The sequence below is a fragment of the Dromaius novaehollandiae genome, chromosome 3 (genome assembly GCF_036370855.1).
Source record: "Dromaius novaehollandiae isolate bDroNov1 chromosome 3, bDroNov1.hap1, whole genome shotgun sequence".
NCBI lineage: Eukaryota > Metazoa > Chordata > Aves > Casuariiformes > Dromaiidae > Dromaius > Dromaius novaehollandiae.
Genome location: NC_088100.1, coordinates 59,736,559 through 60,024,916, shown reverse-complemented (window position 1 = coordinate 60,024,916; position 288,358 = coordinate 59,736,559). Strand labels below are relative to the sequence as shown.

Here is a 288,358-nt window from a genome sequence, read left to right as displayed (position 1 = left end):
TTTTTCATTTCGATTGTTTGTTGAGAGGCATTTTAGTTTCAGGGTAAAAGATATTTTGTGTGTAATGACAGGCATGATACCAACAACTTTTAAATACTACTCGTGCAGCTGCTGTGAGGAAGGGAGAAGTTAAGTGGAATCTCCTGCATTCCAGTTGGAGAATAGGAAGGGAAAACGTCAGAAATAGAAGGGAAAAGTAGTACGTGTGCTCATGTCTGTTAGCAGGGCAGACAGGATACTAAGCCACAGGGTTAGAAAATAAGAAGGAACTGGAAAACTGAAGAGCTGTCTGTTGTTTTACAAGTAAACTCCTCATGGGATTTTACCCTTGGCCGAAACTTATTTATATTTTTTGATGTTTTCACTAGGCTGAAAAAACCCATGTTCTTGCTTCTTTGTACGCTAGACTGTGAAGCAAAAAGGTGTAGACTGAATGGCTGTGCACTTTGAAATACTCTGTTTTCCTCTCTACTGTAACCTGTGGCCTCAGCCCACTCAACTGTGTTAGAGTGGTTTCATATCTGCGTAGAACAGTGATTTTTTTCAGGATTTATAAATAGAAATAAAACTACTGCTGACTCTAGGCTTGGATTTGTGCATGCCTCATACAAAGAATCTAATTTCCATGTCAGACTTATGATAAAAGGGATTTACAATGTAGAATGAAGATCTCAGACTAGATGCTGTAAGGTGGATTAGTAAACAAGGGTGGATTGAAATTGGGTAGAAGAGAGAAGGAGGACTGGAGTGTAGGGTGCTAGCTGGGACTTAGAAAAGAGAGTTTAATTTTCTGTTTGTGAGTTATTTATCTCTCTTGCTATTCCATTTTAGGTATTCCATGTTTAATATGTGAAAAATAACAGTAGGAAGTGATGATTTAGTTGATCAGATTGTCTCTGTAAAAGCATACTTCCACTTTGTAATACCACAACTTGTTTGGAAATCCAGATGCATGTACACCTCTTATTTACATATATGAAATTATATGTATATGTACAACTAGATAAATAAATTATATGCAAACCCACACTATATACCTGTATATACACATGTATATACTTGCTGTTGCAAATGTGTATGGTGTGTATATTGAAAGTTATAGTGTGTTCATATACATGTGTGTACATGTATAAACACATGATGCATGTATCTATTGTCTGGCTACTCTATTAGCATACACACGTTTTTGGAAATTATTGCCAGTGATAATTTTCAAGTCTCTAGTACTTGTACATTTAAGCAACTTCTTTTTTGATTCATTTAGCAGCAGCAACAGAAGAACCTGAGGTGATTCCAGATCCTGCTAAACAGACAGATCGAGTGGTGAAAATAGCAGGAATAAGCGCTGGAATTCTGGTATTCATCCTGCTTCTCCTCGTTGTCATATTGATCGTCAAAAAAAGGTAAGAAAATTTTCTGTGCCGGTATCTCTTTCCCCCCTTCCCCCCCCCATGTCAAACAATGATAACTAAATGGTTCTTTTTTACAGGTCATTTAAAAAAAAAATTCAGGAGCAATAACTGACATTTAGCTTTTGGATGGGTTCTTTATATTTCCTGTTGTTTCTCCTCTGATTCTTGTAATGGATATACAGAGAGGATTATTTTATATTTGGGATCTACTAGCTATCCATTTTCTCACATTTACTCATTTCCAAGGAGTTTTAAATTGGAGTTGGGTGAATGTACAGTATATTAAAATAGGTAGAATTAAATGGATCCTTTTTTTGGGGGGGGGAGGGGAGGAAGAACTTATTGTACTTTTCATATTGTAATCACCTGATGAATTCGATCTTTTTATATGCAGCTCTAATGAATTATTTTTATCCGTATGTTGTCCAACTTGCAAAATAATGTAATTTTATACCTTTCTGCTCTTGTAAACCTACACTTTTTTCTTAAAAATCATACTACCTCACTATAGAATTAGCTAGTGAGTCCTTAATGCATGAAATTGTTTAAAAGTGTATTAATCTGAATGAATTTTAATTTTTAGTTCATTCCTAGAAAATAATCAATAGCGCCATCTTCTGGAATTATAAAGTGTTAACTCAGCACTAAGCACAAATATGTGTAAATTGTGCTACACTATTGCTTGTTCAATTTTTAAAAGAATGTTGGCTTTCCAGTACTTGTGACCCTTTTAACCTGCCATGAAATTTCATAATCCAGTTCTTTAAATCTGTATTCATAACATTGTAGCTACTAATATGAACAGATTTCTGTGCACCCTTTCTTCTGTCCAGTCCCTTTCACAATGCCCAAACTGATTGATCTTGGAGAGAGTGAGAGCTTTGTCTTCCAGTGGTTTGTGCATTGCATTCCTTTTCCTTTTGCAGAATTCTTAATAAAGAATATATCTGAAAATGTTGCAATGTTGCTTAGAAATGTAGCTTTCCATTATTTTTAAAGATTAAGAAAACATTAAAATTGTGCCTAAGATCATACTGTATGTTGTGATTACTGGTTTCCATTAGATTTTTTTAATTTATTGCCTCTTTACAATTATCCCTGGAGATATATAACTTGGAGAAGAAACGTCTGCATTAGAAACATTAGGTATGCCTATAGTGTTCTGTGTTAGTTAGCTACATATGTGATTTTTCCCAAAAGTGCTTTTACTTTTCTCTGTTTACCTCTGTGGTTGAGAATTAACACATATGCAAAAGATCCAGCTCATCATATGCAAAAAGACATACAATCAGGCAATCTATTTGCACAACTTCTGAAGAACAAAAACAAGAAGTTGTTTTTCAGCTTTCAGGAAGAAATATCTATTTTATGTAATTTTTGCAAGATATGGGCTGGGGAGTATCATCTTCTCGCTGTATGTTGCAGAGGTCCCCTTGTGTTTAATAAAAGACTGTGGGTGGGTGTGTGGCGGGGGGGGGGGAGGTGCGTGACTACCACTGTATATTGTCAGTCACTTCCAGATGGGATTGACTGGCTTTGCAGGTTAAAAAAAAAAAAAAAAAAAAAAAAAAAAAAAAGTAAACATTAATTGCGTTCTTGTTTACTTTCCTTTTTACTTCTTGCATTCAGAGTCCTTTTAGACTTGTACTTTCACTATTGAATTGTTTGATGAAAGTAATTTTGTCAGTGAAATGATACTTTAAATATTTCCATTTTTCCCCCCTTCCCTTCTCTGAAGCAGGCAGTACCCTGTTAGAAATGCTACTTGATCATCTTTCTAAAGTACATAACATACCTAAACGCCTGTACTATTTTGCATTCAAAGTACGTGGAAAATTAACCTGTTTAATGAATCTTTAATGTCTGGTAATTTTTCATCGTGATAGTTTAATTGGTTGTCTATTGAGTATATTATAGGTGTGTCATTCCCCCCCCCCCCCCTTAGAGAAAGTGGGCAATTTTTTTATATTCGCTTTAGTCAAGGTCACTTATAAGAAGTGTAGCAAACCTTTGTATACCAGAGTTAATTCAGTCCATCTAGAGAATCGGAGCAAGTTATATAATAAGGCCAGGAACAGTTGTAATAACACTGACACATTCACACATACGTAAACACACTTCAGTTAGTTGTGGTGGGACTGAAAACTGATAGTTTTAATCATCTGTAGCATACATATCCACTGATCCATAATGTAGTATCCCTTTTGGTACCTGAATTGACCACGACTTATTACATGGAAAAGTCAGTAAAGATGGTTTATGCATTTTCATTGGTTTATTAAGTCTCATGCACCTACATAGATACCTAAATCTGATTAAATGCGGCATTACATTTCATTGAAAAATGAAGTACTAAGCAGTTTTATTCATGAGCTTGAGATGTTTTATGCTTTGCCTGATCATTTTGTACAAATTGGTTTGAAGTTCTACTGAATGAGATTCTCACCAGCTCTTACAGAGTTTTACTTGAGTAATCAAACCAACTAAGAAAAGGGATACTGCATCTTTAATGAGCAATGCCATTTTTATTTTTTAATCATTGTTGGACTATTTCGAAGTGTACTTTATTTCCTTCCATTTGTTTACCTTCCATATTTTTAATGCTTAGCACGAATACATCAGCATTTCCAATTGTAAGATTTTAAAATATAAAACGTTTGCATTCAGGAAATGTGTGGTATATATGTCAGTACACACATGTATCAGTTGTAAACGTGCATTCCCTATAATGTGTGTACTCATATAGCTACATACAATACATATACAAACATATATGTATGCACCTGTGTACTGATAAAGACTTTAAAATGAATGATATGAAATTTAGCTGTTCTGATTAAATATATTTATTAATTTAATCTTTATTTTTTGTAACTGAAAAGTAAAAAGCACCATTTACTGCACAAGATTTGTACACAGCTGTTCATTTGTCATGACATTTAGGTGGTAGTCACTATATTACGCTGAACTGCATGTTGAAAATACACGATCCATTTAATTTTCAAATTTTTGGCAATAAGTGAAATCTCAGCATGTAATTTTCTCAAGTGATTTTTCTAAAAACCAAATCATTTTTATGTGCTAGTGTATTTTTTTTAATTGCATGGCAAAATAAGGCTAGTTGATGCATGAGCAAGTTGAATTGCTAACCAAACAAACATGATTTTTTTAATTTTTTTTTAAACGCACATTTCTCTGCTTTATTGAATGTGACAGAGTCACGCTTTTCATTCACCATTGCTTCTCTTTTTCCACTGTCTGTGATTTGCTTGCCAGGAGGAGCTACTATTCTTACTCCTACTATCTGTAAGTAGAATACGGGTGACTTACTATTTTTTGTGTTCTAAAGATGCAGTATCTCTTTTTTTAAAAAAAATATAGTCTTTATAATTTTCCTAAAGTTTTATTGATAGTTACCCTTCATTAGTGTCAGGTTTGAAAAAAGATTGCTTGTGTCATTGTTTCTGTTATTCTTACCTTGTTTTATTTATTTATTTATTTATTTATTACTGTATATTGAGACTTTTGCTTTTTGCTAGTTTTTCCCATAGCTATCATTTTAGTTGATTGTAATCATGATTTAATTTGCATTATGATTCACAGTGACACATCACACTAAAAATATATCATAATGGCTACTCCATTTATTAGCTAGATAACTCTGCTTGTAGATCACACATTATTCTTTCTTAATATGCCAGTTGAAAAGTGGTCCTACACAGCACTTTTTCTATGCAAATCATAGGCAGATGTCAGACCTTTATAAATGGGTCTCTATCCTACCAGTGGAAGAGCAGCATGTCTGCTGCTCCAGGTAGCAACATTTTTGGTTTTTTATTTTTTACAGAAAGGTCTTCTGTACAGAGATCTTCATCTGTTGCTTGTCAGGTGCTCTGCACACACGTTTTAAAGCATGGATCTTAACTGTATAGCATTGGCTTGCAGAAAGTTCTGCTTCAGTGTAGCAAAATTGAATTGTCTGTTTGTGTTGACTAAATGAGTTTTTGTAAGGGCTGCAATTGTTTTGGCTGTAACTGAGCAAAGCAGTTGCACACATTCTTAATTTTAAATAAATGCTTAAAGCCCTTGACTTCAGAGAAGGATCTAAGAATGCACTCAAATACTTTGATGAACTGGTGGTGTCTGATAATGATGCTCTTCCACGGTTTTAAGCAGATTAGTTGACTTCTTTAAATAAACTTAAAACTAAAAAAGCTAAGCTGGCTTAGCTAACTGCCAGTCCCTGTTTATTGTAACAAATTATAATTTCCTTGTTAAATAACAATTGCTTCAACCAGAGATAATTAACCGCACAGTTTCATACTATGATAGAGCACTTTTCCCCTCTAGCTCCCACTGAACCACCCACCTGCACAGGTTCGGGCAGTTGGATCCCTTAACACATAATGAGAATCATTTACACTTCTCTCAGCCTCCAGTACTTGCATAATGATTTGCTTAACTATTCTGAAGCATAGATTGCATGTGCCTTTAGCTGAATGAGGGAAGAAAAAAAGTGCTTTAAAAAAAAAAATCAAACCAACAGGGAGTCAGGAGCTGTTAAGCAATAAAACTGTCCTTACATCTCCCAGCTTTGGGTTGCGGTGCTGCAACACAATAGGCCTTTTTAGAAGTTGAAGCAGAGCATAAGAATTAGAAACTAGCTACTGTAATAAGCTAATATCTTGAAAGCATTAATGGCTGTTGGTTTATTTAGCATAGCTAGCAAGTTTCGTTACAAAGTGATGCTTCAAAGAGGGGCTTAATATAGTTGAGAGATGAGATGTAACAGTCTTTTTGTTCTATTCCTGAGGTGGCTTTAGAAAAATAGGATCTTTACAAGTGAGAGATGCTTTCAGTGTATGGAGAATATCTGAAGGGCTTTGAAACTTAAACAGTCTGAACTAGAAATGCCAGTTTTGTGAAAGTTTTAATAGTATTAGAACCCAGTTATAAAGCTCAAGCAGTTTCTGTTTGGGAAGTTTTATTTGTATTCATTTAAAACATTTGTTCAACCAGAGTACTGTTTAAACCAACTTTTCTTAAGTGTTCCAAAGATGAACATCTGGAGTAAAAAATACAGCATTTTAGGGGGACATCTAGCTGCCATTCATTTTCATTTTTCACTGAACAACTAGTATATACAGAATTCTGATGTACCATACAAGGCTTTGATGAAAAATAATAGGTTTAGAAACCACCTTTGATATTTCTGTAACACGAGTGTCATTAAGTAGTAATTAACCAAGTAGTCAATCTGTAAAAAGTTTTTTACAAAAAATTAAGACTCAGAGTTTGATTAATGAAGGAATATTCATTATTCTCAGGCATGCCTTGCTTTGTCCATCTATAGTCTGCTTTGTGGCCCCTATGTTGAACCAAGACCATTAAATCAAGAAACAGCCCTCTAACGCAGGGGAAGAAAACTGTGCAAAACAAAGTGCCTCCCTCCCCCAGAGAAGAGCACAGGTCATTTCCCTGTTTTCTGTGAATGTCCCAGGATGTGAGAAATGCATGAATTGATTATGTATCCTAGTATTCTTTTTGTCAACTATTCAAATGCAGCACAGAGTATTAGAAGTTATCAGAGAATAGGAGAAAGAGCTAGCAGTCCTTTTATCCAGAGAAATGTAAGATAAGCACTGTAAGAACACTTGACAGGATATTTGATTATATTTTATGCAGAAAAAGCTTATGAAGCTAAGCTGTGTTTTAAAGATATATTTTTGAGAATGCATTATTTTCAATGAAGATTGTCTCTTATGTGGTGTCCAATTTATCCAAATAAGCAAGTTGGTTATCTATTATATTGCAATCAAAGCTTCAGACGAAAATAGGAAGAAGAGATTGAGTACAAAATAATCTAATGTATGTTACAGATTCCTAAAGAGTGAAGGTGCACTTTACACTAATATTTCTCTGATGAATACTACTTGAGATACATACTTCAAGAGCATTAGACTTAAAATGATAATTAAAGTCTGCTGCCTGCTTCCATCTGACTTCTAAGGACAGTGAAAGTCACTTCCAGTTCTTCATCAAAAGGAAAGAATTGAGAGATATTTCCTAAGAGCGCCCTCTAAAGGCACTGGTTGTTAATTTGAGGGTTTAGTTATACAGCTTAGCATGGTACTGATGTAGCTCTGATAAATTCAGAGTATAGTCTGTTAATGCTAAAATTTAAAATGTTCCCAAACTGCATGGTAGACTTTTTTTTAATTTTTTTTATAAGAAAAAAAGCTTAGTGTCAGGAACAAATGTTCCTGATATTATGTGATATCATGTGAAATCTTGCATACTAGATGGGAGGAACAACTTTTAACATAAAAGGTAATATGTATCCATACTGAATAATTACATTTGTTTTATAGTATTTAGTATTTATAGTTTCATAGTATTTTTTGGCTAACAAAGTAATTTAGGTGGTTAAATGGTTTCTTCCTAACAAGGAAAGCAAATGGAATGAATTATCCATTTATAAAATCAAAACAGATTTAAATGGAGATGGTTGATAAAACTGTATGCACAGATGCTTCTTATTTATCATTTCAGTTAAAATGTAATTATATTCTCTAATTTGTTTATATTAGTATAATTACTTTACAGGAAGAAAAACATTACCAGGGTACAGTAGTTAGAACTTTCTTTACAGTGTTTGTGTGTATATATAAAACACATGATCATGAAATCTTTTATAGCAGGATGCCTAGTTTTATAAATCTCACACTGGAAAATGCGTACCCATGAAAATCAGCCAGACTTTGCAGTCCCTGTTGCTCAGTCAGGGCCATAGATGATTATTATTGTAAGCATCAACATTTCATCAAAAATTAAGGTGCTTTGGGATTTTTTTTTTGGCTGGGCAGCAAACTTGCTAAGAAGCGCAAAGATGCTATGGGGACCACCCGACAAGAGATGACACACATGGTGAATGCGATGGATAGGAGTTATGCTGACCAGAGCACCCTGCATGCAGAAGATCCCCTTTCAATCACATTTATGGACTCTCATAACTTCAGCCCCAGATGTAAGTACAACAGTGATAGATATTCCAGAGTATAGTTGCATGTAGGAACAGGGAAAGCAATTTATTCTACTTTTTCAGGAAAATGATTCTAAACTCTACATATTCTAGGAACTCTGGTAAACACAGAGGTTGGATTTGAAATGTTCATATATTATCTTTATTGGGGTATGGCCAATTATTTAAATATTTTCATGTAATTTGGATATGCACTGGTACTGTTTCTGGAAGCAATCTATTAAATTCTGAAGTACAGTTTTCCCTCATGAGGATATTTAATAGCAGCAAATTAAATATTACTGGTTTATATGATGTCTGTAATGAATAATAATTTGAGGTCTAAATTAATTTCTTTCTTTTGGCAGTCAGGACGTTATAACAGAAGGAAACTGCCAATTCTTATCGCTGTTTTCTGAAGTTTAAGAACAAGCTTGTTGATATATCTTCAGATTTGCTCTGTATTTGTATTTCTTTATTGTAGACTTGCCAGGTGTCTGGTTTTAACAAAGGCAGTTTGGGTTTCCAAATGTTAAAAGTCTCGGTTAGAGCTACCATTAAAAAGTCCAGCTACACCGGCCCCACAGCATCCTCAGTATGGCTTGCACAAAAGCAAGATCCTCCGCTGACAAATGCTGAATATCTCAGACATAGGGTGTGAGTTACTGAGGGGGCACGACTCTGCTGTGGAGGGGGCAGTAATCGGGCCTTGTCACAGCAGCATAGACTTCTGGGTTTGGCTTTGAACAGATCTAACCAGCTTCTGAATTACGCTGTTTCAGGAATGCCGCCCCTTGTCCCATCTCCCTTCTCCCCCCTCATATCCTGCTTGCAGTCCTTCACATAAGGTTGTTCCTGCCCTTGAGGTTAAGTTCTTTCGTATTCACCATATTGTTATAAGATAAACAGAGTTTGGAGGAGCGTTGTTCTCCAGGTTATTGACGCTTAACAGAGTGGTAATGTTTTAAGTATCCCGAAACCAGTTATACATGGGAGTTTAGTATCAGCCTGTGTTGACCAGATGGGTTTAAGTTCTCCTAATAGTTTTAGTGCACAGTTTGGGCTGGAACTGTTTGAAAATTCTCCAAAGTTTGATGTCTCGTTGTCATTGAAATTTGTGGAGACAGCTTTACAAAGCCAGTTCGATTTGGATTAAGTTGTGGTGGATCCCAGGCAAAGTATCCATCGGGAAGTGCCGTGGCTATTAGCGAGCCAGGGCTGCCAGGCACTTGGGCAGCCTTCTACATGGACTGACATGAAGCCAAGAGCTCGTAAGCCTCAGCCACCACAGCTGTCCTGGTTGGTTGGCAAAGAAGTTTGGCATCACTGTTTTCCAGCTTCCTAGGTATGTGATTTTTTGGATGTTTGAGGATTCAGTTCTCTTGACCGTCCTCTGTTCTGGAGGAAGGAACCCTTGAGGATTCCAGGGTTTCCTGCTCTGGGACAAACTATGAGGCAGAATGCCTGAAAAATGGAAGTCAATTTTGTCTCACACAGCCTTTGATATTTTAATTTTTTGTTCCAGATTGGAACAAAACTGAATTCTGGATTCTGTCATTCCTGTCTAAAACAGCATATTTTTCTCTGCATGGTTCTAGTTATGATACAAATGATAAAATTCTGTGAATTTTGTTCAGACACCTACATCTGTATATCTGTGTTTTTCCTATATTCATCAGGAGAAATATCTTTGGTATTGCACATAGAAAAGCTATTAACTGTAAATATGAATATAATTTTCTGAATTACTTGGAAGACTTTAAAGGAATACCATTTTATTTAGAGAAGAATTGTTCAAATATTATATGAGAGGATGAGTTGAAAAGGAAAGGGGTTGGTTCTATGAATGTGAACCTTTATTATGAAGCAAAAGAACAATAGTAAAGGAGGTGCGCTTTCAAAAACTAAAGTGTATGTGATGTCTTTTTTATTTCATTTCAGTAAGAATCCCTTTGCCTTTATCATTACATTTCTGAAGTCCAAAATCACTGCCTTTCATTCTTCTTTTATTCAGGATGCATTCTGAAACTTTGTATTCTTTTTATTTTTCTGTTGTAACAATATTGATGAGATTTAGTTATCACTTGGAATTTTATTCTAAGTATATTGTTTTTATGGTTAAAAATACACACATTGAGGGTAATATATTTCTTCATGAGCTTTGTTTTCCTGCAGTGCCCAATGATCCACTTGTGCCGACAGCTGTGTTAGGTGAGGACCCTAGTCCTTCATTACCCATTCCTGCATGAGTTTCATCTCCTTGCATGGTTGAATGTAGAAACAGCTTGTTTTATGTAAAAAATAGCTATACTGTTATCAGACAATATTCAACTCTACATTCAGTTTATCAATTCCAAATTAAACTTAGAATGTTTTATTCTAAAAACAGCGTATGCTCTCATTAGGAAATTATTCCTAGTCTGTGCTAACTGAAGAATAAATGAGGAAATAGGTAAATTTGACATACTGAAATATTTCATCACGAAGCATTCAAAGTAATTCCAGATGAACTCACACGTCAAAGTAAAACTCTCCTAAAAGATAGATATAAATAAAATACAGATCCATGTTATTATTTGGCACCCAAAGCTCAATTTTCTAAAGTTACAAGAATTAAAAGAACTAAGAAGAAAAGAGGAAAAATTCTGTAGCGTCCAAGAAGAAACAACAACTTTATTTGTAGATTCTTTACAAATATTCCTGTACTCGTATGTTAATTTTGCATTTCAATTGACTGTAACTAGGAAACACTCTCAACCTTATAAATACTTTAAAAAGAACAGATGTTGGGAGTGGCCAGTCTCTTTATTACTGTGTCACATATAATGCTGAATGCATTTGTTTTAAGAGTTTAAAAAAAAAATACAAAGGTGGAAATGTAATTTGTACCAAGATTTTTGGTGTCATAAATATAATGAATAGTGCAGAATGAAGTATTAAATTTCAGACAGTTGCTGAGGTTATTTTAGGGTAAAAAAAAAAAGTGTCAAGAAGTGGACATGAATATAAATGGAGATTGAAAGTTAGAGCCCTAGAGATGAAGTTTAAAGGGACGTTGAGACAACCTAAACCACCCTCTGATTTGAGAGGGGATAGTATACCTATAATCTAGACTGTTTCTGACAATTGTCTAAGTGGTTTTAAAAATTTTTAGTGAAGAGAATTGTGCTCTTGCAGTGGCATGTTCCAGTGCCTTACTCCTCCTAAAAGCTTCTCCTAACTAGACTAATCTAGACTAAATCTTCATTGCTGTAAATTGAGCCATTTCCTTTGGACAGACTCATAGAAAATGTAGAGAACACATCACTGTCCTTTTAAGTCTTTTACACCTTGAAAGGCTTTCATGTTCTCTTCTTAACTGTCTCTTCTTTCAGTTGAATTAAACGTAGTTTTTTTAGCCAGTATCTTATAGCTGATGCTTTTTCTAAGTTGTGTATCATTCTTTTCCTTTGAATACTTTCTAACTTGTAGCTCTAAGTCTTAAATTTTGATGCCCCAAATCGTGTGCGTTTCTGCAGGAGAAGTCTCAGTACTGAGTAGAGTGGAATAGTTACCCCTCGTGTCCTACTTACAACATCCCCATTACCTGAAACCTATTTTGTCCTTTTTACTGCAGTCATGTTGCTGACTCGTACTGAGCTTGTGATCCGCTAAAATCCCAGTTATCATTAAGTAGTCTGTTACTCCATTTTGTAGTTATGTGTTTGAGTTATTTCTCTTTCCTGTACACATCATGTTGGATTCTTTGTTTAATTCACCCTCCTGATTTGCATTGTTTCTCAAATAATCAAGACAGCTTCTAATTCCGATCTTGTACTTGCGAAGTGCTCATGGTGCCTTCCCACTCAGTGTTCTCGGCCCATTTTATCACTGAATTTTCTATCTTATTGTCCAAGTTATGGGTAAAAATATTGATGCAAAGTAGACCCAGGAGGAGCCTCTGGAGATCTTTATTTTAAAGTGTCCCCTGAGACTGACAGCTGATCATTTTTTGTTACTTTGTGAATGGTCTTTTGTTCTTTTTCCAGCTGGTGTATACTCACCATGTGGAAATTTTATTAAGTCTGTATGCCACCCGTTTCTTTTTGATAATGTTGCAAATTTACATTCTCATGACTGTAATAAATGTCAAGCATGTTAGTGCGTTAGAAAGTTTATAACCATCAGAGCAGTTAGATGCTGGAGCATTTAAGTTCAGGGCCCAAAAAAGCCTAACTAGGTAGTTTAAGAAGAGTTTGTGAAGGGAGATGAAATGACATGGTTGCTTGAAAGAGCAAAGGATTAGATTCTGAATACTGACCAAAATTAAGTATTAATCAACTGAAGAATAGTTTATTTTAAAATGGGTCTTTTCCTAGAATGCTTCTAAGGCTTCTCATAGCTTTTAACATTGTTTCAGGCTCCTAAAATCGGCGTAGGTATAAGGTCCAGTGATACTTGTAACGCTATTGTGAAGTATGTTTTCTGATATCCAAAAGATAATCTGTTGTCTCTACATTGTGACAGGCAACCGTGAATAGCAAGCCCTTGGAATTAGTTGAAGAACAGTTTAATAGTTCCTGCTTGTATTTCCATCTATTGGTGATGGTGGTGGTGTGTGTGTGATAGTCTACTGGTATAAGCAAAGGATTGCTCATTGGAAGAGAGAAAATTTTTCATTAGGTTTACTGAAATAGTGGAGAGAAGCAGACAATATTTTGGGCACCCCATAAAGAATGAGTTGGGTAGCTTTAAGTTTGTTCCTTTTGAACTAGATCAGTGGGCCTTTTCCTTCTCCGTATAAACTTTCCTTTGTTTAACATCACAATACAGTTTACACCTGTTTTTATTTACAGATGAGCAAAATTTTATGGGCCCTAAATTATAGCAAATCTTATTTTATATGAAGCTGTTATTACTTTGTAGCAATACTAGATTTCATTTTCTTCATTTTTAGGTTATTAATGTTGCACTCCATTATGTGTGCATTAGCACTAAGCTAGTATGACAACTTTGCTTTTCGAAGTCTATATCATTACATCGATGGCATAACATGGCCCTTATATTTTTAAAACTGCTTTCATTGTTACCTATTGTGAAGCTTTAACAACTTCTAATGTCATTTTTCTTTTAGTCATTTTCTAATATAGTCCTAAAATAAATTTCTTATGTTCTGTTCACTCATTATTTTTTGCTGCTTCAATGGGTTAAAGTGCCTATTACTGGTAAGTATGCTGCAAGGAATGGGGAGAACTGCAAATCCTGAGGTTGTTTGAAATGTGTATGATTTCCTATGTGTAACATTACTATAAAAAGTGACTGGTACATGTCACTCACATTATTAGGCAGCTTAATGAGGCATAAATGTACTGAATTTAGCAACTTGTGTGACAGTTCAAAGAGTTGGGTTACTTACTAGGAGCTCTCACTTCATACAGCATTAATGAGTTTTGCATTTTTGGCAGAATTGTAGAAAATCTATCCTTGGGTTTTCCATTTTCTTCCTAGACTGTTTTACTTTCTACTCTGAACTACTTCGAATGAAAATGATGGACTGATTGCAGAATCGGTAGCATATGAGCAGAAGCATATGACGGGTCATATACCCACTTCTCATTTCTGTAGTTATTTTCCAAAAAAGTTTTCAATTGGATTTTTTTTCTTCTTATATAAAGTCATTTCACTTGCTGATTGCTAATTTAAAAAAAAAAAAGTTTCACAGAAGGGATTGACTAAATGTGATCACTCCATGCAGTGTTCACATTTGGATTTTAAAGAAGGGATTAGTATAACATAAGCCATTGGAAGAAAGTTCGTTCTTCATGCAGAGTAAAAACTGCAGCTGAACTGAACACACTGTTTTTCTATTTTATTCTCTATTTTCTCCATTTATTCTTTATTTAATTTTTCTGTTAAAGGATTAAAATGACTACTCTGAAGTGTTGATTCTTCTTTCCAAATGGAGAGAGTATTCTGAAGTCCTAGCATAATTGCTTCTGTTTTTCACTGCAATCTCAATATACTTTTCGTTGGCTTTAGATGAATGATGTGCTGATACTGCTACAGAATTATTCTTATTTATTGTTTAAGGTGCAGTATTGCTGTTGATACATACTAGCTGTAAAAAAGTTGCTTTGAGGTGATAGAGACTGGAGTTCCCAAGTACAGGAATGTCGTAAAGTTCTATAGTTTCAAATAAAATGCCCTTCAGACATCTTTATTGCAGGATGAGAAATTGCAAACTTTTGTATGTATTTGCAGTTAAATTCCTTTATGCACTTTACAGTATTTATGTGCTGGATAGTAGTTTGCATTCTCAGAAATCAGATATGCTTTTGAAGGAAGAGGCTTGAAAATAGATGTTGACATGTGTACATCAGCAGGTGCTGTTGCCATGCTGGTACCTAATTTATTGATTTCTTGTAAACACAGATGAAAATCACAGTGCAACAGCAGAGTCCAGTCGCCTTCTGGATGTCCCTCGTTATCTCTGCGAAGGCACAGAATCCCCGTACCAGACTGGGCAGCTGCACCCTGCCATCAGGGTGGCTGATTTACTGCAGCATATTAACCTGATGAAGACCTCTGACAGCTATGGATTTAAGGAGGAATATGAGGTGAGATCTTGAGCAGTTTACTTGCAAAACATTTTGCAAGGAAAAATCCCTTTGAAAGGTACAACTTTTTGTTTGCCTTGAGTTACGAAAGAATGCAACTAAATGTAATGGGATGAATTGAAAAATAAAGAAAGATAAGCAGGCATCAGATTCTTCGATATGTAACCCAAAAGTGAAAAAGTGAGTGGAGTCCCAGTGGTTTGAGCCACTGCAGGTTAGAAGTGCCTGGAAAAAACACTAACTATATTCTTTAAGGCATAGGAGACATGCTGCTGAATCTTTTTGAAGTGTTGTAAGAAGTTGCCACTGTTTTGTCACCATGTTTTAGCTGAAATGCTGTAATTAGTTACATGAGCGCTCCCTACTCCTTTTCAGTGCAGGTCGCTTGGGTTAGGTTAAAGTGATGATTTAGCCTGGCCAGTTTTGCACTGCTAGAAGCACTGTAGTGATTTATTACAACATCTTGGTTGGGCAACACTGGGACTGAACTCCATCTGAGAAGCAGTAAAGAAGTGCCGAGGGCAGTAACTTCTTTAAAAGCTCTAATTAGACCTGCCTGAGCATGTCTGCTTAAATCCTTAAATTAAAAATGAAAACAAAAATTTCCCAGCACTGAAGGTGAAAGATAAGTTCAGGCTCATTTCACTTCTGATCTCTGACTCTGTTGAGATTCTGCAGGGTTAGAATATGAGGCAGTAAAATGTGAATGATACTGCCAAGATCACATGCAATACAGCTAGGTTTAAAATGAGTTTTATCTGAGTAGGTAATCTGTTGTGATTCAATTTTGAACCTTCTCTCCTTCCAAAAGCTCTCTCTCCTGTAACATAAGGCCTGGAATAAATAAATATGTGGTTTTTAAATAAGATTATTTTCTTTTCCTCTCTTTACTTAAATATACTTCCTTATGCTCTGCCTAACTTTAGTGCTGAGCGCAAGTATCAACTGAGGGGACGTATCAAGCTGGGGGGAAAGTTGTCCCTCATTCCATTTAAGGTGTTGCCTGCTTTCTATTGTCTAACCACACATGACATCTTTGCCCTGACTTGGGCTTCTGAAGGCACATTAAAGTTTTGCTTCTATGGCTATTGTGTACTTTCTGAAATTGCCCTGTCCAGCTCAAGATAACAGAGCAGCTGGAGGAGAGAGTATTATAGGCCTGCAACAGCTGTAAAATATCTATGGGCAGGGAAGAAAAAGCTGAGGAGGAACCCTTTTGTTGTAGATATATTTCTGTATTACGGTGCAGTCCAGGTGACCAGGGCAGAAAAGCAAACCTGAGCTTCCTTTATGGCAGAGTAGTTCTTTTAACCTGTATGTTAAATTTAGTGGAAAGTTAACAGTCCCAATGTTTTCTTTCGGAACATTTTTATTTATAGAGTTTTTTTGAGGGACAGTCGGCTTCTTGGGATGTTGCTAAGAAGGATCAAAACAGAACAAAGAACCGCTATGGAAACATCATAGCATGTAAGTATCAGCATGCTTGCTTTTACTGATAGACATAGTCATGTATTACCTGAGCGGTGTTCTCTTTCTTGAAAAATGTATGGTGGCTTACTGCCTCAATCAGGGTAAGGATGACAGTGCCTTTTCCAGAGTGTTTGTTGTCCTTCAGACACTTAGGTTAGTTCAGGTTTCTTCCTTTTATGATTTGGATTGAAGTTCACATTTTTATCTCTGTCGTACAAGCTGTGGTGTACATGTGACAACACTCATTTGGATGCTAATTCTGTGGTAGTTTTCCACAGGTATAATTTATTTCAGGTTATTCTGACTGCTTCAAAACTTTTCATGCTTTCTGTGATTTATAGCTGATGTGATTTATATGATTTATAGCTGATACATCTGAATTGCAGTTGTTTAAAAGCAGCACGTTTTACAGAGGTGATTAAGATGGGAGAGTTCTGACTCCTGTCTACAGGCGTAAAGTGTCGATAGCTCAGATTCATCCTCTGGGATAATGCAGTTTATTACTGTTTTACAAAGGCAATTGAACACATAGGAATGAAGTTACTGGAGAAGCTGCTGAGCTGATGGTGCTACCCGTTAATCAAATCCAGGTGATTGAAAGTGTGTTGCTGATGGCTACTCTGTGACTTTTTTTTTTTTTTTTTTTAATGTATCACTGTAAACTTAAACAGGCTGGGGTGGAAGTAAAGAAGCAGTAGTCAGGACTTCGGGATTTCTGGATTGCCCTTGGTGCAGCTGATTTTGAAAGAGACTTTGAGCAAGTGGTGTGGGTTCTTTGTGTCTGTTTACTACATGTAATGGTGTGGCACCTGTCAGCTACACTTAATGAAGCATAATTAAATGTTTTTGAAGTAATTGAAGACCTCAGGCAAAATGGTTCTTTGCAGTTCTGTGTAAACACTTACCATTTAAGGGTTGTAAATAGGTGCTTATACCAACTGTTTTTGGCTTTCTAGACAACTTTCTGTAATATGTCTCTTTCAAGTGTGATTTTTAGGTGACACCATAACTGCTTTTGGTTTTTACAGATGACCACTCCAGGGTGATTTTGCAGCCTGTTGAGGATGATCCGTCTTCAGATTACATTAATGCCAACTACATAGATGTGAGTGGATTGTACAGCTTTCTCTTTCATTTTGCCAGCTTCTATGTGAAACTTTTTGCATGTTATGCCTAGAAATTTATTGAAAGCTTTCTTTTATTAAGAACAAAATGTACACTTTCCTTGTTCTACGTCCTAGTACTCACTGACATTGTTGTGCTTTCTTTCACATCTGACTTTGGTTTGGGCTGTAGATTTGGCTGTACAGGGATGTAAGTACCACTATATGTGAATAACGGCATCCTATTGTAAATATTTAATATAGATATTGTTATTAATTGCTTTACTCTTCTATTTTTGTCACTAGATATCTATGCATGCCTCATCTAATTTCTCATCTGTTCCCTTTAAAAATGTCCTTTTGTGTGAATATTTTTGTACTTGTTTTGAAAAGATAATTTAGAGTTTTAACATAGCTCTGAATATTGTTAGATAAATGAGATATGCCTCTGTGTTAAAGAAAAGTTGCTGTTCACTGAATTTTTTTTGACAGTTTTGTCTACAAGCTTTTATTTTTCCCTTCCCATTTATGTGTGAGAAGCTGGGTAGTATGCTGTACTGTAGTTCTTTTGAAAATGTATCTTGTGAAGTAGTTGTAATATATGTTGGGGAAGAGGAAGGGATTGATGGCCTTTTGGTTTTTGTCTGTTTTGTTGAAAGGGTTCAGCAATGTAGACAAACGGAATGTTTAGCTGATGTTTGTCTTCGGGTGCCAATTTGGATATTACAAAGTATATATACACAAACATATATATAAATATTTTCAAACATATATATAAATATTTTAAAGTAAGAAAAATTTCGTCACTTCTGCTGCAGAAAAGTATTCTCAAATTTGAAATTCCATACTTCAATTAAAATATTAATTAAAAGAAAAACGCAATAGGAACAGGAAATTTGAACAATTTCTGCTCTGTTTTTATTAACAAGAATACAACTTTATCTAACTGTGGAATTCAAAGTAGTTTGAAAAATACTGAAATAGCTAATGCAAGTGTTCTAAAACACATGACTTTGGTTACTTTTCTTTATAATTTCACCTTACTAATTTGTCCTGTCCACTGTTAGTTTATAAATTATTTAAGACCGTCTAGATCTTTCAGAATATAGAAGATTAGCTACAGGTATAGCACTGCCTTTTTATTTTGATGTTTTTGTATGGCAATCTCTGTGATGTGTGGGCCCACAATGTTTTGCCTAGGGCTTTAAACAAGAGAAGTCTCCCTGATTTGTAATAATTCCTGTTCCCTGAGGACATTGTTTTTCTTATTCAGAAGTAAACAGAATCTCATTACAACCAGAGAAGAAGGCTACAAGTTAAAACTGGCACTCCGCAATTTTAAAGTGACACTTTTACCTTGTTCTGGGAAGCATTACTGAGTGTAAGAAAGCGTAGCCCAGTATTCCGCTTTTGTAATTTGAAGTTAGGGCTTGATCTTAAGAACTCTAGGAGACAATTTTTAGTAATTTCATGTAATCTTGGCTTCTTCTAAAGTCAAGAATAAGATACTCAGAAGTCTTTTCATAAGCCCCAGAGGAAGATGTTCTTGCTCTAGACAGGATAATGAAGCAGTCCCTGGAAAAAGGGTATAAACACCTTGAGTACAGTGAAAACCTTTGGTTTAGCAGCAACAAATGAATGCTAAGGATCCGAGGAGTCAAGATCCCCTGTAATGCAATGCTTGAATCAATTGGCTTAATAAAATTGTAACCTAATAAATAATTGGAGTTATTTCTCTCCCTGTGAAATTCTGTTTTAGTATTGCTGGTGAGAAAACAATAGTTTCCTTGCCTAAAGGGTGACCGTGACACTGGCGCTGGTCAAAATATATTCTCACTGATATCATCGAGAGCAGAATCTCTTTGTCTTGTAGTTTGTGTGTAGATGATTGACACTTAAATCTGTGTGGTATAGCTGGCAGTGGAATATATCCAGCTAACTGGAAAGGCTTGGTTGTGCAAGGCTATCTATATATATGTATGTGTATATTCTTGTGTGTGTATCGTGTACAGTATAATACATGCACACTTTGTATAGCAGTGCAAAATATGTTGCAGAAGATTCTGTTGCTGTAGGACCCTGACTTAGTGCCCATATCACACTGTTCAGCTCTGGCATTGGAAAGATCTGTCACCACTATTTACGGCTTGGGTATATACCTCTTTGTGCCTTGCAATAATTCTTTATTTATAAGAAAAGAAAAGGTGTGTATTCATTTCACATTTGTATGAGTTGGGAATGGTGATTGACTATTGAGATAATCTGGAGGCAAAGATCATTTGTACTAAATTTTAAATAAATGACCCAATGTATTGAGCTGGGGAGATAATGTGAATACGAGACTAATTTATAGGGCTAGTGACCTGTCTAGAATCCCCCTTCCTGGTATGCTACAATGTCTGTTCAAGTTAGATGTTATTTCCATTTTATCTGTTGCCATTCAAACCTTTTCAGTATTAACAGTCTTTTTTGGTTTTGAGCTTCATGCTGCTCTTAAATATTGGTTTGTTCTGAAAAGGTTGTCTAGAGCTAACAATTCTGTAGTATGTTATGCTTTTATTTTCCTCTCTCTGTTAGTAATATGGTATTCAGACCAACTTATATTGCTGTTCTAGGGATATCAGAGACCAAGTCACTACATTGCAACCCAAGGTAAGAATCTGCCAGCATAAGTCAAATCTAATACACGTTCACTGTGATGTTCAACAGAGTTTTGGTAAAATGGGAGTATGTGAAAATAAAGCATATCCAATATTGTGAGTTATCTCCTTGTGTTATGGTAAATCAGCATAGCATGTTCAGATAGAACGTGAATAAATGCAAAAATTGCACTAATTTGTCATGTTAATTAGATATCGAGTAACTCTTTCAGTGATAAATTCAGTTGATAAAGTCGATAGCTATGACTGTAAATTCCAGTTATGAAGATGAATAGAGAAATGAGACACGTGGACAGAGAAGAGAAGAGTTTCAACCTGCCTTGAGACATTTTTCTTCCTGTATTACAATGTATTATTTTACTGTTTAGGGTTTAGTCCAAGACTGAGATTGCGAAGATAGTAATGGTAAATTAACACTATCTCAGCAAATCTGGGTAAAATATGGACAAAGGGGGACAAAGCCTTTTTGTAGAAATAAGACAGGAAAATCTTTATAGTGTAACGCCCTGCTAACAAAAAGGGGGGGTAGAAGAAAAAAGTTACATTTCTATAGAAGTTAGTTATTTCGTATTTCTGATTAAACTTCTCAAAATGAGGAAGAACAAATAACCTGGTCTAATATTGCACTGAAGTATCAGAAGCTGTGAATTAAAGTCAAAATAATTAGATTTAGATGTGTCATTACTTGATCTGTGAGTATAATCAGATAGCTGGCTGGAAATCTCTTGTTGTTTGTGCCTTCAGTTGACCAGGGGTGCTCACAAAAAGATGAACTAAAAGCCGGTTGTAAAGCAGGATGTTTAAAACTGTCCACATTTTCTTTATTTTTGTTACGTGCTCTCTAGAATAGTCTCTTTCTATGGCAGTTCAGTCTACATTGGTATTTTGAGATCTGTTTTAATATGTGAATCATTATGGTGTGTACAGGGCACGCAGGTTTATTGCTGCCTTACTTTGCAGCCTTCGGTCTGGCATAAGAAGGAATGTGTTTGAGTCTTCAGATGTGTGTGCATTAGACACGATACAACTGACAGTACTGCTACACTGTGGTCAGGGACCCATTTCTGAAATGCTTATAGCAATATAAATGCCGCTGCCCCTCACTGGGATGTTTCGTGTCTCTGCAGCAGAGCAGGAGGCAAAGCTTACATGAGTGCTTCCCATTTGCTTCACAGAAAAGTAGTGAAGTTAGTTTAAACACCCTTTGGTGGTAAGTTTAAATGCCCTCCAGTAGCAATTTGTGCCTGCACACTTTGCAGGGAGCGAGGTGGGAAGTGCACGCAGTCTTTTCCACCAGCCTTTCTCACTGATGTTTCACTCCAGTATGCGTACACCTTCCGGCACCATCTGAAGAAACTCGCACTCGGTACTTTATTTAACAAATGTAAAACAAAATTAGGAATTGAACAGTGTGTGACTACGTCTGCAGTTGCGTCCATGTACTTTTCAAGCATGTACTTTTTCAAGCTACTTCTGGTGTTTCACTGCGCGAAACACCTGCTTTTAATATCTTTCAAGTGGTAATTCAGTTAAACTGAGAAGTGTCAGCATTGGTTAGAAATAACAGTATAGTTTAGAAATAACAGTATGATGATGTGGTTTTGCAAAGCTTTCATCTTTGAGCAAATGCATTTGTGTATGTCAACTCCATAAAGTACTGGATTTTATTTTGATTGTTTGCTTTGACTGTTCTATTATTACACAATAATAGCTGGCATTTTTCTTACAGGTCCAGTTCATGAGACTGTATATGATTTTTGGAGAATGATATGGCAGGAGCAATCAGCTTGTGTTGTGATGGTCACGAATTTAGTTGAAGTTGGGAGAGTAAGTTTTCTTCTTTCCTCACCCCCCTCCCTTTTTTATACTACAAGCCAAATAAAAAACCTGCTGACAAATGATACTATTAGCAGAATGTGTGTTCATAGTCGACACATTCTTGAGTGTTAAAGTAGGGTGTAAAAACAAAGCAAACTTTTGAAGAGCCACCACAGGAGACTGATGCACTGTTCCTTTTATGAGTAGTGAGTCTGAATCCAAAATTCAGAATTCAGCAAAAAAGTTTTGTACATTAGGTTGCTCAAACAAGCCTCACAAGTGGATGAGAGAGCAAGTATGCTTCTATATCAGTGGCTAGAAATCAGGAAATTATTTACAGTTTAGTGTTTACTCATCCCTTGGAGAATAATCTAAAATATCTAAGATTACTTACAACAGTTTGATTACTGGTATAAAATGCGTCTCACTTTGACATAAGTGGAAAATGTCTTCCACAGCTCAGCACTAAAGAAAACAGTGCTCATTTAGAAATGAATTGGCATCTGAGTACAGCTGTGTAAAATAGCATAAACTCCTTGCAAATATCGCTTAACTTAACAGAACCACCGTTAGACTTGAGCCATGACAAGTCACTTGAATGCAGGGTCATTTGGGAAATAAGGGCATAAGTGTGGTATAATGCAAAACATGCAATAATGTCTTCTCAAGCTTTTATTTCTCTTTGGTGTAAGATGCTTTTGCGTTTTGTATTTAGGTCAAGTGTTACAAGTATTGGCCTGACGACACAGAAGTTTATGGAGACTTTAAAGTGACTTGTGTAGAGATGGAGCCGCTTGCAGAGTACGTTGTCAGGACATTCACTCTTGGAAGGGTAAGCACATTTCAAAAGGCATCAGTGAAATATTATTCCCTGGCATATGCAGAAGAGTATGCTTCCACGGGATCCTGTAGAAGACCAAATCCCTCTGTCTACTTGAGAGATCCAAAGCATAGGCAGCCTTATCTCAGTGCGGGAGTAATGCGTTGCGTTAGGGCTGTCCAAACATGCATGTCACTGTGGGATTTAGAATTTCCAAAAAGTGCTGACTGCTACCCTCCCCTCTCCTGTATTTGCCTTGTCTCTGTCAGCGAGCATCCGAGCTGGGCTGAAGTACTTGATTATGAACTGTTGTGCCTGTCGTTCATCCCTGCCTGTTCTGTTTTGATAGAAGTGAATGCAGCTGAGTCAATCTCACTTGATCAAAGATTGAAATGAGTCAATATAAGATCTGTGCTACAGTTGTGGTCTTCCGGTAAATCATTGTACTTGCCCGCAAATGTTGCAGACCATTGCCTTAATTAGCAAAACTTGTAAAAATCAATGCAAATTGCATCTAAGTATAGGGGGAAAAAAATCTAATGGTGCAAAACTAACATGCTCTTATAGCAAATGTAAGAATGATGAATTTCAAAACGGGAAAAAAAGGTACAATAACATCTTTAAGCATTGTATGTAAAGCTTTATGTGAAAACCTTATGTTAAAAGATAGCAGGAAGGGTAGTTTCTGCTCTTGATGAAAGATGCCTGACAGTTTTGGAGCCAGGTTAATACTCTGTTGTAAAAGATACCTTCTTTTAAAGATGGAATGCTGTGGTTTTTGCTTTAAATATTTGTTGAAAGCTGAAATGACGAAGACGGCATGTAGATTCTGACAGTGTTATCACTGTTTGTTTCAGAGGATATCTTGTGTGTGAAGTATTTTGAATTTTGTAACCTTTCTTTTTGCCTTTTACAGAGGGGTTACAATGAAATCCGTGAAGTTAAACAGTTTCATTTCACTGGCTGGCCAGATCATGGAGTTCCTTACAATGCCACAGGCCTGCTTTCATTTATACGGAGAGTCAAATTATCTAACCCTCCTAGTGCAGGGCCTATTGTTGTACATTGCAGGTGTGTACAGAAGAGGTTGATTCATTTTCCACAACTTCGTATGTGAGCCTTTACACTAGTCTCTTGTGAAGCATTCATCATTTTTGAAGGGTTTTGTTTTTGTTGTTCTGTTTTTGAATTGCCTAATTCACACTGCAAGCAGTAGGATTAGGCTGTCTACAACAACATTTGGAAATAACTCGATTCTAGTACAGTTTTCCTAAATAGAATAGTTGGAGATTTTCTTTTTCCTGCAAGAGCTGCATTAGCTAAATCATGGGCTTCAGGCTATCATTTTAGGTAGCCTACAGAAAATTTTGTGACAGTGCTCTAGAATGAAGTGTAGTTACAGCTGCTTTGGTAGTTTGGTGCTATATGTAATGTCTGAGCAGATTATTAGTTTAAATCTAAGTAAACAAGTCGATGAATGAAGATGGAATGAGGTTAGCGGCATGTTCTTTCCACGTAAGTTTTGCATGGTTTGTATTTTGGGGCGCAATCCTTTGCAAATAGAATTTTCTATCAGGACCATCAAATGTTTAATTACACTCTATAAATGAAGTTACTAATCTTGTTCAGATTTTAAGAATTCACTCTGAGAAAACTGTCTATAGGTCTATATAAAAACAAAATAAATCAAGAGAAAATCTTTTGCATAACAAATGTGCTGCCTGGACTGGTTTAGAGTTTGACTGTATGCTTGAGTTTCTTACTGTAGTATTTCACTTGAAAGTTATTCTTAGTCTTATCAAATAAAGAGAAGATCTGTTATGTTTTGAACTATATGAGCTTAATCATCCTTCTGATTTCAGTTTAACTAACAATTTTTTTTACTGTAAGTATTGATCTGGATGATAAATTTTTTGCTATTCCTAAGTGGATCAAATCTGATGAAAAATGGTTGTTCACCTCAAAAAATTTAAAGAAGAGAAGGGAAGATAAAGATTAGGTAATGATTGTGATGAAAGGGAATTGAATGGCTTTATAAAAATGCTCTCAGTTTAAAGGCAAATTTATAAAGTTTGTAGATGTTTTCATGGGAATATTCTTAACGATATTTACTGATTATTTTTAGTGCTGGTGCTGGACGAACAGGCTGTTATATTGTGATTGATATCATGTTAGATATGGCAGAAAGAGAAGGTGTTGTGGATATCTATAACTGTGTCAAAGCCTTACGATCCCGTCGCATCAACATGGTACAGACAGAGGTATGACACTTTCCCTTCAAAGGACCTGATGCTTTTTCCAATGTGCCAGATCAGAATTTTGCTGTTAGTTTGAAAACAGCAAACTCCTGGCAGTGGACCTAGTGAGGGATTATCTCCGTTAGGAGGCATTCTGGGAAGGTAATTCCAAAGTTGAAATTTCACCGTGTTGCTACCAGTGTTAAACGCACTTTATCCATTAAAGTTTGTGCTGTTTTAGCCTCATTAGGTTACCCATAGTATTTAGAGGAAGTTGGCACAGTTCACACAGTTTGCTGTACAGACAAGACATACGTCTGTTCCTAACTCTTGAGGTAAGTAAATAGTATAGGTGCTGTGTGAAAAATTTCAGGAGACCTTATTGAAATAATCAGCTATCTAGGACTTGGAATATCTCAAGACAAGCCAGAAAAAATGGGAAGAAACACTGTTCCTATTGGGATGCACTTGAGTTCATTACTAGCCTAGAGCCAGCTATCAGAAAATTGGTGCACTAGCTTGCACACACATAAGGAGAATACAGCATGCCAAATAATTGCTAATCACAGGTAGTTCTTGCAGAATTTTACACTTTCTGCTAGTATTACAAGACTGAAAGCTGTTTTAAAGAAGAAGATAAGTAAAGCCAGCAAGTCACTGGCATACATGCAGAAACCCACAAGCACCACAAGAAAACTGAAAACGCCCTGTTAAGTAGATTGTTGTGCCTGTGCTCCTAAGTTTTACTGAGTTTAAATTGCCTCTGAAGAAAACATCCTGCTTTAACTGCGTCCCAGGTATGATGAGAGTTTGTTGTACTAAAGCAATATCTAATAGATTGATGGACGCTACCCTGAATGAAATTTGTAGTGTTGCAGGTGATGCGTTTATCCTAAAGGAAGGAAAGATCCTTCGTTTCTAAATGGCTATAATTTTTTTTTCTTTCCCTAATTTGGTAGGAGCAGTACATCTTTATCCATGATGCCATTCTAGAGGCTTGCCTGTGTGGAGAAACTGCCATTCCTGTCTGTGAATTCAAAGCTGCGTATTTTGATATGATTAGAATAGACTCTCAGACAAACTCTTCACATCTCAAAGATGAGTTTCAGGTATTTGCAGTTCCTCCTAACTCTTCATGTGACAACAACCTTTTTTTGCCTCTGGCTACATTTAATTTATTTTAAGGAAAAGGATTTTCATATCACATATAATGTTTGGTCCCTTTCTTTTGTTCCACAAAATAAAGCACCCATGTTTACATTCTTTGCAAAGTTGTTTTTAAACATGGAATACCCTTCTTTGAATAAAATTGCAGTAATTATCTGGCTGGAATAAAGAGAACTGACCAGGAATCTGAGAGAGTTTTAGCTTGCATTTGCACAGCAAAAACACAGTTCTTTGGGGCTCCAAGACATCATCTTTGCTTTATGCCTTTCGGAAGGGGTGGTGGCACGTGGAATCCATTCAGTGGCACAGGGAGTCCCTTTTGCTCATGTGGTTTGAGTCCTCTTGAAAAGCACGAGCCCATCTAGCAAACCGACTGAAGCTCTTATTTTAATAATTCTTCATGTTTTCCCACATTGCAACATTTAAAATTAATAACTCTGTGAGTGCTGAGACCATTGCCTCTGAGTTAGATGTGCTGGAGTGTGACGTCAGCCTCCTCTGTTCCTTAGACGCTGAATTCGGTGACCCCTCGCCTGCAAGCTGAGGACTGCAGCATAGCCTGCTTGCCAAGGAATCATGACAAGAACCGCTTCATGGATATGCTGCCACCTGACAGATGTCTGCCTTTCTTAATTACTATTGATGGGGAGAGCAGCAACTATATCAATGCTGCTCTTATGGACGTAAGTGACTATCTCCTTTGTCTACATAGTATGCCGTGAAAAGCTGTGTAATAGGAGAGAGAGCACTTGCGGTTTTAAGAAAGGGTAATTCTTTCTTACTGTAGTGCCCATTAAAACAGTCTTAACAAAGAAGGGCGGCAGAGGGAATGGGTAGCCTCTTCCTTCCCCCTCCCCCCCCCCCCCACCAGCTTGTGTTGTTTCTTCAGAAGATTTGATATCTTAGTCTTCTGCATCCTTGTGTGACCCACTGGAAATCTCTCCTTTTCAATAGCGTCGTAGAAAGCCCTGGTCTCCAGCCCTCCAAATCTCAAATCTCAGCAGGATCTCAGAAATCTGCGCTTTGTTGGGAAATAGAGACTACCTACCTGAGCATTAGGTTACTATTGTTATTTTAGGAGAAAGGCTATGTGTGTTGAGGGAGGAAAGATAGAGGATGAGCAAAAAATGTTTCTTTGATTCAGGGGTAGGGAATATTTTGGCATTCGTGTTTTAAGTTGCGGCTGTTAAAGATCCTTGGAGTTTGAGTGGTGGTGATACCATCAGGGAAAAAGGTGTATTAATGGAAAGAACAGAGGTGAACCTGTTTATAGGTGTCTGATCAATAATACAGTTCATCACACAGATGCTGTCATGCGTCTCTGCCTGTGCCTACCATTAGCATTTCCAAAGTTGTTAGACCCTTAAAGCCATGTTTAGAGTAAACACACTTTATTAGTGGCCTGATTTTCAGAGTATCTCACTTTCCTCAAAAAATGAATTACTGTCAGAAACTGAGGTGTCAAGAGGAGATGCTGCAATGAAATGGAAACTAGCAGCAGCAATCATCAGGACTAAATGATATTAGTACTGGAGGTTCTGTCTGAGCTAGGAAACATTTAAACTGCTAGCAGAATGCAGTCTCTGATCTCACAGTTAGCTTTTGTGCCAGGAAAATAGAGGAGTAGCATGTGTGAGACCAATCTATTAGAGAGTCACTGGGGCTGAATGGATGAATTACAGAGCAGTGAGCAGAATTTTGGCAGCAACTAAACTGTTTAAAATTGCAGTTAAAATTGCATTAAACACCTGGACGAAATGGATGTGATATGGAGCAAGCACCTGAGGTGTATAGAGGAGTGATCTTTGGGGAGAAAAGGAGACAATGCAGGCTGAAAGGCTGCATGGCAGGAAGATGCTAAGTGTGTAACAGAGTGTGGCAGGCAGAGAGAGAAACAAAAAGCAATATATTAATGGATGAACAATCAGGGGCAAGTATGGAAAGACAGAAATGGTAGTAAGAAAAAAAGGGACCAGCACTACTTGTATTTCTAAAAGGAAAAAAAGCAGCAAAATTAAGCATATGCATTACCATAAGGGAACATAACAAGGCTCTAAATGCAGGGTAAAAACTGTGGGTGATAGAAGCTTTTTCTTACCCTTTTTGTTCTGTGGGTGAGAAGCTGGGTGAGAAAAGGATTTACAAAGCAAAAGAGAAATTGAAACCTTTCTTTTTCCGCAGTATACTGTGTCCTGTCTTCCCCCATGAAGGTATCTGCTTCCCAGTGTGACAGCAGATATCCTGTGCATTCTTTTTGAGAATCTGACTATCTGAACCTCAGTACGTTCTCTTGTCTCAGGAAGGTCTAGAAATGATGAGGAAGAGGGCTAGGAAAGCATCAGCCTAGTATATGTTTTATTCCTTGAAAATATAAGGGAAGAATCTGGAGTGGTTGTCCCTCTTTGCTCCCTGGACAGATCTAGGAAGTAGGACACAAGCTGCATGCCCACACAGCTCTCCAGACTTGCTTCCTGCATTAGAAAAAGGTAGCAAATGTAAGGGGAAAAAAATTGCCATCTTCCTTACTCTGTTGTCAAATAAATTCTGATCCTAAAGGCATCAGTTGTTTAATTTGTTACCTTCACAATTTACAGCAAGTAGAAGGGTGAATAAAAGTTGTATTTTTTTTTTCTTTCTGGGCCTCAGACTATGCTCTTCAAGGATATGTCAGTATACTACACATGAAGATCCCTTATCTTAACCTTCAAGCAAGCAAGCTTGCATGTCATAGTTGGTTTACCTATTCTTCCAGGTCCTTCTCCTTTAAGGAGAATTAATAAATTCTATTATTTTTTTAAATCAAATCTCCTAGATTAATTTACCCTACTTAGATCAGTAAAAAATAAACAAACTGCTTTAGATACAAGCATAGATACTAAACACTTAGCAGGGGCATCTCTACCTTGCATACTGCTGTCCCACAGCTTCATCTTCAAGTTGGACACTTAGATTCCCATTCACCTACAAAAATATTCACCATATTACTCTGTTTCTCAAATTAAGCTTTCAGAGTTTCCTTTCCAGTTCATATCTGTATTCCTTCATTGAAAGAACTCTTCCATGTAGAGTTGCAGATTGCCTGCAAAAAAGCCTCTGTACTCTCCTCTTCTGTTTGCTGCTAGTAATTCATGTGCTGCAGGGACTGCCCCCTCTGCTATTAGTTAATCTGAGACAACCTGTGTAGGGCCGGAAATCCCTATTTGCAGCTGTGCGTACTGCAGAAAGTAGAATTGGCTGTCACGAGAGAAAAATGGTACTTTTGCCTAAGCATGTCGTCCAACTATTTAACTTCTGCTTTCTGGTGGAAATTAGCCCCAGTAATCTTGATGCTCAGTTCTCCAGTCCAGTAAAAGTTGTCATAAGCTAGGCATCTAGTCCCAGTACATTGTCAGCCAATGCACTGCTTTGTTCCTCTCTGACTTGGTTATTCCTGTAGCCGCCGCCTTTCAAAATAGCAGTACTGCTTACAAATAGGGACCATAAAATGTGAAGAGTTTTCTAGCAGAGGAATTAAAAGGTTTTTTGTTTGATGGTAGTGCTTTGGGGAGCTTTCTTGAAAGTCTGCTTGATATTATCTCAAAGATAAACCTTTACTGAACAGTAAGGACTGTTCAAACCTCCTAAGAAAGAAGTGGTGATCCTGTGATTGTGGCACTGAAATAGAACTTGAGATTGAGCCTAATCCCCAGTTCAGTCATAGAGTTCATGTGTAACCTGGTGTGAATGAGCTAATCTTTTGAGACCTGTATATCCCTCGCTATAACACAGGGAGCAAGCTTTCTGCTTGGTCTCCCTGACGCAATGACTAGAGTGGAATTACCCAAGCCTCAGCTCAGCGAAGCCTGAAGAGCCTCTGCAGTGTCATGTGCGTATCTGAACTTAAGCAGGACTTAGGCCAGTAACGAAGCAGAATGCAGGCCCAAGCAGAGCAACCTCTTCATTCTCGCTTGAGATGACAATGTATTTTTAACAGCAGCTTTGATGATACGTGGTGTATTTGATGTCACAGCTTTGTTCTATTTATATGTTATTTCTGTTGCAGAGTTTGCATGGAAGTTATGAAGTACTTCCTCTACCAGTGCTAATAAAATTGTTTGCCTTTACAGAGCTACAGGCAGCCAGCAGCTTTTATTGTCACGCAACATCCTTTACCAAACACTGTGAAAGATTTCTGGAGATTAGTGTATGACTATGGCTGTACTTCTCTTGTGATGTTAAATGAAGTCGACTTAGCACAGGTTAGTCTGGGGTTTGATTTTTCCCTGTGCAGTGGTATGGATTAATCACTTTGGACCCTCCACCTGGTCAAAGTGCAGAGCAGTGCAGTTACAGTTACTCTGTTGCTCTGCTTTACAGAGACTAATTAACCTTAGGTGCTCAGTAAGGTGTGATGTCTGCAGTGGAATAAGACAGTGCTGAAGTTGTAACTTAGCTTTTAATTATGCCCATTTTGCTCTGGCGCAGGGCTGCCCCCAATACTGGCCCGAAGAGGGAATGCTGAGGTATGGCCCCATTCAAGTGGAGTGCATGTCTTGTTCCATGGATTGCGATGTAGTAAACCGAATTTTCAGGATATGCAATCTAACAAGGGTAAGCATTATCATAACAATATTTAACTGTTTTTAACACTATTTGGGCAATTATGGTTTTTACTTTTAAATGATATTAATGTTCTTCAGACATTAAACAGAAAAGAGTTGAGCATTGATGTCTAATACTAACTTCTAGTACTTTTCTTCAGCTACATAGTGAGCAAAGAGAGCATTAAGGTGAATGGCTGTAATTCTGTAATGCTCTCTGATAGCTACAAGATGTATTAGAAGTATTCTAAGTTTGTTCTCTGTACAGTGAAAGAAAAATCCATGTAATGAACGTATCATGACTGGTATTCATAGCTTTCATAAGACATTCTGTGTGATGAATCAGGAGCTGAAGGACTTATGGTGCTTATATAAGCAGTACCTTCTGCGTTTTAAGGTGTAAGAACCACAGCTTAGAAGACTGTGCCACTCCACAAAGTAGTGTGTGAAAAAACTCTGACAGTTCGTCTAGCTCTAAAGGCTTCTGCATCGCTTTGCCTCAACCTACATTTACCATCTTTTCCTCAGCTTCTGTAACAATGCCAGTCTTGCATGCTTTGTAGTTCTTTCACACATTACACCCTGTGTCTTTTTGCTGGCCTATATTGCTTCACACTGTCTCAGCATCTTCTCAAACCCCGTCTGGCAGGCAGTGCCACCTTCTCCAGATCACTTCTGTAAACTGCTTATTTATGTTGCCAACAGGTAAAGAGTTATAGTTCTGTGTGGCACCATCTGTACAGTTAACCAGCAATGTGTTTGAATTACCCTTGCTACTTATATCTTTCATTTAATACTGAACTTGCAGACCAGCAATTGTGACTTTCAGTATACTTTTAACTTTCATTAATGTTGAAAAGTAGCCATGGGGAAAGTAGAGATTACTGTGTTTGCAGAACTTTTTTTTCTTTTTTCTTTTGGTCATGTTTTGATTTCTCCAAAACCAGAGGTCAGTCTGCATTCAGCCAGTATTTTATCCAAACCCGTTATTTATTTATGTTCAAAGTTAAGAAAAACATTTTCAGCTCTTCAAACTCTTATTTAGAAACTACAGGAGGCTAAGGTGTAGGTACACTGGTAAATATTATGCCATAACACTTTTTCTGTTGTATGTTGAGATTACCTCATTTCTTTTTGGTTTACTTCCTATTTTCACTTTTTCCAGAATTTAACAATGATGTTTTTAATAGATTATTGATGCTAAGGGTGAATACACAGAATGGAGGGAATTTGTCCATTTACAGGAAGGCAGGATGAGTTACATTAGCGATCGATAAAACTGTGATGTTGTTTCAATGTAGTTACTTTTTAATCTTCTTCCTTGAGCCGAAGTTGTATGAATTCACAGAGAGCCTGCCATGCAGTATATAAATGTTGAAATCTGTCAGCAATGTAAACACTTACATTTCAAGTTAATTTTCTGTTTTGGTTTTCTAAACCTACCTGTAAAGGTGCTATATTGACCTAAAGGTCTTTGCTTTCCCTCAGCCACAAGAGGGCTATCTGATGGTCCAGCAATTCCAGTATTTGGGATGGGCTTCTCATAGAGATGTACCAGCTTCCAAGAGATCCTTCTTGAAGCTAATTCTCCAGGTTGAAAAGTGGCAAGAGGAGTGTGAAGAGGGGGAGGGCCGGACCATCATTCATTGCCTGTGAGTAGTTTTGGCAAAGTGAGTTGCTGCTCCCCAAACTAATGTTTATACATTAGTTCTTATTTTAAGCTCTAGCAGTATTCTAATAGCTACATTCTTTTGCATATGTTCTTGTTTCTTAAAAATATTTAAAAAAATAAAAGTACCTCTAGTACTGTAGATCAGCCTTTGGTCAACTTTCAGGTTTGTCTATGTTGGGTCAAGGTACCATGAGAAGGAGTATTGTGGATATGATACTGCAGTGACAATGTGTATTGTTTCCTTCTGTATATAATAGCATGTTTTTCAGGTACAAAATGTGTACAGATTGATTTCTTCTGTACAGTTTGATTTTTTTGCAGGTTTTTAGTGCTGAGTGCCAACTGATTATTTTTCATATACCTCTTGCGTATCTTCTGTTGTATTTTTTCCAAAAAGGCTACCATATTTTGAGTTTTTTTAGACTGGAATCTATGGCTATGTGAAATCAGAGAAATGTTCTGTAATGCAGTTCACTGATCCTAAAATATTGTTGGTAAATGACCAGTGGCTGCTTATTTAGTCTGATATTTGGAAAGAGATGGGGAGGAAGTACTCAGTTCATTAAACATATTATCAGCAAAATTACATCTAAAAAAAGAGCTAGCTTGGGGATTGCAAAGGCAGTATCTTTTCCTCCCTGCTTGGAGAATGACCAGTCTCTTTCCTACCTTATTTGAGTCTAGAGTTTAAAACTTGGAAATTGAATTATGCATTTCTCCTTCCTTTAAAAAAGGCTTCTATTTAAATGCTCAGAATTACCTTGTGACTGCAGTAATATTTGGGAACCCTTTCCACCCACCCTACCACAGTATCCATGGGACCATCTGGCTAATTTAAACTTAACAAGGAAAAGTGCCTATCCTAATTTCTTTGAAATGAAGATTAAAATACTTTGGACATTTTCCCAGAGGTCAACAAGATATCAAATCAGTGATGCCCCAGCATTAGTCTGGTTTCATAATCCTCCTACCTGAGGGTGATTTAAATGAATCTCCTCCTAGAATTAAATGGAAAATGTACTTGCTGTCGAACTTGGGTTTTAGCTTCGAATGCCTATATAAACTAGGTTATGGTATGCTGGGTGGCATGGTGGACTTTAAAGGCAAAATTCAAAATAAGTTATTGAGCGCAAGGTCAGAAATAGCAAATGTCTCAGTCCGAACCCACTGGAGCTTCAAGGAGATAGCCGAAGACTGATCTCCATCTGGTAGTCATGAGTCACTCATGCTTACAAAATGAAAGAACTGATACACTTATCAGGTGCTCTTTTATACAGTCATGATATTTAATTGGCTCTTTTCCTTGTGCATAGAAATGGTGGTGGCCGGAGCGGGATGTTCTGTGCCATAGGCATCGTGGTTGAAATGGTAAAAAGACAGAACGTGGTTGATGTTTTCCATGCTGTGAAGACTTTGCGGAACAGCAAGCCCAACATGGTTGAAACTCCGGTAAGTGCGGCCCGCTGAGGTTAACGCAGAACGATGGGCAGCCAGTGGAGTAATAAGCTCACTGCCCAGCGGTGCCTCCTTCGGGAGTGCTCCTGCCTGTGCTTCAGGCGCTCGCTCTTTGGGCTGTTGTGTGAGCTACACACTGACTCCTGCGTTCACAAAACAGCACAACCTACTTTGGATTTCCGTTGCAAGAAGAGAGTGAGCTGTGTTTTGGGGTTTTGGCCTCCTGTTGTAGTATATACTCAACAGAGGCTGGTTATGATTCTTACCATCAGCATTATGTTGGGAAATGTTACATCCTGTTGTGGAAATTTATTGTATGTACACGCCAGTTAGCATCGTAAGAGGCTAGGCTAAGCATTTACGTTACTTTTCTTGTAGTGGTTCAGCACTTTTCACAGAAAATGTTCCGAGTTAACAGAATGCACTTTAGGCTCCCAAAATAACCTCGTGTATTTGAAGTGAAGTTGCAGTGTGTCCTGCTCACGCAAGCCATCTTCAAGTTTTACAAAGCCTTCCCCTTCTTGGTAGGAATAAGCTGTAAAGTCCAGATCAGCTGGAGATATGAATATTTTACTACTTAATAACAGCTGCTGTTTTGGAAGCTGTACTGAATAATGATATATGTCTGTTATTCAGATTTCTAGTAGTTGAAATAATACCTCTGAACTTTAAAATCAAAGACATTGTGGGTTTTTTTGTTGGATATTAACATATAAGCAATATAAACATGAATTAGCAAAGCAATGACACTAAATGAAATATTTTTACATGTGCTACTGGAACTCGAAATCACCTTCTCATGAATCTTTATACCTGCAGTATGAATGCGTATCTATCCATGTGATCACTTTGGTCACCAAAACTGAACATTGTGGAAAGTCCTTTAAAAAATCATTAATCTGCTGAGTGAATTTTTTTCCTTCTGATAGCTGAATGTGAAAGCAAGTTAGACAGTGTTTTGGTGTTTCTGCCATTTGACTCTTGCACTGCCAGCAGACAGTGTCACTTTTCAGCCAGATGGCTGCCTGCAGCATAAAATTCAGAGATGCCAATTGAAATTAAAAATGTTTTGCAGTTTATGCATAGTGAAAATTGCTTCTGACCTTGTGAACTTGCATATTGAGCAAAGTGGCCGTAGCTGCCTTTTCACATACTGCCCTTTTTCTGGGTGTCAGCATTTGCTAAGGATCAAGTAGATTTTGTGGCATGATTTGCTTAATTATTGTTTATCACTTCCATCCATTGGCAGCAGATAAATTAAAAAGGTAGTTAGAATATTAACAGATAGAGCATCCTGTAGCAGCAGTAATATCAGTCTAGTTATTGCTGGTTTTGCTGCAAATACTTTACACTCTGCTGTGCTGTAGACGTCTGAGACAGAGCATATTGAATTGCTGCCTGGATTTCAGTCCGCTGCTGTGAGGAAAACAGGTCAGATCACATGGAAAATTACTTGTGTCGCTGTAAGGAGAGGCCAAGGTATATTGTGTGTGTTTCTGATAAATTATCTGTAAACTTGTATTTAGTTTCAAAATGGTCCTGAATTCTATTGTAGCTTTGATCTGCAGTTACTGAATTTCCGCAGTTAGGTGTTTCTGTGCTGTGTGGGTTTTTATTCAGAACTCTTGAACAGCAGCAGCTGTTGAGTCGTTAGTTAGAAAACAAACCAGGAAAACCAATAGAACGTTGTCATGTGCCCTACATGCAGCACGATGATCAGATAACAAAAACGAGCAGCGCAATAAAACCTTTAAGATATCCCCACCACTTCCTGCTAATGGATTACACTGGCTTACTTTGCAAACACAAATAAATCACAAGAGCAGGTTCATTTTGTTTAGTTGTAAAGGCAGTAGAGATTGAAATCATTTCCTTAGTTTTTCCTCTCCTTATTGCCTTCTCCTCTCTCCTTCCCCCTCCCTGTCCCCAGGTACTGCCTCTGAACAGCAGTCTTGTTGAGGAGAAATATTAAGCGAGAAGAGGTTTGGAGCTTTACTGCTTTAACTCCTCTTTTAAATGTGTGTCCCACTCTCTGACATTACATTACCACTACTGTAAAAGTGGGCTGCAGGCCCAGAGAGCTTTGTATCATAGTTCAGTGTTCCCAAGCTATTAGTATCAAGCAGCAGGCACTAGTGTTAGCTACTAACTATCAGCTAACTTGAACATAAATTAGGGTTGAGGTTCTTCACTGCAAGAATGCTGTGACTGATAATGAGAGCTTCTCGTGTTTGATAACTAGTTCAGAAGCTGAAAAAATCAGGGAAGGAAATCATTGCATTTCATGGTTGGTTTTTCTTTCCACTTTGTTGGTTAGGCTGAGTTTTTAAATCAGAACTAGTAACACACTTGTGTAATAGAAAAAATAAAAAACCCAAATATGTCAGACTTGAGAATGAAATTGTACAGTAGTTAACAAAGAGTATTCTTGTTTGTAGGTGTCACTGCTCTTTAATATTTTAGAACTGTGATTTAAGTTTTTTCTGTTTTTTTTTTTTTTTTCTTTTTCCCCTTAAAGGAGCAGTACCGTTTCTGCTACGATGTTGTACTGGAGTACCTGGAGTCTTCTTAGTTAGAATGGATGTGATAAAGTTCACCAAATATATGAATCTCAATAAGCTGTTTTGACAACAGTTCTTGATCCTGTGAAGAAAGATTTTAGGGGAAGAGGGGGGAGGGGATTTTAAATTTTAAATGCAAAGTATTTTTCATATGAAGTTGTGTATCTTAATAAAAGAACTCATTCTGTTTCTATGCCTGTATACAGTATCAACATTTAGTGCCACATAAATACTGTTTAATGAAAAACAGAGCCAGAAGAGATTTGCGCAAATTAGGATTTTTCAGTGTATATGCAGCCATCTCTCAATTACGGTAGAGCGACCATCTGTTGCATGTATCAATATTTCCTATATGGTATTAATTTTCTTTCTTTTTCTTTTGATACATTGTTAAAGTAAAATAACAGTGCAGGTTGATAGTAAGGTTCATTCTTTATACGTTTCAAGTGTTGCATATATATATATTATATATAGAAAAAAAAAAAAACTGGCTTATTTTGTTTTAATGTGCAATGATGGCTGGATCACGTAAGGATCTTTATAAAGGAACTTAAACATAAGCCAAAGACTCAATTGTAAATATGTCTATATGGAGAAAGCACATGTATTTATTGTTTACTTGCATTCCTTTTTTGATGGCTGAAGAAAGAAGAATCATTTTTCTTGAAGAAAGCTTTTTTTGCTGAAATCAAGTGTAAACAATTTTTGTAGTTTATTTTTTGTATGTTTTAGTGTAAGTAGAAGACATACTTTTTATGCATAGACCAAGAAACATTGGTATAGTGGTTTTGTTGTGTACATGCTTGTGATTCAAATCCATGTAAACAACTCACTTATAGAAGGTCTTTAACTACAGGACCAAAATCAAAACATTTTGCTGAAAATGTATAGTTTTTCACAGTTGCATTAGCTAAATACTCATCAAAAGACTCTAAATGGAAGGACACACATCAAAATGGCCTTGCCTATGACTTGTACAATATTAGAAGTAATTTTTAAGCACCATTATGATTTTAAGAGAACAAATTGTTTAAAAAAGAAATTCAAGCACAGATCAACAGGACAACTGCTGGACAACAAGAAGGCACTAGGTATGCCCTTCAGGGTAAAAGGTATTTGTTTAGCAAATTGTAAAATTAAGCAATGTTTATTTTGGTGTTTACAAACATGTAAGCTCTGCTTCCAAGAAAGCAAAATTTGAATAAAATAATGCCAGATTCTGGTTATGGTGGTGGTGTACAAAATATTACTGTACTTTTGCTTAGTTTGTATCCATGTGTTCACAAGTTTTCATATATTTTGCCAACTAAAATAATTCCAGTCTCTTGTTGGTCTTTTTTAGAAATGCCAGTAAAATAATACGGTGCTTACAAATATTATGTAAAGTAAGAGTGAATTAAACTTTTATTTAAAGATTATTTTATATCATTTCCTATTTTGATAACTTCTTACTTACTGTCATTGATAAGGAGTCATTCTTGTCTTGGAAGAGCTGCATACTTGGATAAGGAAGATCTCAGAAGGAATTCATACTGTTTTTCACTTCAGTATTTCAAAGGGTATTTGGAAAGAATCCATTTCATCTGCATGAAAACAAGAACCAAACATAAAGTTTCTTTCTTTACTCTGGACACATGGACCTGTTCAATACTGTAAATGGCTGAGAAATGTTCACACAATTACTGCTTTTCAGATTTTTTTGATACCCCTGTCCATATTGTATACAGACCTACCTCTTCCAGATCTAAGAAAAAGAAAAAAAAACAACCAAAAAAACCCCAGACTCTTTTCTTATCCAATGCTAGTTCCTGCCTATGAAAAGCAAGGTAAACAAGTCAGGTTTGAAAAAGTTTGAGATCTGTCGTCTTAATACTCAAGGAAAGGGAATTATAAGTTGCCTGCAATAGAACTGCAACATCTCCTGTCTGTCTTTATGAGGCCATGGAACTTCAAATGCCATTCAGCTAACTTCAGCTGTCAGGATACTGTATATATCATCTAAAGCTAGCTGTCTTCAGTGGAGGCAAAGCAGCACCTCCACAGACTGATTCATCCTGCCTGTTAGGCATCTTTCTGGAATTAGATGAATTGGGCTCTGGAAGAGCCTTGCTCCATTGACCAAAAAGAGTGTTGAAAAGATTACACTAGTCTAAAAGTTTTGTCTAATTTTTCAACAGTTAGATGAGGTGAATAGCTCTTAGGACTGTGGAATGCCAAAGCCAGAATTCTGTACTGACCAGAACAATTTCTTAAAATTATTTCTTTCCTGACCAGAAACGCGGCATTATCATTCGGCTGAATGAATTGTTATTTTCAAGGACAGCTCCTATGTTGGGGATGGTGTGGTCCATCCCCACCAGAAGTTCATAGTGCTTGGTAAGGTCTTTGGGTCTGATTTACCTTGTGCATTGAGCACAAATGGTACAAATGCCAGCTGGCATTACAGCACACTGAAACAGAAAGGATACTGTGCGTGCACAGTAACTCTGCCTCAGTTAATTCAGGTATTTTGACAGTCACGTAGTTTCTGTAACTCAAGCCGATCCTGGCAACTGAATGAGCTTTGCAGTAGCTAAAGGTTGAAAACTGGGGGAAATTCCAAGGCCTGGGAAAAGTATGGGGAGGGAATGGACTGGGCTGTGTGAGAGGCACCTCGGAAATATCCACTTCCAGTAATTGTATATCTTGATGTCCTTTAGGCAGAACATATTAAAAGTAGCTACTGAGAGCAAATTCAGAAAGAGGCAGACTGCTTCATTATGCCAGCTCTTTCCCCTCTCTTATCTTGTGCAGTGGCAGCAAATGTCAGCTTTGTTTTCTAGGAGCATTGGCTCTCTTCCCCAGGATAGGTACTGCTCCAGTATCCTTTTCTTGTGCCTGTGCAAGACACAAGAATGAGAAGTGGAGACACTGCAAATCTGCCTAGGAGGTAGAAGAGGCATTTCCCATAAACAGTGTGTGCAGTGGAGGGAGAGAAGGATTCCCACCCTTGGGGCCTTGAAGAAGGAAATGTTTTACTCCTTGGAACAGTGAAAAGCCACCAGTGCCAGTATCACAACATGCCAGCAGCTGCTGCCCTAGAGCAGTCCATGGATTTCAAGACTCCTTCTCAAAATCTTTCTATTGGCTATCATCCTTGTTGAAATGTGAGTACATACATGGCCATGTGGCTACAAGCTGCAAGTTTCCTGCATTCTGCTTTGCTCAGTTGCATGAAATGAAGACAGGACCAGCGTAAGTGGTTCATACAGGGTGAGCAAATGGACATCAAGTCAGAATACAAAGAAGAGCCACAGAGGACATCATCCATGAAGGAGTGTGTGATGATTCAAATTTGAAATGAGTGAAGTTGAAACTAATTTAATGTCACATAGTGAAAGAGAAACCAAGAGAATGTGGAAGTTGCCCAAAATGTGATTGTTCTGTGCGAGAAGTTATTTGCTCTAAAACTGAGAAGCAGTGATTCCAGTGTCCTCATCTCCGTAGCCGCTAGTGAAAGAAATTTTGAATGTTGTTTGATGGCTTTGGGCACTTTCCTATCAAACAGTAACCAAAGAGGTAACTGGGGGATGTGTTCAAACTATCTGGATACTCCTTAAATAGGCGTATTTTAGGATCCAATGCTGAAGGACCGTATCAGGCCTCAAGCACCCTAAGTCCTTGAAAGTGCTTAAAACTGAGTGATACCCCTGTCTTAAAGAGTGAAGTTCCCTAAAACAAGGCTACTAAATATCAGCACCCTGTATGGAGAGAGGCTTTCTCTTTTCTTTACCTCTGTGAATTTGCCTTCCTATGTTGACAGTGACCCAGCTCTAGCAGAAGAAGGTGTGAAGAGACCCAGGGGTTTTTTTTAACTCTTCTCCAGGAGCTGAAAGATCACACACTGGCTGGTGGTGAGGTCCTAGAATTTACATTTCCTACTTTCTGGGTAAATGCTGTCATCAAGAAATGATGATACTGAAAGAGGCTTCACCTTTCTGAAAAGCTGTCACAGGCATAATCTTGAGGCTTAGTATCCCTTAGTGTACGCAAGCAGTTAATGGGATTTATTGCATTCAGGAAGTCACTCAGATACAAGAATTATGTATGTCTTTACCTTGCCCAAGGTACTACATTAAGAAATACAATATTCCTTAGTGAAACATGAAAGTAAAAGCTGCTGCAGGAGTTTACTTATGTGCTATTTCAAATAGGTTAACAATTTCTGATATGTAAGCTCTAAAAAAGTGAAGTGAGGAAGCAATGGTGGGCAAGTGCTGTGTCATTGAGCCTCCAAAGTGAATTGAAATGTTAAATGACAAGAAAGGGGCAGTTGGAGAGAAATTGTTGCAAAATCACTGCATGGCCAGGACACCTGGACTGATAAATGACTACATAAAGGGCCTTTTTTAAGCTTCATCCTGCTGCAGTGTCAGAAGAAACCCTGAGATCTTGAAATAAATGTAAAGGCTGCTTTTATAGTGCCCTGCTCTGTTCTGAAAAGTAACTCATTTTCTGCTGTACTTTCCTGTGTCACGTAGAGGTCTGAATTGAGTTAAGTGATCCTAATCTCACAAAGGAACCTTTGTGGTGGTTTATTGCTAGTGCTCTTCCTTTGTTAAATAAGCAAAGATCTTGTAGCCTTTGCAGATCCAGGCTAGTCAACGATATCTGTGAATATTCACTTATGTCTTTACCCTCTTGAGTTAAGTAATCTGTTAATAACAGCTTCTGTACATTGAGGATGAGATTTTCAGAATGTGCATAGATTTAGTCCCATAAACTTTCCCTTGAACTAAATGCAGCAAAACTTTGCCTTTGTTATTTTTCTAATTTAATAATAAGGGCCCTGTTTAAACACAGTCTGGGACAAGGACAATATAGAAGAGGTGTTTCTAGATAATTTTAAACTTGCTGGATGTTTTTCTCTTTAAGCTTGACTGAAAGAACAGTGTGCAACGGTGGTTGTTGACTGGCATAAATACTATTTTGCCCCACTTTTCTCAGAAATGCATTATTTCCCTGCTGTTGGGTTTGGAGTCCTAATTTATGGAGAGATTGACAGGTATGATGACAGGCACAATAGGATGTTTACCTGATAATAATGTTTATTAACTATGTCTTGGCCAACAACAGATTTTTTTTGTGTGCCTTGTTGAGATACAAAAGCTTGATTTCAATAGTCTTTTGTAACCTCTTCTAGCTTCCATCTGGGTTAGAAAATAGTTCTGACTTTATAACTTTTATCAAGATAAATAAAATCCCCATATGCTGAGAGATTTTTCACCTCCCCACCAAGCAAGCAGAAAAAATGAAGACTATATTAAAAAAGTATCAGTAAACCCTCTCTTTTGGATAAAAGAATGCTGAACCAAAACATGTATTTGGAATATCATGGGGCTTTTTGGTAATGAGCACAAAATGGCATCTGGCAAAACACAGTACCTCCAGATTGTGAGAGTACGTGCATATTTTTCTGCCAGGTGCAAAACAGTGTGAGATCTTTGCATTTTATGGTGGAAAACTTTTGTCTTTCTTTTGTGTACCTAATCATTTGTAGAACAGTAACTGAAATGACATGGTATTTTGCTGAGTCCTAAAATTTTGAAGAAAGTTACTGTCTTTTTTGTACTATGATGGCAAACTTAAAACTAGAGATTACAGTATCTCTAGCATTTCTCTCTTGAGGTAACAGAAGGGTTTTTTCTTGTTTTGTTTTTTTTCTGTTTTTGAGTTTTTTTGGTGTAGCAGACATAAAGCCAAACTACAGAAAGGTTAAGCAAAATTTTGGAGGATATGTATGGCGTTAAAGGTTGTGTGTTAGGACATAAGTCTCACCAGTCAGATTTTGCTAGTGTGTATGGTCCAATTGCCAAGTCTATGGATGGGCACAATAATAACTGCTCCAGACTGTGGATCCTGATGGGTTATCTTTAGAATGGGATCTGGTGTTGTAGCCTTTTTCCCCAGTTTCGGGATAAAATTATTATGAAACTTGCTTATGATACAGATCAGCAACACAAAATTACCTCGCTTTACTGAAAACGCGATGCTTGGAACTGCCTGCGGAAGGGGTGCATGTGTGTGTGTTCATGGTGAGATAGGTAAAAATCACAGACTTAGGAAGCACTGGTACTGCTACAATATTTTCAGTTGCACAAAATCATATTATTGAAGCGTCAGTTGATGCAGTGTAAACTCGTAAAGAGGTTACTATTTAGTTTCATCTTCTGAAATGATCAAGGTTTCCAGCTTACCTGGCCTTAAGAAATACAGCAGTGTTTGGACAGTACTTCTTGCAGGTCACACAACTTCAGGGATAAGGGTAAGAAGGCACTAAAAAAAATAAAAGTAAAGCACTAGTAAAAGCACTAGGCATAGCATAGGTTCATTTAATATTTCTCTTCCAGCAAGATGAGCTGGTTCAGCTAGTGTGACAGTGAGCTGTAATTACAGCTGTGAGAAAATAACTGTGTGGTTTTGTCTGTGGCAAAGGCTTTTTAAAATATCTTTTTTTAAAAAAAAAAAAAAAAAAAAGTAGTGCTGGCTTTGTGTCTCCTTTACTGTGCCTTCCTTTCAGGTACTTGTTTACTTCAGATAATAGCCTTGCTTAATACAGACCCTTTCTATGATGATAGTGCTTTAAGCAGTCAGACTCACAGTCTGTAACACCCTCTGTTTCAAATACAGCTAAACTGTTTGTGTGGATTAAAGGTAACGTGGAGATGTGATAACTGCTATAGTGCATTCAGGGAGGAACTGGAACGGGCAGAGGCCTAGGGAATAGATCTCGTGCTTTTGCACAGGGAGATTTATAAGCTTTGGGCAAGAGAAAGAATAAAATAGCCAGTGAATTGATTGGGACTAGCATGGTTATAGGAACTGTTACCTCTTCCCTGGTTACTTGGATAACAGCACGGAAAGTACTGGTACTGAATGTAGGCATGGGCAGGATGGAGAGCTTCCAAAATTTAGACCAAATTGGGTTTTCCCAAAAGCGGTACATCTGTGAAGTATGTGGAAGATGTGAGGAAAGAAAGAAAGAAAGAAAAAGAAAGAAAGTCCTGAGTTCCTCAGTCAGTGAAAAAGTTCCAGGTATTGGGTATATATTGGGTGTGTTGTGCTGTGCCTACTGTCAGGCAAGGCCGAACAGATGGTTTAGGCCACTGAAGATGAAAGATACTGAGCAAACGACAGCATCAAGGGAAGAAATGGGTGGTTTATATGAGCAGCTCCTTCAATAAAGGAGAGATCAGAGTAAGTATCATGAAAGAAAAAAAAATCCCCCAAAACCAGATCTATCAGATGCAAGAGACATCAGCTCACATACCTCAATTTATGACCGGAGATATCCACATGATGTTTGGACTTGGGCAGTTAATTGCCTTGAAGTCCACAAGGTGCTGTTTTTGTGATACCGTGTTTGTCGTCTCTGATCAAGAAGGTAGAACATTGTGGTGAGGCTGATCGTGATCATTCAGATATTCCTTATCTTACTTTTGAGAACAAGCAACAGATGAAAAGTACAAGTAAATAAGACAATAAGTTATAGCTCAAGCATGATTTCACAGGCATGATCTTGGTCCCTACCCCAGTCTTGATGCAGACCCAGATGTTACTTCACAGGCCTGTTTCCAATGCTCGTTTTTTAATGTAATTATGGTTTGATTTTTTTTCTTTTCTCAGAAAAAAAATCATATAGAAAAAGACAAAATTAGAGACGGGGTGATGAGAGGGGAAACATCTGGGGAGAGATTTATAAGAGACAGCTGCTTGACTGTAGTCTCAGGGGAGCCACTGTGAAGGAAGACTTCACAGACATAAAGAATTTTGAGCGTCTTGAAAACACAAGCCAATCTGATAACATAAATAGCTTCAACATCTATTTAATATTTTGGGAAAACCATAAAGGGACTGTGTTATTTGGGAGGCTTGGGGTGGGGGCACTTCTCACGCACATGCCTATGTTTTGCATACCTTCACTTTTAAGACTAAGTAACACAGCTATTTGGTCACGCAAAAACTCATTTTATCACACTATCATGATGTGATACTTTTGTTCATTATCTTGAGTTTCCTAGTGAGGCATCTATTCTGGAATTGCCGAAGGCCACACAAACATTTAAGGAGGGCAGATATTCATCTGTTTTCAAGATAGCCTGGTATTCAGTCTAGACTTCACAGTGGTCTTTGTATGTCTTTGCTCTCCTACTCTTTCTTAGATTCTGTGTCTTAGCCCAGGCCAAAGCAAAGCGGGCAAGGATGGGACACAGTATTATCTCCACAATGCATTTCAACTTTTTAGCAGAAAAGATTTCACATTTCTAATAGCTGGACACAACACATCCCATCCTCTGATCTGATATTAGCCAAGATCTCTTGGCATCTCTGAAAGCAGGCGTCTTGTTATTTGTCATTTAAAATCTGGTAGGGGCATTAAGCAGGATGACAATAAATTAATTACAAAGGGGAGCAACTGCAGCTGCTCTTTTGTCCCTTTGATTGCTCCTCTGGGTGGGGAGGAGGTGGAAAAGCCTGTTCCTTTCCAATTCTTAAGAGGTCTGTGGGCTTAAAAAGCAATCTGAAACAGCACAGGAAAAGGTTTGGTTAGCAGCATGTTTATCGGTGTTTGATTAGAAGAAAAAGATGTATGGGAGAGGTTTGTTAACTCAATAGAAGATCCTAGGTGAAGGGAAAGGAGGTAGAAATATCTGGGGTTTAGGTAATCAGAACACAGGTAAAACTGGCATTTCTGTCATAGCAGTTGCTGAATGTGCTGTGCTACAGTAAAGTTGTTTTAAAATACAACTGAAACATTAACGAGTGAAGGGAGATGTGGCAAAAATCAATTTCCATGCACCCAGCTTCCAGTAATGTTATGCTAGCAGGTGTCTGCGTGGGAGTGGGGAGGTGTGCTCTTGTCTCTGTGCCAAGATGCTGGGTTAAAACACCTGGCCCAGAGGGCAGGATTCAGAAATACAGCGTGCTGGGAAGACCATAACTGTCCAAACTGAGGGGAGGGCCAGCTTCACTGCAGTCATCTCTTGAGTTAGTTGCTCTTTTCACTACTGTCCAAGCAAGGAGAGAACCATGGTGCAGACAGCGTTGCTCCTTGGAGGAGGAAGACCACAGGGTGTAGCATACTGGTGGGTGCCGATCACAGGGCAGACCTGGATGAGCAAGGGGTTCTGGTTAACTGCTAGTTTTGAGAAGCTGTACAGCATCCTCAACTGCATGTTAAAAAAGGATTCATCACATTTCCTTCATTTTTTTCCAACCTTTGGGCTGTTTCTGCTATAACTCTGCTTGCTTTGATTTTATTTTATCTTCTCTTCTATTAAGACTTTCAGTGTTTGGATTACATTTCTTTTTTTAATGATTTTTTTTCTTTTCAAAGTGCCCTCTTTTATATGATGTACTTAAACTTTCCTTAGCAAACGTATCTTCAGCTACGCTATGTTGGTGAGTTTTATAGGTGAGCAGAGCGTGGAATACAGAAAAAGAAATAAGCAAAATACGTTATTTGTGAAAGGGGACTTTGGTGTAAGTGATGGCTTTTCAAATTTAAAATGTTATCCTCTAGCCATGGGAAGTCTGTTTGAATTAATACATTGACATAATTCTACAAGAACACTTACAAATTCATTTCTCAAAGAGATATGCAGGGAGCTGCCAGCTGTCATTGTTCAAGATGTGTCTTAGCTATTTGTGCCGGCTGTTCATTAGATCTCACAGGGTGCTCAGCACCAGACTGCCCATAGCAGGCGTGAGGAGCCAAGGGTGCTGTGCAGCCCCACGGTCTCTCAGCACCCGCCAGCTTGGGGTCTCTGAAGCAGCATAGGGAGAAGCAGTAGGGAGAAGCGTCCAACTGCTGCACGGTGTACTTCACCCATGAGAACATGTGCTACAAACACATTGAAGGAGATGCCCAAGGGTCACAAATGCTCTTGGATGTCAAATAAATGTGAATGCAACAAACTGAAAATGAGATGAAATGCTGGCAGAAAGACTTAAACTCTGAAGTGAGAGCCCCAGGATGTTTCCTTGCAGACTTTGAAATTTCAGATAATTTAAATTAAGTCTGTAGAGAAGGACAAGGGGAAAGGGCCTTGGTGGGATTTCAGCATATGTTCCATATTGCAAGATTATCTGTGAAAAGAAAGGGATGCAGTATATGCTACTCAGTAACTTACCACTACATGTGAACTGCAATGAGATTTATTCAGCATTGGAAGGGCAAACAACAGAGATGGTGAGATGCTGACGCTTCTGGATTGAGTATCTTAATAGGAAAGGGTTAAAACACACAACAGAGAAGTTAGAGCAAATGCTACCCGTGGATTCTTCAAGAAAAAGTTGTTTTCTAGTCTTTTTATAGGCTGTTCTTGAGAAGAGATCCTGTGCTTTTTCCGCCTCCACAGTTGAGAAGACAGGCTCACTGGCCAATTTGATTAGAAAATACATTTGTGTTCCAGCACTACTTCTCTTCCCAAATTAGTCCCTGAAAGCTAAACCTCTCCCAGTGTGAAGTGTGCTGCTTGCTGTTAGTGAACTTCTTATTTCTAGTAGCTTACCACAAAAATGGCATAGGGTGTAGCACTGGAAAAAGATGTCAACTATTGCCATTAAAATAGTTGGCCATTGCCAACTATTATCCATTAAAATATTGTGCTTCTCTGTTGTGTGAGGCAGAAGATGGCATGTGTGCTGCCAATGAGGACCTTAGAGTGGTCTTCGGTGACAACCCACTTGTAGACAACACTCTGCTCTTGAGTAGGCAGAAGTGGGGTTGGAAGAGGAAAAGAGCGGGCTGCGGGTGCTTCTCTTTGCTTGCCGTAAAGCAAAGATACTTTCCTTACAATAGTCCCAGATTTTTGCATAAGCAAATTTACTTGATTTTGCATTCTTTCCAAAACTAAAATCTAATTGCACTAGGACCCTTACCTGAAACCAGGTAAGTTTATAACTGATAAGTAAAAATAAGCGTATGACACAAACAATAAAATAGAGCATTAGTGGTATCTGACCTTGTGCCAAAACGCAGACATGTCTCACCACCACCCCCAGGATCAGGCCTAATGAGAACAGACTGAGAACTGCCATGGCTCTCTGCTCTCTGCACTGGCTGAAATTGTGGCAGGTGTCAGGTGGTCAGTTTGCTGCCTGTTCCCATAAAAGGAGCATTTAGCTGTTCTTTATTTCAGAACTTAGTTTTCCACAACTTAGACTTTTTCAAATCCCTTCATCTATGTTCAACTCCCTGGTGTATTTCCAAAAAAACCCCAAGAACAGGGTTCACCAATTACTAAAATCTTTATGCTACTTCTTCCTAAGAAAGAGCAAGGGACGTCTGAAATGTGGCCATAGGATGCAGATTGCTTAAGCAGCAAATGCAACTAAAGCTTTTATATGGCGAAGTAATAACCAAAATGCCTTGCAGCGGGGTAATATCAATGCCTTGAAAAAGGTAGGAAACTAGAATCAATTTAACTGATGTGTTGGCAAGTGTTAATTGCTCTTTATATGGAGCCTTGATTCTTTGATGAATACCCAATTTTGCTGTGGAAATGGTATAATTTTAGACTGAGCTTCATACACAGAGTGGAAGTAATCGCAATTAATATTGTTCTCGAACTTTCAAAGCTCTTTTCGTATTCAGGCCTTAAAATAGTGTGCTTGCTGGATTGTATCTTTCTGTGTACCTTTTTTAGAAAGATTCCCATTAATGGTTAAAAAACCTGCTTGTTTTTGTAGGTATTTTTAAATGGCAGCTGATATTCCTGCTGAATAAAAATGGGCAAACATCTTCAGTGCCACCATTTCACAGTTAATTTGAAAGTCAGACAACAAGTTTGTCATTTAAGATAAATATTGAGCGTGACAAAAAAATCAAGGTAACTATTATTAAAATAGAAGCTTTATTGATTTCTTGGCTATTTACACTAAACTCTGGGTTCTAATGCTCACATAAAAATCAGTTATTAGTGTTCTTTCTTTCTATAAAGTAGGCATTAGAAAGGTAGGGAGTGTGAGATGCCAGTTTTCATTCTAGTTCTGTTAAAGCTCTTTGCCGACAGGGAAAGTCAAACTGTTTTGCTTCCCTTCTGTAGAAAATTGTCAGTTGATAGGTGAAACTTCAGGAATAATTAGTGAAAGTAGATGTGTAAATTCCATTGGGGAAATCAATCTTTTATAAATATATTTAAATGAATTCAGTGTCCTTTTCTTTGAACAGTGACAGGGTGCAAAAATTTATTTTGGATTCCTTTAACAGCATCTAGAAACCTACATTGCCTCTTTAAAAATAAATTACAGCACACCCCACTCAAGAAACCACAAAGGGAGGGAGTGATGTTTAAAATTAATTCAAAAAATTTCTCCAACATGTCTCCAGCTGTCAAAAATGCATTGAAGATATGCCAAACATATTTCAAAACACTTTTTTGTAAATTGAAGGTATCTCAAGTAATTTTTCCTGCCAAAGTAAATCTTTCATGGACCTGTACTTGTCTCTAAAACTGTGATGTCTTCTTTTTCAAACCTGCACTCTCCCTCTCCCGCCAAGAAAACAATCTACAGAAAGCAGGTACTTAATGAAATCTGCAGACGTGGTTGGGGTGGTGGTTGTTGCTGTTTTGGGGGGTTTTTTTGCTTTTTTAAGAGAGAGGAGAAAACTGGTTCTGTGGTGGAAGCACTTAGGTTAGGGAGATCTGGGCTATGGAGAGGGCTTTGGAGATCTGGACACAGTTCATGGCCCTGCCATAGCTTTTCCATACCACCTTGGATAAGTCATAATTTCTCTGCTTTGGGTCTCCCCTGCAAAGCAATGTCTCAGAGTGAGTATAGAAGACAGAAGCTAGAAATGTGTGATATTTGCTTAGCTATTGAAATGCTGGTAATAAAAAAAGAAAGTGGTAACACTAATTAAGGGTCACAGGTATGGCCCATTTTGTATAAACGTTAACCATTTTGACAGGTTCCTCTTTGTACTGGAAAGGCCCAGAATTTCTGGTGTATTAACATTTGCATTCTACTTTATCTTCGAAATGTTTTTTAAATGCTTATGAATCAATCTTCTTAAAGGCAGGTAGCATTAATTAATGCCTGCCGATAGATGGAGGAATTTTTAGCTTGAGATTTTGAGTCAATACAAGTGTAGGACTTAGAAATCTCAGATCACACCAGTCTCTCTGTGGTTGACTAATACATTAATAGAACTGCCTGCCTCTGCAGCAATTCAGCCTTTCAGGGTTTTCAGTGTCAAATTCCTACACAGTTCTAAAACTCTAAATATATTTATTAAGATCGCGATGCTAATCACGCTTACCAAGAGAAGGAGAGAGGGTCCTAGAGATGCATTTCCCATAGTTTAGTGATGCATTCAAAGCAATTAATCCTTGTTTAAGAAACTTTGAGAAACCCCTGTGAGTATTCTTTACAGGGCTGTAACTTAAAACAGCACTATCAGCAAGGTGTTTCTATGGGAAGCCATGACCAGCAGAAAGCCATAACTCTTCCTTATTAAGAATGTACTCCAACCCCTATTAAAATCAATGGAAAGACCTTTCTGACTCCAGTAGGGACAGAATCAGTCAATTAAACGTAGGAAATATCCACAGGTTATTATTGTTCAGTCCATAAAAATAGTCAGCCAAAAACTTACTATTTTTTCAGAAGGTGATGTTCATGCATATGCTTCAGTTCTTTTAAAAGCACTGGGGGATCCTGGTTCTTCAATAGACTGTTCACTGGAGTCAAACATTGGCAAACAACCCTCTAGGCTCAGGAGCTTTTACTAACAGGCTTTTGTTCACACCTGCTAAGTCATTTAAATTTAATATTAAGAGCACGTCTAAGATCTCTCTGCTGAGCCATAGGGAAATGTCAAAGAACCCAAAATATAGTTCTTGAAAACAAAGGAAAGTTCACAATACAATCACATGGCATTAAAATGTTCCAAGTTTTTAAAACCAGAAGAAGCCATCACAATTCACTGGGGTGACCGCCTGCATAGCAAAGGTGTTAGGATTTTCATCCAGTCATTTTTGTATCAAGTCCAAAAATGTGGAGCTGAGCAAGGCAATATCTTTGGAAGGGCAGACTTTTTCTTTGTCTAAGGGCTCTGACTAACAGTGAAGTAGTATAAAGCCCAGTGGTTAACCACCCTTGTTCTTGAAAATGATTCCTTATTTCAAGTTTTAGCTTCTACAGGATCTTGCTATGCCTTTGTATGCAGGATTAAAAAGCCCTCTACCAGTAGCAATACCAATACCAGAGTGCATATGAGCTGGGCTGCATGCGGAAGTTGGAATGTTTAAAAAAAAAAAAAAAAACCCTCCTTTTTGATCACTGAAATATGAGGCAAACATATTTCACAAAGGTGGAAATTAGAAGCAATTGTTGCAGATGCCAAAGGATAAATTACATAAATGTTATGCTATCAGAGCTTAGGCTTCTTTGGAAGGAAAGATTTCAAGTGTTTTGGAGGTGATAGTCTGGTTTTCCTGAGGAAGTGAGCCCATCTATCTAAACACAGAGAAACAGCAGGGAAAGCTTGTGCACAGAGCTCTGTTATCAGGTTGTAGCTCTGCATTGGCAATTAGATCTTTAGCTGATTCAGGCCCTGTCTCTCTGGGACTTCCAACAGAGCCATACATGCTTGTATGGGTTGGAGTTTTTGTGTATGATGGGGCAGGTGATGAACAAGCAATCAACTGAGATCATCAGTTTGTGTAACACAGGCCATTGCAAAGACACTGCTGTCAGCTGAGTCTCCATTACTTCTTGGACGGGCTATATAAAACCTGTGTGGTCCTGCCAGAGCCGGTGCTGCTTGAGAGAGGAACATCCCAGACACTGAAATCTCTGCTTCATGCTGGCTTCCTCTCAGGAGCAGCTTCATTGTAATACTCTTCAGCCCTACTGAGCCAGTCGACTCATATAAATGATGCTGACACTACAGCTGATCTCCACCTATAAGAATGGAAGACCTATCTCCTTTTCTTTATCTGAACTGTTCTTGATGGTGCTTTACAGTGCTATATTTAGTCTCGACCTAAGTGCCCCAAGTGTTCACTTGTTCCCTTGGGAGATTATTTCACAGCTCAATGCACTTGTGTCAAGGAGAATTCCCTACAGTTTAGTCTGACTTTATCTTTAATGACAGGTGGAATTGCCACCTTACACTGGGAAAAAAAATACACACACATACTGAACTTATGGCAATACCTTCAATCTGATTCAAGTGGTAGCATTACCGTCCAATATAAACCTCAGTCATATCTGCCTTCCAAGTCTTAGCTGTTCCCAGTTACCCTGAAGCATTCACCTCTTTGGAATTATTGTTCTGCCAGCTCAAATATCAAACACATTTCCCTTGTTATAAACACAAGAGAAACACAACTCAATAAATTGGTATATCTCCCTGCCGACTTACATTCCCAGGAGAACCTTGATGCCTGGTTTCATATTTACAGGACCATTTTAAAGATTCCCTTCAGCCAGCTCAGCTAATGCTGTGGTTATATTGAGAACGGGCTGGGTTTAAAAACAAAAGTCACAAACATTCAGAAATTTAGTATTGATTTTATTTGAAAACTTCAAACACTATTTTGGCTTCATGAAAACAGGTAAGGAAAACAAATAAGTGTTTGTCAGCATTCTGGAAAAAATTATTCTTGGGAACAGTTTTGCAAATTCTGTGTTTTGTCCATTCTTCTGAGGTAGCGAACCACTACTTTTCAGGCTTATTCCCCTACAGCTAGTTTGTGGCCACCCCCTAGGGCACGACTCAGGGAGGTGCGTGTGGTGAAGAGGCTGTGCTGCCCCGCAGCCCTGGTTCCTGTCTATGCACATGTTCCTGCACAGCCAAAGTGGCTGCCTGCAGCTGCACGAGGAATCCCAGCCACTTTGGCACTTGCAGGTTTTGGTGCTGGAGTCAACCTTCACCCTGGTGTTGGCTGGAGGGGGTGGAGTGACCAGATGAAATGCTGCTTCCTAACACTTGCAGGACACAGGGGATGGGGAGGTGCCTATAAACTCTTTGGTTATGCAGAAGGCAGTAAGTCGGAAAAGGAGGTGTGGTAAGGAGAGGTTTGTGGCCTCTGTTCTGTCAGTATAGGAAGAACGGACTCAGATTTTGCCTCCTCTCAGTCCAGTCTACATGTATTTTACCCAGTTTGTCTTTATCTTCAGTACTGAAACTACAATTAAGTGAAAGGAATTTTTCCAAGTCAAGGTCCTCCTGTGAACTTAATCTCTGATAAGATAATTCAAAAAAAGAGATCTCTTTTTACCTGCAGTTCATGATGATGATTGGCAATCTTCCACTTCAGGATGAATGATGGTTTGGAAATGGCAAATGATTTTTCTCTCTGCACTTCGCATTGCACAGCAAACTGCAAAAAGCTCCTGCAGAGCATTGGGGAGAACAGATCAGTGTTTCTCATTTACCTCTCTAGGTGCTAACAGAGATTAGGGATCCTCTGATAACACACGAACAGTGGGTGGCATTACGGATTTGGATTGCAATTCTGGAAGAATGTATATATATATAGAAGTTCTCTCATAGCAACTAAGTTGTTTTTGTTAGGCTAGGTGATGAAAAGCTGGTCTCCACAAACCCAGAGGAGCCCTGAGGAGCAATGGCACATGGAGGGACCCCAGTCATACCCAGGCCTGTCTCAGGGGAGGGCTCAGCCCTAAAGGCTCCCCTCCGCACCCGGGGGGCACACAGAGCCTGGCCCCGGCAGGGGGACCCCAGTGCTCTGTTGGAAGGAAAGCCCCTGCTGGCCCCCCAGGGCGTCCTAGGGGCCCCAGGCTGGGGGCAGCTGCTGCCGTGGGAGAGACTCTGCAGCATCGTCTGGACAGGGCCACCCCCGGGGGAGATGGGGCTCGGCACAGGGTGTGGGGGAGCAATTTGGGGTGCCAAGCTTATTATGGGATGTTTAGGGGGGAACCAAAAGGGGAAAGGGGTCAAAGTGGGTCAGGAGGAACCAGTATGGGAAAGGAGAGGGATGAGGGGAGAAAAGGGGCCAGTGGTGTGTCGCCAGGCCTGGTGAACGTCCATGTCCAGCTGTGCCTGCACCTGATTTCTGGCTCCTCATTGCAGCCATGTCTGGCTGTTTTCCTGAGTGAAGGGCTCTGTGTGTGTCCGTGAGTCCAGGGTCTCCACCAGCAGCTGGCGCGGACTGTGGCCTCAGGGTCACACGCTCAGGTGCGAGCAGCTGGGGAGAGTGGGCACACTGGGTCACTTACTGCATGGACTAAGTGTCTAAGGCCAGCTACTGCAAGGATCCACACTATATGTTTATATATAAATAAATAAATATTTTTTTTCCATTAATGGACCTTCCTCCTGACCAGCCAGAGAAGGAAACAGGATGAGGCTGTTGGTGCTGTTTGTGTTTGGGTGAGTGTTGAGTGTTTCAGTCTATGCGTACGCTTTAGACGTGTGTGTTGCGTGTGTGTCTCCTGGGCATACAGGCTCAGGCTCACTGCTGTGTGGACCTGGGGGCATGGGGCTGTGACAGCCTCACCTCCATTGCATTACCAGATTTGGTAAGCCCAACAGGTTTTGTTTTGATTTTTCTTGTACAAAAAGCATACCTGTTTGTACACTTGCTTTGCTGGGGTCAAGTGATTTTGAAACTAGCTCTTATTTTTTTACATCTGTTTGCAGTCCGTGATAAACTGTTTTTGTGGTGGTGTTCCTGGCAGCCTTATTGAGTCAAAGCGCCAAATGCAAGTGAATTCAGGACCATTAAAAAGTGGCCTTAAGACATCTTTTTCCATAGATAAAAACCACATGGACAAGTAAAGCCTGCCTCCTGGTAACGACAAAATACTTGATCACCTCAGCAGGAGCAAGTATATCAAGAAATTGGCTTTGATTCATCAGAGTTGCTTGCTTAATTTTTAATCATATAAAACTGTCCCATCTAAATAGCTGAAACCAGTCATGCACTTCAGTGCTCTGCACTCTATAAGAATAAGCTTCTTATCGTGTGGGTGTTCCGATTGCCACATTACCACTGAATGTGAGTAATTTTCTCTGCTCTCTCCCACATAAATTATATTTGGTTAATTTTAGTGTGTGTTGTTGGGAGGGAGGAAGGAGAGGTCTTTTGTGTTAAAACAGTCAATGATTAGTTGGCTGTGCATATTCCCTAGCTTGGCTTTTACTAATACCTGTTGCTCCTAGACCTAAAGTCCTATCACTCATCTTGTCTGCAGCACCTGCAAAGTTAACAACTGGCAGTAGCAAGCTCTGCACCCATGGTCTCCCTGCTCATAATCCCCCTTTTGCGCTCTCTGGAGCAACATTTGTTAAGACCAAGTAACAAGCTCTTCCCACCTCCCGCCTTGCACCTTAGGAAGCTGGGTACCTGCTGCAACCATTTTATCTGTTAACATATGAGCAAGCTTATATTCTGTCCTATAAATTAGTACTTATAGAGGTAACGCAGCTAAGGAACTGTTAGAAAATAAGCAATTGCTTTTCACGCTCACCATTTTGTCATCTTGCCTCGCTGCTTTCCCTGACACCTTTGGGAGACAGGAGAGCAGTAACAGAGAATGTGAAATCACAGTCACTTCAGTTTTTCTGGTGACCTGATTCTGCCGCTTGTTTGCTGCATGGTCTTGCTCTTCTGAGGAGTCCTGCTGAAATAACAGCGCTTGATAAGGTTGACAATAATGGAGTTGGGAACAAATCTGGGAGTTTGGCCTCAATGCAGTCTGATTTTCACAAGGTACTGAGCAGTAGCCTCCTAAAATTCATTCCTTATTGCAGCATCTCAAATTTGAGCCCCTCCGCCCCCAAGTCATTGGTCACATTAGAAAATCGTGGGCATTTTGCATACCTGCATTCTGTTTTAATGCCTGTTTACAGGACAAAATAATTTGTATTCTATTTTTATATCTTAAATCCAGCTACAATATTTATTGCAGCAAAAAGGATCAGAAAAAAAAGGTTTCATTTTGTCTCTTCAAAGGGTGCTTATGGTTTTGAAGAGAACAAATAGCAAACTATTTTTCTCTGTTCCCCTCCCCGCCAAAAACACCAAATGTGATGGTTTTTTCTGCTTTAGGCGGGGTTGATATAGTCAATATCTTTTTTTCATGAGGTCAGTATTTCCAGCAGCGAATCAATAACTGTCATCAATGAGATGGAGTTTTGTAGCAAATCCTCCTGCCCTCTCTGAAGCTCGGTATCCATAGCAACCCCCAGCACTTCTTTGAGCCCGACGTGGCACCTACACAGGCACAGGTAGTGAACGTCTAACAGCGGCAGCTGGTGCTGGCTCTCATAGTTTCACTCACTCAGTGTCTTTCCTCCCACCTAACCCTCCGACTTGCAGGCTGAGGAAGAGGCCACAAAAGTGAAAAACCAGAAGTACCTCCCTTCTCCTCTTTACCCCTCCCCTCGGCAACGGGGCCTGACGGCTGTCCCAGGCACAGCATGTATGAAGCTGCAAGTGTTGCTACCTTGAAAGGCTTTTCCTGGTCTTTAAGTGCCAAACCCACGTGCTGCCTTGCTGCGGACCATGGCATCTACCCTGGAGAAGTTCATTCATTCTTTGGACCCCAGAGCCCTTCCCAGGGTCCTCCAAATCCAATCAGGCATCTATTTCCAAGGTGAGCTTTGGCTGCTTTTTAGCAAGGCTTTTAGAATCTGTCTGTGACATTAGGGCCCTCTTGGGACAGAGATAAGAGGGATGCAGAGGAGGATGCTGCTGATCTGGTGGCCCTGCAGTTTCCCATCAGTTGCAAATTCCCCTTTGAAGAAAGAAGTGCAATAATCAGTGGCTTTGGAGGTGTCTTTTGCATGGAGTACACCTCGTTTTCTCGTAGGCAGAGAGGAGAGCAGGCTTGCCTATAGCTGTAGACAGTCCTCATCGTATCCTGGAAAGAGTCCTGGAATGAGTCATGAACGGGCTTTGCACTTGCACAGAGTTGTCAGTCTAGCAATCTCACATCACTTCACAGAGGTTAATTGATTAAACCTAGCATTGGTCTTCTGGGGTTGGCAAGGAGCAGTGCTCTTTGTGTTAGAAATAGAGAAACTGAGACACTGGAACGTGACCGTGAGGGACAATAAGGAAAAGCATTTTCCTGAAGTTCTGCCCTGGATTTAAGGATGCTTCTCAGTTGCAACAATATGAAGGGATATGTATGAGCCAGACATGAGCATCACAGGGGCAATATTTTGCTGGATTTGCCTTATCTATCTCCATGAGATTGTTTTATGCCATTTTTATTGTTGGGCTCTGCTTGTACATGAACCACAGTGAAAGGATAGAAAAGAGGCTTGCACTGGAGGGAAAAATTCTGAACTTGTTCAGGGCTTGAACTCCATCAAACAAGAGTAAAAATGCCATCTGGTGTTCAGTCCAGCCCATGTATCAACCTAGGAAAAGAAAGTTATCTCCCTTCCACTGCAGCTCAGTGGCTTGCAGAGGGACTAGGTAAGACCCCATGCAAATAAAGTCCCTAGTGGCACTATGCAATGAAAAGCATGGTGTTACAAATTCCTGCCAGCTGCAGGTGAGAGAGGGAAAACTTGGGGTCACACTAGATAAAACAGAGGGGGCTTTATGAAATGAGCTGAAGCCATATCTGCTTCAGGATCCGCAATATCTGTCTTTATGTTAATCTAAAATCCTCACACTTCTCCATAGCAGAAGAAGAGAGGATGTGGCTGCCAATAATTGTGGCCATGGAAAATCTGAGCTGCAACCTCTGAGCTTACCTGTGGTTGGAGTGGGTGGATTCCTTCCCTCCAGCACCCGCAACAACAGTCCTCTTGGGGAGGGAAAGAAAAAGGGAGATGACGTAAGAAGCTTAAGCTGCTATCATAGCACTCCTGATCACCTATCTTGGCTGCTTTAGAACCTGCCTAGGACACATGAATCTTACTGATGTGCAAAATGGCATTCTGGGAAACAAACTTGGCCAAAATTACCAGAAACTTCTGAAAATATGATTTTCTGCACTTTTCTCATTTTGAAATGTGGCCTGTTCATATTTTCTGTTTTAAAATGGGCCAAGAACTTGATTTTGGCCTGAAATGAATTAAAATCTTGCTGAGAAGATTACTACGTAAGTGAGGAAGAATGGAATTTATTTCAACTAAAAAACAGAAGAAAACTTTCTTAAGTTGGAGTAGCCACCATATTTGCCGCTTTCCATACATCTATACAGCGGAGGGAATATAAATTGTGTATGGATTTACATAAATATATATACACACGAAAACAAAATACCATGATAAATTCATAGCAGCCCAGCTGTTGGCAGGTTGCATATCCAGAGTCACTTCAGTTTGCATCCTGCTGCTAATGGGTGGTAAAGCTCAAACCACTTTGTCTTCAGAGTTGGGGTATTTCTGTATGTGCTTCAATTTGCTCTGCAGGCATATGCTACACTTGAGAACAAGTATACAGCTCCAGTGTAGGATATGGGCCATTCTGTGACAGCCTCGTCTCATTCCCTCTGTGAGGAAAAGGCTATTACTGATAACTGTCTGTAGTAAAAGAGCCTGTGCAGCCTTGGGAAGGGGTGATAGTGTTCCATACAGACCCAGAAATGTTTGCACTAAAAGTTAGACCCCTTGTGCTGCTCTGTTGCTTCTTAAATCTTTGGCAGTGCAAACTCTTCTGCCCTCTGCTCTGGCGGCTTCTGCTCTGTTATACTTGTGCACTTTTCCAACAGCAAGCTCCATGCAATGCTAACATGTCTCCAGATATTTCTCGCTTATACAGTGAGCAAGTCACTGATAGAGAAGTGCTACTTGGCTCCCTCTTCTAACAAAATGGCATATCCCCAAGCACCTAGAAACACTAATATTTGCTAATAGGCTTGTATTGTTTCCTCTCTCCTCTTCTTTGCTTTAGGGGAAGTTTGAATTGCTCTCTGCCTGAAAGGTTTGCAGGATCTACGGCTACAAAGATCTTCCTGGTTCTTTCTTCTCCCTCCCTCCCTCCCCCTTCCAGCCAAGTGGGATCTTTCCTGAGCGCTTTGCTTCCCCCTGCTCTTTGCAGCAGGAGTGAACATACTGTTCTGTGATTGCATTATGATTTATGTTGCCTTTTCTGAAGTGAGAGTAGTGCTTCAGAGAGAGTCAGAAGTAACTCCTGTTATATTGCTAAACAGGAGAGTGCACCACTTTGTACAGTTTGAATTTCCATTAGGACAACCATTCTTTAGTCCTTCCTTGGATAGAGTTTTTTCCCCTTAACAACCTCTTTGATTTCTCTTATCACATCCAATATGCCAGCAATCACATTGTGGGTAATGGCAAGTCTATTGACAGGAACATGGGTTTATTGCTATGGTTGCAGGGATCCAATCAGAGCATTTGTGCACTGATTTTACTAGCTGCCAACCTGCTCTGAAGTCAGCCTGGAGAGCCAAGTCCTGCTTGGATTAGCTGTTTTATGCAGTTGGGTTTCAGAGGACTCTTAACACATTCGTAGTAGAACATGCAGATAGCAAGGGAGGAGATTTATTTTTAAAGCATTACAGTGTTGGGTTTGTTTGAAACTGATCAGTCACAAGGGATGAATAAGCTTCTGGGTAAAAATTAAAAATAATGAGAATCTGTACATGAGGAATGCTACATGCATTCTTCTCTCCACCCTCCCCAGAAAGAATGCAGGGTTTCTTAATGTTAGGTTGAACAGCTACAGAATGGCAAACGGAATAAATAAATAATGACTAAATCTATTAGAGCTGTCAAATCAAAGCTGTAGCAACTGACCAATGAAGGTTATAGCTATATAGGTGGTAAGGAGTCAACAGAGCTTAATTCATTCTGTAGGCTTATGAGGTACACCAGTGTGCTGTGGGGATGAACCTTCCTTTTTTCAATCTGGAAGCAACGTTTTGTTTAAACTGCATTTACTTCTAAATGATTCTACAAATATATGGCTTGCAAACTAGCCTCCCTGCACTTGAGAGAGTTTCAGTAGCCCTGGAAGCACGAGGAGAGCATAATGCTATGGGCCTTTAAAAGGACAGATGTATTTTTTCCATGTGGGGAGATCCTTTTATTAGAAGGTGCCCAGTCAGACTCCAGGGTGAAAATGGGAATTTGCTTGCCCTTGGGCAGAAGTGTTTAAAACAGGTGGGAGTTGTAATATTCTGCTGGAAACTTGCACTGTTTACAGCCATTCCACCAATAGTTTCTCTGTAGGCCTATACAAAATTATGTTCCTGCTACTGTTAAAGAAATGGTGATTCATTTAACTCTGGCTACCAAAATAGTAAACAGGCTGGACTATATAGACACTGTTTGAATTCAAAACACTTTATGCTAGAGAGACTAAGGGTGATTGAAGCTGGGCTTTGTATCTCTTTTACCATTGGTGATGAATGCTGAGATCTAGCCACCTCTCTGAGGAACAGTTCTCTTCTCTGTTCCTGGCTTGAAACACAAGGTCTGTTTTCCCTGAGATGATACCAGCTGCAGAATACCAGCATTTTTCACACTGCCTCTGGACTTTGGAGTGAGTTGAAGTGCTACCCAGTTTGCCTCAGGCTCGATAGCCAAGGTTTGAGGAGCCTGGGCATACCCCCATGTTCGTAGATCCCTTTCCTTCCTCCAGTGTGGAGGAAGGACTGCAGGGCTGCAAGGAGCTGGGGCTGCACAGTCAGAGCCCCAGCCTATAGCCACTGTCTACAACTGTTTGTGACACTGTGCAGAAGACTGAAAGCAAAAATAGCACTTGCCTTACATGGCTTATCTCTTTAAAATGAACATGTTGGGGTTTTACAGTAATAGCCCTGAGTTCTTCTAAAGTGTTTTTCATTCATCACACTCACATGGTCTTATAGAAGTGAGGAAATTGTTTGTCATCTCCAGTTTGGAAACAGGAGGATAGGTGAAAGGAAAGGGTGGCTCTGCCAAGCCCAGGGATGTCACTCCAGGAAGTTTTTTTGGGCTCTGCAGTTCACTGTTTTTGTCATAACACTCACTGCTGCAGAAACTGGGTAGCTGGATCACTGAAGGAAATGGGAAGGCTGATTATAAAATGAGAGTGAGTTTGTCAGATACAAGTATCTTGGTAATCAGCACTGATTAGAAAGGAACTACAGAATAGACTGAAGTACATGACAATTTAATAGTTCATTAAAATATGTTATTAGAAAATTAAACTACTGAAACTCCATTGGAAACTGATTTGGTTGATTTGAATGTCTTTTTTGAATATTTTAGTAAATATTGATGCTTAGTGAGCTGAGCACTATATTGCCACTGATTTTTACAGGTAGCATGCGAGTATGGGCTTTCATCTTAATGTTGCAAAAATTATGATGTCTGTTTTAATACTGATATAATTATTTTATGGGTAATTGAATTTAATATTCTGCAGGCTTAATTTAACCAGTGGTAGGATAGTAAAAAGTGTCAGACTTTAACTGTGAAAAATGTAGACCTGATCAAAGCGCTTACTCTATTGGTGTTCCTTATCACTAGCCGTGTTCTCTACCTGAGACCTTACCACTTTTGTTCTGCCTAACTACAGATCCCACATTGCTTTGTGAGCCAAATGCTCACATCAGTGATGGGATTAGGACTCCAAGAACTGGGATTTGTAACAGTACAAAGTAGTTCCTCAATGCAGTTCAGCTGTTCAAAAGCAGCACGTGTGTTGTGTAAGCCGCAGTGCCAGAATGCCTCCTCTTTACAGCTGACCTGTGAGACTTGTCAGGAAGCTTTATGCTGTATGCTTTTTTATGGGCAGAAGGACTTTTTAAGCCAGCAGCCTCCAGCTCTGCAGGTTGGGAGTGCAATGAAGAAGCAGGCTGTAAATGTAATGCTGCTCTCTGTGCTCCCTTTCAAAGGGCTCTGGAAAGTGCCAGTTCTCTCCATGCTGGGAGAGGAGCAGGGTCACATATACATCCACCGTTAATGTCCTCTGAGCCAGATCCCTCCAGACCTAGTGTTAAAGATGCTCGACATTGCCATGTACAGATGGCCTCTCCGGGTGGTAGTTTGGTAGTCTGGCAGCTGTATGTAGAGGCAACGCTAAACTAAGCACTTGGGGATGCACTGGTTCTTTGAAGAATGTGAATAGTTCAATTTAAAAACTCTCTTAGGTGAGCCATAAAGCACATGAACATGCTTAGGCTCATGGTTCCTCTTGGTTTTCCTTTGCTCATTGCAAATCCATGCTTGCTTGCTGTCTCTGTAGTTTCAATTTCACCCTTTCTGCTTCTGTTACTGGGAAACAGCATCTTTCCAGAGTGCACTTCTGCAAGCCTTTCAGGGCAGTGATGGATTCAGCTGGCCATCAGCAGAGCCCTGGAACCAATTACGAAAAGTCCTGTTAATCTCGTAACAGCAGCTAGGCAAACTAAATAAAAGAAGAAACCGTGTATGTCAAGCCTCAGCTGCTCAAGTTCTAATTTAGACAAGAAATAACTCTCAACACTAGTAGTTAGAAAATGATCATGTAGGATGGTATACTTTTTCTTTTTTTTTACTAATTTCAAGGTAACCTAGAAGGAACAAATTCTACTTTCCTTATCAGTGTGAAAAGCTGGTAAGTCAGTGAAAGCTAGAAGGTTATGTAGTCTGTAATAAGTATGAATTAAATAAGGAAGCTACCTCTTCATGGCTATCAAAGGTGCCTTTTTCTTTAAAAAGTCCAATTTAAACAGGGGATAAAGCAATAAGAACATTTAACAGCTTTGATAAATACGTTTAGGGTTGTATATCTTAGAGGTGGAAGATCAATACAAGTAACCTCTGCATTTATTGGATGGAGTCTCATCTGAGTGAAAGCCAAAAGGAAAATTGTACATGAAATAGTAGAAATTTGTGGTACAGTGTTTGCACTTGCTAATTTGACCCATTTTTACACAGATAGAAGGCAGATTTGTCTGTGAAAGTGGAAGAGCTTTTTTTTTTCCATGAACATTGTTACTTCCCTTCCTCTTGGTTCAGCAGTTAAGAGTAAGATCGCAAGGTACAGCAGGAGTAACAGATTGTATGACTTCTCTTCAGTGGTCAGTAGTCAGAGCATGTTAGTAAATTTTCTCTGTCTGTTAAAACGTACTGCTGAAACTCTCCTGTGCTTGTTCAGACTGCTTTGAAAACATGTTTTATTCTGAACAAGAAGGAAAGTGCCTTTCAGTGGATGTAATATGAGAAGAAAACCTAACTTTTATGGGTCAAATATTGCTCATTTTATTCACGCCACTGCCCTCAGTGGGATGACTCATCCAGATACAGTGAGAAAAATCTGACCCTCTGCAGCTGGAACTCAGAGGAAGCTGTTTTGAGTGTCTCCTTGTGGGCATTTTCTTTCAGCAACATTCAGCTCAGGGCCTCTCTGTGGATGGCATAGGGGGTGGGTGGAATATCCAAATTGTCTGGCCTGTTTCACGAAGCAGAGATCAATCCCCCGCCTTGAGCTGCTGAAGCTGCCCTCGACGTGCCAGCTCACTGCAGCAAAGAGCGTTCCCCTGCTTATTCTTGCACTTGGACCTCAAGGGATGAGGAGCCCTGTTCCCCCACACGTAAACCTGCCTCCTTTAAAAATGCCGGGACAGCTTTCACAAACTTGGAGACAGTGGGCTCAGGGGAGAGAAGGACACAGCCATAGGAGGGGAGGAAAGATGCTAGGATAAACATCTCATAATATGCTGGTCCATGACCATGTTGCTGAATTATGGGGGGGGGGGGGGGGGGGGGGTAGTGTGTGTGTTCCCCCCCCCCCCACAAATAACTAGTGATCTATGCATGAGAAAACATGGTGTTAGTCTCTGTTGGCGTTGGCAGTTTCTCATTAGCTCCATTGGACTGATGATGATGGGAAAACGAGGCTGTCATCTTGCTGGAAGAAGGTGCTTAAACATGTTTCCAAACTTGGGCTTGATCTGTAAAGTGCTCAAGGCTCTAGCCTGATCCAACTTAACTTAAGCAGCTTTCTTAAATCCAGTGCGACAAAACACACATTTGCTGTTAAACTTACACTTAAATGCCTTGAATAAACCTTACCTTAAGTAAATACCTTAAGTAAAAGTAGTTAGTGTTGCAAAGAAAATGAATAAGACTAAATAAATCACAAACAGTTAAAACAGCAGTGGCTAATGCTGTTCAAAAGCAGCTTTCAGCAATCTCCTCATCACTGCAGTAATTCCAACTTGTGAGGGTAAAACCAACAAAAGGTCAAAGATGTTGCATTTGGAATTGCAGTTTCACCTGCTCTTTCCAGTATAGTGGGTGCTGCATGCACAAAACCTATGCTGCCACATACAGAGCGTGAGCCCTCTGGATAGATGAGAATCAGAAAAAAAGGAAAAAAAAAGCCATAAACCCATCAGGAAAGAAATAAATCAGAAACTGCAGAAGTATTTTTTTAAAAAAATTCCATTATGATTGAAATGGCTTAAAGCATTTGACATTTAAAGTTTGACTTTATATGGTAAAAGATTAAATCTTCACCCTTTTGATGGTTTTGTTCTGGCAAAAATCAGACCTTCTGCAGCCTAATTAGATATGGTCAGGATGAGATGCCCATTTTCAAACAGCTGCTTGGAGGGCGTTTACCTCTGTGGCAATTCAGCACCGAACCCTCTTGGAGGATTTGTGCCCCAGACTGACCAAACCAGCAGATTTTTGTTGCTTAGACACACATTAAAGAAAGAAGTCCTGTCACGCAGCCCGCAGTAAGTTGCTCCGTCGCTGGATAGGGGATTTATTACAGCAGTGCGTGCTGCCTGTGACCACTACTAGCCCTGCATCTCCGGAGCATCCTGTGGACACAGAGGAGCTGGGTTCACCTGCTCTATGTGGGTGCACCTTTTGGAGGTGGAAGGAAGCAGCAGATAAAAGCCATACAGCTGGTTCATACTCTTTGTAGCCACTCTTGCAGCCTGGGGTTGGAGAGAGAGGCTGGAGGTATGCTTCATGCTTTGCCTGCCATTGTGAATATGATTTTCAGCCTCTTTTTGCCTGCCTTCCCTTTCCACCCCCCAATGTTAGCTTGTTTTAGTGTGGGAAGTCCGGGATGCAGATTATCATCTTCAGCGCTCAGGAGATGTGTGACTGAAAGAAAAAGATATGTAAATTCTCACTGTCAGAAATTCAGGTTGCTTTTCCCTACTGCTTAATCAGAGCATAATATTACTTACTGATAAAGTTAAGCAAAACTCTACTCCCCACAACTTTAAAAAAGATTTATCTTCTTAATAAAGAACATTAAACTCTGAACAATTGGCAAATCCCTAAATAATGCCCATAAAAAATGGTATCTCTTTTAGTGACACTAATTATAGATACCTTATGCCCTTCATATTACTTTGAGAGCCTGCAGTAGCTTTAATAAAACTGATTTCAATTGACCTGTGTCATAGCAGAAGCAGGCTATTGTAATTCTGACTGACTGAATACGCCAGGGGGTCATGCCTTTATATGAAAGCAGAACCATCTCGCCAGCCACTGAAATGTAGTCACCTCTGATCTGGGAAGACAGCACCCATATGGGCAACTGATGACAACATAATAGTGGAGAAAGGAGCATTTGGAAAAGGATATTGGGACAAAGTTCTACTCTTTCAAAACATGTCGAGGCATCTTTCATCTCCTTGCAAAGCAGCCAGGTTTCTGCTTCTTTGGATTGTCTTTCAAAGACTTCTCAGCCTGCCAACTGCAATGAATTCAGTGGGTGCTACCGAGAGATGAAAGGCAGAATTTTTTCCTTCAAGGATTCAAACTCCTGGGGCTAGGGAGTCAATGCCTAGTGTTTGGCCTGCAAAGCCATTTGGTATTGTTAGGGGAAAAAGTTGGTCTTTGTCAGGAGAAAAAAAGAATCGGGGGTATCTGGAAGTGCTTAGCAGCACCCTGTAGTAGACAGGCTATTAGACTGGGAGTCAGCCAGTCTGCGTTCGAATTCCAGCTCTGCTGAATGATCCCCTACGTGACCCTTGCCAGGACTTTTGTCTTCATTGCATCGCTTTCCCTGCCCCTCCTTGCTAAACTGCCTAGAGGAGTGTGAGGAAAGGGAGTTAGGTAAGAGTGATGTATTATTACTATTTAGTCATGCACCTAATTTTGAGCCATGCTTCCTATTGTCATCAGTGAAACGTTCACTCTTAAAGCAGTCGCCAAACAGGGCTCTGAGCTATGGGGAAGAAAAAGGGCAATATTACTTTTTATAATATTTATAAAATTATAAAATTTTGTTTGCTGTTCTAAAGTGTATTATAAAATATTTCTCTCAGTGGTATCACATATTCCATGTCATGAAGAATGATGTGATCCATCTCAGGCATTGTATTGTATTTATAATTTATATTGTTGTTTTTCATATGAAAAGACTCTTCTTGTACCTATAATGAGAAATAAATCAAATAAAGAAGGGCTTATGATAGGGACAAGGGTGGTGCATCTGCTTAACATTTTAGGAAAGATGGAGGAAAAAGATACTCAACCAATTGTTATGGTTCCTTTGATGTGATCACAGCAGTTGCTAATACGGATTGTCAAACTAGAGATGAGCTTATAAAAGGATATAAATATGTTTTTCATTGAATAAAGCAGCAATCCAAAAAAGGTGGTTTCAAAGGCAACAAGCTCTTTAATTACAGCCTTCAGGGCCATTGTTTGATCACTGTAAATAAGCTGCTTTATTCTAAGTTTTGCTAAAATGTTTTTTGCATTATATTGCATACATCTTTCTCAAATCAAAAGGACTCAGTCCTTAAGGTTACTGGATTTACATTTTCAATATATCTTACACTTTCTTTGTGGCTAAAATGGGAAAAACACTGGAACTTTATGTGCAACAACAAATAAATGTACTAAAAGAGCCATTTTAATTTTTATTTTATTTTTCAATATATTGTATGTGGGGGTCCACATCACACAGCTGAAGTAAAATCTTTCAGGTTTACATTGTTGTACAGCGGGTATGTTCACAATGTTTTAAGACTAATTATCCTGGCTTTTAATGGAAGGAGAATTTTTATTGTCCCCTTCGAAAACCATGTAGTTTCCCTCCCTCCCTTTTAACAGCACAAATATTTGCTGCAAATACCTAGATGACAAATCACACAGGTAACAGTTTTCTCATCTGAATGTAATCTTCATTGTACTATTCCAGGCAAACCGCCAAGCAAGGGCTAAAATCAGGGCTAAGGCAATCTAGTTGCAGACAAATGTGTAATTACAATCAATACTATATGCACAATTGCACTCCCCAAAAATGAATCTGTTCTTGAATGGCTGGCAGAGTTGCATTTTTAATGACTTTTTTTCAACCTGGTATCATTAAAAATGAGGCATCTGCAATCATGTTCTCAGTCTGCTAGCCATCCTCCTCCCAACCTCCGACCCTTGTAATTTTTCTTCCTCTTGATCTGTTTCAAATGAATCTGATAAAGGAGGAGAGACCTTGGGGCCCATGAACATGGGAATTTGGGTGGGCATCTGCCTGTCTATCAGCATATATGCACATTTATACATCTATCTATCTGCTCATATATATGAACATTGCTACTGATCTGTTGTTTTAGGTTGGTGTCTGACTTTGTTAATTGATGGAAAATGTAGTGAGGTGTATCAGTCACTCTGTGTTTATTCAGGCTGTCTAACCAGCTCCTCTTCTGGCTTGTGTCTTAGGGTGAAAGGTACTTTCTTCTGGCCATGAATCCTGGCATACTTGGGCACTCTCCACTCCTATTCTGTTAAGAGCTTCCCTACCCCCTAGAAGACTTAAAACCTCCTTCCTAACTGCTTAATTCCCTTTCCTTTCTTGATGAGGTCAAAAATATGGCTTTAATTTCTTTCTCCTTTTTAAATTAAAGAACACAGTCTCTTCCCTTGATATTTGTACAAAGCATTATCTTTGCCAGTGGATTCTGTACCCACTAACAGTTTATTTCTTCGATGGCAGGACACTCATCTCCCATAATTCTTGATTTTTTTCTTACTCAAGCCTGTGACTTTTTACGTCTTAATTTTAATATCACTTTTTTCCTAGAACTGATGCTTTTAGATGCATGATCCATTTTCTTTCTGCAACGATGTTATGTTTTGTTCTAATGAAAGATCCTGAGAGTTGAAGTGCTGCAACAGCCCTGTATGTCTATTCTGTGCACATTCTTTTAGTGGCTTGTAGTTTGGCATTTATAGTCCATCTTTTTTTGAATGCATTATCTTGGTCCTTGATGTTTGCAACAGAGCCTGCAGCTCCATGTAATGCTTTTTGTAGACTCCAGCTTGAACTCCATATGCTTATCTGCCCCAGGTACTTTATCTCTTTTATGAGTGCGGATTTCTCTTTTCTTGTGTTTTACCCTTTTCTTGTAGTGTTTTAGATTCTCTGCCGTCTCTACAGTGCCAGGCCACCATTCCCCCTCTCTAGATTTTTTCATGTATTTCTTATGTTTTGCAAATTCTGATTTCTTTGTCAAAGGATAATTTTTGGGTCATCCAGTCATCTTTTTTGCAGTGTTTGGCAGAAGAGTCTCTTCTCATGGATATTGCCAGATGGGCTCTTCAGCCTTGAACCTGCGAAAAATTGATCAGTGTTTTCACTTTTTTTCTAGCTCGCTACTTTCTATTTTGTGGTGGAGTATAGGACTTCTCAAACTCTCTGCAGTACAGTTTACAGTTAACCTATTGTGTCTGAGGAAAAGCAAATTGGATAAAAGTAGTAAGCCCTTCAGAACTAACCATAATCAGAAATAGGGCCCTCCTCTGATTCTCCTTTTTGTTTCTCGATGGCACCACTCTGTTGCAGATACAGACTGAAGTGGTGGTTAAATCTTCAATCATACAACTTTTTTTGAAGACGTTTAACCTCTTAACTGCTCAGTTCTTCCCATCAGGGCATTTGCTTAGTTTGCTCTATGCCAGCTACTACTTTATTTGAAAGTCACCCAAAGCCAGTGAGGCCACCAGCAGCATGCATCATCCAGTCTCTGTGCTTTTATGGATCAGCACTGCCTAGCATGTAGGTGCACAGCGGGTCCCAACTGGATCTAGTGGAAGGCTTACAAAAGGCTGTCTAACGAAGATGAAAGCAAACATGCCTGGAGCCCACAATTAGTCAGTGTAGTTACTTTCAGATGGTAAATGGTTTCTAGGGGTCTATTTTCAAGTGAGGTAACTTGGAGAAGCCATCTGTAAATCTGCAATGAACAGAAAAGATTCAAGAAGCAATGAGCTACCATTTTGGCTACATTTTTGCAATTATTCATTCAGGGGGGACAAGAACATTGGAATTCTTTGCTCATCTTTCCATGTTTCTATAATGCAGAGTCTATCATGCTGGGTCCTCTGGGATTCCCTCTATCTAATAATACCATGGTTGCCTGTGATCTCTGTACAGTATCTGACGTAAGCAGTGAGGTACTTCAGCACATAAGGAATATTATCCTCTTCACGGCTGCTCAGTCTTTCTCCCTCTCTCACGCTAATATGAAATAAGTATTGTACATACACTTTTCTGACTGTCATAAAATATCCTATGGAGCTCAGCTAAAGCAATGAGAGCTACGATAATTCCTCATGTGTTTATTAGAGCAGCAGCCAGGCTGCTGATAGGATCTGTAGCAATATCCAGTGAAGACAGCTCAGTTAGTCATGTTGAATTGCTCAGAGGCTAAAGGGAGAGCAAACAATGATGCAGTGTATTTACAATAAGAAAAGCAAATTGTTCTTTTATAGTTAAAGGTTAGTAGCTCTCCTGGTTTTCTGTTTAGTACCAGATTAGCTGAAAGGCTGCATAAACAGCATGGTCTTTCACCTGACTGTGGTTAATATAGGTGGGCACTATAATCGAGAACGTCTCTGTGCTAAGCATCATGCTGGTGTGCAACAGAAAGTCAGTAGCCAGCTGGGGGAGTTTGGAGTCTAAATACACTAGTTCCCTTGATCCTGTTAGAAGGCACAACAGAGAAACCCAGCAATGTTGCCACCTCCAGCTCGCCAAAAGCATCTGCCATGTGGCTTTTTGTCTGGACTCCCCCTGCACAGGGGTGAAAACTACATTGGTACCTGTCTTCCTCAGGGGAACATCTGGGGATTTCCTGGTGCCCATCTCAATTGCAAGAGAAATCCACAGGCAACAGAAAAGTCTGCTTGGTCATTATTTCACAACAAAATAAACTTAATCAGTTACTCAATGTTATTCATCTTCCTGTCTTGACACAAACCTATTGCCTGTGTGGTGCTCCACCGAGGCTTTGAGTTTAGGCTAATGTCAGAGTGACTTTTTCTGTGTCCCAGTGACTTCCAGTGAGGTGAAGGTGGTGGCAGAGAAGTGTTTGTCTCTTGTAAGTGCTGCAGTAGAGTTGATAATTATATCCCAAACTTAGTAAGAGCTTCTTATTAGCCCAGGATATGGTTGTGACTGGAATTGACTTGACTTTGAGTCAACGTTGGGAAAATCACTGGACTAATAGCTGCATTTCTGATATGACACTTGGGGGAGGGGGAGGGAAACAACTTTTCTTTCCACCTAACAAGGAAAGCCTTGCAGTAGAGATGATTGATACTTTCTGTGGGCAATTAGTTTGCAGGCAATGGCAATAGCTGAGTACAGACTGTCTCAATTATTGAAAGTTACAGGATAGCCAGAAGTCAGGTTTTAAATATCTCTCATTGTTTGAGACCATTCTGGTTTACCCAGGTTAAAAGGAAGGGGGGGGGGGGGGGAAAAAAGACTTTGAAGGAGATGTAAGAAAAGGCTACTAGAAGGATTGTGGAAGGAAAAGCTATCTTCTCAGAGGAGATGAAGAGAATTTGTTTCTTGTAGGTTTTTGTCAAAAATGCAAGTAGAGAAGGGACAAAATTAACCTATAAATAGTTTTGGGGAGGGAAAAATGAAAATGAGAAAAGAGAAATGTATTCAAGCAGATGACCAACGTTAGTAGCAGAGTGGACAAATATACACAGCACAAAATTAGCAGTGGGAATGAGAATAAGGTTTCTCGCCATGAAGGAAATGAGGTTCTGCACTGAGATTCCAAAAAGAGTACTTTCAAATCATTTCAGAAAGAGATTAATAAGCTTATAGAAGGAACTGCACAGAATCAGAAGAACTGATGCTGGCATTAAAGTTAACATTTGGGATGAGAGGCTTTCTGTGTTCAATTTAGTGCTATCTACAAATGAAATTGAAAGAAGACTTAATTCCCATGTGTTTGCTGCACTGCCTTTATATATAATTAATTAATCCCATGCCTCAAAGCTTCTGCTAATCTCCTGCAGAGGCCAGGGAAAATTTTCCTTCTTCTGCATAACTTGGCTTTTGTTTTGGTTTCATTTTATTTTCATTTATTTTCTTTTCCTTCCTCCTTTGAAACAGCAGAGGTTGGCCACAGCTAGACCAGAAAAGGGAGGGTATTTGGTAGGGCGAGCTGGCATCCCAGGTTTTGCTGAGAAATCTCTGAAATGCTTGGTTGGGTTGTCTTGTTCATACACTCAAAAATTAAACTTCTGAATATCACAGACAACAGAGGTGCCTTTTCTGCCAGGGCAGAACTAGCAGTTTCTAGGAGAGATTTCTTCTGACACAACATGGGGCAAGGGCCACTTCCTAGGATAACCGCTGAGACCTTATCAACTTTCACATTTCTTGTACATACTTGAGATTTCCTGTTACTGTACAAATTTCAAATCTTGATTGCACTTTGACATCTTCTGCCCTCTCAGGGCATCTTGTAGGGTCTGTGTTTTTTGTCTTTTGTTGCAAACTGTTGTTTTCTATAGGGTATGCTATATGCCTTGTGTTGTGCATAGGGACCTTTCCTGCCTCAGTTCCTTTGCCTGGTGCTTTCCTGAGGCTGCTCTTGGCGACGCAGGTGGTCCCATGCTCTGAGTCGTTCTGCTTCAAAGTAATAACTTTGAAATGCTGGGCCATCAGAGCTCTTTATGCCAGCATGGAGGCATGCGTCCAAGGACAATGTACACACAGGGCTGATCCGGAGATCACTGAAGTCACGAGACGGATTTGCTTGTGACGCTAAGGAAGAAAATGAAAATTAGGTTACTTACTGCAGAATAAGTATATTTCATATAGCTTTTTAAAGGTATTTTTGCTTTCATTCAAAGAGATAAAGATTTTTGATAAAAGTGTGGGGGGGGAAAAGCTGAATATCGTTTTTCTTTCCTCTTGTGTTTCTTTTCAGGCTCCATCTATGAAATGTTTGGAAATGAATGCTGCCTGTCAACAGGAGAAGTGATTAAAGTTATTGGGTTCAAAATTAAGAAGCTCATAGCAAGTATCTGTGAGAATAACGAAGAGAGCCAGTTTTCAGCCAAAGTGGAATTACCACTGAATTTTCCTGGTATAGTATTTCATGAATACATGTTTTTGAGGAATTATAACCCTGAGTAACCACTTTTGTTCATTTTATTGATTTGCTGTCTTGACTGATATTTGTCTGAGGTTACAGCTCAGCTGTCAAGGATACAATTTTACTGGATGGCACAAGACGATCAACTCATTTTTAAATTTCAACTTTTACAGTTCTCTTTCATACCTGGATAGAAATTATTATTGTTAAAATTTTAAGTAGAAATGCTTTCTACACTTCAGGTCACTCAACTCTAAGAGTGATTATGATACCGTCTTTTCAGTTACTTGAGACTGGGACAAACATTGAGCTGAAGATTTCCTTGTTGTGTGCTCTGACTATAATTTATTTACTATTACTATATTATTACTTTATTGTTCTGAATGTAAAATATTTAAAGTACTTTGTTATACTTTATTTTAATTATTTATTTTAATTCAAATGGCTAAAGTGGATGGTCCATGCCTGGGAGCAAGATTAGGAGAAAATGAATGTTTTTTTCTGCTAAAAAGCATGTAGGTTATTCTGTAGAGAAGTCTCAAGTGCATAGACCTGAAATCTAGCCTCTGGTACTGACTTGATATTTAAGACATGTCTTGCTCTGTTCAAGTGGCCTTGTTGGGGAGAACGGGACAAAAACTGCATTTTAGGCAACTCATGCATGTCATGTTTTTCTATTTTTTAATTCTACTTTCATCTCATTTCCTCTACTGCTAGGGCCCAGGCTGTGTTAAAAAGGAAAGTGATTGAAATGCAGAGGGGGAAGCACTGGAGTGTGTGTGGGGAAACAGGGGAAGCAAATGAGGTTAGAAAATTGGTAGGAAAAGCTCTGACTTAGATCCAGGAACAGGCCAGAAGGATAAAGCCTTGATAAGAGCTGGGGCTGAAAATGGGGGCAGAGCTGGGAATCTGCATCACAGGGGGACTACAGCCCCCCAAAAATACACATGTAGGGGATTTCCTATGCTGGGAGAGGTGACGGGAGCCCGGGCCCCCAGACCCCGGGTGAGGGAGCTGGAGAGGGGTAGCCGAGGGAGGAGGCCAGCAGGACTCAGGGAAAGCACCTGGGCAGGACGACTGCTCCAAGAGAGGTGATGGGATGCTTGCAAATCGGGAATGCAGGCAACGGGCGCACCGGCAGCACATCATCCCTTCAGCCCCGAGGCAGTTTGCAGGGCTCCCCTGCAGTTCGCCGCCTGCAGCTGTCATGAACCCTGGGCAGCTGTACCTGTGCCTTTCCCTTCTACAGGGGCTTATATGGAGGTCCTAAACTTGTGGCGCTTTGGTGATCTGTGTGAATGTCTGAGAGGATGCCAAGTGATGGGATTTCATGGTGAGAGAGACATGTTTTTTTAACACAGTAAATTATGTGCACATGTATGAAAGTATGTAACAGTAACAATAATGCTAGAAAAGTATTCAGGTATTCAGAAGACGGTAACTGTCAGAGTAAGGTTGTCTGTGCAAGGGAGAGAGTCAAGGTCTACAGAAAATTGTGGTGACTTGTCATTTCAAATGCTTGGTGATTCTGGATTTGTTGGCATTCAACTGATCAGTTTTACAACCTGGCGATTCATTGCCCTATCAAGCACATACTTAAATTCAGTGTAAGCACTACAGTTTGCATGCATATCTACAAACTCTCACAACTAGTATTCTAGAAACCTGAGTATTCTTTTCTACATTAACTTATTTCACCAGAAATATAAATTCATCATTGCTATCCTTCACATGACAGGTAGTATTGAAGAGCAGCACTAAAGAAGGTTATAGTATCACTTCTTATTAGCCCAATGGGGACCACTGCTGTCTCTCTCTCTCACTCTCTATCTGTATCCTTATCCACTCGAGTTCTTTTCAGTAAGATGAAACTTTGTCATTTGTCTAATTTATTTCTTAGCTAAAGAATGATTGTGCTTTACAAAGTCAACTTGTCCCACACACTGTTTTTATGACCTTTCTCCTTTCATAAAGCTGTTACTTTATTACATTTATGATCTGAATGAAACATCCTATTAGATTGTTGCTGGCTTGACCCCTCTCTAGAACAAAACATAGAATGGAATTGGAGTTGATTTTTTTTACTCTGTCACTGACTGACTTCAGTAAAAATATCATTGGGTGTGTAAAACTCTGGCACTGTATTTACATTGTATTTAGAGCGTTCTCTTGCCAAAGCTGAAGTAAAGAAACCTTTTGTTTTAATGTTATTTTCAATTATTTCCTTTATTGTGAGTTATCATTTCCATCACATGGGCCCATTTATCCTTTCACTATGCGCATACTGGCATAAGTAAGCAACAATTCTATTTAGGTTACACTGGGGATAACATCTCTGTGAGAGAAGAACTGGGCTCATTGGCTTTAAACAAGCCTCTCTCTTTGTTTTTCTGAACATATTTGCAATTTACAGAATTCATTTTTTCTGCTCTAGCAAATCAGATTCTAGATAAAGCCCTAGTCTGGCCTTTGCATTAGAGAAATCACTGCAACCGCAAGTTCACTATCTATGTTATTTCATTTTAGTCTCATTCTAATAATTTGCTCTTTTTCATGCTTCAGAGGGCCAGGCTATTCTTTCTGTGCTCATACACTGGACCAAAAAAAAAAAAAACTTCTGCTGTTATTTTAGACACTTCAATAACTGCATCTAATAGAGCATTTTGAACCACAATTTTCACTACTAATGAGTTAACAGAGATGAAAAATTTACACACCTGAACTGTGTGCTAGTACAAATGATTTCCTTTTATTTCTTAACGCTCCTTGTTCTGCAAACATGTTGCTGGCTTCTCTATCTTCTGAGATCTATGACAGCTGCCGCTGCTCATTCCTGCATGATCTCACAAACATAGAGCTGAGCACTGCTGTCCTTTTGAGCTATCAGCCTTTGCTAGCCACAAGACAGGAGGCCTGCCCATGGCTGTGCAGCACAGGAGCAGAAGAGTTGGGATTAGACACTAGAAGGTTCATCTTGATATGAATTAAAACACTGTCAGTCTGAAGGAACCTGCCTGGAGTTGGCAGAGTGAACCCCCTGTAAAACAGTGACAGCAAAATCAATCCCTAGGCCTCCAAGCCAAGGGTGATGTCTACTACACTGCTTACCAATTGAGGAGGGGTGGTAAGGAGCTGGAGGGACCAAGGGCTCCGAAGATCTGCCTGATTTCTTACCTTGAGCTTCACATCAGCATGGTTGACACTGACTGGGAAGGTAGTGGAGAAAAACACCATCAATCTGTGGAGAGAAAAAAGCAGCAGGAGACAAAGGGATGAGAGCAAGGAGTCAGCCTTTGGGAGAAGATGGGGTGAGGAGGATGCTGGAGCTAATGAAGAGGAGGAGGGAGGGCTGTCGGTATGAGGGACAAGAGGAATGGCAATCAAGTCAGCTCCAAAGAAGTTGGGAGCTGACTCCTTCCCTTTTTTTCTGTTTTATTTTGGACAATAGAAACTGCTAGGGTAGGATGAAGGGTCTTTCTGCTTTATTTTCCTTGAAAACTGCTATGTGAGCCTGACTGCTGGTTTTGTCTTGTTTTTTTCTGTGGGGAAGAGAAGAAAAAGAGAGAATGAAAAGGATAGTCCTTTCCTTCAGGACTCTAATTGAGACTGAAAATGTGAAGTCTGTAAAACTACAGGGAGATGCATTTTATCACTCTGTAACTAGTATGACAGCCATGTGTTATTCCGTAAAAAGATGTCCCAGAAACATGCTTCGCCATAGGACTAGGTGCCTTGGGCCTTTTTTCTCCCTCATACCAGTAGAAATAACTTTTTTCAGTCTCTCAGCCTCCTAACCCCTCATCAGTATATTTGTATACATCAACGCCTAAAGCATTTTCTGAAAGTTAGGGGGTAATTAGGTTTGGGGCTGACTAATTATCGTATTGTAGCTAGACAGGTGCTTCACCTAGCGAAATGCCACTAGAAGACTGCAGAAAACTGTCATTATTATGTATGTATAGTTGTTCCTGTCTCTCTGTGTTTTTCCCCAAACTATTGGGGAATGGTGTGCCTTGGTTGTAGACTGTATTATATTTAGAAAGCAGATCTATGTGAGCAATAATGCCAGCTCTCAATATGCCAGCTGGACCTTTTGCCAGATTCACTATTTCCCTCAATTTCTCCCTCTCAGATGTCCACCCAGCTCTCTTAGAAAAGTCTAAGTGAATTTAAGTCATTCAGTTTATGATTTATGAAAGAGTACAAAAATATTTTCGTTTGACCTCAAAATGTCCAAACTTTAGCATCTCAGATTTGCCATATGTCTCCTACTCCAGAGGATTCTTCACTATGTTAGGTTTGGAAAACATTTGCTTTTGTAATTTGATTCATAAAGACTTTAATGAGATTCTGAATAGTTCCACAAACAGTTTTTTAAAGGCATTTCCCCATGAAAAATAAATAAAAACATCATAGCAAAGAGGGTATTTGTGGGAAAACCCCATGGCAGATTTCAACAGTTAGTTAGGAACCACAGTGACTTTCCCCCATCACACCAGAATAACTTCTTACATATTCACCTCTTATCTGCAGAGAAAGAAACATATGGAACTTTACATACTCATAAGCATAAACAGGTGACTATTAGGTGCCTTTAATCCATAGGGCTCATCAATACAGAAGCTTACTATGCAAGTCCACATGGTTCTTTAGTTGTCTATGCACGCATTCTGTTACTGAAATTAAGAAAACCAGCAGAAAGGAAGATGAAGATTTTTTTTCTGCTCCCAACCCTGACAAAATCAGTCTGCCTGGGCCTGAGAGGATAATCAATTGTCTAGTTTTGTATGAGACCTGATAACTACATTTCCATATGAAACCTGCTTTCCAACACAGACTGCTCATCAGTTTGTTGCTGATATAGCTGCCTTCCAAACAGCTTCAGTTGTCCCAGGGAAATTAGTAGAGCCTGAGTCTAGTGTCAAACTCCGAGAGGAGAGGAATGTTCATCATACCTGTGCCTTGCCAAATAGTCTCAACTGCAAATGGTTTTTAAATGTGGTTTATGGAGGCTTTTTAACATACTTCTGGATGTTTTCTAGGGGCAGTACAAGTGCTCCTATCTGGCAGATGGATAAACATAGTTTTTGCCTTTGGGATACATCATGTGTACTTCGAATACATTTTTTTAAGGAAGAATTTTCCTATTCCCTTTCTCCCAGCATTGCCAGGAGATGATACCCATCTTGTGCTTGCAGAGCATGACATTGGAACATTGTTTAGGGGATGTTTTCTTTTCCACAACTTTGTTTTGTCATTAGGGCCTTGTCACTAATATTTTGTAAATGCTGATGAACCAAGCTTGTCTTGATCTGCATTGACAGCTCCAGCAGTGATTAGGATTGGGGAAGCTAACTTGCTTGTTAATAATGATGTTAAAAACAGCTGTGAGAAATGTTAAGCATACTAGCGAGAAAGAAAAGTGTGTTTCAGTTGTGTCTGTGCAGCTACATTCATGGATGCAGCTTTGCTGCAATCTAGAAAAAAATCTGGAGGCTTTCCCGTCATGCTGAGGTGAGGACATATGCGTAGAGGATATATTTGCACAAGCATACTAATTACACATAGAAAAAGCTAACTGTCATGCAGACAACTGTGAAGGCACAGAATTGTGGAAAGCAGTTACATAGGCACAATTAGTGACTATTTCTGCAGTAAATCAAATAGTCTGTTACTGTTTAGGCTGCTGACAAGTGCTCAGAGCTGTTAGTTGCCACAGTTACTAGTGGTCTCATAGGATACTTAGAACCAAACATGCCCAATCTGGTGTTAAATTCAATTAAAAGCTATTCAACACAGAATCTTAATGGTATATCCTTTAACAACAAGGGTGCCAAACTATGAAGTGAATGTAGCAGTTTCTGTTACAGTGGACCTAGGATCACAGTGATTCTGTGGCAAAAAATGTCTATTATGGTGGAGGGAACAGTCTGATGTATCTTGGTTTTAGGAATATAATCTTAAGAAGCCCCTACTTAAGAAGCCCCTCCACGCAGGCCCCTCAGCTGTGTTGATATAAGAGTTTGTGTGGGATGGGTGGGGGTGGTGAAACTGGGTAAAGGAATTGATCTGGGAGAAAAATGAGTAATTTGGAGGTTATTTTTAACCAAAGCAAACCGCTGACCTAATATGTTAAAGAGTCCCTCAGTGAGGGGGAAGTCTAGAGCTGGGAATAAGAGACCTTCTTCCCAGCTTCCAGCAGGGGGGTGGGAGGGGAGGAGCCGTTCAAACCAGCACCTTCTGAACAAAATGTACCAAGTGCCTTCATGGCCTGAGCCTGCCCGACCAGCGCGAGGTGCGCTACGCTCACCGGGCAGTGCGGGCTGGCTGCGTTACAGCCAACACTGTGGGTGCTGCCAGGCTCGTTCCTCCAAAGGAAAGCATGGCTCTCTGGTGGTGGGCTAGCATGTGGCTTGCTCAAAGATGCAGAGCCAGGCTCTGTGCTCCGGCAGTGTCCTGCCTTGCTGAGATCACGGTTTGTGCCAAGGGCAGCTTGTCTTTTTCTCATGTTCTGATTCCCATGAGAAGGGAGCCACGGCCGCTTCGGCCCCGGTTCCCACACTCAGCGACCGGGGTGGAAGGGGAAAGCATGCTGTAGATTCATTTAACCCCTTGTCCAGACACAGTATAAATGACTCATGAGATGTGGAGCTACCACAAGAATCTCTTCTGGTGCTGCGCAACACTTCTCGAGGCCCATCCCATTATTCCTCCATAACCGTGATGGTGGAAGCTTTCCCTGAATGCAAGGATACTGTACCCTTTGTACGGTCCATAGGAGGCAAATATGTGGAGCAACAGGGCTCTGCGGTTTCTGGCTGGTTGGCCTTTGGGGAAGGAAGGGAAAAAAAGGCATGGTATAGCCCTAAGAGCTTGGCTTTGTCACCATAGCTGCAGCTACTAGTCAATTTGTGGCTTACAAACTTGGCCTAGGAGTAACCTCTACATTCAGCTATGTTCACTAGGAAGTGAGCCTCAGTCTGTGATTGTTCCAGAAAGCTGCAATATAACTCCATGAGGCAGCATTCACACTGCTGCATCCTGGGAAGGAGACAGCTTCATCACATAGCTCAGCTAAGCCCCACTGTTTAGTCCTCTAAACTGTCTACTTCATCTTCCTCTATAGAAACACTCACACAAATACAGAAACGTACACATTTTTCTTGCTGTGTGGACTCCTAATGAGACAGCTCCAAGGGGCATGATTAACATGAAATAATAATGTCCCTAGGGGTTAGGGAAACTCAGATGCAGCTTCTGCACTGCAGTACTTCCGCGCTTTAATTGTCTCTCGACAGTCACCGTGTCCAGACTGTGAATTACTCTATCTGGTGGCCCGGGCTATCAGTCGTGCTAAAATCAAATTCCCTTGCTCATTCTTGTCTATAAGTGCTATTTCTCATGTTCGTGTTGTTTCTTTAAGCATATTTGGTCTAGGAATCCCCGGCCCACATGTATAAGTACAGGTAGAATGGATTTTTAGGCAGCAACTTTATCTTTCATTACACTGATTATATTAGTGTTGCTCTTCCCCATACCATGTCCACATTTATTCTTAAAGGCTGTTTTCCTAAGAAAACAGATAGGAATTTGAGATAATTTGTCTTCTTTGCTGTAGCAAAGAAACTAACTTTTTTTTCTTTTTACATGGACATAAACATGCCAGAAATTTATTAGCTGCAGAGAAGAAAGGGCTAATTCCAGCCATCTATACTTTGTATCATGCAGTTGATCTTTTCTTTATAGAGTCACATTTCTAGCAACAGAATTATCAGCCACAAATTATTTGATATGCTTTGATTGCCATTCACAATCTAAAATTTGGCATGGCTTTGTACTTTTTTTCCTTTTTATAACTCAACTTCTCTGTTCTTAGGTCTTTATAAGGTTATGGCTGATAAGACTCCATACCTCAGCATTGAAGAAATTACAAGAAAAGTCTCTATTGGGCCAACACGGTTTGGCCATCCATGTTTCTTCTGCCCTGAGGATATAAAATTGGCAAACCTCACCATCAAACATGGTGAGCAGATCACCTTCAACTCTGTGGAAGAGGTCAATGGAACGATGGCTGTGAACTGTGGCGTGGTCAGAAATAACCGGTCTCATTCCTTTACTTTTCCCCTTTCGCAAGAAGGAAAATTCTACGAGTGTGAAGATGACCAGATATACACCCTGAAAGAGATTGCAGAATGGAAAATCCCTAAGAGCAGAAACCGGATTGTGAAACTTTCCAATACTTTACACATGTGGGAGGCCTCTAATCCACTTCCTGAGAATTTTGATGGCTGCTTAACTCTCACACCTGTCTATGAAGTACAGGCAGTAATGAAATGTAAGTAAGAACAAGTTCATGATCTGTTCCTCATTATGTGGCAGAATGCTCTTAAACACACACAAGTTGCTCAGAATTCAATTACAAGCAGGAATCATTTTGGCCAAGAATTTCTGAAGCATATTTACCACTGCTGCTAGTTTCAAGATTGCAAAACATAAAAATAATATTACCATTTTTGTTCCTTCTACCATCCCTTAATTCAGATAGTTTCTTTGCCTTTCTTTCTGTTGCCATTTTATTGATACTAATATCACTACAGTTAAATCATCTTTGAAAGGAAAATACATCGTCAAGTGAAAAAGCAGGCTTAGGAATTCAGTTCAATTCTCAGATTCTCTTACTTTGAATTTCAGTTACTTTGGCCATGGAGAAGCCATTTGGTCATTTATGGCTCTGGCTAGCAATTAGAGAATAGATATAGATATATATGTTGTAACACACTCAACTACTGTTTATGAACTGCATTTCATTTTTCAGATTCAGAGTGCTGCAGAAAGCAGAACAATATTATTTTACTCAATTGCAGAAAGAACTGTCAAAATAACGTAAACAGAAAGACTCGTGGACAATTTCTGAAACCTCTGGTTTTGAGGAAATGGGAAGGAATTAGAAAAGCAATATCCTTAAGAGCTGTAATTTGTGTATGCATTTTTATTAAAAAGAAGAAGAAGAAGAAGAAGAAGAAGAAGAAGAAGAAGAAGAAGAAGAAGAAGAAGAAGAAGAAGAAGAAGAAGAAGAAGAAATACTGTTTTGGCCATGACAAGTCAATACTGTTCTGTTTTTTCTACTAAAAAGGCCAGAAGTGCTGCCTTTTAACTTGTTACTGAAATTAGTCATGGGAATATAATTAGAAGGTGTGCAAGGGTACGAACACACAGTGAAATGCTCCTGAGTTATGGTAGCTTGAAGAGCTGAGCAGCAGTAATGAGCCAGGTGTGCATGCACAGCCTACCCTCTCTCCACTGAGCATAAAGAAAGAGCTTAAGCTAAAAAGTTTGACCTTGCTTCTGAGGCTGAGGGCAGCCCAGGCAGCAGATGGAAACTTGTTACTCTTCTACTTTTTGGTGCACTCATACTGTTAAGGTTTGCACTATAGGAACTTAGGCAGTGACTGTTAGCACAATATACTATGGTTGCTAAATGCTTTTCATGAGATATTGCACTGTGTTTGCTATCAGATTTAATGTGCAAGTTTGGAATGTACAACTTCATGGATTAAAATACTTAGCTTTCCCAGTCCTGCAAGTGGATCCACTTAGGTGTATTCCTATGCCCCCTTAGTTATAGGTGCAGGATTAATAAAATTAATTTAATGTTTCTAAAATTTTTTCAGAAGATTCAGAGATGTTAGGTATGCACTCATGTCTGCTAAGAAGGATACCTGATTACATTTTCAACAGGCTGTGGGCAGGAATCCTTTATACTTCCCATTCTTAATAATGAACAAAATTATGTATCTGGAATTCCCTCAACAGCTCACATAAAAATTTCATTTTCAGTAATCATTTCTCCTTCAGGGACATTCCCTTGCGGTGCTTAGGCTATTTTTCACCTGAAGAGGTTAATATGACAAAAGCAGAGAGGGAATAAACAGATCCTGAATCATTGACATAACATTCTATCATACAAAATGTCTTATAGTGATTTAAGAATTTTAAAGAATAAAAGAATAAATTTTAAGTTGAAGAATAAAATGTTGGTATATCCTACTACAAGGAAGTGTGAATCCAGGATATACTATACACTGTGTGCAGATCTAAGCAAAATAAGTCTTAATGGAGAGGATCATTAAATAATATTTGATTGTTAAATTTTATTGTCCTGGTAAGTGATCTGTGGTGTCACTGATCTGGAGCCAAACTCTTAAACAAGCTTTAATTATACAGTCAGTTTTGTGCTTGGAAGTTTCGCATCCAAAATTTTGCAAGTTCAGTTGTGATAAAGGAGTTGTTGTTTCCCGTCAGATCATTAAATGCAGTGGCTTGATTCTCTGCCTCAGAAAAATCTCAGATACCTCAGAAAAAGATGCAAGGGTTCGACAGAGGATCATTGTAGGAAAAATGTCTTTATTCATTCACGATAAACTTATACTGTGTTATACAAAGGTTTTTCCTTTCTGAAAAAATGATACTATTTTGCCATAATTATAGATGTTTTTCATATTCTTATAAATAGCAATATATTTTTTTCCTACCAGATTGGCCATAGCAATATCTTGTGCTAATGAGTTCCAGATGCTGCCCATTTCTTAGGAGAAACCATAAGTTACTATGAAATAAAAAAATAGAATTAGATCTCATACTCAATAAAAAGAGTTTGATAAGACGAATAGCTGATTAAACTTGGAGGTGCTGGGAGAAAGACGGTGAACTAGATTTTCCTCTTCCTTTTTCTTAACCTTTTGTTCATTTGTATACCTTTTTCTCATATCATCTTGTTTCTCTCTTCCTCCATGAGGTGTCCTGCATGTCAGATAACTGTATATCTCAAATTAAAATAGGCACGCTTTGACTGGCATTGTCAACAATGCAGGCACACAAAGAGTTGCACAACGCCTCAGAAAAGGTCCTTTACAAATTTGGCCTACAGGGCACATATGTTTTATTTCAGTGTTAGATTGAAAACAAAAATGTACTTCTTTTTCTTTGTAGTTCGAAAGGATATAGTTCATATCCTCTCAGATCTGGATGTTGAAGTCAAGGATATAACAGACTGTTATGATATTAGCTCTTTTCTTCAACCACTGTCTTTGGAAGATGTATTTGAGAGAACAAGCAAGGAATTTCCTATGGTTGCTGAGATAATGGAAGGGCCCCAAGGAAGCCAGAAGCCTTATAATTTATTGTGTACAGGGAAAGAGATTGTCATCTACAAAAAGTACCAGGCAAAAAGAGTCCTCGCCTCTGAGATCAGAAGTGATTTCCCGAAAAGACATTTTTTAATCCCTATGAGCTACAAAGGGAAGTTCAAGAGAAGACCTCGGGAGTTTCCAACTGCCTATGACTTAGAGATAGCTAGAAGTGAAAAGGAGCAACTTCATGTTGTAGCAACTAAAGCCTTTGATTCTCCCCATAGAGAGCTTTTTTCTGTTTCAGTTGGAGATCAGTTTCTAGTTCAGCAATGCCAGACTAGTGAAGTTCTGTATGAGGGAAGAAAGAAAGTTGTAGATGTTTTAGCTTGTGAACAAATACTAAGTGATACCTATAAGAAAGTGCTCCTCCCTATGTATATGGAAGGTGGCTTTGTGGAAGTGATTCATGATAAGAAACGGTACCAGCTTTCAGAGATTTGCAAGGAATTCCGTTTGCCTTTTAACGTCAAAGTATCCGTGAGGGATCTTTCCATCAGGGACGATGTCTTGGCTGCTGTGCCTGGTCTGCAGCTTGAGGAAGAAATCACAGACTCTTATTTGCTGATTAGTAGTGTCAGCAGTCCAGTGGACAGCTGGGAGATTCCTGTATATCGCTTAAACATGTCAGTCCATTTGCTCAGCAAAAATGTCCAAACAGTTGTACCCCCTGCGACTAAGACTACAGTGGAAGAGATCAGCGAAGAGCAGTACTATATGGTGCGAAGATATGAAAACCAAACCCTGTATCCACCACCCAGGCCTCCCAAGAAGCCAACAATGCTCTCACCAAACACCCTTTTTGCAGTACCTACACAAATGGCATCTGATGTACTACAGGCTCCAAAGGTAAGGTATCGCATCTTTTCCTTTGTCTTCAAATCTATTACAATCACAGGTCACTTTCTGTCAGTTTATAGTCTCTGTTTCACTTGTGTATCCTTATGGCACCTTACACAGATGGCTCTCAGTTCCCTGTAACAGGCAAATTAGCCATTACGGACAACAGTGGCTAAAATCTCCAGTGTGTGTTAATTGAGCCATGAAAAACAACAGAACCATGCCGACTCGCAGCAGAAAGCTTGGCCTGGTAATTGTGGATGGATAAACCTTTATTGCACCTATGCAAAAGTGAAGGGAGATGCTTGAAGTGGCTGTGTTTAAATGGTTATTAAGGGGAACCATCCATTTTCATGATATATATAAAGGGAATTTTGCTCACCTGGAAATAGCAGAATTCTATTCACAGAAAGTCAGGTTGTATAGATATTTTTGGCTGCATGTTTGTTTACATACCCAAGTGGCAAATAGATTTTGAGTAAAAAGGGCAGCTGTTTTACAAAAGCATTTGATGATCAGAAAAAGGTGTCCCTCCTAGGACAGTTTTCTTAGTAGCAGTTAACCTAAGCCAATGCATTTGTTCATTAATTTTCTTACTTAAATTGAAAGAACCATTAAACCAAGGTGCCTCTGGACTTCAACAAGAGAGACCATCCAGCAAGTACATAGCTTACGTGACAGTTTCTCTCTTCCACGTGCAAAGGCAAATTCCTCTGCAGGGGAAAAAAAGGGAAATGTTGGAAACTTTTTCAGGAGATAGGCTGCTGAGGCCTCAGAATGAGACTCCAGAGTGGTTGTGCTGCACTTTAAATGCAATGTAATTCATGGAATTATATTTGAGGGTTCTGGGAAATGTTATTTTCTGTGTTGCTGTCAAATAAAGGACCCATTGCAACGACACTGGAAGGGAGGCCGTTGTGAGTACCTCTCTGTACCTGCTGAATGTGTTTGTTGCCTTAGTGCCAATTCCAGGACCCTGCATGGGTCCACACTCTGCATAGGTCCTAGCAGATGGTTACGACAGATCATAGAAGTGAATGGGTGAGGTGGGTCCCTCAGATAAGGGTAATACAGCAAAAAGCTATGCCATTTTCTTCCATCTGTGCTTATACTATGAAAACTTCTTTTCTGCTTGTTTGTACAGTGAATGTTGTAGCAGCTTAAACAAACCATTCGGTTAGGTTAGTGCGAATAAACAAGAAACTGGGCCCTGGAGCTAACAAGAAGCCTTCAGCCTGGTGGTGGCTCAAGGTACAGAACTGAGGAAGAATGCCCTGAATGTTGTGTTTCTGGTATAACTGTGCCTTTGGTCAGAAGAACCTGGACTGCTTGCTGAAACTGATGACTGTGTGTAGACACCAGCAAGAACATGCTGACTTGTGCAGGCTAGGCTTGTGCAGGAGAGAATATTTTCTTGAAGTAGGGAGAGAGCAATTAGCATAAGAGAGGGATGAGCTCAAGTTGCCTTGCACATTCATGAGTGAGAGTGACCTTAGACTGCAGCTGTCCAGACAGAAAAACACATTTAAGCAGACTGTTCCAGAGGACATCTTTTTGTCACATGCTTGTTATAAATAAATAATAAATCACAGTCAGAATGCTTAGACTTATGCAGATTTGTAAATCTCCTTCCTTGGAAAGGTGAAACAAGTAGAAATCCTTTATTCATAAAATTAAACACCCTGAGGTTTCATGTAATAGGTTTAAAGTTGCACAGAATGCATTATCTCTTCTGTCCTGAGCACAGCAAATCCTCTGAGAGGATCTGGATCTTAGCTGATAGGCTCTGCTCTGGCCTTTCAGTCAGCGATGGCAGCAGAGGAAGCTGCATTTTCTTCTCAGGGATGTCTGAGGGTCTAGAAAGTTGGAGATTGTGTCAAACTGATAAATGGCCCACTTTGCATATTTTATGACTATACCTAGACATATTTGCATGAAAAACAGACAAGAGTCTTAGTGAGTCAAACTTAAGCCTGATAAGGTGGCAGCCTGGAATAAGCTTTAGGACTGCATGCTTCTTCTGCAGGCAGCATCCTCTCTGGCATTTAGAGAGCTCTGGTTGCTTGTGGGAGGGTGGTGAATGGGTAACTTTTAAATAAGGATCAGGCTGCGCTCTTTAGTTTTGTTTTTCAAGGTGAATATCCATGCAAAATAGTCAGCACATGCACAATGCTTGCATATTTGGGCAGTGTTTTTCTCTTTTTTTGTCCACTGGTTGGGAAACTCTGCTTGGCTTGGTACTCTGGAGTTATACTTTTGCTGTATTAGTCCACAGAGGACTAAAATCTGACTGTTTTATGTCAATACCCAAGGATGCTCTGCCAAGGTGGGTCACTGTTAGCAAGTGCTTGTGCTTTGATTGCCTCTTATCTCTTCCAGCAAGCTCATGCTGGGAGAGTGGCTCCAGCTGTCTTTGCCTGCTGTTTCCCAACCTCTCCTGACCTTGATAAGGAGAACACTAATGCCAGGAATGGGACTACATAGTGTATGTTTCACTGTGTACTTTTGGCCATGTTAGTCACTGAATTGGATAAAATTAGCAGCCAGTATGGACAGGAAGTTTCTGTGAACCGGAGATGAGTGTAAGAGCTGCTTCTGCATCCATGCAAGGTGGAATACTGCAGCGATGGGCATATGTGCGCAGTTTGGCACAGCAAAGTCCAGAGACATCAGATAAATTTTCCAACTCAATATAGCTGCATTAACAAAGAACTCTGCTCAACCTCTTTACAGGGATAATTAAATTGGCTCAGCTTCCGCTTACACAGCTTTCAACTCTGGAGAGCCTGGGGATCTCTTTTCCCTCCCCTCCACAGTGCAGTGTGGACTTTCCCTTTGCCTCTCATCTGACCATTTAGTCTGGATAAGAAACACCCAAACCACATAGGTCTGCAGTTTTGTATTAGCTGTTAATTGAATAAGGAGGGAAAAAAACAAACACAAAAACATACTACAAACTAAATCAAGTAAATGAAATAGCATATATCAAACCATCAAATTAATCTGATAGAAAGATCAAACTTTGCCTAATAAAGAACAACACCTCAGCCCACAAACCCTACATGCCTTTTCCCCCAAGACCACAGGTGACAAAACAACGACTGCATGCTTTGTCTAATGGTAAAGCTTAGGGCAGTAGCAGTCATTCACCAGGCACGCACATTTCCCATGCTTGAGTCACTGGAATAAAGTCCTTAAAGGGTTCTAACTGCCACATTGGATTAAATAGTTTAAGCCATGCCTGATTTGCGAAGTTGGCTAGAAAATGGGAATGATCTAATAAACCACTAGTAGTTAATGCCACTGATTTCAGAACGGAGCATCTCACACTTGCCAAGGAGTTCCTGGAGAGAAGTTTGCATAGGGAGAACCAGTCAGGACATCACCTTCTTGAAATTAAAATTGTTGTAGGCGCTTTTCAAAGTTAGGACCACTGTGGTGAATGTAACAAACAAAGTTTTCGTGCGGTAACTCCACAGTAATGTTTCAGTGAGACCCCAGGCAGAAGAGGCTTGAAATTCATTTTCAAAAATTTCCTTATGCTTTTTATCAGCTACCTACAGTTAATGTGTCTTTCCTCCCTTTGAAAGGATTCAAAGCACAGTAAGTTTTAAGCTTCTGTTTTGCTTATCAGAATTATGCTTTCAGCTGAGAAGCTGATACAGTACTATGTGATCTACAGATTGTAATAAATTATAGCTAACACAGTTCAAGTTTCAAGCAGTAAATATCCTACAGATTTACGAAGCTGTTAATACCTGTCCTTTCATGTTTTTTTTTCTAAACTGAAACCAATAAAAAAGCCCCCCTCAGCAAATATTACTAAATGCATGTGAAGTGAGGGGATTGTAATCAACACATGGAAAGCCACAACCTAGTCCTGGTAGTCCCAATACTCTAAGGGCACTAAGTGCGCTGCTTGTGAGAATTAAAAGAGGGAGTATTTGCCTCCTGAGAAGAGTAAGAGAGGTTAGCTCCATCGAGCTATTTTCAGCAGTCTGCTTAGACATGCATCTAGCCTGAGGAGCATTAGTATCAGTAGAGTACTCACAAGGTTCAAGTTAGTTTTGCCTTTAAATGCCTTTATGAATGTGGAACTGGTAAGGTCAGTCACAGACAGTAATCTGCTCAGTTCTAGCAAGCAGGCTAAGAGAATTCCAGCAGGTGAAACTGGAATTTAATAAAATGGTAAGTATCAGGGCATGATAGTTAATCATCATTCACTGCTAAGGTCCATTATCCTTCAAAAAGTCATTACAGTGTTACGATATCAGGAACTTTCTTGCTTTCTTGCTTTTTATTTCAAAATTAAAATGAAAGAAAAATTATCGCTTCCATCTGGCTTTGCAGTTCTACAAACTGAACTACCGAAATCTGCCATTAACATATTTATCACATCTGTCTTCACAGCAAAATGAAGACTTATCTGGAATTAAATTGATAAGACATAAGCCGCATTTTTCAGCAAATGAGTTTTCCTGCAGTGCCTCCTCTCCTTCCTCCTAACTATTTCTTTTCTGCTTCCAGAGCATTTTTCATGGATTTGGGGTCTTTCTATAGCTGGTTTAATGAAGATATTTCTGCTGTGCAGCAAGACACTAAACTTCCTAAATAAATACATAGAATAGAAAATCCATGCAGGGAAACCAGCAAGGAATAGGTGAGAACAGAGTTCAGGGATCAATAATCTTTTGGTACTAGAAATGAGGGAGGAAAGCATAGTTCATTAGCAGATGCAAATATGTATGTGCAAACATAAGAACCTGGGTTTCTGTCTGACAAATGCAGCATTGTGGCTTCTGAGGCTGCAGCTGGGCTTCCTGTTCCTCTGCCTTGTCACTCTGTCCCCACCAAAGAGGAGGTTCCTGTCCTCCTGGAGTCTCACCTTCTACCCCCCCCCCCCCCCCCCGCCCCACTTACCCACACCACATGTATGGTTTCTCCCTATCACTTTCCAATAGCTTTGTAAGTCCATAATAAATACAATGGGAAGGCTGGAAGCACTGCCCATGTACATATATGATTCATGGTGCCCCAGGTGCTGGATGTCTCCAACATCTGTAGCCCTTTCCCAGCCCGGCCTTGCCTGGTGAGCCAGGCTCCAAATCCCCTGTGCTCCTTCACACTGCAGGTTCCTGCTCCTCCAAGCACCACATCCAGTCTGTGCTGCAGGATCCTTTTCCTCCTAAACCCATACCCATGTAGTGCCACATGTGCCTGATTCCCTCAGACCCACATCCCTCTGGTGCCTCAGCTCTGCCCTTGTCTTATGTCCTGCAGCTGCCCAAACTTGTGTGACCTCAGTTGCCTAGTCTGCGGGTCTGCTCTACTGGTTTCAGCCAGCTTTGTCCTTTCCTCTTTCTTGCTTCTTCCCAGAACATCTCTTCCTCTTGTTCTTCTCTCAGTGAGCTGAAGCCAAGGTCACAGACATTATAGGGTGGAAGCTGCAGGAACTTTCCAAATTATTCAAGGGCTTTCATCCCCTTCCCCAGCAGCATAACAGGGACCCTTGCTCCAAACCTCAGCAGAGCAGCAGTCTTCACCAAGGTTTTTAGGAGCAAAGCTGGAGCGAGAGGCACATGGTATCAAGGCACTTAATTCTCTCTTATAGGCTGGACAGGCCCAGCCAAAGGACTTGGTTTTGGTGCTCTGTCACAGAGATCATTATAGCTGTGTTTGTACCCTGGGGCCTGTGACCATTTCCCAGGAACCCTATATGAATCCTGACTCCATACTGGGCTGATGCCTGCACATGTGCCATTCCTCTTCATGTCCTGGGTTTCTATGCAAAAGAAACGAAGCAATGCTGGCTGGAGAAGAGCTCAGATCTAGATGATCAGGAACCAGAATGGTCAAGTCACCTATTGCGTTTGGATGAGCCAGCTGGAAGGGGTTAAAGGAGCAGGAAACCCTAAAGCCCCGGCTAATAAATGACTGGAGTTTTCCTGACGTTTTCAGGATGGAGAGCTGGTATTATAATCTTTTTTTTTTTTTTTTTTTTTTTTTTTTTTTTTAATGATTTTAGAAGCTTAGAATTTCCAGAGAGAATCATCAAGCCTTTAGTAGGCACTTACTGTGGATCGATGTTACTCTCAAAAACAAGATAGAATTGGGAAGATAGCAATGTGCCTGCCAGAAGGACAGGCAGTAGATAGTTGTCTGAAAAACTAGCAGGGCAATCTGAGGTGTAAGTCTCACTGCAGAAAGTCATTACTGCTACAGGAATTGCTGATATAGTACATGAAATTAAGGAAGGTGCAGATGAACATTGGATATGCTGACTGATGTAAATGCCAACTGGTTAAAAGCAAATTGATTAATTTAGAGCTAAAAATGAATGACTTAGAGAACAAAGAGAGAAGAAATATCAAAAATTAAAAAGATGCCCAAAAGAAATAAAAAATTGAATGACAGAAAAATGTGGAACCCCTGATTGGAGAAAGGAAAATCCTACATACAGTGTTTGAGCCAGAAGCTATTGATGTCAGAGCAGAATTGGCTGGCATGTATTTTTTTCTCCTGCCAGAAAATACAAAACATAACAAAAACACACATTTGGATAATAAAAAATCAGGTCAAAAAAGTAAAAAAAATCCAATTCGACTGCAGCAGGATAAATCTCAAAAATAAAAATTGCAGGGCTCTGAAATGGATTGTTTAGCTTGAGTTCCTGCAGCCTGACTTCCCACAAAGGCTGTGCTCCAGGCTGCATTGTATCCTTCTTGCCTTTCTCCTCATGGCACCAAGATTGGAAAGTCAACTCCTTAGAAGACTCCATAGCTGGCTGTTGAAGTGTGGCCCATTACAGCCTGCATTTTGGTCTGTTCTGGAGTCCCAAAAAGGTTTTCTGTGTTGAACTGGCCAGAGTAAATCTGCACTGCAATGAATTTCCAGTGGGAAATACAGTTTGCATAGTATTGTCATGCCCACCTCCTAGCAGCAGCAGTGACCTGTCTGGCAGGCTCCAGGAGCTCCCCTCAGAGGCAGGTGCTTAAACTTCAGGCTGGTTCCAGACTTTTTGACTACATCACTATTTAAACATGTTTGGGGACTTTCCTGGGCTCTGGGGCAAACTTGGCATGGTTGATGTCTCTGCTAGCAACTCTTCGAGTCTCCAGATATGTGTGGCTGCTTGCAGACTGCATACTGGGAATGGGCCTTGTGGTCTTCCAACTCCCAGATCATACCCAGGAGTTGTTTGGGAAAATGCTAGCTGGCACAGGCCAAAATTGAGCATGGGAATGTTTACAGGCAATATTTAATCAGCTAGTGTTGAAATAGCCTCTGTTGCAGCCAGGACAGTCCAAGGGTCCTGCACCTGAGAAACTGGCTAGCTGATAGGATTTGAAATATGAGGGACAAGAGTCCAGGTCTTCCAATTTCTGAAAACTCGATTTTCTAGTGGATAATCATAGGTACTTACCGTGCAGTAGTACAAATGGGGCCGTGTTGAGGGGTTTAATGTGCAGCTGCGGGATCGCCTGTTAAGAATGGAATACTCCCACTGTGTTGCTGGGGGATAAGGTTAACCGAGTAAGAGAACAGTGTGTCCAAGTGAAATGCAGGGACAAATATGGGCTGTTCGCCAATCCGATAGCAGCTCATTAAAAAAAAAAAAAAAATAAGGGTGCTTATCAGAGTCACTGAAGTGCTAAATGAGATCAATATAAAAGAAAGCACTGACATTTCTCATTTAAGCTATGCCTTCCTTTACGAAACTCAAGTTTTTGCAGTGCTGTCAGAACTGGGCCTTAGTGAAAGCATCCCAGAAGGTTGGGATTATGCTTTGAGATATATTGCCCGATGAAATGAAAGAAGAAAGTTGCTGTCAGTGTGACAGCAGGGTCAAATCCCAAAGGACTTGCAAGCAAGGCTAACATTTTCCAGAGAGTCCTCACAGTGAGGAATTGAATGATTATCAGGAAACAGAGAATGCTGCAGAGAGACTAATCAGATACATTAAAATTTGTAAAGAAGCACAGAGTTCTGAGGCTTTCTCTCTCTGCTTTTAGAAGTTGTTAGTACATAGACATGAAATAAAAAGTATGGTGATAGTAAAATGAATATAGTGGGGCTTATCCATTGTTGTGTGAGGGACTCTGTAAAGGCTTAAACATTGCATTTAAAGTCTATACCGAGAAAATGAATTTCCCTTCTTTATTGATAGAGATCTATAATTTATACTCAACTTTTTCAAGGTTGATATAGCATTATGTTGTTGTTGTTCTGCCTCAGGATATGAAACAATTTTATAGGTATACTTTTAAATGGTAATATGCTGTGGTTCAGATTTTCTTTTATTTCCTTTCCTTTTTTTTTTTTTTTTTGTTAAGAAAATAACAAGAGGTTTGAGGAGGCCCAGAGTATTCTGTAGTTATAGCTATTGTGGTTAGACAGTGGTCATACCACTGGAAAATCAGAGTCTGCATCTCTCCCTGGCTTGCAATGGCTGTAGGCAGTGACTTGTTTCAATGGGCCACCTGGAATAGTGTGATGGAGTCTTAACAGAGGATGACTTGATATCCCAGTCACTGGAGAAAAAGGGGAAAGAAAGAAGACTCTTTCCTAGTTTGTGGCATGCCTCTTCAGGACAACACTGGGGCTAAAAGACTGCTGCGAACCTCCAGTAAATTGGATTCTTGATTAGCTCTAAGAGGAAGACTAGGAATGACAGTGCCTGGTATGATGAGTGAGGTTGAAACCTGCTGAATCCTGAAGTTGAACACAAAGCATCATTTTGTTTTTACTTTAAATTTAAAGTTTCTGGAAAAGCAAATAGTATTTTATATGTGAAATGAAGAAACTATCTGGAAGTTACTTTTACCAATGTGTCTATTTTGAATATGATGTGGTATATGTATGTTCTGTAATGCTAACGGAGAAAGGAGTGTCTGAGTTTGCTTGGAAATTGCGATCATTTGAAGGGAGATGTGCCAAGCAATCAAACAGCAGCTCTACAGGAAATTCTGGCCGTGTGAGGAATGGTGTTTGCAGGATCTCGGTGGATCTGGGTTAAGTTCCCCCTTCTGCCATGTGCTTCTTCCATGATACTAGACAAATCACGCAACTATCATTGCCTCAAGACATGAAGAAACTGCTATGTAGAAAGCTAGGGCGAGGATTTACAGCTCCTTAGTTACTTTATATGGATGCTTTAATCTCAGGTAAATGTAAGATACATTTCAGGAAGGGTCAGAGCTATTTCACATTTACTCTGGAGCAATAACCTTATAGACAGTTGCCATGGAGTAGTTAATGAGCTGTAAATCCACACTCATTTACTTTGTGGCAACTAGTTCATATAGCTGTCTTGTCTGTCTATGAAAACACAGAACATAATGCTTCCTTTTCTTATCTTAGGTATTTACAGAGACAGGCATCATTTTAGAATTTATTTATAAAGCATTTTGTACATTGGCTGCTACTATAATAGGAACAACAATAACAACATAAAAATAATAGCAACAATGAAATTCCAGGACACAAGTATGTTCTAACCTTGGCTAAAAGTTTTCAGCTGAATATTACTTTACAGAAGAGCTGCAGAGGGAAACTCACCATCGTCTAGGACAGCTAAATTCTGAAATGGGTATATGTGAAAGAGGAAGAAACAAGAAAGTAGAGAGGTGTGAATTTGTCCTATTTAATATTGTAAGGTGCTAACTTTGAGGCTCACTAACACATTTGTAAGCTTGATCTTTTGTTAACCACTTCATAGTGTATTCTTACAGTAGATAATAACCTTTGTGCTTGCCTACCGCATATTTCCAGTGTCTTAAGTCTTGTCTTCACCGCGCAGCTTACAAAACACAGCCATTAGTTTCAGGGCATGAGGAGTTATGGATAGGAAATTCAGATAGTTTTCAGAATGCCTGTGTAAATTTCCCAGGTGTGTTGCACTTTGACAGATGATAGCATTAACCTAAAAGTTGCATGTTAAAGGTCAGCTTATGCAAGCATGCAAGGTGTCAGCAAGAGCAGAAAATGAAGAAACAGACTGCTACTGTATGAGTTATATATGTATGGTTTTTTTTATTGATAGATCGTATTTGGATAAAAAGTAGCGGGACCTAACTGATGATGTTTAAATGCATGTTGACCTGAAAGACCATTTTTCCAAGTCAGCCCTACCACACAGTTTGAACAGGCAAATCATTTGTATTGCTTGCATTGACGGAGCAGCACCACCATTTGGATGGAAGAGAGGATGAAGGAGGGAGGTTAGGAAGGTGATACTGAGAACTAATGAAATAGAAAAATGGGATATCCAGTTATCCTCTATCAAATTGTGAAATGGGACAGGAAAGCAGAATGTATGTAGGATGGAGGGAATTGCATTTTTGTTGTGAGCAGGCTTTTTCGAGGGAAATGATTTTTCTTTTTAAATATGATAGTTTCCCCTTGTAAATATCCTGATTCTTTACTCTCCTGTCTTATTTGTCTCTCATATAAAAAGAAAAAGTAGTGTTCTGGAAAAAAAAAATCTCCTCTGCTTGAACCACACAATGATTTTAAAATGTTTGTTTACACTGTAGTAACATGAAATACCTACTGTTTAATTTACTCCTTTGCACCTCCCTGAACAGAGATTGACCAGAGAGGTTTTGGCTTGCCCACTACTCATACTCCATGTACTCAACATCTGACTGTGTGGACACCCAGGCTGCAAACCTCCTACACTACTGAAATTCCCTTTCTGCCTTCATAGTTTAAGCAATAAGATGTCGATGTGGATGCAAAAATACTGAAGATAGGAGAAAAACAGAAACTAACTTCTTAAGCAGCAGGGTTAGATTTTGCATACGGCTTTTTGCTTGTTGACATCTTCAGAAAATACAGAGATAAAATTCTCTCATGAAGTACTGAAACCGGTGCTGCCCCATATGAACACTTGTATGTGAGAGATCTCCCTCTACCCTCCAAAATGGAAAGTAAACCTCCTTATGAATGTTACAAGTTATTGAATAATAATATGTCAGCGTTCTGATGCTGCTATTGTTGAACCTAAATGAAAAACCTTATTAATCATGGATTTGACAGCTCATTCAGTTATAATAATGTTTTCTGTCAATCCAAGCACACATTATAATTGGATCTTACTTAAAAAGAAAGATGCTCCATTGACTGCTCAGATGCAGGAAAATACAGGTTTGAAAATGAAAATATCACTCTGAATACTGTTTCCAGGGAACCTACTTAGCCATGTACAAGTTGGAAAACACTTTAATCCTTGCTATATGTTACATTTGGACATTACTATAATAAGATTCTCACACTGACTAGGTACCAGCTCCAGAGTCATGACAGAGAAAGTGAAAGCAAGAAGAGTAAATCAAACTTTTTCTCAGGGATGGTGGTATATCTTCAGTACAACCCAGTTGCCATGAATGAACTGAAATAGATGGCTTGTCTATATGACGAAGTGTGCTAGGCTATGAATTTACAGTTAATTTGGTTTTCTCCATGGCCTTTTTTGTGGACACTTAGAATACAGTAAGTATTAGATATTTTTGATATTGAGAGAGGATTAGGTTGCCCAAGACACTCTAGTGTGCTACAGGAGTGTTTGCAAAGACAGTTACTGGCAAGGAACTGTAAACTCATGCCCTTACTGTGCACTGTCTTTACTTTATAAACAAGCCCAGAGACAGGACAAGCAGCTGAGAAGGTTATGAAGGCAGAAAAATATTCAGACTGAGACTAAAAGCACTTGGAAAAGCATCTCAAATAAATGCTAGTTAGAAGAGACTCTGCAGGCCAAAACTCATAAATTGCATATTGGAGGCCCTGATCCCATGGGTATAACAAAGGGAGGTGATGTATTTCCATGGAGGCCACAGCTCATTAAGCACACAGAAGCCACAGGGTAAGAATAAATTAAACTACATTTAAAAAATAAGGAGTTTGTAGAGAACGCACTTTTCAAGGGCAACTGGAATGATAAACCCCAGAAAATGTTCTAGTTTACGGATAAACCATTGTGGCCACAATAAATGGGAACTTGAAAGAGTTTTCCAAGGTATGGTATAATGCCAGCAAACATAGAGAGGCTGTATATTTTCTTCACTGTCTTGTAGGAGAAGTAGCAAACAGTAATCTGATGGCATCAGGGCTATGTACAGATCAGAAAAAGGATGGGAACTAGGGAAGATAATCTGTGGTTTATAGATACGAATAGGAAGTGCTCCCTAGAATAAATTATAGGCGACCTGAAGACATAGTTTTTGATGCAGCTAGTTTTGAAGAAAATAGAAGTCAGAAAGCAACACCAAGCTCCTCAGACAGAAAATAAAGAGAGGCAAAGTAGCTAATGTGAAGCTGTTGCAGCTGGTATAAAGGGTATGACAAGTCCTTTTGCAGTTCTCAGTTTGGGCGTGTATTTGTTTGACTGATTAACTGATGGGCAAACAAATTTATGTCAGCTTCAAGCAACCTCTGCCCCCCTTCAAAACACACAGTTCGGGCTCACTGACATCCTGGGATATCAGAGCCATTTGATTATTTGTAGTAGTGACAGTGACCGTTTTCCTACTGTGTCCCAAGAGTCTTTACTCATGATGTGACTTGCAAGTGTAGGGGGGCTAGAAGGCCAGTAGTCATAACTGGAGCAAAGCTAGTCTTCCTCAAAATATCTATTGAAAATGGTCTTCCTAAAAATCAAATGATAACAAAAAGAAGTATTCTGATGTAGGATAAGAATGATTTTGAGATAAACTAAACATTCAATAATGCTGTTAACATCTAGTAGGCTTTGGCTATGGAGACAAAATCATGAAATTATTTTAATTCGTTAATGCTCGACTTGTGCCCCCAAGATTTAGTATTTAGGTGTAAAAATTCAGGAATATCTAATGTTCTGTCAATTAATATGCTATTCTTGGAACTTCACATGCCCCAGTATGATGAAATGTCTGATTTTCAGAATACACATAAGCTGTATCTCCTAAGGCCTATATAAGTTTAATTTAATGGAATTCAGTGCACAAGTGTAAGGGCTTGTTGTTTGTGTGTTCGATCCTGTCCTAGATATGAACATCAGGAAGAAAAGTGTAAGCAATCTTTTCTCCCTCAATGGCTCAACCAGCTAAGGCACAGAAGGAAGAACAGGCTGCAGCCCACATCAGAATTTAGTAGCCTCACTGAGACAATATGCTTTCTTCTATTATTTGTCTTCAATCAGTGCAGCTCAGCACCATCTTTTATTTTGTTTTGTGCCGAGCAGAAACAACCTAGCCTTCACTGAGACTGCAGTGGCTGAGAGAAACAAAGACACGGCTAAGAGTGGAAGTGCTGCAAATGCTAACAGGAATAAAATTCCATGAGAAAGTGGAAAGGGCTTGTTCTGATTTTGTTATTATGCATTCTTTTTTTTTTTTTTTTAAGTTTTATGCATGAGTGGCTGACTGATTTCTCATCTCTAAATGAATAAGTGAAAGTCAAGATCTGTTACTGGCAAATAGTTAATATCAAAGGGGATTTCTCATATTAATAAAGTGCAAAGATCATTCAATCACAGACCAGCGGTTGTCATATGCCTTTGCAACCTCTCATGTAGTGTAAATTTGTGGAGGTTGCACAATAGTTTGTAAAGTGCTTATTAGCATAAAAAAATGTAAAATATGCAATGCAACTGTGTAATTCATGTGATGGAATAATATTTCAAATAATCTTTTTTCACAATGTATAACTTGATCAGCTGCTGCTGTATGCATAAAATTAATATTTATATTCATGGAAGATCTGTAAGAAGGTCAACTAGGAGACATTTTAATCTATGTTTTCAATTTGTGGCTATATGGTTACAGTAATAAATCATAGCGGCTTTCAAAAGTAACAGCAGCAACAACAATAATATATGATTCTAAAATTTCTATGGACTATAGATTAAATTAATTTGTTTCTCTTGAGCACCTAAATACATTTTCTTTATTTGTTGGTTGTGACCTCTTATATAATTACAAAAAGAGATTCGATACCCAATGATATGCTAACAATTTCAAATTAAGGGGAGCTTTCAGCTGATTTCAAAAAGCACATTGCCAGGCACTGCCTTCGTATTTTTTCAAAAACCCCATGTAAATCCAATTTTGTGCCCTGATTGCAGGTACAGCACAGTTGTAGTAACACAACAACAATCTGTGACATTAATTTATTGATTTAAAAAATCCTTTAGAACTGTTTTACATATTGAGCAGTGTTTATACATTATATGCATTCCTAACCAAAATGTTGTACTTGGGCTTCTTCAACACAGTGTATGAAAATGCCTATCAGAATGTGTGTTTGGTTTTTCTGTCTGAAACAGTTCATTAGACAGTGCCACACTGTTTCCTTTCCGAAACCGAAACTATGCTCTTTCAACTGTTTCTCTAGCTGCTCAGCTGTGAATATATTTTGACTCTGTTCTGTCTTAGACTGTCTGTGCTCAGACAGATGGACCTCCTGGGATGTATGCAGACTTGGTTTAAGAGAATAAAGCTCCATTTGCCTTAATGGAGTTGGAACATCTTCCAATAAGTGTGAATTTGGCAGGCTTGTTTTGAGGGAGGAAAATGGTATGCACGCTCCTTCCGTGATGGGTGAGCGTGCCTGCAGCACCTGACGAGCTGGGTCAGCCCAGCTCCAGACAGAGACACCTTTGCTTGGGTACCTACATATGCACCATGTCTCCAAGCTCCTGTAATAGCCAGTACTCTCAGTGGTGCTTAGAGAGCCAAGTGGCTACTTTGGGGTTAGCTGAACCACCTTTTCACTGTATTGATGAGGTTTCCTGACATAACCAGAGTAAGGACTTGCAGAGCATGCAGATAAGTATACGTAGAAATACACCTTTATGTGCCTTAATCTGGACTGAATTCCACCCGTGGTGCTGTTGTTAACTCAAACTGAATGACAAGCATCTCCTTTTCACACCAGAGCTGTGACTAGTCCCGCTGCATAGGCAAAGGGTCACCATGCTACGGCTGGGATATGCGTAAGACCCACAGGCAGTACAGGTGAAGCCCTGATGCTACAGCTACATGACTTGGCTATGTGACTGCAGGCTGCACTGGTACAGGGTCTGATGGATGAGGTGATGCCCTGGTTTAGGAGGCAGTGACTTGGCAGGGAAAGCTGATCCTTACATGCCCCCGTGTCATCCAGAAGCCTACAGCACACCCATCTCTAATGGAAAAAACAGCCCCTCATAGGGCTGTTATCATTCCCAACTGATGAGCTGCTCTAGCACCTTGTCTTTTTGGCTCTCCCAGGTATGTGGCACGTGTCTTGGTCTCTCAGCTTTATTGAAGAGTCTCATGAGGACTGGAAGTCTGGCCATATGTGTATCTAGGACGAAGTTCATTTCTGCACAGAGATCAGATATGTGTGATGTGATTTCCACAGACCTCCTCAAAAGACAGGTTTGAGGATTCATTCTCTCCTGCTGTACACATTTTATTCCTACTAAAGTGAGAAGGTGTTCAGCAAAAATGTAGAAGTAATTACATTACAGATGTCATTAGTAGGGCTGAGAAAACAGTGTTTTTCAGATTTTTTTTTTTAAATAAATATTGTCATGCCAGTTTCCCTCTGGATAAAAAGTAAGAATTAAAATACAAGATAAATACTCCTTTATCACAACTCTTGCAATATCAATAATTGAAGAGTACACTGGATTGTGAGATGTCTAACAGATCCTTCTTTTCATCCACCACTTTACTGTTGTAGCTCTTTTTAAAATTATAACATGCATGGATGAGAAAATCCATGCATGTTTTAAAGGCATGAGAAAGACTGACCACTCAGAAGTGACAGCTATGGTTTTTTTTTTTCAAATTCTTATCTAAAACAGATTGTGTTTGTTTAAGAGTTAAATCTTTGTTTAAAGTCCTGAAATTCCTGAAGAGTCTGCTTGGCCCTCTGCAAACATGCACACGCACAATTAATTAGAAAGATGAAAGGTGTTTATTTTGACAGTCTAACCCCATAGCATGTCCTGTGTTTTTCTTATAAAAAGATGAATAACAAGGGGATTTCTGAAACCTTCCTCTTCACTCCCAGTGAACATGTTAAGTAGCAGCTTGAATTAAAAAATAATTCCAGTAAGCTTTTAATACCTTTGTTGTGACAAAGAAAACTTTAATTGCATCAATTTACATTTGAAGAATCCATTTACATTGGCAGAAATATTTATGGTTTTGTACTCCTGCCATGAATTTTGACTCTAGTGTATTGAAATGTTGTGCATGTCAATGTGCCTGTTCAACTGTTTTAGACTGGAAAAGAGCTATGCTCGTATTGCGGTTTTCCATTCCTACTGGAACAGAAACTCTAACTCTCCTCTCACTCTCCCTCTTCCTCTTCCCCTTCTCTCCTCTTCCTCTTCTCTTCCTCCCCTCCCCTCCCATCCCCTCTCTCTTCAATATTGCCAGCTCAGGAGAAATCAAAGCTACAATCCAGTATGAATTTTTGGCCTTTCTTTTCTTTTTTGAATATGAATCTTTTCATGCTCGTCCCACAAACATCTTACTATATTGAACTGCTGTCCTAGATACTTTTCAAGGGTAGATAAAGGAAAACATCCACAAAATAATTTCACACTGAAATTCTTTTTTCTTCAGTATTTAATAAATGTGTCCCCAGTTACTAATCACACAGGGTCCATATTTTCATTAATAGGTATGATAAAATATATTTATTTATATTTCATGGTAGTTTCTGATCTTTATTTTGCTAACATTCCCTAAGAAACATCTCTCTCATCTGGAAAGTGTGTGTGAACAGATATCAGTTGTACAGAACTATGATTTAAAAAACACCACACCATATTGGGAACCCCCCCTAAAACCTAGCAAGTTTGTTCTTTATATCAACTCACATGAAATGGTCATGGCTTATGGGTTGTGATAACCTTTGATAAGACTATCTTTTTTAATCTGAGAGGATTATCTACTGATATACAGCCACTAAGCATAGATTTGTACACCTATTACTGTATTTCATTTAAAAACATGTTCAGTTAAGGAAAGATGTCATCTCTACTGTTTCAAACAGTGCTTTTTGTGGAGAAAGAAACCACACACAGAAAAAGCACACATCTTTCATTCATGTTAATCACATTCCCATAAGAATGTGACTCACTTCTGCCTAGTCTAATAAAAAATGTAGTATTCATCCAGCCAAAAGCTCTTAGCCACTTAGCCCATGTTTTATACCTTACAATAAATGAGATGATATAAAATTCCTGTTTAACAAATTGATTAGTCTGGGAGAATATCAATATTATTCAAGTTGCAGAACCTGACTGGTAAGTAAAATGTTCCCAGTAAAGCGAAGTCTGTAGAAGTCCAGAGGATGAAGCACTTGTTACTGCCTCTGTTTAAAAGTGTCACCTAGTCTCTTATTACTGTGAATCTTTTTCTCTTTAAATGATTAAAAATACATATTTTAACTCAATATCCTTCATATATTTCTTTCTTGTTTAATTTGTTTTAATGGGTCCATTTTTATATACTTTTCAAGAAAGAAGAATACGTGATTAGTATTCTAAAATAAACAGAAATAGCAGTGAAAGAATAGGAGCATAGATACTGGCTTCCCCACCTTCACAAGGAACAGGTCACAAGTGAACTTTCTTGATGCATGTCAGCAGGTAAAACTGCCGTTACCTTACAGAGTCTCCTGAGAAGAAAAAAAAAAAAAAGCAATATTGTATCACCTTTGAAGAACCATCAATGTACCATTTAAAGATGAATAGCCCAGTTGTAATCCCTCTGTTTGATGGAATCATAACTGGCTGCAATACAATACAAATGCTTTGGCTCCAAGGCAATGTTGAATGCAGCCATGTCATTGAGTCCTGTGATCTTGATGGATAGCATCATGGATTCTCTTCTTTAAGGCATGATTCCTTTTGGCTGTAATTTGTACCTATTTTTTTTTTTGATAGGGTTTTAAATTCCATTACAGCAAAAATTAATGTTTTACCACTCTTTTGTGACTGACACCCTTTCAGGCAGGAGATTACATTCCATTTATGGATACTAACAGCACATACCAGTGATGTGAGGAGTGTGCACATAACTGATCTACCACTTGTTGCTTCTCTTTAGAAAGATTAACATTCTCCACTGAGGGATCTGAAATCTCAGAGGATACACTCTGACAATTATTAATAGATAAGACAAGGAATTTTTGTCTTTAATATGAGCATTTTTAATTTTTAAGACCATTTTCCTTGCTGATGTTTGTGCGCTTGAAAGCCGCAATTGCACAAGGGTTATGTAAGCAGCCAAGATACCTTGGTTATAGAATCCCCTTGTCCTACACAGCTTGTTCCTGTGTTTCCTCTGCTTGAGAGCTGCAAGGTCTATTCCCTTGGCTTTGTGAATCTGCATATGGATTCTCCAGATCTACAAATGTTGTGAAATCATTGACTCACTAGAAATATCCAGAGGATTAATAATTTAAATAAAAACAATGAGGATTGGGTTGATCTTTTACAGACCAAAAAAAAAAAAAAAAAAAAAAAAAAAAAAAAAAAAAGCCTTTTCCCCACATTATTTCCCTTCTGGTGCATTCTGGCATAAATAATTCCTCCAGAGTTAGTGGAGCTATGCTAATTTATACCCGCAGAGGACCTGGTCTCAAAAGTCTAATTTAGATGACAACACTGAAGTGCCATTTTTATTTGTATGTAAAGTACCAGGCACTCAAATAGTAGGGTGTCATTAAATTATTTCTAGAAAATACATTGCCATTTGGAAGGCTTGCTCTTGAGGAAAATTATATCTTTTTGTATGACTTAAGACAGATGCAATGAGTTAATCTAAACAGCTCCTCTTCACTTGCCTAATTTTTTCCTCTTTCCTCTCCCCGATCGCTCCTCTGTTGAGCATGCCTTCTTTGCTAGATCTGACTGAAATAAATACATCCTTGGATGGTAACTCAAGTATTTCACTGCAGTATTCCCTGTGCCCTGAAGGGCCTTGGTAAAAAAATGAGGTAGTAGGACATAAAAGTGGTTGACGTTAGTTATAGCTCCTAGGGCAGCTAAAAGTGGGATGATACGAAGACTATTTAAGCCATTGAAGCGCCCTCTTTCTCAGCTGTAAATTTTTTGCTGCACAGCACAGAGTTTCACCCAGGGGTTTCTGACTGAATAGTGACGGATTTCACAACAAGCTTGTCTGCAGACTGGACATGTAACCATTAATGAGGCGCTTAATTTCAGCGTAACCACATAATTAAGCTAGGCAATGTGATTCTGCTTTTCAGGTCTCATGTTATTTGTCGAGGCCATGTTCCTTTTTCCTCAGTCAGTTTTCTCCTCAGCATTAAAAACTGGTGTATTTGCGTCAGCTGTACCTAAGGCATGTTTCCATATAGCCCAGGCCCATCTGGAGAACCTCCTAGAGCTCTGACTCTGCCAGTCTTGCATATTAGCCTTTATTTCTGACAAAATCAGCTTAGAGTCAGCAGGACAGCTGTGTGTAAGTATGTATACGTAAGGGCTGTTAAACAGGAGAGAGGGCTGCCTATTGTGCGAACACTGAAAAAGAGATGATCCTTGCTGAAAGAGCTTGCCATCGGGAAAAAAAAAAAAATCTGGGGAAAAATAAACAAGGTTAAAGCTTATGTTATTGTTAGTGTAACTGAAATGGAAAGCCTGTGTACCCTGTAAAGACAATATGGGCAGCAGGGGAAGCCGTGAAGTAATCCTATTGCTTACTAGTATTTGATTCTGTGCCTACCATTTAATCTAGATATTCATCAGTGCTTACCTGCCTTACAGCCCAGTGGATTATAATGTACTGCATTCTGTTTTTTATTTTGTGTAAGTAAGTTGGGGCCCCATGCTGTCTCAGGTAACACTGTGAGCCAATTGGTAATTATTGTCATGGTGACCAGAATATATGGTGAACCCTCACGAAATGCAACTCTTTCTTTGTCTTTAGCAATCAGTTTTACGTTTTCTCAGAGATTCTGATATAACTGTGTTCGGATAAATCACAGTTCTGCAAGGTCATTGTTTTTTGATGATAGACAGAAAGGTTGCTGGAGACAGGATTCATTCAATAGTAGACACAGAAATGAAAAAAGCACAGTCTTCTTTATTGGCAGAATATATTTAAATTAACTCATCTTTGAATCCTTAAGTGTAATTTAGTGAAAGTTTTCTAATTTCAGACCTGTGATTCATTTAGAAGGTTTCCAGCATTCTGTATTTAAGAATGTGTATATTTTATAAATATATAAATGTGTATGTCTTCGTATTTCATGAAGACAAATGGACTAAGCTATTTTTTTTTATTTTGGTTTTGTATCAGGTATACATAAAGACTGTAAAAGTATAATACAGAAGAGGAGAATAAAATCTAGTGCTAGCTAGGATTGGGGGGGTGGTATTTAACGCTCTTGCAGCTGTTTGTAGATTCAGTTTCTAGGCAGCTGGAGGGTTACTGACATCTGGGGACTTGATTTGACCAATCACTGGAAAATAAGAGTGGGCTACTTGGATGAAAAGAAATTCCACCAGGAAATGGTGTAATAATAAAGACCCCTTGCATGAATATTTACAGTTATTGTATCACCTACAGCCCTCTTGGAGGGAGGGTCTAGGGGTCTTTGAGCCCCACAGAAGCATGCAGTGAGCAGCAGTCCCAGCACTGACATCCTTACTCTCTAAATAGGTAAGATAGAGAAAGCACGGCAGAAGAAACAGACAACAGATGACTTGCCTACAGTCACACAGCAGGATAGTGGCTGGGTTTCTTGGCTAGCAGACTTGTTTCATCCTGAACTAAATCTCTGGACATGAATTTTTCCCTGCAGTCTTTGGGGAAAAAGATGATAGACTCATATCTTAAACACAAAGTTTGTTGAACCGTCAGCCTATAGGCTGAATTCACAACTGTAGTATTTTTCTAGGTCAACAGTTTGCTGTTCAGGTTGAATTAATGCTGTCCTTGGAAGGATGCACTTTTCATGTGGGTGTAATGTGTCCTTACAAATCTACATCAAAGCCTAGAGAGAAATTCTGTATTAGAATAGACTTGTGAAGTACTGTTCAGTATTATTTTTGCAAAATTATTCTGAGGTGGCTAGAGATCACAACCAGACAGCTCTTTCTTGAATGACACCCACTCTTGTACCGATAGCAGGAACAGCTTTGCCACCTTAGTCCTCTGGATGCTCCTCCTCATCCTCTGTTTATGGTAGAAAGATGAAATACAAGCAGATAAGAAGAAATCCTGGAGCAAGTGATTGCCGTACTCAGTTCTTCAAATCCTCAAGAGACCCGTGTTTGACGATGTATGTTATCACTGTCTCTCTGCCCCAGAACCTTAATTTCTACCACATCCAGGAGGAGTTGAAGTCAGAGGGCTACCTAAAATGAAGGATTTTGATCAGGAATGAAATAAACATTTCTAACAGATTGAGGTTAACAGAAAATATTTGAGGTGGGTAAAAAGGTTATTTTAGCAAAGCATAAAAACTGTACTGCATCACTGTTTTAATCCCTGGTCTGGTCAGACTGTTTTCACTGAGGTACACTGCTCAAGTCTGACCTGCTGTGGGGTGACAGCATGGCAAAATCTGGGAAGGGCTAGTGGTTGTCATGCACGGCACGATCATCAGGAGCCTGGGAATTACACGATAATACTCCCTCTTGCTGTGGTGTCATTCACCGTGGATCTAAAGAGGTGGCCCACACCATCATTTTCCAGATGGGGGAAAAAAACAGGCATTAATTGCTCAAAGAGAGCTGTGCAGGGGCTGCTGCAGCGGGTGGTAGATCCATGTTGAATCCCCATCCCCTGTCGAAGCTGTTGGCTCCCCCGTTCCCTGTAAGTGGTACCAATCAGCCACATTTTCTCCCCGTCACTGTGAGATTTGTGAGAAATGACTTCACAGTCATGGAGAATCAGCAGCAGGGGCAAAGCGGGTGGTTTTGTTCCTGCCTCTATAAATTATCTGTAAAAATCTGATGAGCTGCTGAGGTATACTGTTGGGGCTTGACCAGTCTGCTGATTTTATGCCTCTGTAATGCTGCATTCAATAAAGTGACACCTGCCAAAAACTCAAAATCCACCGAGGGCTTTTGATTTTGTTTGGTCTTCCACTTAGGGCAGTGACCTAATAATTACCAAGTGAAAGCAGAAAGATACTAGTTGATGCAGTTCTAATAAAGAATATGTTACTAAATTAACCTTGTAATCTATAAGAAGAAAAGCATCGTTGATCCTCATGTATTTACTGTTCTGCTTGAATCTGGGTTGATTTCCTTACTTTTACCTCTAGCAAGACAAAAGTAGCCGTCAGGAGCAAGAGAGGTGCAAGACTGGAAGAAAACACAGTATATTAATGACATAAACTCAGTGGAGAGCCTATTACAGTATCTGTCCTCTCTCCTGTGCCACTGCAGAGCTAAAAGTGATTGATAATAACCTTGTAGTTACTGTACAATTTGCCTACAATTTTATAGTTGCAGTCATGGCATTGATCTACAGCTAAATGAGATAATTCCTGTGTGCTATCTTGCCAGTCTGCCAGCAGCAATGTACCAATTGTATCTGTAAAGTCACAAAAAATGAATACCTGCTCAAATCCAGAGCTTAATAGAGAAGTTTTAGATAGTTATGTTATGAAGTTATAAAGAACATTCTTAAGTTTGTAAGAAAAATACGATGTTGACTATCTAAATCTAGAAAATTCTATTGTAATACTGCTTTTATCAGCAGTGTATTTTATAGCATTTGCTTTCTACCTCTCACTATATGAATACTGTGAACCATTTTTGCTGAAAATAAGGGAAAATTTGTAACTGCAGACTTATTAATATTGAGTTCTAAGTCACGGGGAAATGTTTATGTAACATTTACCAGATTAATCTGAAAAACTGGTAACTAGTGAAAATATTGAAACAAACTGGTTCACAATACAAGATCTTTCTGCTTTTTTATCTTAAACACATTTACCATAGATCAAAATTAAAGCTGTTAGAAATTTTACTGTAAAATTCCAGGGAAATTCTGTTTTGGAACAGAAAGCAGGGAGTTCAGTTAAGACTTCCTGAAAAATACAAAGGTATGTGTAAAACTTTCATCTAACTTCTTGCCATCTGTATTAGGAAGGAGTAGAAAAGGAGGACTGCTTGGGTGAGAGGGCTGCCCAAAATGAGCATGCTTAATCCCTCCAGTTTTCTTGCACAGCTAAAAACACGCTATGCATATACCAAGAAAAAAAAGCAGCCTCCCTTTCACTCTGAGTTGCAACTAGCTTTTGGTTTTCTGCAAACCCCAAACTTCAAATGAAGCAATTGGGTCATGAAACCACATAGACGACCTGCTGGAAAGGTTTGCTAAAACCTGAGTGCAGTGAAACTCCCCAGCTTCAAAGGGCTCTATACTGAAAGTGTGGGTTCTTATTCCTCCCTGGGTCTAATTCTTATCTACCCTGAAGTCTTTCTGCTATGCCCAATGTAAAATATGACTTTCTGACTAGGAGTCAGGTACTGTTTTACAGGGCTTCTCTTTGCCATTGCTAACATGCTTGTTATAGGACTGGCCGAAGGGACTCAGAGGAGTCAAGAGCTGCTGTCCCAATAATTTCCAACTTTGGCAGAGGCATCATAGGCAGCCTCAGACTACCTAAGACACAACTTCTTAATGCAAAAAGTGTTGTTTCCAAGATTTCAGCCACAAATGCTGAATTTGAGATTGCCTGTCTTAGGAAATGAAGTGGTGAAATGAAGGCTTTCACTGGCAAGCCATTTGTTCATCTGGGTGCTGTGTCATCTAGAAACTGTTACTATCTCACAGATGCTGCCTGACAATTCCTGTGAAGTGAATGAGAGATTTTAGTCCAATTCCAGGTAGTCAGAGACTTTTCTCTCAAGAGCCATTGTCACATGTGGTGCTGCCTGCCGTTGAGTTTGTTAGCTATCCAAGGAGCTGAAATAAGTGTTGTAGGGTGAGGCTAACCTGAGACCTGTATTATTTATGTATGTTTTAAAATGTCACCAGGCACCCAGAAAACATAGATGGATTTGTTAGTTTTGAAGTTTTATATACCTACGTAAATAAAAGACTACTAAGCCACAGGATTAATGATAAAAAGCAGTGCGTTCTTCTTTTATTCCTGTCAGTCTTCTCATAAATCCTCAAAGAACGAAATAAATACATGATGCCAAGTTATCTTCTGTGTTTATTATTTGAATTTTGGTAGCACCAACAATATGTTAAACATTGACCTCACCTGAGAAAAATATGGTTTCTTCCCTGAATACTTTTCAGTTTAAGATTTACAGGATTTGTGCATCTGATTGATAGATTATTCAACTATGTTCTATGATTTTCTTAGTGCCAAAATGTGCTTTGCTGTAGAAAACATACAATCCAAGGCCCTGATCTTGTCAGCTCTTAGGCTTGTACAATACCATGGTGAGTTTTTCCACTTGCCAAATAGGATTATTCCCTGTAGTAAACTTAAGTATGTGTGAAAGTGTTGGCAGGGTCAAAGCCTCTAAGGCTCTGCTCCTGTAAGCACTCACACATGTGTACAGCTTTACTCACATGACTGTGCACATAGATTTTAACAGGACTAATTTACTTCAGCTGATTTCATGTATTTTTCATGTATTTATCTCACTGAGGCATGAAGATAACAATAACCAAAGCCAAGCAAATGCTTTTGAGAATTAAACTCTTGACATGTCCTTTTTCAACCGGCTTGAAAAAAGCATCGGCCAGCTCATCATTCGGGGGCTTGCTGGGGCTCATTTCACCTCAGGTTTGCTGTTTTGTTTCAGCTCAGACGATTTCACTTCTGCCACCCACCTCTTGGTATGCACAATCTACAGCTTTTTTTGTTTGTTCACTGTAGTGGCCGAGGGTTGCTGCTACCCAGTCCCTCCGATGCGGGAACACTTTTGCTTTTATTCGATGCTGTGCCCCGTTGCGGCACTGTAGTTGCACGGGCTGTATTTTTGGTGAAAAAACCAGAAAGGAGCACCTCTGGAAAGAGCAATCGCTTCTTGTGCCTGACTGTGGCAACTCTCCCTTCTCTGGCGCTTGCGTTGTTCTGGCCGGCTGAGCTGGGCTGTTTGCCGAGGCAGCGGTTATTAACTCGCTTCAGCCAAAAGGCTTGCCTCCTCCTTTCCTACCTGCTACCATTTTGCAAAGCAGACAAAGAAAACGAAGGAGGATTGCAGGTCAGCAGTCACTTCATCTGAGAAAAAAAGAAGGCCTGCTCCTGACCACGCTGCCAGGTTAATCAGACACACTACCGTTTCACTGCTGGAGCCAAAGGAGGAGAGATGGGTTAGCAGCATTGGGAGCCCAGCCCGCATCGCAGCCCATGAGCAACTCTGCAGCCGGCGTGGGAGCGTGGAGTGGGTGAGGGGCAGCTCCTTTCTCAGAGCACTTTGTCAAGCGAAGAAACTGCTGTGTCAGCTGTGCAGGATGGCACGCTGGAGGCGGCGGACAGGGGCAGCCAGCTCCTCCAAAAGAGACCTCGAATGGCCACGGTGGCCTGCTACAGCCCAAAGTGCCCCAAAGTGCCCAGTCTTGCTCTAACGCTGTGCTCGCTCTGCATGTCCCGCGCGGGAGGTGGTGGGCGGCCACAGTGCCCGGCAGTGCAGGGAGGCCTCTGCCTCTGCTTTGGCAGGTTGTGAACAGGATGAGAAAACTTGGGTGTGACAGGCAGGCTCTGCTCTCACTTGGTGTTTTACTCACTACCCGCCACTGCCAGTTGCAGCCCCAAGCCCTTCCTAGCAAAGACACGCACTCCATTTTTCTGTTTGAAATATTTTGTTTTATTTCGTCCTGGGAACTTCTGTTTGCTCTGCAAACATATACTTCAGAAGTGTATGTATTAACAAGGTGAAACAGGTGAGCTACCATCACAGGCCACAGAAAGCTGGGGCAAGAGAAAAACAAACAGGGCCTGACTATAAATGGAGAATTCGCCCAATGCCAATAGTACTTTCGTCAACTTAGTAGGAATAGGTCAATGAATTTCCCTGGAATCTGGATGAATTTCAGGCCTGGATAAAATATAATTGCGTATACCCTCTGGCTATGAAATAGTCAAAGGAATGTAAACAGGTGCCTGTCAATGGGCATTTTTCTTTTCTCCCATGCAAAAGATAGTACTTCAGAAGTCTTCTAGATTTGCTGCCATTGAGATTGTGCTGAAGAGCTAAGAGTTGTGCTGTACTGGGGATTACTGTAGAGTATCCCTTGTGTGGCTCATGTGGCATCAGCATGAGGCAGCTGGGTGACACACAGAGCCAGTGGCTTGGCATAAAATGCATGCATGTTATGGCTCACTCGGTCAATTTTGTACTAACACAATTTATTTGCACATCTGCCAGGGGAAGTGCAACAGGTCATTGCAGGATTTTGGGGTTGCTGTTTTTTTCCAGAGTATTTATGTATGTCTGGTTGGCTTGTGCAGAGTGAATAAATTCACTCTTTTAAGATAGAAAAGTTATGCAGATAGATTTTTATCTAAACTATAAAATCTTCCTTAGTGGCTGAAATGGTTTTGTAATGGAAGTTGTGGAAGCAATGTGAAAAAGTTTTGAATAGTACAGAAACTATCAGCCTCATGGCTGCTGTTTAGCTGGTACTGCCTTCAGCATCATTTCAGCTTTCCCAACCTGTTATTATTAGATCAGGCTGAAAACAAGACTGGTCTTTAACCCACAATGGATCTTTCCAGATCAGCTGAATGCAGTCACACTGCCTAGAGGAAAGTGGAATCAGACAAAAGCAGTGCATATGTCAGGACTGGACTCATCCATAAGTTTCTACTGATGAAAGCTCTGCTAATAATCGACATGTGATGGATATATCATTTAGGGTAGTCTAGGCTGTATGTTTGAACTACATATTGTTGATAACAGTGAGAAAGTCTTCTTATTAGTGCAGGTTATAGGACTAAAAATATTACCTCTCAAGGCTGACACAAGATTGATGCCATAGTAATCTCTTTTTAAAAGTGCTGTGGGCTTTCTCAGAGTCATCTCAATTTCCATCTCTTGAGAAGAAGTATTCACACCAGAGAAAGAGATCCTGCTGACCACTTGAATGCTGAGTACAAAGCCTCAGGAGAAGATAGCATTATATTGTTAAAAGCTGATTGCTGAACTGAAAGGCAAATGAAGAAATAAATGTAGTTCAAAGACTGAATGAGATCAAATTTTAGGCTGCAGAAATAAAACCTTTTTAAATTCCCAAGATAATTCAATGGACTGAGGAAACTAAAACAACTCCATGTGATCAAACTCATGAGAGATGTACAACTCTTTGCCCTCAAAGGACTTCACTGAAATCCACTTTCTTGTCAAAAGATGGTTCCAATTGTTCAATGGTTCCATTGTCCACAAAGCAATTATTCAATTGATTAAAGAATCTTCTATCTGGTGTGTACCTGTGGTCCTTTTGGCAAAGCCTTCTGAAGAAGTGTGAAGATGTGTCTTGACAGTCTAGACTTCAACAGGAGTGTGGAGCAGGACTATCCATGCCAGAAGTTGCTAATACATTGATCAGCTGCAAACGTGCTAAAAAAAGCCAGCACTGCAAATGTCATCTTGGGCTTTGAAAACATAGTTTGGGAATTATTTGTTATTCTGGTCAGGAAGTGCAGATATTTATCACTTAGAACATCTTCTACACACAAGATCTTTCAGAAAAATAACAAACAAGCTGTTTAAAAGGCTTGGTTTAGTACACTGAAGCTATATGCAAAGTTCAGACAACATTTCAAGAACTTGGACACATCCTGAACATCAAAATATGTGAACTGGGGAGAAACAGTATCTATTTGCAGGGCTGCATAACCACTAGTGTCATCTGCAGAATAGCTGAACTAACAACTGAAGTATTATCTGAGCATAATAAGGTTTTAAGACAAATGCATACTTAGCAGGGCTGAAATTTCACATTCTCCTTTTGAGCTACTACACCCTAGCAATGAACAGATGAGAGGAGAAGAACAAACTATTCAGTGAGATTAATGAAATCTTGATTTGCCCATTTTTAATGCAAGCAAGCTATCCATTATTATAGCTTAAGAATCATTCTGTAGTGAAGGAATTGTCCCATATCAGAAAGAGACAAGCAGTGGAAGAAGACCTGTTTGTTAAGCATGCTGTCTGACAGAGAAAAAAAATCTACCTTAAAGCTCTAAAAATTGCCTAGGTATTTAAATATCTCAAAGATTTTATCATAGACTTTTCTGTGTCCATCCAAAATACATCACAATTGGTGTCTCCCATGAAAACGTCTTGATTCTCTTCATTATATTTGCAATGCATCAGTGTTTACTTGGTGGATTGTTCATTTCTGATGAAGCATATCCTACCACCATGGTTGTGATAAGAACATTGTCACTGGTAGATGGACTATTAAGCCAGTTGCTTAAGGCTGAGAGCATGATTGCATGTGTAAAAACAGGCTGTGGTAACCAGTGGGCTGGTATCTAGTTGGTTTGAACTCACATTTTTTGGTCCCATTTTGTCAGCTTTGCAGTCAGTACCAGGAGAGCTGCCTGGATACAAGGTGGATCCTGACTATGCAGTGCACTGAGAATATAAGCGTGGCATTTTCTCAGGGACTGAGCATGAAGGAAAGGTCTTTGAACCTTTCCTGCAAAGAATAAGATTGGTATTTCCTAAAAGGGCTGTGTGAGGGCATTACCAAGACCATTAAATGCAGTACTTTCATTCACCACCTGATTCATCCTGGCCTTTTCTCTGCATAGGAAATACTTGCCTGCCTGTCTTGTATGATATGTCCATAAGATCAGAGCAATGAACAGAAATTGCTTATACCTTCACCTTTGCCTTAGCATTCTTGATGCTGTGTGAGATATGACCTGTTTCATCTGACCAGTCAGATATCAGGTACCTTCTCATGTCCCAGGATGGTGCATGATATTTTGAGCCAGACAGTCTTGAAAAATCAAGTGATCAAGGTTGAAAACTGGCCACAGCTCAAAATTCTTCGGAGTGTTTGTCTACCGCTTGCAAAACATTTGTACCATTACTGATTCACTTCAAACCCTTGCAGAGAGTATTGAGGCTTCAGGAGTATCACAAAAGCACAAAGTGGCGTTGGCCTGCATTCATGAATGGGTAGTGCCATACCTCAGTTCTGCTAAGTCCTTTAACAGCTTAAATCCCTGGTCCTCTTCAAGAATAGTAATATAATGGCTTGGAGTAACAAAAAAAGAAAAAAAGGCAACACAGAGCTCCACTTTAGCCAGTCCATCTCAACTGCTAGTGTGCATCACCACAGGCCTGTTGAAGAGGGATTGTTTGCTCTGAACTCGTGTATTAGCAGTCCATCAGAGCGAACGCACCCTGCGCCTTTTGCCAGGAGCTGGGGTGGAGTATCTAAGAAGACTGCACATTGCTTCCTTGTGTGTGTGTCCTATGTGTGTTGTTTACCAACTGTACAATATAAATATGTAGCATTTGCAAGGGATAAGGAGAGGGAGAGACATTTGGATGTCAGTTTTCTGCTCCCTTTCTTAAATGTTCAGTTCCAAATATGGACTAGTACATGCATTAGGTTTATGCAAGAGCGTTCCTGTTCACAGAAATGTGATTTATTTCCCAGCTGAAATAACTTTGAGGAATTATATAAAAGAAAAAAATTATTTTTCTGAGGTGACTTTCTCTTTCTTCTCCTCTCCCATGTGTTTTTTTCCCATTGTTTTATGTGTTTTGTATTTGTGGTGGAACAATTCTAGATTTAGACTGTGCTTAAGCCTTTCTCATCTGATTTAGCTTGAGGTTGAGTGTGAAAGCGAATATAATTTTAAAAGACAATACTAGCAGGATTTTAGTTTACCTGAAATGGAGCTATAACTTAAGCCATAGTTCTGCAGTACAGATAGTGGGAACATTTTTATGTTCATGTTTTTAACAGTATTCTAAATAAACAGAATATGTTGAAAATGAGTAACTACTCCAGTAAGTAAAGTAACTATTCTCCAGAATAGTTCCTTTAGGAGCATCAGAAAAGATTGTCAAGGATATCACCACAAACACCACCAAGGAAGAAACCACCTAATTGCCACATAAGCACCAGGAATAAGGGATAGGAGGCAAAACACTACTGTGTTGTGGTAGAAGCCAGTGGTATGGTGCATACATATATGTACAATGAACAATTAGGAACTAACCCATCACACATTAGTATGAACATATGTGCTTTAGGTTCTGGCATCCAAAACACAATGTATAATGCACAATGCTTGAATATGAAGCTTTCATCTGCTATTAAACATTTCTTAGCATGTAAGCAAAGTACCACAATCACTGCTTGAAGACCCCTGGCACGTCAGATCTGTCCTACAATGTCACCTCTCTGGAAGGAACACAGAATGGAATGGATGCAATAAAAACATTGGAAAAATCTTAAGTTATGAGCACAAGAGACTAATTCTCATCCTCGCAGCTTAGTATTGAAGCAGCTCCATGCTTGAATCTGCAGCCTGGCTCTGAAGTCAGCTGTTGACCTCGACTAGCTGTTCTCCACGGCCATAGCCCAGGGAGAGTTCTTGGACCTCATAGCTCCAGCGAGCTCCAGGACCTGAAAGGATGATTGTGGAAGAGGAGTGAGAAGCAGAAGTGAGACTATGGTATCACACAAAATTTTAGTTTTGATATCAGAGAGTGAATGCTCTTGCAAGCCTACCTTTTCCTTCCCTTATGTTCCCTGCTGTGAAATGAGGAAATTCAAAATCTGAATTACTAGCAGTTGACTTTTTATCAGACCAGACTGAAATGTCCCATTTTAATAATATTGATACATACCTGTGATTACAAATGATTATTACAAGTATTCTTTGCTGGTGGGAAGGCACTTCCCAGCTTGCTAGATGTTCCAAAATTCACATCTTCTTTCTGATGAGAAAGAATTCAGGTCTTCCCCAGTACATTTTTCAATACTGACAATAAACCAAAAAGCCCTGTGATTGAGCCAGGTTTGCTGGCCACTGATGTGAAGTTTAACACAGCTGTGAGTGAATTCAGTGTCAGAGCTTTGAAAAGATGCCAGAGAATAAGAAATAAATCGGAAAAGGAAAAAAATGGGGCAGAATATTTTCTTTTCACCAAAATAACACTTGCTTTTATTGGGCAAACTGAAATATTTATATACTCATACCTCTGTGTACATTTTTATATATTTTTATATATATAAATATGTGAGAAGGCAAATTCTTGAAGGGTTTCAAGTTACACAAATACCTGTTAGAATAGGAATGCATTTTACTATTAAAATACGCCATTTCTCCTTTCACTCCTGCTGTTACATTCCCCACTGTGGCCTGGAAACCAGATGATTTTGAAAAAACAGAGAGTCTGATTCAGAATTCAGTTATGATTGAGTAAATCCAGAATAGCTCTTTTGGACTGCAGGGAGTGACTTCAGATTTACACCTAGTTTCTGAGATCAGAATCTGCTCTGAAGTATTTAATTCCTACCAATGTGATGTCCTGCTGCTTTACTGAGGCTGCTGTCTGCCACACGCAGCATTTTCTGTCATTCAGTGAGAGGAAACACAGTTTGAGCTCTGCATCTGGACTTGCAGACTAATGCTAGGAAGGGCAGTGCAGCAGTAAGAACTTGAAAACAATTTATTTTAAAAATTGTGCTCCCCCCCTCCTTCTCTCTGCAGGGCCACAATTACAGGAAATGGGACAGGATACATTCAAACCAAGGGGAGCCAGAACAAGGCTGGAAGTGTATCAGGAGTTCAAGGGGAGATTGGACAAAAACTTGGAAGAGAGACCCCTTTGAGGGTTACTGAATAGACAAACCACACCAAACTCAGGAAATTCCCTGAGCAGAAAATAGTTAGAGGCTGAGAGTGTATTTGGAGGTAGCAGATAGTCTTGTTCTGTTCTTACTCCTTCTTGGTGTCTGCATACGGCAATGGTGGAGAAAAGATAATGAGTGAGATGTATTCTTGGTCTGAAACAGTATGGCTATTATTTCATTTTTAGGGGGACAAAAGATCTGAGGATTGAGGGAGAGACAGCTGTGAGAACGGTGCAGCTCAGGGTGCCTGATCTGAGATTCTGTGTCAGGAGCTACAGGAAGTTTCAGTCTTTTTTTTCACTTGATTTCAGTTCAGATTTTCCCCACACTAGATTGAACTTATGTTCATGTTGACTTCAGCATTCGGATTTCATTCCGTTGAGTAGATTCCATCTGTAGTTTGGCAAACCTGCAGATAATTAGCTCTCCCTTGTAATTAAATTTCCAGTTAATGTCCCATTAAGATAAATGAGAAGAGTTCACATCTTTTGCTTAAGTGGTGATTTCGAAAAATACAACATTTCATAGTCTTTGAACAAACAAGCACTTCCATTCGCTGAGGCAAAATGTATTTGTAATACAGGAGCAGATCTTAATTATTTACATCTTTGGAACATTTTTTCTCCCAAGAACTTCAGTGCTTAGTGGGTGAACAGGCAAAGGAAAAAAAAACCTGCTTTGGGGTTAAGGTGTCTGACTCCCCATCAAACATCAGGGCTTTATTCCTGCTTCAGTTCACACTTGCTTTTCTCGTACAGTGAGCATCATGGAAACCAAAAATTTTCACAGGTGGCTACTAACTGTTTTTCATTGTCCAGTTTGAGACAGCTGAGGCCTGATTTCTATAGCTGAGTGCTCCTGACTGTGGCTGAAATCAATAGGCAAGGCAGTTATGCGGTGCCGCTGGCACTGAAGGTGTTGTGATGAGGCAGGATGTACGGTGACATCAGGGTGGACTTGACAGGGTCCTATTCACCTTTTGAGGCTATGTGGAAAAGGGCATGTTTCAATTTGTCAGCATGTAAAAGGCAGAAAATATTACTTATTCACCTTTTTCTGCTCAATGTGTTGAATTAAGAAAGTGCTGTATAATGCTAAGTACTCAGAATAAAATGGCCTTAGATGCAGACATATCTGCAAAAACAAATATCATGCAAACATCATATACTTTAGGGTAAAGATAAATAAAACTCTACTCTCTGCTGTGAGGCTCTGGGAAATGAGCCTTTCCCCCCTTCATGTATTTACCAGGGAAGGGAGAGAGAAGGGATGGAGCTGGAAGCCAATTATGCAGTTCTGAATTTTACATTTTGAATTATTACTAAATAGATTTAAAAATATCATTTTTGGTTTGTAACGTTAATAGCAAAAGACGTAAGCCTGGTGGTTTTGTGCTGGCTAAATACAGCACTGTTTCATCCCAGGCCACTCAGGGGTGCCCTACATTATTTTCTGTTCTCTTTTGCTTGTATACCTACAGAGCAGGAGAAAAAAATGCAGGAAAAAGAGGCTCACAATTGTAGCAACCCATTGGCAATAAGGGTCTTTTAGTAGCAAAGCTTCATTTTAAAGGCTCCAGAGGTGTATTCTGTACCATCCTGGAACAGATTTTTTGAAAAAAAGTCTCATCCAACAAGAACTGGTTAAATAAGTACTGTGAGCAGTGAATGAATACATGAGAATTGCTGGATTACAAACAAAAACCTGGGGCTTTGAAATTCTGAAGCAAGCAGAGTTTTACTTGAATATTAGAATGGCACACCTTGCATGTTTTTTTTTTTTTTAATAACATTAAGCAAATTATTTTACCCCAGTCAGGTGCTGAATATTCACCCGAACTATGGGAACAGTCTGGGAAGAGCAGAAGTATTTAATTACCTCCTTAAAGCCCTCATGAAATTTCTTTGAAAAACTTGTGCTGTGCTCACACAATAGCTGTTCTTTAAAGGTCATCCTGTTGACTGGATCCCTTTTTTCCCCAATTTGCTCCTCCCTCCCTCAAACTGTTACATCTCAGCCTGTTTAACTATTAGATTTCAACATTTCACTGCTTGTCGTTGCCCCAAGAAATGATCAAATTTGATGAAGAATATTTTCTTTCTGCCTAGGCCTAGATATAACTGCAAAATTTGTTTTTCTTATGGTTTTAAACGGCGGAAAGGGTGGACCACAAGTAGAAATCTTTGTCAGATGAGAGTCTGTATGCTGAGTTTTTGCCTACTGTTTTACCGTTGAATTGTAAGCCCTTGAAATGAAGTTTTAAATGCAAATGCTCAGCTGGAGTTGTTGGAATAAGCCAGGGAATACAGCCATCTAGTGGCTACTTAATATTCTTTTCCACCTCAGTCAGCCTCTTTGGTTACCCCCAAAACCAGACAAAATATCCCAAATGGAATAGCTTGTTCTGTTCTTACAGAAATGTCATTTCTTTCAATTCTTTTTTAGATAGCATGTCACCATAATATTTATTCAGGCTCACAGATAAACTGCATATTGGGCAAAACTCTGAATCTTCCACCTGCCTATTGATTTCTCTAAGACAATTCAATTCCATACTTTATTTGGTTTTCTTTTTGTAGAATTGGATATAGTTATAACATGTCTTTCTGCTTTGTTTCATTTTTTTGTATTTTTATATTTTTTATTTTTCATATTTTTATAGTTTATATTTTTGTATTTTTATTTAATATTTTTATTCAAGCTCTGAACATGGATAAGTTACTTCTTTTCTACTTTTAGGAAAATATTCTTTTTTAAGTATGTATTTTGAGCCCTAAGTATATGCCTACAGTGGCATCTGTCTGCAGTTTATCGTGACTTCATTACATAGCATCTCCTCTTTAATTCCCTGGAAAATCCCAGACTACTGACAATGAAAGTCAAATTAATTGTGATATTGTAGCCAGGTACAAAAAGTACCTTGTAAAGTGGTAATAGTTAAGAATTTGAACCTGATCAAAAACCAGTAATTTAACCAGTGATTCCATGTCGCTTTTAGGTAGACTATCTGATGCAATTTTGTTCCTGCCTTTGAAATGATGTAACCTTGACCCCTTCTTTGGCAAAGGTAGTCCTTCTATAGTTTATAGTACCTTATGAGTTCTGCAGGCAAATAATAATTCTCTAAAGTGCTCCTGTCCTGTATGTTAATGAGGCTAAATGAGGATCCTCTTTACTGCCTATGGCCGTTCTGAAGCGTCTTCTAACTAGCTCTTCTCCTTTTCCACAGCCCAATGGACTGTGGAAAATGAAGGCTTGATAACTTGCACTGGAATTGGTGCAAAGGGGAAGACAGTTAAAATTCTTCGCTACAAAATCATGGACCCTTGTCAGTACCCTTAACTATAGGTACAGTGTACCCTTGCAAAAATTACCTTGATGTGCAAGATAAGTTGGCTTGCCAATAGATCATGCAAGAAGGCTAACCTGGGATACAAATGAGTAATAATCAAAAGGTAATTGTTTCCTTTCAAGTGGAATGATTCAGTTCTAACCGTCCGCCATGATAATGCAATTTTCCTGTGAGGTGTCAGGAGTTTCCAGTTGTGTATTCCCGTTATTTGAATTCGTGCTTCCCATCTGTTACATGGAAAAGTGCATTCCTTTGCCCATTTGTGTTGCGGGTGAAATTTTATTTTGACCAACACTGGTGTAAATCTGTATTGAAGTATTTTGAAGAAATGTAGCCATTCCAATTTGCACACCTGCAAGCCAGCAGAGAATTTGGATCTGTGGTTCAGGATGGTCTATGGAGCTGATTGTAATATCACTTACCCTGGTTTTATATTGATACAATACGAGAAGCAAAACTTGGGACTCTTCTCTGATTCACTACAGTGCTAAATTCTTTGTGCAGAAAGTGATGCAAATGTAATGAAGGTTGGAGTAAAATGATCCCTATTGGTGTAGGGTGTCATTCTGTGAGTTGCCTGAGACTCATGAAGTCTTCTCTATAAAACAGCAGATACGATCTCCCTGTCTCACTTAGACTGATATTTCTCTCTCTACCCTTCTCCTATCATTGCTTTAAAATATTCAGCAAAATACTAAAAGCTAAAGCTGCATAAAGCCTGGTTTGGGCTTCCCCATGAACACTCTGCCGTATGACTCTCCTGCAGAATCTTCTTTTGTAGCTTGTGTTGACAAATTGCCTTTTTTGTTTGGAAACAGTGAAATGTGTGTGAACTACAAAACCATTTATCATGCTCTCATTCTATGTATATGGCTTTTTTTCTGGTGGAAAGGTACATGAAGCAATTAACCATTTTACAGATAAATATACCAGTGCAGTGTATGCCAAAGCAAAGATATATGTCTAGAGCTTTGGCTTGAATTTCTGAAGGCAGCAGAGAGTGCCACTCCAAGCTGTCTTAAAAGACTGCAGTAAAAGGTTTATGATCTGTATCTAGCAGCATGGGTGACTCATAATAAATGTACTCCAAAGGTGTAGTGCCATGTCCAGCACTGATTGCTCTGACAAATGAGTCCTCCTCTTCACTAGAGTCATTTGTAATCATATAACAGCTTGACTTTCTGTCTAGAAAGGCATAGTTTTGTCAGACTGGTTTATGCCACTACATCTCTCACAACATTATCAGAGACTATGACAGCTGTTGGTTTCATATTTACTCCCACATTTTTCAGTTCTTTAAACAAATGTTGTTTCTCGTTCTTTACTCTGAATGTTCTAGATGCTGTTGAGGCTTTCTTTCCCTTAAAAGAAAAACAAAAAAAAAGAAACCCCAAAGCAACCAAAACAATAATGTGTATTATAAACACATATAAATTTTTTTTAGTCAGATTTTACAGATTTTTTTTCCTGCTTGCTTGAAGAGCTTCTTTTTCTACTATTTGTTCTCAGTGGTTACTACTAGCATTATTGGAGTCCCCTCCAAGGTCTTTTAGAACTCTTAGGTTATATTCTTAGCTTACTGAGCGGTTCTGACTAACTAGTGCTGTCTCAGGTAGGAGTGGTATATGAACTGCCTTCAGCAGCTTTGGGTTGTTTCTTGCAAAGACCCAGAAATTTCAGGATCTGGTCCATCACTGATTATAATTTGACTTCAGTAAGAGGAAAGGTTAAATAGACTAGAACTCTTTGGCCAGAAGAAGAGGTGACTCAGGAGAGAGATCATATATGCCTGTAAAATCCTGAACGCAAGAAGAAAGTGAATAGAGAGTGATTACAATAGCTGCATGAAATTATTAGGTAGGACAGTTAAATAAAGCATAGGAAATTTTACACAGTGCAGAAATAAACTCTGAACTCATTGTTACATGATATGAGTATCAGAAGTGTAAATGACTTCAAAAAGTGATTAGACATAGTAATGAAAGAAATATTCACAGGGAGACCACTGAATTTCTGCAGTGGAAGAACACCCCTTGGAGCTGTAAAAAGGGGGTGGTAAACTGCTCAAATTGCAGGGAAAATTGACTTTTTAAAATAAGGTTTGTGTGACTGGTGCTGTAGATGGGCAAAGCATTGTTATTATTATTTATGCAGTGCTGTTTGAAGAATAAGAATTGAGGTCAGATTTCACTGCTTTTGGAAGACACAAATGGAGGGAAGCATTGCTTGTATATGTGTGTGCATGCATGTGCACACACAAATGTAGCGCATTAAGCTATTCAGGTGATCAAGTGAAACTCATTCAGACTGTTCACTCCTGAACTCGGTTTTCTACTTCAGCATTTTCATTTCGTGTACCTTAGATAAACTCTGCACACATTTACAACTTCTGCAGAATGCTGAAGCCTCTATTCTTACTAAAATAATGCATCTCCAGTCCTCTAGTGCTTGCATTAGATCTCACAACATTTTGTATCCTGTTTGATACAACACCTTATATTTCCTGAGGGGAACTATGTAGTCTTAGGCTACCTTACTCTTATGACTTTGTGCTTTGTCTTCTGAGTTATTTATGGTTAATGAGTGCATGCAGGGATGTAATGGCCTGTGCTTAACTACTGAGGTAAAATTTTTAGTTCACAAAACTGTAGCTGTTGGTTGGATTTTCCAAATGTTGAGATTTGGATTTTCCTCATGAGTAGTCCATTACAATGAATGACCGTGGTTCAAATCATGATGTTTTAAACTTAATCAGTGTTTGTTCTGGCAGTAACATTATTGAAAACCATGGCTGATATCCTCACTCTAAATTGGTGGAAGGGTGATTTCATGCATTAGGAAATACGGTGCTATTAGTCCTGCCTAATATTTGGAAGAAGACTGTAGCTCTTCACTCCATATTTTTCATATAGTTTAAAAGTGTACCTTATCTATGTTTCTCTTAGTCCATTTCTTATTTATAGCTCTATTAAGAATGTTAAAATAGTATCAGATTTCAGTCTATACTGAAGTGACAATTCAGTTTCTGTTCCCCGGTTTGTTCTTAAATGTTTGAGTTCTGCATATTTTAATTTATTTGCAGCATGCCCTGGGGAACCACTGTATCACAGTGTGTGGTTTTGCTGAATGACTGATAAGATTTGCACAAACTTCAGTCACATTCTTTGTAATGAGGAGACTTTTCCCTTTTGACACCAAGGCTTTTTCTTAAGTTAGTTCAGACAATGCAAAATAAATAATCTGAACATACTCATTCATGGTACCAAATGCTAGGATTAATATGTTAAAAAAGGAACTGACTAGAAAAGAATTACAGTATTAAAAAAATACTTTATTATTTATACTATCTGCATTAGGGTTCCTAATAACATAAAAGCTGACTTTCGAAGGGAAGGCTTTTTGTGTGTTAAATATCGCCAGTAACTTAAACTCAGGAACAATCTGCCGGTGAATAACAGCGTTTCCCTGCTCCACCCAAGACCTTTCATTTGTACACAGACAATTATTAATGATGCTGAGGATGTGACAAGTTTAGTGAAAGCTTTGAAAGTTTTTTTGTCTAAGCATATATTTTCCCTGAACAAAAAGTGGAAATTTTTCAATATTTAGCTGTAAAGTGTTTGTTCATATTGCCAGTTGGTGCATATAGGCATGTTTAGGTGCAGGTCATCAAGAAATGAAGAGCCACACTCTGCTGGTGAAAAAAGGCAAAGCTCCTATAATTTCAGGGAAGCTATTCCACTATGTACCAGCCAGGAATTGTCCCAGTTTGAACAAACAGTATCTTTTCCATTGGGTTATTTTTTTCTTCTTTGTTGTTAAGAATTTCTTCTGACATTTCTGTCCTCTTTGCAAGCTATTCCTCAGTAGTATTTTTTTTTTGTACAAATCCCTGAGGTCTTTCTGAATTTTATCGCTGCTTAAAGCTTTGCTTGATGTCAGAGGTTCTTTTGCAATCAAGAAGAGCACTACCTAAGAGTGTACAGCCTGTGCTGCACAAACTTGCACTGAATACTGTAACTCAGTCAACCCTGTAGATAGGGCTTTCAGTGTTTATTTCAGAAAATGGAGATAACTGCTGTAGGTTGCTCTAACTGAAAAATGAGGGTCGTCCACTTACGTCATGCCATGACCCACCCACTGAGGAAAATTTTCCATACATTTTACAGATTTCATCTTCAGTTGTTCTGCTTAAAATACTGTCTCAAGCTTCCTATTTCAGTTACCAATGGCTTTTTTTTGCTTGCTGATATCTCTTTTGAAATAGACAGCTTGTCATAACTGTGGTCGTGTGTTGTGCTTTCCCAAAGTGTGGGTTGATTTTGAACAGGTCAGACACTACTACTGTGTAACTACTGTCAGTTTTACTAACATCACTTTCTATCCCTGAATAGGATGGCTTCAGCACTGCTGATGAAAATCTACATTTGATTTTTGAAAGGAAAATCTATACTTTTTTTTCAAAAAAGACACTTCCTGATACAGTGATTGCAGTTGGACTGTAACTGCACTGCAGTTAGTGTATAGTTTCAATGCAAATTCACTTTTTGATACTTTTAATTGACATTTATACAGGTGATTTATACAAGTGAAAAATATGCATACAGTGGAAAGTATTTACAATATAAATCCCGTTAAAAAACCTGAATTATAAAAGTGTATATACCAAGCATGAAATTTAAGGGGTGCAAGTGTTACAATCACATAATTTTCTTTCTGCATTGTAACAACATTATAATTAATGACGCTATAATTGTCTATTCCTACCATCTAACTGCACTAACCATGCTATGAAGGCTACTGGATAAGTATAATTAAAATGTCAGACATTATATGATTTTGTAATGTACTGTGTAATAGAACTCGTTAAACTAATGAACAATACAGTACAAATAGTTGATCAGAAAGAAATCTGTAGCAACAGAAAAGGATACATAAATCTCCTTCCTGTGCATTTGCATGTCCATATATTCACACAAAGAGAAAGGAGAATAGAGATATATCTTAAGGATAAATTCTTCACCTATAGTGCCTTCTGGTCATGTTATTTTGTGATGTACGTGTCTCAAAGACAAGAACTGGTGGTAAATGTGATTGATAACTTATTTTGACAAACAGAAATATATGGTTAAAATTCACAGAAGTGACCCAAAGGATGATGCTCTTACTTGTCACATCTGTGAAAGTATCCAGCCTGGAGTAACAACTTACATGTGAAATTAATGTGTTCTTCTATGTAATTTCAGAATTTCTGTGAAGAAGCCACCAAGAAATTCTGTTCAAATCAAGCTGCTGATGTTTCGGAATTACAAGTTAGTTGTCAAAAGGATTTGATGCACCACGAGAAAGGGAAGGATGTGACTAGGACAGCTACATTAGTGGAAACCAGTGTGATTAAAGGTCAGTTAAGCTTTATGATTTGAGCATAATTAATATAACAAAACTTAACCCTAGTCTTGATAAATAATTTACATGCAGGATTATTTTGCATGATTTCCTTTGGAATATGTGTCAAAAGAGAATCTTAGTCAAAAGAGATAAAAAGTGAACATCTCTGTTCTTCCACCATAAATGCCATAAGGCAAATTCACCTGAGCTCTCAACAGAAGCATGGTATTAAACTCTGTTTGACACTGCAGCATGAATATTCAGTAGTTTTCAGAAACTGACTTGTGGAAAAGATGCGGTTTCCTTTTGCTTTAGGAATCTACACATCATCTGTTTTAAAAAACCCTGATTCCAAGAAGCATTAAAGATGAGCAAGCAATTTACATTAAAGATATGAAGATTTCTTCAAGTCATGTTTTCATATTTTGAAGAAAAAGTAGTATTGAGCAAATTACTTGACCATTAATTGTTTTCAAAGTCACCCCTTCCTTAGATTTCTGAAGTATTTTTGATAACTGCTTAGGTTTTCTAATTATCTTTCAACTTTTTCATTTCTCAGAACATATTGAAGTTGAGAAGCTAAATGATATGAGGACAAATCCAAAAGACTTTGAAGTTAATATAAAAAATTCAGTTGATTTCACTAGTCTGTCAGTCATGGGTTATATCTGAAATACGAACACATCACATTAATTGCAGCACTGGAACATTTGGAGAACTAGGACATAAGAATTCACTGCCATTGCAATCTGATATTAATATAAAAACTTCCCATAAAGTTTTTCTTTATTGTCTCATCATTTGATGTGTAACATTCCCCAAAATGATGATCTGTATATTTGAAACCATTCTCAGCGAGACTCCTCCAAATGCAAATTAAACAGCTTTTTTAGTGAAGAATCACTGTAGTACATTGAATATCCAACAATTCTCATGGCTGTGAAAGTTGATTATTTGGGGACAGATTTTCAAATGGTATTTTGGTATTTGGCTGCTTTTGAAATATTATATTAAATTTGTTATTTTGTAGCTTTGAAAATCTCCCTCTAGGCTCCATTTTGTCAGTGCTTAATGATTTGATTAGATTTTCTAGCAGTGATTGGTGAAAATTCCGTGTAGCCAGCTCTGGAGAATGATATCCTCCATTTAAACCATAGAACAGAAATAATACCAAGATGGGTTGATGATTTACAGTCTTGTGCCAAGGGTACTACTTGCAAAATACTGAGGCTTGACTTTAGAAGCTCTTGTTCATGCAACAGGGATCAGTTTGATCAATTATACAGATTAATCTCTGTAGGGTAAGGCAGGCATGAGAGATGGGGAGGGACACACCTGAAGAAAACGTGCCTAAGGCATCCTTACTGAAAGAAGTCAGGCTTGCAGTTTGTGCCGGGGACTGCCTTTTCCACAGCTGCAGAACTCCATGCTTGTGTAGCTGCTTTACCTCGTTGTGTTTGAACTCTTCACAGACATGGAAAGCGACACAGGCTGAAGTCATGTAACAGTTTTATAATCAAGATTTTTCAAAGATTTTTCTGAACCCAGTGGCTCAGTTCAGCACATTCATGTAGTGACAAGCACTATCTTACAGTCACTTCCTCTGCCTCTGTTACAGGAACAGTGCAGTGGTTTCTAAACTGAGATCCCCCGGTTGAAAAAAAAAAGTTTAGAGATACTGTTACTACTAATGCTTCAGTTCAGTAACAGCATTAGAAGGTGGCTGCTCTTTCCATTCTTTCTGTTGGAACCATCTTCATAGTTTGAGACTTTGTTACTGCTTTTGCATCTACATATAGCCAAAAAACTATCTGGTGATAGTGTTCATTTCAGCTAGTACTGAATTGTCTTTTCTTTCTCTACTGGGTAGGTTTAAGTCAGGAGGGAAAGGGTGCCCCCTTTGTACCAGATGCAGATTGAGATCTCAAAGGGAAAAGGAGCAATAGACAGTAGATACAGAGGCTTATTAACTGACCTTAAGAGGTACATGCATTAATGCAGGACCTGTTGTGTCTTCAACAAGGAGAAGGCTTCCTATCCCATTTCTAAAGGCTCGCTGGGACAGTAGTTAGTCTTCACTTCATGCATTGGGATTGCTGACTGCTTCACTGTCAGGATGTTCAAGCCGTAAAAGCAGCACTCAAGTGTTTAATGTTTTGGACAAACAGACATGCTTTCTGTCTTTCTTACTTTCTTCCAGTGATCTAGTCTGTTTCGCTGGATCAGTTACGATGGCAGGATGCTCCTTAGGACTTGCGCTTTGCCTCACTAGCCTGAATGACTTGCAAAAGGTTTTATGGTTCTCAGGGTTTTGAGGAATCACAGAAGAGCTGAGGCCAAGCGGGACCTCTGGGGATCTTCTTGTCCAACACTTCCGCTCAGAGCAGGGTCAGCTAGAGCAGGTTGCCCAGGACTCTGTCTAGCTGGGTTTCAAATATCTTCAAGGATATTCTGCAGCTTCTCCATGCAACATGTTCCAGTGTTTGACCACTCTCATAGTGAAAAAGGGTTCTCACATTTAAATGGAATTTCCTGTGTTTCAGTTTGTTCCCATTGCCTTTTGTTCTGTCACTGGGGACCACTGAGAAGAGTGCGCCTCCTCCTTCTTCACATCCTCCCATTAGATATTTATACACGCTGACAAGATATCTCCTGGGCCTTCTCTTCTCCAAGCTGGAGAAGTTCCAGCTCTCTCAGCATCTCCTCGTATAATGTTCCAGTCCCTTAATCATCTTTGTGGCCCTTCACAGTACCTGCTCCAGTATGTCCATGTCTTTCTTGTACTGGGGAGCCCAGCACTGGACACAGCACTCCAGGTGTGGCCTCACTAGTGCTGAGTAGAGGGGAAGGATTATCTGTCTGGGCAGAACTTTGCATTTCCCTTTGTTGAACTTCATGAGGTTCCTCTCTGCCGATTTCTCCAGCCTCTTTAAAAGGCAGTGCTCCTCCAAATGGTAGTGCAACCATATGATCTATCAACTACTACTCCCAGTTTTTGTATCATCTGCAGATTTGCTGAGGATACACTATCTCCCATCATTCAGGTCACTAATGAAGATGTTATACAATATTGGCTCTGGTGTTGACCCTGGGGCACTCCACTAATGACTGGCCTCCAGCCAGACTTTGTGTTGAGGATCACAGTCCTTTGAGCCTGGCAATTCAGCCAGTTTTTAATCCTCTACACCGTCCATTAGCTAGTCATTTAGCAGCCAAGATTTCCCCTGACCTTCACATCCTCAACCTGTTCTTCCTTCGTTTGTTAGTATGAGGTCCACCAGAGCATTTCCCTTCATCAGCTCCTTGATCACCTGTGTTAGGAAGTTGCCATCAGTGCACTCCAGAAACCTCTTGGATTGTTCGTGCCCTGCTGTTTTCCCTCCAGTAGATATCAGGGTGGTTCAAGGTCCCCATGAGGACCAGGCTCGGCAAATGTGAAGCTTCTTATGGTTGTGTGAAGAAGGCCTCATCTATTTCTCCTTCTTGATCAGGGAGTCTGTAGCAGACATCCATTGCAATGTTAAGCATGTTGGTCTGCTCACCGACTCTGACCCATAAGCCCTCAGCTGGCCCCTCACCCGCCCCCAGGCAGTGCTCCAGGCGCTCCCCCTGCTCTCATGTAACGGACAACTCCCCCTCCCTGCCTTCCCAGCCTGTTAAGAGCCTGTATCCATCCTTCGTAGCACTCCAGTAGTGTGAGCTATCCTACCATGTCTCTGTGATGCCAATGAGATTATAGCCCTGCCACTGCACACAGACTTGTGCGCTGCTGAATGTGCACAGACTAATTTCTCGTTTGTTCCCCATTCTGTTCCCCCATTCTGTTCCCCATTAGTGTAGAGGCACTTCAGAGAGGGATCCAGTCACACTGATTTCCCAGAAAGAGTATGAGAAATTTCACCATAATGCTGTTCTATAGGTACCTCCTGGTTTATGCGCATATGCTTGGAGTGACTGACTTCAACCCTGTTTGTATGAGGTCCCTCTTGTTCACATCACCCTGTGCACTTCGGTTGCCAACCCAGTCAAACAGTTCCTCACTTTCTTGTTGGTCATCCTCTGCCTACCCTGTCATTCCTAGTTTAAAGGTCTCCTTAAAAGGCTAGCTAGCCTATCAGTAAAGATGCTTTTGCACCACTTAGTCTTTTGCCCCACCATCTCTTCCAAGCAGTCCTTGATCCCCAGAGAAGGTCAAATGGTAATAGAAAGCTAAATCCTGTTATGAATACCAGCTGCACAACCATTTGTTGACCCACAGGATCCATCCATTCCTTCTCAAGCTCTTTCCCTTCATAAGCAGGATTGAAGAGACCCCACCTGGGCCCTCATGCCCTTGACTCTCACTTCCAGAGCCACTTAGTCACACTTGATACTTTCCATGTCTCCCCTGGGAATATCATATCATTGGTTACTGCAGGGGCTGCTGGGGACTGTGCCCTGGGGTGCATCACCACCACTGCCGAGGATATGTGTGCTGGTCTGAGCAGAGCTGCTAGCCCTTCTGTACAAACTGCTGCGCCTATTGACTGCCTCTGCTAGCTGTGCTCTGGCCTACACTTTCATAGGCCTTTCTCTAGAACTTGCTAAAATGGTGCTTGGCCCTCCTTGATCAGGAGTCAGCTGAGAACAAAAGCTCAAAACACCCTTGTGTCAAGAAGAGCTGTCAGAGCTCGATAGCAGTTGCAGAAGCTTGCTAGAAGTCACAGCCTCCTGCAGCTATCCTCACCGAGCAGCAGCAGGCACTCTGGGGTTCCTCAGAGGGTTTCCAGGAGTCTCCTGACAATCTCAGATGATGTCACCAGAAGATCAAGAGGGTCTCGACCCAGAGTCCAGAAACTGCTGCACAAACTGCTATGTTTGTTGGGTGGCTCAGCTGCACTGGCAGCAAAGTTTCTGCCTTCTTCTTCACACTGCTCATCTTTCTTATTCGCTTATGCAGTTTGCAGCTTTGGACACTAGAAAACAGTCTTTTTGCAGCTGTTATTGATTTGGACTTTCTGCTTATTATCGTTTATTTGAATGAAGCCTCTAACTCCCTAGGTATGTTTCAGTAGTTAAGTAAATCAAGGCAATGTTTTTGATTGATTGTTTCATCTACCCTGGTTAGATTCTCTGACTGTTTTCTATCTCTTTATTCATTCTGGGCCAATAGCGTTTGTCTTTTGTCCATCCCATTAAACCTTATTTTTATGTCTTCAATAAGCCTTTTTTAGAATCTCTGATAGCATTTGATCTTGATTTGCTGGTTTTTTTTTACCTGTAAGCACATTCTTTTTAGCACATTCTTCATTTGTTATTAATTCCAAAATACTCTACTCATCAAGTAAGGTTGTTCTAGTGACTTTTTCAAGTGTTAAATTATCCTGTCTTAGTTTTTCTCCTATTTCCTTTGGGCTTCATCCCTTAAGAAAGATCCTATCCTTTGACATATCACCCCTTCTGTGGAAGCACAGAGTTTTCTTATCTCCTGGTTGACACCCACTCATCAATTGTGACAGTAGATTACTGACTTAATACTTCTTGCTTCCAGTAGAAACATTTCTTTTAAACTTTAGGTATCAAATAGGCTCAGGTTTTTTTTATTATTTCACTGAGTTTATGAGTAGAGAGCTGTGCTTTGAAAGCAGCCATAGGTGTATGCCCAAGAATATCAGAGAAAACATTATTAGCGCTGCTGAATGCTTGCTTGCCTCTGGTCCTGCAAAGATTTAAAGCACTAACTCTTCCCACCTAGTCCAGTTCCTAGCACTGTTCCTGGTTTCAAAGCCCAGAGGGTATCTCTCATACCTACTCTTCCCACCTAGTCCAGTTCCTAGCACTGTTCCTTGTTTCAATGCCCAGAGGGTATCTCTCATACCTTACTCCTCATGAAAGCTGCAGTTAGTTAATTTTTTAACCTCATCCTATATACTGTCTTAGCTTAGACTGCTCACAGCAGTAGATCAGATAAAGAATAGCTTTTATTTACTGAGGGTTTTCAAACAAACTCTTAGTAGCTCTGTTTAGCACATACATAGAAAATTAAGCTGAACTGTCATAAAGTTCCTTGTTTTACAAGGTTAGGAAACTGTGTCACCTTTAGATGTACAGGGACATACTCCAAGGCAAACTGCCTATATTTGGGTATAGCATGAGTTAAAAGTTGGAGATGGACAGATTTAACCTAGACCAAAGAGCAGTGATGAATATACTGATACACTTAGATCAAAGCCAAAGGTTTCTCTGGATGATGTGTGTTAATATAGCCATAATTATTTGGCTTAATGCAAAGATAGCTGGAGAATTATACAGGAGATTGTATTAGAGGATATAGCAGTTCTTCCTGGCCGGTCAAGAGATCCCCAGAAGTCCACTGTTGCATGCAGCAAGCTTGACTGTTCCAGAGAGTATATTCTGTTGTGCTAATTCACAGGACAATGAATTAGAAAATATGTCAAGACTAATAATACAGACATACTCCTGTGGGTTCTGAGTGGGAGTAACTGCATCATTTACTGACTAATCTTTAAACTTCTGCTAGTGAATGTTAAGTCATCCTCCAAAGCACCAACCTGTTTCAAATTCCTAATAAGGATATTGAATCTGTGCTGTCAGAGAAACCAGTTACAGACACAATTACTATTTCTTACCAGAGGCCAGATAATTCTGAAAAGGAAAGCAGCATGTTTTTCTTTCAGTTTTAAGGCCTCTATTATGTTTCCTTGCAGAGTTCTTGTTAATAAAGACAGGATTTATTATCCCTGTTCCTAAGAAATTGCATCTTTTTCCTCTGTTGCAATTAAACCTGAATTGGCCAATGAAGATATTATCTTATTTTCTTATATTTGAATTTGACTGAGTTGAATTCATTAAAAATACTAGCAATAGCTGTAGAATCATAACTCTAGTTTGAAATCTGCTATATCAGTTAGTTTTGCTCAACCTTGACATTTATTTTAAGTGGAGTTTCTAAAGCATTACCTAATCTTTTTGCTAGTGGTTTACATTTCTGGAATTGTTACATTCTGTAATAAAAAAGTGTTTACATTGATTTTGCTTATTGATGTGAGGACATTTCCAGGTAGATATTTTTATTTTCTGACTTTAGGTACCTGATTTAGGAGGCTAGTGTGCTGGAAAAGAGAAAAAGGAAGAGGCCTTCTGATTGCAATTTGGCATATACATATAACACATACTAACTTTGATAGTGAACACAGTTTTAGAAATTTCTGCAGAAAAAGCAAAACACAGAATTCTGAATTAATTTTGAAAAAGCACCTCTGTCTTTGGTGATATCACAGGGATCCCATACTATTGTTCAAATTAGATAAGCAACATGAATTAGGATTCCTGTATCATACACATGTATGAAAACTGTCTCAAGCTTCTACCCTTTGGCTCCATCTTGGATTAGGCCAAGACTGTTACATCCCTGCAACTATCTTAAAAAAAATAAAAAATTGTACACTTCTTCCTGATGCACAAAAAACTTTTTCTTGGCTGACACATCTCCTAAGTTAAGTTTAAAAGAAAAAGAAAGAAAGAAAAACAGGTAAAGAAATCACTTAAAATGACATTTAATAGGATGATGAGTATACTTCTGTAGACTATATTTAAAGATTTTCAATCAATTTTCTTCTTAACTAAACTCCAAGTTGTCATACTGCAGGAGAAAGAAAGCATAGGCTCTGTATTCCTATGTTTCCCTTATTTATTACTTATAACTGGTTTTAATTGCAGCAATACTGCAATATTCCAGGCAGGAACTTGTAAAATAACTACAAGGAGGATGAGTTGCAGGGTTAACTTGCAAGGCTACTAAAGATGACTGGCGCACTTTGCGTTAGTCACCTCCCTTGCTTTCTGCCCGTGTCTTCGCAGCTGTGTCGCATCCCTCCAGCTCCACCAGACCTGGGAAAGAGCAGCAGCCAGGAGCGTGTGTATGTGTGTGTGTGCGTGGTGTTGCACGAGGCCCTTCTCCTTCTCTTGCAGTAATGTACGATGGGGCCATTTCTCCCAGGTGACCTGATGAGAGGAACTGTCCCTATATGTGACCTGCCTGAGTGCGTGAGCCTTTGCACAATGAGGACAAACAGGAGTTTCACTCTGCTCTGAGGAAGAATTGCTTTGCAGACTTCAATTCACAGTCTATTCTGCTCACAAGAACTCAATGGCAGGTTATCCTTCTGCCTTTCCTATGCCAAAGATTATCGTTCTGCTTTTTTCCAAGGATCTCAGGAAGAAGAGTCTGTCCCTTACCCAACGCGTGGGATCTGATTGTCACACGTCCTTCTCAGGAATCCATATTACTCCTTGCATTACAGTCAAGTCAGCCAACTTCCAGTGTGAAGTGAGCAGTGCTGATAGCAGCTGAGGGTGCTGTATGTCCTGTAGCTGCTGAACAGCATGTTTCTAACAACCTTTAATTTGAACTGATGCAGTTGTTTAAAACTTGCAGTAACTATTTATTGTCTGTAAGAATTATCTATATATTGAGGATTTATTTCACAAAAAAGAAGCAATAGTGCAACAGTGGAAATTCATGACTGAAAGAGTTAGACAAAATTAAGAAGATAAATTAGAAAAGAAGTGACAAAGAAGAAAATTTAAAACTAAAAAGACAGCAAAAGACATGAACAGCTGCACCCTTCAGGAAATTTATTTTTTTTTAAGAAATGAGATTTAAGATTAAACTTTCCTGCACAATGACTTAGTAGATTCCAGGAGGATATAAATACTAACCATACATGAATTTTAACCCTGCAGTGTATATAGCACTTCACAGTTTTTAAGGACACGCTAAATCATCAAGTGAAGAAATGACTGATGGATACCAGCTCAGGGAACAGTCCATTAGTTTTATTGGCTCTGATTCTGCTATTACTCAATAGCTTTCAGTAGCACTCGTTAAGGAATTAGCTCTTGTTAGCATGTAGGAGAGTTAGAAGCGGGCCCACAGCAAATAAAGCACTACCGTTGGTAAAATCATTTTGAATTTACTCACATGCTCTTCAGTCCTGCATGTTTTCAGTTCAATCATGTTCAGAAAGAAAGGCATGATTCTGCCTTGTTTATTTCACAATAGGTCTCAACTTGCAACATAATAATTCACAATTATTATTTTTCATTTTAGGCATAAACACTGAATGTTATTAATGTGGCTGAATGTTAATTCATGCATCATAAATTCTGAACCGAGATGCCTTACTGCAGCTATAAAACTCTGTTGCTGTCATGGCCAGGGCTTTCTGGTGTGCAGTCTTGTACATACGTGAGTTTGGGTTTCTAGCAATGGTTGCATTTTAGTAATGGTCCTGATAGGTTGGGTAACTTCTGTTGCCTGCATTTTGAAGAAGGGGAGAATAGAAGGTTATGACAACTGTTTATGACCTTGAAGTTCATGAAAGAATAGTGAGTATGTTCAGAAAAAAACAAACCCAGTCCACTCAGGGATATGAGTGAGATAAATGGAAAATTTTAGTCTGCAGAGAACTCTCTTCCCACTAGAAAGGCTAACACAATTGTACAAATTGTTCCAGGAAGAGCAGCATTAATGAAATTTGGTTTAGTAAGGATTCAGGTCTGTTGTCGCCTACTGTTCCCCACCTTCCCTGATAATAAGCAAAACTCTCCTTATAGCCAAAACTCTCCTTCTCCTATCAAATGAAAAAGAGCAGGTCTGGAGCTATCTGTGTTGAGTGGCCAACCAATATGCACATGCTGATTTATCCTGCTGTCTGCTGCCAAAGGGAGTGTGTAACAGCTGTATTCTGCATGCCTTTCTTTCAATGGAGGAAATAATCTGAGTCTCTCTTTTATAACCATGCACTGACTCCCATAAAATTTGAGAGTTCTGCTCCTTTTTCTAATTTGACTGAAATTGGCAAAAACCCCTTAGTAAGTACAGAAGAGACTGACAGATGGATGGATAGACAACATGATGACATAAGTCTTGTTTTCTTAGCAGGCTAAGATGGCATATCTGATACAGTAATTTGGTGTTGAGACTCAAGGACTTTTTTCAAACAGAGAAGCAAATTGCATTGATTTCAGTGTTCAGTATTCTCTTAAGATCATTCAGCTTGTCCCATTTGCTGCTTAATGTTTTACTGAAGTGTAAATATATACATATCAGCAGGAATCCTACACTGGTTTGGGACTGGGGACATCTGTGATTTAGTTTGGCCTGATGACATTAATTTCCTTTCTCCTTGAGCTGTCTTACTTTTAGACGCTTACCATTTTGTTTAGTAAAGAAAGTCTAGCTATCCTTCCATGAGCAACCTGTACTTTACATCCATATTTGCAAGTCTAAGTGCCGAAACAAAATTTCCCTTGCTGAATCACAAGGATTAGCTTATTCTTTCTGTGTCTGTTTTATTCATTAGTTTACTTTTCCTGATATAAAACACAGCCAACTTACAAACGAACTACAAACCCAGAAATGTTTATTTAGAAGATAGTGGCTAAATGTATGAGTGAAATCTTCATCAAATTTCTCATCATAGTTTTTCTTCCTTTTGGTGACTAGATCTAGAAATATGTTGCTAATTTACTCAGTCCTAGAAAGAAGCAGGAGGACTTGTGGGTAAATTTGTCCATGAGAAACTCTGTGCTACTGTGGCTAGGCAGCTGCCTGAAGTCTGTCTTGACAAACATAGTCATTATTTCAGGCCTCAAAAAAAATCTATAAAGGAGCAGATCACAACTTCAGAAGGAAATTAATACTGCCCAGTTTTTCAGGGATATGCACCTCAGCCATTGAGAGTCTGAGCAGGAACACAAGTGAGATTTGATGACCACCAAGAAGATATACAGTTATTTTATATGTGAAGGAAAGCATGGCGGCCTCAGGAACAAGCATGGGAGGATTCTTGTTTGAGAAGCACAGCCTCATAAGGAAGGAGCTGTTTGATAAGTGTGGCCTTGCTAGGAGGTGAGATAGACTGTGAAGGCTTGTATACACTCGCAAGCTGTTTCAGGTCACATTGTAGCCTAATATCTAAACAGGAACAGCTGTTCCAAAAGCAGTGTTTCACACTGCTTTGCCATTTCAGGTAAGACCTCTGGCTTTTGAAGCATGGTATCCTCTCTGTGCTGTAGAGCACTGTTCAGGGTAGATATCCCATGCACTGTCCCAAATTCAAACCCCTGGAACAAACACAGCTGAGTGACATGAGCTCCACCGTGAGCTGCTGGTGCTTGCAGACTGCCGCTATGTCAGATGTGCTACAGTGATCCTGGCCAAGGCAATGACACTGATGGAAGTGAGAAATTATTTCAGCATGAATTTTCCTTTGAGCAGCTCTGCTAAGTATGAGACGTCATAATAAACCTTAGCTGGGGGCTGCTGCTGAAAGCTGTTCCCTGGCTTCAGCCCTGGCTTTCTGCCTCCCATCGCTTGGAGACAGGGCAGCTCCACAGAGTGAACGAGAGGCACTGGGTGACTGGATCTCACAGGGTCCTCCCCCATGCTATCAGTGGTCCAACTCATCTCGTGGTGCGAACTCTAGCCCACTGGGATCAGTGGGAGCACTGGCCAGTGGGAGACTGTGGGAGACTTTTGCTTTTGGGCAGCAGCCTGCAGTCCCCTGAGTGAGTTGTGCCCTAAGCTGTCTCCCTCACGAGCTGCTGGTTCAGGGCTAAGCTGGTAGCTCGGCATGGTATGCAAGGTAGCGCTGCGGGCTTGGGAAGGCCAGCTCTGGCTGCAAGAGTTGAGGCTTTTGAGGTGTGAGGAATCAGGGCAGAGCTTGCCCCAGAGCAAGAGCAGCAAAGAGGCCTCACATGAGAGTCCCTGCTCCTATGGAAAAAGGCCACTGCTTTTTGGAAGGTTTGTCCTTAGTGTTACTGCAAGTTGATCTGGGTAGACACAAAGCGATACATTTCCAAACTTGTAATTTTAACCTCAGGCCACAGATGCAAAGCCTGCATCTTTGTTTGTTATGTTGTCTTCCAGATGAGAAGAAGCTGAGGGTTTTCATCCTAGGAAAGAAGTAATATAGATTCCTAGCGACAGAGATTCATCTCTTCAGGCAAAGAAACATAAGAGCATAGAAACCTATTTGCAATAGAGATGGCAGGTAGACTGCTCTTGATACTATAAGACAATTTTTTTTTCTGTCTGCTTTTACACAGTTAGTGGTCATAGGTTTTCACGATTTTATTAAACCTTAGAGTTATCTGTGGACAGAGAACAGTGAATGGACAACAGATGATCCAATTTGTCTGCAGATTTTGAGCTACAAAAACTATGTAAAAACTGAAAGAGGAACTCCTAAAAGAGTGTGAAGAGTTTTAGAAAACACTCAGCTGATTTCATTCCTGATCTGCCACAGATATCCTTCAGGAACTTGAGAAAGTCACTTATGATCTCTGTGAAAATGAGAAAAGTGAGGAGAACACTGTTTCCTTTGCTTTTTACTTTTGTGCTCTTTTCAGGGCAACGGCAGAATCTGCCATTTCCTTACACTTTTTGTTTGCCAATTATTTAGGTCTGACAAATAAGGCACTTGGAAAGTTTGAGAGAGAAAAGGAACTGAAAGAGTGCAACTATGACTATGTGGATGAAAACATAGTTGAAAACATAAGAAAAGTATTTCAAGACACCACAGTTCAAAATAAGAATGTAGTCTCTGAAGAAAAAAGGTGAGTGTGTCCTATGATCATTATGGATGTAAATAAATGCAGTCAGAGTGCTTTTCCGACTTACTGGTAGTCATCATTCTTCAAAATAAGACAGTTTTCCTAGGGAGCCATCATTGTTGCAGGCGTATGTTTTGTGAACAACTCAGGAAGGGTTCCTCTGATGTTAACACTACCATTTATGACCCACTGCCACTCTTAGGGACGTTGTCTTTGTCAAAGTGGTACCTACTGTTGTCCTGGGGATATAACTGCACAGGCAAGACCAGACTCGTAGATGGAGACAAAGTTTTAACTAGACAAACAATTATAGTTATAAAAATACATGAAGACTGAAAGAAAGCCTTTGTATCTGAAAGCTTGTCTAATTTTTCCCATTTGTACCAATTTGGTGTAACAAAAGCTAAACTGAATACAAACCTTGTTCTGTCTTTGACAGCAGATGCCATGTAATGCATAATTAAGGTTTGTCTGTTTTAAAAAGCTTCCAGGGTATTATTTGTATTTCCACTGTATCTCTATGGTTCTGCTCTGGTAGTCTGCAGAAGGCTTAAAGTGCTAGTGAAGAGGGCCTTTGCTTCTCAGAAGCTCTAAGCATCATTTCCAGCTAAGCACAAACTGGACTTGCATCTAGATTTGAGTGAAACTGTGTAATCTAAACTCTTTTCACTCATTGTCAAACCTTTCTTTAGTTAGCTGAACTGCTTCTCTTGTTAAGAGAAATCTCTGAAAACCCAGCAAAACCTGAAAGATTTCAACAGTTGGAAAGATATAATTTATTATGAAGTGACACTTTTTTTCAAAATGTACTTTGTTTTTATTTTGAAATGACATATAACATTTCCATTCTATTTGATCCAGACAGTGCACTGGGTCTGAAATGAGTAAGGTTATTATTTTCTTTTTTGGGGAGGAACATACCCCCCACACACACCAAATGACAGAAAACATATACCACTGAGTAGGAGCAGAACTGTCTTGAAATGTGACACAACAGCAGGTAGACCCCCTCGATTTCACCATCCAGTATTTCCCAAATAATGGCTCCTAACTTTTTTCCCTCTCAGTCATTCTGCTGGTCTCCCTCCTTCCCACTAAATTCCCCTCTTAATTCAGCATAAAGAGTGACTTTCAGCGAGGACTTGAGGAGGCAGTGGTGTTTCCCCCATCTCTGCATGCCTAGGTAGGTAGGAGGATGTATGAGAAATATCCTACCCCTCCTCCAGACCTGGCAGTGGTACATTGCAGCTTGTTCTGATTTACTTGGTAATTTCCATGCCTTCCAGGGCAAGGTGTGGTATCACCTGCTCACAGCCACAGAAATTAAAAAGTTACAGGAAAGGATGACCAAGGAGGCAAAGTAGGATGCTTCATATAGCGCATTATTTCCTCAGTCCATATGCCACTGAGGATGGGGACTTGTTATACAGCATAAACAAGGCTAGAAGGTTAGAAAGAGAAAATGAAACTCTCTTTTTGACTAAAATAGCCCTTTTGACTGTAGACACTAACGCAAAAACACATTTTCAAGAAGCAGTGTCTGCCTGAAGGATCAGCCTCTAATTATACTGCTTACTGTTGTGGCATCAGCTCTTCAAGTCTTCATCCACCTGCCCTTTAAACTCCCTATCAATGGAGGAAAGGTGACACTTAATTAGTTGTCTAGTTTGAGCATATTTTAGCAAAACATGAAAGAAAAGACCTTTGCTGCCTCTAGGGAGATCCCTATCTCTCTTGGATTATGAAACAGTCCCATAAATTGTGGCCCTCTGTGTATGCCAGGACAGTCTGCCCTCTGAGATCATTAGATAGCCAAAGACACATAGCTATTCTAGCCTGCTGATCTCCCCCCGATCATCAGAAATCCTGCATTATGGCCTTTACCTAGCACATAAAATTTCTATCAAGCTTCTGCCCTTGCACTTCTGTGAGCATTTTGAGAAATGTGGTTTTGATTTAGGCATATGGACTTAACCTTTAATCTGTGCAAAAACAAATCTGTAAAATTGATAGAGCTTTAGAATTAGCTTTTGAACATGTATACCATATGGCTAGTTGAAAAGGCTTTTAAAAAACCTGAATTAGCTGTTTAGGCTTACTTAAAGTCAAATGATGAAAAAAAAAGAATCATCTTTTGCATCTCTGCCAAATGCCTAACATCCCATCATATTAGTTCTACTTTTAGTTCTACTCTTCCAATTAACTCTATCCCATCCATGGTCTTGCCCTTCTTCAGAACCTTTATGCTATTTAATGGCATTCTTCTTTAATATTTTGGAATATATGAGCTATCAAAATGAAATCTATTGACCCATATTGCTTTAGAACAGAGTAGGAAAAAAATTTTTTTTAATGAAGTACAAATGCAAACCCCAACAGTCAGGCATACTTCAAGGAAATTAGCATTCATTATTTTCAGTGTTTCATTAATGCCTAAAAAAAATAGTTCCACAGTCAGGGCCAAAGTATGCCAGGATGATACTAGTAAGAACTAGTCCTCATCCCAAACAGAAGGGAGAAACAAAGAACAGAGATTTGCCTCAAGTCATTGCTATGTTAATTTTAATAGAATAAATGTGTCCAGAGGGTCAATGATGTTAACATGACCTCATTACTGCAGAACAATAAGCAATTAAACAAGTGATTTGACTACAGAGGCCTCAGCTTGCTATAGCAACAACTGTCATTAACATATTTTAACCTTTCTTTAAAGAGTCAAGAGAAAGTAGGAAAAAAAAACCTGAAAGCATTTAAAATGCATTGAATGGGGCTTTCTTTTTAATGACATAACAAGTTTCTTTCCTTTTACTGCCTTTTTTTTTTTAATAAGGAAACCCCTCAGTCTTTTAGGGGGCATTAAAGATGGAAATAACTGTTTTTCTTGGGTATGAGAGAAGTTTATTGAAAGGAGCTGGAAGAGCTCTGATGCTGCTATAATCACTCATCCCATGTCCTTGAAAAGAAAAACGAGACAGAGGCAAGCAGAAGTGACAAGAACAGAACATCAAAACAGACAACACAGCATCTGTCTCAAGTGCTGGTAGTTGCTGGTAACCTCGTGGCTGGAGATAGACAGAAACAGCGTGATCCAGAAATGCAGAGAGCTGAAAATGTGCGTGGGCGTCAGGCTGCTTCAGGGCATTGCTCTCTAGACTTGAACTTCACATGAGTGCTGCCAAAGAATGGTTTTATTTGACTAAGCCCAGGCTCTTATTAAACGAGCCAAAAAAGAAGTAGAAAAGAGAAAGAAATGAAGTAGGGAATGAAAGAACTACGTGGAGGAAATGTTAATAACAGGAAACAAGTCCTGTATTTAGGTCCTAGTAGTGCTTAGTTAAAGTTGGTGATAGCAGGTGGTCCCACTGTCAAGGCAGGCTGCCTTTTCAGGTCAGGAAAATGAAAGCCCAACGGTATTATGGTGGGACCAAAATCCCTGACATAGGCAGGGGGAGCAGCCATAGTGATAGGACTCCGTCCTGACATAGCCATCTTTCAGGCATCATTGTTTCCACTAAATCTTCTTTTTTAAGATCTCCAAAAGACACTTGTGGTTACAACAGGCCATTTCCTTATTATTTAGGCCTATTTTCTATAACACTCCCACTTTAGTCCATTAATTCCTGATTTTTTTCTCTTCTTGCCATGAGTTCAACAATCGAGATGCTTTTGTTTGGACAATTACACATTTTATTTTTAACTTGTACTGATTTTTCTGTAGGTAATTGTATGAAATAGACTGAGGTGGGCCACTTTCTACCTTGGATGTGTCTTTTTATAGTGTGGCAGAGCTGGGAATAGAGCCCACTGGCTAAGTCTTGATGGCATATTGCCATTAAATTCAGCAAACGATCAGGACTTCCCCCCAGGCCTGCAGATCTCTTACCCTAGCCTGAGCACCTGCCACCTGGAGTTGGCAACTCAAGAAGTGGATTTCTGTTCTCCTGGGTCCAGTAGACCAGCAACACTACAAAGGCTTCACTGGTGTAGTTATGCTGGAGAAATAAGGGGAAAACTCTTCACTGGAGTCACAGCCTGTACGGAGCTCTTTCGCCTGTATAGGTTAAATATTTCCCTTTACAGCATAAGCTGTACTAGTAAAAGGACAATTTACTGATATGAGTTTCATACACTTAGGCAAAGTTGCTGGCATAGCTGTGTCATGGTCGTATATTAGCTTTATTTTTGCTGTAGTCTAGGGATTGCTGGTATAACTGGACTGACAAATCATTTTATGGCACAGAGAAGCCCTAACTCACAGCCATTAATTTGACTCAAGAGATCATTCACCTGCACTCTCTGTGTAATTTTTAAATCCAAATATAAAGGTTTCCTGTTTCACCCTGCAATTTTATTTTGTTTGTTTTCAGAGACATTTGAAGCAGAATAATTCTGAAATTAACCAGAAACAAATGGAAAGTTGCGTACTTCATGTATTAAGATGGACCGCAGTTATAAGAAAAAGCTGCTCAAGAAAAAGTGTCCTCCTTCTGTCTCATGAAGAGCATATAAGGCTGTAATTCAACTATAATAATCTCCTGAGAAACTAAACTGCCTACTAATCTTAAATAAGAAGTCAAACCAGCTAATGTCTTACGACCCTGTGAAGGGACAAAGTTCTTCTTGTACTTATTTATTCACGAATTCAGACAATAATGCCAAGTCAAATCCTTCATTCTTGTTGCACCTGAAATACTGGTTGATTTTCTGAACCACTGTAGGGCATATGCTAAAGGAACATCCCTTACTGAAACAGCTGCCCAGCTGTTTTGTTTGCTTTCTGGAGGAGGGAAGGATAGACAGGGAAATGAAGGGTTGTCTAAAGTGAACCTCCATTTCTTTATCCAGTGATATATGCTCCAGGTTAAGGCTGAAAATTGCAATGGGCCAGATTCTGCCACTCTTTCACATGGTGAGTCATGCTTTATTGCACTAGTGGTACTGTTTCGCAAGTAATTCACCCTGGAAAATAATACAACTCCTCCCAGAGAGAAGTGCTACTTAAAAGGACCAAGGGTGTCTAAAGTAGGCAATGTTGCTGTCTCCATAACCCCTTGTACAGCTGTAGTTACCTAGAAGCACACTAGACCTGTGGATTTTGCCATTAGGTTCTTTAATCAGGGAGCAATTTGCTGAAAACACAACTAGGATGAAAGGACAGAACTGGGAGCTGAAGGAGAAGTGTCCATGCCAGCCATCCGAACTAAGAAAAAGGAACATGCTGTCCTCTTTTAGAGGTACAGGAAAGAGCAGTGCTGAAGGGTGTCTCCTACTTTTCCTGTTACCTTGCACTCTCACACAGCCCTTCAAGTGGTTGGGGGAAACAGGCAACACCTGGTGCCTTTCTGTTTCGTATGCAAATAGTAAAGACTACCTCAGCAGAGTGAGGCCACAGGAAGGACAACAGAATGTCTTTTCTTTTTTTTAAAAAAAACAACAAATGTTTTCTTCAAAGGATTTCCTTTCCCTTTATACTTCTGCAAAATGAAAAATAAGAGGCTGACTGTGTAAGCATGGTATCCAAAAGGATACAAAACCTCCTTGCCCAGAGTGTGAGAGATCTTCCTTCATGCCCTACCTCTATTCTGTGTGTGCCGAGCAGCTATGGCGAGGCATTCTGTTTACATGGATGAGCATCTCTATACACCTTGCAGTGAATGCACAATCAGTGCTGATATTATAGCAGCCCTATTCCTATCCGAGATTGCCGTGTGCCTTGCAAGTCACATATGAGCTGCACAGGTACAGTGCACTTAACATGTTTGGGACGTGTCAGACCTACTCCACATGTACTGGCAGAGCTGGTCTAGGTCTGCAGAGTGAGTCTGATACCCATCATCTATGGCACATAGGCATAAGAACCAGGCAGTGCTTGCATAGTGAGCGCTGTGTATCTAGAAGCATTAGATCTAGAGCATCTGCATGTGCCTCTGGCAATGTTTTCATTTTCAGTGAAAATTTTGAGAACTGATGTGTAAATATGCAGTTGACGTGCCAAGAGTTTCCAGACTCACAGCAGCTCGATCAGAGTGGCATATCCAGAAATCCGAGACAACTACAAAATGCTCAGACTTCTCCCAGACAGTTTTAGGGTGGAGAAAGGGACACATTTAGAAAGCTTAGACATACTGTATTTTCCATCTTACTGAGGAAGCAGTAAACTTTATTAAGCAAATGCTTACTAAAATGCTGTAGTGTGCTTTAAAGAAAAACTCCTTTCAGGCTGACAGGATGGTATACTCAGACTTGATTATTAAAATCCACGGAATGATTAATCATCATTAGTGCAAACAAATTTAGAATTTCTCTATGTTGTTTTACCTAGATGTATTCAACATAAATGCTCATCCTCATTAAAATCAGTTACAATCTAAGTATAAAGTATATTGCTGAGAGTGCTTTGATCCCATGCCCATGTAGCATACAGTGTTTTGCATATCACTAGTTAATTATGGGGGGGTTGTAGGTGTGTATGAAACTTGTAACTGGCTGACACATCGCTTGTGGGTATTTGAAATACATTTTAAACACTTTGCACAAAAATCCATATTTCTCTGTGTAGCAGCTCAAAACAGCCCAGTTTGTTAGGCCAGCAAACCCAGTCTGGTGTGTGAATAAAAGGAACTTGTTCTGTGTTTTACTGACTTTTTTTTCTTTTTCTGCTGAATGTGATGTTGTCCTCTTCTGGATGGCTGAGAGATGTGTTATGTCACTAACAGAATTTTCCTTCACTCAGATGCCAGAAGCCTGAGTTTTGTAGCTAGAAAAGTAGAGAAGAAGGCCAATGGTGTCCTGGGCTGCATTAGGAAGAATGTCACCAGCAGGTCGAGAGAGGTGATCCTTCCCCTCTACTCAGCACTGGTAAGGCCACATCAGGAGTGTTCAGTCCAGGTCTGGATTCTCCAGTACAAGAGAGATATGGAGCTACCAGAGCAAGTCCAGCAAAGGGTGACAGAGATGTTTAAGGGACTAAAGGGATGAAGGGAGGCTGAGCGAGCTGGGACTGTTCAATCTGGAAAAGAGAAGGCTCAGGGGGATCTTATCAATGTGTATAAATATATAGCAGGGAATGCAGTAAAAGCGAAAAAGCCAGACTCTTCGCAGTGGTTCCCAATGACAGGACAAGAGGCAGTGGACACAAACTGCAATACAGGGAATTCCATTTAAATGTCACTGTGGAGGTGGTCAACATCAGAACAGGTTGCCCAGAGAGGTTGTAGAGTCTCTGTTCCTTGGAGATATTCAAAACCTGGATAGACATGGTCCTGAGAAACTTGCTCTAAGTGACCATGCTCTGAGCAAGGGAGCTGGACTACACGATCTCAGAGGCCCCTTCCAAACTCAGCTATTCTGTAATTCTTTGATTCTGAGATTAAAAAGCCAAATTCCACATGTTGCTGCACACTTAGTGATGTGTTGCTGAAAAACCTGGGCTCTGCTTAGTTCCATTAGTTGTTAGGATGGTGTGGCGGACAGATGAATGAATCTTTTGCCTTAAACATTTCTTGGGGCATGGAGTGCAGGCAGGCCACAACCCCGAACAAGCCATCTGTCCCTGGCGGAAACAGGACTGGGCTGCTGCGACCCCCGAGATGGTCTCCCTGCGACCACCCAGGACACACCGAGCCTGCACTGAATGAGACCACAATTGGGCAGAGACTTTGGGATCTGGACTGTAAATTATTGTCCGTTTTTAGCACAACTTCTATAAAACCTGCTTGGCATGAGTGGCTAAATTTGCTGAAGCGTTAGGCTGCACTCCCTAGCACAGTGAGAAAGGGCCCCAGAGCTGCTGCAGGCGGGAATGATAAGGGCGTTACCAGCAATTTGCATTCCTGTGCACTGCTGAAACAGTGCTAATTGCTGGAGTTATCACCTTCTTTGTCAGGACCTTGAGCGCTAATGGCTGGACCCAAGAATGGAGACACACCTGTCAGCACAAACGGCAACAGTAAACGGCCTACCTAGGGACAGTGATGAGACCCAATAAGGAGCAGGAGACCCCAGACCCAAATATTACTATTGGTCTGAACTACCACGTGAGGGGTGGGAAAACTTAATTTGAAAAAGCTATAATTGCCGAGGGATTTCTTTGTTTGGCCCCCCCTCTCGCTCCCTCTCTCGCTCCCTCTCTCGTCCCTCGCTCCTCGTCCCTCGCCGGAGGCACCCAGCTTGAGCTGTGATTTGAGCGGAGTCAGCAGAACATCATCGGCCTCGGAGTGGTGGTAGCTGGCTTCCTCTCTCCTTTTCCAACTTTCTCTATCTTTTCCCCATACCCTTGTTCTGTTCCCCTCTTCCCTTCGCCTCCCCTTCGCTTTTCCCCCCACCTTTTCCCTCCACTTCGTGGAAAGTAAGGTTAAAAGGTTGTACGATATTTGGCCAGATTTAGCGTCTTAATCTCATCCTTGGGATCGTAACGAAACCCTCCCGATATTGGATCGGGACAGATGGGTAAGAATATTGTGGGATGCAGTTATTTTCATGGCAAACCTAGTATTCAAACATACTATAAAAGCATCTGCGACATTGTTTGTGAACAAAAACAAGACTTTTCAGCCCTTTTTGCAACATTTTCCTTTTAAAGTGCTTCTAGAGAAGCAAATTCTCTTCTTTACATAGATTCAGCCACATAGAGAATCTGATTTTGCCACCCTTGTCATGTCCAGCAGTCCCATCTTGCATATTCAGTCTCACTGGGTTCAATGAGTTTTACTCATGTGAGTAAAGGTGGCAGAATTTTATAAGCCTTGTAAATATATTAGCTGCACAGACCTCTCCAGTATCTTTTCCTCAGGCACATGAGCCAACATCGTATCCTATCATGTGAAAGTGAACTAGCCTGGCAATTCAGCTTGTCTGACACAGCAGGACAGTGGCATTTGCATTATGTTATTGGTGTGGAAGAGCCCACAGCTGTGGTGCTGTGTTGTGAGTACAGGAGATACAAACTTGCTGGGGAAAGTGGAAGGGAGGGGGAGGCATTAAACAAGATCCTAGAAAAAGGCTCATGTTCACTGTTTAAGACTTAATAAGTGTTGTGACTCCCTTATGCTGTACAGATGACCACAGTGATTTCATACTGTTTGCTAATACATGTTTGGAAAAGCTGTAATGTCACCATGTTCCTTGAGGGGCCTGGTTATCATTCCCAGACCTTATTGCTCAAGAAGACTGCATTCAAGAGGGGAAAGACATTTGCAGCTGAACACAGACCACGATCTGCCTGAAGAGAATATAAGTGTATTTAAATAATAAGGTATTTGCTTTGCAAAAGATTGGCATAAGCTTTTGCACAGACCTGTTAGCTTAAAGGCTTATCTCATTTAATGCTAAGGAGTATTTCCACTGTATTCTCACTGAAGGTCCATCTGTACATGGAGCTGCTCAGGAACAGCTGTTTCTGCAGCTCTCCATGTGTACATAAACCCTTAGTGAGATGTCATTTTCTACTTGGATGATCAACATGCTCATTTTTTATATAACCAGCCTTTGTGCCTGGTAAGGTAAGAAGAATCTTCTCCCAACATTCTTTTTAAATGCCAAAAACCCTTTTGTTTAAATACAACGTGCTCCTTCTGTATGTGTCAAATAAATCCTTATCTGTGACAACCCTCCGAATAAGAAGCTGCTGTTTATTCCTGCTATCTCTTCACTTAATGCCTTTGATACTTTTGCTACCTCTCCTAAGTCTGCCTGAGTGTTTTCCTAACGTTTTTCACTTTGATGTCCCTATATTGTGTTAACTTTCAACTCCTTGACACCATGTTAAAATTGATAGTCTCTGAAGAGAAAAATTTTCTTGCTTCTACTTCATGGATTAGTGGCAGGTTGTGGCTGATCTTTTTTTTAAAAAATTTTCCTCCCTCCTTTTTTTTAATACATGTGTGTGCTGGCAGTGTTCTTGAGCTTTGAGATAGTACATCTTGTCGTTTCACTAGCTTCTTGTTACTTTTCTTGGGTTTTTGTATTTCCCAGGATACCCTTTTATGACTCTTTCTCTTGAACTGATAAATCACGAGGGTCCGGATTTAGGTGCTCGTTGTCAGCTTCTGGGTAGCAATGTCAGAGGAAAGATTATTCTGCATTTGCCTTGTTTCTTCTGTTCTTTCCCTAACTGACTATTACCAGTCACTGTCAGAGATGGGATACCGGGCTTTAGTCAGGCCCAGTCAGGTGACTTTTATATTCTTATTTAACTTAAAATTTGTCTTGTGTGTTAAGATTTGGGAGTATGTGGAAATGGCTAAGCAATGACTTAAGAGCCTGATCTCGTTGGGATTTTTAGAAATGCTTGTGTAAGTGCCTTATCCCTATGTTCTCTTTGCAAGTGCCTCTGTGGCTCTGGGAGCAGCAGGGGCTGCAGCTGGCAGCTCAGGCCATCTTTGGTGAAGCAGGAGAGCCTGCTTTGCTCTTCTTAGGAGAGTCGCAGAAATTATGTACTTTCTTTCTTGCAAATACATCAATTCCTTATGGAACAGATGAAGAGTCTGAAAGACAGCTTAGGGAGATTATCCCATGAGGTACTTCATTTATGTTTTAGGTAAAAAGATTCTCCTTTTTCTGCCCCATTCCACTGGAGTAAGATGCAGCTGCATGCTTTTCTCAGGTTCAGTGGTCACATCTGTTAGTACTGAGGGACCTAATATTACACAAAAGGAGACTTAGAAACATAGCCTTTCTTTGTAAAATTAAGCTTTTTTTCTCCAATCATCAAGGCTGGTTTATATTAGCTTTTTCTGTTCTACCATACATGCTGCAGTCTTCTCCTGCAAACGTTCACACAAATGGCTCATGTGACTCTTTACAAAGGGTTTGCAGAAGGAAGTGAGAGACAGTATAGATTTACCTCCATTGCAATTTCTGTCCTGGAGAGTTTGGCTAGGAATTAATTCAGTAAAAAAACCCAAACAAACAAACAACCCCCCCCCCCATTTTATTTTCAAGATAAACACTTTACATAAATTGAGTCACATTTTAAGTAGTCAGAAATGCCTTGTACCAAATCTTGATGTGACTCTGCCTCCATTCCTTGTCCTCTGAAAGCTGTTCAGAGGGACTCCGAACTTCAGCACTTCCCAGCCTAAGCAGCAATTTCCAGCTGGCGCAGGCTGGCAGCTCTGCCAGCCCTGAGCTCTCCTGGGATCTCCTCGAAATCCTTACCAGCCCCTGCCTGGGGCAGTGGGACACCTCACTCAACATCTTGTGGTCCTTTTTGTCTCATCTTTAGCACAGAAGGTAAGATCCTAAAGAAGGCTACGTTCAGATCTACGAACATTTTCAAATTCTTAAATTCTATTGAAAGCATGTGGTATTAGCAGGCAAAACGCCTTTGTGGATCTGGGCTGTAAGTGCTGCAAACTTAACTAGAACAGGGCACAGCAAGTGCTCAAATGTCCAGCATCACTGCAAAAATGAAGTGGCAGTGGGAGAGGTAGTATCAAGCAGGGATTTTTCTTCAAAAATTAAGCTGAAGTACATTTCAGACCTTTTTCAGATGCCTGCTCTTTGCACTCAGTATATGGAGACTCAACATGAGATCCAAAACAGACTACATGCTGCTCCTGGAACTGCTGAGGTGAGGTGAGGGAAATGTTGCAGAAAGAATGTATCTTGCATCTCATCCCTCTTGGTAGCCAGAGTTTGAGGTCCACTGCTCAGAACACCCTGCTGACAGGGGTAGTCAAGATACCCTGTTCTGAAAATGTAATCGAGCAATTCGTTTTTGAGAAATGCTGGTCTTGTTTATGTTATGCCCCAACAGTTAAAATACTTATACAAATGTAAAAGTATAGTATTTGTATAGAAGTCTACAAATATTTCGTCTTCTATCTGGGAGAGTCCAAATCTACATCTACTGCTGCTTTCCAGCAAAGCCTCCTAACTGCCAGGTTAAAGGCTGCTCTGAGCAAGAACACCTTTGCCCTTCTTCCACAACCAGCAGGTCTGGAGGTGAGTGCTTTTTCCTTCTGGAAAAAAGCACTTCATTATGCTTTAGAGAACATGGATTAGAAGGGAAGAGTGCCCAAATAATTCTGCATAGATTAGGGATTATAGGGAAGGGGAAATTCAGGAATCCAATTTTTGCTAGAAAGATCGTTTCACACCTTTCTGCTAATGATGTTTTTTGCATGTAGGCACTGTAAGCCGTATCTATGTCTTGATGCCTAAGAAAGCTGAAGAAGTGACTGCTGATATCTGCTCACAGCTCTGTGAAGAAAGGTAGCTTTCCTAGAAAAGGGGAAGGGTAGATGAACAGGGTACATTCACTGAAGAGGTCAGTCCTTACTTTATGTCCATTATGTTTGCGACAGTGTATATTAAAGAATAGGTCTGTTTGGGGGATGGGTTAAATACAACATTTGTATTCCCAATTGCAGATGTATAGACAAGGACAAGAACTCTCCCATGGTCCTCTGACTCTTCCTCGGAAATGAGAACACTCCTGTAGGAGAGAGGCTAGAAACTGCACATCTTTGAAAGATCAGGAACTGATCTGCCTAAAATGAGCCTGGATGACCCAACTGTGAGCAGCCTAGAAGCAGCAGGGGAAGACAGTGATCCCCCATCAGCCATGTACAGCTGTGGCAGGAGAGCTGGTTCAGTGCTATTGCCAAAACTTCCTGGATGGCCAGGCTCTTCCTGCTGGATTTTTATCTTCCCAAGTATCTTTTTTATCATGTACTGATTTCTAACCTTCCCTCCCTCCTGAAGTTTTTTGTTTCAATCCCTTTGGGTTCATTATTTGCAAATGTGTAACACAGTTTAAATTCCTGGCTTTCTGGAGCTTCACCCATTCATGTTTTTGATTTTTTTCTAATAGCAGATCTGTGAAGCAGAAAGTAGCCCTTCTTAAAGCCATGCAGCAAAGAGATTGCACATGTGAAAAGCAGGAGAGCAGGGTTCAAAACCCCAAACTAAAACTGAGTAAGCAAACTTCCCTGATTCTGCTGGTCCTCCTTCCTGGGCAACACTGTGCTTTGCTAGTTCTCAGCTTTTGCTAGGTCTAGTCTGCAAGCAAACTCTTTCAGTGCTCTTGCATCCTCCTGCAGAGACATCTCACTATCTAAACCGATACTGCCTTCCACTGGTGCTTTTCTCTCTGCTTAGTTTCTGATACCCATATGTTTTTGTACTAAGCTGCATCTGTTTTGTTTCAAGATAGCTGGATCTGCTCTGCTTGTTGGAACCCACCATACTGTGATTTCCCTAAGTGTTTCTGTATGGATCAACCTCCCAGGCATGAATGGTGGTCAATTCCTAAAGCCTTTTCTTGGCTGACTGGCGTATTGTATCAAGAAGGACAAAGTGTCTGAAATAGGTAGGCACCCAATGCTATATTAAGAAAGACAGCTCTTTTTCAGAGTAATGAAATAATTTCCTAATGTTGTCCTAAATTCGTGTAAGGAAATATTAGCTTGTTAAAAATGTCCTTTACAAATATCATCTCAAGTGCAGCAGTACAGCTTTGTTGTCAGTATTTGTGTTAATGGCTTTTTGTTTTCTCAAAGCCTATCCGAGGTTAAATCTAAGTTAACTACAGAGAAGGTCAAAAATTATTTCAAACTTTTCTGGAGCACAATTAGCTTAATATTTTAACAGCTGGCAGCTGCGGTAATTACTTTTAGATTATACCTAAAGTCTGTTGAAATATAATTACTTTGATCTATGAACCAGGTAATTAAGGTAAAAACTCCCACATTTTCTTAGACCTCATTAATTTATTTCCTTTGAAAATTAATAGCTAATGATGATACATTAAGAGTTTATCCATAAAATGACAATGAATAATTGAAACCTTTGTCCTGGGACATTAAAGGACATTTCTTAATTTCCAGTGCAAATATCATACAGGTTTTGGGAGAAAGGACCAATAAAACTTGGAAAGTGGCACAGAAAGACACAGATAATTTTCTTTTCCTTTCATTTATTTGGTATGCAGCTAATAATTCAGGGCTTCTTGTGAAGTTTGGGGGATTCCTGAGAAGCTTATGGACCACAACCTGCTGATGTTTCCATGCTTTTTCAAGTTGGGCTAGAAGTACAAGCAGACACTGTAAGTTTCTTTAAGGACTTGGGCCTGAAGGGCACATAGCACCTGACCATTTCATATGGAAAGAGCCGAAGTTTTAGCATTGTCTTTCATGTTCCTGATTCTGGGCTTCTCAGGGCTCCCTTGCATAGCTTTCCTATAGTGATATGTTACAGTAGCAGGCTCAAGGGCTAGAGGTCCTAGAGCTGCTCAAAAGTCTGAAAATGCCATGCAATGTGGCTTCATCTGCATCTTGCTCCTGTTTCCCCAGCACAGTGCTTGTATCATAGCTGGCTAATGAGCTTTTAAGGGCAACCTCAAAAGCTGCCTTTCAGAGGTCCCACATTGCAAGGGTGTTTGCACAGTTATTACTGAAGCTACTAGAGTTTCTTCCAATGATTTTGGTGCAAGGTGAAAGATCTCAAAGCCAGGAGTCAAAATCTCACCCCCAATGTCCATGGAAAACTTTTTGATTATTCTACTTGAAGGCTATTTCAGGGAGTTGTATGGAAGCCATTACAATGAATATAAATGAAAAGCATTACCTGAGCATAAGAGAATAAAACTATGCACCTCCAACAGAAAAGTCAGTGGCACATGCACATTGAGAGGCCTAGGCCACATGCGAGACAGAGTTAGCAACTGAGATGCTAGGCACAAGCAAAGTGTTATGGGGCAGCCCTAAACCAATAGTAAAACAAAGCTAGTTTCCATTAGTTTGGCTAATGAATCTGTTAAGACTTGTGCTATTCTGAACTGTGCTGTAGCACAAACTATAACCTAGTAGGATGCAGCAGGCAGCAGCTGAGTCGCCAGTCTCTGCTTCCCATCAGGGAAAGGTAACTTCAGCCATGCCTGCCCTCTGGAGGAAGATGTCAGAGGACAGAGGCTTCAAATCAGCAGGTTTCCTAGGAAAATTCATCCCTTGTCTGCTTGCAGGCTCCTTGTCCCACTTGCCTTCAGCCTCTGATACCTGCAATTAATTCTCGATATTGTGTTATCACCCATAAGACTGTGATCAGCATCTGGGGCTGAATGTGCTAGGCACTGCGAGAAACTGTACAAACGCATCTCTTCCTCAATGTCAAGCCTAATGTAGGACAAGCTGAAATAGGAAGGGGTGGACATGGGGGAAGGGAAAAGAAACCTGTGGCTACGTAGACTACATAATTGCATAAACTGATAGATAGAAAAATGCTTTCTTAGATAAATGAAATGAATCAAGTGCCGGTACAGCTGCTGTGGAATAAGATCACTGGATTCAGGACTTCTCAGGACTGGCTCCGTAGTACAGGGTGAGGTACTTTCTTGATGCAAAGCACCATAGAGAGAATCCAACTGTACTGAAGTATTTAATTTGAAAAGTTTCAAATTTGATTGCACTGGCCTGTAAAATGTCAAGTCAAGACATTGGTTTTGGATCACAGCTTCAAAGAAAAGTTCTGGATAATTATTTGTTAGACCATTGGGAACATGAGAAATTACATATCTGATGGCATCCTTGTATATAGGGAAAAAACAGTCTGAAACAAAATATAATTTGCCTTTGTTTAATTTTGCCCCCAATAATGATACATTATTTATAAAGAACAAATAAGTAATAAAGTCAGATCTTCTGTGAGGCATTTTATTTATAAGGAAAGGAGCAAAATAATAAGCTAATTAGGAAAATTAAGGATAAAAATATTGATCCAATAGGAGAGAGAAGCACACATGGCTGCTCAGGAAATCCTGCTGTATAAAATTACCAAGTCCAGATTACCAGATTCAGAGCTGCTAAAAGACTAAATCAATCAGTGCTGGAACTGCTTTTTGTCAGGAAACTGGGTGCTGTCAGATCACTTCCCTTCAAATCATTATATATTGCCATTGGGTTAAACTTCCGGCTCGAAGCCAAGTCTTCAATCAGCTTTCGGCCCGCTTCTCTTCCCGCTTCAGTAGACATAGCCTTTTGCCAGAGCTTCAGCAGCAATCCTCCTTGGAAAAAAACACAGCGTGACATTGTCAAATTAACATGAAGTGCACGCAGCTCACGGCACACAAGGGATGAAGTGCCCGTCTGTAAGGAACACCTACCACTCTCCTGTGGACAATAAAATGGGGACAAAGCTGAAACAGGCTGATAGGATAATAATTGCCTAAAACTATGTAAGGAGACACAGACCATTCATTCAGCTCAGGATCCTTTGTATTGATCGACAACTGGGCTTGTTCCCTTGTCATCAGTGTGGCAAGTCAAAATGATTGAATACAGATGCTGGGGTCTTGTTCTGCAACTGTGCAGAGCTTCCTGGCTTACAAAGCAATGGCCTGGTAGTTATAATCATGCGCTTCTTTGTTTTTTACTCTAGGTCTGCCAAGGTTTTGCACTTCTGCCCAGCTAAGGCCTCAGGCTACAGAGGCAAATGATCCTAATTCTTTCATCCAGGCTGTAAGTGTTGACTCTCTATGGAAGCGTGCCTGGCCAGTCTAGTATTAGCACCAAATTACAGGATATTCACTGCCTGTCTCCCACTCTGACTATGCTGATCTTTATGATGAATGAGGAGTCCACAGAGGAAATGTGAGAGGGAAGAAAAGTTCACTAGGCAGTAGAGAGGTGTTTAATCAGTCTCCTGCAAAAGAAGCTTCTGTTTAAAACAGGCAACACTGAATAATTTAATACTCCCAGGATTTTGCTAGGGAGGTGATGAGCTAAGAGGAGAAGGCAGCAAACAGCCCTCTTGCCTACTCTAGCAGCCAGGTGAAAGCCTGTGCTGCTCTGGGCAATCAAGTGAGAATAGCAGGAAAGGTCCAGGGTAACAAGGCTTCTCCCATTTTACCTTGGGATATCACTGAGGAGCAGAGCATAAAAAGGTAAAGCTTCTGTCTCCACCACTCAAGAGGCTTTAGAGGTAGCACAACACTGTCTGAGTGCAGCTCCCTGCTAGATAGAGAGAGGCAAGTAGGAGAAAATAAGGAGTAATCGAGCTTTGAATCAAGAAATCAAATCTCATTCTGGGTTGGACAGGGTCCCATCCTGTGAGGTACTGAAACCCTCTCTCTCTCTGCCACAGAAGTTTCCAGCACCAGAAGAGGACTCCACATCTCATAGGATGTATTTGAGACTTTGAAGCACCTGACTACAAAATCAGGATGTCATATTTTGTCACATGAGTTTCACTGCAATAAGACCTAGCATTTCAGTTCCCTGCTCAGATTGTGGACCCATACTCAAGTCAAATATAGCTTGAAGCTCCACTTCTGATCTGCAAAGCAATCATCAGTTTGAGTTAGTTAACATTTACCTCTTAGCTGAACGCAAAGCCCATCCTTTCATAGCAGAGCCAGGAAATCCCTGGCCTGCAGTGCCGGGGTTTCCAGCTACTGACTTCGTTGTCCATGGCCTGCACCCACATGAAACTTCTCCACCCCTCTCTTCCTGCTGCTGTCTTCAGCATCAGTGCCTTTTTTCCTCCCTTGCTCTACTCCTGCCCTCCTCTGCTCTGCTGCCCTTGTGCTCAGGTCCCCGCTGCCCCCTGCTCTGACATGTCGTGGTCACTGCTTGCTGGTCATGCTTTTCCCTGCCTTGCTTCCCCTCTCATCATGGGGACAGGTACTGGAGATAGCTGTAGAAACCCTGTGCTGCGGGAGGGAGTGCCAGGCATGGGACAGAGCTGTAAATGTGCCTTGGTCAGACTACGAGGCTTCCCTCAAGTTGTGTGGCAGGTGTAAGGGAAGCACACGGTGGTGTGAGGATGCTCTTTTGTGACACCAAAAAGCTTCATTAAATAGCTTTTTTCAGCTAGAAATACATTTAGCAAGAGAATTTTCACTGAAATGTATACGCAGAAGAAAAAGATCACGAAACAAATGCCACAGCTATGGATAATCATTTTATAGTGTAGAAATCCTATGTCTTATATTGTATTTTCACTTCAAGATGCAAAATAACTTTCCTTCTTAAAGGAAAAAAAAAAGCAGCAGCTGAATGACCTGAAGTTGAATGAAAGAATGAGCTGAAACCTCAGAAGGCTGTAATTCTACGTGTCACCACTGGGTGGTGATGCACAACTAATTTTAGTCAAGTGATGTAGCCGAGATTGTCTAACAAGACCATTTGCTGGGACAGATGATATTTTCTATTTTACCAAAGATGGGAAGAAAAAAACCCAGAGATTATTTTTTGGCACACAAACTGTTGTTCATGATCGTTTGCCTATTTTTATAATGATCCCAGCTGATCTGACAACTTAATTTACATCCTTAATGGTTTCAGATTTATCTGGAGAAATGCAAGCCAGTTTTCTGTTTCTATACTTCCTCTGAAATCTGGAGGGAAAAAAAAGTGTTAGGCCACCTACTCCAGAAAATTATGCATTTACCTCATATGAAATCCTCAAAACATTTCAACAGTTTTACCCTGAGCTGCATTTGGTGAGTTGTTTACATATCATTTTATTTTTATTGTACTATGTTATTAATAGCATCTAGGAAGTGATTATACTATTTTATATTGAAAGTCACTGTGATCATGTGGAGAAATGTTTACAGAGAATAAGATATAAAATATATATGGACTACAGATATTTGTAAATTGGACCCTACCTGTTAATTGATTTGTCTTGTGAAGACCACTCAGTGAAAGCAAGACTTTGTTTTGTTGAGCACTGAAGTCACTAATGAATGGAATAACATCCCCTCCAACAAGCATCCTCTGGGGCAGGAAAGCCTGGAAGTTGTTTGTAGTCTGAAAATCTGTAGAGAAATATGTAGCTCCAATGAAATCTACACCATTAGCCCAGTCTTCTCCAAAATTTGCTTCTGGATCAGAGAGATGTTTTAAGCTGAAAGAAACAAAAATAAAAATGTAACAGATAATTGAATTCCACCATAGAACTCACTAGTCTAACATTTATCTTGAATGTGTTTATTCAGTATAAAATCCTGAGCAGTCTCAGTGTCACAGGGTCTTAAAGCACCTTCAGCCTTTTATACCTAGTTTCTCCTGGCATCCCTTCCTCTAGGCCAGATTAGCCAGAGCTCCTGATTTGGGCCCCGATTCCCGGAGTGGAAAGAGCATCTTATTTTAAGCATATGGTGTGGTGTGACTCGCCGGTGCCAGCCTCGATGGTCTGCAGCACAGGGGCTGCAATTCTCATTGCTGCGTGGACCTTGACATCAAGATAACCCCTGCTCCGAGAAAGCTGAAGAGCAGAGCTTAAAGACCTGTGGATCGGGTGTCAGATGAGTAAGAAAGCACGTACTGATTTTGGTCAGATGCTATCCTTACTAACAGGCAAAGAAGTGGTGAACATTTTGACCATGTGTCTTATTCTCTTACCTGTCCTGGAACTTGGGTGAAGCATAAGCAATGGATGCCACGTGTGCCTTCCACATGTGACCGAGGGCATCGTCCAATTTGAAGGAGGATCGCATTGTAGGGCTAGCAGCTCTCTGTTCTGTAGATAATAGATACTACAGCAAAAGGGGGTGGGGGGGGAGACAGAGAAATAGGGTGGGGTTATTTTAAATCCAATTTCAGAATTATGCACATAGCTCATATTTTTCAGAATTTTGCACATAGTTCACAAAACAGTAAATTTGCAAGCTGAATAAAATTGCTTTTCAGTAGCTAGAACATGTTGCTTTCACTTTCTAAGTAACAGTAATATTTGATACAGGGAGAAAAAGATGATCAATATAGATGTACAAAGTAAATTCATATCCCCATTGAAGTTAATGGGATTTGCCCTTCTTTGCTTTCAACTGACCATGTAATTCACCCATGTGATTTAGGTGTTCTATTACAATAATTCAGTGGACTTTTGTGTGTGAGTGCCATGGATGCTTTCATGCTACAATAGTTGGATTCCTTGAAACCCTTTTCATACTCTTTCAGCTGCAACTGATCAAGATTTTCAGAAAATAAGTGGCTTCTAATGGCTGTCATTAAGGCTATTCGAGAAGTAAACCTTTCATAGCAACTTTCTAAACACATTTTTTTGGGAAAAAGAATCTTAAGAAAACAAATATATATATAGTGACAGATCCCATCTTGCCCTTATAATCTCTACCTCCACTTGGAGTTACCAGGAGAGCTTACAGTTTAAATTTTCTGATCACTGTTATTTTACTACTCACAAAAATATTGAACGAAGAAGTCTATCTGTAAGAACAGTTACTAAATCTATGGAGTAAGAAATATTGACATCTTAGGGATTAGATAACAACTGAGGGAGTGAGAAAGAAAGAAAATATGTATTTGCAAGAATAAGTGTCCATCCAAATGAAGTTTCCACATTTTCAGGTTTTTTAGATGTTAGCAGGAATAAATAAATCCTATAAAGCCAGCATAAGGACATTTCTCAAGGGTAATGTTCTATCTCACATGCTTATTTTGCATTGCTAGTATAAGCAGTATAGTAACATCGCAAGTATAACTGTTAGCACAACAGTCTCTTGGGACACGTTCTAAACTATAGTATTATTTCGAAAGGAAGGAACAAATCCACAGCCTGTAAAAATCCTGGACTTCTCATCTCTGTCTCACTTTATGCCATGCTTTTCATTTTTTTCTGCTTATTACTTCTGTATCATTTTGTTATGGACAGCAAACCAAGCCCTCTGAATCTTACAAACAACAATAATAATTTTAAAGTAATGTTCTGGCATCGTTTCCTGAAAAATATGAAAATACAAAATTATTTACTTCAAAATAGGCCTTCCACTTATCCATGAGCTTGGGAATGCGAGAACGGCAGTCAGCAACACTATAACAAAAATCAGCTCCTTGCTCCTCTGGTGGTAGTATTTCTATCTCATACAGTAACTCTCCAAAAAGGCCAGCTTCCACTGCACCCAGAAAGGGTATAATAGCCAGGTAGTAATTCATACCTGTAACAATAATTAAAAAGAAAGAGATGTTAACCACGAGCAAATGAAAAATTCCTTTATGAAAAAAAACAAACATTCCCTAATACCAAATGCAAGTCTTTCAAATTACCACTGATACGACAGTGTTCAGCAATAGGGACATTTGTACTGAAATGCACTAATGATGGTATCTGTATTGATTTAGATATGATTTGTAATATTCATTTATATATTGCTCATTAATAACCTTGCATGAGCTGACAGTGTGCTGTACTTTGCAGGAAAGGACACACAACTGGAAAAATTAGGTCTCTCTAAGTTGTAATGGAGAGGACATTAAATGCCTCTTAAATGTTGGATGCCAACTAACTACAGAAAGCAAACTTCTGGGTGAAAAAAGTGACTATAGGAGTACCGTCTACATAAAAAATCCTGTATGTATCCTAAGCACACAGGAAAGAGAAAGGCAAATATTAGTGATATTTTACCATAAAACAGTAATTTTGCTTTCAAAAAGGGATCTTAAACATTAAATCTTCTTGCAAATGACCTCAATAGGTTTGTTTATATTTATTTTAGGATAGTGGCTTCCTTTGGTCTGATCCATCAGTTAGAGCACTCACCCAGCCTGTTGGGGACCCAGGTTCAGTTCCTACCTCTGCCTGACCACATCTCCTGTGCCCATACGGCTATTGGATAGTCTTCATGTGGAAGGAGAATTTCAAATTCTCCTCTTAACTCTGTCCTTTTTTTGTAGGAAAAAAAAATGTTTAGCAACTTTCAGTGAAAGAAAGCCTGGAGCCCAGATATTCTGCTTCTTGAATGGGTAGTCATTTGCACATGCTTGGGCTTGGGACCACTGACTGCCTACATATTTTGTACACAGTTTCAGCAGTAAGGACCAGAAACTTTACTGCCTATCAGCTGACGCTATCCCACTTATGGGAAAAAATTGTTCCACCTCCTGTACATGGGACTCACTGGGAATGGTGCACAATCCAAGAGCAAATGCATGACCGGTGAAAAGAGCCAAACAAATGTCCCAGTGACCAGAAGATGGTCTCTAGCTGGAAGTCACTTCTAAGCTGGGTCTTGCTTCTTGTTTACTATTTTCATGAGAAGTGTTGAAATCTCAACTTCATATCAGAAAATACTTGTGTTCTTTTAAAAGTGCCTTGCATACATTATGTATTTATGTCTGCCTGGGGACTCAGAGAACAGAAAATAATGCAAAAAGGGAATATACTCAATATAATTCCAGAGGAAGAGACAGACCTTCTTAGGCAGCAATCTTACAGGGAGGGCTTCATACACCTCAGGGAGTATTAAATGTCAGCTTCTAGTTTAGTTTCATTCCTGTCTTGGTATGACTATGTGGGCCAGAGAGGGCTGCCCTAAAGGCCCACCAAATGCACTCACGCCCTTTGAATAGTAAGAGACATTTCTGTATACTCTGAAAGACTTCTGGAGTGCTCCTGCTGTAGTAAGATGAAAAAGGTTGAGTTCATACATTTTCTGGAGGCAGCAAAATCACTGTCATGCGGAAGTATGGTTTTTAGAAGTAAGTGAGGAACAGGAATGCAAACACTAAGAAAGTAAAGGAGGTTTCTGTTCCAGGGAGGTCACCTGCTTGTGCAGTGCTACACAATGACTGTTCTTACTCAATCACTGCCTGAGACACTTTCCCCTGGAGCATCTAGCACTTGCCACCCTCAGAGACAGGAAATCAAACTGAACGGTTGCACCAAGTATTGCAGTGACCTTTGGTTTTACTCTAAATTTACATATTTTATTTACTCTGCACTTACATCTTTGATCACGTGAAGATATATTCACTTAGTTTCTGGCTCACTGCCTGAAGCTTTATGCAACCTCTACAACAAAGTAGCCATGTGGCAGGGAGGGATGAAGCCGTTCATGACAGCTTGCCAGCAGGTCTTGTGGAACAGAAGGAGGATTTGTGACAGGAGAATCTGAGCAGGGAAGCAAAGGCAATGAGGAACAGAAGTAATGGAGGGAAAAAGTGCTAGAGGATAAAAGAGGGGAGGTTGTCCTCTAAGAAGAGAAAGAACATGGAAACTAAAAGACTGATAAGGCTTTTTACTTCCTTAAAAAGAGATTTTTGACATGTTATTGCCTTTAAATAGAAGTATTGATTGTAAGCTATAGGTCAGGCTTGTCCTTTTTTCCCTCATGCTACCTGTCAGTCCCATCTCTGAAAAAGTAGAGGATAAACTTTCCAAAGGGTTCTGAGTTCCAGTTTCAGAAAAAAAAAGAGAGACTAAACAAACCATTGACTTTCACTCAGATAAAAAAAAAAAGAGGGAAATTGTAGATATTTTTAAAAAATGTATTCATTCAGCTTTGAAAAATGGCAAGAAAAACATCTTTTGGAGGTTTCTATTTAGAGTGGCTGGAATATGTAACTCAGTTTGGATGTAGGCAAATTAATTATACATTTTCATTTCATCAGATGAGAAAATGTAATTGTCCTTCATGTTTTCTCCATGGGCTCAACAACAACAACAAAAGTAGAAATATTGCTTTGTAAGACCAGCTCTGTGGAAATCTAGCTACACACTGTTGTTGTACCATGTACCGTATAGGTACTGACAGTAAAAAATACCACAGGGAAATAAGATCATTAAAAGAGCATTAAAATCATTAACATTAGGAATTAACATTAACATTAAGAACATTAAAATCCCCAGTTGGGAAACTGGACTGTCAGGGTTCTTGCTAGAGCAAGTGTGAAAAATGTGAGACAGGGTGCATTGTAGTATTGGTGCTTTTTCAATAGATGCTAAAAGTGCTATCTGCTAGACTGCCTTATCCGATGATAAGTGGATACCCTTGAGCTGCATGGGGCATTCCAGATCACACCCTTTCCTCTTCTGCAAAGCTCTTGGCTAGAAGCCGGTAGGCCTATTTTTTCCTTTCTACATGAGAACCTGGGTATAGTACACTGTCATGCACTATTATTCCTGCTACGATCCTGGCAGAGGGTGTAGTAGACCTACCCTTACGTCCCACAGAGAGGAAAGATGCCCTGCCACATCTACTAGGAGCAGTGCCAACAGCACATACAGCAGCTGAGTTAGCTCACATCTGGTCTTTCAGTAGAGTTTGTCACTTTGCCTTTTCTTTACACTGTCTAGGGCAAAGATTTCAAATTTGATACCACCATCTTTGTGAATACACTGGCTCCTATAATGCTTAATATTTGCTTAGGTGTAATCAATAGACTTGTTCTCCAGTTACACCAGAGATACACATTTTTACTACTAAAATGCTGATGTGCTTCATGCTACGAGAAAATGTGTAGACCATCAAAAACAGTTACTTGGTCCCTCCAGTTCAATAGGGGCAACATACGAATGACCTAAATTATCAAAAGTATCCCAGAATTTTGGATATCTCCATTTCAGAAGGGCTGTTTAAATTAACTGGATGTGTATTTTTAGAGAAGTTGAGACTGTCACTGGAGTGACACTGGAAATTCTGATCTTTACACCCATTTCTCTCTCTCTCTGTCTTCGGTCTGTTGCTACTTATTGGACTAATGTGAGATTTTTAATACAATTTCAGCCCACTAGAAATCCAAAGCCAGTATTAAAGTGAACATAAATTATCTTACAGCTCATGTATGCCAGGAGAAATTATTAACAGAGTTTCAGTTGGATACTTGATACTGGATAAATGCTGTCAGTGTAATGCAGATAATGAAGTTATTTGGATATCATGGGCACACAGTCTCCCTTTATTTTCCCCTCTGCAGTCAACTGTGAAGGTACAAATGAAGGCCAAAAAGTCTGGTCAAGTCTGTATTATCAAGGATGATATAAGAACCACAAAGATACCTGCTTGACATTCTTGCACTAAGTTTTAGTTTGAAGTGCCAGTGTTTAAACTGAACAAATCTGACCTGGAGTAATTGAAAAATGCAATCTCTACAAGTGTCTACAAATATAGATACCCATCATGGTATTTCCCACATGTTTTTCCATGCATTTTTCAAATGCAAACATCTTTTAAGGTTGAGACTTTGCATTTTTCTGTTGTTTTTCAGAAAAGTTATCAAGGTCAGTTAGTTTTAATTTACTCAATCATATTTAGGTGTCATGCTGGAATTTTTTAATGGAGAGTTATGTAACACTGAAATTAATTTTTAACACAGAAATTCAAGTGCATGAAAGATTCTGAATTGCCATCTGGGGCATTAATCGTATTTTGGAGAAGAGCAGTATAATGGCATATACTTACAGGCCCACCAGCTTCTCACAGATATGCACAGAAGGTCTCCAGCTTCATAGCCACAGGAACTCACACTGGAAGGATCTGCTAATCTGCCTGAATCAAGTGAAATAACATGCCAAATGCTTCTCGATCTTTTTCACACAAAATCCCTCTGAGATCAAAAAAACTTACACGAATAAAGCATGCAGAATTTTGCTCAGAGAAGCAGAACAAATACTGTTGTTCTGCTTCATAAACTACTGTTCCTACAGTAGCTGAATTTCTCAGTCAATACTTCACGCAGTGCATAGCAATTTGACTGTGTTTACAGTTCAGTTTATTGCTCAATGTAGAAATATTCTGAGAATTTATGAAACTGTCTGAAAGTAGGACATCACAATCTGATTTTTTTCTGGAGATATAAATACACATGCACATATAGACATAAACACATGCAAAACTGATGCATTTTTGATAGCGGTAAGGCTCATAATGTAGGAGAGTTGTTTAATGAGCAGAATAGCACAAATTTGATGTGCTGGTAATTGTCTCACCTAGTGGGCTGGTATGATGCAGAATCCCTTCCAGTTTAACCATGCATACAAACACGCTCTTACCATTAAGCTAAGCATGAAAACGTTGTTGTATCTGTTTAGCAGAGTTTACAAGCATCCATGTTTTCGCAAACATGCAAGACATTTCATAATGATTCATGAAGGCAAGTAATGACGTATTTAACTTTAACTTTAAGCACATGATATGGAGAAACAGCCCAACTCATCAAAGCATTTAGATACGTATGTACTGCAGATATGTGAGTATTCATGTAGGGAGTCAGGAAGCCTGCTTTAAGTATATGACATGCAATTACCATGATCAGGTCCAATGACATGAGCTGTTCCAGGCACTCACAAACTGCCCTGCCAAGCATGTACTCTCTGATGGCTCAGCTGAATACAGACATTGTCATTTATGTCAGATCAGAACTAAACTTCATGACACTCTATAACAACCAGATTTTGTGGTAATGCACCTGATACTATTTTCTCAGGGAGAAGAGATGATCATGAATCATGTGAATACAAATTATCCTAATTATCATCTCCAGCTGACTGAATGGAGCTTGTGGGTTGGGGCATGCTAGCTACTCAAGCTCATGTCTTTCAGTAGCAGAGCACTGAGAGCAGGAGATCGCAGTGGAGAGAAATCCACATTGTTGATAATTTTTTTTGGATAATTTTTTGTGTGAAAACTGATGTTTCTAAGGTTTAGCGAAAAGTTTTTTTTCTGCTAGCTTGTGCTTCCGCACAGGGCACAAGAAATCATCAGCAGCAGTTCACTGGTGTGCAAATGGGATGAAAGGGGAAAGATGAAGGAAAAGAAAAAAAAAAAAGAAGACAAAATACTTTAGAAGAATTACACCTGAAATTTACTGAGGATTGTTAGTCTAGGTACTTTCGGGAAAATAAAGAGTCCTGAGCAATATCAGTGATAATTATAGGACGTGTCTAAATTTGTTGGCACTAGAAGCACTAATCCCACTTTTAGGTCCATACTCTTGGTTTTATCCATGTTGTTGCCTCCTATTCCCTGGGCTTAACATGATAGTTATTTCCATCCTGATGTCTATCCAAGCTCTTCCAGTCTTTCTCTGTATTGACAGTGCCTCCCACCTTTATTAGCAACTTTGTGCAATTTCTTTAGCAAGATTTTTTTACTACTTTTTTCGTGGCAAGGTTTTAATCAGAAACCTAATACAATTGTTCTCAGGAACAATAATGGAAGAGCCCTGAGTGTATCCTCCATTAGTTGTACACTGCACTTAACAACACTCAACACTAAACTCTCCTTTAGCTCTTCCCTTACCAGATTCACAGCTCCTGTAGTCATTCTTATTTTGTGAAGTGTAGCTAGTAACTTTCATTCAACACTTTGGCTTTATAGAGGAAGGAAATGCATTTCTGGACTTTAGTAGAACATCAGTTATACTATAAAAGAAAATACCTAGGTAATCTGACACTATCTACCTTTGATAGGCTCAAGTTGCATTCTATCCCATTTTTATTTACCTCTATGCCTTTAAATATTCTTTTCTCTATACTTATTCTAATGTTTTGTCTACTGTTGAGATAAGAGAGACAGATCTTTTTGTGCCCTTATCCCTTTTTTCTTTCTTCTTAAGTAGAGGTACAACCTTCCCTACTCTTTAAACCTACAGTACTACCTGAAACTTTCTTAAAACTCTAAAACCCTAAAATATCCTGGATGTACAGTTTTATATGCCAATTTTTTCAATCAGGGAAGAGACTATCCAGTTTTCTCAGTATGTCCCAAGTGACAATTTCTGTTTCCACAGCCTCATTTCTATCAGCTACCCTGTCTTTCCCATTTGCTCAAGATCATCGTTCCTACTGCAAATTTAGGCAAATACTGATTTAATTTTAAGCCCATTATTGCAAATCTTTGTATTGCTATTATTAATTAGTAGCTTCATTTCTTCTTTTATGGTTTACACAAAATCATACCCATAAAAATGTGTTGGCTGTGGCATTCAGGAATATCTGAGGCCAGCAATATTTGTTCTCAATTCTGTATGTAGGAAGTCAGAATTTTCCATAATGATCCTAATCCCGGTAATATGTATACCTTTGGTAGCATTGCACATGTAGCTGCCCTTACTCAAATCCAACTTTTGGTGTAGAGAAGATTCCACCATCTCTGTACTGTTGTTTTCCTAAATAATTTTGATCTTCCCTAATTCTATCTACTCTATCTCTTATTCTTTACTGTCTAGTACATCATTAAGATAGAATACTAGTCTGTTTTTTATACCTTTAATTTTCATCTTTTCTCAGCAACATACAACTTTCATGACCAGAAAGGACTGTGAATGCAACATATTTCCCTTGCTCTTTCAGGGAGCCCTGTTGTCCTGTGCTATGAATTCAAATCCTCCACTTGACTGCCCAAGCTCATTATGTTGATACACAAATGCTTCAGTCAGTTCTCACTATTCTAACCCAGCTGCCTATCTGAATTAGGTACAGCTAACTACTAGTCCCACTAATGTACACACCAAAATTTTGTCCTTTCTTTCCCTCTTATCCACTTATCCTTCAACATACTTCTCAGTTCCAGCCATGTCAAACTCTGTCTTAAAGCCTGGCATCCCCCATGTCTGGTGGGATTCAATCCATCAAGAAAAATCCTCTGCCACTGATTGCTTGCCAGTACTGAAACTTCCCTTACATTACATTACCACGACTTGAACTCTCTGATGGCCTTTATTATCTTGTCATACTTTCATCAGATCCTCCTCCACTAGGATCTGGAAGAAGTAAATCATTCCACTGAAGGCAGTCCAAATTTATCTCTTTCCTGAGCTTCTTTCCCAGCACCATGGTCATCTTTGAACTCTTCCTGCATTGACATGGCCATGTCATTTGTTACACTGTCAAGAAAGATCACCGAATTTTTCCCTTTTCTCCTTTCTCCCTCTTTCTCAGGCTCCATCCGTACTCTCTAGGCAGGCAGTACACCATTTCTTCTCCGGGGCCACATTGTGGTGAACTCGGCTGCCTTTGCACCAGCAGCCCGAGTCATATGGGCTGACATGATGATATGCATGATTTCCTTCTGTTCCTCCTCCTGTCAGCAGAATAATTTTTTCCTGTGTTTTCTATATGACCTCTTATGTATCATTCTTTTTTCTTCTCAGTCCAATCCTTGACATTTTCATCTCCAATTAACCCTTATCTTAACTTTCTTTTTGCAAGGCTTTTTCACCTGTCTTCTGTTCATGCCTACTCTTCTATATCTTTCACCAATGCAACAAATGCTATTTCTCCTTCCACTAATTTTTCTTACCCTTCTGACCATGTCCTTTCCAAAACATGACTCCTTGTCTAAGGATCAATTCTCTTACTCTTTGACAGGCAATAGTAGACCTTTACCTGTCTGTCCCTCCAGGTAAAAAACTTCCTCTCACCCTCTGTGGCACTCATCTCTATTTGGGAACTGTCACTGCCATCAGGCACATCTTCACTTAGGAGATGAGGTCACACTACATAGATAGATTGCTTTCAGCAGGTCCCCACTCTAGTGCAGCTTCTGCAACAAGTCACCTTTGTCCTTGCCATGTGCTGGGTCAGCTCTTCTGCTGCATTCTATATATAAAAAAGGATAGGGCAAAAGGCTGCCTGAACTCCAAACACATTTTTCCTGCTGTTGTCTGTTTGTCAGCTAGTTGTCTGCTTGGACTTTGTTTACTCTACCTCCTTTTTCTCTTTTTACTTAGCAATTACTTTTCCATGCTGGCAGGCTTCCTTCACCACCAGCTGCAGGGTCTCCATCTTTCTGCAAACAGCTATACAACTTCAGCCAAACCACCACCTCACAAAACTATAGACTGAAGCCAGTAAACTGAACAACAGGTGGAGAGATACATTTGCTTGTAAGTATTTGCTTATAGGTAGGTGGAAAGAAGGATTTACCACCAGGCACAGGTTCCAACAACCACTGCTGATTATTGTTCTCTTCTCCCTGCCTCTGCTGGTTGCTAGAATAGGGTTAGTTAGTTAACTCCAGCTTTGAATGGAAGGCTTCACTGTGTGTGAAACAGTGCGCAGGAGAACACGTTTTCCGATAAAGCTTGATAAGATATTGCAGCCTTAGCCTCAAAGGACCTTTCTCACATGATATGGCCAACAAACAAACAAGGATGAAGGCCCCAGACAGCAATCAGCTTTTGTAAAATGAGCCACTAGAATCTGGACCTCATTAGGAAAATCCAGAAAAACATATGTGGTGCACATATTTAAAAAATATATTTAAAATATAATAAGCCTAATTCTAAACTCATCTAAAAGGGCAAAAAGTAAAATAAATTCTGAGTGGAAAGGTGGGTTTTCAATCACTTGTATTTCAAATGAAACTCAAACCACTGATAAAAGACCATAAAACTAACAGACAAAGAAAAACCAACAGTTAACAATTTAAGAACAGTACTGCAAAGTGCAGGCTCTAAAGTTTAGCTGCAATGGTCTGAAATAACTGGGATATCTTTTCAAAGATTTTCAGCCAGCTGAAATATTACCCTCTTCATTTGATCTGTTTGTTAGTATTTCTTAACCACAATCCTTCTGAATTCTGATCAGTTCTATGTGTAGTAATACCCTTTTTCCTATTAGAAAGTTCAGTACCTATTGCTCAATTAGGCAGGAGAGTTGCCTTCATTCAGAAATTCTCTTTCAAATCATCATCTTAGCAGAGTACGTTTAGACTGTCTGAGGCTGTACTGGGCTTGCAAAGAAGAAACCTTGGAAGCAATGACCCAGAGTGGGTCTGGTAAACATTTAGCTGTTTCTGCTGCTTAAGGACATAATTCGTACCTGTACGAAATTGCCACCCATGCTGCAACGGCAATCCCCAGAGAATATTGCCAAAGTTCTGGGATCCAAAAGCAGTAAAATATTTGGCTGAAGAGTTTAGCAAATTCTTATACGCTCCCAGTCGTTCTCGGTAGTTCCAAGCATTGATGACAATTTTGTTGCCTTCTACTGGGAAATCCAGCAGGTTTTCAGGGGCAGAATCCCACAGAGGAGGATAGGCATCTTCTCTGATGACCTCTTTTCCTCTCTGTGCTGCAGCAGTCTCTGAATTCAGGGTAGCAGTTGCTACAAGAATGATAGCATGTATGCCAAAGTATGCCCACATTGTGAAGGTTTGTGACCCAGGTGTTTGTGGCCACAAGGCTTTTATTGTGAAAGACGAGGGGTGGGCAAATAGGGTGACTCAGACAGAACAGGCCTCCTGTCTCCTTCCAGGAGTCTTTGCCATGAGCCTGACGTGGCATTGCCAGATTGGCAAGCTGTGAGCAATACTCAGACCTCCATCTTCCCATTGAGAGCTGGGGAGGAGCAGCCCACAATATATGCTTAGCCCCCAGTTCAGAGCCCATCCACCTGAAAGGCCATTGTGCCATGGTGCTGGTTGTATAGTGGCATTATATACCCTTTTGTCCATGTATTTCTTACTAGTTGCCATCTTCCCATTTCCCTGTCTAGCTCTTCAGTGTAAACAGCCAACAACAATATTACAGAGCTCAAGCCTTTGACACACACAGCAGTGGGACAGAGCCAGAAAGCTGGGTCTGACAACTTTATCTTTTGGCCTTGAGACAGCTGCCTGCTCCCTTGCCAGCAAAGTGCATGGGGCAGCATCCAAATCCTACAAATGTTGGGAGTAACTAATTCAGCCTGGTTTCAGGCTATATAACAGCTGGCTGGCTGTATTTTACATGCTTGTTCATTTTTGCAGAAATGGCTGTTATAAAGACTAAAAAATCTCCATGACCTTGTAGACTCCAAAAGGCAGTTAAAATAGAATTGTTGTGGCACCTTCACCTCACCTGCTTCTGGAGTTTTACAGCTTTCAACTGCTTTTTCTCAGACATGCAACTATTGCAAAACAGCAGTCATCAAACGTGATTTCTTTTCTCTGCAGTTTTTCTTTCACATGAGAAAAACTGCAAATGTTTCTTTTCTTTTAAGTAATTCTATGAGTTTCAGTCAGGTTTTGCATGCTTAAGGTAATATAAGCCAACACACTGGATTAGAGCAAGACAACATTGGCTGCAGGCCTCTGACAGTACATCTGAGAGAAATGTATCAGTTTAATTAAAAAATTTTCCATCTTTTTTTTTCTTCTAAGGAGACTTTCTATTAAATAACATAATTTTTCAATGGTCACTTTTTATTTTTCAATCCACTAATGAGAAAAAAGAACAAAGGCTATTGAAAAACAGTCAGTGTTCAATAAAGTGGAAGTTAACATAGACTTGAGAATACTTTTCTTATTAATGGTCCCTTATGGAAGGCACCAATGGTTCCTATTAATGGTCAGCCAACCTTATGCTCTCCTTTTGTTAAGTTTCTCTGGATGCAATTTATCTAACCTACCTTCAGACATTTATAGTTTAATCTAGCTATGTAGATTCCTTTGATAGCCAAAGCAGAGAATCAGGCGCGCCCAGAAGGCAGCTCACTTAGAATGTCACTAAGAGATGTATTTCTCTTGACTGACTATAGAAGGAGTTGAAATGACAAATTAAACTTAAAACATAAATAACTACTTTTAGAGTAAATAAAATTCATCCTGTGTTTACTTACTTTTATATAATAATTTCAGAAATATTTTGAAAATTATTTGTTTTTCTTGAAAGAAGACATTCTATACAATAATTCTGGGAACAAATGCCAAGAGCTATATTGTTTTTATATATACTAGGCTCTAATTGAGGTAATGACTAGTGAAGCTCACCTGAAAAGTGAGGGTGCTGAAAGGTACCAGTTAGGAACAAAATATATGGAGGAAACCTATGATTCTAAGAAGTAAAGGGTGCAAAGGTCATAATCATACTAGGGCAGAAATGTTAGTAGGGAACATGAAAGAGTGAGTAACGATGGGGAAATTATTTTCACCACCACTGAGAGAAGTGCCCAGTTTGTGGGTGTAAACTCCCTATGCCTTTATCTAGCCCATGAAAAGAGCTTGAACTCTCCTACTAAATGATACCAATCATTTATATTACATGAATGATTTCATTTTAGGTGCCTAACATAAAAGAATGTGAATAAACACCTTCAGTTCTCGCAGAGATACCATATGCATACATCCTGGTGGCAGATTTATAGGTAACAAATGGTCTGGTTGCATGAACGCATGGAAAACTTTATTGTGGCATGATAAACTGTCCTCCTGCTCTGCCATCTAGAAAGGCAGTCCCTATTAACATCAATCTTGGCAGGCACACAAGTATTAATTGCTATTCTGGATGCAAAACTGTAAGTTCTTAAAAGACTCATAATAAACAATTAAGCTGCATTAATTACATAATGCTTACCTTGTATCAGCTTTGGAGCTATTTGAAGAAGAAAAGATTTGTGCTATACAGTAAATGACAAATACTGCAAAATAAGAATATATCTGCTAGACAGGATCTGCTGAATTCCTTTACCTTTTAAAGTTTGAGCTGTCTGTCAGTTTATATCAACAAAAGAACCTCAGCAATCCAGTTCATCCTTCAAGAGTCCAAAAGTTTTTTTTTTTTTTAATAAGCCCCTACATATAATAAAAATATTTTTCCTGAAACCTATTATAATTCATTGTATAGGTCTTACAGCATTTTCTCACTTGCATACATGGATAAATACATTGCTGAAGTTTTTGTAAGACTTTAAAGTTAACTTTTCTTTGAGAAATCCCTGCACTAGCGTTTCAAGCCGGAAGTCCTGTTGGTTTGTCTTCCTGAGCAGATGTGAGGATTCCTGTGATGTCAGCTGGACTTGAGTGGTGTCAGTTGATGGTGTTGAGTCATACCATTGCTTCAGAGATTTCAGCATTTTAAATGAGCAGAAGGTTAAGGAAGACTAGGAATAATGTCAGCATCACCATTTTAATCATGAGTCTCTTAATAGGAGCTTACTTTTACTAGTTACTCAGTAATGCTGTGTTCTTATAGACCTCAGAGCAAAAGCAAGTCTTGGAAAAGTTTGTGGATAGTGATAGAGAGCAAATTCAGGACTGAGACGTAGTAGTTACCAAGTTTCATGAGAAAACACTACAGTTTTCAGATGGGTTCCAGAGCTTGCCTCAAGATAAACCCCAAAATGCTAATAAGCACCAATAGAAAACTATACTAGTTAAGTTGATGTACTAACAGCACTATTCTGTTGTCAGTGGAGAAAAGCAGGCTGTTGATAAGAAGCTTATAAAACAAGATATGTTATCATTTGTGTTACCATTGTCCTAATGTCACATCCCAAGTCATGTAACAGCGAGGCAGCTAGTCTAAGTTAGTTGTGTAGGTTCCTTCTACAGTCAATATTGAGAGAGATACACTTCTTCCAGAAGGTGATGCAATCCATCTTAATAAAGGTTCCTGAGGTGCTGGCAGAAATTACTTTCTAGATAGACCATCCTCTTTCCATTGACTACAGATGAAGTTTAAACTATATGTCTTCTTTCAAACAGTTATAGTCAAGTGAGTTGACTCTTACCATTAAAGGGTATACTATCTGGAGTACAACAATACATGGAGGTCAACGAGGCAGAAAAAGCCATGTGTCTGAAGGCTGTACAATATCAAAGTATCCCTAATGTGTGCAAGGAAGGAGAGTATTCACCAGGACTTTGTCCAGCAGTCTAACAGAAATAAAGACATATTCCAATGAAGTGGACTGTAATAAGAAATGGCAGACCATACGTGGTTCCAAAACTATTAAAACACAGAGATTCTTAGTCCTCACAAGACACTGAGCAAGGAAAAGACAAGCTGCTAAAGAAGAGCCATCATTTGACTCACTGGAAAAAAACTAGAATTCATACACAGCTTTGCAGGTGAGAAACCTTCAGGTAACCTAAGGACAGCCTAGTCTTTCAGTCACATAAGGCTACATTTAAGAGAAAGGTTCACTCACTTCTATTCAGGGCAAACATTCCAAGGGAAGAAGAATGAGTTTTGATCTGGATGGGATATTACGCTAGATGAGCTTTCTAGTCACCTGGCACCTTTTGCCATGCCTTTCCAATTTGCACCAACAGCCAAGAGGGCTTCTGGACTATGAGCAACCGTGCCGCTGCCATTCCAGTATAAACTAGACCACACTGTAGCTGAAGACATTCATGATGTATTTTACTGGATAAACCTGTAACAGTGTATATATTTAGGTTGCTTACCAACCTCTGTTGCTATTGTCTGAAGTTATTTCTCTGAACAGACTTGCTACTTCTTTTTGTCACTGGACTTTGGTATCTGACAGGGAGGATCTTTATGGCTCCAGTGTTCCTCAGCAAAATCCCATGACAGGGCTATAAAAGGGTTATTAAATTCCTACCTCACTTCTCTTAGGTGTGGTTGTAAGGAAAGATCATCATCCAAAGGCCATGGCCGTGTGGGTGGACTCCACCACTAATTCAGTGGTACAGGTTGTGCTGAGAGCATCTAGAAACTGAGTGAAGGTTATAGTGTACATGTGGTGGAAAAAGCCGGAGGTGCTGTGTCCTCATGTCTTGGCTCCTTCATGCATTCTTGGGTTTAACATTTCTCCTCCTTTGGAAAACATCATTCTCATGTTATCTCTTCATCCCATTTCTCTCTCTGCAAATAGCCTCCTTGTGTTACCTGCTAATTCTGCCTCTCCAGGAAGAGTAACCTGTGTTGCAGCTCCTGAAGATTCAGGTTTTAAACTGTGACGATAATTCTGGTTGATCAAAGAAGGTCCTAATATGGTATTTGTGTTGTCTTAAAACAAAACAAAACAAAAAACCTATCTACAGAATTAGAAAAACAGAAAAACACAGAAAGATTCATGAAAAATAAAATTAATTAAAAGACTAATAATGAATAATGCTGCCAATCAAAGTGAAACAGTTCTGTAGTAGAAAATACCAGATCAATCATTGTATGGGTTATGCAATATGCAATTTTTCTTTCCCAGATGAAGTCATCATTTTTTCATGAGGCTGGCTGGATGAATTGCTGGCTGGATAAATGCCTACAGAGACTGATGTAAATCCAAGCTGTCAGAGTTCCAGTTGTTCATTTTAAAATAAAATTAACTTCCAGAAAGGTAAAAATAATGATTTGGGGTCAATCCTTCACACAAGATGTGAAATGGGTACCAGTACTTTCTCATATGTACTCTTTCAGATCAGAATGCTCCTCCAGATAACCAAGTTTACTACAAGCATGGTTGCAGTACCAGTGTTAAGGTATACGCAAAAGATGCTGTTCTACCATGTATTTCTTAAGCCACAGGAAAACTTGAGTTAACCTATACTTTCAGGCTGCCTGCTAACTGCAGGGTGAGCTTTAAAGGCCATCTTTAATCATTTTCATAATGATCCTGTGGAGGTGCATTTCCCTTGTCAATTACTTTAGATGGTACCATAGCTTTCATGTATTTTTGCTGATCTTGGAAGGTGAAGGTTGTGGGTTAAACTGATCATAGGCTTAGGTGTCTACAGTACTCAGTGCCTACAGATAAGGTCTGCATCATCACCTCTTCAGTAACATTTACCACAAAAGACTTCAATCTTAGCTTCATAATATGATAAAACTCATTTGTCTGAGGCAGACATAAAAAAATCACTCAGTGAAACACATATTTAAAATAAGGTGAAATCAAAATAGATATATTCCTGAAGGTATCAGGGTTGTAAAAAAATTTCTAATGTAGGAAGATGGCAAATTTTCAATATAATGTATCTGGTTTGTCTCAGAGATAGTTCCTCAAATATAGAACTAAATCTGCTTATCGATTCAAGTAAATCTTTTGCTGATTGTCTGTATATCACTAGGGAAAAGACAAACTGCAGAAAAAAATAACACAATCACATTGCAAGGTGGCTTTATTTCAATCTTTCATTAATTATGCATCCATTTATAAGACAAATTAATTGAAAGCTCACATATTTTTAGCATAGAATTTTAATTAGATGAAAATGAGAATAAGTGGGATAACTAATTAGAAAAAATCAGCATAATGCAAAGATTCATTAAAAGAAAGTCACAGACATCCAAAGCAGTAAGTCTGCAGCTAATGTTAGCTTTCGCAGATTATCTGATGTGAAGTAGGAAAAATGACAGAATCAGTTAGGATCTTGGACTGAAACAGCTGTTTGTCAGTTAGAAGACAGAAATAATGAATCCAAAAGATTTAGATCAGGAGATATTTTTACCTCTCCAAACTCAGAGACTGCAGAGATAATTTTCATAGGATTGTGACCCATCTTCTTCCAGCTGCAGCCATTTTTTCTGAGATGGAAAAAGTAGAGAGAAGGGAAAGGCGACAAGGTTCCTTGCAAGAAAGCAAAGTAGAGCTAGCAAAAATGTTTCTCAAAGAAATAAATTAGGTTTTACTGTGTAAGCAGGCAAAATAAGTTTTTGTACAAGACATCCCTAAAGAAATGTAGTAACATTTTGAAAATAAAAAATGGAAAGTATGAATCATCCTTATATTTATTGCCTAATTCTACTTCTGTCATTGGAAAGAATAACCCTTTTGTTTCTAATTGATATTCTGTGTTGGTATAGAACAGAGTAATTTTGTTCTGCTGTTTCATTCACCATGGCAGTGGAAGTAAGGGTGATTTTCAAGAAAAACAGATTTCAGGCTTGTATAGAGAACTGTGAATAACTTGCTAAAAACAAATACCAAACATATCTGGTTAAATTAAGATGTATACCTAATATTTACTTCCTACATCATATTAGTCATATCTGAAATATAAACATGGTACTGTGGACATAGGAAAGGTATATATGGTGCAAATAAATGTATGGACAGACATTAAAAGAGAGAGAAATGACTGGGTATTGAAAGGCACTTGGCAATAACACTGGATAATGAAGCTGGTATTATCTTGAAAGGAGACCTATTGACAGTATGTGGAGAGATGTCACACCATGAAGTTGAGAGATGACAGCGAGCACTTCTGAAAAAAATAATATTTTTCTGGAAAACATTATATTTCTATTGTCCATTTTTTCATGCTCACTTTTCTTCACTTCTGTTTCATTGTAGATCATATCACAGACTGCATTACCTGGAAGCTCCCAGGAACACTGCTGGTGAAATTTCTCACATACCATGAATTCACATACACCTATATCAATTCCATAATAACAATATTCAGTACATATTGATTCATGCGAAATTTAGGTGATGCACTCATCTCTGTATGAGGTACTTGCCCACAGATATGAGGATCTAACGGCATAATATTTCCTGATAGCTGACAGCTATCTGGTTATATTACACAGCAAACACAAACATGATTACTAAATACTGCAAGGCCTTCATGTTCTGGATCGATGATGAAAACTCTGGTTGCATACAACAAGGCAACTTCTGTGGGACAGGGCTTTCTAATCCATTGGCCATTGTCACAGAAAAGTTAGGCCTTGGATTTCCAGAGTGATGCAAGAAAAACAAATGTTTTGCTTTAACTGGGTTTGGAAGGAATCCCTTCTAATTCCCTAGGAATTCCTATCAGATTAGGACCTCCAAGAACTCACTGATTCCACATGAAAAAATGTCCCGTTTCCCAAATATTCCTGGCCTCCTTTGAAGTACAATTTCACCAAATTAACAGGGCACATGCTTTTTCTCAGCTTGAATCATATTTAACTGCCTATCAGAAAGATGAGAATAATCCTTGCAAAAAGAAAATATGAGTATCACCCCCAGCTTTCTGTCCTTTTGCCACAGTGATTTGAAAAACAAGCTGAGTTCCTCTTCTCAATGCCTGCACAGTTGCACTGCTTTTGCTCTTTCCTCTTCTCACTGCCTGCACAGTTGCACTGCTTTTGCTCTGTGGTCCGCACAGGGAGCCACAACATGGCATTTGCACCCAGCGGAGGGTACATGGTGAGAAATGGCCCTGCAGAAAGGGCTGGGTGCCTTGGCAGCAGGAGGTCTCAAGCTGCAGGGTCTGGTCTAGCAGTGACCTCACAGAGCTGCTCTCCAAATTGGCTGTGCCATCAGGGAGGGGAAGGCAGCTACTCTTCTCCTTAGGAATAAAGGTTGCCTCTCCTGGAAAATGATGAGATCTTGGAGATGCATAAGAGTATCATTGGCAGAGGCACCAGATGCCTTGATGGTGTAACTATCCTGTACCCCATGGTATCAGAAAGCTGTATGTAAATGTAGCTTAGATTTAAATGAAGGCCTGGGGGTAACTTCCTTGCCTCAATATTGACCTCACTACAGCCTAATTTACACACACTAATGTAGTATGTGGTCATGCACAACCCAAAGAATCTTAAGCTTTCAAGAAAGAGGCAAAAGACAAAAATCCTCCAGAACAGTGAACATAAATATCCAAATTTTACAGACAGCAGGTTTCTGAAGTCTGTGACTTTATGAGGCATTTTGTTCTAATTAATCTAATTATAAAAGCTCAGCCTTGGAACCAGAAGACTTGGATTCCTGTCCTGATTCTGTGCCTCTGAAGAAGCAGCTTGAAAATGTTATGTTACAGTTTATTTTGTCAAATAGAAGTTATGACAGTAAATGCAATATCAGAATTAAAGGTAGGTACTGATCCTGGGCTCTTAGCGTCCCAATGTTAAAAAATCCACATCAAAATTCTTTGGCTTAAGCTCATTTGCAGTAAAACTTGCAATAATGTATCTGATATGCTTGTTCTACAATTGTCAAGGCTAACAGTATGGGCATGACATACCTCCTAACTTAATGGTCTGTTTCTTCCTTATAGTCCAAAGATCGATGACTGGGAATAAAGAATTTACCTACTTTGTATTTTCCTTTCAAGTCAAAATGTGACAAAATAAGGATGGTGGAATTGCAGCCTGCTGTGGGTTTGTATATGACCACTAGATGATGCTATATAACTTTTCAATCTGTTGCTTTCAAATATAATTGGAAAAAAAAAGTCATCAGACTGGAATACAACATGTTTTTAATATGCACATATGCACATAATCCAAATCTTAGCATCTAAGTAAAAAACTCACATTCTCTTCCCAGTTAGCATTTGTTGACAGACAGATGCCATGAGAGAGTTTTAGGGTCTTCTTGTGCCAAATCAAAAATACCGTGGCAATGTGATTTTGAACAAACCTCTGACAGCAAAGGTTTGTTCAGAAAATGGTAAAAGAGTATCTTGCCCAGGAAATTTTGTGCTGGATCAGATATCATCTGTTTTCCTGCAGCCAGGATAAAGCCTTAAGCCAGCATAAACATCATATGCCGTACTTAAATCAGCTTGCTCTTGACCCAGATGAAACTTGTTCTGCCGGGTAATGCGGCAGAGAACAGGAAGAGTATTGATGCACAGAGAACCCCAGCCAGAAAGAGGGACTCATGGCCAAATCCACACTAAAGCTGAGCTGTGCTCTTATCATAAAGTGCATCTTGAAGGCTGTAACAGCTGGTCTACTGTATGATTTATATTTTGGATTGAGCAAGGCAGTAAATATATGTTTACTTTTCCTCATTATAGATCAAGATAGGAGGGTTTGGGGCATCAGAGAAGGGGACTAAGAAACATTTCAAGGCAAAATGTGGCAACTCACCATGTCTGCTTGCTGTGTGACCAAGAAAAAGACTAGGGAGGCACTTGACTTCTCCTGTTTTTCCTATAAGAAAATGTTACAAGTAAATTTTTCCTCTACTGATCTCCATGAAATTTGTAGATGATCCTTGTGTGTGATGTCTTTTATACATTTTATATTCTTGCATCATTGTTCAAACGCAAACCAACTAGTGAATCTGAGTCTCAGGATGGATATTGTTATATAGATGAGGCCCTGTCCATATATAAATGACTTTTTCAAAATTTTCAGAAAGGCTTAAGGGGAGAATCTCGAATTTTGCCCTCTGGGAAGCGGACTAGCAGCTAGTCCTGCCTTAGGGAAATACTGGTCTAGCTTTCTAGAGCTCCCTGATCAGAGGATACTGCCGATGCACTAATGTGCTAATCAGACAGTCACAGAAATAACTGCCATCATAGATGTGCCAATTTCACATCACCAAAGCAGGTCACTGTTATCTTGTGATAGCCTGAATCAGACTAATTGAAAGGGTGATTAATGAGGGCACACGGACTTAAACTGTGATTTAAGATTGTCTCAAGAATAACTAGTTTGATACTATGTCAAAGTTTTTGTAGAGATTGCAAGACCTAGCATTAAACAGTTCTTCAACCAAGCTCTATGAAACACCTCCAAAAGGTGAGTAGTCTAACCAAAGCCAATTCTTTTTCTGTGGTTTTTTTTTTTTTTGTCATTTTTTTGTATTGCAGTAGTGAAGAGCAGTCTCAATCAGATTTCAGGACCTGATTTTACAAGACACTACTTAAACACAGGTCCATCCACTAGATGGATGCACAATAAATTTCTAATTTTCAGGAATGTGGTTAAACCAAGCTTTATAAAACACTAGTTGAGTATTAGAAGTCTTACCAGATTCAATTACCTATTTTTTTCAGTATTAATATATTTAGTCAATCTGCTCATTTGCTTAAGGTTAAAATGTACTAATGCAGTTGGATTATGTTCATTTTGCTTGGCATCATCTACCCGCTGCTCGCTATGACACCAGATAATATGTTAGTAGCCTCCTTACTTTTTACATGCTGTTTCTAGAATAGCCTGCTCCATCCCCCTTAATACTATTAATTAAAGCATTCTGTTTATAAGAACATTTATTAATACTATTGATATTTCACAGTGAAATGACAGAAGGTGTTTTCACTCCCTAGTCATGAAGACACAGAAATATGTATGTGTATATTTCTGTTATTTTATATCAGAAAATAATTGTGCCTGTACAAGAAGTCCTCTGCATAGCATGAAAGTCTTATGGCATTTTACTAATTTCAGAGCTAGTAATCCTAGTGCTCTTTCCTAGTTCTGTGTCAGATCTGCAATAAGAAAATCAAAATAGATTCAATATTTTAAAAATAGATCCAATATTAGAGCCCATTTTTGTTTGGCCACAAGCGTGTCCTTTTTCTCACATGTTGCTGTGCTTTCTTTGCATTAGCCTTTACAAGAGCCTGCAGTGATTCTATTACTGGTGCACACAGTGTGCTTGTCCTTTCGAGATATCTAGAGAGAAGGAAGGATTTGTATGAGCTAATTTCTTTGGAAGTGGATTTGATATTAAGACAGCATTTGCCTGGTCATACACCAAACGGAACCCCCCCCCACACACAGTGCTGTACATGAAGTCAGATTTATAAGTGTGAAAATATTCTTCTGCTCTTATCACCTCTCCAATCCTACTTCTTCTTGCTCCCTCTCTCCCCCCAACACTCATTCTGAATCTCCAAGTGCTGGCTCTGCTCTTTCTTCCTTTTGATTAGGCCAGAGGAAGATTTCTCTGTGGGACTCACTTGGACACCTGCTCTGCTTTTCTTGGGGAATTCTTGCCATTTAACAACTTTTTACAAAATACTCCATTGCTTACCTGAGGTCTTCATGGCTAACTGCTAATATGTTTAGTCACAGAAGAGATGTTACTCTTACTTCAGTAGTGCAGGTAGTCTGTGCGGACAGAAGGGAAAAAAATCAGAGAAAGGGAGCAAATGAATCATAAACCCTTTGATTTCTGATCTAAAGTCAAGAAAGAGACAACATGCTGCAAGTAGACAGTGTCTGAGAAAATGTATTATTAAACATATCCTATAGTGAATACAATGAAGAAAAAGACACAGCAATTCCAGTTGTATGTACCTAATCTGTTAAGATGCTGCTCTTACTTCTGGCCATATTTATCACCTCTACTTATTGCAACTGCTTTTCATTTATCATCTATGCTGAAGAAGAAAAGTCATAAAGATGCATATGAAAAACAAAAGATACAGGGCTGAGTTTAGTAATCCTCTATTCTTAGATTCTCTAGGGCCCAATACCTCAAATTCCTATTCTGATTCCCGCTGTGGGGACAATTTGTGTGGCCCTTGCCTGATGTCAGAAGTGTGCCTTTTCCTGCATTCCTGCATGAGTTCTCGTATCTTCCCATATCCCATATCTTCCACGCCTCCTCCTGACGGCTCAGGAAACACCAGCAGCAGGCTAGGATGGCCCAAGAGAGACCGAGCAGCCTGTGGCAAGATTACTCCATAAAAAAAGGAGACCTGGACAAAATTACTCAGCTGTCTTCTGTGAAAATTAGTGGGTTTCAGGGAAATCATCCAGCAGAAGTCAGCAAAATGTAATTGAGCAATCTTGTTCAAGGCAATCACCACTGTAGCAAAGATGTACATCTCAAATAAGGTGCAATAAACAGCTGCAAAAGCTGATACTGTTACAGATATCTCTTTCTTCTCTTCTACAAAAGTAGGAATTTATCATACTTGAATTTTAGCATTATCAAGATCAGAGAACAGGGTTTCATAAAGCTCTGCTTGAGCCTGAGAGCTACTCTGGTCTCTGTCAGTTCAGTATGATTGTAAGACTATAATTAGTGAATAGAAGCTGCTAGCTCTTTAATTCAAGCTGGAGCAGTTCTGCCTTATATTTTCATTCTTAGCTATTTATTGTGTTTTTAAGATCACACTTTCTTCAAGAATGTTTTAATGTATCAATGAACTTTTGTACTTCCTCCCTGTAAACACTTTCAGCTTCCTGTGATGGGAAATGATGCTTCCCTGCACTCTGGCCCATTGCTTTCCCTTTCATCAGTATTACTTCAGCATGGAACATCTATCTTACAGTTTTCTTCTGTACATCTCAAAGTGCTTTATCAGAGAGATAAAGCTAAATCACATTTGATCAGGAGATCAACATCCTCCTTTGCGCATGTGGGGAAATTATTAGATTTTTCCAGTATGCCAAGAGCTATGCTAGTAAAAAGATTCCCCATTATGTGAAGTTGTAAAGATGGGACTGTTTCATAACATCTCATTTTGCAGAACCACAATATTATTTTTGGTTGCATTATGCAGACAGCACCCAAAGTGCAATCCAGTCTACTGCTTTGTTATAGTTATGAAGCTCTCACATATGGCCTAGAAAATGCATCCGAAAGAGCATAAAAATAAACCTAATCAAATCAGATTCGTACTTGAGGGCTCAGATTCCCAATGGCTCAGGAAACATCCTGCAATGAGAGAGGCCATCACTGCAGCAGTAGTTGAAGAGGAAGCCACTTATTTTTGCTGAAAGAGAGAGATTCTGGACTCAAAAGGAGTTTTTAATTATGTCTTTTGTAGGCTTTAATGACAGTGGAACTTTCTGCACTACACTTCTCCATGCCTCAAGCTGTTAAAAGTGTGATAAACCTACATAACTGAAAGAAATTTGGAAATGTGCTTCTACTTAGTTAGGTAGACTTTTTAAATTATTATGGATTAACGGAAAGTGCACGCAAATGAAAAGTGTGTGTGAATCCAACTTTTTTTTGAAAGACAAACTCAATTTTCTCTGAGAGAAGGGACTTAACTTCCCTGAATTAATCTGTTTTTCATAGCTCTTTCCAGTATTAAATCTCAAGGGTGGGAGGGGAGGCGAGAGCAGCAATCATTATCATCACTTTAGCAGACTGCGACACTCAAAAGTCATGTGATATGCCCAGCACCATAGAGAAGATTAGGATGCATTTCTCTGATCTATGCATGAGCCTCAGCAGCCCCAAGTGAGTACAGGGAATCTTAGTTTTCAGTAACTGCAGTACTTCCTCTCAGAAGAAAAGCTTTTTTTCTATAAAATTAGAAACAACTGCTTTCCTGCAATAAGTGAGTTTTATTTTGCTTACATTTTTTGTGTCATGCAAAAATGTCTTACATGCAAAGACAACCTCTGCCTTAAAAAAGTCCTTTTTAAGAACACTTTTTTTGGAAATTTGTAGCACAATTCATTATTATTATATACTGAATTTTACAGGTTATTTTTATGAAGCATTTCAAACAAACAGGACATTGGGTTTGTCTAACCCACAGTGGACACAATTACTGATTTGAAAAGATGTATTGACTTTATATTAGTTAATTTAATAAAATTCTAAATTAAATCTAACAGTATTCAAATCATTGTGAACGATCCTTTGCCACCTTAGAGGAGACATTAAGTGAAATGGCCAACACATTCAGGGCAGGCCATTTTAATGGCAATGTGAGATTTGCTATTGACTTCAGCAGAGCTAAGATTTCATTCCAGAGGATTAGTTGGTAAATTTTAAGGAGAAAGTGAAAATCCCTGTAATAAGAAGTTTTAGTGCTTCCTACACACTCCTCTCTCACAGTTAGGAGACAATTTGAAGCACAGGATAAGAAGATGAGTTCTGAAAGAGTGGATCACATAGTGAGCATGACCTTATAGCAGGGTATGCTTATGTGCCCTCCTTGGATGGAATGGAACCTATGAGATATGCTCTTACAGATACATATTTCATTAATAACTAATTAGACCAAACAGAAGCACGTGCATTTATTGCTGACCTTGCTGAGACAGACAGTACATTAACAAAGCACCTCAGACTCAGAGAAAGAGAGGGCAAGAGAACAGTATTAGTTCAATCAGCACCCTTTTCTTCTCAAAGGCATTATTTTAAGCTTTAGGGTACCCTTTAATCGTAGTCGCTAGTGCCTCAGATCAACAACAGATTATTTCAGATCTGTCCTGTAATGTTCTGATTCTCCCCGAGCAACAGCATTAAGTGTCCAGTGTTCACACACTACTATAGCAATGTGACACTTAGACTCTGGGCTGGATTCTGATCCCACCTTCACTGACGTTACCCCATTAAGCCTGATTGGTTGCTATTTCTCTTATAATGGAATTACAACAGAATAAACATACTGTGTTGAATAACATTACTCCGATGGGACTCAAAATAATATCAAGCTAGTAGAGCCTTGTCTCTCATGTGAGTCTACAAAATGCAAAGTGTGCATGAGAGAGTTAAGGTGGAGAAGCATAGCTGCCATAGAGGACTTGCTCTGCAGAAACTGGATCCCTAGTATTTCCATTTTTCCAATTGTCTGAGACTATCAAAGAAGATACAAAGGTAACAAGCTTATTCCTGTGATTTCCCAGGCTCCTCCTTAGAAATGCTTCTTCCTCTTGCCTACCTTCTCTCCCTGCCCCCACCAGGCAATGCTTGCACAGAAAGGGTGCCAAGTGCTATGTGCAAGAGGGGCTGGAGCTGCTTGATCAGGTGACATGTGGTTGATGTCACCATAGAAACCGTGACTCCAGCCTCATTCACACAAAAACTGCTCTCAGAAAGCCCAGAAAGCAAACAAGCTATTGTAGGTAGAAGACAGCCTATCAAAACTGTCTGTAGTTCAAGACCTTATAAAAACAATATCAGTGTACAAAAGGAGGGATATTTGGTATGAATCATTTTCTCAATTGCTGTTCTCATACGCAGTCCCTGAATCAAAAGCCATGCAATGAACCTGCTATATTTACCTCTTGAAACACCTGCAGACCCTTTTTCCCATACAGGCAGTGCTAAAACGTACCTCGTAGAAAACAAGATAGCCTGATTTTATTATTTCAATATGTTCCAGAGCATCTCTAATTCCTCAAAAAGCAATAGGGCATTATGTAAGAAGCTAACAACATAATAGACAGGTTAAAAGGTCCAACAAACTGGTAACCAAAGGGTCTGATTCACCATTGATTTATTAATTTTTAACGTACATGAGTACAGTGATTTTTCCATGGCCTTTGCAAATATAAATTAACAAATAAAATGTCAAGATCTACTGTGGGATTCCAGAAATATTAAGTATAGTTTCTTATACAGCCATCACATTTAAAAACACTGAGAGGAAGAAATGAAAACTCATTTTCAAAATGACTTACACTAAGTTCTTACAGGCATTTATGACCATGATGAGCAGAGAGAAGCTTGCTGACATTTTCAAAAGTTCATAGTCCATGAGTTACCTCTGTAAATGGCATTAAGCTCATAAATAACTTTGGATATGTACAAAAATCACTGATCGTGAAATGCAAGTTACCGTAAATAAATCATTACCAGAGAAAATAAACACAAAATAAAAAGAAGATGAGAATGAGGGAGACAGCTATTCAGGAGGGACCAAAGATGGAAAGGCAACATCTTGTCTAAGACTAGCTCTTGGTAAAACTATGGTGAATTTTGCATCTGGAAGCTTATGTGTATGGTAATGTGACACCACCTGGGAATCAGAATAACAGGGTATAGTTCCAGCCTAGACAACTATGCATATCCCTTCATTATCAAAACAAGCATCCTCAATTAACAAAGAAGAAATAAAAATTAAATCAACATTAAATGAAGAATAAACTAAAACACCCAAGCCTCTCAGCTAACAAAATGCAAAAACAAAATTTCCTCACCTGTTTCCTCGCTTCAGCCCTGTCTTTTGAAGGTAAGGGCCTAAGTGCACTGGTAATCACAGGGAAGTGGGCACCTGAGTGCCTTTAAAGCTGTGAAGCTTCCTTTTATCCTTATCTGACTGGTGCAATGACCAATTGCTAGGCTGTCATGGAGTAAGGAAGAAAAATCATCCACTGCAGAGACCTCTAGAAAGGACTGTACCCTGTTAGTCACCAGATGTATGGGACTGGGATAACCCTGTTTCTTCCAATCTCCTTTTAGACCTAGAGGAAGGGCTCCATAAATGCCCCCAGATGCAGGAACTGCTGCTGTCACTTACGTTTAGCTGTGGAGCACAACGTGGTATGATGCTCTACAGTGTGCTTGAGCGAGTCATGGTGAGGCCTTTAGACTTTCAGGGTGAGTAGCAAAACCCTTGCACTTGCAAGTGGGCTGCCCTCAGTACGACGCCCAGATTGTGGCTGGCCATGTGCACGCAGGCAGACCTTGGGTTGCAACCTGCTCATGACCAACTTTGTTTTAAGAGCATAAACTACTACTAGAGAAGAGGTCGGGGAGTTGTCTTCCATCATATACCTCTATATTTGTGTATTGTTTTTGAAATCCCTCCCTGGAACTGGCTGTTTGAATGTACCAGTAATATGTTAGGGCCCAGATAAGACCAGCAATCAGTGAACATGTTACTTAAATGCAATGGTACAAGGTACAAGATTGGTTAATCCAGAGAAATTCCATATTTTGGCTTTCAACCCTGCACTGTTAGCTAGAAAATTATCTGCATAGTTACTCTCCCATTAACGTCATTATGTAATGAATGAGCTTTAGGTACAAATGCAATATTTAATCTGTGCAGATGTATGTACACATGATAGGATTTCTGCAAGTTTGGTATAATCCTAGCTTCTGGATATGGAAAAATGATCCAGGTAGAGTTACAGGAAATATAATGATACAGAAAAATTGATTTTTCAATGTAAATAAAATCTTAAGTCCCATATTCATGAATGATTATTTCTAAAACAAATAATTCTGGTAACATACGGAATAGCAAATCCATGAGAGGCAGAGGGAGACTGGTAGAGGTCATTTTTTCATTAGAAATGGTTGAGAGGCACTGGCTGTTTCAGGGCATGCTCAATTCTGTCATCATTTCTGAACAATAGGCACAATTGATTTCTGTAGGAATAAAAGGCAGGAAAATAAAACTTCCTGCAGCCTTCAGAAAGGCTGAACAAAATGTTTGACTGCAAAAGCAGAAACAAGTCTTTATTTCATAATTATAAGAACTGAGTTCTAATAAGCAACAGACCTAATTCCACTTAGTTTTTTTCTCCATTGACAGTGCCAAAGACTCCTCTAATTTTAATTATAATTTCAATTTTTGTTCCTTGTCACTCAATATGAGGCTGAGAATCTGTCCAGCTATTGAAATGCAAGAATTAAGCTTTACCTAAGACGTGTATGCCACAATGCACGCCATTCAAACTTCCTGAACTTGGATATAAGAAGAAGCCTATTAAATAAATGAGGGCTGAAGCCAGTGGATCAGATCCAACTGCTTCTTTCACATAGCACTGAAAAGCAGGGCAACCTACTTCTCTCATTTTGATGATTTTTCAGCTAGAGCACAGATGGTGTAGCTGTCCCCGTGATGTGGCATACTGGGCTCTTTTTCTTTGGGTGCTGTGGAGTATGAAGACGTGGATGAACAGAAGGTGCCACTGTGATATGCCACGCCACAGTTGTTTCTGGTTGAGGTGCAGCCCTTCAAGAGGGGGAGGAGGAGAGAAGAGAGAGACATGACAGCCAGGATTGCTGTTGTTTTACATAATGATCTGGCTAAATGTGTGTGTCAAAGTATGGCTGCTTTAATAAACCACTCAGTGCCACTAGCACTTGTTTCTATTTGAGCTGTATGTGTTTAAAGTATTTGTTCCTTAGCCTGTTTTTTGCACCGAAGTGTAATTACTCTTTCACATAAAGCCGCCTTCTTTTTGAAATGTCATGATTTGGTGCAGTGCAATTCTGCTGTGCGGTAAGTCTGGAAGGCTTTTCTATTTTCACCTAAATAACAAAGCAGAGCAGTGATAAAGTATTCATTGTTCATTTTTAAATTACTGCTTGATACAATAGACATTAGGGCCTTTTAGACAAAATAATAGAAGATGGTGAGTTAAAATCTCAAATTTTGATATTTCTGGGGATAGAGAAAAAGGATGTTGGTCTCAGTATGACTAGTCACATTGGGCACATCTCCTTGGGCAGGGAGATAAGGCCTGGCTGGTGCCAGAGGGGCAGTTGCAAGCCCAGGAGCCAGCACAGAGTGCTGCAGCAGCTCCCTGCTCTGCCCCCAGCATGGCCTGGGGAGAGAGGAGGGCAAAAGCAAGGTGGCTGAAGTACAGCAACTGAATGACATCCAGGGAGCCTCCTGGAAAAGCATCCTCTCCATCAGAAATAAGGAGGCAGCTTTGGAAATCTGTTTTTAAAGTATTCTTTACTGAATGCTAGGAGGTCATGCCTGCCTGGGTCATGCTTTTAGGGTGTTGTGTAAAACGATTCTCATCTTCACCTTAGAAAGGGTATCTATATGGCTTACACTGAAGCTCTTTTTGGGGGAGAAATTCTCCCTCTTCTTTCTTCTCATCCTCTGTCAGTCCAGTGTCCTTACATCTCTTGTACAAATGCAACTAAATACAATCGCAGGCTGGATGAAGAAATCTCTCTCTATGTGAGCAGGTGATAATGGGGACTAGAAAGTAAAATATTTAGAGCTTGAATTTGGGCCAAAGTACTTTTAGTTTTTGAAAGCAAAAAAACCCACTAAAGGAAAAAGGTATATGTATGCTATATCAGGGCATAGCGGGTTGCCAAGGATCTACATGACATGAAAACCAAGACAGAAGAATAAAAAAGAAATGAAGAAAAGGCAGAAAAAAGAGAGAAGCAAAATTAGAGGGTGATACATGACAATATAGGAATTGTCATACTGAGCCAGAACAAAGATCTTTTTAGCTTACTAATAGGTATCAGATTGTGGTCAGTAGTGGATGCTAGAAGAACACAAAGATATGTAATGATCATTTCTCCTAGGCAATTTCCCAGAACAAAAAAATTGTCAGCCCAGAGATTTCCTGAGTCAAGGGTTTTGTCTTTGTTGCTCTCAATGGATTTTTCTTCTGTGACTTTGTTCAATTACTTTTTAAACTCATGCAGACTTTTATATTCCATAGCATCCTGTGGCAGGGAGTTTCACAGCTTAACAACATTGCTTGTTTCTTTCATTCACATTTACAACTTTGTAATACTTGTACAGGAAGAGACAGTGAATAACAGTGAACATTTTACCCTCCTTTTGCTACTAAGCGGTGTAGGGACTTGCATCACATTTCTCCTCCATCATCCCTTTTCCAGCCTGACAGCTCCTACCATACCTAGTCTTTCCTTGTATAGAGCCTTTGCAGAACATTGTTGTCCATCTTTGTACCGCCATCGTGTCCTGGTTGAGGGACAGAACTGCACTCAGTAATCAAAACTGAGCCATACTACAGAATTATACTGGGGGAATAATGATATTTTCTGTTTTGTTCACTATCCCTGCTAAATAGTTTCTAATATTTGACTTCCTTTTGAGCCAATATATTTATGGAACTGTTCAGCACCATGCCAGGGTTTCACTCCTGAATGGTAGTAGTCAGCTGAGAGCCCTTGTTTTCTGTGTAAAGTTAAGACGTTCCTTCCTGTGTATCACTTTCTTCCACAGCTTGCCTTCTGGAGAATCTGCAGCAAAATCTGATCATAAATGGATCTTTTACTGTATTAACATTTCCGTGTACGGTAGAAAAAATCCAGTAGGTCTCTGTACTGGACTAAGTCTAGGCTAGGTGTAGTCACATCTACCTAGAAAAGACCTGCTGATCCTGTAAAACACCTACAAAGATCTTGCAACAAACCCTCCTAATGGAAATACAGCTTTTAACAGCAAAAGGATGTTTTAGTTTGTATACTCATTTCCCCCAAATAGTAAATGATATGAGTAGAAGATGTTTATGCCCATGTCAGTTTTTATAACTGTGTCATCATGGGAGTTTCAATCAAAATAGAAAGATTGTATACAATAATAATATCAACAATACAAAACAATACTAAGATATGGGCAAAAAATTCTAGTGTAAGATTGGCCTGTAATATCAGACTTAAGGCTTGATGATAGGCCTGAAGATAATCTGATGACCTGGTTTCCATTTGGACGCTAGTATAAGAGAACAGGGGTCTGTATCTTTCCAACGGCACAATCAAACTCTTTGTAGACAGTAAGAGATGTTATCACTCCTCATTTTTGTTTTAGAATAAAAAGGCCATCTTGACAAGACTGAGGGAGCAGAAAAGATGATAACTGCTGTTCAGTGCTTTAAGGTAGGGATTGCTGTGCTTTTCCTTCTGGAGGATATTGTATGGACCAAATGTTGCTTTACTGTCACGGTCTCACCTCCATTATTCTGTATATTCACTAAGACAAGGAGTCCAGATCTTCTCTAGCAACATCTATCCACCACTTTCTTAGGAATACTACACCATACTGGATTTATTTCTCAGCTCTGTCTCAAGAAGTATTTTGTGTTTTCACTTCTCTCATTTCAACCACTTATTCTGTTTAGTTGATATCATTGCAGACTACATTTATGGTAGCTTTCAAAAGCTTAATTTAAATCATTAAGTATTATGAATTCCGAAAGTAGCCTTTCCTCATCCCAATGTTTTTCTTCTTCAGCATAATTATTCCATCTCCTCTTTTCCGACTGCCCTCAACTCATCACATCTATATATATCCACTTCATACAGTCCCTGGCCTCAAAGCTGAAGGACATGCAGATAGGGGGAGCATCTTTTCACATCCGGTCTCAGAGGCAGGGTTTTTCCTGTGCATTTGGTCCTGCTAGTCATACCAGAAGAGGCTGCAGGGGAGGACTGTGGGGCAGGGAGTGCTGGAGAAGGTGCCACCAGTCATCCTACACCAGGGCCTGCACACGGACCTTTCCCTGTGGATCAGGCATACACACACACACACACACACACACACACACACACACATTCATACAGATACATGCATATACATATGTGTGCATGGGTATAGGTATACACATATATAGTATGTATGTGCAGTATATTTGTGTGTTTATAAATATATACACAAATAAATGCATGTATAGATGCATGTATAGATGTATATGTGTACATACGTACAGATCCATGGTATGTTTATTGGTATACCCACACATAAGGTGGGTGTTCTCCTGGGCCTCTGCGCCCGCCATGGTACCTGCTGCCCTGCTCCCTGTGCATTGGGTGCAAACTTCACACCTCCCTAGCCCTAGACCCTCGGGCTCCAAATCTGCAGGTTATTATCCCAAGGGATAATTTCCAGCCTGGAGCCCCCTCCCTCGAACTGGAGCAAAGTGTCCTACCCCCCACAGCCGTCCCTCACTCTGGCCCGGTGGGAGAAAGCACTTCCTATCCCAGAACTTCACCGCGCCAGGCAGAGGCTGCAGGGACCCCGTCCCCTGCCTTAGTGCCTTTTACACACACACACACACACACACACACACACACACACACACACACACAGAGGTGGGTCCACAACACTTCCACGCATAGCTATCAGATGGAAATACTCCCTCTGTTTATCGATTTATCCTTCTCGGAGGGCAGAGGAAAGACAGCCTTTTTTTTTTTTTTCCTATTTGTCTTTGTCTGTAATTGGGAGACAATTTAAGTCCAAAGTGTTAAGACCCATCTACGGTGGACCCATCAGAGCAAAGATAAATTCACCTTATGATCAGGAAACGAAATAAACAGATGAAACCCCTTCAGGTTATAAAGATGACTTTACCTCTGTTTTTTGCCCAAGATATCAGTACACGGTAAATAGCACGTTAGTCCTTCTATTCACACGAATAAATAGCAACAGGGGTTTATCTTCAATAGAACAGAAGGATTCGCCTTTGTTTCTACCTTTCCCAGTCGTAGCAGGCTTTTGTCAATGAGCCGTAATAAGGATTCGCTACACTTCGAGCGCAGATAAAGGAACCGAACAAAGGAAAATCCTGTTATCATCCTGCTGCTGATGCAGAAGGCGCCTGGCATCCCTGCCTGCTCAGAACAGGCTCCCCTAACGGGGACACTAAAGAATTGATCAGAATCGATTGCTGGGATGAATTGGGAAGAAAAAAGGGCACATCCCTTGCAAGCAGCCTGCTCCTTTCCCCGTTTGCGCTGTAATCCAGTTCCACCATGTGCAGACAGACAAGGGGACGCAACTCAGCTTTCAGGCCTGGGCGGGGTTCTCGCCGTTTAATCTTTTCCTTTCTCTTCCCTTCGCTGCTTTCCTCCCTCCCCCACTTTCCGTCTCCCAGGCCCAGTGAGGTCAGCTCATGAATATTGCTTCATTTTCCTGAGAGGCTCTGGCAGCGCTGGGTACCTCGTGTGCGGGCGCTTGTCCCTCTGTGCATGCATTTCGCCAGCCCAGCAACAGACAAAAGTGGTGGTGAGTAATGCGGCTGCTTTTTAGTCAAGCCATTTTTTTTCAGAGAAAATCGCTCCCCGCGATTCGCGTCCGGCAGACCCGCCAGGCGGGAAGGGCACCTGCGGAAATCCCCCCGCGCCTGTGCAACCTGGACAAAAGGCAGAAGCGCTGCGAAGCCCCGGAGCCCGGGGCGCAGCGAGCGCTGCGAGCGGCGGCGGGGCTCGGCGGGGCCGGGAGGCCGCTGCCCAGCCGGGACACCCCGCGCCGGCGGGCGGAGCCACCGGGCTTCTGGCAGTCCCTGTTCTTGCTGCCCTTTATTTATGTGGGTTTTTTTTCTTTTTTTTTTTTTTTCCGCCCTGGCAGCTGTTCCCAACAGGAAAACCTGCAGAGGCGCAACGTCCTGTCGCCTCTTTGAAACGCCACGTGGTTTTGCCTCTGGAGAGGAGATTGTGTTGTGGAGTTTTGTGAGGACGGAGATTTCGGACTCGGGCTCAAACGCGGTTTCGGTTGTGCCATTTAAAAAAACAGCCGACCGAACTGTAGGCGGTAGCCGGTCCTGGAGTCGGGGGCATGCATGGCTCAGGTCATGTTGCTGGCAGATCTCTGCTGAGCCCGATGACTTTGCTGCAGTGAAACTTCACGAAGGGATCCAGGTAGAGTGTAGGGTTCCCTTTTTCTTTAATTTAATTTTGAATGATAGATAACAATCATAATAATGAGTCAGGCACAGGATCCAAGCTGAGTCCTGACTTTCTGCAGTTTTTTTAGGTCAGGATTTCAAGATTGATATTTTATACCTGTACAGCTCCAAACAACAGCAGTTTGGGGTTTCTTTTTGTGGTAATCAGTAGAGATGTAAACCGCATCTTTTGTAAAGTGTTGTGATACCAGTATAGGTTCTGGTAGTTGTTCTCTCCCACACTCCCCTTTCATTGCCTGGGAAGTTTCTGCCAAATTACATTCATTTGAGCATTAATTTTCAGAGCATTGGTTAAGATCAGTGTGATAGGTGACAGTGCATTTGACAGGAAACCCTGTGCCCCTGCCAGAGAGCACAGGGTAAGTGTGGTGTCATTGTGTAGTGGGTTTCAGGGAGTAAACCAGTTGTTAGGGTATGGGATGCTGTCTGTGCTGGCTGTGCCCAGTTGAGTTTCTTTCTTTATTTCCTTTTGGCCCACAGCTACAGTTCATTTCAAATCATTAGGCCATGCTAGGAATGCTGTAATTTCTACTTTTGCCCACATTTTCCCTTTAAGGACATTCAGATAAAGGCTATGTGAAAACAGTTTACGGATGACAGCCATTATTTTCAGAATATATTAAGAAGCATGTTTCTAGTGTGAGATGGCACTTAATAGCCCTTTTTAAATAATCTGTTGTGACCACGAAAACTCTAGCTTTGCCAATATGGGGGAAAATTGTCATCTGAGCACCCTTAGATATATACCACATAACACACAGTACTCAGGGTGTATTCTTTACCTCCTCTGTTTTGAAAATCCACTGGGGTGATTATGCCTAATTCCTATGTCAGTATAACCTGTAATGAGCCTGAGTCAGTCTTAAGATCTGGCAATGCCTCTAGAAAACAAATTATTGCAAATTTGGGCTTGGAAGTTGATTCAGAGAGTGCCTGTCCTGCCTACCCACTTCCTTTATGGCCCTTGATTCCTGAGCTGAGGCAGCCTGACCTGGTCCTGGAAGGGAACCTGTCAAGGCTGAAGGGAGTCTGTTGTTTCCATGTGTGCAGGCTTTTGGCACAACAGCCTTTCCCCGCTCTGCTTTGAAAGATGCCTTGATGAGGCCTTTGAGGAGTCAGGTGCAGGTAGCATTTACAGGTGCAGTAGCAGCCCAAACTGGTACTCAGCTCAGTGGTGTGGATGAGCAAGAAGGAAGGTGGTGTGAGGATGGAAATATAAGTACGATGTGGCAGCCTGTACAGGGAAGGGTTTTGGCATGAGTGGGGAAAAATATCCCTAGATGAAACAGAATAAGCGGGAACCGATCTTGGCCACAGCTGTGCAATGTGGAGTCCCATCAGAAAGCAGCTCCAGTTTGACGCCAGTTAGAGTGAGACCGAAATCTGGTCTGAGACACCCTTGGCTTTGGACTCCATCAGTGTGGCAGCAGGTCGCAGCGGGGTGGTGCGCTAGGGGATTTGGGAGCGCAGCGCCCCAAAACGGAGTGGCGGGGCAGGAGGGCCGGGGAGCCCCGGGCCCGCTGGCGGCTGGTGCTGCCAGAAAGCTCTGCTCTGGGCTGTCAGCGTGTCTCCCTCCCTGCCCCCACCCCGACCGTCTTCTCCGCTTCTTCTCCTCCCCCAGCTCCCCGGGCGGAGGCGCAGGCGGAGGCGGAGGAGGAGGAGGACGCCGCCGGTGATGGACGTCTCCCGGAGATAGCCGCCGCCATGAGCCAGCCGCCTGCAGGGGGCGCCGCCGCCGCCGCCGCCGCCGCCGCCGAGCCTCGCCTCCATCCCGAGGGCAGCAGCGGCAGGAAGCAGCAGCGAGCCTCCTCTCCGGCCAGAGCCCGGGACACCCCCCCGCGGCCGCCGCCCGCCGCCGCCGCCCGCGGCCCCGCCGCCCCCAAGGCCGGCGCGGTGCGGCCGCAGCCGGGGCTGCCGTCCAGAGCCGCCCGCGGCCGCGCCGCCGAGAAGCCGCCGCCGCGCGGCGCGGCGCCGCCGGGAGCTGTCCAGCCCGGCGCCAGTGCTGAACCGCCGCCCGCTGCGGCCGGCAAGGCCTTCCCGGGGGCGGCCGCCGAGGAGCCGCCGCTGCGCGACGCGGAGGCGCCGGCGCCGCGGGCCGCCGAGGAGGCGCCTCCTGCGGGAGGCGGCGGCGGCGGGGGGGAGCGGGAGGGGGCGGTGGCGCTGCAGCCGCCGCTGCCGCCGCCGCCGCCGCCCAGGCACTGGAGGGGCAAAGCGGGGCGGTCGCCGCTGAAGGGCGCGGGGGAGGCGACCCCGGCGCCTCCATCTTCCTCGGGCGCGGGGAAGGGCCGCGGGGCGGCGGGCGGCGGCGGGTACTGGAAGGAGGGATGCCTGCAAAGTGAGCTCATCCAGTTCCACCTCAGGAAGGGGCTGGCGGCGGCCGCCCAAATGCAAACCAAGGGCAGCAACCACAGCAGCAGCGGCAGCGCTTCCTCCTCCTCCTCCTCCTCCTCCTCCTCCTCCTCCGCGGCAGTGGCCGCCGCCTCGGCCGAGCCTCCCCTGGCCGCCTCCTCCCCCTCCTCCTCCTCGCCCTCTGCCATGGCGGCCGCCGGGGCCGAGGGGCTGCGGCAGGGCGAGGCGGGCGGCGGCGGCAGAAGTGGCGGCCCCGAGGGCGCCCTGAGCCCGCAGCAGCAGGAGGAGCTTCAGGAGGAGATGGAGAAGCTGCGCGAGGAGAACGAGAGCCTCAAGGTGAGAGGCCGCCGCGGCGGGACCGTTGGGGCGGTGGTTGGGGTCGCTGGGCGCGGCTCGGGGCCGGGCCCCCGGCAGCCTCCTGGGGCGTCCCCCGGGGGCCGGGGCCGGGGCAGGCGGGCTGGGGTGGGAGGCAGGCGGGCAGGCCCGGCGGGGGGCTGAGGGGTGCTTCCGTGCCTCCCCCTTCCCTGGCACCAGCTAGGGGAGGCTTAAGATGGCCCTGCCGTGGGGTGTGCAGGCAGTGGTACTTTTCTTGCTCCTGATGGTGCTTTTAGTGAGCTCTGCTGCGTTTACCCAGTAAGTGTCCTTATGGGGAGGAGGGCCTGTCTTCGAGCTCCATTTTGGCCGCCTTCCCCTGTGCTCAGTGTCTCTGATGTTTTTGTTTTTTGACCCACCTGTTGCGTCCCCTTCTTGCCCCGGTGTCAGAATGAGATAGATGAACTGAGGACTGAGATGGACGAGATGAGGGACAGTTTCTTCGAGGAGGATGCTTGTCAGCTTCAAGAAATGCGCCACGAACTGGAGCGAGCCAACAAAAATTGCCGGATCCTTCAGTACCGGCTGCGCAAGGCCGAGCGCAAGAGGCTCCGCTACGCACAGACTGGAGAGATCGACGGAGAGCTTTTGCGCAGCATGGAGCAGGACCTGAAGGTACAGGAGGGAGCAGGTGTCAAGGAGAGGGACACCGGCAGGTGGAGACATGACCGTGCTCTCTGGTCTCTAGTGACTCAGGCATTTCTATCCCTCTGCTGTGAAACGTGCAGCCACTACAGCACGGGGGGGTCACAGTGGCCCAAACTTACCTTAATAACAGGCTTAAAAGCACCTCAGTAAGTAGCCCTGTAGTAAGGTTTTGTGAGTAAGGTTATTTGCAGCCTTCATCCAATCATTTTTTGTTCAGTTAGTGTGCAAGAAGTGATAAAAGTATGGATTAGGATCTGGAGGTTTTGGATCTTTTGTGATGAACACACAACATACTCTACCACAACACTGAACCAACCTCACTGAATAGTCCCATTGATTCTTAGGGGTTTACAGTGCTCTTTGGTAAGATTTCAGCAGACTGTTAGATTGAGTATTTGCAGAGTCACAACATGAAATCCTGACTCCATTGATGCCAGTGGAAAAACTGCAGTTATCTTCAGTGAAGCCAGGATTTTCCTTGACCACCTAAAATCATAGACACAGCCCACAGAATTTCAACCTGTGATCTTGGTATCCAATCTGTAACTTCTGAAAGAACGGCAGCCCTTTGCTGAGGAAGAGTTTCAGTCTTTGTTTAAAGATTGCCATTGGTAAAGTAGCATTATCTCCACTCCGGATTGCTCCAGTTACAGGAAAAAACGTTTCTTGTGCGAGGTGGAAGTTGTTTAACTTCTACTTCCATCCACTAGATCTTGTTAAGGCATTTCCTACTGAATCACCGCTTTTCATTTTTTTTCAGTTGAGAAGTCTCCCAGCCATTTTTCAGTGGAAATGCAGACCGCTGTATAGCAAAATTGATCTTACTGGCCACACTTCTGCCCGGGACTAGTTGCCTATGACTACTTGGTTGGATTCTCTTGATTACAATTGAAAATACTGATTTAATATAGGATCATGAACAAGGTCGTTTTTAAGCTTCTTTTTGATAAGTATAATAGATTGCAAGTCTGTTATTCCCAGACCTGTTTTTCAGACTTGAGTTATCTTTTCTGAAAATTTTCCAGCTTGTTTTCATTCTTACTAAGTGTGGACACCAGGCCAAAACATGTTATTCCAGTAATTTTCTCACTAATGCCATTTAGAATGCTGATTTCCTCCTCTGTATTTCTATTTAATATTCCTTTTCTATGCATATTCAAAAATCACATTTGCTGTTTTGGCCATGACCGTTCTGTAAGTAAAGCTGTTCACATGGCTCTTGACAAAACATTTTCTTCCTGGTCAGAAACAAAATTAGTGGAAGTACCTTTTGGTGCATATTTTCCAGGGATGAGAGAGAATTTCTGATCAAAACAAGAGACATTTTGCATGCTCAAAATGGTGTTTAGGTGAATAGTTGAGATGTTCACCTTTGCAAGCAGAATTTGAACATGAACCTACATGGCCCTATAAGTGAATATCATGCTTCTGGTCAGTAGAGTTGATTTCTTTGTTGGCTCAATGCTACTTTGTATTCATGATTAATATATTCACAGGGCCTAAGAGGGAAATTGATTCTGTGGTTAGGTGCTCACCTGCTGTATCGGAGATGTTAGTTCAAGCCTTAGGTTGAATTGGACAACGGGGTCACTTTAATTAGGATTTGCTACTTGTCTTTCCTAATTACCAGACAAGTGACTATTTTGAAAAGGAGTGACATTCTTGTAAAACCTTCCCATAGATCAAGATTGTGTTCTGCTTTGGAATAGGAATGAATGTCAAATGCCAAATTTCTGCCAAATGGAATTCCTGTTTTTAACTAGCTACAACTGTAGTTCATGTGCAGTTCTTTGCAGTATTCCAAAGTCCTTTTCTGAAGAATTTCTATCCAAAATAACACTGTCCATTTTACAAGGGCAATATATTAGGGAATGTAATCCCTCAGAGATATAATCTTGCATGCATCCGTATTAAAATGCATCTTGCGTAAGTGAGCCCTTTTCCCATGTGATCCAGTTTGCTCTGTAGGATTTGTCTTTATTAGTTGTGACTCTACCAAATTTTGTGCTGAAAATCATTACCAGCAATGATTTTATTATTTCTTTATGTTCACTGGTACAGGCTGCAATTATGTATCGAAGACAGATTCTGATAGGGTGCTGTTAGATATGTCTCCAATGGTTGTCCATTTACTTTGAGTGGATAACCAAATGCGCAGTTTAATGCCAAGTATGGGAAAAGACATCAAGATATAGCCCTATAACTTGATATTCTCACCTCATCCTGCAGTCTCTTTGGTGTATGGTTATAATTGAAATTCTCCTCCATTCGCTGTTTCTGTTGGGCATTATGTGTCTTGAGTGTGTGTGCAGTGGGGGAGGTTACTGAATGATCTTGTGCTACACTGCAGTGTTGTATCAGTAATTCGCACACACTGTGCTTCTTGTTGGGGAGGGTGAGTCACTAGCTGCTGCTGCTTTCTGATAGATTGGATTCTTCTAGATTGCTTGCTTACAATTATTATTTTTTCTTTAGAGTTTTAGTATGTCAAAGGAAGTTCTTAAAAACATAATGATTGTCTTGTTGAAAGCCATAACGGATAGCTCTCTGAGCTCCCCTAGCTAATGCTAAGAAGGATTAATTATACTTTCCAATGTTCTAAAAAAGCAACAAATTAGGCTTTTCATACCATATATGTCAAAATCACCATCATAACAGTGGTTAGTGTATATTTAAATATTTTTAATGCATGATTATAGTTTTGGTGGTTTCACAAAATACAATGCAAGTGGCTCAAATGGCAAAATTCTCATCAACTTACACGAGGAAAAGGAATTAGATCTTGTCATCTGCCTTTTGACTCTATTCCTGTGAAAATGTTTTTCAAAATATAAAGCAAAAACATTAGTGAGCCCGTTCATTTAAAAATATTGCACAGCATTTGGGTGAATAAAGGCTCAGTAAAAACATTGTTTGCTCATATTTTACTCTTCAAAATAATCAGTACTAGTAAATTGCAGGTATTAATATATAGCCAGGCGTGAGGGAGAGAGAGAGACAAGCAGGCAGAACTAAAAATGTGTCCCACTTGTTTGTAGCCCTATACAATGCATAGGTACAGTAGGCCTCGAGAAGATGAACCCTGCTTTTGCCTGATGCTTCCACATCTTAAGTTTTTGAAGGACATCTGCCTCAGTGCATTGAGAAGCATAAGCTGGCAATACTTGAGAGAAAATACTCGCTTCACTGTCTCGAAGACTAATGAAGATACCGTTTCATTGTTGGCATAAAGCAACCTGAGAAAGTGTTTAGTGGTTTAGTATCTAATGTGGTTTTCAGTGAAGTCCTTAGGAAGAATATTCAATATTTTGTGGGAATTGGCTTGAATTTTGAATCATTTAGAATTCAACCTGTGGATGTCATTGTTTAACTGTTTCCTTATATAGTGCTTCCATAAAGACATCCAAAATTAACCTGTAAGTGGGTGCTTAGACACTTAGTACTGTAGCAGTAATTCTTTTTTCTTTCTTTCTTTCTTTTGAAATACCATTCTATTTAGGTTGCAAAAGATGTATCGGTGAGACTTCATCATGAGTTAGAAAACGTGGAAGAAAAACGTACTGTGACAGAAGATGAAAATGAAAAATTACGACAGCAGCTTATAGAAGTTGAAATTGCAAAACAGGCACTACAGAATGAACTGGAAAAAATGAAAGAGGTTAGTGTTGCTGTTTGTTTCTACATAAAGTGTTTGAAGTTCTCAAATTCTTACTGCTGAACTATTTATCTTCCTATAACTTGTTTTGGGAGCACAAAATATGGCAAATAAAGGTAGAAAGTAGCAAAGAGTGGTACAGTACAGCTTGGTTACTGGGAAGCTGAGAATAAACTAGAAAAATTCAGTGTTTCCTAGGAGAAACAGAAACCAAAATGTGGCTTTGTTTTCCTTGTATAAGGAGGGAGATGTTGGACTGGGGTTAACTGAGTTCAGCGGCTTTGAGACACTGTACTTGTATAACATAGATGGAAGAAGAATGCTGAAGAGAGTTAGAGATGTCTAATTTTGAAAATTATGTTCCCGGTGTGTTTTTACAAGGAGCACTATTTTTCCCTTACTAACTACTGTGGGGTACCACCAGGCACACTGAAGACTGGGGATCTAATCACCTCCTCATCTTGTTTTATTATGTTCTTTTGGAGTATTGAAGAGTGAGTGACTCTACCCGACCTTTCAGTCAAAGCATAATTTTATATTATATCCAATTCACCTTCACAATTACTCCATTTGCCAGCATACAGATGCAAGACACTGTCCCATCAAGTAAGCAGAAAATGTGTTACAGCAGTAACAGCCTGGCAGACTGAGAGATAACAAAGCAAGTCTTAAAAACAGAAAATGTTGACTAACAGTGAATTCTCAAAACAGATTTTAGAAACAACTCTTGATTTCAGTGTCTACAATTCAACAAATGTCATTGATTTTCATTTTTAGCATTCCCTAGCAGGAAGGCCAAAGTCTACTTTAATCTTGTATAAAACAGAAGAAATGTACTTCAGTTGTTAAGAAAGTTAGGAGATTTTCATCTGTATGGTAAGTTACATTATCTTTAGGAATTGCAAGAGCTTACTTAAAGGGAGGTAGCATTAAAAATATTCGTATGTTTTCCTTACAGGAAATGAATTTCAGACATATTAGTAGAGGATAAACAGGTGTTTATTGCCACCTTCTACTGCTTTTCCAGATAATTGCGGATTTGAAAAGGGCATGAAATCTGAGCCTTCTCCTGCTTCCCCCTTCTCTGCCTGGGAATCTTTCTCTTCTGTTTTCACTCTGGTTTCCATCATAAAATACCACTGCCCTCTGTTGCCATGACCATCTTCTTTGCGAGATCATGATCTTTCTGTAATTATCCTTATAACTTGTTTATAGACTTGGCTGTACTCCAAATCTTCCCTTATTCTTGTCCATTTAGACTCTATAGCCTACTATTTCTTGTAGATTTGTTTCTGAATCCTGTGCTCCTGACCTGTGATAGGTTGTACCACAGTTAGCTTCTTTTACCTTATGATTTCTCATGGGTCTTTGTATTAAAATTAAGTGTAGTGGCAATTTAATACCTTATGCTCTGTGGGAACGATATACCTGCAGGCAATTAACTCAATAAATAGGTTTCTCATCTCTGTCATCTGTGATTGCTTTCTCCTTATCCTGATTCTGCCCTCTAGCCCACTACTCTGAACTGGGGTTCTGCTGTTTTCATATTGCACTGCTTTCTTTAGCTTAAGTGTTTGCCCCTTTCTGTCTAAACTGGGGTTCTGCTCTTTTCATATTGCACTGCTTTCTTTAGCTTAAGTGTTTGCCCCTTTCTGTCTTTGCTCTTGTTGTCAATGGAAGGACACTTAGTACTCCAGAGGACAGGAAAACATCATGTTTGAGCCAAGGGCTATTCTACATGATACTATTTCCAAGAAGCTGAAGCAGATGGATGGTTCCCACTGGCACCGAGTAGGGGCACTGGGCCAGAATGGAAAAATGTGTTAAGACTCTACACCAGAGTAGAGGTGGAGCGGACCAAGAGTCAGAAATGTATCCTAATACTGAACTGGGGAGCAGAACTTTGCCCTGCCCAGTCATTGTGTGTGTCATCATAATTAGGGAGTAATTTTCATTTATATATTTCAAACATCAGGCTACTGAGTCTCATCCAGTAAGAGAAGAGACCTCACGACTTTCAACACTGGATGGAGGAAGTTGGAGGGTGGTTAAGGAAATGCAAGTCAGAGAAAAACAAGTTTGAAGTGAACACAAATTATTATGCATTTTGCAAATGTGCCATGACTTGGGAACCAATGGAAGGAGGCTGGTAAAGAATAGTAATTCTTACAAATTCGAAATTTAGGGTCTGTGAAGAAGCTATGAAAATGTTAACGTGAAACAACGATGAAAACAACCCCAAGCAGTCTGAAGTGCATTAGAATTCTTCTGTGACAAATATCTTTTTTTCTTCTTATGCAGTCAGGGGTTTCCTGTGTCTTAAATCTCATTGTCAGATGATCATCATAATGCTAATTTTCTGTTTGCTTGTAAATTATTTCCACTGGGTCCATTGTTTTACAACCCTTTCTCATTTCAGTACACTCATTATAACCAATGGAGTCTCCTGCTTAAGTAAGTTTTACTCAGCATAAATAGGCATGCAGAGTGGAGACATTTTGTCTGGATTCTGATCTTAATTTTTATTGACCTTACAGTTAATGATAGAGTTAATCACCAAAATCAATAAAGTTTTTTATTATTATTATTTTACAACACAATAAGAGTGCTCATCATATGTATAACTGATTTCTGTCCTTTTTATGTCATCATGTTGTGCAAAAACACAATTCTAATTTTATGCATCAGCTGGCAAAAGCTTCCCATTCTTTTAAAAAACTTTATTTGTGACTGCCTTGGGAAATTTGCTCTCTTTTTATGATGAACAGTGTGAGACAGCAGAGAACATTTAAAAGATACACTAGAAAATGTTGGAGAGAGAAGCAGCATTTTATGTCAGGTAGTCTCTAGAGCATGATCAGAGCCAAAGTTCTCTTTGTAGAGATTCTCTACTGTTTTAAAAAAATGTAGACAGACTTGACAGCAAACGTATAAAAGATAAATGCTAGAAGATGTGTTTGTGTAGAGACAGATCTAGCGTCCTCCACTGAACCTTTGGGTGAATACAGACTTGTGAATGTATACACCTATTAATAATTAAAAAAGAGAGAGAGTTGATATTTCCTTTCTTGTTTTGGAGGTTTTGAGAAAGAAGAATTGTGATATATTACCTGACAAATGGAAATTAATGTTGCTGATGTCAGCAGAAACTTGTAAACATCCAGAATTTGGAAGGTGTTCCAGCAAAGCATATGCTTTCTATCAGTTACTCTTCCTTGCAGTGCCATTTAAGCCACCTGCAGCTATTTCATTTAGCAGTGAATATATCCACATATCCTGCATATATCCGTGTGGAAACACACAGATTTTTCATCTGCACTCCCAATTCTCAGAATTTCTTTGTAGCAACTGCCATTAATTGCCACTTTGTTATTATTAATTGCAATGCTTGTTGGCAAGCTGAGAGCGAACTAGGGAAATTAACTGTTTTCTAGAAGAAACAGAAAACAAACTGTAGCTAGATATATATTTTTTATATGTAAAAAAATTGTTAATCAGTTGGGCTCCTTATCAATGAAACCATGAGTTGCATTAATTACTTTCATTTTAGTTTTTACACTCTTTTTTTAGGTAGGCAGTAAGCAAAGGCATTGTTCAAATCTGCGGCTCTACTCCTGCTATAGAAAACTGACAAGGACTTAATAATTCAAAGACTGGTAACCATTTGTCAAAGCCTGGCTAACTCTTATAGAGCTTTTCATTCTAATAGCATGAAATAAGAATTCATTCAGTTGCTATAGCTGTGTAAGAAATGCCCAATTAGCCATGCTTTAGATGGTTTGTTGTGAGAGAAATGAAGTAGGTAGAGAAATATGACAGATGTACTGGACCCTGGGCTTCAGAAATCCTCATTGCAATGCAGATATGTAGTTGCAGGAGGTCCTGTGCTTTCAAAGACATATGGCTTTATGGATAGGAATCTATGGGTCGCTCTGCTAGTGCTTCAAGCTGGCCAGATGCAAAACAGCTCAGTTCTTATAGCCACATTAGGGTGATGTTGTACTCAAACTAACATTTTCTTTTTCTAAGCATAGTTTATTAGCTCAGGAATAGATCTTGCAATGACTGTGGCTATATGGCATGTGGATGAGAGTTGTATCTTGTGTCTAATCAATTCAAAAATGAGGCAGAGGAATTTATGTTTCTGTCCATGTGATGGTGTTTTCTTGGAATGTCAATAAGGCTATATTGTATGCTACATGAAAGCAGACCAAGACAGCACAGGCTAGGGAAATGGGCGCTGGACTTGGAGAGAGGAATATGAATTCTATTCCTGATTTTGATACTAACCTGTTGTGGGACCACAGGACAGTAGTTATACTTTTCTGCTTCTTGCAACCTTTGTCTACCTTGTTCATATAGTCTGTGGGCTACAGATTAGCTCCCTACACCTCTCTCTGAGTGCCTAGGCTACTTAGAAATCAGGAGGGTAGCTGGAGATTTGACAACAAAAGCTACAATGAGAGAGCTGTGAAAAGACCTGGTGTGGGATGGCCCAGTCCCAGCCACTTGATCAGCAACACCAGTGAATAATCCAATACCAGTCTCCTTATGTCTTATCCCACTATGTTTCTTTGATAAAGATCCAGTGTCTCTCCTTTCTCACAGCCCTTTCACTTCCTAAGCCCTTTCTCCTGCCATTTGACCACAACCACTTCTTTCCATTCTTCCTACTATGGAGTAGTAGTAGTTCCTACTCCTATGCATGGAGTTTCAGATTCTCCAGGTTCTCTTTGGGTCTTGATCCTGTGTCTCCTTTTCTTGTCTTGTAATACTTCTGGTTCCTAGTATGAGTCATCCCTACTCTCTCCTTCCCTTCATCCCTCCAGCTCTTCATCAGTGTCCAACAATCCCTCTGGATTTCAAGCCTCCTTCAGTTCATTTTCCTTGTACGCAACTGCCAGTAAGTTATCTCCATTTCTTAGTCACAGTTTCTCTCGTCTGTGAACTTTGTCCCTTTCCCCCAATTCTTCTTACCCATCCTCATTCAAAACAGTCAGCTTCTCTGGTTTGTTCTGTTCCTTTCCTTATTTCCAAGTATAACTCTTTCCATTTCTGCATCTGGACTGGGAGCAGTGTAGGATCACTCATTGTACTGAGGAATAGCAACTCAATCGTTATGAGCACAAGAGAAAATTATCTCTGGTTCTAATGCCTGGCCTTAACCTTTCCTAGAGCAAAATGGAACAATAACTGCAGGAACAGTCAGGCTTTGCCTCCTACCCTGGAGTCAGAGCATGATATATCATTTGGGAGTGAATGTGCAGGCAGATCGACAACTGGCAATGTGAGAGGATGTGGCACTTTGTAGATACAGAATTTTCAGCAAATTTAACTGGTATACTCCAAGAAATAACCACCTGGCTATATACAGGAAGGGAAGTTTTCTGAAAGGTTATAATTTGGCCAGTCATGATGTGGGTCAATTAGAAAAGCAGGAGCTATATATATCTAATACAGACACAAAGTCTCTGCTCCAGAGCACATGCATACTGGAACTTCTCAAAGAACAGTTGCTAAAATTCTTTAATAGGTGCAAAACAAGGTATCCTCTTCTTGAAAAGAGCTGAATCATTTTGCAGAAATTTTCCAAAATATTAACAACCTTTATGCTTATCCTGAGATAGATGCTTAGTGTGGCCTCAACATCTAAAATGTGACAAAGTTATAAGAAACTGGAAACAAGTCTCACAATAGGTGGTGTTTTGCAGCATTCCCAATAGACAAGGCAACCAGATCCAACAACAGTATTACATTTTTTGGATGCCTCCAGAATTAAAACTTTCTGTCACAGGCTTGCTAGTTAAAAAGTGTCTTAGGTCAATTGCAGGCAAATGTTTTCATAACTGAGGAACAGTTCTATATATTCCTGCTGTCAAATATTGTAAAAACTTTAGAATACAGAAGAAGCTATGTGTAGCTTGTATGGAACACTGAGAGATCACTGCTGTAAGCTGATGTGAGCAGGCTTGTTGCTTTTAGTATCTAATTGAAAGCCACATTGATTTGGTGTGATAACTCAACTTCTTGCTTTGTGAATGTACATTATTTTCATAAGATGGGAATGCATCTATTTTTTAAATAGTAACAAGTTTAGAAATTTCTTTTGCTGCCTTTTTCTTTTTCTATGTTTTAACATTCTGTGCCGCAGACATTATCAGGAATTTTTGCACAGTCAGAGGATATTCAGCAAGAGTGTGAATGGTAAAGTTAGCTACCTGTTAACTGATGTTACCATACCTTAATCTAGACCTACACTCTCAGAAGTAAACCTAGTTGGTTTGTTTATGCTCTTGTCCTACTTGGGTTTTGTGTGTGTTTTCTGGATAGATTCCTATATTGGAAGGGACCAATCATATAAGTTGGAAGTTCATATGGTCCAGTCCCCTGTTCAAAGCAGGACCAGCTTAGATCAAGTTCCTCAGACCTTTGAGTACCTCCAAGGAAGCAGATTCCACAGTCTCCCTAGGCACCTGTTTCAGTGTTTGATCATTCTCATTGTGAAATGTTTTGCCTAATATCTAATCAGACTTTCCTGTGTTGCACTTTGTGTCCATTGCCTTTTGTCCTATCCTTGTACATCTCTGAGAACAATATTTCTCAGTCTTCTCTGTACCTTCCCATTAGGTAGCCAAAGACAATAATAAAATCCTCCCTGAGCCTTCTGCTCTTAAGACTGAACAAACTCTTAGCCTGTACTTGCATGTCTTGTGCTTCAGTCCCCTAATCATCTATGTGGTGCTCTGCTGGACTTGCCCCAGTACGCCAGTGTCTTCAGATACAGTTTTGCAAGTGCTGAACAGAGTAGGAAAATCCCTTATCTTGACTTACTGGCTACATTAATAAAGTCCAATATGCAGTTAGCATTCAAGAGCACACTATGGACTCATGTTCAGCTTGTTTTCCATGAGGACCGCCAGCATGGTTCTTTTCCGCAGAGTTGCTTTCTGTCCAGTGGGCACCTAATATGTACTGCTGTATAGGTTTACTCCATCCCACATGTCAGACTCTGCGTTTGTCTTTGATGAATTTCATGAGGTTCCTGTCCGTCCATTCCCCCAGCACCTGAAGTTCCCTCTGAATACCAGCCTTGTTGACTCTCCTGCATGTTGCCTATCTGCCTCTCATCCATTCAATCTGGTATCATCTGTGAATTTGCTGATAAGCACTGTATCCTGTGTCCAGGTCCTTAACAGAGACATTAAGTAGTGTTGGTCCAGGAGGGGCACCACTAGTAACTGGCCACCAGTCTGGCCTTGTACTGCCGATTACAACCATCAGAGCTTGTCAGCCCATCCAATTTTCTAACCACTTTATAGTCCTCTTTTCCAAACTGTAGCTCATCAATTGGCTATAAAGATACTATGAGAGACTGTTGAAGATATAGTGAAAGAAAACGACATCCACTCCTCTCCTATGCACAGAGCCAGTCATCCCATCATAGAAGGCTGTGAGATTGATTAGGCACAGTTTGGTCTTGGTAAATCCATGCTGGCAGTTCCCAGTCTTCATCTTGTCCTTCATGTGCCTGGACATGGCTTTCAGGAGGATTTGCTCTATAATCTCCCCAGGGACTGCAGTGAAACTGACTGGACTGTAGTTCCCCTGATCTGTCTTCTTGCCTTTCTTGAAATTTGCCTTTTTCCAGTCGTCAAGAACCCCTCCCAGTCACCATGACCTTTCACAGATGATAGAGAATGGTCTTGCAGTGACATCAGCCAGTTCCTGCAGTACCTTGTGCTGCACCCTGTCTCATCCCATGGACTTGTGTACGTCTACTTTGCTTAAGTGATCTTCCTCTACTGTGGATAGTGCTTCACTCCTGCAGATTCTTCTAGTAGGCCTAGGGGCTTGGGAGGCCTGAGAATAAACATTGTCATTAAAGCCAAGGCAAAAAAGGTATTGAGTACCTTGGATTTATCCACAGGCTTTGTCACTAGGTCCCCTGCCACACTGAGAAGCATGCCCACATTTTTCTTAGCTTTCCTTTTGCTGTTTATGCACTTAGAGAAGCCTTTCTTGTTATCCTTCACTAGTTTCAACTGCAGTTGAACTTCAGCTTTCCTAGTTCTATCCTTTTACACCCAGGGAACATCTCTATAGTTCTCCTGGGTAGCCCATCCCTGCTTCCAACCCCTATTTACTTCTGTCTTGCATCTGAGCTCAGACAGAAGTTCCATGTACATCTATGCTTGCTTGACTTTCCGCACATCAGAATGGGCCATTCTTGTGCTTTAAAAAAGTTTTCCCTGAGAATCAACCAGCTTTCCTGGGCCTTTTTGCCCTTCAGGCTACTCTCTTACAGGTTCTTGCCAGGGAGGTCCATGAAATCTGTTCAAAATCTGCTCTCCTGAAGTCCGTGGTTTCAATTCCACTATTTGTCTTGCTCGCTTCTCTCAGGTCCTTAACCTCCACCATCTCATAGTCACTGCTGTCAATGCTACCATCAGCCTTCACATCCCTGACCTGTTCTTCCTTATTCATAAGCGGTCCATTAGAGTGCCTCTTACAGTTGGTTAGTTGATCACCTGGTGTCAAGAAATTGTCTTCCTCACATTGCAGAAATTATGTGGCATCTTCTAGTTGTCTAAAGAAGGCTTCGTCTATTTTCTCTTCTTCATGAGGTATCTGTAGCAGATACCCAAAATGATGTCACCCATGCTTGTCTGTCTTCTAATCCTTACCCATAAGCTTGCAACTGGCCCATCACTTGCTACAAGGCAAAGCTCGATGCGTTTGAACTGCTCCTTTGTGTAGAGCACAACCCGTCCTCCTCACCTTCTCAGCCTGTCCTTCCTAAAGAGCCTGTATCAATCCATCACCACACGCAGTCATGTGAGCTATCCCATCATGTCTCTGTGATTGCAGTGAGTCTTGGCTCTGTAACTGTGCATGGATTTCTAGCTTCTGTGTGTTTCCCAGGGTGTGTGCACACAGGCCACTTGAGATGGATCTCTGGTTGTGCTGCTTTACCAGGGAAAATGTGAGAGTCTCCTCCATCATGCTGTCCCCAAGGTGCTCCCTAATTGCCCCCCATGGTTCTGTATCTCTTCAGAGTGTGAGCCTGCTCCTCGCCTATTTCAAAGAGCTAGTAATGGAGGGAGTAGAGACAAGCTAGAGAGAGATGAGATGTTGGCATACCTGCTGGAGTAGCTGATGAATCACAGGATCAGTGAAGTAGCTGTACTCTTTGAAGAGTTACAGTAATTTACTTGCTCCTGGCACAAGATGGCAGCAGGGGAGGATTTATAAGTCTCTCACAGGCCCAGGTCTTTCCTGGGTCTTTTAGAAGACCCGAATGTTGAGTCTATCAGTAACACTTCTGCTAACAGTACCTTTAAGCAGAGGGTTTCAGTGATCTGGGCAGTCAGTTTGCTGCCTCATGAAAATTCTATTTCCTTCAGTGAAAAGAAAAAAAAGATAATGAAGAGACTTCTTTTAAAAGAGATAAGAAACAAGTCTCTGCCTGGGTTTATACACTAAAAAGCAAAAAATGTCCTCTCTCTCCAAACCCAGCTCAGTGATTCTCTACGTGCCACATCTCCGCAGATGCAGAACCCCTGTTTACTTCTGTCAGACTTACTTATGTGGAATTCTGTTACATTTCATATCCAGCCCAAATATTTTGTTCCTTCAAAAACAATACTCAGCAGGGATGCTATTCATAATCTGTGAGGGTGTGATTCTGACATCTTTGCTCAGACATGCTGTGATCAATTTCACCAATTTCACAGTAAGCCAGATAAGCAAAATTTGCTTCAGTGTAGTTCTTTGAATATGAGAAAAGAATCACAATGGGAAAACAAATTAATTTCTGTTACAAAATCTGTCATAATAAGTCCCTAAAAATGGCATGTCGTAAACAGGAAAAAATGACGTACACTTAAGAAGTAGTTTAACCATAATTAAAATGTAATTTTATGAGGTTTATGTATCAGCCATCAGCAATTCACTTGAGTAATTTGTTTCAATGAGCTTATCAAAACCAAAGATAAACAGTCTGGTCAATAAAAATGTAGCTCCAAAATATATGTAATAAATAATGAAAGATTTTTTTTTTTAAAAAAAGCTTTAAAGATTCCTAACTGTGAAGACATTTTGTTGGAAAAGATGCCTGGAAGAGACTTTTTTCAGAAGGTCGTTGAAGCCAGGGTGCTGTTTTATGGATACTTGCTAAATAGTCTTCAAATTTGCAAGGGCTGTGCAAAAGGAGTGGCAGGTTTGCTTGCTAATAGGAAAATAATAATAAAAGAGTGGCAACTGTAGTGAAAAAGAGTATAAGTGGCATATGTTTAAAACAGAAAGAAAAGAATGTAGCCATCACAAAATAAAGTTTAATCAACTCTTTGAATCTGTAAACACTACTCTAGTTTGATGAGGGGGAGGAGATTCCTTCCGTTTGCCAGGAAAATGTTGCCTTGTTTTCCTTTCTTTTTGTAATGGATATGGGCAGTCTTAGATTTGCATATTCCCTTGTCAAAGTTATTACTGGTGCTACATACAGCTTCCAGGTGAAATCAGGGTCCCTTCCTTCGCAGTAGCCTCTATAAAAAATAAGATACTGAGCATCTAAAAAGATAGGCACAGAATAAGAGATAAGCCTCCAAACACATAGGAACTATGTGTTAGAGAAAGGACTTGAGCCCCTACGCCCTATTCGCAAGTCAGCACCTAAGACCATTTCTTCCCTTGGATCATGCTTCTCAGAGTTGTTCATTGCTACAGATTTGCTTCCATTAGTCAACAATTACCTTTGTAAAATAAACCAGGCTAAGGCACGGGGCCACACACTAACCTGCGATTGCTAGCACATCCCTTGGACAGTTTTGGCCTGGGCAAGCTACCAATGCTTCAGTGCTTGGGCACGATTTGGGGTCTAGGCTGGGGCTGAGTTCATTCCTGATTGACAGTTTGGGTGCATACATGCTTGTTTGGGAGAAGGCTGTAAGAAAGTTTAGCTATATTATCAGTTTAGCTGAAAGCAGACTGAGTTGTTGAGTAGCAGTTGGCAGCAGGTCCTGAGAACAGTCCCTGACCTGTTTCGTTTGCTAGTGTAAAAATGGGCAAAGGTCCCTGATTTAATATGGAGCCAAAGGAGATAGCAAATGAGATGCAGAACAGCAAATCCAGTCCATTGCTGCCATGTGAATTCCTACTACTGAGCATAACTGGCAAGGGGCAATTGCCAGCAGTTGCAGTGCCGACAGAACTGGCACGCCCAAGTGTCTGTGCGAGTAGTGAACAGTGCACTAACTGTGACTCAGGTGGTGGTTGGGAACTTGTTACCAGAGAGAAAATGCTTTGTGAGTCTGAACTCCCAGTGGGGCAGCCTGGAAAAGATGCATCTCTATTGCTAGAGACTTTAAGGTATGATTTCCTTGAGATCTAAAGGAGGAAGCGTGCCTTTTATTATCTCATTACCTAAGCAGCAGTGGTGCTAACGACTTCAATAAGGTCCTCAAAATACCCTACTACACTAACAAATGGAGGAAAGTTTGGAGAATCTAGTATTGCTTAGTTCACAGTAAGTCATCTGCTAATCTCTTTTTGGCACTGTGCTCTTTGTAAGCCTGAGAAGTTTACTTATTTTCTGGGAAAAGTCATTTTTTTAGGAATCTGTATTGTCCTCAGTCACCAGAAACAAGTTTTAATTTTTGCACTTCCCAATTTCAATATACTTTTATTCAAGTGGACATTTAATTGTCCAAATACATATCTTAAACATAGAGGTACCAACCTGACTGCTCAAATTAAAGAAGATGATGCCAGGTAACTTAAAATCCTAGTACAAAAATGAGCTCCTGTTTCAGCTAGCTTTGCATTAGCCATCATGCTACCTTTCACAGTTGTATCCATGATGGTACTTCATCCACATTGGTTCTCTTGTTGCTGTTTTGCTAAAGTTTCCTTAAGTAATATATTATGCCTTTTTCTCTTCTTTTCTTTTTAAAATTCCAACCATACATTTATTTCTGCCCATTTTGTCATTTTTTGGCAAGTCTCTAGAATTCTGTGTAAGGTCCTTGAAGAACAAATTGGGCACAATTTGTATAATTTGCTTAATTTCTTAAAGAAAGAGATTGGATAATAGACTAAGTTCAACCTCTTCATAGTGCTACGAGAACATGAAGAGGGTACAGAGGTAGCCCAGGATTCTCTAGTTTTATAGGGAATCCAGATAACTTTTCAAAATGGCTCTCTATCAACTGGAGGGCTTTACAGAGGCAGAACAGTGAAATTTTCTAAATGCTGATCCAGAGCTCTAGATACACTTACACATTATAGTAGAGAATCAGTATACACCAAATGTCATAATCTTTTGCTGGAAGTCTGACCACAGCCTTGAAAAAAAGCAATAATAAATAATTTTTGCCCCTTAACACCACTGTGTTCAGTCCACTACTTCAGCGCAGTTGTCTCTTCAAGAAGCACCTGGAAAAAACAGAGCATTTGCAGGGTGCTGCTAAAGGTCAAAGCTCAGCTTGTTTCAGACTGAAGGGAAAATTACCATAGCTTTGTTTTTGTTTAGTGCGTGCATGCACGCTTCTCTCTTCAGGGCTTCCTTTCTCATGGTCTTAAACTGAACTCTTCAGCAAGCACTCATGAAACTGAATTTTGTGTTTTACATTCTCTGGTGCTGATAGCAAGTAAACAGTTAATAAATAAACCTGGGCACTCTGTCCACTGGTAGATTTATCAGTTATTCTGCACATGGAATTTACCAGTGTGTCTTTCAGGTGCCTGCACTCCTCATGGCTCTTCAGCAGAGCCCCATGGCCCTAGGTAGTTTATCCCTGCCATGTGAGGGTGAGCAGAGGGTAGCACCATAGAGGTAAATGCTGTTCTGTATTTCGGCTCAGCTCAGCTGCCAGTGCCAGGAATAAAAACCTTGTCTGGTCATAATACAGATGGCTGTTCCAAAGCATGTCATAGGCCCTCAGGGAGTAATGTCAGTGCAGTTTCCAGCATAAAAACAAGTGAAAAAGACTGGCAAGACCTCAAATGGGAACACAGACAGCAGAGCCATATGCAACCGAACTCAGATATATGTACTATTAAATACATTACTCATTCCCTTTTCTGAATGGTGATTCTGAGCACTTAGGTGGTAGGATAAAGTATCCATATATTTCCATATATATGGATATGGATAGATCCAGATATATTTGTAGATATATATTTACATATATATCCATATGTATATTTACAGAATCAGAAACACTAACTGAAGCAAGCATAGCTTATGTGCAGCTATATATAATAAGCACTTCCTGAAGGACAGAAAATACTGTTTGATAACCAATATATTAACACCATATGATAGGATGCACAAGATGTATTCTGATACTCTGGGCTTTTGTTTGGGCTGTAAATCTTGGTCCTTTTCTTTCAAAGTTGCTGCCTAAGCAATCTTTATTTATTTTATTTTATTTTATTTTTTCAAAAAAGAAGCAATCCAACTTGCATATTTTGTTGCACATGCTTGATAACATCTCTTGCATTTCTCTCCTGTGCATTCAAAAATAAAAGACTGTGCAGTGAGGTGAGGCTATCAGTTGCAGCATTGTGACTTTTTGCAAGGTCCATCCTGATGAGCAGGAAGTCAAACAAAGGCAGCAGGAGGCCTGCATGTGTGAACAAAGAACTCCTGACTAAACTTAAGCATGAAAAGAAAGTGTACAGCGGGGAGAGGCAGGGATAGGTGGCCCAGGGGGAATATAGAGACATTGTCTGAGCATGTGGGGATAGGGCTAGGAGAACTAAAGCCCACCTGGAGTTGATTCTGGCAAGAGATGTGAAGGGCAACAAGAAGGCTTCTACAGGTTTATCAGCAGCAAAAGAAAGACTAGGGAAAACATGGGCTTACTACTGAATGGGATAGGGGACCTGATGACAAAAGACATGGAGAAAGAAGGAATGCTTAATACCTTCTTCACCTCAGCCCTACTGGTAAGACCATTCTTCAGTAATCCCAGACCCCAAAGACCAGTGGGAAAGTCTGGAACAAGGAAGGTGTAAGAGGATCAGGTTAGGGAATATTTAAACAAACTGGACATATGAATGCGTGACACCTGATGCAGTGCACCAACAACTGTTGAGGGAGTTGGCCAGTGTTATTGCAAGGCCATTCCCAATTATCTTCAATAGGTGATGGCAAACAAAGGAGGTTCCTGAGGACTGGAAGAAAGTAAATGTCACTCCTGTCTTCAAGAAGGGTAAGAAAGAGCCTCTGGGGAACGGGTTGGTCAGCCTCACGTCGATCCCTGAGAAGGTGCTAAAGCAAATCTTCCTGGAAACCATTTCCAAACACATGAAGGACAAAAGGTGATCAGGAGTAGTCAGCATGGATTTATGAATGGGAAATTGTGCTTAACCAGCCTGATAGCCTTCTGTGATGAGATGACTGGCTTGATGAATGAGGGGAGAGCAGTGGATGTTGTTTCTTTGACTTCAGTAAGGATTTTGACACTGCTTCTCATCCTCCTCATACACAAACTGCTGAAGTACACACTAGTTGAGTGGACAATGAGGTGCACTGTAAACTGCCTGAACTTCCAGGCTTAAAGAGTTGTGATCAGTAGTACAATGTCCATCTGCAGACTGGCCACTAGTGGTGCACCTGTCACGGAGCAGCAAGGGCCAGCTGCTTCCTAAAGGACAAGAAGCCGGGAGCCAAACATGATAACACAGCAAACGGGGCAGATCTGGAGATCACAGCTAGAGTCAACTAAGAGTCCAGATCACCAGACAAGTTTGTGGTGACGAGGCAGGTCTGGGGTTATGCTGGGAAGTCAGTCCACAGGTCAGGATCAGGTCCAGTGATGGTAACTAGAGTCAGAAATAGTCCAGTGATCACCAGACAGGACCGTAGTGATAAGAGGTCCAAGGCCAAGTTAGGAAGTCAGTCCACAGATCAGGACTGAGATCAACAGGGTCCATGGCCAGACACAACTGTGACAGAGCTGGAGACAGGTACACCTACAACATAGCTCAGTCAGGGACTGGACACACAGACCTGAGGTTAAAAGGGCAGCTCCAGGGTCCATGGGCAGGTGTGGATGGAAGCCACAGGTGAGGCTGGTCAGGGCAATTAAGGCCTATTAGTGCACTCAGGCCTATGGTAGTACTCCAGGGTACATACCAGAGCCAACACTGTATAACCTCTTCATTAATGACCTGAATGATGGGAGAGAGTGTATCCCCAGCAAGTTTGCAGATGCTGCAAAACTGAGGGCAGTGGTTGCTCTGATACACCAGATGGTTGTACTGCTGTTCACAGGGACCTCAACAGGCTGGAGAAATAGGCAGAGAGGAACGTCGTGAAGTTCAGCAAAGGGAAATGCAAAGTCCTGCCCATGGGGAGGAATAATCTCATGCACCAGTACATTCTGGGGGCTGTTCCAGCTTTGCAGAGAAGGACCCAGGAGTCCTGGTGGGCAAGTCAACTGTGAGCCAACAATGTGACCCTGGGGCAAAGAAGGCCAATGGTATCCTGAGTGGCATTGGGAAGAACATTGCCAGCAGGTTGAGGGAGGTGATCCTTCCCCTCTGCTCAGCCCTAGTGAGGCCACACCTGGAGTGCTGTGTCCAGGGCTGGGCTCCCCAGTACATGAACACACTGGAGTGAGTCCAGTGAGATGATTAAGGGCTTGGAGCATCTGTCATATGATGGAAGGCTGAGGGAGCTGGGACTTTTTAGCCTGGAAATGCCAGTAAGCAGGTTGGGCTGTCTGCTCCCTAAGGTGCAGAGATCCAGGAGCTAAGCGTGAAAGCACAGCCAGCAGGGCAGGGGCCTCACCAGTCAGGATCCAGTCCTGCAGTACCCAAGTGAGGCAACCGTGGTAAGCCCAGAGGTTGCAGCCAGGTTCAGCCAGGAGGCCAGATCATCAGGCAAGCTTGTGGTGATGAGGCAGGTCTAAGGTCAAGCCAGGAAGTCAATACACAGGTCAGGATCAGGTCCAGTGATCACCAGGCAGGTCCATTGTGAAGAAGCAGGGCTGAGGTCAAGCTGGAAAGTCAATCCACAGGTCAGGATCTGGATCAACACGGACTGTGGCAGACCTGAAGACCCACACTCCTCCAAAATAGCTCATGTACAGCCTGAAGGCCCAAGTCTGAGTTGAAGTGGAGCTCCTGGGTCTACAGGCAACGGGATGTGAGTGGAGACCCCCAGGTGAGGCTGGTGAGGGCCTTTAAGGTTTATTAGTGACCTCAGGGCCCTAACAGGAGAAGAGATAGCTTGGGGGGATCTTATCAATTTGCATAAATATCTGATGGGAGAATGTAAAGAAGATGGAGACAGACTCTTTTCAGTGATGGCCAGTGATGGGATAAGAGACAATGGATGCAAGTTGTAAAACAGGAAATTCCGTTTAAACATAAGAAAAGAACTTTTTTATTGTGAAGGTGGTCAAACACTTGAACAGATTGCCTAGAGAGGTTGTGGAGTCTCTGTCTTTGGAGATATGCAAAACCCAACTGGACATGGCCCTGAGAAAACTGCTTTTGTTGACCCTGCTCTGAGCAGGGGGTTTAGACTAGGTGATCTCCGTAGGTCCCTTCCAACCCCATCCATTCTGTGATTTTTCTCAATGATGCACGTTCTGTGTTTTGTGCTTGTTAATAACAAGCAATTTAAATTCTCACTTTGCAGCAGATCATACAGGTGTTTGAACAGTGCTCACTTCTGGAAGGGGAGAAAGGAAATGGTTGCCAGATTATTTTTGTTAAACAGGGAGATTTCAGAGTCTGTCCAGTCTGGCCTTCTTCACAGGCTAAACACAGCCAAATGAACAGCAGGTCAGAAGCAGGTACATCCTATCAAGCAGGGCATTTTCCCTGATACTGATATATGCACAGCGTTTTGTGCAACTGGTTGCTTTTTTTGCAATGTAACTGTATATGTGTGTATACAAAGCCTACATCAGGCAGACATCTTGCACACAGTAAGGTGAGTGATGTATGAAAAAATGAGTAACAACAGAGAACATATTGTACATGTCATAGTGGTGGGGAATGCTGTTTAACAAATGGGTTCTGTGACTAGGCCTTACGGGATTAGAAACTATGCAATTGGACAAGATAACAAGTTGCTTCTTCATTAGCTATGAGCACGCTAGTTGTGCTTTACCTCTGAACAATCTTTGACGTATGCTACACTTTGAGCCACCTTCTTCCTTTAGAGGCCTGTATTTGCATACATTTGTAGCCATATTCTATGGTGTATGTCACTGCATATTGCATAGAGATGATTCACATGATGTGCTACAGGGAGAGCGCCCAGCTATAGGGTGTGCTGGGCTCTGGGATCAGTCAGGCTGCTCTTCTGAATTCTGTGCTGTCGAGTTAGGAGCAAGGACAGCAGGCTTTTGATGTTTGGTCACTACAACCGGGAGCCTTACTTTTCACTTACCACAGCATTCATAACATCAGGAAATGCAACTCTCCAGTATTTTAACAGATTCAAGTCTTGATAACACTCCATAGTTATGAGTACCAAAACTGACATTTGTTATTCTGAAGTAAAGGGCGTTGGTTTAACCTCTTAGATGTGCAGGGATATTTTTCTGAAGTGTTTGTTTTTGTCGAGTTGTTTTGACATAGTATGTGATTTTTTGTTCTCATTGCTAGTATTAACAACAGTACACTTTGAGGTGTGTAGAGTGAGACCTGTGGGTATCAATTCCATTTTGTATGATTGTGTTAATTGAATTTGGCTACTTCAACAATGAATCCAGGTTAGGATAATCACTAAGCTCCCTGCTTAGGTCACAGATGAGTAGTTGCACTTAGAAGGCATTTGCCATGCATCTGCTTCCATCAGTGTTATGTGTAATGAGAGACTTCTGCATCCCTCTAAAGCATGAGTGATGATGACATTGTAGTGGCCTAATTATGAGGAGTGTTTTATTTTGCAGGCTTGGCTGAATCATTTTAATTTTTACAGATGCTAGCAGTTCAGGTCTCTGGTTAAGTGATTAATTAGAGGAACCAGTAACAGTGCCTCTGAAAAGAGTTTTGGACTGGAACATTGCCTTGGTGGTATATAAACAGAAACATACTCAAAAGCTCATTTTCCATGTGGTGTACTTCTATTAGTGTTGTTGCTGTGCTCCCAAATGTCGGTTAAGCTTCATATATTCAGAAGTTATGAGGCCAGAATGGTATATTTGATCAACCACTCGGGCCTCCTGCATAACTGTCATGAATACCTCTGTGCTATTTTCTTTAAACTGATGCCTGTCTTTCAGAAAAGCTTGCTGGTCTGTCTGTGTTAAACATTGACAGCTATGAACAGTCTACCCCAACTCTTCCTGAACTGTTCCAATAGCAATTAAAAATTTGCACCCCTTTTCTCACCTGAATTAGCTGAAAACTAGTTATCAACCAGGTAACGGATGTTGTTACAACCATGCTAAATTCAAGAATCCAGTATAAATGCTTTGTTATTTATCTACATGCTCAGCGTGGACATCATCTAGCTATCTAAAAATTAAGCAGTTAATATAAGTTAGGAATTTGGCCTCCCTCAAGGCAGAAAGATGCATACTACTTGCAAGTGATTCATTCCACTTCTCTGAGGACGGGCTCAATCTGTGGAGATGCCTGTCCATTTCTACTGACTACATAGGGAGCCTCAATTTTGGCATGTATATCGTAAGACTAAATTAAGCCTTTCTGGTTACAAAATTATACTTGAACCTCAGTTCAGGTGATTATCCTCTATGATCCCATAGTCTTTTTCAGAGATGTTGATTTCCAAGATATTTTCTCTAATCTGTAGGCTGTTTTGGTATTGTCCAAGCATAGGTTTCACTCCTTGTTCTTACATATGTATATTTATTTTTGCTCATGTTAAAACACATTATTTTATTGAACCCAGGTTTGTATCAGTGACTGTCCTTTTCATTATTAAACATTTCTCCAGCCTTTAATCTATTTGTAGTCTTTATCCATGGTTATTTTATGTTTCCTTCCAGGCAGCAGCCAAACATGTTAATTAGTGTAGGACCAAGAATTGATTGCTGTATGACCCCATTAGAACTGCTATGGTGTTAATTTGCAGGTGATCTACTGGTTCAGTGACATTTATGATAAATGCTAGAGTCGGATGTTTGTTCATGACAGCTAGTTAAAAATGCATTCCAGTGATCAAATATTTATAATGAGTTGAAAACTGTCAAACTCTCTGTTTCAAAATGAGATTTTCACATTCCTAGTAAAGAGAACCTTTAAATAAGAGTCTTAAGTCAACCTCGACATGAAGGTTTTAAATCAGCGTAAGAGCCACAGCCCCTTCCCTTGCTGGGAATATGCATTACCTTTAAAAAGCTGAGCAACCTTTAAAAAGCTGAGCAAGTTTCATTTAGGAATAAGAGACATGGGGGCCAGTCAGAGGTCTTCTGAGCCTCCTATAGTCAGTGCAGCCCTCAGCCCCTTGCTCCAGCCAGTGCTGCAACATTCTCCTTCCCCTCCTCTCCATCTTTGCCTGATAGAAATACTGGGAAAACACTGGGTGCAGGCTTATGGGAGTGCAGGTTGGTACCACATACAGTGAGGAAAGTGGGTGTGGGGTTGTACAAACTGCTGAAATGTCTTCCTTCAGTTTTCACTTTTAGCCTCTGTGGTTCATTTGCCAGACAACCCCCTTTGAATGAGCTGCTTAACAGAGCTTAGATTAAAACTCAATTTTAATTTGTGGCAAGATCGCACTGGCATCATACCTTGAGTACACAGCAGAGTCTGATCCTCTGTTTTAAATAACCTCAATTCCCAAGCACCTTTGAAGTTTCCTCATGTCATATTCTGGAAAATATTTTTCAGCCAATTTGCAGGCTGTTAGCTTTACAATAGAGATTCCCGGAGTAAACACAGTAAACACAGAGTAAACAAAAGGAGACAAAGAGAAAAAGAATACCCCTCCTTATAGTTAGAGGACAGAAGGATAATTGCTGACACAAGAGAGATGGATTTCTCTCCCTATAAATGGAAACTGTCCTGCCTACTGTGCAGGCTTCTAGACCAAGTGTAGATTTCAGAGTTTTTCCTACTTGAATTCTCAAATTTTTGCATCCTCTCAAACAAACTCTAAAATCTGATTTAGTCAGCTTTTTCACTTGACTTTTTCTATGAGATACCCCTCTAACCAGAGGTGCTGTCCAAGGTCCACCATTTTGTAGGGCAAGCTTCAAAGTTCCTTTCTCTGCTGCGTGCCTGCGAGCCTACTTGATGTACATGTTTTTGCTGCTGCCCTACCCTGTGAATCCAGGTGAGTGACTGTAAGAGCTGTCTGTGAATTAAATACAACTTTTCATTACGAAACCAGCTTGAACACAGCTGTACGCATGTATAGAAGCCAGTTCTGGAAAGCAGTGGGTTGATTACATTTCCATTTATCAGGTTCACTCTGTGTTGTGCAAAGAATCCTTCTTTTTTTCCTTCTCATTAATTTTTGTTTTCACACTAATCTCTTTGCTGGAATGTTGTAACTACCCTTTGGCTTATATATATACATTTCTGTGACCAAGGTAATGAGCCTAAACTGGTTGTTTGCACTTTCATGTTCTCTTGAGACAATTTGTTTGCAATCTCTTCTGAGACGTTGAAGACTAAGACATTGAAGGCTAAGAAGACTTCAGAATCTCTGCATATGGTGATAGGTGGGAGAAAGAAGGCTCTTTTTATATTTGGTAAAATCTTAAATGCATTTAATTCGTAATTGCCATATCTATGTCTGTGACTATGATTATTGCTATTGCTGTATGGTGGTATTTTGAACGGTAGTGATGCACTGTTTGTCATACTGGCACTCGCAGATAAAGATTAGGGTGTATTGTACTAGGCTGACAAATGAACAGCAGCTTGGACAAGCTCTAGGAAATAGATTTAACTAGCATTGCTATACAACAAAATATTTTACTCCAGGCTTTTTGCTGCAAAGGATTCATTGTGCTCTGAGACTGGCTTTTGCATCTCAGGATTAGGGGGCTGAGTGTGACTCCTGCATTGATAATGTGGCTTAGCTGGATTGTGCTGGGGAACTGAGCATGTATCACTATTCCATCATTTGAAAGATTCAGATGACAGGGGACATCTTCCTCTTAAAAGAAGTTGCTTCCACTGTGTTCTGATATCCTGCTGGATGAGGGAGAGTGTGATCACAGAAAGCATAGTATCAGAATTTGGCCTGCTACTTGACTAGGTCATATGAAGAGCTTTGAAAAGGTGGCTTTTATCTTCTACTGCTCAGGATTTTTTTTAATAAGAAGGAAGCAAATGCAGTGGAAGTGTAATAGGTACTATGTGCTGCTTCTTCTTACACATTGTAAAGAATGCTTTCGCCTGATGTACCACACGACTGTCATTATTTGCTTTAGCAGTGGGTTCTTTGGTTCAAAATGCAAAGGGAGTTTCTTTGGGTAAAGTGAAAATTTTCTTTTTTCCTCTTTTTTATTTTTTTTTTAATTGACAAGTGAGTAATGGCAAAGGATCTGAAAACGATAACTGAATTAATTTTTAAAGAAATGAAAGGGAAATCATACAAATATTGGAAGTCAACTTCTCTTTTCTCCTCTGAAATATGAAGATATTCAAAAGACTTTATGTAAGAACAATTTTTCTCTCCTTGGTGAAATAATAAAGTTTGCTTATATTTCATGTACTTCCACAGCAGTATTTTCCAGTATGCCATTTTTAATGTGAAGAGAGCATTGCTAGATCTGGAGGGCTCTGCTTATATTTGTTCGTGGGCATGGATGCTTCCTTGCATTTCACATCTCCCCTGCTCTTCTTCCTTGCCTCATTTTTGCTAGCAAATAGAATGCTGAAATACACAGAACTCCTGCCCTTGAAAGACAGTAGAAAGAGTGGTGGGTTTGTATGACACCACATGCTTGTGCCAATGACAAACAAAACCAGCGTCTTGAGTCTGTTGCTGGCAAATTGCCCACCAAAGTGACTGACAGTTTACTAGGAGTTCGGTTGGTATCTGAAAAAGGCTGATAGCATCTCAGAGTAAGGGAGACATTTTAAAAACAAAGATTGTTTTGAGGAGGAAGTGTATTTTCAATTTGGCAACACGGATAGTGTCCGTTTAGTTTTTAATACGTATTCTAATGTATTGAATTAAAGTTCATGGCAGTAAACTGAAAGTTCTGTCCTCTTATATCTGTTTTGATCCAGATCCATGATCTAACCAGGGGTTACTTGAATGGAGGGAAAATGCAGAAATAATCTTAAGCCATATTTCCATTTCTCTGATGATGATCATTCTGGGCCAGACAGAGGCAAGTTTGCTCTATGTGGATGGATAAGGACTGTTATGGGAGCTCTATGCACCCACAGATCCCTTTATGTGGTGGGAATTCCTCCTGTGGTTGCTCACATGGATTTTTACATCATTTACCCTAGGATCAAGCTTGAAATATGAAATAATCAAACCAAAATCTCTTGAAAATCTTGGTATGTTTTGTTTAGGGCTTCGGCTTATTTTTTAACTGCAGAGAAGAATTTGATTAGTTTAGAACCAGGTAGCAAGAACTTGAGTTCATTTTACAGCTTTGCCGCTCAGTGTAGTGTGATACTATCACTTCTGCATTGAATTGTGATAGAGCAGATTTCAGATCATTTTATGCTCTGAGAAGCTCTCAGCATCACAGGTGATGTTAGGACTGCACATTTGGCTTGCAGTTTAAGGCTGGCAATGGAAAGATTATACCGTCTGGTCTTGAGAAGTGCTTAGCATCTCCAGCAAGACACTGGTGGAGGTCAGCAGAGACCTGATGCCACTGAACATTGCAGTGGAATTGCCCATTTTGTATGGTCTGGTATGCCTATCAGGCAAGTGTTATCTGTGGTCTTATCTAGACAGTGAGAATTGATCAGCATTGCTAGAACACTACTGCGGCCCCACGTGTGCTTGCCACCATGAAGGCTAGAATAGTCAGGTCAAACCCAGTTTTACCTCCTGGCCTTCTAGAGATAAGCGGAGATTATACAATATAATGATACATGCACCATTTGCTGGTCTTATTATCCCTAGCACTGTTGGAATATTTCATTATTACTTGAACAGTTATCAATCTCCCCATTGTAGCAATAGTGTTATATGCATTTTTTACATATTCTTCCCTCCTGCAGATGCATAGCTTGGTTCAAGGTTATTAAAGATGTAAAGCTTTCTGATAAGCATTACAGATCAGATAGTGCAAAAATCTTATGTTTATCATTTTTACCTTTGTCTTTTTTTTACTTATAATTACACTGAATTGAATATAATTTAACAGATATGAAGGAAAAATGATTGTGGCCCCAAAATTACCCTTCACAACAAATGGCTCTCAAAACTACTTCTAGAATATGAGGGGCAGATTTGCTTTTGCTGCAGCTGAGAAACAGCAGAGTGGGCTTTTAGTGGCACTACAGTATACTGTGTGGTATACTGTAACAGAAGCCAACAAAGGGAAAGGATGGACAAGTGGAAAATTGTATTAAAGGTGACCAAATACAAAACCTTTTGAGCAAATAAATTCTGTACATGGTGGTGACTGAGTCAATTATTGGTCCTCTCAACTGTTAGTATGTCAAAACAGGCAATATGCAGACAGTTTTAATAGTGCTTAGTGGCAGGGATAATCTCAAGATTAACGTGCAAATTGGATTGCTATTTTTGGTTTTGCCCTATATTTATTTTAATTTAAATTTATTTTCTTTTCTATTTTGCCTTGATGTATTTCTTCTCATTAGCAGCAATAAATTGTATAAGATGTTGAAAATTGGATCACTGGCTTTTTTAAGGAATGGACAGGGCTTGGGATGAAATGATAGAAAAGGTAGCTTCTGTAAATTGCTAAATATCCCTCTGAAAAGAAGTCTCAGAAATGTATTATTAAGAGGCTACAAGATATACTGCTTGATAAGTGGCATTATTCATTCAGTATATATGCTGCTGCAGTGCCCTAACATGATGTTATGGCACTGTGATTTTGAAGATGTTATCTGTCAGCTGACATGTGCAACTGAGATCTTAACCTCTAATGATTATAAATTGTCTCATGGTGTTTTTCACAAGAAAAGAGATTATACGCCACTTCCAGCTGGGTCTAATCTGCTTACCCAAATTATCCTGCCAATTGGATTGTGTATATTCTTCATTGCTTTCTGCTATGAAATTATGTTGCTAAACACCATCATTTCATTGGAGAGTAATGTAAGCTCTGTGAATGATTTGTTTTTATTCAAGAAAAGCAGAATAAAAAGTAGTGCCTAGTCACCGCATAGACACAACTATTGCTATAATTAAAATGTTACTGTCTTGACTACCAAAAGGAACTTTTAACATAAAAACAAAATATGTTGAGATTCCTCTCTTCCCCCACATTTTTTTTGGTCATGGGATACTTTTTCGTATAGCTCTTATCATCTGAAAAGTTGTAGGGTACACAAGAAGTTGCAGCTCAGCATTTCAGAACCTCATTACTGGTCTGGAGAGATGCTGAGCTTTGCAAGATGAATAGGAGGAATTTAGTTAATCAAGCAGAAATATATTTTAACTATCCCTGAGTTATTTTATCGGTGGGTGGCATTGGCAAGAGTCTGGTGCAAAGAAAAGTTTGTAGTGCAAACTGCTTTGAAAAGGGACTTTTCTAGTGGTAATACATAGGAGGAAGCCACACCTCTGAAAGTTTAACTCTGTAAAATTGTGAATTCTGACTTCTACTTTCAGAATTAATTTAATTTCTCAGAGTTTAAAAAAAGAAAAAATAACAAAAAGCCTTCCACATGCCCATACCAGTTCTCCAACAAGATAACTGATGGTGACCCTGGAGAAGAATCATTTTGTTTATAGACTGGAAACCTAAATCATTTACTTTATTTTAAAAGGAAAAAGTGAATTAATTTAACTATTGTTTATTATCTTTTCTACTTTATTCTAGAATCCTGTGATTCATGGGTATCCAGCTAAGATGCTAATGATCTTTGACTGGTTTTACTATTGTACCTGCTGAGAGCAGTTGGTGTTTCTGCAAGAGACAAAAAAATTTTCATGATGATTCTTGGTGGATCCATTTGTGAATTTTAGTTCTGATTCTGAACCTAAGGCTATTTTTATTCTTAATTCTGGCATAATTCTGTAGTGAATTTGAGCCAAAAGCCCCTTGAGAAACCATCTCCTGTGGTTGCTCATGTTTGTATGTGAGCCATTTCTGTGGCATTGACTTTCCTTTTGGAGGGAACAGTCCACAGAACTTAGTATTTGCTATGAGGATGATCTGCAGAAGAGAGGGAACAATTGGCATCGGTGGGCAGACGGTGCACAGGATAGTTATATACAGTATACTTGCCCATTGTGGTCTGTTCCTTGAAGATTATAAACCAATTTTAATTCCTACTAAATGGAACTGGCTTGGAACTCGCTTGGCTTTTAGAGAACAGCTGTATCCTCCCCTGGCTGCTACAGGGAAGTGTATGGTTCTCAGTTCTCTGTGATATAAAGGCTCCTTCTACCAGTGAATAATCTCAGAGGGAGGTGGTGATTGTAGGTATCACTGCCTGCCTCAGGGCCTGCATCTTACCTGGGGGCATAAGAAGTGGGGACAGCAGCAAGTGGAATGTTAATTATTAACATAGTCTCACTCACTTTCCTCCCTCCAGCTGTTTTCTCGACAATCCGTATTGAGCGTTGACAGTGGGACGATTACAGTTGTTTTCCACTGCTACCACTTGTCCACTAATGAACTTTCTGTTGCACATAATTATGAGGTTTTTGCTGGATATTCCAGTTGGTTTTGAACCCAAGGCATTCTGTTTTAAAAACAGGAGTTTCTTTCCTGTTCATTTTGGCAACACAGCAGAGCAGAATAAACCAAAGGAGCTTGCTCATGTGGTGGTACTTCTTAAGCTAATATGTTTCCCTTGTTACTAAGGCTGTTTTGTCCAAGCAGGTGACACAGAATCAGAGTTGTTGTGCTTCCAGGCTTTGAGCTGTCTCATTACTGCTAGTTCAAGTATTTCTACCTAACTGTGTAGAATTATGCTTTGTGCAGAGTAGATGTCCTGAACACCCTCTAGATGGCAAAATCAATTTGTTAATCTCCTACATATACTGGCCACTGTGATGGGCAACTGCACTTGTCTTCACAAATACTTTCATTCCTTCATCTCTGTAATGCATATTTCAGCACCAGAAAGATCAATTTTGTGGTTTACAGATTTCATGCTTCCCAGAATGAGTATTATGAAGGACTTTATTTGTAGTGGTTTTACTTAGAGCTCTTTAAATATTGCAAGAATAGTGTCCTTTAGAATTCCTTCTAGAATATCTGCTTGACTGAAGTTCAGGAAATGTTTACACATAGATTTTTCTCCTCAACATTTTAGAAATAACTTTTGTATTGAATCAACATACAGTATGTGAATACTCTCATTAACATATTCTCAAGCAGGAGCATTCACTGTTTTGGTCAGCAACCTGATGGAAAATGTTCAGAAAGCTTGTGGCTAAGTTCATCTGCTCTTAGTGCAAGACAGGGAAGTGACAAAGCCTGCTTTTCGTGATGTTTGTCTTACCTTGAGCTTAGACTATGCTTCTTTAGACTTTGACTCAGCAAATGCCTCTTACATCTAAGGTCTGTAAGAGTCTTGCCAGACATTCTGTTTTTTCTCCTGATTTTTTCTCTTGATTGTTCTGCGTGCAAAATGAGGAGTGCCTGGGAAAGACAACACGGGAGATTCTTAAACACTCTTTGTCATCCAGAGATCTTACAGCTAAACAGGGAAAATACAGAAGGGGCATAAGTGCAGAGCAGAAGCCAGGAGCTGACCTGATTTCCATTATTCATGTAATCATCATTTGCTATTCTCTGTTTAAAAACTTTTACACTTCCAATTGAATAGTCAAAATAATATTGTGTGAGTTTATAGACTTGTCATCCTCTCTGAAGAGCACACAGTTTGTCTGTAGACAGTTCATGAGTAAGGATTAATTAACTAAAAGAATCAGGCAACCTTACTGAATAACCAGGGTTAGTTTGCAGACAGAAAAGAACAGAAAAGAAGGCTAAAAACATCAGGCAAATTGTTTACAATACAGCTGGTATTTCCATCAGGTCTAGCTTTAAACTGTAGTTGTTTGAATATGTTCTGGGAACAGAACAAACCTAGTGACAGCCTCTATGTGAGCTTGGCTATACAGAGTTTGTCTACCATGTATACCAGATAGAGGTGTGACCAAAACACACTGCAAGCTGTAGATGTAGCCTGTAGTTGGGACACAGAGAAGGATGTACTTGTAGATGTACACTCAAGTCAGCATGCAGGAACTCAGTGAGTAAAGCCTGTGCTGTTGCAGGGACACTGCTTCATGTAGCTTCCCTGTTACACAGGCTAAGGTCACTTGTGTGGGTAGACTTATGTGTTTAAGTGTCTTGGCCCCACTGGGGTCAAATGGCATCAAGTGGGCAAGACCGGGCTGGGTTTCACTGCTTTTCTCAATTTTCCCATCTGTAAGTTACAACTTGAGATACTTCCTTTCTTACCTCTCTTGTGATGACCTATGTGTTAAGCATTCACTATGTGCTAGTCTTAAATATGTTGAATAAAGAAATGTAACAGACTGTTTAAAACAATACTTTACTAGTGAGACCTTTCTGCTCTGTCATTTATGGGCAGCTTTTTCTCTCCTCTGTGTTTGATATCTCCAGGATTACAAGGAATAATTTCCTTTGTAGTTGCATTTGGCTCACTATGTTTTAAAAAATGTGACTGAATTATATACTTCTTTAGAGAGATATTCAGCACGTCTTATTTTGTTGTTTTTGCAGCTATCACTGAAAAGAAGAGGGAGCAAAGACTTGCAAAAATCAGAAAAAAAGTCACAGCAGACACCAACAGAGGTATGTTAAAATAACAGCACCTTGGATGCTCTTGTTGAGGCTTGGACCACCTAAATAAACTGCTGGTGCTGCAACAGAACCCACCAACTTTCATGTACTGTGTGCTTTAGGCAAAATAAGTAAAGGGAAGTACCAATGAATCAAGATCATAGGCCCTTTGCATACTGGTTTCAGGATTTTTGAACACTTTATAATGGAAGGAGGTCTTAGTTACTTGGCATTGAAATATGTAATTTTTAAAAAAATCACTGTTTTTTACTGTTGTGTATAGCAAGTCTAGAAAATGTAAGTTTTTTTTACAAGGGGCCCCCAAAAGGTATTTTCTGGCGACTGTTCAGACTTTCATTGCAAGTACTATAGGTTTCTCCCTCTTTTTTTGTTTTAAATATATGTTTACCTTTCTTTAATTTACTGATCAGTGAAAAAAATTATTGTAACAGAATCTCTTAGTATCTAAAGCTAAGTACTTTTGATTGTTACTCTTGTAATTTAAGATCATCCACTGGAGCTCTCCTGTTTTACATCAAGTTTCTTCAAGTACTTCTTTTTCTTTTTGCTAAGGAGGATAATGAAGACCTGAAATGCCAGTTGCAATTTGTCAAAGAAGAAGCAGCCTTGATGAGGAAAAAAATGGCTAAGATCGATAAGGAGAAAGACAGATTTGAACATGAGCTACAAAAATATAGATCATTTTATGGGGATTTGGACAGTCCCTTGCCAAAAGGTGAAGCAGGTGGGCCACCTACTACAAGAGAAGCTGAACTCAAGCTTCGATTGAGACTTGTGGAGGAGGAAGCTAACATTCTTGGGAGGAAAATAGTGGAACTAGAAGTAGAAAATAGAGGACTGAAAGCAGAGCTTGATGATTTAAGAGGAGATGATTTCTCAGGGACAGCTAATCCGCTCCTGGGAGAACAGAGTGAATCCCTGTCAGAACTGCGACAGCATTTGCAGCTAGTAGAAGATGAGACAGAATTGCTGAGGAGAAATTTAGCTGATTTGGAAGAACAAAACAAGCGCATAACAGCTGAGCTGAACAAATACAAGTACAAGTCTGGGGCCCATGAGAGCTCTAGGCACCATGATAATGCCAAGACAGAAGCACTACAGGAGGAGCTAAAAGCTGCACGAATGCAAATCAATGAGTTGAGTGGCAAAGTCATGCAACTCCAGTACGAGAACAGAGTATTAATGTCCAACATGCAGCGCTATGATTTGGCATCTCATCTTGGCATCCGTGGCAGTCCCAGAGACAGTGATGCTGAAAGTGATGCAGGAAAAAAAGAAAGCGATGATGATTCCCGTCCCCCTCACCGTAAAAGGGAAGGCCCAATTGGTGGGGAAAGTGACTCTGAAGAGGTACGCAACATCCGGTGCCTGACGCCCACAAGGTCTTTTTATCCTACACCAACTGGGTGGCAGAAAAGCTTCACTGACAGGCAGCAGATGAAGGACATCCGCTCTGAAGCTGAGCGACTAGGCAAGACAATAGATCGCTTGATTTCTGACACGAGTACCATCATAACAGAGGCAAGAATTTATGTAGCTAATGGGGATCTGTTTGGACTGATGGACGAAGAGGACGATGGCAGCAGAATACGTGAGCATGAGCTTCTGTACCGGATCAACGCACAGATGAAGGCGTTCAGGAAAGAACTCCAGACTTTCATCGACAGACTTGAAGTTCCAAAGTCATCAGATGACCGAAGTGCAGATGAACCTTTGTCAGTGAGTCAGGTAGACTTTTACTTATTACGGCCTACAGGTAAAAAGGCTCTGCCAAATGAATTAAGCCTAAAATTTGATGTATGGCACATTAAAATTGTTGTTAGATAGTGGACAGAAGTCTCTGTTTCCTGAATTGTTTTAAATACCCAGCTGGCCATATGAAATCTCTTTCCATCAATGGGGCTGTTTGTGAACAATGACTAAATCTGATCTCCTTGAAATTAAAAGAATAATACCATAGTTACAAGTATTGTATGAGGTAGAAGATTTTATTCCTTCTTCTGGCTTTGCAACTGCATTTGCCAGAATCGTGCCGTCATCACGAGCAAAGGCAGTGCAGGCAAGTTTTCATGAGGCGATGCTGTGAAACCACTATTGGTGTTATTTTCATATTTTCACAACAGAAATGAAAATGAACATGGTTGTTTTCTTTGCAGTTGGTTTCCTGTTAAATGAATAAAAAGAAAATCCCAACAATTAAAAAGAGGAGGAAACATTCAGTTTCCAAAATGATAAAGATATGACAAACCATGGAGAAAAGAAATTGTGAAAATCTGATTTTTAGAGTCAAAGAACCAAACTGCAGTGTGTGAATAAAGGAAGTGTTGAAACTGATTGCATCATTGGTTGAAGGACTGTGGGTTGCTGCTGTCAGGTAGCAGTGACTCATGTCTTTTCTGCAGTTCCTTTTTACCCCTCTCTCTCATCCCTGAAGAAAAGGGCCAGCAAACATCCTGCATATGTCAGGCAGAGTTGTTCCAGATAGGTTTTGGGGAGTAAAGTCCTTGCTGACTCATGACTATTTTCTTTTGCAGTGAGAAATGAAAATTACCTACACTTACCTTATCATGCAATCCTATAATTGACAAATACTGTTACTGCTCATAGTATTATCCCAATGTTTTAATAAGTCTCTTATTGCGTTAATTCACTTTGTGCGGTCCTGCTAGTTTACAGTCAGAGTAGTTGCCAGGTGAAACTGAAAACTATTATTTCTTATTCCTATGCTGACTAATTAGTCTTTTGTTTCCTTGTATCAGAAAGTCACAGACGCAGTGAGTTTAAAGCTAATCAATTACTATATATGTACTGCATGAAATCAAACAGAAAAGGCATTTAGCATGCTCACTTTCTGACCTAGCAATAGCTTTGAGCTTGTAGAGCTCCCATTAACTTAAAGGTAGAGCACTGCATGGTCTCATACAAACTTAAAATAAACTAATTTGTATTTTCTCTAAAAGAGTAACAGCAATAGTCAAATTTGTCTTTTCAGGGCTTGACCATGCAGAACTCCTACTGAACCCAATGGGAGATGGGCACCTGGTCCCTCCACAAGCATAGTCTAATTCACTATTTATTTTGTTGAAATTTTGGACTTGCTGTTCCATTAATTGACTGTTCTCTTTGTCTTTGTATTTACTTTCCCAGATGTTCCAGCCTATCATTTTACTTATTCTCATCCTTGTATTATTTTCATCCCTTTCATACACAACAATATTTAAACTTGTCTTCCTTTTTACACTGTTTTTTGTACTGTAAGCCATTCATCATTTACTGTTCATTGTAGTATTATTTTCAGTTTATTTATTTTGTCCACCCTCCAAGATAAGAACTGCAAGAGACATAGTTTCTGTAATAGCCACTGCTGTAAAAACACTGAAGACTACTTGTATGCCAAAAACAAAAAAACAAAACCAAAAAAAGCAAAACATATACCAAAAAGTCACCCAGTTGAATAGGAAACTTTCTCACCAAGGTATTCCAGGTAAGCAAACAAAAAACAGTATTTTTCACTTTGTCTGATTTTATCATTTTTAAATAAAATATTCCTGAGTGAACTGGATAAATTTAACAAATATTTATTAATTTATACCAAACGACAAGCAAAACAGAATTGTGCAGGGTAGATGTGAGGAGTCTGTTCCTTTTTCCTTCCCACTCCCAGAAAAAGAATTTGTATTCTAGCCACATATAAATAGTAAAACCACATTCAGTGTGTATTCTGCAACTGTATTTCACAACTTGTATATGTTCTGCATGATTTTGATGATACTGTTTTTCAGCACTGTATTATGTGGATTAGATACCCCAGTTCTACCCTATAGTAACAGTTTTGCATTAGTCTGCCTCAGAAGAGATGAAATTTTGTGACTTCTCATTACATTACTGAGAGTTCTGGATTTGCAGCTCATTTTAATTCGAGTCTGTAGTGTGAACATGATACCTCACACTGGAAAACTGCTTGGTTACTTCTTTGGTGAATTGAGTTTGATGTGGGGGGAGAGGAAGGGGACAAAATTGGAATCATTGATGTAGAATGCTTATTTGGAAATGGGCCAAGGAAGCTGAGCCCACTGAGAGTGTCATAGGCCAGGGGGATGCATCAGAGTAGACAAGGAGTCTTCTGAGAGCAGTAGGCTGGTTGCATTCTGTTTTTATTATAGAAAAATGACCACACAATATGGTGTCAGTGGTCAAATGTCAGTGTTCTGAATTGAACTAAAGAAAGCAATGCTAATTACTTTGTCTGATGTCAAAACAGCGTTTCCTAACAACCTACTTTATCAGACAACATTTTCCAGTGTAGCCTGGCAGCTGCCAGGGCCCTGCTTGCTCTTATTCAGGTTTCAGAAGTTTAGAATGAACATAATGACTTGTGGCTTGGTGAGTGACCTTGCCGTCCAACCATGCCAGTGGTGAGTGACCACAGATGAGGGACGCTTGTGTACGTATCTGTCTTCCTCTGCATAGATGATAACTGTATATTCCTGTGTTGCCTACAAGAGGCTGCAGTGAGAACAGAGATGACTCATGATATCCCTCCCTGTCACACTGAAACTGAGCAGTTTTTTGGAGTAGTAGATCCTCCACTGTGAAAACTTCATTTGAAATGGCCAGTAGAGCTCAGTTTTCTGTTTTATTCAGCCTGTGTTGAAACCATCCAACAGATTTGAATTCTCCAAAGTCAATCATTTACAAGTACGTAAGTCTATTAATGAAGTTTTATTAGGCAGATGCCATGATCAAGTCTCTGGTAATAAATATTGGTATTAAATAAAGCAGGTGCTTTTCCACCCAGCAGTAATTATTCCCTTTGATTTATCATGCCAGCACTCTGTTCACTTCACTTGTTCCCAAGTGAGAACAGTTCATCTCATCTCCATGCCTCCCTCCAACTAATCAGAATCTTGCCAAAGGTTGTGCCCTGCTGCATGAAATAATTCCGTTTTGAGAGGTGAGCAGATGCTAAGCAATGGAATTTATTTTACGGGAATTAAAAAGGTAGTAAACTCACAACATTCATAATTAAACAAAACTCATATTTTTCTCCTTATTTCTCTAGCTTTTTCTCAGCACACTCTCTTCAAACATAGTCACCTCAGTCAGTTAATTTGCCTATGCTGATTTAATCCAAATACTTATTCCTACTGAGGGGTTTTGTCTTTATTATTTATTTTGAAGTTATTGAGAGGTATGTAAAGAAAATGATAATCAAAAAAGAAGTAAAGAGATGAATAGATAGCTTGGTCTGATATCCTGATTTGAGACAAAGTCAGACCCAGAGTAACCTAGAAGAGTTTCTAAGCTGCTGTAATTTATGCTCAGCTGCTTAAAAGTTAAATTCCATGTATTTGGAACTGTTACGACAATGCATGGTCTAATCACATCTTCCCTGACAGTGAATAGCTGTAACCTTAAAGATAGTTCTCAAGTCATGGGATGATCAATGGGAGAAGGCCCTTCTGCTTTTCTGTCAGTCATCCAGATTTCTCAGCAAATGTCTGATAAGTTCCTTTTTTTCCCCACATGGATTTGCAATGCAGACATTAAAAAAGTAGTAATTTTAGGCTTAAACTTGTCATATCAAATCTTAGCACAAGACTGACTTTTTGTTTTTCTTTTTTTTTAGTATCCCCCTTGAGGGAAGAAATATTGTTTTCTTAAAGGTTATTGAATCAGTCCCATAAAAGAGAAAAAATCATAATCACATCTGATCTGGAATTCTAGGCTTTTTGATTTAACTCATCCCTTTCTCAGTCTTGTATATAATAAAGATGGGTAGAGAGGGCTTGATTTACATTGAGAGTATCAGTACTAATGTAAAATAGTGGGAAAACTTAATACACTGAATTCGCATGTTGAATATATTTTGGAAGTAATTTGGAAAAGAGGTGCTTCATTCTCAGATATCAGGAAAGGTGAATGTCCATGAATCCCTTAAGTCAAGAGGCAGAGATACCCCTATGCAGGACTGGCAATTATAACCTTATTGATTTCTCACAGTGGTTTTCTTTACATATAGCTTTAGGTTTGCTTCATGTGAATTGAACTTTCCTCACATTAATTCAGTGAGGCATCAAGAAACCCAATCAAAGTTCAGAATTTTGGGAAATTTAGGGAGCTGTTGCAGCAGCTGACAATCTCAAATGAAAGGATACCAAAGCATCCCAAACCATTTCAAAAGCTTCCCACAGGCCTTATGTCCATGATGAGCAAGGAGAACTGTGAGGACCCCTGCAAATCTCAGTATAGAGAAACCTCTATGAGAAATGAGACATTTTTATCACAGCCTTCTGCATCCAGCTTGAAGGGAATGATGAGCTGCTTATCTTTTTCACACCAGACACTGCAGAGAAGTTCACAGCCCCCCCCCCCCCTCCATTTTCCACTATTTTAAAAGCTGCTGAGAAAGCTAAGAAAATCAACACAGGCATCTATCCATAGCCAGAAGGTAACATCTGGCCAAATAAATAAGTGCTGTCTTACTAAATTGAAATGACTTGGTCTCACAAAGAAATGTAGTTATACCTGTCAGGAAAGGAAGCAGATTCTTCCCACTCAGTTACTGGCCTGGTGGGCAAAGTCCAGCTCACAGGTCAGTGAGTAAATTCAGTCCAATACATCCATATCCTCTAGCTGGAGTGCATGGGAATCAGGCAAAGATGGGACCAGGCTGCTCCCCTAGCATTGTCATACTGGCCAGAGCACCAGACAGAGCACTGCTGATTCATTAAATTCTGTCTGCCACATAGAATATAATTCTTAATAGCAGTAATAGTAAGAACAAGAACATAACATGCTGTTTTTACGTGACAAGTCAAATATGCCAGGTTATCTGTCTGTTCAAATCTCAGATATACTGATGGCAGATTCACAGATCCTGTTACAGAAGTAAAGAATAACTTCTTAAAAAGAAGGCAGATACCTGTACCATTGGTTTTTCTTGTGTGGAGCTGCTCAAATGATTCAGACCTCAGTAATATAAGCACAGGAAGTATAATGAAGTTCATAAATTACTTGAGTGGCCACTCTATGTATGTTTTAGTATGCATAATATTTCAGGGAAGGAAAAGCCCTTCAACAATTGTTGAAGGAAAAGGCCTTCAACAATAAAACATAGGGTGTAGTTAACTGAAATAAGATTAGTATTTGTAAGTGTGCTTATAGAATAAAGCTCAGATGTTAAGGAAGCTTTCACCATCACAGTAACCAACCTTTATGTAGTACATTTCATCTCAAAGATCATCATTACAGCTTACCTGTGAAAGTTACCCGAAGTCATTTAATGAACAAATGACATGCAGTTCCTCTGAAGCACAATATAGGAACGACACAAGTGTGCAGTCCTATAAAACTACAAAGTGCAATACTTATTGCTGCTGATAGGCCTATTGAAGTAAATGGGGCAACTCATACACAACATGGAGGTCTAAGTGTTAGAAAGATTATGTAAGAGTACACAAAAATGCTGCACAACCTTTTAATGGTCAGCAACATCCATTTGAAATGGATGCAGGAATCTTGTTCTGTGGAATAGAATTAATGCAAATCTGAATTTGGGCAAGATATTAGGATTAATATTCCATTCTTACAAATAAAAAAAAAAATCATTGAATTTTAAAGCCAAGGTTGCCTTAATTTTATATTACTCTGAAAAACTAAATTTATGTTTCCAGTGTTATCACAGCATTCATTCCATGTTCTTCCAGAAAAAAGAGATCTTCTTGCATATATAGATCTAATTCTGATGCTTTTACACCTGTGTAAATTGGAAGTAACTCAGATGAATTTTTATGTCATTTAGAATATGCATTTTTTTCCTTTAATGCAACCAGAGAAATACAAATAATTGTGTCCTATTTAGAGTCAGCTCTGAATGCCCTGACAATATACTTCTGCAAATATTTTCTTCACTGTTGCGGAAAAATTCCAATGATACTAGAGTGATCATCTTCTCCAGAATCAGTGATATTTCTTTCAACTAAAAATAACCATGCCTGAAGCCCCAGTTAGAGAGAGTAAGTGTCTGCTGACACGTCAGCAGTACTTCAGAATCAAAACTAGAAGACAGCAGGTGCCATAGTGCAGAAATATGCCCAGCAGTCAGAATACAGAAAAATGCCAAAAACATGACTGTCTAAATATGTGTTATAAAAAGACATGAACTGCATGTGAACTTTGGGAGTTGTTTACAAAAAGAAGCAGAGCTTTGGCATATTGGATGCCCTTCCCCTTAATCACCCCAGAATTTGATAGGTGAGTAGGAGACTTCTAAAGGCATCAGTAGCAGGGACCTAATTCTCATTGGCTTAGATTTCTGGCCCTGATGTTTTTTTAATGCTGGGGGAAGTGATATTCAAACCCAACTTCTGCCATTACACATGCAGATGCCTATGGGGAAAATTACAGTGGCTTTATTTAAAGTAAACATCTAAAGTATCTGCCACTGATTTCCAATGTAACCTTGGAGAAGTGGCATGATGTAACACTTTGTTGGCTCTGTATCCCTGCTATTATATAATATATACATTTGAGGAAGTGTACAATGGTAAGAGGAGACAGAATTTGTACTCCCTTCTGCCCATTTCCTGACTTATATATGCACCGTTGGGATTCATTTGCTAAGATTCTCGAGGTGTAAAAAATAACATTATTCAGGAATCTGATGTTGCAGTTGGGTTGATTACAGTGGTAGCAGTTCTGTTCTTTCCTCTTGTTGTCAAGTTTATGCTGGCACAGCAAAATGGATGTGCTGTAACCTAGCTAGTACAGCAGAAGTGAAGATAGTTATGATCTTGAACACAGAATAGCAACCAGAGTACACATTATTTAAGGCCCTGGATTATAGCCCGTGCTAATACTCATGCTGCTTTGATTTCAATCTTGCTATTGTTTAAAGTAGATTAAATGAGGCCTATGTTAAATTGACCCCTTTTTCCCATATGGGCACAGCCTACTAGCTAGACCATGGCCACATGTGTCAGGGATATGATGAAGAAAAATTTAGCAGAGGACTTCTCTAGAATGCCATTGCATCTTTTCTGTTGAGGTGCTGACTTTTAACAAAGCAGGGCTGATGCTGGGTATGGACAAAGTATGCTTTGCCTATGGAAGCAGTATGTCAGATGTAATAAACCTATGAGGCTTTGTTTCTTATCTAGCCCGTATCAGAGCCCAGAAAGCCCTTTCCTGCTGTGTCTGGTGCTGCTGAAGAAAGGACAGTCTTCATCTGTGGGATAACTTTTATTTTTTCAAGAAAAGCAAAAGTCACTACCGATAAGGGTGTCAGGAGCAATGAGCCCAGGTTTTTAGAGCTCTCTTTGTGGTGCTTTGTTCTAGCTTTGCTCTGATCTTCCCATAGGAGGAAGAATTTTAAATGACTGACCTATGTGCAGCAACATTCAGGTTTGCCTGCCTAGTCTCAAGCTGTCTCTGAACCATCATCCTCGTGCAGTGGGCGGGCCAGAAAATTTCCTTTTTCCAAGCATGATCCTACAAAAGAGTGTGTTTAGAATAGTGCCTGTAGCCATCCAGGACAGGAATTCTGCATGGCCTGTAAGTGGCCAGGGAGAAGAAAGGCATATTTAATGCCTTTCCAAGGTAACATGCCCTTGCAGTGATGATCAGTAGGTATGATGAACATATGGGGACATTCTTATTAAATAAGAAAATGCTTTCTTCAAACAGCCATTTTCCAAAGTAGGATAGCACTTTAAAAATAGAGCTGGGGTCAAATTATGCTCTCAATCAAGGAAACAATACACTTTAAGTTCAGGGAGTCCTGTATATGAGAAGGCAGATCTCCTTCACAACCCTGTGAACTTCTTCAAGTCTTCTACCTCTTTAGTGAAAGCCATGTCCCTAACCCCCTCTCACGGCGCTCCCTGAGCCCACAAAGGCCTGATCTAAAGCTTGGTGGTGTTACGTGGAGAGCCCCACTGATCTGAGTGGGATTCAGCTCTAGTATCCTAATAAGCAGCTTGCTCTCCCACTTATTTCTTATTCCTCACATTGACAAACATGTAGGATTTTGCCTGAGTGAAAATTCAAGTCTGAGATTTAGTCTGTTGTTGTCTTTAATTCTAGTATGTTTATTTCAAAGAGTTTGCATAAAAAGACAAGGGGCATTGAGTATTAAATACACAAGAATAATAGTATATGCTGAGGGGAAATGGAGGAGTGAAAAAACATGTTTTCAGATTCTGTCTTTGTTTGCGCTGGTACAGCTGTGCTGGCTGCAGTGAGGAGGCAGCACTGTGGCACACAGCTCCCAGCTGCGGGCTCAGTTCAGCTCCTAGGCACTCAGGCTTCGCTCCCAGTGGTGCCAGCTGGCATGTTTGGAAGTAACCTCCTGACAAAAAGGCACACTGTGATTTTATGAAAGGAGGATTTTTAAATCCTGAGAGTATAGAGGCTGTGAATTTTCTTCAGGAACATTCAGTCGTGTACTTGAGAACCTTTGTTCAGTTTTAAATGACTTTTGAAATGTTTGCAAATAGCTCGAGTCTCATTATTTATCTTACATGGGAGCAGAATAAGCACCCAAGTAATGTATTCACTGGGACTTACAGCTAGACCATATAAGGAGAAAAAATGTGTTTTCCCTGAAACCTGCTTTGATATTTACTATAAAATGCACCCAGAGTTAAAATCTTTATGCCGTGCATGGATTTTATCCCAGATATGGTTCATTGTTCTCAAGATGAAAGTGCTGACTAAGCTAAGTATGCCTGAATCCTCCTATCATGTCCTTCCTCTCACAAATCCTCCTGTCATCAGCTGATCTGCTCTGCCCGCAAAACTACGTATCACTCCTGCTCAGTGCATTTGAAGATTCACATCTGATGGCAGCATTTGGCCATTATTTTATGTGGCATGATACAAATACTGTGTGGCCCTTCTCCAGGTATACATAGGGACAAACGTTCCTTGAAATGTGGAATTTCTTACTATGGTTGGTCTCAGTTATGGTCCACAGACACCTCCAAGTGTGACAGTGGACAAGTACCCAGAAGGGTGATGGTTTTTGTATGCAGCTTCTGCCTGTGGGGGCTGACCTCACTGTGCCAAATAAAAGCAGCCCGGCAATGAATTTTGAAGCCAAATGGCACCAGCTGGTGTCCACACTGCTTAGGGCTATTCTTTCTAAGGAAAATTTTTCTGAGAGACAGATTTGTGGGAATGGGTCCCAAACAGAGGGAGGGAAGGAGCTACAGTTAAATTTAGCAGGGTAGATAAATCATGTGATTACCATGCCTGCTGGAGCTGCCCAGATCGAGTGGAAAGCCAGTGGAAGCCAGGCCAAGTTTACATGTGTCTGTAACCTATAGTGGAGAAACAGTTACAGTGAAGCCCACGTGCAAAGGCGGCAATTTGACAGTGTGCAAGAGTCTCTCTGCCTTCGTGAGATATCGTGGTGGGCAGAGATGCAAAGAGCAAGCCAGAGCTCCTCACACCTGCAGCTGCAGCCCAGCCAGATGCAAAGCTAGCCAGAGGGTCTATGGACTCTCACTCGTTGGATCATTTTTGTTGCAGAAGCTCCCTTTCCTCATCCCATACCTGCCCTTGCTATATACACCCCAAGGGCTTTAAATGCAGGCTGAGGTGTGTTTGAAACATCCTTGCTAGTCTTACACTGGGGATGAGTTTCCCTGCACAAGGGAGATTCTCCATCCAATTTCAACCACTTTCCTTTGCTGAGACACAAAGTATCTATCTTAACAGACTGGAGAATCCAATCCAGAATTCTCATAAAGTAGCAGGAATATTTGGGTATATCTCAAAGAAACCATTATCACCATTCCCAGAATGCCAGACAACAAGATTACAGAATACCCAATGATTCCATACTCAAAAGTGATAATACATTTTAATACAGAAGAAGTTTTTAGGGAGGAGCAGTTTGCTTTTTGCTCTTTAAGATATCAGTTAATCAACAAAATTGCCTCTTTAAACCAACCTTCTTTACAAAACAGTTTATAATGATCAAGCTGCAAAGCTCAAAACAATAATAATAAAAAATATAACCCTGAAAACTGGGTTTGGAAGGCATAAAATAATCTTCCTTTACAACATGGATGCTAATAAAAGAAGTCTAAAATTGTCTATTGTCATAGCTTTAATATTAACACTGGCTGCTTTGGCAAGCTTTAAAGACTGGGCTGCACTATAAAACCTAAAAATGTCCTGGACTTGGAGTTGTTTACACAAAATATGAGGAGATATAAAGTTACAGAGCTGGGGGTTGGAAGAGATGGCTTTAAAACCATCCTCCATGCACTGACGTCACATGGAAGCCAGCTGCTAGGATGATGCTAAACGGAACTGTTTTTCAGTCTGCAAAAGTTGTGGAGTTACTCAAAGAGATTTGCAAGTGCTGCCCCGTTTGAAAGGTTGTATCTTGTTTAGCTTTCTTTTTCCTTTTAAAGATCAAGATTTGCAGAACTGGATCTCAGCTAGCTATGCATTTCGTCGCTTTCACTGCTATTTAGAAATGGACTGCAAAATTTCTAAAGGATTTCTTACTCCATGAAAGGTATGGTTTTGTTTTATTTTAAATTAGTATTTTTGAACAGTTTTGAACAGCTAAGATTTAAAAAACAGTGAAAATCAGTAATGTGGCAGACAGTTATTTAAACATCTCTCTAATGTTCTTATTTATATGTTATGTAGTGTTTAGGTATGTTATACTTGTTCTTTATTTGTACGGACTCTTGATCGGTTCAGTCAGTTTCTCCAGAGCAGGGATGGATATATTAACAAAACAGAAAAGACAGGTACCATTCTGAATACTTTAGTCCTTATATTTTTCTTTTTCATTTTCTTTTCCTCTTTCTTCCTCTCTCTTCCGTCTTTCCTTTCTTTCTCTGTTTCTTTTTCTTCCTTTCCTTCTTTGTTGCTCTTTCTTTCTCTTTCTCTTTCTTTCTTTTCTCTTTCTTTTTCTTTCTTCTTTCTTTCTCCTTCCTTCCTTCTTTCTCTCTCTCTCTCTTTCTTCCTTCCTTCTTCTCTCTCTCTCTCTCTCTCTCTCTCTCTCTCTGCCTCTCTGTCCCCCCCACCCATTCCCTTTTTTCATTCTCTCTCTCTCATTCAAATGTTATTTCTTTTGGGGTATAAAGTGCACAGTACTGTAACACCTGTCACTCTTTTATAACTGAGTAAATAAATATTTCCTTAGTCATCCAAAATACAGCACCTAGTTTGATATAGTTCAATAGCTTTTTTTCTAAAATCAAGGGAAGGTTTGTGTATCTGAATGGTTATGAACACTCAATCTAGCTAATCTCTGTTGGAAAATAACATCTTCTCTACTGAGGATGCTACAGCTTATTTTCAGAAGTTCCATACTCCAAGATAGAGGTTGATTTCAAACTATTTCACATTTTTAATATGTGGATAGAAAGGACATAGGTAAGACATGGGGGAATAGTAGCATTAACATTAAATAGTAGCTTAAAATATTTTTTTGCTTGAGAGGAGGGAGGGCTAGAGGAGCAATAAGGGGAAAATGCAGCTGATGTAGACAAAATTGATTATTTGCTTGAAGCTGATTGCTGTAATGAGCTTCTGACCTTGTCTAGGACATGCAAAAAAAGCCAATACTGCAAGACCGCAGATACTGTTCTGATCCACACAGAAAATTAAAATCGTGCTTGCCTGTTGCTTACATAAAAAGGATATAGCTTTTTAAATAAAAAAAGGAGAGAAGTTACATTCTACATCTTATTGGGTTGTGTAAGCCATGTGAAATGCCCATGAGGACATTCTACAGCTGCCTACAGACAGAGGGTGTATTACCAGGGCTACAGATCAGAGTTTATCCCTGGTTCCCAGGAAGGAAAAAGAACAAACAGACCGAAAAAAAAAGGGGGGGGAGGGGAAGAGACACAAAGAGATAGGAGTTAAAACTCTCAGAGGAATTTGCCCAGCATACAAAAGCAGAAAAACTATATAGTCATCCAGCTGCTAACATCAATAAACATGAGCTTTCTTCTCAGTATTTGTGTAAAAAGGAAATCAGAGAAGTGTAAGAAGCAGTACAAGCTTTCTGTGGACCTTGGAGCTGCATGTAACTGTCCGTATCTAAACTTTTGCAAGATGTGATTGCATTTTGATGGTCTCCAATCTATTTCTATAATTAGACTCCCATATGAAATAGCTTGTAAATTGTTAAGGTGGATGCAAACATGGCAATAATAGTTCCCAGCACTAAGAAACTACAAGCAGTCTTTTAATGCTATATGAATGCTTGAAAGGATTACAGATTATATATCTATTCTGATATGTATAAATAAAATTTTAGTGCATAGTCTTGAGTTTCTCTCCAGTAATATGTATTTATTGCTGCTGATTGAATCGTGGCCATTACTACGAATGGTGCACTGGGAGACTCATAATTTGTGCAACTTACAGGCAGATTATGCCTGTATCTCTAGTTCATGACTTGACAGTGTTTCCACACTTTATCTATGTCTTTCTGGCACACAATTGAAAGAATCCAGAGGAGCAGAGTCAATAGAGAAATATATTTCTCTGAGATGTCTTGGAAAAGTTATAAAGGCATAAATGTAGCAAAAAAAGAAAAAAAGCAAATGACCTTTGGACTAGCAAAGTGAGAAAGCATTGAAATGGTTGTAAAGTTCTTCAGCAATAGATGTTTAGATTGCAAAGATCTTTAATGCAGGAGAAATTTTATGTAAGTTCTTTTTCATCAACACTTACTGAAGTCTTTGGCACAAAGCTGAAACTTTGGTCTGGAGAGGTGCAGTTTCTATAGCCTGGCTGCCTTCCCTAAGAAGCCATGAACAAACCAGTGCTTGGCTTCTCTTTTGTTGAGAATGCTGTATTGTCTTTCAGCAGCTGTCTTAGTTGCAGGGAATTTTATATTTTTGTAATGCTGCTCTGTATGCTTCTAGGCAGCTGGAAAAAGAAAAGGGTTGAAATCTATCTGTAGACAGTTCAGGGACAGATTGCCATTTCAGAGCTCCAAGACAGCTGTGAAGCAAAATTTGAAAGAGCTAAGCTCCAATGCCATGTGACATGGTGACACTGTTGTGAAACAGCCTGGCAGAGCTCGGTTCAGAGCATAATCAGCCTGTTCTCTAAGACCTCAATCCAAAACTCTTTGAGGTGAACAGTTTTGCTACCACTGAGTTTGAACTGGGCACCTGATAGCTGTCAGTTGAAACATCCTGTAGCAAGACTTCATATGATGCAAAGACCTGAGCAACCTGTTGGGCTTCAGCTGAGCTCTCCGCTTATTTGTTAATGAAAGAAGCTGCCAAGTTTGGCATCAGCTCACCAGTCAGCTGAAATAATGCAGACACTGCTAAGCCATGATTATATAGTAGCCACAGCTGAATCAGCATGGTTTGCCTAATAAAATGTGAGATGAGGAAGAACTTTGCATGAAGCTCAAGAATGAATATTCACTGTATCAAAGAAAATGTGGAAGATAAAATGAGCAGTTCCTGTGAGCTGGCAAGCACTGACTCTCAGTCAGGAAAATGAACAAACTCCAGAAGGGAGAACTGGGCTTACCCCTAGTTAACCTTGTGATAATTTGTCTGCCCATACACTTGCGTTCCGGTAGGAGAGCAAAGCAATCCGGAGGCATGTTGTGAATAGAACTAGATTCCATGTCCACCTAAGTAACACAACAGCTTGCTTTGGTGGCCAAAGTTAACAAACTCGAGTATCAATATTTATGTACAAGCCACTATACCACAGAAATAGTTGTAACTGAATGAATGGGGTTTTTTGGCATTGTTGACATAGTAAATGGGCTGATAGTAGTGGAGTTTCCATTTTCAAACCTGAGAAAGCAAGGGGAAGACCAGCCCATAAAATCTACAACTGTTTTGTCTCAAAGTTAAAAGAACAGATTTCCAGCTGAATTTCAATTAGTGCAATCAGAGAATAGGTTCCAGTTCTCCCTAAGCTGATCATGGAACTAATGTTTATAGTTTTAGATCTGTGTATCCAAATTCCATTTACTCTTTCTAGTGCCCTATAGTTCTTTATATAGTAGAATGATGTTTTCTGCTGTGTATGTGTTTGTAACATGTAAAAAGCTTTTCTCTCCTGTTTTCCTTCGTGTAGTCTAAAGCATTCATATAACCATGAGAATTTGCTTCAAGTATGAAGTTTATAGTCTTCAATTACTAGAAGAATGTCATAATTTTTGTCATGCTACATGCATGTGTGAAAAGATTGCATGAAAAAACACTGTATCTTTACACTTACAGTTGTCTTTTGAACAAACACAAATATAGCTTTCACCCTCAGGGGTAGACCTTGCCAAGGTCCTAAAGTGTCCTAAAGCACCAGTCAGTGTCATGCAGGCTCAAATTTCATTGAAAGCAGGTTTAGTGAAGAGTGATGGCAAAAGTGTGAAGTGGCCACAGTACACAACGTGCTGGGGCAGACATTTCTGGATTATATGATGCTAGATGTGCATCCCTCCTCACCTTTTCAGATTGGGCCTATCTACTCTGGGGTTTGCTTCCCATGATGCTTAGTCCGTATTGCAGTCATACTGCAGATATAGATCATGCAATCCTGTGATACTGTCTCTTGCAAGAATATTTGAGTTAATTTTTTTTCTTTTTTTTCCTGAAAGCTAAAATCAAATACAAATAAGACTTATTTTGATAAACTTCCAGGAAGCATTCAGGGAAGAAGGAAAAACACAGAGCTACCTTCTTGCTGTTACACAAACTGTAGCCATGGACCTATGTGAACACCTGGAGAATACTGAGAAGAATTGGAATAAAGAGAAGATGGAACTGCTGGAGAGATTTGACAATGAAAGGAACGAATGGGAATGTCAATGGAAGGTCATGCAGAAGAAAATAGAAGAGGTACCTTTAGACAAAACTCTGAACACTAACTTTTTCACTTAAGGCTTGTCAGTGACTAGAGGTCACTTCTATGAGTTTTTCTCTGGGTGATTTCCAATTCCCTGTCTGTCACTGGGAGTTTCTAATAGCTGATGGTAGGATACAAAGCCTGGGGTTAAGCAGTATTTACAACTGCTCATTTAGTACTCATGAATAAGGAAAAGAAGCTTAAATGTCACTTTGTGTCCAATTTGCTATAATATTGCTCGCTGTATGTACTACAGCCAGTTGTTCTGGGCGTAAGTCACAATGGTCATTTTATATGTGCTTTTTACAAGTATGGACATGCTGGACAGACCTGCATGTATGGAGTTTAGGAAATGCATGCTTAGTAGCAAAATTTCAGTCTAGGTATCATAATATAACTCTCTGGTAAAAAGTAATTACTTGGAACAAGTCTGCTAATGTCATACATCGAACACTGTATGATGCAGAGTTATTCTGGCAAGAATCTGCTCCATTTATGGATGACATTTAGCAGAGAAAATGTCTACTGTAAATATCATGAAAGCCCTGACACAACTTTTGTTTACACATAGTAACATACACTCCCTCTCTGCCATTTCTAATGAATCTCTTTCCAGAAATAGTTTAGGCAATTATTTATTATTCTTTTATCCCCAAATTATCACTTCGGCAGAACCCTCTGGCACTTTGTAATGCACACATTGAATCTTCCTTGGCAAGGTATACGGACAAGCTTTTCATCAGTGAGCTTTCCACATTCTTCATTCTAATATACACATGAAGTAGTTTTGTTTGCTCTCCGCCAACACCATGCTGTGGCTGAGCAGCGCAGGTATGTATGGTGGAGATTGCTCACATGAAAATATGAGAAGGAAAATGACCAGCACCAAATGAATTGCAGCGATACACTGCCCTCCGCTTGCAGCATAACTCCATAATGTCAGCTTTCTTATATTTTGCCTGCAGTTCTTCCGGACTTCGGTATGATAATCATGGCCACTTTCTGCCTTTTTGTGTAATGCCGCTTCTGTGCTGTCTTACTTAATTTCACCCCGAAGGTGAGAGCGCTTCAAAAGTTAGTGATGTGATCTGTGTATGTAGTTGAATATCATTTTGTTTGGTTTATAAGCTGTTTTGGAATGAAGGTAGTATGTTGTGATAAGGTATTTTGATGTAATAGCATTATTAGAAGTCCTGATAACAGCAGCAAAGACCATGTGTGTTCCATGTTTTTTCATTAGTGTGTGGGTTAGGAAAGCATGATAGGGGTGAAAAAATGATAAAGAATGGAATGGAGCTGAGGGCAAGAGAATTAAGCTAGCAGCTGGGTACTACAGAACAAAACTGCAGAAGATATTCTGAGGCTATTGGTAGCCTAAGGTTACTTCTTAAGCTGTCTGTAGCTGCCTTTGATTTCAGTTTCCTGAAATTTCTTTCTCAAAGTCACATGGCTGGAGAAAAGAGGGGATACCTTGTAAATACCATCATCTACTAACACAGGTATCAAATCTTTCTACCCACACCCAGTGTTACTGAGTGAAGCATCATTCAAAACAGAAGATAAATATGTTCTTTCATCATAAAGATCATCAGAGTATCATGATTTAATAGAGGATTTTACTCTTTTTTCAGCTTTACCAGGAGGTAAAACTTAGACGGGAGAACAATATGAATGTGCACGATAATAAGGACATTCACAGCAAGATGCTGCAGCTGTCCATGTATTCCCCTACTTCGGAAGAGAGTGACACAGTGGAACGGAACTATCAATACAATGTGGCAAATGACAGGAAGGAAAAAGGGAGTTTGCTCAGTAAAACAGGACAAGACTGTAAAGAAACCAGAGCCAAGAGGAAAAACAGTGATCTGTTAAGGGACAATCTGGCCTTTGAGAACCACGAGGAACCTGAAGACAGCCTCAGCATCAAAGCTTCCAATAAAAATACCAAGAATTATATTGGTGATCTCAATGTAGTAAGTAAAGTTTTAGCATGTTTTAGTTACAAGGGTGAGGAAAACAGTGAAGCCTTTGGCCTGCCAGGGTTAACCTAAAGAACCGATCTCCCTGATTTTAGCTTCCCCACAAGGGATTGGCACTCCCTCCTCCACTTCCTCCTCAGTTTGCTATTGATGAGTGTCTTAGCACTGATTAAATGTGTTAACAGCATGCTCTTTACCTCAGTTCATAACTTGGGGGCATTTTCCTATCTTTCCTTGTGCTACTTTGCTCTGCTCTGATTCTCATATGTAAATCACCACAAGTTTCAAAATAATTCTGGAGGTACCATTTAAAAATGCTTATGTTAAAGAAATATTTTTATATTTATAAAGGCTCTTAAAGAACTTGCCAGAGTTAGTGAAGAATTATGCAGCTATCAAGAGGAAGTTCGAAAGAAGTCCAACCACAGAAGGTAAAAACATTATTTGACCTCTTTATGTTAGAGAAAGAAAATGCATAATGAGACTTACTGTGCTCCTGTTCATTTTGAAGTGGGGGAGTGCAGTTGAATTTATTAGGATCTGGATAGGTTCCATCCTCTGAGTGTTTCAGTGCTCAGAGTAAAACGTTCAAATGAAATATGTTGAAATATAGTCCAAGGCTATGTTTTATTTGCAGAATAGAGTTTACCTATAGAAACGACAAAATGACATTAGTAATCATATGAGATGAAATTGTACCTGTTTCTAATGGCTACACAGAGGATTAGGAGAGTGAAAAGATTTTTCTCTCTGTCCCTGTCTCATTTCCATGCAGTTTTATACAATGTTATACGGGTATGTTAGGCTGGAAGGTTTCTTTGCATTAAGACCAAATCCAGCCGTAAATGGTGGGGATGTATCAGAGACTGAGAGTCCAAGAGCACAAACAAAGCAGGAGAAGGGAGAGCCATCATACATTTGTACTAATGGAAAGATAGTAAGCCATGCCCTGAAAAGAACTGTAAATGAATATTCCACCATCTGCTGGAAATTCAATGTTCATGGTCTCCTTTGCCAAGCTAAACACCAGTCTTCCTCTTGAGCTGTGCAAAAATGCTCCCAAGGTAAGGCTGTACCTGTGTTGTGGCAGGGTACAGACCATGAAACAGATTGGCAGAGGCTATGTAGTTTAACTAGGAAGAGCCTGCATGGTGGCAGGCTCTTCCAAGATGCTCACAAAGAGCAGAGAGACTCCTTACACTCCCCCATGCAACCACATTCATGCTCAATCAGTCTGCTGGGTGTCTCACTAAGTTATTACTGCAGTTGGGTTAGTGTTCATATCTTTAAAGCAAATGGAGTAATTAGTGATGAACAGTTATTCTAAATGCAGACTGAGGGAGGTGATTTTTGAACAGACCTCAAAAGATAGATTTGTACTGTCATGTTTAATGTTAGGAAACCTACACAAGGGATGTGCTATGTCTTAAGGATTTCCTCATTCAGTTTGTGGGTAGAATCTCACAGCAGTTATTAAAACTCATGAGATCCCACTAGCCTTCCTATAGGATAGTTAAAAAAAATCATCTACAAAAACTCAGAAAGATAATATCAGTGACAAGGGAAAGGAATACAAGATTCCCTTAGTTGAGCCTTTTTCAAATTCTTCATGTATGTTTGAAATATGTTGGGTGTATCAGCTGCAGCAGAACTGCTCCCAAATCCTTTTTAAGCAGCTAATCTTAAAACACCTGTTCATGGGGAGAATGAATCCATGCTGAGGTCCCCTGAGGGAATATTCTTATTACTCTTCCTTAAAATGCCTCTCCTTTTATGTCCAGAATGAAGTCACTTCCTTTCCTGGGGGAATTTGAAGAAACCCAAAACACAGTTATTCTGCCTGAGATGAACCATGTGTCCAGCAATGAATCACAGACTTCAGTTGCTTTTGAAACAGAGGACCATAATAATAGGAAGAATCTGATGAGCTCCACCAACGGTTTGAAGGACTTGTCTTATAGTGCTGGTGACAGAGGAACAGACTTCAGACCCTGGCAAAAAAAAGAAGCTCCACCAGTTCCTCCACGGAGCACTTCTCGGCACCTGACAAACTCACTTTCTGCAGTTGTCCAGCTTTTTGAAGCACCCATAAGAGATCCAAGTGTCAAAAGCAATTGCAAGGTTCAGGACTGTAGGAGTGGAAATAAATTGATGAATCCTTCACCTGTGAAACAAGATGAAACTGCTGTGACCTGTGCAAATGAAGGACAGACTGTAAAAGGTCCTGTGATTGTAAGTGCTGCAATACCTGTAAACAAAAATGAGTGCAGTGTATCAGCAAGTTTCTGTCACAACACATGGGCATATGATGTGGGCAAACTTGAAAAGGATAGTAGAAGTGAGCCTTCCGCACTGTCAGCCCAGAAGAGTTGTTCAGATGGAAACATGGCTCAAAACAAGATACACCAGAAACAAAATCTCAAGTCTCATAGCAGTCGTTATTTCAGTAATGACTTTTATGCCCCTGCTGCCCTGCACAATGATCTTTTGGGAGACTCTAGGTGTACTTTGGGAAAGACCCAAAGAAATGAAACTTTAGCAGCAAAGATCGATGAGTTTAACCGGACTGTATTTCATACAGATAAATGTAACAATTCTTTGCAAGAAAACCAGATGCTTCAAACAGCATCGGAAGACCACAAACCTCGCAGCTCACTGTGTGACTCTGTGATTAGCAGGACAGAAACTGTAAATGCATCCTGTATTTCAAATCCCAAATTCTCTGCAGCAAAGGAAAAAGAAACTAGTAACCCTAGCAAAATTACCAGAACAGCAGGGCAACAAAAGCAAATAAATGGACTTCCAAATACTAGTGGTTATAGGCACATGCTTCATGAGCATGACTGGAGACCAAGTAATTTATCTGGTCGCCCACGTTCAGCTGACTCAAGGTCAAACTACGGTGTTGTTGAAAAGCTTTTGAAAAACTATGAAAAATCAATAGTGACTTCTCCATGTAACGCAAAATGCTGCAAAGATAAGTGGACGCAGGCAAATTTTGAGTTCACTGATGGGGGTTGTGAGACATCGAGTCAGTATTTAGAAATGCTGCAAACTGACCAAGGAAAGCAAGAGTTTCTGAGGAATTCAGCCAGACATATTGGGCAGCAACTCAAGCAAGGAAAAGAGAGGCAGAAGTTACCAGAGGTAAGATTTGTAAGAGTGGCAAAAAAAAAATAATCCAGTTTTATATCAAACTTCAGATTCTAAAACAAGGCAAGCTAACATGATGTTATAACTAATTATGTAAAATTAGACACTTTAGGCCAGGATCTGGATGAATCAGGAGTAATTCCTCTGAAGTTAGAGCTACAGGAGGGTAGAAGCTTATGAATAAGCATGACCACAGTGAATGCATGCACCAGATTTTGATCTCTGTTGCTCTGGTGTAAAATGAGTTTAACTTCAGCGTCACTGCAGTGCAGGTATTTAAAAACCTAACTAATGATAATTGCAATCAGATTTTAGCTCCTTGAAGCTTCCAGTAATAAAGTAAACTCCTCTTACTCATGTCTCAGTTCCAGGCTTGCAATATATATTGAAGCATAGGACACAGAAACAGAAGAGTATGGCATAACTATTTAATTTACATTTGGCTGAATTTTATTTGCAAAAGTTTAGAAATGTTGCCTTTGCCTACATTCTTTCTTGATAAAATGAGAAACAGATGTTTTTGAAAATGTATTATTAGTTAGAGGTTCTGTAAATGGCCACAAAGAAAGAAAAGTCACAGTTTTCCCCAAAAGCTCCTTGGTCAAAGAGCACAAAGAAATATACCCCTTACCACCTCAGAAAAGAGGAGGCAAATGTGTTTGGAGCTGAAAAACTTAAACGAGTCAGATTGTCAGCCGATATCCCTCAAACTGTCACAAGTCCACAGATTTCAGTGGAGCTATGTGGATTTAAACAGCTGAGAATCTGACCCTGTAGATTTTTCTCTGTGTATCTTTATGTCAGCCTTGCAGTGGTGCAACATCATGCTTAGCAGAAACATCTTTACTACTGTTTAGAAGGAAAAAAAAACCCACGAGGCATCTGATTTCTTTTTTTATCCAATGAAGATTTGATAGGAAAACAAATTTTCATCAATGGTTATGTACGGAAGAAATAATGACCACATATTGCTCATAACTTACATCAGTGTAAGCCAGAATAACTTTACTAAACCAATGGGATTTTTTTCTTCATAGGCTCATACTTTGTGCTGTTTTTTCTATCTGTATAAAGTGAATGTAGAATACATCCTGATTAGGGGGTAGCACTTTAGATCCAGCAGCACTCCCTTCACACAGATGTAAAGAACTACAAATGGCATGAGGCATGGAGGAATTTGGGTTATTTTCATTATGTCAGATTTACATCATTGTAGCTAAGATCAAAATCTGTTGTTATTTTCTGTGTATATAAAGGCTCTGCATGCAGACGTGGCACTGCATTAATAAATAAGTGCCAAAAATAATTTATGAAGTGTAAACAGCTTCATGTTGCACTAATGGAACCAGTTCTTAGCAAGATGTGACTGCTGAAATAGGATCTATCAAAAAGATGCCTGAAAAGTACATAGATCTTACTAATGTAAGACAGTATTCTGAGTTTTATGCATAGAACAGTAAACAGAGTTCATTCACAAAACTTCCAAAAATGAAAAGAAATCTGCAGGATCAGTGAATGTCAGGTTTGGCTTACATTAACATTTTATACCTTTTAATGTGTCTGACACTTGTCTCTACATGTTTTAAACTGCAACTGATGAGAGAATCCCTATACATAGAAATATCTGTTCTTTTGCGTTCTGTGCATTACTTTATGCCTTTTAATAGCTTAAGACCACCTGTTCTGAGGTCACCTCAAATGTGTTCCTACATTCCCTTTGCATTTCACAAAAGCCTTTTGTGCTGTAGCTTGTTACAGCAAGGAGTTGCATTTGTGTTCTAGGTATCCATGCCAGCTAAATGCTCAAGTGGGAAAGGTTTCTCCCGGCCAGCTCGGCCAGCAAATCGACGCTTACCTTCTAGATGGGCATCCAGATCACCATCAGCACCGCCTGCTATGAGAAGAACAGCGTACAACTATTCTGTCTCCTTTCGGTCGGAGACCTCAGTAGTCTGAACCCAGAGATGGGTTGAATGGTGTTGTGAAAGCTCCACACCTCATTATAACTGTGTTCGGTATGTGTTATAGCAACCAGTTCTACAGTGTTGTATCTTGTCCAAGACTGATCCCATCACTTGACTTGCTGGACAATGCATTTTGAATCTTAGGTCATCATCACAGTCTTCAGTGTTTTTATTGAGATGAAATAACTATACCCCCATTTTTCTCTGGTTTTTTTGGTAATCACTCACAAGGAATTTTTTTTTTTGAATGGCATCTTTCTTAATTTGCCACTCAATTTTGAGTTGAAACGATGTATAGTGCTGTATATTCTGACTCTTCTGCAAACAGCAGAACGTAAAGCTGTATGCATGATCTGTGTTTGTAGGTGCATGTGTCGGAATAGGAAGTATACAGGTCTGTATTTAGAAGAGACAAACTGTACTAGTGTTGACATTGAAATTACAACTTATATGCCTACATATATATATACTTTGTGTTTATTTTAAAAAGTTTGAAATATACAGTCCTGATGACATTTATATTTTGTATATCTTTTACATAGGTTCACAGGTGTAGTATTTAATGTACAAAAACTAAATATGCATTTTTGTGACTCTGACTGCAGTGATAATGCCTTGCACAATACGTATCTGAAGCAGACTAGCTCGACTGATTCCTCAGTTATGCTTCATGGCATCCTTGTTCAGTTTCCTAATCCATATGATGCTAGGTCAAAGTACCCAAACATATTTTTTCTGAATTAAAATATTATATGATTTGTACCACATTAGCCTTTTTCAGCACCAGAGACATTCCTGAAATATTCCAACCCCTTAAAAAGCTTAAATGTGCCATTATATATATAGCATACTGTAAACATTTAACTTTGGTAGATTCAACTAGTGTAATATACAGCTTATGAAGGGAAGAAAAGGGTTGTGTATGCTCAATTCTGTAAAACTTATTTTTCCTTCTAGCATTATACTTTGAGGTTTGGCAAAGTCAGATAACAATGGACTTGTTTACTTTCACTCAAGGCAGGAGAACAAGGACTGTTGTTGTTCCCAGTGCTGCCGACGCACTTCTTTTTTACTCTCCTCCTAGACTAGAGTGCCTGAGCCAATTATTAACTTACTGCTCCCTGACCGACTTACAGCAGTCAGTTATGAAGTTTACTTGCACTCTGGCAACAAGCTGCATATGGTATGGAAATATTGCATCGAGATATGATCACACTGGTGCCAGAAATCCTAGACAAATGGCATTGGAAGTATGTTTTTGCCATCATCTGACTCTGTATTATTGGCCACCCAAATGATGTGTATGGATATGTATGGGTGCTACCCAGACTCTTGTTGAACTTTCAGAAAGACAGTGTCCTTCATTTTGGAATTTTTGCACCCTTCTCCAGGCTGTTGTTGGATGCGTAGTGTGGTAACAATGATAAATGTTATCATTAAACAGCATGTCTAGGTTAAAAGGAGTAAAGAAGCACTTCTTCAACATCAGCCTAATCTTATGTCTTGCACCTTTTCTTCTTCCCTTGGAGAAATATAGTGTGTTCAAAGGAATTTCAGAAATCATCCCAGGATCCATTAACATGCACATCTTCCTACATGAATGTAAAAAGGATTTCAGAGAGAGTGTAGGCTTTTGTCCTAGTGAATTGTATGTGTGGCAATATAGGGAAAATTAGTTGTGCTTATCTTGGTAGTGATTTATTGTCCTACTCCAGTGATGTTGAGAATCCACAACTTACTGCTTCCTTTTAGGGCCTTGTTCTTCTTTCTTCTGCACAACTAAGTAATTGCAGGGAGAGAAAACAGGAGACCACATTTTCTGCGCACTATAGCCTGTGTGGTAGTATGACTACCTTTTCAGGCATGACAGTGTTGAAGTGAGCAGGCATTAGAGCCATAAATCCAGCCTTATCACATCATTGTGGCTGCCTGCATAGCAAAGATGTGCTCAGAGACTTTGCCTAATCTAGACTTCCTAGTCCTTTCTATGCGTGAGTGGTGGGAAACCCCATAATAACGTACGAAGGCTTCAAGCAGACAAATAATTCATCGAAATTTACTCAGACATTAGTACAAAATTATTACTGGAAAAATTACAAGGACATAAAACCTTGAAGCAAATTTATACAGGTTGGATAGAGACAAAAATCTGTGTGCTTGAGTGAAATACCAAGAGTACTATAGATTTGCCTGTTTGCCCTAATTTACAGATTGCACTCCATTAACTTCCTTAGAACTAGAAAAATTATAGATGCTTTAAAGTTAATTTGGAACATTGCTCAAGATTATATCTAACTGTGAAAATCAGCAAACCAAATGCCTTGCAAACTGACCTTTTAAACAGCTTTAAATGCCTAAAGCTGAGAAGAGGGTAATATGAGAGAACTATGTAAAATATTGTTTTTAATTTCAGTCAGTGTTGACTGTGATAAAACTTTTCTTTAAATTGCCTCATGGTGATCTTAAGCAGTTTTGTTCTGAAAAATGGTGGTGCACTTTTGTTTGAAGTATGTAGCTGTATGAACAGTTTCCCTTGATTTGTCAATGAAGATGGCTTTAGTTTCTTTGATTACTTTTGACATATATAACATTGTTGAAAAATAGAGAAAGGACCTACAGCACTCCCTGATGTATGTAAATTTAATTAACAGGAGGTTTTTGAAATAAACTAATAGGTCAAGGACAAGTCCATTTTGTCAAGATTTTTTGTGTCCATACACATTGGTTTTGATGGCCAAAGTCATCAAAACTGGTGCTTTTGGCCTATGGCTAGCTAGCTGGATATACCATTTTTAGAAACTTGCCGCTGAGACTGTTTAAATATTGTCTTTTCAGCCATACCCATGACAGGACCAGTGCATCATGGTGAATATTTTAGTTCCCAGAACTGTGATTACTAAACCATAGTTACTGCTTATTTGCTATAGGAGGGAAGAGCTCTGTCGAGCTTCCAGGTGCCCCCATATTGTCTATGACAGGGAAATGTAGTCATCTTGGAAGCTCTGAGGTAAGAGAGTCTCTGCACACACACACACACACACACAAACACGCACACACGCACACACGCACACACACACTCACTGAAGAACCACAAATGATCTAAGTGTAACTTGACCTTTCTATTAATCCTAGGATCACCTACAGGAGCATTTAGTTTTGCAAGCCTGCTTTTAAAATGGCAGGTTTAATATTATTCCTCCTTATGTTGTCTGAAGTCTTAATGCAGAAATAGTTTCTGTTTATTTGAACTCTGAACAAGTCTAAGATTCTCTGTTCTGCATGTTTAGGGGCATTAGTATTGAAATAAATGCAGCAGGGAGTTTCAAAGCTATAAAAACTTCAAAATAAGTAAGAGGGCAGACACATGAAACTGCATCCTCTCTCACACACACGACAAATCAGCTGCCCATTGAAATACTGACAAACTGTCAAAGCTGAGGCTGTCACTAGGAATCAGCTGGCTGGTACTTAGTTGACAGAAAGGGGAATTCTCCCTCACACTGGGAGAAGAAGGCATGATCTTTCCCTAACTCCCCTTTTAGGGTGGAGGATGGTGGAGTAGAAACACATAGAAAACAGTCATTTAGGTCTTATCAACACATATAGCACAGCAAGCCACCTGAATGCTAGAAAACTGGCCTCACTCAGTGCCTCTGATAGAGGCAGAAGGAATAGAGGAAAAACTTTTGCTATTAACCTTTGGATATTGTTCCTTAAACTCAGCGTATATTTCCACTAAGTGTTTCATCTTTCCTGTGTTAGTGACAGTCTTCTTATGTATCTTTAAAATGTTGCTGAAAGGATGAACTTTGCTTGTTCTCCAGCAACAGTACAATTATCTCTGACCACTGCACATACAGTAAGGGGAGTCAGCTGCTATGTATAGCAAAGAATTGGCAATTGGTGTAATACAATTTTCCAGAGCATTCAGAGCACCAGGTTATTTCTCCTGTTGTCTATTTAAGAATTTGTTTCTGTAAATAGGAATTTTGTATCCAAATGGCTTCAACAGCATTTTAGCAAAGTTATACAGCATCCCAGCAAGCAGGCTAATTCCCTTACAAATTTTATTATTTCTGGACCAGGCCTAAATTTCCTAGCATGCAAGAACTTATGCAATTCTCACAGTGCTGCTATGCAAAGAATTTCTTTGGCTTTGGGACCTGTAATATACAACTCTAGCCATTATACTGTTGATATTCTCTGTTGAATTGATCCGTCTCTTTGATTGTGTACATGCTCTTTATACTGGAAGGATGAATGCATTTGCTTTCCTCAACTAAATCAAAACCCCTTGTTGCCTCTGGCCTTTCCACCACTCCTCAATTCCCAGTGGATGTATATTTTTATGTGATTTCTTGCCATTGTTCTATATGCATATGACATGGGATTTTCTATTTGTACTGCAGTCAAAATATTTTTTTGGACATCCTATTCTTAAAAGTGATGATGTTACTATGGCCATTCACAAATATATTAGATCTTGATTTATTGTTTTGCATCACTGGAAATGCATTTTCTTTATCAGCTGTTAGTGGTATACACTATAGAAACTTGTTGCTCTTATACTTTGAAATGATGATTAATCTGCTTTTGATGTTTGCTTCTCTCGCTTCTCCCTTCAACCCCCTTCCCTCACCCCCTGCTCCTGTTTTCTGTTTTGCAAAGTACTTTCCTCAGCAGAAACATGTTTCTGATGTGTACTGTTCATCCAGTTGCTGTGTGGCTATGGATCTCATACTTTATGGTGCCTTGGTAACAATGTTACTCTGGAAAGGATTGTATCAGAATTTCCATGTAGTAAGACAGACTGAACCCTCAAAATAATCAAACTGAAAGTGTGCAAATAAAAATCAGAAAGAAAACAGAAGAATCAAATAGGAGGGTGCAAGACTTGTAGTAAATGTTGTGGCTAATTCTTTGCTTCTAATGGAAGATCCCTTTGTAGTACCTGCTTCATACCATCTGAAACATCCAGTAATGTATTGCCTTTTTTTTTTTTAATCAGCATCTTTGTATGTATGCTTTTCCTGCTTCATGAGCATGTAATAGCAAGAGCTGCTGAAAGACTCATATTAGTGATGTCAGATTAATACCTTCCTCTTCCCATTTTTCATGGTATGGTGGTTATTGAAGAATACTTTGCTTCATTTGCTAATCCCTCCTATGATAGTTGGTTTTACCACTAGGTACATGAGAGTGCTCATAGCATGACCATTATGGAATTCACAACAGATGGTACCTTTCAGCCCATGCAGGAATCCCAGCACCACACAAGGGGACAGCCTGTCATACTGTTGAACTGTGGAGATTCCTGGGAAATAAATATGAACCAACCTTGTCCTCGAGTGCAGCAAGAACCAGAGTGTACCCGACCTCCACTGGTCATGTCAGGTAGCCAGACTACAGTACAAGCAACCTCACTCCTCAGTACAGGATGCTTTTTACTACACTGGGAACAGAATTACAATCTTATGCTGTCTTCTGCAGTGACGGCCTTCTCTAGGGACATCTGGGGAACAAGGGAGAAGTATAACCTGTCCTAGGACAGGGCATCTCATGAATTTGGATCAAATTCATTTCATGTAGTGTTATATCCCCTGCTATTTTCTAGGGAAAAGAAAAGTGAAAAAAAATTGAGTACAGCATAGTAGTTACTGTATGTTATTATTGTTTTCCTAGTAGCTAGCCAGAGGCTGCTGTGCTATGCCTTTTCTCAAGCAACTGAAGTCTACGATGTTTTTGTTGAAGGGTCCAGAGTTTGACTTCTCCCAATGGTATGTGTTTATGTGTGTATGGCCATGATTCACTGCAAAATGACACTGTAGGGAAAAGTCCCTACATCTCACACTTTTAAATCAGTTTATCTAATGTGGCAGCAAAATAAGCTGCTCTATTGCCTGGAATAATGTTTCCCTTTACTAGGGAGTAGAAGTGGTCCCAATCTGAATGGGGAGGAGAGCAGGCACTGAACACATATGTCTAGGGTGTGAAATACAGCTAGGGAAGCTGCACTGGCTGATATTAATGGGTGAGCTAAAATCCCTTGACCTTTTGCCCCAGTAAAGCCACAGTTTCTTTAATATGCGGTCTCAGTGATGCATACCCTTCTGCTAGCTTGGGACTAAAAATAGCATGTCACAGGGATCTTGATGTTACGGAGCCCAGGTTTGATCACCCCTCAGACAGTGGTGTCCAGGGGTATGCACCTGCTTGTCATTCACTGCACTGTGTTTTGCCAGTGCCCCTCAGATTTCCCTGAAGCAGTTCACTGCAGCTGGAAGAATTTGTAGCATCACCAAATCATATTCATAGTAGAAAAGAATGTTTCTTAAAGAAAATTGCACTAACGTGCAGGCTGCAAACGCTACACTGACAGCTGGCATGGTGACACAGGAAACCTTATTGAGTTTTACTTGTACATCATAAGATATCTGCAGTCGGTCAGCTATTCTGGTACCGTATATGATGTAGCTGCTTAAGATATTATTGATGGAAGGGAACTCCAGACAAATGTATGTGTACAGTTAACCATGTGAACTGCTCCTTTCTTTGCAGAAACCTTTGTGTTTCCACAAAGACATTCTGGTGGTTTTGAGTGGGGATGGATTGTTTTTTTCAAAATCACCTGAAGGCAGATGGCCTACCCTAGCTATTCTGGTAAGAAATTACACAAGGAATTCTTCTGAAACCAAAATATCTACTTAGAGGAGTAGCTGGCTCCCAAAGGAAGTAAGATGTTCACAAGCTGGCTCTTACCCTTGCTCATCTCCAGTGTATACATATTTATGCACTGGAAGTCCCACAGTGTCCAATGCAGCTGTTTGTGGTGTCAGACACCATCTACTATATACATGAGTACCACAGTCAGACATGTATTACATAGAAATAAATTATCTGTAATATTGTATGCAAACAGACTCCTCCCCAAAAATGGTACTGAAATGCTTTACACATTAAAAACAGCATGTGATTTAACAGGATCCTGCAGTTTCCAAAAACACATTTTCATGTGAGTAATTAAATGCAATCAAATCTTTTAATAAAAATAATCAGTTTATACACGCCACCTCTTTCATCCAAATATCATAAGCCTGCCTTATAGGCTCTGATCCTCTTTCTGCCTCTTGTACTGCAGGGGAAAAAAGTGAAGCAAGAGATGGTCAGAAAAAACCTCTAGCTTGCACTAGAAATGACTAGTATCTCTCTGTGCAAGTGTATGAGACTTTTAAAGCACTCTGACAGCTCGCGATTAAACAGAAAATCACACTGCTGTCCATGCAAAGAGGCTGCACCTCCATTTTTCCTCTCTGAAGTTTCCTGCCCTTCCTCTCCTTCCATGAGGAGGTGACAATTTAACCAATCAAAGCAGAAGAGAAATAACCCTGAATAAAATAGATGCCTGGGTGCTTCTCTTAATTTTCCAGCTCCTATTCTGCAGGTCTTCAGATCAGATCTGCAAAATACATGATGTTTCCATGGACAAGCTCTGAAAAGCCAGAGAAAGATGGTGCTCATAGTCTTTCTGCAACAAGCACTAAAGCAGCCACTTTAAGGCTAAATAGTTTTATGCTTTTTCTCTTTTCTACTTCAGAGAAAATTTTTGCATTTTCTGTGCAGGAATCTATCTCCTTCTCAACCTCTTGGATGGGTTTCTGTAATCTGAATCAATTTTACAGCAAAATTTCACAGCAGTTTGGACCAGGAGTGAAGAATTCCTGATTCACTATTGAATGTTAGCCAGAAGTTGAACTAGATGTAGAAAGGGCCAAGAAGAATTGAAAACTGTTTAAAAATCTCCAGCCAAAGTGATCTGCAGTCAGACCACCAAGATTTTTAGAACTGAGCTGTCTCTTTAAGCTCGGCTCTGGGAAATTAGCCAACTTATTTCTGTTGTAGTGAGTGGAAAGAGGATGATGAAAGTAATTTGCAATATTCAGAAAAGAAGATAACAATGGTCTTGTGATTTAAATAAAGTGACACTGTTTGTACAGCCTCCAATAAGTAGTTACACGGTAGATACTCTGTTTGTCCTAGGAGATATCATTCAGTGCCAGCCCATATATCTTTTGGTCTAGACTGCTGTGTTTTATAGGATGTATTCATTTAAATACATCTGGGAGAACCAGGTTGAAGTACTATTGGAGACACCCCTTCTGAGGTTCTGTGATATTTGAGAAATTAGAGCTCACTATTTCGGGGTGCCTGCTTTGCTTTTATTTGTATTCACATACAAACATATACAATGCACACGTATATAGGAACTGATTTTTTTTTTACTGCTTCCTTCTTGCTTTTGCACTTTTAGTTTGTTCTGTGGAAACAGCAACAATGGGGCTAGTACACAATTGCAATCAGTCTTAGCTAAACTAAAGCAAACAGTGGCATTTCACTGGACTTGGGATCCCAACCAAAAGCCTAGTGAAAGGGGATGTTGTTACTCCTTTCAGCCAAAGATATCCTAATCCTTTCTCATGATACTCGCTTTGAGAACTGTAGGTTTGTAGCTGTCTCTACAGGACCATTTTGAGCATATTAATATTTTTCCCTTCCTAAGTTTTCTGTTGATTTGGAGAGTGACAGGCTGTAGAGAAAGGATTTGGAGCAAGAATGAAGATTTCCCAAATTCATGATGACTGGGTTTGGTTTTGGTTCAGTCATTTTGCAAATTGGCCAACAGGAAGCTGTCTGAACTGAATTTATCCAAAGTTGGGAAGGAATGGAGTCTTCTACTTCAGATCTTTGGTTTACAATGTAATTGCTGTTTGAACCTTCTTGAAATCCAAAAGTAAATCTCAAATTAATCTGCCAACTGTCATAGCTCCCACAGAGTTTGAATTTCAAATGACCACAGCAAGAGACTTTGAATTTGACACATTTGTATAAATATCAGGGTGCAGAGACTATAATGAATCTCAAAGCATTTTGTGCAGCTCAAAATATCCTACTAATATTTCACACTGGTAGCCTCCACTCTAGCCTGTAAGGCCTTCTGTGTAAGACATGAGTCCCAGCACCCACAGGAGCAAGAACAGAAAAAAATCAAAAGAAGAAGCCCAAGCTCCAAACACACCTGGGACATTTCTACTAAAGCAATGAAACTGATACCAGCTTTGGTCTGTTGGCTTCAGCATTAAGGACTTCTCACCATAGATGGGTGTGGAAAAGAAAAGAGTTCCTCTTTTCGCACTGAGGAGCATTACAAGGACTTCTCCGTGTTCATAGGTGGATTTGCAGGTTTGCACTGACTTCCCTGTAAGAGCAACAGTTGGCAGAGGTGAACCGAAATGTGTGCTTGTGCAATGGGTTGATACTGACTGATATCATTAATTTCTTTGTTGCAGAACTCCTTTGTGCTACTGCTCACCAAGAAAGGGAGGAGGAAAGCACGGTTTTTGCCATCCATAACAAGTTTAGGCTTGTCAGAGGGTAAATCTTAGAGTGTTTTTTTTCCTAAAAACAGTAAAAAAAAAAACAAAAAAAAAAAAACAAAAAACCCCCTGCAGATACATCCTCACTTCTACTCTTTCTGAAACTCTCAACTCTCTTTGTACATACTTAGGCCAGCTGTGGCAGGTCAGGAATAAGGAAATAACCATTCTTGAATTCCTTATTTCTTTGGCAAAGATACAGAGAGTTCGGTCTTCATTTTCCTTGAATTTAATTTGGCTTAAAAACATACGGCTTTTTGCTTTCAGTTGGATCAACAGGAGCAGGACATTCTTCCATTTCCATCATTTCAGACAGATCTTGGTCTGCGAAATTCTTTTATGTTATCACACAAGAAAAACTTCTAATCGCTAGACTTTGTTTTGGAGGTAGAATAAATGACTGTGATCCAACTAAGTCATAAATCTGGGAATGGAGAACAACACTGGGTTAAAGTATCATTTTTCTCACAGGCAGGTTACAGTGTGAGAACACGCTATTTATCAGTTGTTAAATCTTAAAGCACTGCACTGGTGCATGTTTATTTTAAGCACTGTACAAACACCAGCTAGCTGTGTTTTCTGCAGCCCTGCAGAGCAAGCACAATCATTTTTGAAGAGGAGGAAAGTGAAGCACCAAGAAAACAAGCAGGAAACAGTACTTTCTGGGAACAGTTTTTAGCAAATAAAACAGAAGATCACAGCAGAAACAGCTGCAGTGACTTAAGACATGCTGTGCTCTTTGTTACTGTCCTCTCGGGGAGAAGGGTGAAACCTCCACTATCTCACAAGCCACAAGCTCAGCTTTATATCAGCTGGGGCAGCTCACCTGATGGTGGCGAAGGGGAAATCTAGCTGATTTTGCATTAAAGTGGATGAGAAACTTGTATGATTCATTCCAGCAGCTCTTCCTGAGAAGGTGAGCCCTTCCGCAGAGAGGGGAGAGGCAGCTGTGGCAGGCGGCACTGAGGTCTTCAGCTAGCTGTGCTTGCCACAACTGTCTTACTGTGGCCTAAGCTGTGGCAGATTTTCCCTGCCCGGACAGGTGCTCCAATCCAATGATGTTACTGTCCTGATACAGAAGACTTTCTGTCCCCACTGCTCTACTAGAGTGATTCACATCCTCTGAATATTGGTTAGGCAGTGGCTGATGTTGTATTAGTCTGGCCTGAAGCAGTGTATAAGTTGTCCCTGTAAACACTCTGTGATGGGTCTGGCAAAGATCTTGAAGCAGCAACATGTTAATTTGTCATAGCTAAATGCACAGGGGCCAAGTGGGCAGCAGAAGTCTGTCCCTAGTGATCTGTACCAGACTACCCAAGGGCTAAGTGACAGACCTCTGGCTGGAGTGCAGAAAAATCAAGGCAAGGTTCAAGAAGTTCAAAAATCAAGAAGGTTTTGTATCTTGCTTCTTGGTGGCCTCAGTCTCTTAGACCTCTCTCTATTATGAAATATCAATCTGTTAAGTAGTTTAATGCTATGTTACATTAACTCTAGGTCTCATTGAAGCCTGAGGAGGAGGCATTTGTTCTGTTTAGACTCAGTTCAGAGTGAGTAACTTACTCATTGGGTACAGATTTTAGTTACTTTCACGGATTAGCAAGGAAAGAATTAGCTAGAAATTGCGTCGCTATCTCAAATGATTTGTTAACTCTGTCAAGATTATTCTAGCCAGTGAAATGTGTAACATCGGATAAGTAATTCTGTAAATCTGTATTCACACTTTGAAGGGTCTTTTTTTTAAAATGGATGTATATTCTGCAGAGGTTTACCCTTGCACTCACATTTCTGGTCTGAGAACTGCATGTTCACTATTAGATTTCTGTGCTTGTTTATCTATAAGGGCTTAATGCAAAGAACAGAAACAGCAGCAAGATGGAGCATGGGGCTGGGACTTTGGACGTCTATGCTGAGTCTTGCTGATCTGCTAGAAGATGCCTTAGCTAATCTTTCTTAAATCACTGGGTCAAATTCTTAAATAGGTACCTAATACTTGTTTATTTTTACAGGAGTGAGAGAGGCACTCTTTCACTGGGTCTGGACTTCAGTTTCCCTTCTGCAAAATAATGGTTATACCAATACTTTCTTTGGCTGACTTGTCTGTTTAGATTGTATTAGTTGTTCCACAGACATAACCGAGGGACAATAGGACCTCCCTTTCAGTGCAGAAGGAACAGTAACAAATCCAAAATCCACTGAAATCAGTAAATGTCTTTTCTAGCCTGGATCATGCCCTGTGTGCTGAAGATCAGTTTTCAGCTAATATTTCCTATCGCTGAATTTGTTTGAGAGAATACTATGGAAAGGAGCCATGAAAGAAGGACCCGAACAGACGCAAGGAGTTTTTTTTTTTTTTTTTTTTTTTTAATTAACAACTATTTCCAAATTATGCTTTGGCAAAATTTGCTGAGTTTTAATTATAGTACTGAGAACATGTTTTGGATTTCCCAAATGCTGGCTGACAGTCTTGCAAACTGTCATAAAAGGAATTTATTATCAAGCTAGTGGATAAAGTTATTAAAATATTGCTGACCATATAAGGTGTATTGGATTCAAAACTGAGCTGGTCTCTGTCTGTTGGTATGAGTTAACAGATTCCATGCAGTAGGTTCCAAGTCTGCAATACTTTATTCTCCTGCCCTGATTAACGTCTTGGATCCATATAACTCTCACATTTAATTGCACTCTTCTCAGTTAAAAACACATCTTTAATCAAGTGTTGGGCAGCCACGGTTAACAAAATCAGATGTTTTAACGAAAGAAAGAAGTTGTAGGTATTGCCAGCAGAGCTCACACAAAGCACACTGGAAAGGAAGACAAGCTAATGGCTGGAAAAGTTTCTGTTTTTTCTCTTTAATCATCCCTCCCCTCTCCTACTGATATTTTCTAACTCAGTAGAAGCCGCCAAATCACAGATGGTTGTGGGGCCTTTGTGAAGCAGAATAAAACAAGGAAGCTAGTATTTGTAGGAGAGATTGGAACAGTAACAAATGAGAATGACCTGATTATTCAAGCATGGTCAGATATAGTGCCAAACAGCATCTTCTGATATTTGCCATATGATTTATATACTGATTCTGTGCAGAATGCTGCAAAAAGTGCTGCATCTCCTTTTCTCTCCTCTGGTGATTCTAGTAGCTGTTTGGTGCTTTAAACCTACTGACTTCCAAACTTTGCTAAACCAAATGCCCAAAACACAGTTTACAGGAAGAAGCAATACAAATATGACAATGTTTGTCCATATAGTCACAAGTAAAGATGTTTTGTTGCCAAGACTTTTAATTCCTATGCAACCAATATTCCATTCTGAGTAAAATGTGAGATTGTATGTTGGGACATGTAGTTTTGGCACTGTATCTCTGTATTGAAGATAAGTAAGAAACAGTTCACAATAATTGGCTCCTGGGTTCACTCTGAGTTCATTCTTGCTACCCTTTCTGAAGCTTTGTTATTGAAGGTCCATACTGGAGAAAAAAACATGGATGCAAGTATGGTCACTGAAGATTAAAGATTGTGGAAAGGGGATAGCTGTACTGAGTCACAGGCAAGACTGAACAAAACTATAATCACCCTCTTTACTCTTCGTGGCATGGGAGCTGGTGTTAGACTTTCCCCCACCAGCAGGTAGGAATGTTGCTGTGGTACTAGCAGCCCACCTAGACCTGGGTAGTAGTCAACAGTATCATACACTGGGAGGAAGAAAAAAGGACAAGGAGTGAGAAAATGAGCTAACTTGCTCTGAAGAGAATGTATCTCAGCTCCCTGGTCTGCTCCCTAGATCTGCTTGTATCCGTGCACTTCCTCAGCTTTGATGGATTGGCCCTCCTGGATTTTTTGGATGGAGTGCAATGCTGTTATTCCCACTTTATAGCCATGTTTTAAAGGCACTGAAGTGTATGATTGCAGAGACTTCTCATGGGAGTTAGGTTTCCAAACCACGTTTCAGCCTTTGGCCTCATAGTGCCGTTCCCCCCGCCCTGCGACTGCATGGTAGAGAAGGGAATTGAACTTGCACCTCTTATATCCACGATGCCTCAGGGCATGACCACACAACACCGTGGGCCCTGGCCAGCACTGACCAGAGATGTCTAGGTGCTCACTCACTGAATGTCACGTGGTGGGTGTCTCCGGCTCCCCTCAGCATGGCTCAGTCGTGGAATTAGACCCTGCATGCCTGTCGGTGAGCCCTGCAAATTCACTTGTGGGCTCTGAAAGATGATTTTCTAGAAGCTCCAGACATTCACTTACAGGCAGGGAAATTGCCATCTCTATTTATTACTCATGTAGTTAGAAAACACGCATACAAAAGAATCAGTTTTCCTTTTAGAAACCTGTCATTTTGTTCTGTATAGCAGTGGGCAGCAAACACTAATGAAAGGCTGAAAACCATCACACAGACTAAATGACATGTCTCCTGCAGCCAAATTTAACTCACATTGAAGTTCATGGGCATTTTGCCAATGGTTGGTAGAAATACTACAAATTCCTCAGGGACAGACGAGCAGTAAAAGTACGGGGAAAATCTAGCTGAAAGCTACTCTTCAAATATATATGTAGAACAGAGATATAAGTATATATGTTAGTCCTGCTCATAAGAAATCCACTGTTTGGAGCTGGCCTATACTGCTGCGTGGGAACAGCGCCAGGACGGAGCATGAGGCCGAGCTCGCTCTGCTGAAAGCCTCCATTTGCTGCCTGTGAAAGCAGGGACACCAGTTCAACCTGCTCAGGCATGGAGGTTAGCCTCTTCTCTGAAACAGGCTGCTAGGAAGTTTTTGTGGCACATGCTTATTTGAAGTTGCTGGTTTTCTCATTTGTATAACATCACCCACTTCACCCTTTAAAGAAGACGATAAATTAAATCAAACGTGCAAATGCAGTACACAGAAGCCAATTGCTTAGGTCTTGATCCTGTTTAGTGTTTCTAATCCCTAGCTTGATCTAAAGAAGTATTTTAAGTGGATAATTTTGTTTCAGTAACGGAAGTGTTTTCTTAGATTACAAGAGGTTATTTAGTGTTTGGAAAATTTAGGTTTAAGAAAAAAAGCTGGATTCAAAGAAAAGATGCACTTTAAAACAGGGTAGAAAAAATAAAGCAGAAGAGTAATCATATGCTGGGTAATTGTTTAAAAACATCTGAATACTCATAGAACTGTATTTTCATATGTAAAATATAAATCTGATGTGATACCTTTTGGAGACACCAGAAGATGTGGGCTGCATAGCTCCAGACACATACAAAGACATGTTGATCAGGGCTTGTGGCCATGGACAATATACAACATTAAATGGAAGAGATGGAGAGAGAAAAAATTGCTTTGTCCTTGTGCTAATGGTTCTTAGTGTAGACAGAATTAGATGGAAACTATCTCTGGAAATATTATAACTGAAATATGTAAAACTACTGCATCTCCAAATACTCCAGTGCAATTTATCTTATCAGGAGGAGTCTTATGCCCTGCATTTATTATAACTGTGCAGACAAATATTAAGAGACACCTTACTGCAAAATGAGATAAATCTTCTTCCAAATGAGCTCATAGGCTCAACAAGTTCAAGAGATCAGCAATAACTCATTTCTGAATGACTAGGTCATAGCAGATGTACTAACTATAGCCTGGTATTGAGAGTATGAGGTGTTACCACCTCCTAACATTGTGTGTTTACATATTTACCCTGGTGATGCTATTTACATAGCTGCAGACATTCTGTCCCTATGGGCTTCAGGGCTGCCTTGGAAACTGGATAGTGTTGCCAGGAATGGAGGAGGATGATGATGATGGTGATGTCATCAGCTGCCAATGATTTTCAGGTTTAGAATACCTGATGCATAAGTGGCATGTTAGATCCCCAAAGCATGGGGCAAGCAAGGATTTGCTAATGTGAATTCACATTTCATGTCAGAATAACCGCTGTACATTCCTAGTAAAAGTGTAACTTGGCACATGTGTTTGCTGTGCATACTTGAATACTACCAGGACTCCCAAAGTGGAGGAGAAAACAATCATCTGCTTCAGAAGAGTGGCAGCAGCAAAATGTTGGTCTAATTCAGGAGCCAGTAATGCATAGTTTCCCTGGAATTTGGGCTCCAGATGTTAGCAACATCCCAGGACAGAGTCACAACTCATACTCTCAATAGTCGGGAAGTACAGACTAAGAGTATGCCAGTCTCATATTTCTCAAAGAGAAAGGTGTTTGGGGGTTAAGCCTGCTAATAATGTGTAAAAGGACATTTTCAGGTCCTGACTTCTGATGTTTGTAACTCACTGAAAGCAAGAGGTCTCACCATCAAAAGATAACAGTATTCAAGAGAAAAATGACCTATTTCTTTTATCTTTGAGGCTACTTCATACTTTGGTCACAACTACTACCTGTTTCTCTCTCTCTCTTCCCTCTCCCCCTCCCCATACTTTTCTCTTTGCCCAACAATTGAAAAAAACCATGAAAGCACAAATAGTGTCTTCAAATTTGGCACTTCCTGGAGACAAAGAGGAACTTCATACTATTATTTGCTGCAGGGGACCTCCACATAGACAGTAATCCTTTCCTGAAACATCAGACACATTCTGCTTCCCTGCTTTCCACCTCCCAGCAAGTGATCTTCACTGGCTGTCAGAAAATATTAAGTGCTCTGGAAAAACTAGGCATGTAAATGCTGCTATATAAAATAAATACATGAAATAATATGTATAACTGTATTTACCATACTGCAGCATATATTTTTGACTCCTTCATGATTGGAGGTTTTTTTAAAGTATTAGCCAACTTTTTAAAGCTGCTAGGAAAGAAAGATAAAATGCTGCACTTTTCTCAATGTTAACTTTTTTGAAGAGTGAGAATGGCTGAAAGTTGAAACAATGTGCTTATCATGGGTCCAGTTCTTGCTAAGTGTTAGTGCACAGTATTTGCATTCGATATACTGAAGTTCTGAGCATTTGACATCTGCAGGTTGATCATTTTCTATGAAAGTTTTCCTCAAGCCCAAAGGGACATGTGAGGACCCTGCCACATGCCTGAAATATTGATTAATTGCCATGTGTCAGCTAAGACACAAAAACTTTCCATGAATCAGCTTCTAGTCTGCTATAGGTGCAAGGTAATGTAACATAGCTCAGAACTGCATGAAAATAACACAAGATCTGCAGGGCTGCAGTCAGATCTAACAACCCAGGGACTAGGAAACTTGGTCTGTTTTCCTCTCTCTGCCACTCATTTGTTGGGCAACTTTGGGCAAGTCACTTTGACCTGTTGTCCTCCTCTCTTCCATTTTCCTTTTTTTGTCTCTCCTGTTTACTGAGGTAATAATATTTTGAAGGACCATATGCACTTGAAATCTTTAGACTTCACCATATGAAAAATTCTTGTGTTTGTTGAGGTTCCCTGAAGCTGGGACATGAATGTCTTGCTTCAATGAACCTAGAGCACTCTTGAGAAGACAGCCATGTACATAAGTAATGTGAGTCCAATGAAGGGACCTACATATTTACTGCAGCAAGAGCAGTGACTGGTACAGTGCCTGAGTGCAGAAAACAGTACCCATTAGTCCAAATTTTTCCTAATTGAAAGTGACTCCTAACTAAACCACTGCTGTGAATCACACCAGTTCTGCGATGTAAATACTTTTTTCACTCAGACACAATAAAATATAATTGGAGTCAGCTTGTCGTTATTGATTAGAACAGAATGCATTATAGAGCCTCCTTTATAATACACTCTATTTATAGTGTCCACATCATGGAATAGTCATTAAAGCTTTTCCATCCTTATTGCACAATCATGAGCAAAGCATTAAACACTCATTCCTGCTAGCACACTAACTCATGCCTGTCAATGACAGGGACTAAAACCAATCAGAGAACTTAACATTTAAGGAGCATTCCTGCACAAGTCTCTCCAAGTAAAGTGAAACCAGGGAAAAGCAGGTGTGATTTTGCAAGTTAGCTTTCTCTGTGCGGGAGGTGCTATGCATCTGGGACATGGTATGCATGTTTGCACTGCCAGAAACATTTACAGGGCAGATGGTACTACAGGAGTCTTTTCTCCATGCAAAAGTGGCTCTGTGCCCAGCTCTGCAGCTTTCTCTCCAGTCCCTCTATGAAACTGCAGGCCCCAGAGAAGCCCTCCTGAAATATGCTTGCAGTGGAACACAAGCCTTGTGTTCGATCAGATCCATTACAGTTTAAACTGTAATACAGAATTAGGGAAACAAATGTCATTTGAATGAGGTATATGTTAATGGGAATGCAAGTGGGAAAGTACCTTTAGGCTAATACACTGCAAATGCATGCACAGTTACAGTGAAAAACATGTGCAGACAAAATATTCTTCCTGTCCTTTACTTTGAATGTCATGGAGGGTTTCACATTCAGATCACTGTCTTCAGTGCTATTGCAGTAGGATGGTGGTGGTGCAGTGTCACATGAAGCCTCCTGTGCAAAGTCTGCTTTCTGCAGAGAATGCACAAAGTTGCCATCCCAAGGGTGAGATGTACATTAGCTGAGACTGATGCTAAGACAGCATGTGGGGGTGTTCAAAGGAAATAACAACTTGTAATGCTCTTGAGCAAATCTGTTGGCGTTAATGTTTACAGTAACCTCACAGGGCCTCAGAGGGAAGGTTAACAGATGCTTGCTATAATACAGAACCCTCCTTAGTGATATGAAGCAGGCAGTTAATAATCAGGGCCCCAATTCAGCAAAACACTTATAAGGACATGATTAACTGCTTAAAGTTAAACATGTGCTTAAGTGTTTCACTGAACTGGAGCCAAAGGGTAGAAAAGGTGATAGCAAAGGAACCTTCAACCAAAAGGAAAAAAAGAGTGTTACTAAAAGCACTCGTGAAAATTCTTTGAAGATCCTATAGTTGGATATAATATTCTTTCTTTTTCCCTTCCTTGTACACTAGCATAGCTATGCAGAGCTAATCTAGTGTGATTCACCTTAGAGGGGCCTGCATTTCAGAGGGAATTACTTTTGGAGTGTAATTTTTTCTGCTTTTTTCTAATAATTGTCTGCTTTTCTGGCAGAGAAAGTGAGTAGTATTTAAAAGTGAGTGGCAAACAGCAGTGGAAGACAAGCTACAACAAGCTCCATTATTTACTAACCATGAACAAATACAGCTTCCTCCAGACTGTGAATCCTTCTGCTGTAGCAGACCCAGACCTCTGAGCACTGTGGAGCAAGGCGCACCCTGCTATAAATAGCCGCTGAGGGCTGCTTGGAAGTGTTCTGCAGGCACTGAATACTTTTACAGGATTAGGCCTCTCATTTGCCCTTGGCGTTATAATACAACATGGGACCATATTGATATATTAACTTGGATATTTTGGATCTGGCTCTCATTGACTGCAAAACACAGAGCAGAAGCACCCTTCTGAGCAAATTCATGTAGAATTTATGTCTCCTTCATGATCTTTTACACTTTCTGCATCATGTGAAATTGTCATGGTGCCAGTGAACCTCAGTTCTGTGTTGCAAAAGGCAGCCATGTTCCTCAGCCTGGTGCTGCACAACCTGCTTGAGACGTTCTGTGTCCCCCAAAGTCCTCAGTCATGTCTGTGAGCAGGCCTGGTGCTCCTGCTTCCGCCATGCTGGAGCTTTTGTCATTTGCCTCTCAGGACCATGCTCCATTATGAGCTTCCAGCTGTTACGGTGTCTCCTGGGTCAAATTAAAATATATATTCAGAGGAAAGAAAGCATGTTGCTCCTATGCACAAGGCAAAGCAGAGGGTGCAGGAGGGGGAAGCCCCAACTAGATGGTCTCATGTCAGACCTCTGTGGGTCCCAGGTGTATTGCTCCTCAATACTTGCAGGCCGTAAGGTTTTATGTTGAGCAGTCTGCAGGCCTCTATCAAAGAAGAGCATGTGTTGCATCTCCAGGGGAATGGTTTGATGATAGCAGTATCTTGTGTTTTGTGAGGAGGTAGGCATTATCCTTTGGTCCAGATAGTGTGGGATATAATGAGTATGATCTTAAGCGCTATATTGTGTCAAGAGGTAGCTTATAGCAGCACGACATTGCACTAGAGTGCGCACCAAATTGCTGTTTATCAGAGCAGGATCTGTACAAAAGCACATGCACACGTACATGCAAATGTTGACATGGCCACAAGCCAAAGGATGAATCCCCAATCTCCAAATTCCCATCTCCAAGGTGACAAGAGCTCTCAGTGCTTTTTATGGGCTGGAGCTGGGTAGACTGTATTGCTGTTAACTCACATAAGCCAAAGCTGCCAAACCCAGAAGCTCCTGCTGGCCCACTTTTTGCCACAGAGGACAGTGTCCAGCAGAAGTTGAACTGTTCACAAGCGACTCTTCATGCACCTCCTCATAGTGCCCGAACTCATGTGGAAAGGGCAACTATAACCCTGAAGGACTTCTGTCCTTCTGCTGCTTCCCTGGCACCTCACAGACTGACAGGCATCAGAGCATGTAGCAGTTGAACCAAAGAGAAGGTCACCACAAAAGGAAGCCAAAAGATCAGGCATTGTTCCAGACACCACTGCTGATATAAAATATAATCCAATTGGCATGCAAATCCTTGTAGCTGCCAAATATATCCCATGAAGAGCTCAGGGTGGTCTCCAGGGCTGGACCACTAAAGGAAAAATGCACTAATGGCAGCAAGATGGGGAAACGTTGCCAAGTCAGGACAAGAATCATGTGTGTACCAGTTTCCATGTCAGTGAAATAAGCTCTGTTATTTTATGAGAAAGGATCTACACATGGACATGGTCGTGCACACGTACACACATGCTCAACTTGGGCACACATGGCTCAAAATGCCTTGCACTAGCATCGCTGTGCAATGCCATTGGCGTCATGTGGTGCTGCTTACGCATATTGCAGTGTGCGCTGCTGCCAAAAGGGACTTCGCTTCCAGCCACACATTTTCAATGCTAATGCTTGTACCTCTTCCTGGCAGGCAGGATCAGGGGAGAGATCCAGCTGAAAACTAACCTAGATGAAAAATTAAAAATAATGGTCAGTCTGACACATTCCCTGACTCAGTTTACCATGTATCTTCACTTCTGCTAGTGACAGTGCAAGGGAGGCTTTGGGAATGTGCAGTGGGGCAGCCTTGTCCCTTTTGATGACAGTGTGGAATTAGATCTGTCTAACTGCACATGAAACCCCAGCCTGATTCATGCAGGTCAGACTTGGAGGAGAATTCGAGGGTTTGTTTCAAGGAGACTGTTTGTTTATCTGGACTGTCCTTTCAGACTAAAATAGAAATAAGCATTAACCATGAAGAATTTCATTCCCCTAGGTACTTAGATTAGTTTACCAGGCCAGCGCACTGAAATGCCTTTTTCAGGGTCTGACAATCACCAGAAAGTGGTGGAAATAGGGGGGTAAGAGCAGTGACCATGGCAGTCAGCAGTTAAATCAGTTTAAGCCACCACTCTGAAACAATGGTCTCCAAAGATAACAAAACAACCCTTTGGTCTGAAGCAGTGCATTTCCTGACTTGTTTTGTGAAATGCAAAAAAGAGTGAAAGGCAGATTAAAAGTCTAGCCTTTGATGTTACTAGTGTTTCGCAGTTAGTTTTGGGTGAAACAATGGTGGTATACAATGTGGTGGATTTACTTTCTTGGCTTTCTTTCTCCTGGTGCCTAGAAGACATGAGGTGTTAAAATAAAAGATGTCTTGTCCAGCTGGAGCAGATGATTGATATTCAGGATCATTTCCGTTGCGAGGTATAATTGATTACATGAATTACATGTGTTCTTTGGTGTGATCTTGTTGTCCGAAAAGCGGATTCGTTGCCCGTTGTGCAATAAGCCAATAATTACACACTCAGGAGAGACATTTGCTTATTTATTTCAGAGTTGCCCAAGCCTGGGTGCTCGGTGGTTTCCCACAAATCAAGTACACCCCTCCAACTTTTCAAGTAGCATTTATACAAACAAATTGCCAGGTTTGCAGTTTTCCCTTTTACACTGATTGGTTAGTGATTTCTTCATTCCCTGGGTCCCACCCCTGTCTCTCAAGGTCCTGACGAGGAGGAGATAGTAATTCCAGCAATTAACACTGCCCCAGCAGGGACAGTAGGTGTTATCTCCCAAGGTCCTGATGAGGGGGAGATAGTCCAGACCCCTTAATTAACATTGTTTCAGCAACGAGAGGAGGCCTTGTTTCCCAAGGTCCTGGCGCCCAAGCAGGCCTTATTTCAAAGCCTTGACATCCTCCCTTTCGGAGTGTGGGGCACAGGAATGCAGACCGCTTGTAACTCCCCTATCTTTCCAGCCTGCACCAGCTCTGGGGCCCTTTCTTACTGAACTAGGAGTGCGGCCTAAGGCTTCAGCAAATTTAGCTACTCATGCTAAGCAAGTTTTATCTAAGTGACTACCTCTAGACAGCTTCAGTTCAATAATTTACAGTTCAAGTCCCAAGGTCTTCAGTTAAGGATTAGCAGTTCTAGGATGCCCTTGATTAAAGAATGCTTCTTTTTTTAGAAAACAGAGATAGAAGTTATCCTAATCTACCTAGTTCAAACATTCTTTCTGAGCTTCCCAGGGTTGTCTTGTAACAATCTTATTTAAGTTACAAAACACAAAGCCTTGATTTCCTGAGTGCTGTTGGAAGAAACAGGCATTTCCCATACCCAGCATCCCCCCAGTCAGCCACACCAGTGAGCTCTGTGCCCAGGAAGCCCTGTTTCTATTGCTTTCCAGGGAGGCCCATGATGCCTCCTATTTGGTTTCTGCTGCTAATGCACATAGTCTTTAGCTAATATCCTCATCCCAGGCTTACGACTTGGCAAACCTCAGCACTGCAATGTGCCATGCAGCCTTTGCTGGTTGCTCCCTTTGCTTCCATGAGGTTTTGCCAGCTAGTGGTAGCTGAGGGTTGAGTCTCGTTGAGTCAGAAGTGCACACCACATCTCTGGGTTTGCACTCTTGCCTTTCATGCTGTACTGTCACTTTTTAACAGAAGGCTGTGTTGTTTTAGGACCAGCCTTCTGTAAAGGGCCCCAAATTTGCGGAGAATGTCGGTACTTGCGTGCTCTTGAAGATGTCCGAGAGGCTGATTTCCTGAGGGCCTCTCCCCGCATTAGCACCTTATAGTAGGAAGGGGAACCGCATATGGCCCTCTCTCATATATAGTGGTAATCTCACTTGAATGCAACACACGCGTGGTCTACATGTGGCTTAGTCCTGCAAATATCCGGTGTGTACACCAGTCAACACTGGAGTTAGTGTTGTGTATTCTGCCTCACACGCACCACACCCTTGCTTCTCTCCCCTTTGTTTGTGTTTGGTCTACTTCTTTTCTCTTCATGTTACACTTTTTTTGTTTATTTCCATTATGTTTTGTCTACTGGAAAAGTACCTTTACTTCTAAAGTTTAGAAGCATGTAGGCTGATTTTTCTCATCTTCTCCATTTTCTTTAATTTTCTTTTGTTTCTACCCACTAAAAAAGTCTGTGAATCAGTGATGAATTCTGACCCTGTAAGGACTGACAACTAATGTTACAGAGTGCACTGAGCACATTTTCTAGGGGAAGTACTCTGACTGTGTGTTCACACATGTATACATGTGACAGGTATGTGCCAGGGTGAATTCACCAAAGGTGAGAGAGAGACTTCCTAGCCTTGCTTTGTGACAAGGCAGGTTTTGTCTGAGAAACGTTCTGTTTTTGAAAATGGAATTATCCAAATACAAACATTTGCATTTTGTCAGTGCTCATCCTGGAAAAAAATCCAAATCCCCAAACCAAAAAAAAGGGTCATAAAAATGCATTTTAATTTTCTGACAGCTCCACTGTCCCACCTTGCTGGGTATCAAGACTCACACTAGCTTCCAAGACTATCTTTCCTGTACCAAAAAGATGTGAGAAGAAAGATATGAGTAGCACTGGAGACATCTGTTCAGCCCTCCTGTGCCTGATCTAAATCTTTGCCTATAAAATAATAATAAAAATATGTATTTCTGTACAGTGTTCTGATCATTCACTAATGAATATTGGTATTGCACTCCCAAAATCTCTGGTGGGAGGCAGGACTATGCTGTTACTCCCAGCAGCGGCAGCATGGCTGGTATTACCCAGGAAAGCAGGGCTGGGTGAGTGGCTGAAGGCAACACCGTGCCCTCTGCTGTCGGGCGGAAAACTTTAAAGTTCACAGGGATTTCACGGGGCTGCTTCTCCTGACCCAATATTGAAATCCAATGTGTTTTTTGGAAGAGGCAGCTTCCCCGAATCCTGCGGGATTGTTTTCATTATAAGTAAACGCCTGGTGGGAAGGTCGGAGTGGGTGCTGTCCTGTGCCCGCCGGCTCCGACAGCGCATCCCCGGCGAGGGGATTGCAGGGGCTGCAGGAGCAGCATGGCATGGGGACACCGGCCTGCAGTGACCAACGCGGGAGGGGGTTCAGGTGTGCAGGCAAGGGGGAGCCTCGAAAGGAGAGCCCAGAGGGAAAGATTAGGATAGAGTGGGCTGCCGGAGTGAGGTCGGGCAGAGGAGTGGAGAGCTGGGATGATGGAGTGAGGGCAGAGGGTGAGGAACGAGAGAAGACGATAATACAGAAAATAGTGGAAAGGAGGACAGAAGGCGTAAAATAAGGAGATGGAGTGATTTTAAACTCCTGGGAGGGAAATCAGAAGGTGGGAAATGGCAGGAGCTGTCAGAGGGCAGCAGAGGGACACACGTAAAACTGCTGAGCTGGTAGCATTGGGGATGGCAGTAGGACTGGTAGGGACACTGTAGACAGCAGTGAAATGGGGCCAGAGGAAACATCATGAGGGAGACATCAAGAAGGGAGACTGGACTTAAGGTAAGATAAAACAAGAGAAGAAAGAGGGGAAGAAAACATGCAAGAGGTTATATATGAGGGAGAGAAAGAATGAAAATGAAGAAGCAAGAAAGTGCCCATGACTTTTAGAAACTGCAATTCATTCTGACTTGTTCCACCCCAGTTTTTAAGGGTGACTCTCAGGATGGGCTCAGGAGCCTGTGTTAAACAAACTGCTTTTTGGAAATTTTCTTCCAATAATAATGAAGCAAGATGCTAGAGAACTGGCATATTTCCTGTAACACAAAGGAGATGTAAGGAAAGAAAAATAATAGGCGACCGTAACAACAGTAATTATAACCATATGTTCATATAGGAGAACTGTTTTTAAAGTATCATTCTAGTATTTTTGTTTATTAACGGCCACTGGGGGCAGGGGGAAGGGAAGGACCATAGTGTAGTAAAGGAATTAACTCACCTGTGTTTGTGGCACTGCCCGCTGCCTGATAGACCATAGGCTGTATGCCTGGGCCATACTGCTTTTGGTAGCAGATGGGGAGCAGAGGCACTGTTTCACCATCCGTTTTGGCCAGTCTGCTGTTGCCCTGCTGTGAACGGGGCCCTACTCCTCCAGCCCTCGGCCATCCTTCCTTCTGCCACCTTGTCTATGAGAGCATTAGCAAGTGTCCAGCTGAGGTGCAAGCCTGCTATCTGCCTAAAAAAACCCTTCTAGTGTGGCTTGGTTTTCAGTCAAATCAGTGAGCAGGTCCCAATCTCCGGATGACCACATGTTCACCAACTTGAAGCAAGACTGCACACTGCAGAGGACTTTGCAAGCAAGACCTGAGCCAGTGCCTAACGCTGAGGTCATTTTGGGCCAGCTGCCTGAGACTGGAATAACTTGCTCTCTTGCTGAAGTTACTGTGAAGTTCACATGCTTTCACCTTACAGCATATCAACAACTGTGAAGTGTATAACTAGTCATGGGCTTATTATACTGCTGTATATGATGGAAAAAAACACTAAAAGCTGAAGCGGTGAGGTATGAAAAACTGCAATGCAATGTGTTACAGTAGGAAGAAAAGCAATGATGCCTTGTCACGTTTTTGGTCACAAGTGATTTGCAGGCCAGGCCGGTGCCTGAATCCTGGTAATGCTTCCTTGAGCACACCTTGTCCAAGGAGGGAAGCAGGGCTGCCTGATGGCCCTGTGCCCTGACCAGGGACAGGCGATTGCTTCAGCAGCCTGGCTGGAGACACCAAGAGGACACTGCGGCAGGACATATGAAAAGAGACACTGGCGCGATTCAGGCACGAGAATACCCTTGGCTCCAGGATCCGGACAAGCAAATCTCAGTCACTCACTTTCTAAGCAAACCCTGCGGCAGCTGACTGCATCTGTCCTGCGGCAGCTGACTGCATCTGTCCCCTGTGCTCAGCACAGAGGTGCTGGGCACCATCATGCTGCTTTCCATCCACCCAGTTGAACATTTCACAACACACAGACTTTCTCAACAATAACGGGCGCGTTTTTCATGAAAAAGTGTGCTAAGGGTGCGCTCTTTTTTCCAGGCTGTGGCAATCGTCAAAACTTTTTCTGCCTCAGCTGAAGCAGCCTCCCCTCTCACACACTGACCTTCTCTCCTCTGCCACCAGCTATGGGAGGCTTGAAAATCTCCTGATTTTCTTTCTGCCTTGTCAGCCTCATGCTGCTCAACTATTTCCCCTCGCCTGCTCACGCTTGGCTGCTCAGAGCCCTCGCCTCTCAGCGCCAGCCTCCGCTGCCAGCCCCCACCTTCCTGCTGTGTGCAAAGGGCAGGACGGGCTGTATGCCCACGAGCCCGAGGGTGGGGCAGAACGAAACCCGGTCCTTGCAGGGGGAGGAAAGCTTCCTGCCTCTTCCTCAGGGGCACCCGAGCTCCCACCTATAAATAACCCGGCCCACTGCCAGGTACCAGCCTCATGGGAAGGAGCTGGTTTCCAGAAAGTTCCTGCGGACTTGGCTCCTTGAATCTCAAAGGCTGAACAAAGGGAAGGGAATTCAGCGTAAAAAGCAGCCAACTCTCCACGTCCTCTGACGCTGCCAAATTCTCGGAGAAGAGACTCTAATTGTATACACGCAGTGCTGTAAGGACAACGCAGGGCAGCGAAACTGAGACAGGAGGGCAGTGTGTCATCAAATGTCTTGCTTTTGTGAGTTTTACAAGGTCCCAGACTGATATTTTGACCTTAGCTCAGAGTGCTTGAACTGCAGCTATTCAGTTTGTAGCTTATCCCATTACCAGAGCAGGGAAAGAAAGGCCACATGAAAGGCAAAGCCATGCTTATGATACTGTCTGTGGAGCTCAGGCTCATTTCTTCAGACACCGTCTCTGGAAGGTCCCCTTCTTGGGGAGAGAGCAGAAGGGAGACGAGTGCAGCAATGCCGTGATACACAGGTTAACCTGGAGGGCTGCAGGAGTGTTGCCATCAGCGCTAGGTGGTGCCACGCACACTCCCACATCGTGCACGGCACGGCCTGTCCTCCCCATGCCCCTATCCTATCACCCAGGGTTCGCCTACCCTGGGATGTGCACCAAGAAGAGATGCAAAATGTGTCTGACTGCAAAGCAGGAAAAAGCTTCCCCATCTGGTACCACAGACTTTATTGAAAACCATTTCTCCCAGCTGTGCCAGGGCCTAACAAAACCGATTGTATTTTAGCACCCCAGAACACAGGCTGTTTATGACGCCCAGAATGAGCGAATTCAGCAGATGGCACAGACTTACACCATACAGCATAAATCACCCGTAGGCACCCATCTAGTGACTGGAGTTCTCCCGCAAAGAAATTTCTCTGCACTAAAGTGTGTTGAAAGCTTTAAAGAAAATTAGCAAATATAGCAGAAAAGTACTCTCCAGCATTTTAAATATCTTGTTTACTGCATGCTATAGTAGAGAGCCACATTTTAATGTCATGTTCTAAGTCAGTGTACACCGAGATAATTGCTGCACATTAGCCCTACAAACATATGAGAAGAACGGTGAAAGGCCTGCCTGCAGTGCCAAGTGGGGAGGCATTTGCCTATAGTGGTAACTCCATTTAAGAGGGCAGAAAAGCAGTTCTGTAAAAGTCAGATGTGCCTGAGCAGCAAGCTCTTTTGGAAATCCAGGTGGAAGAAATGGTGGTTGTTCCACAGAGATGTAATCAGATGTAACAAGAATCACTTAATATAAAAACAAAGCATGCATTAGCTGAATTCCACAAAAGAAGAAAAAATAGTATGGCTACCTGCCACTAAGAATAAAAATTTTTCTCTTCCAGGTAATCTCTGCATATTTGACTCTTAAAAATCCCCCCTCTTGCCAATGTGAAAACAGCTTTGATTACTTCATAACTATCAGGGTTATAATGTCTTAAAATAAGCCTCCTGAGATCATCATCTGGTTTTAAAGGCCTTTCCTTAATGATTTAAGCATTGTCATGAAACAATCTGGCTTACTGTACTTCATTAAAAATAGAATTCCCTAGACTGAACAGAGTGTAAATAAACCAGAGTGCAAACAGGCTGTCTCTTGTCACAGTCCATATCCTAATGCTGCATTCATATATACACTTGTTATGGCCTTGTTTATGAGAGATGCTGACACTTGCAATTCCAGCTTGTGTCAGGAACATTTCTGGATGCAGCAACCTTTCAAAAATCAGGTCAAATGGGCTTTTCTGTTTCATTGGTTCCACTTCTGCATTTCAAGGCCACCCTATTGTTTTTTTCTATGCTGTGGACGATGTGAATCTGCTCTGTACTTTTCTGTTTTGCAGTCTGCGATAATGAACTTGTTACTTATTACTTTCATTTATTATTTTTGGTAGGGTAGTCGATTGCTAAGGAAACTGCTAGGCTTCCACTACTCTACCAATCCATTTTTTCCTCTTCTGCATCCTGGCATGTCCAAATAGCTCATAAATTTAGTATGAACAAGTTGTCTCCCATAGCAGAACTTCCGGCCAACTGTGTGCACGGGCTGATTCTTAAAGGGTTCGCTGAAGAAAAAGCAAGCCAAGAAAAGCACAAAAAAGGTCTGCTTCTGCTCTGGGAACTGCCTGGTGCTCCGCAAAGTAAAGAAAGTTGGAAAACACTGGGCTAGCTTAGCTCCTCTTCAGCGCAGGCTTCATACGAGTTTATAAACTTATGGCTTTGCCAGAGAATGCTTTAGGGCTGCCACTGTTGTTTCACATCCTTTTATTTGCTATATTGGTGATATGGATGTATCTTGGCTATATGGCCAATAGCTGTACTTTCTGTGGCCTTTCCTTTGTTGGCTGATGCAAGACTACCTGCTTATGCAAGAATTCTCAGGAAATTGCATGCATTTCTGAACAGAGCAAACTACACTAAAACCATTAGCACATGCAAGGATTATTCCGGGAAAGTCCCAGATGCCCTGAGAGTTGAAAAATATATATATTATAATTGTATGGTACAAGGCCTGAAATTGAGGGAAAACTTCACTAGTCCTTCCTGGCTCTGGGTCGGGCTAATTTTATCCCAGCAAAACGTAGTTTCTTTCTGGAGCAGCTCATAAAATAATAACAAATACGGATGGAGGCTGTTTCAGGAAGAGTTTCAAATGTTTCAAGGCAAGATCAACCAGATTGGAACTCCCTCAGAAAGCTCCCTTCCATTGCCTTGCTATCCCTACCACTGGAGATATTTCTCCAGAAGCTAAACAGAACTTCTGATATTGCACTTGATTTAAAACCCTTCATCTTATCTTACCCACCATTACCATGGAGAGTTGATTTTTGCTTTCTCCTGCAGCATTTGCTTTCATGTCCACCAGGCATTTTGCATCAAGAGTCACTGCTCCAGGGCAGCCATGTCCATGTTGTTGTTCCCTCTGCAGCTGAACCCTGCCAGAAAGCGGTCGCCAAAAGGCTCCCTGGTGTAGAGAGGCTGAATGTGGTCCTGCACTGGTTTTAGATTAAACTTTTGTTCAGACTTGTTTACTGCACTTAAACCAACAGTGCTATTAGAGCCAGAGGGACATAAAAAACCTTTTGTCCCCTCAGGATGCTGCGTGGGCAAGCACACACGTATCCACACATGACAGTTCTACCAGGGCAACCCTCATTTTTGTTGCCTTTTGGCATCTTTGTGTAAAGGTTGTATAAGTGACTTTCACAGGACATGGGAAGAGAGAGTGTACGGAACCTGGTATTGTGGTGGCTTATTCTCTTGGATTATTATGGAAATTGTACTCTTAAGTATTTTAACTGTGATAAATGTGTCAGGATATCTGAAACAGATGGGAATAACTTAAAATTTAACTCAGTCCCAGCCAGATGAGCGTGCAACAGACATATTGTTTTCTATTGTCAAAATATGGTTGGATGCTTTATTCTATTTGTGGGAAAGGGCCGAGTATGCATCTTGAATGGATTATTTTCACTTCTTACATAAACCTACAAAACTGTCCACAGACCTAACCTATCTGAAAACTGTTCTCTTGCTAATGGTTCTTTCCCCTAAATTCTATCATTTTTTTAATTCTAAAAATCCATCTTTATAATAAATCTGAGCTGTATGGTTTTGTAGTTTTGCTTTGGCTTTTAATTATGAAGAGGTTTTCGGGACTCATAGAATGGCACTGTGTGAGAACTCTCCTTCTGCAATATTAGATTAACAATATTAGTCCCAGAGTTACCCTGCCATCGGAGAGGATGAAATGCTTTCTATGCATGGAAATAACGGGCTTCGGAAAGCCTGAGTTTCAAAACAGGCAACATGGGGGGAGTTGCAGGTTCGATCTTTCTTTATGCAGCCCTCTAGGTGGACACAGAGGCCACGCACGGGGCCCCACAATGCGCCGCAGCCTGGAGCCGCGCCAAGAGCTCTGGGCTGCCTGCCCGCACAGCCTTGCTGCCGGGACAACTGCGCACAGCACGAATATACAAGCCTGGAGCACAACTGCAGCCCTCAAATGCATGCAAGGACTGGAGGCGCTAGCTAGCAAGTGTAAGGAAGGCAGTGCAATAGGGCAGGCAAAGATTTTCCTGCAACCATCCTCCTCCACAAACTACTACAGAGGTTGCTTTTGGATGCAATGCACGGATGCTTTTTTTGCTGTTTATTTTGTTTTTCTGCCAATCTCTTCCTGCAAACTGCTGGACTTGCCAGCAATTGAGGGAGCAATGGCTAAATAACAGTTCAGGAGTTACACTGCCAGGGAAAGTCTTTTCATCGCCCTCTGCCCTGCTTTGCTTTACTGCACACCCCATTCTCATCCCTGTTGCTTCTGAGTCACAAGTGAAGACAGGGAAATGGAGCACTGTGCAGTCCCGAGGGGATGAGGGGCAAGGAGAGGGGAATATCCATGCATTTACGTGGCAAGGCTGCGGTTTGATAATATGAGATCTTTTAAGACTAGAAATGTTAGGTGTCCTAGTACTGGACCAAAACTTCTGCAGCCACATGAAAAAGCACAAATAATCTCTGCCAGCTCAAATTTGTTCAAAGCACATCGATGGTTTCAGTTTTTATCAGCTGGTTTTATGCTGCTGTTTTAACTTGGTGCCGCATCAAGTATTGTCTGTTCTCCCACAGCTCAGGTCAAAGCTTCAGACTGCCATAAATGGCTGATATGGGCTTGGGTTAATCTGGCAGGAATGTGATTGTTCAATGTCATTTGTCCTGTGAGGACAGGTAGCATTCAGGTCTGGTATTAATTGTCATTAAACCACAGCCTGAGAGAAGGCACAGCAAGTGGGTAGAGGATAAGAGAACAAGACAAATAAAAGAGACAATAAGGCAATAAACTAGAGCTGGAGGAAAAAAATCAAAAGCCTCCAGAGAGTAAGTAAAATATAGCAATAAGCAAGAAGAATCTCCACATAAAATTCTTTGGGGATAAGCAGCCAAAATAGGCATGATAAGGGGAAAGGATAAGGCCTGATATTTTCATGAACACTTCATCTAAAGCACTTTCTAGAAGCAGCATATGAGATGGGCAAATACTCCTCCTCCTATTTACAGGTGAGAACGTGAAGATGAGGAAATATTTGGTGGGTTTGTCTAGCACTGCTCAGAAAAATCTGTGCCCTTGGTGAACCCAAAGCAGCTCTCTCGAGCCCCAGCACCAGCTCACCTCCATTTCAGCCACAGCTGAGGACTATCATCAGCCCTCTGCAGCCCCAGGGGAAGGCTTTGGGCTTGCTGGCGTGGTCGGACTGAGTTTGAAGAACTGGAGGAACCAAAGAATCAACATTTCCTTCTCCCTCATGCACACCTCTCATGGCAAATCTACCCGCTGTGGTTTCAGTATCTGTTAGCAAGAACAAACTGTATGTCAAAGGGAAAAGAACCTTGTGGGTAAATGAGCATTACATTTTTTAAGCTGTGATAACTTCATCCAAAATGTGTTCTGGCAGTGGGCTTTTGTCTTCTCTACATGTTTCTGCTCCTCAGGACCTCCTATGAGAGAATTAGAAATAGAAGTGAATGTGAGCTCCTCTGTCTCCCTGTTTAAGTACACTGCAGTGTTCTCTTAAAGGACTTGGCCCCACAGTAACGGTAGATTTAAGGGCATGTGAAACTACTTTTCATTTTGATGCTTCTGTGTCTTACTGTTTTCTGTCTTTGGATTTCATGTGCAGAGCTCAGAAGTTGAGACCCGAGCACAGAGCAGGCCAAGTGGAAAAAGAACAGCTGAGCACATCAATAAAATAAAAATAGAATTGGTAGCCACTCGAAGAGGGGCAAGGCTCTGAAATTATGTAATCAGGTTCAGCATTGCCTACAGTTCAGAAAAGCAGGAGAGGGAGGGAATCACTCTTCCTATTCTGCTTCACCCACATCCTGCTGGGGAAGAGATCCCATTTCTTTAACAACATGGATCTGGCTAGGGAGGAGCCAGAACAGTAAATATTTGTGTGGGCAGAGTAGATAAAGCCCTGCTCAGTTTTGCTTTCTTGGACTATTATGTAGCAGCAATAGTAAGTGGGTCTCTGTTAGAAGCCTTCAGGGAAATGTGAGGGTTTTCTCATTTTCTGAATTGGCTGAAGCCAAAATCTGGAAGGCGGGTTTAAGAGCCTGAAACTCAGCACGCTGGGGGCTTATTCTAAAGCCCTTCTGGGATGGGATGTTCTTGAGAGAGGACCTCTGAATATCAGGAAGTTGTTTTCATAGCATTCATCTGGAATCAGTCTTTCCATCCTTTAATCTTGTCCCTCATAGTGAGAATTTAGCAGAATTGCATCTTGTTAATAAAGCAATTCTGATAGGAGAGGTAAAGTGGTTTCTTTCTGCTTCTTCTATGGAGTAAGTAGGATATTTAGCCATTTGACTGCTATTGATTTCCTTGGGAATTAGGCACTTAAGCATTTTGGGGATTTGACCAAATCTCTCTAAAGAGAACTCCTTTTGGCGCTTATAAAATTTCTGGTCAGGCTATCCATGGCTAACTACTATAATCTGCCCTGAATCTTGCTGTTCTCAGCAATATGTCCAATATTCCTTTGCTGAGCTGGCAAACACAAAACCTGCCCCCGTTGTTTGAGGCATTTGAGAGCTGAGAGAGCCGTGTGGCTCAGTGAGAAATGGTGGCACTGGATGGCTATAAGGGCGTTCCCCAGCTCCCATCAAGGCAATGGGGTGGAGAGCAGCTCTCTGTACTCATGTGGCAGCTCAGACACTTATAGCCTCAGAGGATGGAAATACTTCAGATGTAGGTTAGGGCAAGAAGCATTTGAACAGAAGGCTAAAAAAAAAAAAAAATCCCCAAAGCAAACAAATGCAGCTGGATGCAATTACTAGCACGAACTTTGTACATCCTCCGGTCCGTGCGGGTTCTTACACCGCAGGCAGTCATCAACGGAGCTTTTTGACAGATGGCACTTTTGTGCTACCTTGGCCGGCTTTAAAACATTTGCTCTCTTGCGCTGTTTCTGGAGGGTGGAGTTTGGAAGACAGTTGGGCTTTGACGGTGTGTCCTCTCTGAAAGGCTCTGCTGACTTCTCCTCAGAGCTAACAAGACAAAGTGAGCTGTTTGCATCATTTCCATCTCACTTCTCAACAGCGCCATATAAATGATAATACTTACAGCTGGCAGCTGACATTTAAATGGTCTAAATAAAATGACCTCAAAGGAGAGAGGCCCCCTGATGTGTGCAGTATGTAAAATGATAGTGAAACTGTGTGTTCTGCAGAGTAAAAGTATAGAAATAGGCGTGACAGAGTTAAGGTGGAATATTTTGAGTGAACTTTGACAGCTTTACTACGTATCTGTATTTCATCACACTCAAAATTGCTCCTTACTCCCTTTAATGGCTGGATTAGTTTCCTCAGTAACATTTCTGTTCCAGGCAGCAGCCAGGCAAACACCAGCATGCCACCAGCAGGCTCCAATTTCGCCCTGTCTCCTGGATGCTATGTTTTACTGTCTGCCTCTGGAATCCATCTGCAACCCCAGGCTTTCGCTGCTCATTCATTTCCTACCCTGCTAAACTCTTCTTTCATATGCTAATACCATACACTGTGTATTCCCATCAAACCAGACCCCTCCAGCATTGCCAAAATCTAAAGCAGTGTTAAGCCAATATTTGAAGACACTACAAGACCTTGGCTTGGATTTCTAGATGGTGCCGACTGCTGCACTTGTAACTGTGTTGCTTTGATGAAGAAAGGCTCTAGTGTCTTCTCTTTACTTGGGATTTCCCTAGCACTTTTCTTTAAGTCTTCTTGGGGACATTATGTCTGTGTGCCATGCCCCCACTAAGGGACACAGTCACCTGGCAGACTCTGCCGCCTTCCTCTACTGAAAGAGACAGTACTCTGCTGTGATTGGCATTACATATTGCAAAGATAAAAGCCACCTAGCCCCAGTCACTCAAAGTACGAAAGGCTGCCTGGCTCACGCTGCCTCAAGCAGTGATGTTTTTAGCTCGAGTTCATAGGCTTCTTCTAAAAGATCTGTGAAAAGGAACTAAGGAAAGCAAGTCAGTAGTCTTAAATACAATGGCAGGGCAGAGCCTCCAAAAAAATGAAAAATTAAGGATCAACAATTCAAAAAAAGTTTAAGCCCCTGGCCTAGACTGTATTATTTTACTTCTGAAACATGCAAGATAAGAGATGAGTATCAAACAATAAGGTACATTTTCAGCACTTAGCTGGATACAACAAAGCTTTATATTCTTAAGGGATACTGTTGATACTACAAGCTGTGAAGGTGCTGGCCATGAAGGAGCCCAGCAGAGATTTTTGTGAAAATATTGAAGATGATATAGCTTACAAATCTCTCTCTATCTATCTGTTGTCTTTCTTCACATGTTTCTGCTCCTCAGACATCTAAATGGGAAACCTGTTTACATTCTCTGAAGCGCTTTGGGGATCTGGTTTTCACATGTAACTTTCTTTTTATTGCATCAATATGTACGTATAAAATCAGTGTGAAGCAAATACTTTTAATAGGTTGCGTGCAGCTTTCTACCATGTAGCTGGCAGTCTCTCAGCCAGCTGCACTGCTTCCCAAAGCCACTTCATAAGTCATGGTAAAAAATGACCCACAGCCAAAAAAAAGGAAGACAGTTCTCTGAGTTATCCCACATTGTACACAGAGGAACCAAGGGTCTCTCAACATGTTGCCATGATCCCCCATATCATGGTGTTTCCAGAATATAATTTTAGGGCACAACTGCAGTTGTTGCCAAACGAGCAATTGTGTTGACTGAATATTTTGCCTGGAACTGGCTTCTTGAGTGATTATTGCTAATACTCTTGGTAATGGTGCTGAGATCTACCTTGTTGATTCAGTGATTTAAAGGAATCATTAGATCATCTAATCTGACTTCCTGCAAGAGAACAGACCATTACATTTCATCAGGTTATTCCTGTACTGAGTGCAATAATGTATTTCTTACAAAAAAAAAATAATATGTTTAGCTAAGGCTTCTGGAAAGGGAGTAATGATGACAGAGATAGAGACTATATCATATCATTCAGTATCATCCAGGTTGCTGGTTTTATATATGTTTAAAGGCATCCACATGCATCCACATACACAGAGGCACGTATATATAGTTATCTAATTTCTCACATGAATTGGTTTGGCTTCATTTTCCAGCAGGTTAGGTTTTCTAACACCATGTCTATAAAATTAGAGAGATTTTAAAATCCATATATTTCCCCATAATATCTGTTATGATCATGTCACCTTTTTCTTCATGCTAAACCAAGCAGATGAAACTCTTCAGGCCATTTTTTTGCTCCTTTGTTTCCTAGGATAGTGTCTTTCAGTCTTGGTCTGGCCTTTATTTCTTCTTCACTGATGTGAAACTTTGCAACTTTGTGTTAAAACCCATTTTCATTAAATAGGTCCAGTTTAACCAGTGATCAAAATCATCTGACAGTCTTAGTCTGATCTTTATTTACTTCTTTTGTCTTGTCTAAGCCACCAGTTTTAGCAGCAGTGATTTTATATTTACATCCTGATCTGTTAGGAAAATGATGACTATTGTTGATTTCCTCTAGTATACTAAGAGTTATCAAAAAATAGTGGCAGAAGGCCATTGAATTTTTAGCTTACTCTTCTATGATTCCTGGATGGAAGTGATCAAGACTTAGGCTGCATTGCATATCCATTAGAATCTAATTACAATTTTGAAAAATTTCAATTTCAACCTTTTTAAGAATAAGAAATTATTTGCTGGAACATCTTGTGCATCTGCTGATTGCACAGTTTTGGGGGTGGGTGGGTTTTTTGTTTGTTTTTTTAGAGAGCGCTGATTGTCATTTAAAAAAGGTTCTTTTCAAGGGCTCAGGTAAATTGAATTCACTTATACTAACATATTCAAAAGTAGGCCCTCTGTATTGAAATCTGTGACATTAGAGAAATGTATTTGCAGACAAGCACTGCTTATGAGAGCAGCTGATGACAAGCATTAGCTTTAAAAGAGAGGTGCAGCCTGAGGAAACAGAAAAAATTCTGTTCTTGATTTTAATAGTGGTAAATTAAAGATTACCGTGCAAATCAGTGCTCTTGACTTGCACTTACCATTTAATATGGATAGTGCTCTACCTAAATTCAGCACTGTAGGTGAGACCATGTAATGCTTTTATTGCACCACCATTAGAAAATGACTAAACTTGTGAAATATTTAATTTAGGTTAGTTATGGGCCTTGCGATCCTGAGAAGTCACTGTTCCAGCTCTCAGTTGGGGAGCCTTTGAACAGACTCTAGATAGAAGGAAATTTCAGCAGTTTCCACATATTCCTGCTTTCCCTAAGAAATTACTCTTTTTTAAAATTTCTTAAGAATGTGAAACAAAGATTTAACTATAACTTCTCTTGTCTTCTCTTTCTTGTTAATGCAGTTATTTACTTGATACGTGCGAACAATTGCTAGTTACTAAACTGCTCTGTGAGTTTGATCTTTATTCGCCCAAAGAATGCCTCTAAATATGGGAGGGGGGGGGGCTTCTTCCACTTTATTTCTTGGTTAAATTCCCTCATATTCTAGCACTGCTAGAGCTCATGAACTGGACACAAAAGCCATTCACGATGACACTTCTGCTTGCTGTGTTTGCTCTCAGAAGTGACGTGATGGCTTCTGATATCTGGCTGTCTGCAACTCAGTTGGAGGCAGACTTGAAAATCTCGCTAGGATTTTTATTTTTTTTCCCTTAAGAGACAGACTGAGATAAACATGAATCAGAAACTCCAGAAACTATGAAATCATTTCTTTTCCACCCAAACAGGCTGTATGTGGGGCATTTTTCCAACAGTAAAGTGGGTCCTGTCAGATTTATTGACTGGGTGCACAGTTTACATTTCTTCTCACCATCACATAGGCTATTTCCATGTCCATATGAAATAATCGATAATAATAGCAGACATGGAAATCCAGATCCTTAACATGTCTTCTATCACTGAGGTAACTCCTTCAATTCAAAAGCGGCTAAAAGCACCTTTAATTCCTGAGCAGAGGTAAGACACTTGAACAGAAGTCTTTCTTTGAGTTACAGAGAGGAATCAGATCTGGGCTGGAAGATGGAAAAGCCAGATGCCATATGATTCATCTGTTCTGGTTAGTGAGGTACTTTCTTAGTTAGATAAGCTCACATTTTACCAGATAGACACCCGAGGGCTTGTCTGGTTTGTGCCAGAAGTTGGTTTGTCTCCTGAATCTACAAGATTATGGATAGGGAGTAGAAAGTGCTCCTTAGCAAGCCAGGAGTTGGTTTTTGAAACAGAGGCTGAACCTCTTTTCAAAAGAACAAGCAAGTCTTATTCTGATGGTCTTCCAGTTGTTGAAAATGAGCCCCAAACCTCATCTGGCATGTTCCATTTCCGATTTTAACAGGGCACCAGAGAGCCTCTCTACTATGTTGTACATGTGTCCATCCAGTTTGACTTTCAGCACTGTCACTGAGGATGAAATCTATTTTCAGGAACGCTCTTGGATGGAGAAATCAGTTCTTCATTGAAAATGAACCTTACAGGACCATGAGAACAGCTGGAGCTCACTGATTTTTAAAATATGACAAACACTCCTTGTTATATTTTGCAGTATTAACTCAGCTTTCATTACTTCCTGAGAAGAGAAAACATTCTGTCCGTCTTCCTGGTTGGATTGCAACAGCTTATTCATTTCCTAGGAATGCTAATTCAGTGTCTCTCTTCTTTCTGTTCTTATATTCACACCACTCTTGCAAGAGTTTGGGAACATCAAAGCTTATTTCAAAGCAATTCAAACTCTGTATTTCTTTACACTACCTGATTGAACTATTCAGTTATCTAAACGCATCCAACAGACTACATCATGCAAGCATGTCTTTCTTATGTCAGTACACCAGCATAATAAAACATAAATATATACATTTATAGTAATTACGGCTCATAGGTTGTAAGGCTGATGCTCTAGTCTGAAGCACTAGGTGGTTTTGGCCTCCACTTCTTTTCTGAAAAAAACAGCAGCACATCATCATATGGATGTACTCTAGAGTTCAGTGGTGGTGCGATGTAAAGCCTTGCTTGCTAAGCTGA

The 288,358-nt window shown here is 40.2% G+C and overlaps 5 protein-coding genes across 16 annotated transcripts in view; 4 read left to right on the top strand and 1 right to left on the bottom strand.

Annotated features, from left to right (window-relative positions):
• Positions 1-37,990, top strand: part of PTPRK (protein tyrosine phosphatase receptor type K) — a 403,334-nt gene extending 365,344 nt beyond the window's left edge. For 3 of the 6 annotated variants that reach the window (XM_064508960.1, XM_064508965.1, XM_064508964.1), the window contains 18 exons: positions 1,265-1,403; positions 8,279-8,439; positions 10,609-10,644; positions 14,845-15,029; positions 16,409-16,496; positions 17,528-17,604; positions 20,218-20,254; positions 21,992-22,089; positions 22,796-22,912; positions 23,817-23,971; positions 25,026-25,161; positions 26,097-26,246; positions 26,814-26,987; positions 30,411-30,542; positions 30,769-30,894; positions 32,373-32,536; positions 33,870-34,005; positions 36,530-37,990. In XM_064508960.1, coding sequence (XP_064365030.1) covers positions 1,265-1,403; positions 8,279-8,439; positions 10,609-10,644; positions 14,845-15,029; positions 16,409-16,496; positions 17,528-17,604; positions 20,218-20,254; positions 21,992-22,089; positions 22,796-22,912; positions 23,817-23,971; positions 25,026-25,161; positions 26,097-26,246; positions 26,814-26,987; positions 30,411-30,542; positions 30,769-30,894; positions 32,373-32,536; positions 33,870-34,005; positions 36,530-36,583 — 2,165 coding nt within the window. In that variant the 3' untranslated portion in view covers positions 36,584-37,990. The remainder of the gene's footprint in view (positions 1-1,264; positions 1,404-8,278; positions 8,440-10,608; positions 10,645-14,844; positions 15,030-16,408; positions 16,497-17,527; positions 17,605-20,217; positions 20,255-21,991; positions 22,090-22,795; positions 22,913-23,816; positions 23,972-25,025; positions 25,162-26,096; positions 26,247-26,813; positions 26,988-30,410; positions 30,543-30,768; positions 30,895-32,372; positions 32,537-33,869; positions 34,006-36,529) is intronic. The other 3 variants (XM_064508961.1, XM_064508963.1, XM_064508962.1) reach the window with 3 other exon arrangements.
• Positions 37,991-56,032: 18,042 nt separating this feature from the next.
• THEMIS (thymocyte selection associated) lies at positions 56,033-143,712 on the top strand. 3 transcript variants are annotated; one of them, XM_026104982.2, is made up of 7 exons: positions 56,033-56,189; positions 71,703-71,861; positions 79,747-80,205; positions 82,860-83,905; positions 124,318-124,471; positions 136,930-137,083; positions 141,926-143,712. In XM_026104982.2, exons 1-7 carry the CDS (start codon positions 56,099-56,101, stop codon positions 142,011-142,013), a joined length of 2,151 nt encoding a protein of 716 aa, XP_025960767.2. In that variant the 5' UTR covers positions 56,033-56,098; the 3' UTR covers positions 142,014-143,712. The 3 variants fall into 3 exon arrangements, with proteins under 3 accessions (XP_025960767.2, XP_025960768.2, XP_025960770.2); XM_026104983.2 differs by having other exon boundaries at positions 141,448-143,712; XM_026104985.2 differs by lacking the exons at positions 124,318-124,471; positions 136,930-137,083; positions 141,926-143,712 and adding an exon at positions 99,148-99,852.
• A 9,007-nt stretch (positions 143,713-152,719) lies between these two features.
• On the bottom strand, positions 152,720-167,937 carry C3H6orf58 (chromosome 3 C6orf58 homolog). The gene is made up of 6 exons (XM_026104987.2): positions 167,588-167,937; positions 162,225-162,311; positions 157,798-157,982; positions 156,430-156,563; positions 155,694-155,932; positions 152,720-153,083 (listed from the first exon to the last, which is right to left on the bottom strand). Exons 1-6 carry the CDS (start codon positions 167,910-167,912, stop codon positions 152,896-152,898), a joined length of 1,158 nt encoding a protein of 385 aa, XP_025960772.1. The 5' UTR covers positions 167,913-167,937; the 3' UTR covers positions 152,720-152,895.
• Positions 167,938-190,297: 22,360 nt separating this feature from the next.
• On the top strand, positions 190,298-228,543 carry MTCL3 (MTCL family member 3). Its single transcript, XM_026105067.2, has 6 exons — positions 190,298-190,604; positions 192,905-193,968; positions 194,395-194,619; positions 198,152-198,310; positions 226,129-226,200; positions 226,762-228,543. The coding sequence occupies exons 1-6, from the start codon at positions 190,568-190,570 to the stop codon at positions 228,034-228,036; spliced, it is 2,832 nt and encodes a 943-aa protein (XP_025960852.2). The 5' UTR covers positions 190,298-190,567; the 3' UTR covers positions 228,037-228,543.
• Positions 228,544-229,471: 928 nt separating this feature from the next.
• KIAA0408 (KIAA0408 ortholog) lies at positions 229,472-255,280 on the top strand. 5 transcript variants are annotated; one of them, XM_026105064.2, is made up of 7 exons: positions 229,472-229,693; positions 238,638-238,744; positions 242,871-243,068; positions 244,707-245,048; positions 245,406-245,485; positions 246,836-248,201; positions 249,990-255,280. In XM_026105064.2, the coding sequence occupies exons 3-7, from the start codon at positions 242,934-242,936 to the stop codon at positions 250,161-250,163; spliced, it is 2,097 nt and encodes a 698-aa protein (XP_025960849.2). In that variant the 5' UTR covers positions 229,472-229,693; positions 238,638-238,744; positions 242,871-242,933; the 3' UTR covers positions 250,164-255,280. The 5 variants fall into 5 exon arrangements, with proteins under 5 accessions (XP_025960849.2, XP_064365028.1, XP_064365029.1 ...); XM_064508958.1 differs by having other exon boundaries at positions 242,828-243,068; XM_064508959.1 differs by lacking the exon at positions 229,472-229,693 and having other exon boundaries at positions 233,296-238,744; positions 242,828-243,068.
• Positions 255,281-288,358: the final 33,078 nt, after the last annotated feature.

Coding starts and splice junctions, on each gene's coding strand:
- THEMIS (XM_026104982.2), top strand. CDS start 56,099: ATGGCATCTACCCTGGAGAAGTTCATTCATTCTTTGGACCCCAGAGCC. Junction 56,190..71,702: donor ATCAGGCATCTATTTCCAAG/GTGAGCTTTGGC, acceptor GTTTCTTTTCAG/GCTCCATCTATGAAATGTTT. Junction 83,906..124,317: donor ATGTACTACAGGCTCCAAAG/GTAAGGTATCGC, acceptor ATGTAATTTCAG/AATTTCTGTGAAGAAGCCAC.
- C3H6orf58 (XM_026104987.2), bottom strand. CDS start 167,912: ATGTGGGCATACTTTGGCATACATGCTATCATTCTTGTAGCAACTGCT. Junction 157,983..162,224: donor TGTGAGAAGCTGGTGGGCCT/GTAAGTATATGC, acceptor TTATTGTTACAG/GTATGAATTACTACCTGGCT. Junction 155,933..156,429: donor TCACCCAAGTTCCAGGACAG/GTAAGAGAATAA, acceptor TGTTTCTTTCAG/CTTAAAACATCTCTCTGATC.
- MTCL3 (XM_026105067.2), top strand. CDS start 190,568: ATGCATTTCGCCAGCCCAGCAACAGACAAAAGTGGTG. Junction 190,605..192,904: donor AGCAACAGACAAAAGTGGTG/GTGAGTAATGCG, acceptor CTCCTCCCCCAG/CTCCCCGGGCGGAGGCGCAG. Junction 226,201..226,761: donor CACAGCAGACACCAACAGAG/GTATGTTAAAAT, acceptor CTTTTTGCTAAG/GAGGATAATGAAGACCTGAA.
- KIAA0408 (XM_026105064.2), top strand. CDS start 242,934: ATGGACCTATGTGAACACCTGGAGAATACTGAGAAGAATTGGAATAAA. Junction 245,486..246,835: donor AAGAAGTCCAACCACAGAAG/GTAAAAACATTA, acceptor TTTTATGTCCAG/AATGAAGTCACTTCCTTTCC. Junction 248,202..249,989: donor AGAGGCAGAAGTTACCAGAG/GTAAGATTTGTA, acceptor TTTGTGTTCTAG/GTATCCATGCCAGCTAAATG.